General features: G+C 37.9%; 1 long non-coding RNA gene across 1 annotated transcript; it reads left to right on the forward strand.

The window, feature by feature from the left end:
• Window positions 1–34,519: 34,519 nt before the first annotated feature.
• Window positions 34,520–37,099, forward strand: LOC145128593 (uncharacterized). The gene is made up of 3 exons (XR_013717007.1): window positions 34,520–34,603; window positions 34,688–35,458; window positions 37,020–37,099. It is a non-coding gene; the product is annotated as an uncharacterized LOC145128593 (long non-coding RNA).
• Window positions 37,100–288,358: the final 251,259 nt, after the last annotated feature.

Consider the following 288,358-nt stretch of genomic DNA (forward strand, 5'->3'; position numbering starts at 1 on the left):
GAAATCACAGATCACATAGAGGCTACGGAAGGTATTCACCCATACCTATCTACCCCGCCTCTACCCAGTCAGAATATTTTATCCTCAACAGAACCCCATGGTCTAGTGAGTACCGCAGTCCCTACTACTGCTACACTCTCAAATCAACCACTTGCCAGAAGGCAAAAGAAACTGGTGTCATCCAAGAAAGCCCCCCGCAGCAAATCCAAGAAAGGTGAAACTTCCAAGAAACGAAAAATTGTTGTGTCCTCGGATGAAGCTCCTGCTCATTCTCAAAGCCCTCCAGTCAATATTGACGATGAGTCTGATGATGACTTCGGTCCAGCTCTTGCACACAAAAGACGAAAGACCAACCCAAGTCCTAGCCATATGCGTGACCGGACAGATACATCAGTCTCTCAAAAGGCTCCGGTAGTCCTTGTGTGTCTGTTTCATCTGATAATGGAGACTCGACCCCAGTTGAATTGCAAGAGGATCTAATTGGCTCAAAACACCCTAAGGTCTCCAGGGCTTCCCTTCTTCACTTTTTTGAACCACGGTAATTGCACTCCATACTTCTTTCCATCACACAAACACTTGATACACCTTCCCAACCGCAGGGCACTTCTTTAGCCGTAGCCAGAACTGAGCCGAGGCCACACTTGACTACTGTCAAGGAGACCAAGGAAGCTTAGGAAATCCTACTCTACTTACATTACAATCAGGTGGTTTAGGCGTGGTGAGTACAAATGTGCAAGGATCCATGAACCCGGGGGACACCCCGGTGCCACATCAAGGATCTGACGGATGTGACTCTGATGACTCTTGGGTTCGGTATCAACCAAATACTAGCTCTGAAGTCAAAAAGTATGAAGCTTTCTGCAGGGTTTTCCAGGCCCGTAAGGATCAACAAACCAAACAACAACAGCAGAAGGAGAAGTAAATACAAACAGTTGCTAAATACTGGGCGGATGCGATCAATAACGCCAACACTGTAGCCACCATCCTCAAAGTTCAAGACTGGATGACCACCATAGCCGAAACAATCCAGAAAGCTCAGAATCTTCAAGGTGGTGTAGGACCTTCCAAGCCCCCTCCAACTACCAAAATTCACAAATCCAATGAAGACGATACAATGATTGAAGTTAGATCCGGACCAACCTTTGGTCTGGATGATCTGGATATGACTGAAGTAAATCAACCAACTCAATCAGCTGATTTTATGATGGTATTTGATGAAGAAGACTCCAGTGGTTCTCAGCACTCCACTTCCAGGCCAAAGGAGAAGAAGAAAAAGAAGAAACTGGCTGTTACTCGCAAAGAATTCTTAAGTCTTTAGGAGAAAGTTGACAAGATCTTAGCCGCAGTCACAACCCCGCAACAAACAGAATCTGCTAGTTCGCAGTCCATTGCTGAACGCCTTGAACGATTAGAGACAAGGGAACGAATGGTTGCTGAAAGGATATCGCTCAAAGTTGAAATGGGTATTCGAGCCCTGGATAACGATAGAACCGCAGACCACAAAGAGTTCCTAGCAACTACTGAACGTGTTATTCAGGAAGTCACCGCAATCATAACCGAACTTCAATCATCCATTGTTGATCAGGCTGTTCAATCCAAGAAGCTTGTTGAGGAAACTTACAATGCTTACGAATCAACCATTGCAGTGCTTCAATCCACGATCAATAACCTTCGACGCTCCCTGACCGCAAGCTTTCAAGGTCAAGAACTTCTGAAGCTCACAAAAGACATCCATCAACTATTGTTCAACACAATGATCCCCAACAATTAGCAACTATCTGATCTTCTCAAGTCTCAATTCAATAATTTCTTCACTAAGATTGATGGCCTCCGTCAATGGTTTGAGGAGCAACAAGTTACTTCCTCAAAAGGTGGAAGTGAACGATCAGAACCGCAGCTCCATCAATCTCAATCTAGAATCCCTACACCACACTTCGGTCCATCTCAATTTGCATCTGCTCAGCCAAGGATCGAGACTCATCAAGAAAAAACTCCCACTCCAATGCCATCTCCTCCCAAATCCCCTCCACAATAATAACAAATTCAAGTTGAACAACATGACTCTCCTCATCAAGAAACTCCACCTCAATTTCGATACCGCGTGCCAACAATGTCATCTGATCATACCAATGACTCTCCTGCAACTAAACAGTGCAAAGCTGACTGGAGAGCAGCAAAGCTTGCTCAACAAATATGGAGAGATCATGGCTTTGACACGACAATGCATGAAACCCTCATCAACTCTTGGATTAATCCAACCCACAGGCTTCTTGATGAAGACTACAGGCCGGTGTTAACATATGTTGAACCTCCTTTTGACGGCTACTGGGATATTCCCATCTCTCCAAATGCCATGTTCTTCACAGTTTTTGAACCTTTCGACCAAACCCTTCCTGATGATCAAAGGCTACCTCTGGAATTCGAACGTCTTAACAAGTATCATGGAAAGCATGGATCTAAATTCGAGGATATATGGTCAAGTGATAAGCCTTCCGGAGTCAAGAACTACAAGATCAGAAAGTTCATGAAATCCGACTTCATCCAATACACTCTGCCAAGAAGAAACTGTGATTATGTCAGAACTCAGGCTGACTTTCCATGTATGAATCTGGAAAGAGGTGTTCTTAATTGCAAGGGTGTTTTAGCTCAAGTCGGAGAAACATCCGAAAATGAAGATTGCTTATGAAAAAGCTTGTGAGTACCTGAGATGCGCAGTGTGCAATTTTGACAAGATAGATGCTGATATTCATCTGACCCTTTTTCAAAAATTCAACCTTCCTCCATTTGATCCCGCACCTGTTTATACTGAAGGATATCAAGAGCAATCCTTGGGTGCAACCAACATTCCAGAATAGGGAGTTGTGTTCAAAAGAGTTAACAGCGATGTGAAGTACTTCGTCCCCATCACAGCCATGCACCGCTCTACCCGCAAACAACTGGAAGTCACCCTGACTTCGGTGCAGAGGTCGAAGCACACTACTGATGAAGTAAAATTCTATATCACAAGAAGGATCACCTGGCTGGGTGAAGTGAGAAAATTTTGGTGGATGCTGATCAAGTCTGAAACTCAACAAGTGAGAAGGTTAAACAGGTCAGTTAGGGGGAAATTGTTGAATCAAGAAAGTGACCCTCTTGAACCTTAATCCGAAGTCCTCCTCACTACCGCAATGTTGCTTCTGCTACCGCAACGAGAAGCCATCCGCAACTACCTTGTCTGGAACAAAGACTTCGTCTTTTTTTTAACTTATGCTTTTACAATGTATTGTCCAGTGTACCTTGCATGGACACTTCCTTTGAATTATAGTATTCGTTTATTCTCTTGTAATGTTCTCAGAACTCTATAAATAGAGTGTTCCGCCTCTAATGAAAATTACATCTCTTATCACATACATCTCTCTTATCTCTACATCTCATCTTACTTCTCTCATTACTCTCTTATTCTCAAAGATCTTACAAAACTTAAATTCTTACCTTAAGATCGTAATCTCTCCTTTGGAGTAAGTCATTCTTGACTTAATCACTTTAAGCCGATCACACTTACTAACTTGGTTTGAATGCAATCCTTGTTAAGAATCAGCTTAGTGTTTACTTGATATAATACTTGTTGTCATTTATATTTCCTTACATTTTCGTCATTATATTTCCGCATCTAATTATCTAACTTTCGAACTCTAACTTCTTATTATCTAACTTTCTAACTTTCTAACTCGAAGCATGAACTTTGATTTTCTCTTTTTCGACCTTACTTTCAGAAAATTCCAAATTTTCCTTTTTTAACCTCCCTCCATTTTGATGTCTTCGCTAATGACTCTTGTGATGAAGTACTTCCACTCATTGATTCACATAAGTAATTCTCATCAGCCTGTTTGACTTGTTCTTGAGAAAACTCTTTCGATTGCTACTTCCTTCCTTTATGCTCAAACCAATGGTTGAAAATTTTCATTTCATTTTGCCCTTTAACAAAATAAACTTTCAATTTCTGCATTTAATTTGGGTTTGGAAAACATGGACCATCAGGTTTAAATGACACATTTTTCTTTGTCACACACGTTGGTTTTGATTGACTCGTTTGTGAAAAAGATTTAGTTGGTTGTTGTTGAAAATGAGTTTGACATCGATTTTGATATCCAAAACGTGACTCTTTTGAAAACTTTTGTGACTTTGTGAAAAATTCCTTTAAACAAGTTTTTGAACATGATTTTGAAACTTCTATTTTTTTGTCCAAGTTTTGATTTGTGTCTAAAATTACTTTGACTTTTGTTTTGAAATTTATTGGTCACATCATTATGAGAAATTTTTGATGATTTCTTTGAAAAGTGATCTTATGATTTATTTGAAAAATTCTTTTGTTGATTTTGTGGTGACTTATGTTGTGATTTCTTTTTCTTCTGAAAATCTCTTCGTTTCTTCCAATAAGCTTTATTCCGAGCTTTTCGTTTTGAAAGAGACTCTGTCAAGCCTGATTTGTCAACTTCCTTTTTGACATTTATATCCTTTGCTTCTTGACCTTTCAAGTCATCTATTAAAGACTTGTTGATTGATTTTGACCTATCTTCGACATAAAATTAAGTTCCTTTCACAACCTAAATACCAAATTTGTCATTTTATTTTATTTTGAAAAAGATTTTTGACTCTTTTGACATTGAAAAGTTTCAATCTTTGAGTTAAACCATTTTCTACAACATTTTGATTCGATTAAAAACCCTCATCAGTCACTTTTAAATTGTCTTTTTTAACAATTCATTCAACTTTGGATCAACTTTATCACCATTTCCTTTTGTGAAAAAAAAGTTGATTAAGAAAATCTTTGAATTGTGGATAGAGGACAAAATTTAGTTCAATAAAATGTTTTATGTTTTCTTTCAGAATTTTTGTATATTCTTGTGTCCTCAAAAATGTGCTTCAACAACTTGTGGAATTTCCTTTTCACTAGAATCATTATCACTGTTACTTTCATTGTTTGTTATATCTTCGACAACAATAGACTCTTGAGTTTCATCAGTTTTGGTTATCGAAGATGAATCATTGTTTAACTTTGCTTCTGAATCATTATTTTCTTTGCTAACGAAGTGATTTTAATGACAGACAAATTTGAATAATCTACGCATTCCTCTTCTACAATTTCTCTGATGTTGTCAGAATCATATTCGATATCAGCAAAAATTTGTTGAGTCCTTTGTGTTGAAGATTCAGTTTTGTTCAAAGTTTTCATTTGTTCGTTTTTAGACAAAGTATCATTCACAATATCCACCAAATTATCATCATCTAAACATACATTAATGTTAACTATACCATAAGCATATAAATCATTTGGTAACTGATCAAAGTTAGCAACCTTACTCTCACAATCATATGTAATATCATCAACTAATTCTATTTTAAAGTTAATGAAAGGAAGAAGTTTATGCTGCTGTCATTTACAAATATCATAGGAATGGTAAAGAATAGTAAGCTTTGCATATAAACATTTTGTAGTATTACAATAAATATTTCATTGTTTTACTAGCAAAATATTGTCTATTATAACTGAATCCTTATCAATCATGATATTTGTTATTTTCAACTCTAAACCCTCAATCCTAGAGTTTTTCTCTTCCACCTTATTTTTCGCATCATAAAGCAACACTTTAGTTTTCTCCAATTCACTGCTCATGGAAATTAGCATATCATTCAAACAAGAATAAGTATCATCAATATCAGGTAAAACAGTATTGTAAGAATTAGAAGGAATTTCAAGAGAGATTAAAAGATCACATACCTTCTCAATCATAGGTGACTTCGAAATGGTTGACACCATGCATCGGACGATGCATCTCTTTGTCATTTGATCCAGATGATCAGATTTGGTAGGTTCCTTCTTGCTCATTTGAAGTTATTGCCACCAAAGAAAGATTCTTCAATTTTACTCGAAACTCTTCGATTTTCATCACGTAATAAGATTCTTCTGTCATCTTCTCTTTCTTCTCCTCTTGCTTCTTAAGCATGCAATATATAACCAAATGAATTTTTCCATTGTAGTAGTTACAGTCGCAACCCAAGTCTCCTATCAACTTCTTCTCAACCTTATTCTCTTCCTTTTTCTTTTCCACCTTTTAATCACTCTTTTATGGAACACTTGAACTCAAAGATGACTTCTTAAAAGATATGTCGTAAATCTATCACTTAAAGGCTTCTTGTAAAACTTTTTGACACTATTATTTGAATAATAGGCCACAACTTCATCATCTGAACTAATTAGAAAGCCTTCTTCGCCATCATCTACTTCATCATTGTTGAGAGAAAAACTTTTGAGAAACACTTCAACAAACGTTAGTACAAGATAATGGTTGCAAAATAAGTTAATCTCAAGGGATCAAGTTAGCTCAATAATAATAAGTTAGAAATGTTAGATAGTTAGTTGAGGAAAAGTAAAGGAAATGTAAATGACAACAACTTATATCATGTAAACATCAAACTAATTTGAAACAAGGTTTGCATTCAAACACGAGTTAGTAAATTTGAACAGTTTACGATGAAGAGGATCCCGGATATTAGATTAGATAGAGATATAAGAGAGTAATCTTTGTATTTCAGTGAAAGTTCAAAAGATCGTGAAAGAGATGTGTATTACAAGAAGAAGGGAGACTCTATTTATAGAGTTCCATAAAGTTACATTTGAAATAAACAAATAATATTCTACTAACTTAAGTGACAATGCAATGTTCATTGGATAAAGTAATGCTAATACGCTAAGTCAGATAACAAAAGGTCTTCATCAATATTTGTTGCGGTAGTAGTTGCGGATCACTACGGCTCTCAGAATAACTTCTTCAATTTTAACTGCGGTAGACATACATTAATTGCGGTAGCCATTCCAACTGCGGTAGATACAAGACAAGACTGCGGATCCTTGAAGTTAAAGAGGGTCACTTTATGTATCAAAAAATTTCCCAAAGTGACCTCTTCAACTTTCTTCTTCACTTGTTTAGCTTTAGGATAATGATAATGATCCACCAAAACTTCATTACTTCACCTAGCCACTGGATCCTCTGGGTGATTTCAAACTTCACCTCTTCAGTTGTATTCTTGAATCTTTGAACCGAAGCCAGGGTTGTGTCCAGTTGCTTCTTGGTTAATCTATGTATTGCGGTCATAGGAATGAAGTATTTGAGATCACTATTGACTTTCTTATAAATCACTCCTCAATCTGGAAAGTTTGTTGCTCCGAGTGACATTTCTTGATAACCTTCAGTAAAGCTTGATGCAGGCTCAAACTCTGGAAAGTTGAACTTCTTGGCCAGGACAGGGTGAATTTCGGCATCAATTTTCCTAAAATCACAGACCAATGCCTTAAGGAATTCACTGGCTTTCTCACACGCAATCTTCATTTTTGGATGTTTTTCAGCTTTGATCTGGAAAACCCTTGCAATCAGGAAAACCTCTTCGGGGTTCATGCAGGGGAAATCAGCATGCGTCCTGATATAATCATATCCTCTCCTGCTGAGGGTATACTAAGCAAATTCAGTTTTATAAATTTCCTCACTTTATAATTCTTCACCCCTAATGGCCTGTCATTGGACCAAATCTTTTCAAAGTCAGTACCATGCTTAGCATGAAACTGATTCAAACGTTCAAATTCAAGGGGAAGTCTTTGATGATCTGGGAGGCTAAGATCAAAAGACTCGAACACGGGGAAAAACTTGGAATTTGGAGAGAGTGGTATGTCCCAATATCCATCGGATGGAGGTTCAACATAAGTCAAGATAGGCCTATAATCATCATCGAGAAGCCTTTGGCTAGGATTTACCCAATAGTTGATTAAGGACTCATCCATGGTTGTATCAAAACCATGCTCTTTCCATATTTGTTCGTCAAACTTCACGGCCCTCCAGTCGCATTTTCTTTGACGAGTGGCCGGTGAGTCACTTGAATGATCCGAGGACATAATGGATTCAAGATTTATGAATTGTGGGGGAGTCTGATGTGGTGATTGACAAGGATCTTGTTGCAGTGGAGTTTGTTGTGGAGATAGCACCGGAGTTTGTTGTTTTGGAGATGGTTGCGGAGTTGGAATTCTTGGAGGGGTTTGATGATTTGAAGGAGTCTTGGAATGAGAATGACCATGCTCATGATGAGAATGTGGAGGGGTCTCACTTCCCCCTTTTGAGGAAGTAACAATTTATTGCTCCTCAAACCATTGTTTATGTCCATCAAATTTTGAAAAAGCTTCATTAAATTGACACTTCATTACGTCACAGAGCTGCTGGTTGTTGGGAATTTCTTGATTGAAAAGGAGTTGATAGATTTCCTTGGTGAACCACAAAATCTCATCGACAATGGAATTTGCAGTTAGGGATCTTCGTAAGCCTTTGATTGTTGTTTGTAGAACTGTAAGCCTAGATTCATATGCATTGTGCGTTTCATCTACCAGTTGCTTGGAATGAGCAAATTGTTTGTCAAGTAAAGCACTGAATTCATCCTTCAGTGTTGTTATTTCCTTGATGAGCGTTTCAGCAGTTGATAGGAACTCTTTATGATCTGCGGTTCGGTGATTATCCAAGTCTTTGATTCCCATTTCGATTGTGAGACTCACTTATTGAGCAAGCAACCTTTTCCTTGTCTCAAGAGTTTCTACCCTTTCCACTAAAGACTGCGGTATAGGAATTTCGGTATTTACTGGTTCCTTAGTTGTGACTGCGACCAGAATTTGATCAACCTTGGCCTGGAGACTTTGAAACTCCTTTCGTGATACTGCAATCTTTTTCTTTTTCTTTGCTTTTGGCTTTGAGGTGGAGTGTTGGGATCCACTCGACTCTTCATCGTCAAACACCATCATGCATTCTTCTGAATGAGGGGGTTGTTAAACATCTTCCAAGTCAATATCATCAAGGACAAACATTGGGCCTGATGTTATCTCAATCGCTGGTCCATCGTCATTTGAATCATGTATTTCTTCAGTTGGAGGGGGCTTTGAAGGTCGAACACCACCTTCCATGACTTGGGCTTGTTGAACTATTGCTTCCATATGAGACACCCATAGCTGAATCTTCAAGATGTCGTGAACGGTTTTCACGTTGCTAAAGGATTCTACCAAATATTTTACAACAATTTGAATATCCTTCTCTTTTAGTTGTTGTTGTTGTTGAACTTGCTGAGCTTTAATTGCTTGAATTGCCCTTTTGAACGCTTCGAACTTCCTGATTCCGGACTCAGTACTTAAACGGTATTGAGTCCAAGAATCATCATATTGGTAACCGTCAAATCCTTGATGTCGCACCGAGGTGTCCCTCGAGTTCGTGGTTCCTTGCACGATTGTGCTCCCCACGCCTAGACCACTTGTAAGTAATGGTGGTGGAAAAGGATTTCCTGAGCTTCCTCGATCTCCTTGAGCTGAAGTCAAGTTTGGCCTCGACTCAGTTTTGGATAAGGATGAAGAAGTGCCATGCGGTGAAACATATGTTTGCAGTGTTTGTGCGACACGAAGAAAAATGGAGTTCAACTCCTCAGGCTCAAAATGGTGCAAGTGTAATGCCCTAGAGACCTTAGGGTGACTCAAACCAATAGGATCCACTTGGGATCCGACTGGGGGTGTGTCTCCATGATATGATGAAACAGATACACTTGTTGTATCTGAGTGGTGAGGCTGGGTATGAACGGGTGAGCCTGTGGTAGCTCCAATGACTACCGGAGTCTTTCGAGAGACTACGATATGAGTCGTGGTATGCATTTGGCTTTGACTGGGGGTCAGTTTGAGTTTCTTACTTCTAAAAATGTCTCCTGAAGCTGAAGACGCATGATGAGTATCATCTTCAACATTGACTGGAGAATCTAAAGTCTTGGAGGGAGAGAGATGAACCGCAGCAGAGGATTCTGCGGTCTTGGACTTGCGTTTCTTAGATGGATCGCCTCCTTTTTGACAGTGTTATGTGGTGCTTTCTTTGAAGTCACAGGTTGATTGACTCGTTTGAGTTTAGGTTGAACTACCTGGTATGCGGTCGAATGGGGGGCCTGTGTTGCAGTAGGGATTGCGGTAATAGGAGGAACTTGTGTTGTGGTAAGGGTTGTGGTAGACTAACTTGGTCTAGGCGAGGAAGAATGGTATGGATCAATACCACTCGTAGCCATAATGTGGTCAGCTACCTCAGTGTTTGTGAGTCCAATGGATTCCAAGATATACATGGGAAAATGGACTTTGATCTTTAGAGGTTGTGTACCTTTTCAGATTGCGAGTAGGAAATAAGTTTGTGTCATTGACCATATCCATTTTGGCATCCTTGTGCAAATCCAAGATGCATAGCGACCAGAAACGAGCAAAAGTAAGCTCGGTTGCATCTTCTCTTGGAGCTTCCGTGGGAATGTACTGCAAGAAGTCGTCCCATAATATTTGACCATAGTTTACAGTGTTTCTAGTGTAGATGCTCCAGACTAGTTCCAGGAGTTTGATCCCCATATTGTCCGTTCCACCTGTTCTTTCGGAGAGACTTCTGATGACGAAGTGACACACAAACTGCCACACAACAGGAAGTTGATTCTTCTTGAACTCGCCGATCCCTTTGAGTTTCTTCTGGTAGCCCATTTGGTATAGAGTTGATACCACGTCATTAGGGCTTGGAGAGTAAAATCTTGTTGAAGGAAGAACCCTAAGATTGATTGCTTCCATGAATCATACACAAGATTGAGATGCACTTCTTGAAGGTTGTGGCTTGGACGGAAAGAAGAGAATGCACACTTAAATAGAACTACCATAGGAACTGCTTCCGTGAAAGTATTGAACGCCCCATACAGTGGATGTTTTGGGAGAAACTTGATCACCAATCTGATCGCTTCGTTGCGTGAAGGATGATCTTCAAAGATGGCTCTGAAGTTACTCGATGCGATGGAAGGAGTTTGATCCTTGATGGTGGATTCAGAACCAGTTGGGCAAGCAGAGCCGAAAGCTTTTGATTGCTTCCTTGAAATACCAGATTTCACCATTGTTGTTAAAAGGTTTTGAGAACTTGCAAAAAACTGTTTAAGCAAGAAGATGGAGAAGAGAAAGAGTTCGTCGAAGGATTCAGATAGCGTAAAAGCTATCTTGGGGGAATTGGGGGGTTTTTTATACCTCCGGATTTCAAAAATTGTTGTAATTGATTCATTTATAGCTGTTAAAGTTAAAAACCTTTAGGTTTTTACCATTATCAGCCATAAGTAAAATAAATCAAAAATAGAAGATTTCTGGGAAAAAAAGAGCATTTATTGCGTAACAGTGTCATAATCACACGCCGCCTGAACGTGGGGTTGAAAATCATTTTAACCGTTGTAAAAAGTGGGGAAGTGGAAACGAATTTAACAACCAACGGCCGAGTGATATGACTGGTTGAGGAAAAGATTTCTTAAAAGATTTCGTTTATGGGAAAAACGACTCATCAGTTTTTTTCCGAAAAAGGAACATGTCGAAGGGAAGTTATTTGAAAGTAGACCGAAATTATCATGTGCGACAAAATGAATGTTTGAAAGAATGATTTTTTATTAATTACAGTCCATTAAATAGCACACAACGTTGTTCACAGTATTTATGAAGTTATGACTGCGGAATCATTTATTGCAATTACGGTTGGATTCATGTAACTGCGGTAGTATGCAGTATGACTTTGGTAGCATGCAGTATGACTGCGGAAGCATTAATTGAAAGAACACTTGATCATGAAAGTTAGAAATAAAAGAAATAAAAGGACCCAAAGAATATATTGATCATATATGATTGTCGTATACTAGGTATACTGAAAAAGAATATGAGGAATATATTATTCTAGAACCGCAGTGAAGAAAATGCTTCAAGAGTTTAAATTTGAAAAGAAAAGAAGCAATTCCTTCACTCTTGGAGACCAGATGTGGTCTGCGGTACCTATTAATTCAAAAAAGAATTGTGGGTCTAGGTTCATCATTCCTAGCATTTCCAAAAACGCATTTAACTTTGTAGCATCAAGTGCCTTAGTAAAAACATCAGCTATTTCTTCGTGAGTAGGAACAAAAATGAGTTCGATGTTACCTTTGAGAATATGATCCTTGATGAAGTGGTACCGTAATTCAATGTGCTTCGTCTTAGAGTGGTGAATAGGATTATGGGAAATCGCTATAGCACTCTCTGAATCACAGTAACTTGGCACCCACAGCATCCTCTATCCGTAGTCCATGAGTTGAGTCATCATCCATAGAACTTGGGAACAGCAGTTGGCTGTAGCCACATACTCCACTTCTACGGTAGACAAAGAAACACAATTCAGCTTCCTTGAAGACATGATGACTAGTCTTCCTCCTAAGAATTGACATCCACCTGAAGTACTTTTTCGATCTAATCTACATCCTGCATGATCCGCATCTATGAACGCTTGAAGGCTGAAGTCAATTCTCGCAGGGTACCAGAGGCCTAATGCTTTACTTCCCTTTAGATATCTGAGAATTTGCTTGACTACGGTCAAGTGAGATACTTTAGGGTCAGCTTGGTACCAAGCACATAAGTCTGTTTCAAAGACAATATTCGGTCTACTTCCGGTGAGGTACATCAATGACCTAATCATTCCTCGATAAGTTTTGTGGTCAACTGACTCTCCGATAGGCTCAGCTGAAATCTTATATCCGAAGGCCATCGGGACCTTGGCTAGGGAGCAATTGTCCATTGAGAATTTCTTCAGCAGCTCAGTGGTATATTTTTCTTTATGAATGAATATCCCTTGAGGAACTTGTTTCACTTGAAGTCCTAAAAAGAATTTGATCTCTCTATTCATGCTCATTTGGAATTTACTTGTCATGAGATTTGCAAAATCATTCACCATATCCTGATCTGTTGAACCAAAAATGATATCATCCACATATATTTGGACAAGAATCAAGTGATTGACCATTTCCCCTTCTAAATAACATGGGATCAATCACACCTATTTTGTATCCAGACATGACAAGAAACTCAGAGAGAGTCTCATACCATGCCCTCAGTGCTTGTTTAAGACCGTATACTGCTTTCTTTAGCTTGTAGCAATTGTTTGGAAATTCTAGACTCTCAAAGCCTAGTGGTTGTTGCAAGTAAACTTCTTCCTTCAGTTCTCCATTCAGAAAGGCACTTTTTACATCCATTTGATGTACTTTGATGTTCTTATGTGCCGCATACGTTAAGAAAATGTGTATTGCTTCCATTCTGGCTACGGGGGCATATGTTTCATCGTAGTCAACGCCTTCAAGTTGACTGTACCTCGTAGCAATTAGCCTTGCTTTGTTTCTTACTACCACACCGGACTCATCAAGCTTGTCGTTGTATACCCATCTAGTACCGACGATTGTGTGGCCTTTTGGCTTCGGTACCAATTTCCACACTTTGTTTCTTTCAAACTTAGCTAACTCCTCTTGTATTGCGGTTATCCAGCTGGGCTCTAAGAGTGCTTCTTTTATGGTTCGAGGCTCGACAGAGGACATGAAAGCTACATAGTGGCAGTGGTCTGTTAAGTCACTAGAGGATCGAGTTTGTATACATGCAGATGAGTTTCCAATGATTTGACCTGGTGGGTGATCCTTCGTCCAAATGTGAAGACGAGGTTGTTGGTGATCAGTAGTTGCGGTAGAGGGAATATCTTCAGCGTTAGAGGATTCTTTGGTTGAAGAAGGTAGTTCCCCCTCGACTTGGGAGAAGCCTGCAGAAGTATCTTGGACTGTAGGATTTTGAATAGCATTAGTTGAAGGAGGTTCCCCCTGAATTGAGGATGAGAGTTCCCCCAAAACCGAAGATGGTTCCCCCTAGATTGATGAATGAGTGATAACCCTTGGATCTGATCTTGTGTCTATGTTCTCAACCTCTTCATCCTCAGAGTCTAAAGAAATGTTTTATTAGATAGTAACTCTGTGGGTAGACACCGGAGCTCCATCTTCTAGCATTGGAACCTCGATGGTTGTCACTTGATCCGGAGTTGAACTTTCCCCCTCAACCGGTGAGGTGGAAGTGTTGAGTGACAAATCCTCAGATAAGGTTGGACCAGATACTTCAGCATATTGTTGTTGAGCTATCGGAGACACCAGGATTTCGGAGAGATGAGATGTCTCTGCAGGATCGAAAAGATCATCATAGTTGATTTCAACTATGTTTAAGGAACCCAAAGAGACTGGGACATCACTTTCCAGGATAGCTTTTGTTTCAGTTGACGAAGCAGTGTTGCGGACATAATAGTCATCGAATTTGACATCGAAGCTTTCGACTATCATTCTTGTACGTCTGACGAGAACCATGTAGGACACCTTATTAGTTGAGTAGCCAAGAAAAATGCCTTCATCTAATTTTGGTGCAAATTTGTTAAGGTGATCCTTGTTGTTGATCACAAAACATCTGCATCCAAAAATATGGAAGAATCGGACATTAGGTTTGCGGTTGTTGGGACCCTCATACGGAGTCTTGTTAAGACATTTGCAAATGATGCTTTAGTTTTGAACCAAGCATGCAGTTGCCACTGCTTCGTCCCAGAAGTAAAGAGGAAGGTTGGCAAAGCTTAACATCGATCTAGCTGCTTCGGCCAATGTGCAATTTCTTCGCTCTACTACTCCATTTTGTTGTGGTGTGTAGGGAGCTGAAAAGTTGTGAATGATGCCCTTTGAAACCAAGAAACTATTCAAGAGTTGATTAGTGAATTCGGTTCCGTTATCACTTCTTATCCTTCTAGCTAGTAGCTTGATTTGGAGCTCTATTTCTTTTATGAAGTTGATCATGATCTGCAGTGTGTCGGATTTGAGTCTCAAGAAGAAGACCTAAGTGAAACGAGTAAAGTCATCAACTATGACCAAAATGTACCTTTTGTGATGAAGACTGGCTACGGTAGATGGACCGTAGATATCAATGTGAAGTGGCTCTAAAGGTTCAGCAATTGAAGAATCGATAATCAGAGGATGGATTCCCTTTGTTTGTTTTCCACAGTCACAAGCTGAGCATAGTGTATCATTGTTGTATTTCAAAATAGGGAGACCATGGACCAGTTCTTTGGTGACCAGGTTGTTGATGTATCTGAAGTTGCGATGAGCTAGCTTGCGGTGCCATAACCAGCTTACTACGGATACTGCTTTGATAGAAAACGCAACTGCGGTTTGCCAGTGATCAGTGAGACATCCAAAGGATACATTGTCCATTTGGATTTGGATATGATCAAGCAGGTGGTTCTATCATTTGTCATTATGTAGCAATATTCACTATCAAATTCAACCCGGTGACCAGCTTTGCATAGTTGGCCCACACTGATTAAGTTGTGTTTGAGGCCTTCTACGTAAGCAACCTTTTGAATTGAGAAACTTCCTGTGGTCAACACACCGTAACCCCTGATGATTCCATTTTCATTATTTCCAAACATGACATGTCCACCGTTACAGATAGACATGAAGTCGTGAAGGTATTCTAACATTTCGTTCATGTGCAAGGAGCAGGCACTATCAATTAACCACTCCTCTTCTTGTTCCCCCTTGCACATTGCCTGTTCGACGATGCTGAGAGTGCCATCTTTGGCCATGTATCAGTAGTTCCTCTCCAAGTTCATCGATCCGTCCTCTTCACCAGCTGCAACCATGCAAATCTTCCCTTTTCTCGTGTTTTTGTTAAGATCTTCATCTTCATATCCGGATGACCACACTTGATGATCCCTCTTTACTTGAGCAACATATTCTCTTGCCTTTTCTTTTTCCTCCATCTCTTGGGCCATTCTAAGGTAGAATGCCTTGTCCTTAACCACATTGGCTTTGCAATCCTTTGCAAAATGATTCTCTTTTTGACACTTGTGGCAGATAACGACTTTACTTTTCTCTTTAGTTGAGGTATCGGAGTTTTATGGTTTGTTGGACTGCGGTGCCTCTTTTGAATGATGTGCATTTTGTGGTTGCGGTGGATGGTGAGGGTTTTTGGGATATCGTGAGTGGTTGTTCTGCAGATTGAAGTTGCGGTTGAAAGGTGGTTTTATAAACTGCTGATTTTTACGAAAAGATGGTGGTGGTAGCCTATTGAATTGTTGGCTCACCAAAGCGATGGCATTTTGAAATTCTTCTTCGTCATCCAATTCAACATCAGCTTCATATGACTGCGGTGGGTTTTCATATGAAAGTGGATAAGATGACTCTTTGGGATATGAGTAGTGTGGAGTTTTGACTTGTTGGGTTTGAGCTATCAGGGCAAGTGGACTACCGAGATCAGCACAGTCCTTCAGTACAGTTGATTCTTGTGCCTGAAGTTCTCCATACATCTTGAACAAGGACAAAGTATGAATCTTTCTATCTCCTTGCACAATCATCTTTGCAGTAGACCAATTTTTCCCAAACCATTGAGAAACTGTAGATTTGTTTCATGGTTGCTTCGAACTATACCCATATTTGATAACTTCGTGATAATGAGATTGAATCGTTTGAACGAGTCATCAAGACTTTCACCAGGAAGAGATTTAAAGTTGTTAAACTCATTGAGAGTTGTGGTGAGTTTCTTATCTTGGGCTTGTTCTAACCCTTGATAAAGATTCTTGAGTACATCCCAGATCTCCTTAGCAGATTTGCAGTTGATGATGATGTCAAAGTTATCTAGAGCAACACCACAAGAGATTTCATAGAAGTTTATGGCATCATTCTCCATTTTGTCGAGATCATCTTTGATTGGTCGATTCATTGCGGCCTGACCTCCACCTAGTCGTGCTTGAGCACCATCTGCTTGAATAGGATTAAGAACAGGGACATGGGATCCTTCTTCCACAGATCTGCACACGTCTCTTCCGAGCCTCTTAAGATACCTTTCCATTATTTATGACCAATGGTGATATTCATTTGCAACAAGTATTGGTACTCTGTTCGAGCCTCCAACCATGTTGGAAACGTTCAGTGATAAAGCTTGTGCCATATTTCGTTTGTTTGTTTTTTTAAATTTTTGAAGAATAAGCTTTAGTGGTGTAGAAGGCTTTTCAAAATAAGAGTTTTGTTTAAAAAGCAACCTCTTTGACTCTGATACCAATTGTTGAGAGAAAAACGTTTGAGAAACACTTTAACAAAGGTTAGTAGAACATAATATTTGTGGAATAAGTTAATCTCAAGCGATCAAGTTAGCTCAACAATAATAAGTTAGAAATGTTTGATAGTTAGTTGCGGAAAAGTAAAGGAAATGTAAATGAGAACAAGTTATATCAAGTAAACATCAAACTTATTCGTAACAAGGCTTGCATTCAAACACGAGTTAGTAAATGTGAACACTTTAAGATGAAGAGGATTTCAGATATTAGATAAGATAGAGATATGAGAGACTGATCTTTGTATTTCAGTGAAAGTTCAAAAGATCGTGAAAGAGATGTGTATTACAAGAAGAAGGGAGACCCTATTTATGGAGTTCCATAAAGTTACATTTGAAATAAACAACTAATATTCTACAGACTTAAGTGACCATGCAAGGTTCACTGGATAAAGTAATGCTAATACGCTAAGTCAGATAACAAAAGGTCTTTATCAATCTTCGTTGCGGTAGTCGTTGCAGATCACTATGGTTCTCAGAATAACTTCTTCAATTTTAACTGAGGTATACATACATCAATTGCGGTAGCCATTCCAACTGCGGTAGATACAAGACAAGACTGCAGATCCTTGAAGTTAAATAGGGTCACTTTATGTATCAACAATCATCAGAACACACCTCTTTACTAGTAGTTTTCGAGACCAAAGCCAAAGAACCACCAAAATTCATTTTGTTTGTCTAATCTGCAATCACTTTCAGTTCAGACTCATGAGCTTTAAGTATTTGGTAAAGATTCGATAATGAGTAGGTATCAAAGTTCTCTTGCGTTTTTATCATCAAGTTGATGCTCTTCCGCTCCTTCCTCAAGCCAAGAATGAAAGTAATGTTGAAATCCAATTATTTTCGAACAACATTATATTTTGAGAACTTATAAATCAAATCGTTTTATCGATCATAATAGACTTCGATACTCTCATTTGCCTTTTTCTTGAAATCTGCGAACTCTGACAAACACTGAGTCGTTGAAGTCTTCTTTGTTTGCTTATTTCCTTGAAATTTTTCCTTGAGTTTGTTCCAAATATCTCATGCAGTCTTGCATCCACGAATGTAATTGTACACAACCGGTGGTAAGGCTCCATCCAAATCATGAATACATCTCTTATCATTAGCTTCTTGTTTCACATGAATTGCAGTCATATCTTCATTTTATGCAACCGTTCCTACTACTTGAACTCGATCAGCACGATATGGACCTTTATCAATTGAACGCTTGAGATCTTCATCAATTAAGTAGAGATAATCATCCATTTGATCAATCCACTGATCATAGTATTCCAGAAGCAACATCGGAATCCTCGTGGATGAACCAAGCATATGAGCGTAGTTTATCATTATATTAACGCTTAACTTTTCCATTAGTTTGATTTGAAAAGAAGAAAATATTGAAAATAATAAAATCAGATACAAAAGATTGATTAACGACTGTAGAATCACTAAGTCACAAGGATCAATTAAAGAATTATGTTTTCACTTACGGAAAATGTTGAATCGGAACAATTGAGTCAATAAAACGAAAACGAGAATGAAATTCTTCAATTAATTTTCCGATTCTTGCTCTGATACCATTTGAAGTGTTACCTAATCAACCAAATGAGTAATTAGAGTTAATATCAACACAACAATGTAAATATAATCTGGTTTCAACTCAAATTATCTGGAGATGGTACAAGTACATTTGTGAAAATAGAAATCACAATGTTGCAAGAGTTGCAAAAAAAGTTACAAATGACTTATGTACCTACACTATTTATAGTGTACTCGGCAAATATAAAAAATATATCAAGACTTCGACTATGAAAGAGAAATATCATAAATGCCTGATAAATTACATATAGAATCAAAGTCATGCGGAACTTTGATATTAACACTCTATTCAACACTTCGACTACTACCTAAGACTTCGATATATCACAACACCTTCGACTCTACACATATACTCCATAGTCCATACCTATTTATGATTTACTGATCGTTATAGTAGGTATTGACTCTTTACTTTCTAAGCTAATAAACCCTACGTAGAAAGTAAAAGAAAGTAAGAAACTAAAAGTCAGGTTGTCGTCTTCTAGATTTATAATTTCTCCCTTGCTTCACCTATGTCATTCTCATGAAGAAACAAGAAATCGCAGATCATCTTTGAATTTTGATGTTTTGAACTGAAGAAAAATAGGTATGTTAAAAAATTTATTTCATATTCTTCTCTATTCTTGAACGAAAAACTAGCCTCATTTTTTGAAGAAATGCTTGATCATTCAGAAACGAATTAGGCAAACTACAGCTCATGTTCTATCATCTTTGGCCCTGTTATTGTTTTAAATTTGTCAACAGATAGCAACTCATATTTTATAGTTGTTTAATAAGACCCTAAGAATCGATATGCAATAAAATTTTGACCCCTCAAACTTTTATACTTTTTGTGGACTTTTGGTGATAAAAACATGAGTAATATGTTTCTATTGTGTGTTATTATTACCTCTAATTATTATTAACTAGTTATTCAATTATTATGTTTTTGTATCATAAATGCATCAATACATATTTGCAATTTCCCACAAAATCATATATAACCTTACATTGTAGTTCAACAATTACTTATAAAGTTAACTAACATAATCATAATTTATTACAATGAATTTAATATTGACGTTAATCAATGGGCTTTTCAAGTCAAAAAACTTCCACTAGGTTTTAAATTCTTAATGTCATTAGTAGATATTAGGTTGTTTAATATTTTTGTCTTTGTCCCTTTACCAACATTCCTACTGTATGTGACTATATGTAATTCTAATTTCTATTATTTTCTAATTTACACAGCTATAACAGAAAATAATTATGGATGGATGCCTGCAACTACCTCTGCACCACCAACAACAAGTAGATTAAGAAAAAAAATGGTTCTAGGGCTAGATCTGATCATGGTTGGCAGCATGGTAAAGATTTGGGTGATCAACAAGTGCAATGTATATATTGTGATTCTATATGCACCGGTGGGATATTTAGATTCAAGCATAACTTAGCTCCCATGCACAATAATGTCTCAGCTTGTGAAAAGGTTCCTGAAAATGTTATGGTACAATTCACTTGTTTGTTGGAAGATAATGATATGACAACAAAGAAAAGAGACATGTATTTCCAGTCGATGACGATGATAAGGCCTATGAGAGGAATGTTAAAGGAAATAACTTGCAAAATTTTGTTTCAAGAAAAGGAAAAGTTCAAAAATCTTTGAATATAATTTATAAGAAGTATGAACGGGAAAGATTTTGCCAACAATTTGCAAGGTTTTTTGACACAAGTGCAATCCCCTTTAACTGTGTAAAAATCCCAAGTTTCACAAAATGATTAAGATGGTTGGTGAATTTGGAAGAGGCCTTAATCCTCCCTCTTACCATGAAATATGTGTTACATTATTGAAAAAGGAAGATGATTACACCAAGTCATTAGTGGAAGATTACAAAAAGGGAGTGGAAAAAGACTGGTTGCACATTAATGAGTGATGGATGGAGTGACCGGAAAAACCGATCAATATGTATTTTTTTGTAAACAGTCCTAAAGGGACCATCTTTTCAGCACCAATCGACACATCTAATATTATCAAGACAAAATAACAAGTATTTGCAATGTTAGATGACTTTGTTGAAAAAAAAGGATAGGAAAATGTTGTTAAATTAATGACAGATAATGCTGCAAATCATAAGGATGCTAGAGAAATATTAATGAAAAAGAGGAAGAAACTTTTTTGGACACCATGTGCATCTCATTGCATTGATCTAATGTTGGAGGATTTTGAAAAAAGATTGAAGAACATAAGGAAACAAGCACAAAAAGAAGAAACATAACAAGCTTTATCTATAATAGGTGATGATTGATTATTTATTTATTTTATATAGTGTTTCTTATATTTCTTATAACATCTTTCATTTATAATAGGTCAAGATTAATTTCTATGCTGAAAGCATTTACAAAAGGGAAAGAAATCCTTAGACATGGAGCAACTATATTTGCCACTTCTTATCTTAGACTTGTTCGTTTGTTTGAACTAAAAGGTGCTTTGATTTCGATGTTTGCCTCCGAAAAATGGTCGTCTACTAAATATGCAAGAACTGATGCTGGAAAGAATGTTGTGGATATAATTATGGATCATCTAGGATTTTAGTTATCAGGTGCGATGTGTCTAAAGGCCACGAGTCCTCTAATGAAGGTTCTTCATTTGGTTGAATCATATTTTAAACCAGCCATGAGTTTCATTTCCCAAGCCACAGTAAATACAAAAAATGAAATTAAATCAAATTTTAAAAATGTCCAGACAAGGTATTTGATTTTGTTTCTTTGTTTGTATTTTTAGTCTTTAATTTAAAACCATCTCATATTTCTTGTTTGTATATATTTTTAGGTATGAACCCATCCTTGAGATCATTAACGAAAGATGGTATAATCAACTTAATAGGGCTCTCCATGTCGCGGGTTATTTATTGAATCTAATGATGCAATATAGCCCTGACTTTGAGAATACAAGATGGATTAAAGGTGGATTATACATGTGTCTGGAAAGAATGTGTGGCGATGATGAAAACCTAGCAAAGATGATTGATTGTCATTTTGATCAATTCACTAATGCAAGAGGGCTAGTTGATTTTAATATAGCCAAATTAACAAGAAAATAAATACCTCCAGTTGATGGGTAGGATTCATACGGAGCTGACACACCCGAGTTGAGGAATTTTTCCAAGAGAATTTTGAGTTTGACATATTCCTCATCAGGTTATGAGAGAAATTAGAGTGCTTTCGAGATGTTAATTTATAAGTAACAAGATTATGTTTTTTAATTCTATTTTTATTATATTGTCATGTAAATTTCTAGTTACATTTCTATTTTGTTTTTTAGGTACATTCCAAGAGAAGAAATCGACTACATCAACAGAAGATGAACGATCATGTGTATGTGATGTACAACTTGAAGCTAAATGGAAAAGAAGAAAATAGAGGAAAAGAACATGATTAAACGGAAATTGAAACATTAAATCTTGATGATGTTAATCCTAATGATGAGTGAATTACTGAAGATCAGTCTTTTAATCATTATGTAGATGTAGAGTGGATTAATCCTCTTGATGGTTCAAGTTCAAGTAGGCTGCAAGCGCCTGATGGTGGTAAATATGATGAGTTTCTTGAAAGATCTATAGGAGATCAATTACATTAATTATTAATATATTACATGAATTTATAAATTGACAATGATAGCTTTTAAGTCAATATATCATTTTTTCCGTTGCAGGTACGAGTGGTGGAAGAGAATTAGGAGAAGATGTTTTGGATTTAGGAGACAATGATATAGATGCACCATTAGTTATACTAGACTACAATTGATGGTATTTTGATAGTATTTTTGGGTAATTACTACTGATTTAAACGTTTTGTAACTTTTGAATGGTAAGCTAGTTGACGGGGGATGTAATACTTATGTTTTAAACTTATTATTATGTCATTTTTGCTAGGATATTAATATCCCGATCTTGTAAAGCCAAAAATGATCCTACGTAGGATCCCGATCTTAACAACCTTGAATATAAGTATACTAAAATCCCTAAAATCATGGTTGATCACCTTAAATCATGTGTGTCTGTATCTTCATAACCCTATATCATCATCTTCATTAAACACCACCACAATTATCTTCTTCACCCACCAACCCCTCGTAGCCATCGTCACCATCATCATCTTCTTCTCCACTACATCCCATTAGGGACCACCATTAATCTCCTCTAATTATATCAAGACCACCACAACCACCTTATACCAACAACAAATCTGATCACCAACCCTTCACCTACCATCGTCATCTTTATTCATCACCATCGTGATATTTTTTCACCCACCATTGCTATCTTTGTTCATCATCAACGATTTTGTTTAGCCACCTTAAAGTAAGTTCCCCGATCTTAGGAAACTTTATATCTCAGTATTGGATTATCCACAAAGAAAGCCAAATCCCCTTTGTAAGTTTATGAGTTTTTTCATAAAAAATTTAATTTACATTTTGATTTTCATCGTTTGGAACGGAATTGATTAATAATCATGCACGTATTATATTTATATGAGTACTAATAAAGAGGAAATTTCATACGTTCCTGTTAGATAACTCCATTTCTGAGACGTTCATACTAATATTTATCTTAAAATTCCTTTTCTTTGTTGCATAATATGTTCTTGTTATTTTATTTTCTCATTGTTGGTTTTTTAATTGAATTTCCATTGTAACTATCTAGCTTTTATCCCCTTGATTGAAATTTTAACAAGTGAGTAAGCTTAGTGATTTTGGTTTGAAACGTTAATAAATACTTATTCTACATGCATTCAAAACCATTATGGCAAAATATTTACATAATAAAATAGTCAACATCAATATATACGACTTATGTTTTGAGTATGTGATTTTTGAATTTTGATCCAATTCATCATTACTTTTTGTAACATTCTTAAGTGATATATTGATGTTTTTTTTAGATTCCAACAAGATTTATTTTAAGTTCATTCTCATAAAAGTGTAAACATAAGTTTTATCAAGATTCAAGCATCTTAAGAAGAACGAATAAAAATGACTTTAAAGACAAAATTAAAAATTGATCGTACTCACAGTTTAAGAATGTTATTCTTTAAGAATTGTATTTGTTATTCTTTTAGAATGTTGTTATTCTTTTACATGTAGTTGTTCTTTAATAATGTTATTTATTTATTTATTTTTGTATTACATTCATACAATGTAATTATTTGTAATTTTTGTGTGTATTAAATTTTTCCAAGAATTGTTTTTTATGACAAATAAAAGTTGATATGATCTTAGTTTAAATAATGTTTATCTATATTACATTATGTCAATAAATTTTTTGAAAAAGAAAAAATTGATTTCACATTATAAATATATTATTTGAGAATGCACATCATATTCATTAAAATATTCTTTTAGAATGTCCGAATTAAATGAAATATTATCTTTTAAAATTAGATTTTTAAAACTAAGATAATCAGTTATCTATTAACAGCTAGATTTTTCTTTTTATATATCTAACTTAATTGACTAAAAATACCTTACAAAAATGTTAATTTTATTATATTGTACATATTTTCTCATTATAATATTATACACCTTAAATATTTTTTATGTTTACTTTTCTATAATCTTTTTTATGATTTTACGATCATATAATATATGTTGTCATATATATATATATATATATATATATATATATATATATATATATATATATATATATATATATATATATATAGGGTTAGGTTTATTTAAGACGGCCTAATTTTTTGAAACCGTGATACGCAATCCTAGTCACTCATTTTGTAGATAAAAAAAATATTTTTAAAATGCAAAATAATTGAAATTTTTCGAAAACTTTTTTTCAAATATTATTTTCGTCATTTATATTTTCCAAAAGAAAATAAAAAAAATAAAAAATACCGTTTTTTTACATATTCTAGTAGAATATTAGAATATTCTATATATCTGACAAATCTAATAGAATATTCTAACATTCTAAAAATCATATTAGAATATTTACAGTGCAATATTCTATTATAATATTTCACATATTTTAAAAAAAACGGTAATTTTTTATTTATTAATTATTATTTATTATTTATTATTTTTTAATTTTTTAGGTAAAAAAAGTGACGAAAATAATAATTAAAAAAAGATTTTCGGATTTTTCCTTTTATTTTGCATTTTAAAATTATTTTTAGATTGCATCTCACTGTATCACAAAATTAGTATGGTCTCAAATAAACCTGAACATATATATATATATATATATATATATATATATATATATATATATATATATATATATATATATATATATATATATATATATATATATATAGAGGAATGATCATTTGAGAACTCAAAGTTTCCCGAAAACCCGAGAACTAAAGGTGGAGCGTTAGATCAAAATCTTGAATGGCTTAGATTGATCATGACGTAATTGTAATTATCACTTGTTTCGATGGCATCTTAGACATTTTATAAATATTTACAAGGACAAATTAGGAATTAAAAATATCAATCATAATAATCAATTTAACAAAGTAAAAAAAAAACCACACACACAAACACGTGTTTCTCACTTTCTCTATCACCTCTCAGGTTCTTCACGACTCCATCATCCGCCTCCTTCCGATGAATATCTCTCCATGCGATCTTTCCACCACCGATTTCCATCATCCGCCATCGTCGTCGGACCAAATCCGTCGAATCGCATCAAATCCTCAGATTATCAACAGGATGAAGTCAAAGGAATAGACGATTGATTGGGATTGGCATCAAAGAATCAACACATTTGCAATCTAACACAACAAACCAGATCTGCGACGCTTTGTTCTTGGTTGCGATTATCAACGACGCACCGATTTGCCTCACCGTGTCGGAGCAATTACTCTGCATCACGAGCAACACCTTTGTCAATCCATTGTTCCTCATTGCAGATTCCTGAGCCATTCGATCTCTTGACATGTAACACGAGCTCCAGATCACTCTGATTCCGTGATCTGTCACCGCCGGTGATACTTTCATCAGCCAGTGTACGACCACCGTTACACAGTTCTCGTCTTCATAAATCGTCGTCCGTCCTTCGGTACATGTCGACACCATCTCTAGTATCTTCATCACTTTTTCAATCACTGAAATTGTATTTTTGGACCGAAGAGGATTTTACCAGTGGTTCTCACGATCCCCTGACAGACGAGTTCTTTTTTCGATTGGTGAGATGTGTTAATCTAGACTCGAATTAGTCTTCTAAGGTACATCTTAATGCCTCCTCTGTATATATTCAATCAAATTTTGTTCATCATTAAGCCCAATGCCAAAGTGATAGGTTTTAGTTAGTCCGTTTGATTTGAACTATTGTGTTTCTATGCCTCTGCAAATTGCTGATTAAGATACTTATTCATTCGATTTCAAGAACAGAAAGTGGTGATTATTTCAAGTGATTTTCATACTTAAAAAAAACTTAATCACCTCAAGTGCTTCATCCAGCTTCATCAAGTACTCCTCTGTTGTGGTTCGACTCTGTTGACAGCATAATAAAAATGTGTAAATCCCATTGATGATATATGGTCCATTGGCATGGCCTAGACTGCTCTAGCGCGCCAGCCTGGCCTGGCGCGCTCCTGCCAGCCCTGCCTGGCGTTCCCTTGCTAGCCCTTGCTGGGGACTCCCTTGCCAGCCCTGTTGGGGACTCTCCTGCCGTCCCGGCCAGGCACTCCCTTGCTAGCCCTTGCTGGGGACTCCCTTGTCACCCCTTCCTGGTGCGCGCCCGCCAGCGCTGCCTGGGGCGCGCCCACCACCCTCGCCCGGCGCCTCCGGACGGCCTTGCCCAGCTCCTTGCTAGTTGGGCCTGAATTGGGCTGGCCCAAGGCCTGACCCAATTCCCCTTGACCTAATTGTCCACTATAAATAGAATAGTGCCTCCTCCTTGGAGGAGGACCCTTTTCCCAGGTGGTTCAGCCACCACTAGACTGCCCCCATGGCTCAGCCGCCACTATACTCCGGCAGGGTGGCTCAGCCGCCACCCGCCGCCGTCACACCACCACTAGCACCAAGATGGTTCTCTCCAGCTATGGAGGACCATCTCAGATCTTCTAGCTGGTCTAACTTGACCGTCGGAGTCCGCTCCCAGGGCACGGTCCCTGGGGCGGCTCTAACGACTTTGCACTGTGATGTCCAGATCTCTGCCGCAGCAGAAGACCAGAAGCCTTGCCGGAGGTCGATGTCGCATCATTTGGCGCCATCCTGGACTCGAACGAGCATAAATCATCTCGTTCTTGCCTAGATCTGCTCAGATCTGTCGTTTCAGCTAAGGTTTTCCTCAGATATGTTCATTTCTAGCACCATTTAGTTCAGATCCGTTTTGGCTTTGACCAAGATCTGTCCAAATCTGATTATCCACTTCTCAGATCTCTTGATCTGATGTGTTCTATCGTTCAGACCTCCTGATCTGCTTAGTATTTTTGTTCAGATCTATGGATCTGTTTCGTTTTAAGACTAGATCTTTGGATCTACCTTAGTTTTTGTTCATTCAAGCATTTTTCAAGTTTACAAGGACATTTCAGATCAGTTTCATCTTTCTTTTTAGTGACCCATTTAGCAGGTTGGGGAGAAAAGAAATTTGTATAAGTTTATCCTTTTATCAAGTTCATATTACTAGAAAATTGTTTTTTAGTTAGGATTTTAAGACTTTATGTGAATAACTTTATTTCCTGCAACATCTACTTGTAAACAAATCTGGGATGTTTGTTCATTTCAAAAAAAAAAAAGGGGGAGGGGGTTTATGAGAAGAAACCTCATCAGATCCGTTTTTGTTTACATCTGGGGGCTTTTTCAGAAAGTTAGAGAAGAAAAGAAGTTTTCCATGAGTTTTAACCCATCTTTTATTCATACATCATCTGGAAATTCTTCTCTAGCTGTGCATTTTTGTATACACCCTTACCCACTGTAACAACCATTTGTACATTCGGCCATATGACTTGTACATTTTACAAAACCTTCAGAGAAAAAAAGAGAAGGGAGGAGAAGTTTTGATAGGTTTTAACCCACTTACACTTTACATATTTCTAGAAAACATTTTTTAGTTTATGATTTATATTACAAGTTTAGGTTATGTTGCTGTGATTTTTATATGTTTCAAAACCAGTTAAACCATATTTTTTATCTCAAAGTTTTACCCTATTATTTTCAAAGTTTACTGGTTAGTCAGAACAAAAAAGAAATCGAAAAAAAAGAGAGGTGTAGAGATAGATGATACGAGAAAATAACCATCAAAAGAAGGAAAAAGGAGCGTACACAGAGTTCAAGAATGGTAACTCTTTTTTACCTCAACACAAAAAAAAAACCCAAGCTCAATAGTTGTGCATATTGCTGTTTGCGTATCTTGGCCAACGAAAAAGAAAAAAAAAAGGGGGGGGGGGGGGGGTAGGGGTAGTAACCAGCTATACCTCCTACACCTATTACATACACCTTCACTCCTTTTTTCCTGTGCTATTACATTTTCTATGGGTCCCACGGTACAAATACAAAGCTATCAAAAGTCAACTGAAAAGACAAAGATCAAGATTGGGACCCACCAGGTCCATCACTGCGTCCTAGCTGTCCTGACATCTCGACTTCCTCCCGTCGTCGACTTCAACATCGAAACAGTCTCATCGCAGGACGACAACCACCGTAGCTGGTCGTCGATTACAGTTGACAGCAATCGCATCCTCTGATGCTCGATCGTCGACAGGAGCCAAAGCCAGCGCATCACCGGGCGACTATCACCTCATCATGTCGCCGACACTAATAGATCAGTACCAGAACCACGAAATTACAAGAAAACTCGGACGCCCAACCACCATATCAATGTCTTCCAACTGGCGGTGATTTCCCTTCAAATCTCACCAACCTGCAACTATCGTTGGCCGCTAGTCTCCGACACAGCCTCAATGGCTTCGGAACCAAAGCCCCCGACCACTGAGCGCGTTTCAAACATCACCGGTCAATTTCAGAACCATCAATCATCGTCATCATCAGGGAGGAGAAGGGTCGTCGGTACCATCTCCAATTGCAACACAGTAGAGCCATCGGACCACCACAGGGATCGGGGCCTCTTGCTTCCTCGATTCGTTGCCGCCCGTCGACCACCTCTGCTCCGATCTCCCTTACACTCGGTGTCGCCAACTAAATCGAGCTTCGTATCTCCTCCTCAGGTCACGAACTCCGACATCGAGACCATTCGTTACCCACCTTCTTCCAGATACGACCTTTCACCTTCGAGTTCATCAAGAAGCGCATAGTGGCGTCTTTTTCTCAATTCGTTTCACGTACACAACAGAAACAAAATCAGGGCACTGGCCCATATTCCACAAATGGCTCCAGCAGATTTATATTGGGCTGGTCATTTTTTAAGTGGGCCCGCAAATGAATGAATGGATCGAGATTTTATTTTGGGCTCAGCAATTCTATTGGGTTTCTCACTCAAATCAGTTTCTAGAGCTAGCTCAACAATCAAAATGGATATTTCTCACAAGACAAATCTTAATGGTCAACCGCAGTACCTGTTTGTTGAGATCTCGTCCAACAAAATCTGACTTTATAAGATACATCACAGCCCGGATCGACTCAATTACCCCAAAAAAAAAAAAAAAAAAAACGAACGAAACGTCGACTTTCTTATTATTTCAGCTGGACTATCATTCCTCTTACAATGGACTCCTTAGATCATGAGAATAGGGCCCAACAACTCAACGAGTTTCTTTCAGGCTTGTCATTACATTGGGCCACTTTAAGAATTAACGTGGATCACTTTTATAAGATTTTTTTTTCAAACTCTCAACGAACCAAGGCGACAATGCCGATAAAAGAGAATTATGTTTTTAAAGAGACAAGTTGCGCCTCATACCACACAGCGTTTCAAAAAAAAGGAGGGAGAAGAGTAGTGCATCACTACTACTCGTGGTGTATTTCAGAATAACCCTCAGCAACTATGTTGTTCGGCTATCAGCAGTCATACTGCTTGGATCTCAGTAGTCGTGCAGCCCGCCCCTCAGCAGCGATGCAACCCAACTCAGCAGCCGCAAAGCCTAGTCATCAGCAGTCACGGTGTCGGACCAGCAGTCACGCCACTTAGCTTTCGGCAGCCGCGCTAACCAATTTTTGTTAGTACTTGGGTCGCCTAGCTCTTTCCAGCAGCCATGTATCTCAGCTTTCAGCGGCTATAGATCCATCTTTCCCTTTCTTCGACTCCTCCAAGAAAGGGGGGGGGGGAGGGGAAGAGTTGATACAACACTACGCAAAAGTGATTTTTATTCTGAAGGGGAAGAGTTAAAGTACATGTAGAACTGACACTATACATGATGGTGCATCCCCGAGGTGGCATTGGTATTCTGGATTGAAAGAGTAGCCTCGTGGTCCAACTCTCGGTAGTCTTGTTGCCCAACTCTCAATAGTCGTGTTACCCACCTATCGCTAGCAGCTCGCTGCTCAGGCCTCAACGGCCCTGTCGACCAGCCCTCAACGGCAGTCTCGCTACACACCTCCTGACATCAGCTCAACTGTCCAGCTCCCAGTAGCCTCGCTGCATGGCTTTCGACAAAGTCGTTAGAAGATGAGGCATCAATCGTTACTACAACTAATGATGCAGCAAAGCATCAGGTGCCATTCCGCTTTAACCCAGACTGATCACACGAGCTAGACACATAGATTGTAGGGCGCTACGCCCAATCATGCGAGGTTCAGTACCTTCGCCTCGAGTCGCCTGGCTTCTCAGCCCGACTCCATTATAGCGGCACGCTCCGCATGCAAGGTTCAACACCCTTGCCTTGAGTCGCCTGGCTTCTCAGCCCCAAACCATTATAGTGGCACGCTCCGCATGCAAGGTTCAACACCCTTGCCTTGAGTCGCCTGGCTTCTCAGCCCGACTCCATTATAGTGGCACGCTCCGCATGCAAGGTTCAACACCCTTGCCTTGAGTCGCCTGGCTTCTCAGCCCGACTCCATTATAGCGGCAAGCTCCGCATGCGAGGTTCAGCACCCTCGCCTTGAGTTGTCTGGCTTCTCAGCCGGACTCCACTATAGCGGCAAGCGCCGCATGCGAGGTTCAGCACACTTGCCTTGAGTCGCCTGGCTTCTCAGCTCGGCTCCAGCAGCATGCTCCGCATACGAGGCTCAAAGGCTTGCAACCTTTGCCTATATGATCCTACGCGACGCTCTCTCGCGTGATTTACCTACGATCGTTGGCAGCTAAGCCCGATCCATTCCACGCGATGTTGTCCCGCGTGCTGTATCTATGATCGTTAGCAGCTAAGCCCAATCCATCCCACGTGATGCTCTCCCGCGTGAGGTATCTATGATCGTTGGTAGCTAAGCCCGATCCATTCCACGCGATGCTCTCATGCGTGATGTATCTACGGTCGTTGGCAGCTAAGTCCGATCTATTCCACGCGACGCTCTTCCGCGTGACTTATCTACGATCGCTGGAAGCCAAGCCCAATCCATTTCGCGCGTTGCTCTCCCGCGTAACATCTCCATGATCATTGGCTGCTAAGCCCAAGCTACTCTCCTAAGTCGCGCACCATAAGTCGCGCATCACAAGCTTATTCCACACCGTGATCTTGGTGCTTCCTCTCTCACAGTCATCATGGTTCTCTTATGCTCGGACGATCGATGAAGTGTTATCTACGTTACACCATGCTATAGTGAGGATACTCTCCAGCAAGAAGGTCCTCCCGACAGTGGCCCTGCTACCTATGACCCCACAGCATCTCTGTTTCCTGGCTCTCGGAAATGGTCTCGCTGTGCAACCCTACCTGTAGCCTCGCCGCGTACCCCAAAGCACCTCTGTTTCTTGGCTCTCGGAAATGGTCTCGTTGTGCAACCCTACCTGTAGCCTCGCCGCGTACCCCACAGCACCTCTGTTTCCTGGCTCTCAGAAACGGTCTTGCTATGCAACCCCAACCTATAGCCTCATTGTCTATCCCTCAACAATTCTGTTGTCTGGCTATCGACAATAGTCTCGCTATGTGACCCTCGCTAGCAACCTAGTCTCACAGCTCTTGGAATCTCTTCCACTTATATCATGGTCAACAACCTTACGGTTTATTGGTTTGACAACATAGTCTGACACGGCTACCTACGCTACCCACATCAGACTTGGGGGAATCCAGCTAGGGGTAGCCCGAGCAAGAAAGACCCTCAAGACGGTTATTAATGCAGACTATGTAGATGGTTACTAGTGACATCCCATCTGCGCATGGATACCACAACAATTACGTCGGATAACAGTCTCAGGGACTGTATGGCAAGGTTACGGTTCTTAGCTACCCCGGCCCAACATTCCATCGACATCAGTGTCGTGTAACACTCTTTAGCAGCCTCGGTCTGCATGATCGCAACAACAGTTACGTTGCATCGCACCGATCGACTCGCGCTCCTCTCAATGAAGGAGTATCAAGTCATCTCAAGCTACGTATGCAATGCTTGGCTCATCGCACAACCCCACGACTCTCGTGGGCGAGGTTCGGTCGTTCTCTCTATTATTTAATGCTTTGGTGCTTTATCTAGTCCGATCCGATTGTCAGCAACCCAATCGCATCAGACTAGGGGGACTTGACGACACACAGTTTATATGACTAGTTCCAGTCCGATGTCATTGGCCGCGTACCAATAACACCAGACTGGGGGGACTTGATGATATATGGTCCATTGGCATGGCCTAGACTACTCTAGCGCGCTAGCCTGGCCTGGCGCGCTCCTGCCAGCCCTGCCTGACGTTCCCTTGCTAGCCCTTGCTGGGGACTCCCTTGCCAGCCCTGCTGGGGACTCTCCTGCCGTCCCGGCCAGGCACTCCCTCGCCTGGCACTCCCTTGTCACCCCTTCCTGGTGCGTGCCCGCCAGCCCCGCCCGGCGCCTCCGGGCGGCCTTGCCCAGCTCCTTGCTAGTTGGGCCTGAATTGGGCTGGCCCAAGGCCTGACCCAATTCCCCTTGACCTAATTGTCCACTATAAATAGAATAGTGCCTCCTCCTTGGAGGAGGACCCTTTTCCCAGGTGGTTCAGTCACCACTAGACTTCCCCCATGGCTCAGCCGTCACTATACTCCGGCAGGGTGGCTCAGCCGCCACCCGCCGCTGTCACACCACCACGAGCACCAAGATGGTTCTCTCCAGCTATGGAGGACCATCTCAGATCTTCTAGCTGGTCTAACTTCACCGTCGGAGTCCGCTCCCGGGGCACAGTCCCTGGGGCGGCTCTAACGACTTTGCACTGTGATGTCCAGATCTCCGCCGCAGCAGGAGACCAGAAGCCTTGCCGGAGGTCGATGTCGCATCACCCATAATAAGCACAAACAACAAAATTTATAGAACAAATAATCAACTTACAGGATCTTCAACTGGCTGATCAATGTATCCCTGGCCTCATAATCCTAATAAAGAAATGAAATGGAAATATAATTAATTTAAGTTCAAACTTGAAGTTTAAGTTATATGATTTAGAAGAAGGCAGCTCACAAGTGGATGGATACTGTATGATAGTATTATACCTAATATTTTGATGCATTAGTTCTCTTTTTACCAACTGCAGACTTCACTGAGGAAAAGCTTGAGCTGCTCCTCTTTGCTGTGAAAGATCTGAGAAAGTCATTGAAGGATCAGGGATCTGATCTGATGATCAGGTTCGGGAGGAAAAAATTTGTAATCCAAGATCTTGTAAAAGAGGTTGTTACCTTAAGGTTTGCTTGATATGAATTTTTTGGTTTGAACTCTAAGGGGCGGCTTTCATTACCCAACCACTCATAATCAATTCATCACCTAGGGTTAAAACAGGTCAGAGTTGCAAACATTTACACACAAGAAGAGGTTGAATATGACTTACAGTTGGTAATTGAGAAGGTTAAAGAGAACTTGGGCGACATAAAGAGCCCTAAAGTATCTCTATGGAATAGTCCCTTTTATGATATCAAGGTATATCTTTCACTTCATCAGTGCTTTGAAGGATCATTCACTTCATCAGTGCTAGTTTGCAAACATTGCATTTTGGATTATGCTGATGTAATCTAATCTTTCCAGAACATTATGGACATCCCATTGTCATATGACGAGTTTCAACAATTAAAATTGTCCATACATTCACCTCTTTCATCCCCAAAGTTACCTGTCATGGCAACAAATTTAGCATGGGGTAAGTAATATGGTTCCTATATGAGAAACTAAAAAGTTCTGGTATTTAATTTGTTGTTTTGATATAGAAATTTTATTTGCTTCATGATCCAGGTGCTCTACCAACACTGAATGATTTGAAGGGATTCATAGAAGAGAATCCATACAAATCAAAAGATAGTTGGACTTCCATCAAGAACAATTCAGCCGAATACATAATGCAGAATGCTAGGATTCTTGCATCAAATGGTTTGACTAGTCAAACCAATTTGATGCCCCTTACTAAAACTAACAAGAAACGATTGAAAAAGTCAGCATTCATAACAAAACAAGGAAATGTTATTGGAGGTGGGACAAATGATGTGCTTAATGCATTGTCTGCGTATCTAAAATATTTAGAGGGTACTACACGCGATGATTGGCAGGAGTATGTATCATTCTTTTCTTAGATCTTTATGCAGTTTTTTATTTAAATAAATGTTTTTTTTAATAAATGCCTTTATATATTATTGCAGGGTGCATGAAAAATTACGTGAGGCTGACACCCGTGAAGGAGCCTCATTTGGTGTTCTTTTTGGACCTTCCCTTCAGCTTGGAATAGTTTCTAGAAGGAGAGTGTATTATGAGACTCTAAAATATGAAAAAGACAGAAACGGTGGATTTCTGTCACCCTTTGGGTACTCAACTGCCACCATTGCTGCAGCAGCTGGCCATGTTCTCTCAACAGATGTATGCATTTCCACTATTGCCCTCTATCTTGATGAATCTTTATTCCAAATTTGTGACTTTTTTTTGGCAGTGGTATAGTCTATTGGCAATTAAGAAGTCAACTTGATTCAACTGAAAGATATTCTATTCGGTACTGGAAGTGGAATGGTTATCTAATACAGGCTAGTTTAAAAAACTAATCTTTGAACTTTCTATACAGAATTTGATTTTAAAAAACTCTAATGGAATTTTCTTGTTTTTTTTAGTATACTGTTGTGGGAAGTGAAGGTCCTGCAATTCTTCTTGTGCATGGTTTTGGTTTAAGTTATATGATTTAGAAGAAGGCAGCTCACAAGTGGATAGATATATGGATTGTACATATCCAGAATGTAGAATCTTCCTACAAATAACAAGTAGATACAAATGAGTTGACTCAGTTGGTGATATGGAAAAAGAAGAATAGGAAACAATAGCATACTGTCATCTGAAAAATCCTTTTCGTGGCCATTTCCTTGATGAGCATCCAGATCAATTATCATAACCCTGCATACCCTTTTCAATAATGCTACACTCACACCCAATAGCAACCCCAGTAATGTAATCATCAAAACTATTAATATACTTTCACTTATAATGTTGTTCTTTAATTCAAACCCACATTTGGAACTTAGATTTGTTTTGTTAAAAACCCATCTCACACCCTTTGCTGTCTCCACCCCAACTATGAATGAATATGCAACAAGAAACAAACCTGCAAAGAAAAGTACCAATTAAGCAATTAAGAAAAGCATGAATGAAAGAAGCAAAGCTTGAATTTACGTAATATGCAGTGGAATTAGCTAGAAGAAATCCAAGAAAAGAGAAAACCCATTGACCATTGACACTAAGCTCGAGCATTTTCTGATTCCAACCATTGAATGTGGTCAAACTCCCTAAGTAACCCATCAGCAAAATTCTTAATGGGTGAATGTGCACATCAGCAATTTGAACCCATCAAATGATGACTGGATTGGAGTTTTCTCCCCTGCCAATTTCAGGTTCTTATCATTTGTATTTTCTAGTTTTGTCAATTTGTTTATTATATTTATAGCATCCTACTTCCATTTCTTAATTAATTAATAAAAAATGCATTGCTATAATTACATATATTTCTTAAAGTATAATAATTTTAAGAACATATTTTTTGTCCCACCTTTTTAGGTGGGACAAAAAGCTGTAATTTTTATCCATCTTGGGATAAAAAATAGACCTGATAGTCTATTGTTTTCAACATTCAACTTCCTTCCCTGAAAACTCAAGAGTCAGCCCTCCGTATTTATGCACTACGCCTATTAAGGTTTGTTCTTTTATTTATGACATGGGTCCTAGATAGTTTTTGGATGTGAATTTTAAAAATGAGTAATCATTTGCTAAAAGATCAGGATAGTTAGGAAATTTTACATATATCTCAATAATTAGTTATCTTGCAACAACTCGTTACATTATTATCCAAATTCAATTATTTTGTCGTATATAATATCCATTGTATTAATTTAGATGTGATTCATATATTTACATGTGAATTATATGTGATTCACATGTAGATCATATGTGATTCACATGTAAATCTCATGTGATTCACATATTAATCACATGTAAATTGCAAGTGAATCACATAGGAATTACATGTAACTTACATGTAATTCACATATGAATCACATGTAAATCACAAGTGAAACACATGAATTACATGCGATTCACATGTAAATAACATGTAATTCACATATGAATTACATGCGATTCACATGTAAATAACATGTAATTCACATATGAATTACACGTGATTCACATGTAAATCACATGTAATTCTCATATGAATCACTTGTGATTCACATGTAAATCACGAGTGAAACACATATGAATTACATGTGATTCACATGTAATTCACATATGAATTACATGTGATTCACATGTAAATCACATGTAATTTACATATGAATCAGATGTGATTCACATGTAAATCATGAGTGAAACACATATGAATTAAATGTGATTAACATGTAATTCACATATAAATTACATATGATTCACATGTAAATCACGAGTAAAAAACATATGAATTACATGTGATTCATATGTAAATAACATGTAATTCATAATTCACATGTGAATTACATGTGATTCACATGTAAATCACATGTGAATATCACATTATATAATCACATGATATAATCTCATGATATAATCTCATGTGAATCTTAAAAGATACAATCACATGATAGTTAAAAGATACACATTATATAATCACATGATATAATCTCATGTGAATCTTACATGATATAATCTCATGATATAATCTCATGTGAATCTTAAAAGATACAATCACATGATAGTTAAAAGATACACATTATATAATCACATGATATAATCTCATGTGAATCTTACATGATATAATCACATGATATAATTTCACATTTTAATCTTAAAAGATACAATCATATGTGAATTTCACATTATACAATCACATGATATAATCTCATGTGAATTTTACATGATATATACATGTACATTTTTGTGAGTGTTCTTGCATTAATCATTTTTTTTTTAATTTTCTTGTAGAATTTGAAGAATTTGTGGAAAATATTGAAGAGGTAAAAAGTGATAAATTGAAGAAAATATGGAAATCTTGATATGGAGAAATGATAGTATTATGAATCGTTGTAGTTTTTTTTTTTTATTTTACTTTGTATTGAATAAAATACTTGTATTATTATGTTTATAGATTGATTAATAAAATTGAGATTTTTTATGATTTAATTCATTTGAAAAAATATTTATATATGCACTTAAAACGTTGATTTCTTTTTTCTAAAAAATTAGAGTTTTTTTTAAATATTATAGTTTTTTTTAAATATACTGATTTTTAAAAATTTACTTTTTAAAAAAATGCAGTTTTTTTTGGAAAAAATTGCAGTTTTTTCTTTTAAATTGCAGTTTTTTTTAAAAAAATTGCAGTTTTTTCTTAAAATAATTGCGGTTTTTGTGTTTGAAAAAATGCAGTTTTTTAAAAAAAAATTGCAGATTTTTTTTTTTGAAAAAAAATGCAGTTTTTTTTGGAAAAATTGCTGTTTTTTTTAAATTGCAGTTTTTTTGAAAAAAAAAATACAGTTTTTTTAAAAAAAATTGCAGTTTTTTTCAAAAAATTGCAGTTTAAAAAAAATCATTTTTTTTTGAAAATTCATTTTTTCTGAAAAAATTAAAAAAATCTCCTTTAAAAAAAACGAAAATTATTTTTAAAAAAAAAATATGAAATTTGATTTATTATGTTAATTTTTAGAACTTTTATTAATCTTTCCAATAACAAAAAAAATTAAACATTAAATAAGATTTGTAAGATGACGATCATGTCCTTAATGAATTAATTTCGATCTAACGCTCCACTTTTAGTTTTCGGGTTCTCGGGAAACTTTGAGTTCTCAACCGATCTCAACTATATATATATATATATATATATATATATATATATATATATATATATATATATATATATATATATATATATTACTCGATTAATGATTGATTCATATTTTATGTTTGTGCAAATATATTACCATTAAATAAGTACGTATTGTTTTTTAAAGTTTATTTCATTTATAAAACAATCACAATAATAACAAAGCCATCATGCAAGAAAAAGGCTTCTAAAAATAGGTGGTAACATTTATGTGGTTCCACCAAATCCTCTCTCATTGTCTTATTAGTATCTTTCATGATTGGTTGCTCCCATGTGACCATGCTTCCTCAAAACATATATGATGCTGAAATTAAATATCATAAAAATATTTACCATTTTAATTTTATTGGGAGCTAGTTGCTTATCTAAAATTACTATTAAGAGTGAATCTATAACTTATCCTACATTTTGTGAACGATAATAAACTAAATCACATACAAAATAAATTAAATTAATAAAAAAAAAATTGATTTTCGTAAAACACATTAACTGATTGTTGTTAAAAGCTTTTAAGAAAAAATCGCTATTTAAAAAGTGGCTATATTTTAATGTTGTATTTAAAAAAAAAAAAAACAAACATAATTGTAAATTTATCTGATTTTAAATATTTTCTTTTACTTGACCCATTATTAATAAATTTATAATTCAATTATCAATTTGTTATTATTAAACATATGTATAATTAGTCTATTTAGTTGACTAGTGATCAATTATTATGAATATCAATATCAATTCAATAATAGGTTGATTGATTTACGACAATCATATTTATAAATATAGAAACTCCACAATAACTATATCAATTAATTAATAAGATGAATAGTTGATTAATTTACGACAATCATCTTTATAAATATAGAAATTCCACAATAACTAAAAAGAGATTCTAAATCATTGATTTCGATAAATAGGACTGGCGTACTTACTTCGTTGTTTAACCCCTTTAAAATTGATCATGATTGAGCATCTACAATGTATCAGAGGTGTAATGTTTATTTGGAGTTTTATCAATTAAACTCATTGAACTCAACCATACAAAGATGTTATATGCCCTTACTTGAATATTGAGTTTAATAGGAAAAAGAAAATATTTTAATGTTTAAAATAAATCTTTCATTGAACTTTTGTATATTTCAGTTTATTATAGGAGGAAAAATTATATACATACATGAAAAATAAATTTATAATGTTACAATCCGTTAAACTCTATAAAACTCAATGCATTTTAATATCCAAACACTGACACAGTAACATTTATTTATATTTACCAGTTGAAGCCCCCGCGGTGAGAACCTTATGGTTGAGATATAAAATTCCATACAAGAAGTCCATGCTTCAAAGTCGGTATGAGATTTACCATTTTTGTCATACTTCCACACATTAACACATGCTAAAATCCCCATATATACAATATTACATAAATAAATCAATAAATAAATAAAAGATTTGCGAATTCAATGACAAAATTAATTACCATATAAAACAATCAGTTAAAGTTGCATTAATAAAAAAGTGGACCCCCATGCTATGATTAATAACAAACATGTGACATGCTCTGAAAAAAGTAAATGTTTGAGACCCAAAACAATCATTCCTAAACATACCTTTCAAGTTTTGGGCCATCATTTTCTTGCATTGTTGTCATTGTTAAAAATTAGTAATAAGTACATATATATGCATCTTAAGTGACAACATCATGTGCCCTCTTCATACCACAACCCATTGTTCACATGTCTTATTTGGGTATGGTTTCATATACATAAATACTTTTAAGAAAAAAAACATAGTTTTGATCACACAAAACGTTATACGTCCATCTCATAAAGAATGTCATTTTCTGTAAGAGAATGTCATTGGTGTTAGGACCACCCACTTTATTAAAGCAGAAGTAGTAAACTATTCTGAGGTAGAGGTGGTAACTATTTTCTACCACGGGAAAATTTACAATTCATAACTAAAAGCATTGTGGTATGTGATTGAAGTTGATGATGCGTTGAGATGATATAGTCTTGTTTTGTTAGAAAAATAAAATCCAACTATAATTTGAAGTCTTAAACTCGTGTAAAGATGTTAAGAGGCAGAAAAGACAAACTATGGTTGCTAAAAGTATAACAGCTAAAATTATATTAAGGTTGTGTATAATCGCACATTGTGAATAGTCATTAGGAATGACAGGGAGACATATATTTTAAATACTTTGAATCATCTCATTTTTTGTAGAAATGAAGAAGGACCAAACAAAATGAAATGTCCCAAAACTCATATAGAATTTTTTTTTTCATTCTTAAAACAAAACCATTCATTTTATTTCATCGAAAGATCATTAAAGTATCAAAAGTAGTTCCAAATAAACATCAGAGTATCATAAACCAAAAGTGCAGAATATTCAATGGAGGCGATGCAATCTTGTAAGACCTTCTCTTTGCTACAATATACCTGAAACAATTGAACTAAAAACCGTAAGCACAAAGCTTAATGAGTTCTCCAAAATATCACATACCATACAAATAACGACCTATTTTAGACAACGGGCCCGATCGTTGGTCTATTTCAACCAACGGTCTATTTTATTCATGTGAATGCTATGATCCAACCATAGTTTTGCCGTGACTCTCTTTGCCACAGCCCCGCTGCAATCTTTCCTGTCATGATCCAACCATGGTTTTTCATGCAAGTCAAAAAGACAAACTAACATACAATGACACTTAGTATCCTACATAATATAGTAAGAAGACTCACCTCTCTATCGAAATATACTATAACACAGCTCGTAGAGTCGTAAGGATGGTGCTACACACCACCTAAGGAAACACAAAAGGTCAAACCTTAGTCTACCATCTAAAACTAAGAAATGGACAAAAAGTAAACCTGATCAAAAGTCAACGACCAATGGTCAATGGTCAGCTACTGCACCGTGGCCTACCACTAACCGCACCGTATCATCCACACGACAAAAAAACGCTAGTGAAACCCGCCACTCCGCCGTGGTGAGATACCCACAACGTCGTGGAGACTGGCCAAAACAACTTAATGGATTGAGCTCCTAATCGGTTAAGCCTAACAATCATACTTTCTAGAAAGCTTCTAAGCACTCAAATGATCCATAAAAATTCTTGCTTATAGAGATGCATGCCCAATGGATGTCACACCCCAAGTTAGGTCAAAATGGTGAGAAATGGGGCCAAAACCCCATTCATGGCACCTAATCAACATAAAAACGCAGATCTGAAATATATAAGACTAAAGGGACCTCAAAGATCCGTAAAGTTGCTAACTTTATTGAAACATTTCACTCAGATATTCCAAACAAGAACTAGCCACAAATCTTATATCTAAAATGAAACAGCCATAAAGATTGAGTCATAGAGACTTACAAGGGTCCAGGAGATGCTCAAAGGGGTTGGGATGATCCTTGCTTGCTGATCTTTTACTCCACAATTCCTCTTTCTTCCTTTAAATGGCCAAAAACACCAAAAAGGAGTTCAAGAATGGATGAAAATTAGTTAGGGTTTGCAAAGGATGCTTCTGGGGTGATAGCGGCTGAGGATGGTCAAAACCCTAACCGTCATGTTCGTTATATAGGGTCCAAGGCCAAAAACTTAGGGGTTTGTGCACATTGCGGTGTCATGTCGCGACTTCATTTAAGTATCGTTTCGTGGTGAGGTGTCACCACCATGCCGTGGCAAACAAACACAACGCCGCGGGATGACTAATTTCCAGAAAGTCCAAGTTTTAACACAAGATAGTTACAAAGAATAATACCTAGAAATATGGATGCTATACAAAATCTCATATTGGTAAAAGTGAAAGGATTAAAAATCGATATATCTATTAGGCTGGTACGTATGAGTTGGTGTTATAACACCAACAAATTCCCACATCACATTGCCACATCATGTTTAACACCATACCATTTGGGTGGGAAATAGTGTTTCGTGTTATAACTAGGTTATGGAGGTGTTATATATATATATATATATATATATATATATATATATATATATATATATAGAGAGAGAGAGAGAGAGATAGAGAGAGAAGAAGAAGAAGAAGAAGATCAGACAATTCTCCCATTTCAAGATGTTGTAACACCAATGCATCATAACATAACAAGCAAGGGGCAGTGTTTTCCTTGTTATAACTAGGTTATGGAGCTGCCACATAGGCCCTTCACGTCGTTAATGTATCCATAACCGACATTCTTATAATAAAGGTTATTCAAGTAGAAGTGACGTTATGTTGGTGAAGATAAGTGTAACGCCTGTGTTTCTGGCTAAGCATTAGTTTAGTGATGTAATAGTTAGAGTCAACAATTGTAACCTATTTTGAAGTAATGACGAAGAATTATTTGAGTACTATGTAATTTATCTGACTTATGTGCAATATACATGTTTATAACAATATCATAAATAATAATAATAATATGCGTCAAAAATAGAATAAAGATTTGACCCAATATCTTTATATAAAGTTGAAGTAGTCATGACAAGGATTCCGGAGATATAAAGAAAGCTGAAATCGGACTTATAACGAAGAAGTTATGACCCGTCGAAGTTTTGCGACTAAACCGGCACAGCGTCGCGTATCGTAAAAAGTGAATTTTTGATAAACTACTTTTTAGCCGTAGAGATGTAAACGAAAGTCGTAGTATACATTAAAACGAGAGTGTACATAAAAAGAACGTCCAAATCTGACTTTGTTAGAGAAAATTATGATTTTTCTAAAATTTTGCATAGCAGTACAGAGCCCGAAATTCGAATTCTAGACCGATCGATTTTTAGCCGACTCAACCTAAATGAGAATTGAATATCTCGTTGATAGGAGCTCAACGATATAAAGAACGTCGAAAACGGACGTCGGACTTTAACTGTCTAAGCATGTTAAAATATAACCTTAAAAATAAATTCAAAATTAACCGACGGAGTCTAAACGAAAGTTGTAGATCACGTCGCTACCTACGCGTGGATATAAAGAACGTTAAAAACAAAGCTCGTATGTGAAAGTTACGAAATTTAGAAGGTAATTAATTTTGGGGTTAAGTTCCGAAGGTGACACGTGGCACCATCTCAGTTGTACCTTCCTTCCCACGGTTTCTCATGTGATTTTGACACGTGGTAACGTACGCCCCGCGTAGCACCTGGTACGCCCAGCGTACTGTAGTACGCCTCGCGTAACTCGAACTTCCAACCTATAAATAGAGGCGCAAATCACCTCATTTCTTTACACCTTTCTAACTTTTCTCTCCCAAATACCCCCAAACACTCTTCTCCCTTCCCTAACACCCCCTAGGTATTAGACGCGAGTCCCGAAGCTCCATAAGGCTTCGAGAAGAAGAGCTTTCGGCTCGGAACTTCTGCCCGCACAGAGCCCGATTTCGCGCTAAACCCCCTTGTAAGTGAGTTATGCTTACCCTACTTTAAGTATAACATATGTTTAAGTTCATTGTCCTTATTATAAACCTACAAATAAGATTTTTCAGTTATTCAAAGTCGTTATACTGATTGATCTACTTACGGGGATGATGTCTAGGGCTGTGATTTAGTGAGTTGTTTAAAATGGGCTTTCTAAACAGTATACTTCGTATACCAAACGGACCCTACCTCCGATATGATCCTACCTGGTTGTTCCTTTCTTGATAGATCATGAAAGTAGACTTTAAGTTAATGATAACTCTAGACTAATAATTAGTAGCAATAAATATTAGACTAAACTTAGTGATAATAATACTAGGTTTCGTCGAAGGAAAAGAAAATTGTTAGAAGCGAAGCGCTGCCCGAATTTCGAGTCATCACTTTAACAAGTGAGTGCATAGTTACTTTCATCTTACACATAGATATGAAGTATTTAATATAAATTACATACTATACGTGCATATTATCTGTGTTTTTGATATCCATGTTGGATGAACGATGTATACATGTTTTACTTAATTTAAACTGGATATGTATTTTATACCTATCAATATGTTGGGAAAAGATGGGTAGATGAAATAGATGATGAAAGATGAAATAAAATGATGAGAGGCGTCGATGTTGAAAGCTGACCCAGTCATCTAGCGGAGTATAGATGACGACCATAGACTATTCTAGACAGTCTAGTAGAACACTAGCAGGCTCGCAACATGTAGGTGTTTGTGAAAGATGTGCTCAACAGGTGTACTCCATCCCCCTCATGGTTGTCTTACAGACATATATTGCTAAGGAATACCCTAAGCAATATTGTCTATCCCAATGATGATCATTAGGATAGGTCCCTTAAATTAGATACTTTAGGGATAGGAAGTGAGGATAACAGGAACGGGTAATCAGGTTGAATGATTTGATGAAATTAAAGGACTTAATTATTATGGGTTGAAAGCCCTATGTGCTCACCAAGCTCCCAAGTCTGACCCACTCAGTTTCTTGTATTACATGTAGTGGAAAAAGAGCATAGGAGTGATGATCTAATGAGAAATCTATGGATTATAGGCCATTAGAATAATAGATGTTTGTAAGGCATGTACCATTTCTGTTTATGCTTATGTACTGTATTGACAATGACATTCCAACGTTTTTAATATAATTAAACACATTTCTTTGGAAATTCTTTGATAAAGTCTTTATTATATTTTTGGGAACAAATTCTGCAAAATTATTCTTCAAAAGGATACTCTGAATTTTAAATAAAGCATAAAGAAATCGGTCTTTTCTGGCCGTGAAATTGGGGATGTCACAGTTGGTATTAGAGCATTAGTTTAAGCGAACTAGGAATTTGTAGGATTTCTAGACTTAAACTTAGAATGCTAAGCGATGATTGTGAGATGAGTGTCTGCTATGTTTAGAAACTATATAGACACGAGCACTAGCTTATTTAAGGAAAGATTCCTAAATTGCTTTTATGTGCTAAACGATTTATGTTATAGCTATAAAGATGCCTTATATGCTAATATTTGATCGGATCTATGGTCTGTTGCCGACCAGATTTGGAAACTTTATGTGTTCAGATTTCTAAACGTTCAACTACGGTATTAGAACTGGCATGTAACTTTTTGGAGAGACAAAGAGGATTTAAACGTCTATCGTAAACAAAGATCTAAATTCGACTGATTTGGTGTATAGATCGACATGGCGAGAACCCGAAGCGGATTCGGAAACGCTAATGGCAATTAGCAACCTGTGATTGAACGTGCACCAGAGGTAGTAGTTGCACCTAAGCCAATCATGATGGCAGGAGTACAAGCCATGATGCAAATGATGTTGGATCGTTAGATGGAAGAAACAAGGCGTCTACTTCAACAGAATAGGGACGAACCTACTATGCCTGTTGAACAGCCTGTTGAACAACCTGAACTGAACATTGAACAGTCAGAGGAAGGAAACTATAGTTAGACTGTCAGTCAAGCTTAGCCACGAGTGGGTAGAAGAAACCAACTCAATGGAGGAAATGATGGACGTGGGTGCAAGTACAAGGATTTCATGGCATCCAAACCACCAAGTCTTTCTGGAAGCCCAACACTGGTAGAAGTCATGGATTTGATCTCCGAAATGGAGATGATGTTTGAAAGTTGCGACTGCAGAAATTAACAGAAGACCGCTCCCGCGGTTACACTATTGAAGACTGGGGTATTAAGCTGGTGGAAGCTACTAGCTGATAACGTGCCCAAGGGAGAAGCTAGCAAGATGTCTTGGGAAAATTTTTTGGTGCAAGTGAAAATGCAGTACGACACTGAGCAGGATCTTCTGGAGATCAACAACGAGTTTCAGAATTTGAAGAAGGGAAGGATGAGTGTCACTGAGTATGCTGCAAGTTTTACGGAGAAAATGAAGCTTGTTCCTTATTTGGTTCCGACTGAACTCTCCAAGGTCAACAAGTTTTCCAATGGATTAGCACCAGACTTTGGTCCAATGGTCAAACAAGCAACCACCTTGAAAGCCGCCATCTAGGCAACTAAGAATGTTGAGACCCAAATAAAGGAAAAGGGTCTGGAGAGCTTAGGTTTGCGAGAAAAGGAAGTTTGATGGATCTTCAAGGTCCAACAAGAAAAGCAAATTCTCAAAGTATGGTTCTAAGAAGTTCGGAGGAGGAGGAGGTGAAGCAAGATGGTGTCATAAGTGCAAAAAGAAACACTTTGGAAAATGTGGCGAGGAGGTGACTTGTTTTAAGTGCGGGAAAACTGGGCATTACGCCAATGAGTGCACATTCAACAAGAAGGTGTTTTACGGGTGTAATGAAGAAGGGCATATTTCTAGGGACTTCTCGAAGAAGAAAGAGGCGGCAAGGCCTAACATTCCACCGAGGCCAAAGGCAAGAGCATTCCAGATAACCCTGGAAGCAACAAGGGATGAAAAAGATGTCACTTCAGGTACCTTTCTTGTAAATGGATTGCTTGCCAATATATTGTTTGACTCTGGAGCAAATTATTCCTTTATATCGCATAAATTTGGTGGAAGACTAGCATTGCCTGTGGATAAACTTGATAATGCTCTAGTTGTAGAAGTTGTCAGTTGCAAATTCATACCTGTTAGCAATTGCATTAAAAACATCATCATCGAATTGAACGAGAATAAGTTCCACGAAGAGTTGTTACCCATTGAGTTGAACGGTTTTGAAATCGTACTAGGAATGGATTGGTTTAGTGCGAACGATGCTGAGATACTATGCATGAAGAAGATGGTAAGAGTAAACCCACCTGGAAAGGAGTCATTTATTGTGCACGGGAACAAACATAGAGTAAATTATGGAATCATTTCCTTGATGAAAGCCAGAAAATGTTTGTCCAAAGGATGCACATCATACTTGGCATTTGTGATCGATGCAAAGAAGGAGAAGAAATAAATACAAAGAATACCAGTGGTGTGTGACTATCCGGAAGTCTTTCCCGAAGATCTTCCTAGATTGCCCTCTGATAGACAAGTACAATTTCAAATAGACTTGTTGCCAGTATCGACACCAATAGCGAAAGCACCATACCGGTTAGCACCGACAGAGATGAAGGATCTTATGATGCAACTTCAGGAGTTGTTGGAAAACGGTTTCATTAGACCTAGTTCATCACCTTGGGGAGCTCCGGTGTTATTCATGAAAAAGAAAGATGGGAGCATGAGGATGTGCATAGACTATGGAGAGCTAAACAAGGAAACGGTAAAGAACAAGTATCCATTGCAAAATACTGATGACCTGTTCGATCAGCTACAAGGTTCGAGCTATTTCTCAAAGATCCATCTCAGGTCAGGATATCATCAGCTGAAGGCGAGAGAACAAGATATTGAGATTACGGCATTCAGAACGAGATACGAACACTATGAGCTCTTGGTTATGTGATTTGGATTAACCAATGCTCCAACAATATTTATGGATTTGATGAACAGGGTTTGTAAACCATTCCTCGATAAATTCGTGATAATGTTCAAAGACGACATTCTGATTTACTCAAAAAGACAGCAGTAGCATGGCAAGCACCTGTGAGAAGTATAGAAGTTTTGAAGAAGGAGAAGTTGTACGCAAAGTTTTCCAAATGTGATTTTTGGATTCGAGAAGTCCAATTCTTGGGTCATGTGGTTAACCAAGAGGGAATAATGGTTGACCCAGCAAAGATTGAATTTGTGATGAAATGGGAACGACCAAAAAGTCCCACTAAGATTGGAAGCTTTCTGGGATTAGCTGGATATTACCGAAGGTTTATCCAAGGCTTTTCTTCGATAGTTGCTCCATTTACTGCTTTGACCCATAACGGAGCTACATATACATGGAGCGAGAAACATGAAGCAGCATTCGAGAAATTAAAGAAGAAGTTGTGTGAAGCACCGATTCTTTCTTTACCAGACAGAGTTAAAGACTTCAAAGTCTATAGTGATGCATCTGGAGTTGGGTTAGGTTGTGTTCTGACCCAGAGAGATAAAGTGATAGCATATGCATCTCGACAATTGAAAGAGCACGAGAAGAACTATCCAACTCATGATCTGGAGTTGGCAGCGGTAGTGTTCTCATTAAAGATATGGAGGCATTATCTTTATAGCACAATGTGCAAACTCTTCACTAATCATTAAAGTCTCCAATATCTCTTTGATCAAAAGGAGTTGAATATGAGACAACGACGTTGGCTAGAGTTACTCAAGGATTATGACTGTGAGATACTTTACCACCCTGGTAAAGAAAATGGCGTAGCTGATGCGCTAAGTCGAAAAGTAAACTTGGAAAGGAAGAGGTCAAGAGCGTTAAGAATAGAAGTTGTCTCGACGATTTTGGAAAGCATTAAGAAAGCTCAGGAAGAAGCTTTAGAGAAAAATGACCGAAAGGAAGAACGTTTAGGAAAACGTTGTTATTCGGTACAAATAGTCAAGGATGGAAGGTATTCCAAGATAGGATTTGGGTGCCTAAGATGGGAGGAATAAGGGATCTTCTGAAGGAAGAAGCTCACAAGACCATGTACTCGATTCATCCTGGCAGCACTAAGATGTATAGGGATCTGAAACCTTACTACTGGTGGCCGACGATGAAGCTCGATGTTGCAAAGTATGTGGTAGAATGTGTAACATGTGCGAGGGTTAAAGCACAACATCAGAAACCGTATGGGAATTTAGAACCTTTAACTGTACCCATGGGTAAATGGGAAGACATCACCATGAATTTTGTGACTAAACTTCCCAGGATGAAGAACGGTCACGACATGATGTGGGTAGTCGTGGACCGGTTTACTAAGAGTGCACACTTCATAGAAGCCAATGAGAGATGGTCTATGGATAAGCTTGCAAATGCTTACGTGAATGAGATAGTAAGACTTCAAAGTGTACCTTTAACGATTGTATCGGATCGTGACATCTGTTTCACATCAAGACTTTGGAAAAGTGTACAAGAGGAAATGGGTACAAAGTTGTGTTTAACTACAGCCTACCCTCCGCAGACTAATGGTCAGAGCGAAAGAGCAATTCAAACATTGGAATATATGTTAAGAGCATGTACCCTAGAATTTCAAGGTAACTGGGATGAGCATTTACCCCTGGTATAGTTTTCCTACTACAATAGTTAACATTCGAGCATTAAGATGACACCTTATCAAGCCTTGGACGGACAAAAGTGTCGCACGCCATCTTGTTGGCTTGAGGCCGGAGAAAAGAAGTTTATGGGTCCCGAAATAGTCCATCAGACAGTTGAAAAGCTGAAAGTGATTAGAGAAAAAATGTTAGCAGCTCAAGATCGCCAAAAGAGTTATGCTGACAAGAAGCGACGACCAATGACATTCGAAGTTGGAGATTCGGTGTTGCTCAAAGTCTCATCATGGAAGGGACTTATTAGATTTGGAAAGAGAGGAAAGTTGAGTCCATGATTTATTGGACCATTCAAGGTTCATCAGAGGATTGTGAACCAAACTTACAAGCTGGAATTGCCGAAAGAACTAAATGGTATGCATAAAACTTTCCATGTGTGTTCTTTGAGGAAGTTCATGGGAGAAGTTCCCGATATGATTACACTTTCAGAGTTAAGAATTGATGAAGAAAAGAGGTTAATCGAAGAACCTGAAGCGATTTTTGACCGTACGACAAATAAGTTGCGACGCAAGATGGTCGAATTAGTGCTTGTGCGATGGAAGCATTCGAATGGGCCGAACCTAACCTGGGAGACAGAGAGTGACATGATGAGTTACTATCCACATCTGTTTGTTGATGCATGATTCCGGGACGGAATCATGCAAAGGAGGTTGTAACGCTCGCGTTTCTGGCTAAGCACTAGTTTAATGATGTAATAGTTACGGTCCACAATTGTAACCTATTTTGAAGTAATGACGAAGAATTATTTGAGCATTACGTGATTTATGTGACGTATGTGCAATATACATGCTTATAAAAATATAATAAATAATAATAAAAATATGCGTAAAAAATAGAATGAAGATTTGACCCAATATCTTTAAAGAAAGTTGAAGTAGTCGTGACAAGGATTCCGGAGATATAAAGAACGCTAAAATCTGACTTATAACAAAGAAGTTCTAACCCGTCAAAGTTTTGCGACTAAACCGACACAGTGCTGCGTATCGTAAAAAGTGAATTTTTGATAAACTAATTTTTAGCCTTAGATATCTAAACGAAAGTCGTAGTATGCATTAAACCGAGAACGTACATAAAAAAACGTCCAAATCTGACTTCGTTAGAGAAAGTTATGATTTTTCTAAGATTTAGCATAGTAGTAGACCGGTCGATTTTTAGCCGACACAACCTGAACGAGAATTGAAGATCTCGTTAATAGGAGCTCAACGATATATAGACAGTCGAAAACGGACGTCAGATGACAAAGTTATGAATTTTTAACGAACTTTAACTGTCTAAGCTTGTTAAAATATAATTTTAAAAAGAAAGTCAAAATTAGCCGATGGGTCGAAATGAAAGTTGTATATCACGTCGCTACCTACGCGTGGATATAAGGAACGTCAAAACGGAACTCGTATGCGAAAGTTGCGGAATTTAGAAGATAATTGATTTTAGGGTTAAGTTCCGGAGGTGACACGTGGCACCATCTCAGCCGCACCTTCATCCCCACGGCTTCGCATGGGATTTTGACATGTGGCAGCCTACGCCCCGCATAGCGCCTGGTACGCCCAGCGTACTTCAATATGCCCCGCGTACATGAAAGTTACGCCTCGCGTAACTCGAACTTCCAGCCTATAAAGAGTGGCGCAAATCACCTCATTTCTTCACACCTTTCTAACTTTTCTCTCCCAAATACCCACAAACCCTCTTCTCCCTTCCCTAGAACCCCTAGGTGTTAGAAGCGAGTCCCGGAGTGGCAGAAGGCTCCGAGAAGAATAGCTTTGGCTCAGAAGTTCTGCCCGCGCAGAGCCCGGTTTCTCGCTAAACCCCCTTGTAAGTGAGTTATGCTTACCCTACTTTAAGTACAACTTATGTTTAAGTTCATTGTCGTTATTATGAACCTATAAACAAGATTTATCAGTAATTCAAAGTCGTTATACTGATTGATCTACTTATGAGGATGATGTCTAGGCTGTGATTTAGTAAGATGTTTAAAGTGGTTTTTCCAAACAGTATACTTCGTATACCAAACAGACCCTACCTCCGATATGATCCTACCTGGTTGTTCCTTACTTGATAGATCATGAAAGTAGATTTTGAGTTAAAGATAAATTTAGACTAATAATTAGTCGCAATAAATATTAGACTAAACTTAATGATAATAATAGTAGGTTTCGTCGAAGGAAAAGAAAATTGTTAGAAGCGAAGCGCTGTCCGAATTTCGATTCATCAGTTTAACAAGTGAGTGCATAGTTACTTTCATCTTACACATATATATGAAGTATTTAATATAAATTACATGTTATACGTGCATATTATCCGTGTTCTTAATATCTATGCTAGATGAACGATGTATAAATGTTTTACTTAATTTAAACTTTATATGTATTTTATATCTATCAATATGTTGGGAAAAGATGGGTGTATGAAATAGATGATGAAAGATGAAATAAAATGACTTGAGGCATTGATGTTGAAAGCTGACCCAGTCATCTAGCAGAGTATAGATGACGACCACGGACTATTCTAGACAGTCTTGTGGAACGCTAGCAGACTCGCAACCTGTAGCTGTTTGTGAACGATGTGTTCACCAGGTGTACTCCATCCCCCTCATGGTTGCCTTATGGACATATATTGCTGAGGAATCCCCTAAGCAGTATTGTCTATCCCAATGATGATCATTAGGATAGGTCCCTTAAATTAGATACTTTATGGACAGGAAGTGAGGATAACGGGAACGGGTAATCGGGTTGAATGATTTGATGAAATTAAAGAACTTAATTACCGTGGGTTGAAAACCCTATGTGCTCATCAGACACCCAAGCCTGACCCACTTAGTTTCTTGTATTGTAGATAGTGGCAAAAGAGCACGGGAGTGATGATCTGATGAGAAATCTATGGATTACAGGCCATTAGAATAATAGATGTTTGTAAGGTCTGTACCATTTCTGTTTATGCTTATGTTAGTATTGACAATGACATCCCAACGTTGTTAATATAATTAAACACATTTCTTCGTAAATGCTTTGATAAAATATTTATCATATTTTTGGGAACAAATTCCACAACATTATTCTTCAAATGGATACTCTGATTTTTTAAATAACGTGAGGCGTGGCTTGGCGGCAATGTCAAAGTTAAGCGAAGACAAACTTTGGCGAGCCATGACGTTTTTCAACGCGTGACTATTTTATATATATTAAAAGAGATAAATCATATAATTATTAAATTTTATCAAGTATATCAAGTTTTTAGAAGTGTTATATTAGTATTTAATATAAAAAGTTAACAAAAACTCAAATATTTTAGGTCTAATAAAAAAACCAAAAAAAAAAACACAAACAAACCTGCGCCTTGAAAAAAACTCGCGCTATAACGCGATAAGGAGCGTCTTGACACATTATTTGGGCGTCACACTTAACAAACCCGCATTGGACGTTTTCGTAACGGCTATACCACGCTTGACGCCATGACACGCCTTGAGGCGCGCTATGACGCACTTTTTAGAACCATGCTAAATATACACAGGAGTAGAGGTGCAAAAAACCAAACTGTTTTTTTTAAGAAAAAAAAAAGAGTGAATTAGTTATTTATAAAACAATATAGGTTTTATCCGATCCAATGGTTTGGTAACCGAATTTTAACGAATTGGGTTATCACTTTTCTCTACCGGATTTTTAACTGGTTAGGAAAAAATAAAATACTTACACGATCAAAAAACCTATTGAAAAACTGATTTTTATAGGTGTATATGATTTTTTATTGAGGTAAACTTGAATTAAAAAAAAATCAAATTTTTATAGGTTATCTAAAACCGTTTTCTAAAAAACCGAATAAAATGAAATTGAAACCCATTATATCGGTTTTTCAAATCACATGAAAAACGCAGATAAAAACTGATTAGGTTATAACCTAAAACACATCTGATCCAGACCGGTTTTAAAAAAAAATCGGATTCAATTAAAAACGATTGTTGTGCACTTCTATACGGGAGCATGATAACACATGCATATTTATCGAAAACGTGACTAGAAGATGTATCATTTGTCACCTAATGAAGGTACACCTACTAGATGGAACCAACTAGTTTTCTGGAAAAAAAAAACACATTTTTGTGTGGAAATTGTTAGGGTTCGGAGGACAAGAATGTTTCTAAAATCTATAAGTAGTTTGGATCTGCTTGAATGATCATATGATCATTTTTCGAAATATGATATTTCGATCATATGCTCGGTTCCAAAAAATCCAAATTATGAGGATAATCCTACAGGTAATAGTCTTGTATCAAGGCACTGATAATAAACTACGAACTAGGGTTTTTATAGAATTTGAATTCTTATTATTACCAAAGATAAGAGCAAATCAGTATTAAATGTTGATTTTATCCCACAAATAAGATATGACAGTTTCAATGATAATTATGGAAAATATATTCCGAAAATAATATTTTCCATAACAATTTCCTTAACGAAATAAATTTTTGGGCACTTCCCCTTGGACCCCATTACAGCGGAGTATGTAACATACATGTTTTGAAATCGTGTTATGTAATCCAAAAAGTTAAAAATATTATGAAATATTATGTGAAATTGAGTGTTGAGTTCTAACAGATAGTTTTTACTAGAAATAAGGTAAAACTATGTTTAGAATCACTCATAAATTATTGGAAGTCTTATGAGATTCCAACTAAAAGCCAAATAGTGAAATTTAGCGAAAATATAAAATTTGAAATATGTAAAATTTTATTATTGAAAGTTGTAGATAATCTCGTTAGAAACATGTAGGCGAAAACCTCGTCGAAATCTGAGTTATAACGAAGAAGTTATGACCAATCGAAGATCCGGGATAAAACCGGCACGGTGCCGAATGACGTAAAAAGTGAGTTTTTGATAAACTACTTTTTAGCCTTAATGATCTAAATGAAAGTCGTAGTACTCGTTAAACCGAGAATTTTGATAAAAAGAACGCCAAAATCTGACTTCGTATGAGGAAGTTATGATTTTTACAAGTTTCAGGTTAGCATTAGACAGCTAAAAACTCGAATTTTTAGATCGAGTGATTTTTAGCCGACACAACCTAAACGAGAATCGAAGGTCTCGTCATTAGTAGTACAACGGTAAAAAGTCTGACGAAAACGGAGGTCAGATGAAGAAGTTATGAATTTTTAACGGATTTACTAGTCCCGGTCTGTTAAAAATAATAATATAAAAATAAAGTCAAAATTTTCCGACGAAGTCTAAACGAACGTTGTAGAGCATAATTTTCTCTACGCGTGCATATAAAGAACGTCAAAAACGGAGCCCGTATGAGAAAGTTATGGATTTTACAAGATTGAGCACATTTTTCGAGAAATTTCGCATGAATAGTGATTGCCACGTCACCCTCGCTCGGAGCTGGCCACATGTCCGAAGTAGCTGCGTGGCATGTCCGAGAAGCGACGCGTGTCGCACAGGTGTCCAAAGAAGCCACGTGATCTCGCATGTGCCCCACGTGATCCAACCCGCGTGTTGGCTCTTGATTCGACCGAGGAGGAGGCCCAATCCGAAGCGCACATCTGTCCGAACCGAGCCTCGCCCTGCTGACAGCTGGTCCGAGCCTCGCATACGAGCCTCTCGCTTCCCAGCCGCGGATCCGAGCCTTCGGTCCTCCTCCCCTATAAATAGCAGCCATGCGAACCCTCCCGGGTATTTTTAGAATTTTGGCACTTTTTCACCCTTTTTCAATATTTTTACTATTTTGACATCCCCCGAAGCCCCGAGATTAATTCCAATGCCCGAAACACGCCCTAAGATTCCCAAGAAGCCCGAAAAATTTATCTTTTCGGTTTCGAAGCTCTACCTTCGCAGAGCCCGGTTTTCAAGAAAACTCCCGGTTTTCAACGAAGAAAGTCATATTTAGAGCCGAAGTGCTGCCCAAATTATTATTTTGACCCCCGGTTATTTCAAGGTGAGTTTAATATATAGGAACAATTGTATGTTATGTGTTATATGTGCTATGTGCTTTTCCATGTTATCATCTCGAGTTGTTGTATCTGCTATTTTATAGCAAGGCTGTACCTCTGACTTGAAGTGTATGACATAAGCATCACTTGGGTATTGGTATGAACCGTTGACCATGAAGTGTATGACATAGGCATCACTTTGGCTTCGGTAGTATGCTAAGATAAGGTTGAAAGCCTAAATATTCTAGCAAAATGATAAACCTGAATATTTACTGTGCCATTTGTGCTGAAACTTTATTGATTTTATATCAAGTATGGAAATTGTTATGTCTCAATGATTGTATATCTTTGAATCAAATCAATGATTGATATGGAAAGTTTATCACATTATGCCTTTGTTGTTCCTTGCTCCTATTTGCTTCTGCCATATTGGTATATATATGGCATAACGTTATATTGTATCTATTATTGAACTCACTAAGCGTTATCGCTTACCCCTCCCAATGTTTTAACATAATGCAGACAATAAGCACCCAGTATAGTTGGAAGACTTAGAATAGTTTGTAATAGTACTTTTGTACTTCAGTTTATGTTTGTATAAAATTACAATATCCTGGGTAGTTATGTAAAATCTTAAAACATAGTCGGTTTGTATCCAATCTTTTGTAATCACTTTATCAATGTAAGATAATGTTTTATAAATATGCATGTAGCATGTTTTGGAGTAACTATATTGTCAAGTATGAAAGTTTGGGTCTTTCAGAAATATGAAAGTCAAGAAAGGGGTTCTTTCAATCATGGTATCAGAGGAGTGGTTTAAGTGAACTAAATTCCATGGATTGGTATTTAGACTTAAACTATTGGAAGTTCAATATATGAACCGAATCATTGTAAATATATGGATACAAACCATAGGAAATACTTAAGTGGGGTATTGGGTAGTGATAAACCCTAGTATTCTAAGATATTAAGTCACTTCAAAAATTTTAGAAAATTAGTTTATATGAACTAGGAATTTTGAGAATTTCTAGATTTAAACATAAATTGTTAAGTGATGATACAACTTGTATCTGGTATACTTTAGGTTGGATACCTAATGGACACAAGCACTAGAATATTAAGAGGGGATATGCCTTATATTCTAAGATGTGCTAAAGGATAAATAAATATAGCATGCCTTAAGTTGCTTAGCTATATTGCTATTATTTGAGAAAGTTTAAGGTCTGTTGCCGACCTTGGTTTAGAAAATTTTATGTTCAGAATTCTAAGAATTTTCGTAATAGAATTTACATAAAACTTTTCAAAGTAATAAAGATACTTATGATAGTTGACATTGATAAGTTTATTGATAAACGATCGAAGGATATCGTAAATAATAAATATGAAGTGTTATCGTAAATAGTGTATTAATACCAATAGAGTGGTATTATACATTTAAAGTATGTTTGATATATAATAACATCTTTGGAAGAAAGATGTGCGTTTGAAACACGTTTGGGTGAGATAAATGTGTTGGTACAAATCCATGAAGTTGTTCCACCGCTGTCCAGATTGAAGCAGTGATTGTTTATAGAGTCGGAAGAACCGAAGCTGGTGATAAATACTTCGACAGTATCGAAATTTATGTGGTACACGATTTAGAAGAATTAAATGAAGATCAAAGGAAAGGCTAATGAAGTTTTCAGACTCAATAGACCAAGACTTTGTGATGTAGCATGTTGTTCGAGTAGTAACTTTATACATGATGCTCAGACTTAGTATTTCATAATACTGAGTGATGATTGACTTCTATCACATCCTTATGGAAGTTCCATTGTGTGTTAAGCCGATTTTAACATACATGATTAGGATGGTGAAATAGGTTATTTGGTTGTGAAAAGGCTGAGTGGCGTACTTGTTAGAGTAAGGTAGAGTACTTAGTTGAAGAAGATATACACTCATATTATTATATGAGAAGAAATGTTGTAGTTAGGAATGACAGAGAACCAAGTTGAAGCTAGTAGAGCTTGCTGAGATGCAGCTATAATGCAAACTTCTTAGGATAGACCCCTATGAAGTAGACTTAGACTTACTCAGATACAAGAATAACGATGTCATGAAAGGATAATGAAACCAACTAATGTGCATGATGGTTTGCATGAGTTAGAAGTAGATGCAAGAAGTTGAAGACCATTTGTCTCCATACTGCTAGAGTAAATTTTTGGTGTAGTATGTCTTGCAGAGTAGACACTACCCGAGAAAGAATTTATATGAAGAAATGGAAGTAAAATTTCTATCGACCTATGGAAAATTATTAGGATATATTAAATCAAGCATATGCATGAGAAGAATTTTAGAAGGCGAGTATAAGTAATCCAAGATATGTTTGATAGAAACGCGAAAACCCTAGTTGAGTCTAGGAGAAATTGTTGTATGTACTTGTTTGAACACACTTAGGTGTGAAAATTTTCTTTGTGAAAACTTTTGAATGGTGACTTGGGAACTGCGAGACAATAATTGGGACGAGTATGAGTAGGTGTGAATAGTAGTAGATGCCTATACTACTAGAAGCACATGACTCACGCTTGGATCAGGGAAAGTCACAAGGTTACCAAGAAGCTAATAAATGATTCCGTTTTATTCATGTGTGTCTTTACCTTCGTTTCAGTAATGACTAAGAAGATAATTATCGTTCAAATCTTAAGGTCATAAAGAGTGGAGTCCGATTAATATAAATCTACAAAGATAAAGTTTATTGGTTTAGAAAGCCATGTATTGAGTAATGACGAAACTTCAGTCAAGAAGGAGATGGTTGAGATGGTCGATAGAAATATAACGATCTTCATTAAAGAATTGAGCAACCCTTAACTAGAGATGTTACCTGTTATGAAGGCGATAAAGAATTTAGTTATTCATGGAAGGATTACAGTATGAAATCCGTGATTTAGTAATCAGTCGAAATATTCTGTCATTTGACAAAATTGATGTTTATGTCCGCAAGCACGAATTAGAGATACGTGGTGCTATTCTTTTTTTGGTTCCGAAGCATCCACGTGTTGATCAAACTCTTTTTGTTTTCTTTATTCCATCAGCTCGATTTATTCGATCTTATTCTAATTCAAGAGTTTGGTTCGTTATGTGTCTTGTGCGTTATAAAATCAAAGGTCATTAGAATAAGACCATACGAGTTGTTGTTATAGCAAAAGTAAAGGCCTTATCTTGGGTTTAGTCTATAAACCAAGAAGGAGCAGGAGTTTGCAATGAGAATTGAGTTTTAACTCAAAGATTAGGATCGAAGGCCCAATAGAGAATGATGAGCGGGTGCAGGTTTGAGCGCCGCTAGTAATTAAGAAGTTTGAAGAATTTGACAATCTTTTAGCAAACCAAAAGTTAAATATCGTACATTTTAGATTACCACAGAGGAAGTAAGTTAGGACTCGAATGTTGTGACTAGTAATTTCTCGTAAACTTTAGATCTGCTCACATCTTATTTGATTGTAATGCCTCAGATTCTTTCGTGCCTTATAAATTCGCACATTCTTTTCAAATTGCTTGTTACGCAATTGTCCAATCATTTCATATAGATAACATAGGAAATATATCATTACTTGCTGACAAAGTCTATAGAAATAGTGTCATAGGAATTGAAAGTTATAATCTTCCTGGTAACCTAATTCCTATCTTCTTTCCCAACTTTGATATTATTCTCGACATGAATCGATTGTCAAAGAACTACGCAGATCTCTTGTGCTACGAAGAGATGATATGCATCCCTATCGAAAGGAAGGATTCTTTTATGTCTACGGTGAAAATAATAATTTTCTTTCTTAAAAACTCGTAAATTTATATCGAAGGGATATTCTACTTATCTGGCTTATACGGTTAATACCTTGAAAGAGGAGAAGAAAACTGTGAATGATAGCCTTTGGATAATTATCGATCGACTGATTAAGAGTGCATATTTTCTCGCCATACATACAACGGTTCTAATGGAGAAATACACACAAGTTTACTTAGACGAAATTGTGGCGAGTCATGGTGTGCCACTAAAGATTATTTCCGATCGTGATACTCGTTTCACTTCTCACTTTTGGGCGAGTATGAAAAGTGAATTGGGATCTCGAATTGCTCCCAACACAGCTTATCATCCCCAGACAGATGGTTAGATGGAGAGAACAATCCAGACAGTAGAAGATATGCTTCGTGCATATGTCTTAGAGTTCGGTAGTAACTGTGAACACGATTATGTTGGCATAATGTAGGACAGAAAATCCTTGGTGATCCTGAAATGATTCAAGACACCACTGATAAGATTCAAATTATACTTAGGGAAAATAAGAATGAGATAAGAGCGAAATATCCTCATTTGTCTAAATCGTTGTGATTTCGGGGACGAAATCCTCAAAAGGAGGAGGTATTTGTAACATACACGTTTTGAAATCGTGTTATGTAATCCAAAAAGTTAAAAATATTATGAAATATTATATGAAATTGAGTGTTGAGTTCTAACAGATAGTTTTTTCTAGAAATAAGGTAAAACTATGTTTATAATCACTCATAAATTATTGGAAGTCTTATGAGATTCCAATTAAAAGCCAAATAGTGAAATTTAGCGAAAATATAAAATTTGAAATATGTAAAATTTTATTATTGAAAGTTGTAGATAATCACGTTAGAAACATGTAGGCGAAAACCTCGTCGAAATCCGAGTTATAACGAAGAAGTTATGACCAATCGAAGATCCGGGATAAAACCGGCATGGTGCCGAATGACGTAAAAAGTGAGTTTTTGATAAACTACTTTTTAGCCTTAGTGATCTAAATGAAAGTCGTAGTATTCGTTAAACCGAGAATTTTGATAAAAAGAACGCCAAAATCTGACTTTGTATGAGGATGTTATGATTTTTACAAGTTTCAGCTTAGCAGTAGACAACTAAAAACTCGAATTTTAGATCGAGTGATTTTTAGCCGACACAACCTAAACGAGAATCGAAGGTCTCGTCATTAGTAGTACAACGGTAAAAAGTCTGACGAAAACGGACGTCAGAGGAAGAAGTTATGAATTTTTAACGGATTTACTAGTCCCGGTCTGTTAAAAATAATAATATAAAAATAAAGTCAAAATTTTCCGACGAAGTCTAAATGAAAGTTGTAGAGCATAATTTTCTCTACGCGTGCATATAAAAAACGTCAAAAATGGAGCCCGTATGAGAAAGTTGTAGAGCATAATTTTCTCTACGCGTGCATAATTCGTTAAACCGAGAACATTTGACAAAACTAAAAATCTAACAACCTAATAACATAAAGATTGAGTCTTGGACACTTACAAAGGTCCATAAGTGTGCTAGAAGGAGGTGTGGAAACTTGGTTGCAAGATCTTGGATCACTTCTTCTTCCTTCTTCCTTCAAAAACTTCCAAGAACATAAAAAATGAGCTCAACAATGGAGGAAGGGATTAGGATTTTCTTCAGAGCTTTAGGAGGTGATAGAGGCTCGCGGTGGAGGAAAACCCTAGCCATCACTTCCTTTAAATAGGGTGAAACCCAGAAAATTAAGGTTTAAGTCATCAGGTGGCTACCACTCCGTGGAGGTTTAAATGAAACCCACGACCAAAAGGACCTCACCACGTCGTGGTGGTGCCTCCACCCCGTTGTGGCAACCCCAACAATGCCAAAAAAATCTAATAAATTAAAGTACCTTAAGATCTGGATGTTATAAATCTTCCCTACTTGATTCAGACTTCGTCCTCGAAGTTCGCCGCCGTAAATAACTCGGAATAGTGCTCCTTCATCTGAACCTCGGGTTACCATGTCCATTTGGAACACTTCCGGTGCTACCATTGCACCTTTACCAATCCAACTACCTTGTTACACAAAGTTTTTGTCTTCCTGTCGAGAATGACATTTGATCTCTCCAGATAGTTCAAGCGCTCATCCACCTGGATATCATCCTACAGAACTACTGCGAAATCATTGGCTAAACACTTCTACAACTTAGAGACATGGAAGATATTGTGAATCTGACAAAGCTCAGCTAGTAGATCCAACCGGTATGCTACCTTGCCTACCCGAGTGATGATCCTAAAAGGACCAATAAACCTGGGGCCCAACTTTCCCCGCTTACTGAACCAGATGACACCATTCCAAGGTGACACCTTTAGGACTACGAAATCTCCGACCTGAAACTCAAGATCTGAACGACGTAGCTTTTTTGACGGCTTTCTGAGGTCTGAAGCCTACCGCCAACCTGTTCAATCAACTCAATAGTCTTGAGTACCACCTCAGTAATCCCTATGACTCGCTACCCGACCTTGCCCCAACAAATCGGGGTCCAAAATTTCCTCCTATAAAGCATCTCAAAGGGAGGTCGATCGATGCTGAGTGGTATCTATTGTTGTAGGAGAACTTGGCCAAAGGAATATACGAATCCTAACTCCCGCCAAAATCCAAAAAACATGCCCGAATTATATCTTCAAGCGTCTGAATTGTCCTCTCGCTTTGTCTGTAAATTTGGGGATAGTAAGCTGTAATAAATCCAACTAAGTACCCAAGTCCTCATGGAATTTCGTCCAAAACCCAAATGTGAAACGAACATCTGGATCTGAAATCACTGAAACTGGTACCCCGTGTTGTGTTACCACCTCACAAATGTATATATCGGCCAACTTCTACGCAGAGATACTCTCCTGAATAGGAATGAAATGTGCACTCTTGGTCTGTCGATCCACGATGACCCAAATCGAATCCACACCACAAGCCATCCTTGGAAACTTCGTGATGAAGTCCATAGCAATTTGCTTCCATTTACACATGTGTACATCCAACGACTACAACTTGCCGTAAGTTCTCAGGTGTTTGGCCTTGAATTTCCGACAAGTCAATACCTATCTGCATACCAAGCCACGTCCCGCTTTATGAAGGGCTACCAATAGTCAATTCTAAGATCCCGATACATCTTCTTCGCACCAAGATGAATCGAAAAATTCAATTTTTGAGCCTCTTCCACCAAAACCTGACGTGTACCTTCCAAATAAGGAACCCAAATCCTCATATGCAAAGTCAACAAATCACGACTGTCCTAATCAAGAGACGAGACCTAACACACGATTCACTCACTCTTTTGGTGCTCTTCCTTTATAGCCTTGACTTGAGCCTCATGAATATGTTCTAATAGTGGGGTAACAATCGTCATCCTTAGACATAGATCTTGAATAAGTGCACTCGTCGCCTTGCGACTCATCGCATAGGCCACCATATTGGCCTTCCCGGGTGATACAGAATCTCGAAATCCTAATCCTTTACTACATCAAGCCACCTACGTTGCCTTATATTCAAATTCGGCTGATCCATCACATACCCAAACTCTTGTGATCAGTGTGGATAGTATAACGAACCCTACAAAGGTAATGTCGCCAAATCTTGAGGGCAAAAACCATATCCCAAGCTCCAGATCATGCATAAGGTAATTTGCCTCATGAGGTTACAACTACCTCAAAACATAAGCAATCACATGACCCCTCTACATAAGCACTGCACCCAAACCCATGATCAAAGCATCATAATAAACCACAAAATCATCCACAACATTGGGTTGAGTCAAAATCGGAGCCTCACATAACTTCTGACTCAAGGTCTCAAATGACGCCTGCTACTCAGCCCCCCAACAGAAAGTAACAGTCTTCTTCGTCAATCTGGTTAATGGGTTAAGGAGGAGGATCTGAAGTCATAGGCAGACTTAGATACAGAAGCCTTTGATTGAAAACGGAATGAAGTCATGATATTGGTGTCCGGAACGGTTTTTGCTTCATCATCCAGCATGACTTCTTCGAAACCTTTTCATCCAGATCGGTATGGAAGATGCTTTGGTGAGTTGTAATGGGCGGTAGTTCCGAGGTGAGCTCATTTACATCATCGGCGTCAGTAGGAGGAACATAAGGCAAGTTGCTTTGGATGGCCCTGTTTCTCATGGAGATAAACGTCGACTCCACTTGAGCTCTGGTGAGATCCGGACGCTTGGATGCGGTCCTGTTGACAAAGTCTTCCCATTGGGGATCATTAATACCTGTTGACAAAGTCTTCCCATTGGGGATCATTAATACCTGGTGAGATCCGGACGCTTGGACGCTTGGATGCGGTCCTGTTGACAAAGTCTTCCGGGTATCATACCAGTTGGGGCATCCGGAGGTGGAGGGACTGCTCCAGCTCCGGAAAGATTAGGGTCCAGAAGAGGGGTTCTGGAGTGTGTGCGTGTAGAAGAAATAATGGGATCATCAAAAGAGACTCCTGGGTGTGTTCGAGGGGGCTGTAAGGAACTATGATCAACACCAACTACACCTTTTTGGGAAGGTGAGGGTGGCTTATGTAGAGACTCCCCGTGAGTGTGTGCAGGTGATTTTGAAACATCGAGGGGTAGCTCGGATGAGTGGGTAGGTGGGGTATGCGGACGGCCAGAATCAGCCGGAATGTCATGGGTGCCTTCCTATTGAGAGGAGGCACTGACTTTGATTTTCTTTTTGGTCTTTGGCTTTGTGGAGAAGCCTTTCGCTTGGCTGGTTTCTTAACCTTAGGTCCAGACGTAGTAGGTTTGGCCTCTTCCGAAATGGGCTCAACAGAGACAGGGGCAGGTTGTGTTGGGTCGAACATAACCGAAGTCTCTAAGTGTTGTTTTAAATAAGGGGAATCGGAAGGAATGAGGGCCAACATGTGGTCCGGAAGACGTCTGACCGGACCAAAAGAGGATTGGTCCGGAATCCTATAAGCCTTTACTAGTTTGAACGAGACACATACCTCCGGAGGAATGGTGTTAACCGGAAGTGGTTCGGAAAGCTCCTTGAAGATTTGTTGAAGTGTCAGTGCCCAGAACCTAGGGCTCAAAATTTCATTGTTCTTCCTCTTGGTGGCAAACTTGCAGAAGTCTTGCCATAAGACTTTCGGAAGATCCACGTCATTATCGCGTCTAGAGTAGATGCTAAAGACGACGTTGAGCCAGTCCTTGCTTAAGGTATCAGTTCCTCCATGCTTTCTGGACAGCCCTTTGATGATGAGATGCATCAGTACGGTCCATAGTCCGGAAACAACAGATTTCTTGAAATCTTTCGCCTTGTAGTCGTGGGTGTACCCGATGTAGTTCAGGAACGTCTGAAACTCTTCAGTCGTTGATTCTACGACTTTGAAACCCCTTGGGTTTTCTTTTACACCAATCTCCTTGAGGAAGGTCGATTTGTAGATAAAACGGTTCTGTCACCGATGATTGTGGTCTCTAAAGTACCATCTTCGAGTCTGATACTGGTGAAAGCGCGATGAAGGTGATGAAGTGGTAGTGGAGGTTCAGGGATTTTGGTGAGGGGAATGGAGATAGGGTGATTTGCAATGAGCTCGATCATTACCCTTATTGATTCATCATAATCCAGTGGATTTAGGGAAAACAGTTGGGTAGTGTCTCTTAGAAAGGGTTCTTGATCGACAGATGAGGATGAACCCTTCGAACCTTTGGATGATTTCTTCCTTCCGGTCGATTTCTTTGGGGATGAGGCAGTTTAAGTGGGTTTCTGTGGAGACGCCATTGTTGCAGGAAGATGAATGCTCGAAGAACACCAAGAACACAGAGAGAAATAAGGGTTTGAAGGTAATGATCGCGTAATGTGGTAAAAGGGGGGTTTGAAAGGTATTTATAGGTAAGGTAGTGGGTCGGGTCGGAGGATGTAATGATGAGGATCCAAATGAGAAACGGGTCGCATTTAATGATAGGGAGGTTGATTTGACTTAGGAGGTGAAGGTAAAGTTATTTGTGGCTAAAAATAGAGAACTCAACCGACGATTCGATGGCTATTTTTATGGGGGTGTGCAATCGTGTCACGAGAATCGAGGAGAATAGGATAGGATCTTCAGAAAAAGTAACCGTTGAGATAGAAAACGTTTCACCTTATTATCCTTTGGTATTCCGGATGAGCTATTCCGGACAGAGTATGATCCGGAGGGTAAAGAGTTGTGTTCCGGAACATACTCGTTTTGAAAAGAGGTCCGGAATGAGAAATGATCCAGAGAAGGTTTCGGTTCCGGAGTCAGAAATTCAGTGTCATTTAGGAAAAGATGTGTGATTCCGGAACAGAAAATTGTTCATTTTTGAAAAGGTTGAGATTCCGGAGCAATGGTTCCGGAATACAAATTCGAGAATTTCCGGAAAGAATTTTGAAGAGTTTCCGGAACAAGATTGTGAAAGCATTCCGGAGTGAGATTTTAAAGAGTTCCGGGGTAAGTTTTGAAAAGCATTCCGGGATGAAATTTGAGAGACCTTCCGGAGTGAATTTTGAAATTCCGGAGCACATTTTGAAATTCCGGAGCGCATTTTGAAATCCCAGAGCGCATAATGAAATACCTTTTCCGGAGTGGAATTTCGGGATGCTATCGTGAAGTATATTCCGAGATGAGAATTTTAGCACTATGACAATGTGGATTTTAAGTAGCAAACAATCAGGCTGAACTATACAACTTAAAAAAAACTCAAGTGAAGGTCAGAAATAAAGACAAGTAAAATGATCCTATGTATTCAGAGAGAAAGTAGTTCCGAGATGAAAAATTTGGTTCGGAACTAATTTTCTTTCGAATACGTCTATCAAAGAGAACAAGTCTCTTGAAAGAACTGAGGATCTGGTATCATCATACCCATCTTGTTCAGAAACCCGTTGAATTTGGTTTCGTCTAATGCCTTGGTAAAGACATCAGCAATCTCATCATCAGATGGAACAAAAATGAGTTCAATGTTACCATTTAGTACATGATTTTTATGAAATGGTACCTTATATCAATGTGCTTAGTTATTGAGTGCTGAATTGGATTGTGGGAAATCGCAATGGCATTTTGAGAGTCACAGTAGATAGGAATGCGTTGAAAACGGTAACCATAATCCAAGAGTTGAGATTTCATCCACAGAACCTGAGATGTACAGCTGGCAGCATCAATGTATTCAACTTCAGCTGTAGAGAGCCTTCTAGAGTTTATAACAGTAGTTTGGAAAGGAGAGATTAATAAATCTGGGGGGCTGTTGAAGGTATACTTCAGTGTCAAGTTCACCATTAAGAAAGGCACTCTTAACATCCATTTGGTAAACTTTGAAGCCTTTATGAGCAGCATAAGCAAGAAAGATTATGATGGCTTCAAGACGTGCAACAGGAGCAAAGGTCTCATCGTAGTCGAGCCCTTCGATATGAGTGAATCCTTTTGCCACCAGCCTTGCTTTATTTCGAATACTAACTCCTGCGTCATCTATCTTGTTGCGAAATACCCATCTCGTACCGACAATGGGATGATTCTGAGGAGGAGGCACGAGAGTCCAAACTTCATTTCGGTCAAATTTTGCCAGTTCTTCTTGCATGGCTGTAATCCAGTCAGCATGCTCCAATGCTTCCTTGATAGATTTGGGTTCAACCATGGATATGAATGTTGATAAATGACATTCATTTTGGATATTAGTAGCAGAGCGAGTCTGTATACCAACATTGGGGTTTCCGATTACTTGGTTCGGAGGATGATCCTTTGTCCAAACATGTAATCGTGGGAGTTCTTGTGCAGCCGCCGATCCAATATCAACAATGGAATTGATTTGCTCCCCCTGAATGATTTGAATGTTGGGATGATTCTCCCCCTGAACTTCTGAACCAGAGAGGTTGACATCATCATCAGAAGGGAACTCAAAGAAGTTTTCATTTTCATCATTGTTGAGAGGATTGGAATCATCGAAATCAGTAGCTGCATCTTGGAAGCCATCCACATTTGATTCAAGAGAGGGATTAGCATTCTCCCCCTCAACCTGAGAAGGTTTAAATGGATCAGAATCAAATGGAGGGAGGCTTGGGATCGGACCGGAGACATTTTGAGAGATTGGAGCTTCCGAAGAGGGAATTGGAATGAAAGATGGTCTTGATCGAGATTCCGAATCAGGAGCGGTTTCGGAAGGACCAAAGAGAGATTCAAAGTCAACTTCAAGAATTGTTTGAGGGTTCGGACATCCTGGCGGAGGAGAATCGGACTCCATAATGTGAGTGGGGCCAGAATTCCGAGCGAAGTTGTCATCGAAGGTAATGTCAAAGCTTTCTTCCAGAACACGAGTTCTCCGGTTAAGAACTCTGTAAGCTTTCGATTTTGAAGAGTACCCAAGGAAAATGGCTTCATCAGCTTTAGGTTGTAACTTGGTAAGCTGATCACGGTTGTTCTTGATGAAGCACATGCATCCGAAAATATGAAAAAACGAGATTGATGGCTTCCTACCATTCATTGCTTCATACGGTGTCATGTTGAGGCGTCGATTGATGATACTACGATTTTAAGTGAAGCAAGCAGTAGACACGACTTCAGCCCAAAGGTAGAGTGGTAGATTTGCAAAATTCAGCATAGATCGAGCAACTTCAACGAAAGTTCTATTGCGTCTTTCGACTACACCGTTTTGTTGTGGAGTATAGGGAGCTGAGAAGTTGTGATCGATTCCTTTTTCTGTAAGAAATTTATCAATGGTGGAATTAGTGAATTCCGATTCATTATCACTTCGGGTTCTCCTAACTGGGAGTCTTATAAGAACTTTTATTCCTTTGATGAAATTTATGAGCTCTGAGGCTGTTTCAGATTTCAGCCTTAGGAAGAAGACCCAAGTGAACCTTGTAAAATCATCAACAATCACAAGAATGTATTTCTTATGATGAAGACTTTCTACAGTGGATGGTCCACAAAGATCAATGTGTAGAAGCTCCAATGGTTCCGAAATGGACTTTTCGATGATAATAGGATGACCCTTCTTCGATTGCTTACCACACTCACAAGCAGCACACAAATGATCATTTTCGAATTTGAGAAGAGGTAAACCTCTCACCATTTCGCCGGATACAAGATCATTCATGTACCGAAAGTTTAGATGAGCTAGCCTTCGGTGCTATAACCAACTGACGTCAGGAACAACTTTTGAGAGAAGGCAGAGTTGCGGTTTGCCAATAATCATGTTGATGTCGAGCGGGTACATGTTCTTGTTGTGAAGTGACTTGATTAGACACTCTTTCCGGTCTTAGGTCATTACATAGCTTGTACTTTTTGCAAAATTCCACACGTCGATTTGAATCAGTGAGCTGAGCAACACTTATCAAATTATGTTTTAGATCAGCCACATAAGCTACATGTGAAATAGAGAAGTTTCCATTGGTGAGAGTTCCATAGCCACAAATTTGAGAGTTGGAATTGTTGCTATACATCACGTAACCAACATTTGGAGAAAGCTTTAAATCTCGCAGAAAATCTTTCTGCCCCGTCATGTGCATGGAGCAAGCACTATCAATATACCATATTGTTTCTTGCTCCGAAGCACAAAGTGCCTGCAAAATTAGTGTGTAATGGAGTTTTTAGGTTCCGAATTAGACTTTGGGATGTAGGCACGGGCTTTGGACTTTGATTGTGACTTAGGAACAACTTTATGTTTCTGGGTGATATTCTTGGAATTCTTTGGAAACAGACAGAATGCTAATGTCTTTTCATCTATCCAGTAGTCATATTCAATGACTTGAAGGTTCTGAACTGGCTTCTTCGGACCTTTGACGTCCGGAGTGGTGGTAACATTTGTTCCCTCCGGAATTGTTGTTTCAGCAGTGGGAGTTTTGACTTTCCACACAACATTTTTCTTAGAATATTTTGAAGATGTTTTCTTTGCATTTGTGGATTTTCTTGATGACACATTGGTTTTTGAAAGATTTGGTTTAAAAATTGTGCCATCAGATTTTGCAATAAAGACTGATGAAACAGTCTGAAATTCCGTTGAAGTATTTCAGACGGTCTTGGCAGTTACATGAGCTTGAGACTGAGTAGAGTTGATGACTTTCTTAGGTTCTACACGACCAAGAGGTTCGGAAGGTCTTTTGAGGATCTTAGTGGGAACAAAGGAGTTTTGACTATGAGTTGATGCATGAGAATTCCGAATTGAACTTGGTTTGGAGTTTGCAAGGAACCTGGAATTTTGTCTAGTCTTAACTTCCTTTTTAAGTGCATTTCGAGCTTCTACTTTGGGATCTACAATATGCTTCCTATTCAGCATTGGTTTTCTCTTAGGATGAGATGAGGATTTTGAGGTTTTTCCTACGGATGGATTTTTAAACTCGGGAGTAATGGGAACCAATTTAGTTTTTGAGATGACTAAGGAATCCGATTCGCAGGAATCAGAGGACACACAGCTTGAGACGTCAACTTTGTCATCTAAGGATGCCCATACAAACTTAGAGGCAATAGATTCAGTTGTCTTCGGAATGATTTCTTCAATCACATAATTGTTCACATGATTACTTCTAGGAACATAATCTACACAATTTGTAAGACTGTGATGAGAATACATCGTCCGATTCAGGTCCAGGTTTATCAGAGGCGGAAGAGGCGTGGAATCAGGACACTTGACAACTATTGGTTTGAACTCAGGAATTAGGGACTCAAAATAGACTGTAGTCTCAGGAAGTGGAGACAAGGGAGAAACAGGGGTGTCCGAATGTTTGATATTTGGAACCTCTCCCATGAATGTCAAATTTTGCAATTCCTTCAAGGGACTAACAATTGGTTTCGGAAACTCGCTTCTGAGACCAGGTGCTTTAGACCATGGATGACGAAAATTATGAGTCATCCAAATGTCCGTTTCAAGCGTATCTACAGAATTATGCAAAGCATCTATTTTTGCATTGAGACGTTTGTTATCAGTAATTAAAATATTTCGTTCAGAATAGGTGATTTCACATTTATCTTTCAAAATGATACATTCATCGTTTGACATTACAAGCTCATGCTCTAAAGACTCGATTTTTAATTTTTTATCCTCAAAACGTAACCTAAGACGATTAAGTTCACAGTTCTTCTTCTCACTGGCTTCTATGGCAGACTCATAGGCTTTATAAATGGTGCTCATATCTGTTTGGATTTGGGTCAGATAAGGTTCACAAAGAGATAAATCAAAATTATTATCAGAGATCATAGATTTTACCTGCTGAACGATGCTTTGACCGGGTGGATCATCGGTGGCCATGTAGCAGTGGTGAGGTTCAGCAGCATCATCTTCATCTTCGGACCCAGAAGACCAATATCCTTCATCACATTCAACCGTTTGTCTTGCCATCAGACACATGTTTCTTCTAGTTACCATGTCATCATCATCTCCGGATGACTAATATCCTTCAACATCTCTTGAAACTGTTGTTACAAAGGCTTTTTCGCTTTCAGCCATCTCTTGTGCTTTTCAGACGTAGTAAGCAGAATCCTTGATTTTTGGTTTCTGCGGAGCATCAGCCAGGCAATTTTTAGCAAAATGATTTGCATGTCCACACTTATGACACACAATTTTTGGTTTGTCCGATTTGGAATTCTGAGAGGGTTCCGGAGTAGTGTTTGGTTTAGTGATGTTTGGTTTGTATGCTGGAGGATTTTCGGAAGTTGGTTTACGTTCCGGAGCTGAGTAAGGTTGAGGATTGTTATGGTGAGGAGCATTGAATCGGTTTTGGTATGGTTTATAAGAAGGATTGAACGGACGTTTGTACTTCATTGAGAGTAGTGCGAACTCCTGTTGGAAACGGAGTTCAGAGTTCATGGCTTCGGGATCATCAACAGGATAGATTTGTGTGGGTAAGGTAGGTGTGGATGTTTGAACCAATGGAACAATTGGTTTGAAGGGATCCGAAGTAGATGAGTTCGGAATGATTGATTCAAAGGAACTGACAAGGGTAAGAGGACCTCTGGAGAGTTCCCTTATGGTTTGAGCAACATTGGACTCATGTCCTTGAAGTTCATCAAAAATTTGATAGAGCTTCAACTTTTTCAAGGAACCATTGCTTTGGAGACAAGATTTCACATTTCCCCATCCTTTGCCGAGACTGTTTATAAATTTGAGATTGTACTCCAAAGGAGTTCGGACAATCCCATGAGCAGTCATGTTGTTGACAACGATTCGGTAACGGCTGGAAGCTGAGGCCACATATTCACCTGGAGTAGTAGTGAAGGTGTCGAAGTCATTGACAACTGAGGTGAGGCGCTTGTCCTTCATATTTTCGGAACCTTCAATTAGGTCATGAAGAGTGTCCCAAATCTCTTTGGAAGATTTGCACAACTTGATGTGCTCGAAGAGTGAAGGGGGAACACCAAACACCATTTTAGAGAAGGCAACTTGATCAGCATGAAGCTTTTTGATATCATCTGCAGTCAGAGGAGTAGGGTGAGTTTCATCTTCTCTCATGAGCTGAACAGCTGCATCTCTTACAATTGTTCTTATAGGAACATGTGGACCTTCTGTGACGGATCTCCATATTTATTCACCTTTATCTTTGGCAATTAGAAATCTTTCCATTCTAACTTTCCAGTGATCATATTCTTCCACAACTAGTAATGGGGCACGAGTAGAGCCACCCAAACTATTTGCGATTTGCATTGAAATCATTTGCTGAGAATGAGAAGCAGCCATTGAAGTTAAGATATCTTCAAGCTAAAGTGGTATATAGAAGAAATTTTATCCTTGACACATAAATGGTTGAAACACTAAGGTAATTTCAAACGAACTATAATCTGATCTTTATGGATTCAAAGGACAACCACTGAATCTCTGATACCAATTGTGAGAACAAGATCTTTCTTATGCGCAGGGACAAGGTTTGAGAACTCAAACCTTGAGTGAATGCTTAAGATCAATGTCTTCTTGCTAATAAATGTTCAAGTCAAGCCCGGAAAGACCCGTCAAGTCTTAGATAATGTTTTCAGCAAATGATCAAGTCATTTAATGAGCAACAAGAATAACTGATCAACGTAAAGCTAATAAATGAAGAATGTTTGAAGTAAACTTAAAGAGAATTACAAAAGTGAGTGAAAGATCCGTAGTTGACTTGTATTGAATACTCCTATAAATAGGAGTGAATATTACAGCGATTTAAATGAAGTGTTTACATAGGACCGGAAAAAAGACATGATTCTGACATTCTGATTGTCCAAATACAACTATAGACTAAGTCCTATGAAACGTTACATCAATACAAAGACAAATACAATAAATGCACAAAAGACAAAACAACTTCATTCCGGATAAGCATCATTCCGGACATGAGAGTCAGCTACGGAATGTCTTCAGTCTTCACGTCTTCTTACCTAGTCCGGACAGATTCCGGACCACTCTCCTGTTCGAAACATACACTTCGGAATTAGTACTTAGGATTTCTAGCGGTTCACTTTTAGGTTCCAACACCAGGATAAACATTCGTGCTTTACAAACAATGGGATTATTATTCACTTAACAAATATTCATTATTAATTCTATGATTCCTTAGTTTATGCAACCGGGTTAAGTATGAAGAATATCCGATAGGCTATGGAATGTGTGGTTTCCGCCTCATTCCCCGTTCCTTGTTTGGTTGTGGGTTTAGGGCAGATCTACACAATTAACTGTTTGTTCGATATTGGTTTATACATAACTAGCATGAACTAAGTAATTATAGAAGGAATGGGTTTAATCATGCTTTTCATAAGAAAATATTGGATTTTCTTGAGGAACATTATCAACAGATATCAAAGGACCAATACAGTTAACTTTGTAAGTATCTAGTGAATACTTCAGGGTTGTGTACATGAAGATCCGACAACCAGCGGAATGTGTGGTTTCCGCCTCATTTCCTGTTCCTTGTTTGGTTGTGGGCTTGGGGCAGAACCACACAATCAATTGTTTGTTCGATCTGGATTGTATATGATTAGTATACACTATGTACTCGTAGGAGGAACTAGTAAAAATCATTTTTACTTAACATTCATTACATCAGAAAATATAAGGTTTTCTGGAGAAATATAACGCACTTTTTAAAAGAACAAAGAACCTGTTTTCCAAAACAAAATGCTTATGAACTCACCAGCTTTATGCTGATACTCTTTCAAAACCTACTTGTATTCTCAGGACAATAGTAGACAGGTACACGCGTCGGATTCAAGAAGATGGAGCATAGTAGTTTCGAGTCTTTACTTGTATTTACCTTTGAAGTCAGTATTATATGAATCAAGTGTAATGTAAACATTATACTATTAATACAATGGTTGTTGTTGCTTTGATTACTATTATTCAATTGTTGTGATACTATACATGACGTCCTCCGCCCCCAAATGTTTCCGCCGTTCCGGTTTGGGGGTGTGGCATCAATCTTGACCACATTGACCAATATACCCCTCTGGTTGACAAGGTGTCCAAAAAACTGCACCTCACGCAACCAGAACTCGCACCTCGTGCAATCTGAACTTGCACTTGGAGAACTTGGCACAAAGCCTCTACCTCCTTAGAGTCTCTAGAACCTCTCTCTAGTGCTCATCATGTTGCTCCTTGGGATCACTTTGTTGTGTACTTTCCAAATACACTGACCATTAATAAAAGTGATATAACACTTCGGTTAATTATTTTTTACCCTATTATTATCTAACTAGTCATATTTTTCATTCAATATGAAAAGTTCTATTATCATAAGTGGTTGATGAAAATCTCTAGTGACGATTGGTGATAGGAAATACCCAATTGTCACAGTCGCCTTGCCCTCGCAGCCATCTGTGATCCTCAGTGTAGCTGAAGCGGGTGACGTCACCGCTCCTCTCGTCAACCTCGGATAATTGGCCTTCTTTTGGCTGATCTGATAGTAATGAAAGCAAATCAGACTCGATCCCTGGGGACAATCCCTGATAAGATGACCAGTCTTGTTTCACTTGAAGCAGCCATCACTATTCTATCGGTAAGTCCCCCCATGAACTCTCCCATAGCTACCACATCGGCCATAATCTGACCGACCTCTAGATCGTGAATCATAAGTCTTGGGTCTCTTCGTGGGACCCCTGACTGTCTGCACCTGCTCTGTCTTCCTCTTCCCAAGGTGCTCCAAGTCTGACAAGGTGAAAAGCTAACAAACTCCATGATATCATCCTTCAGTAGTGATACCGGGTCTTCTTAATCTCCTCGTCAACGTCATACTACAGAACTAATCAAGCTCTCTCCCAAAACTTGGCGGTGATCTCCGCCAGAGTCTCAGTCGTCTGGCGCACGTCCTAGAACTCCCTCGCCAGCTGCTGCAAACTTTGATCGAAATCTGGTCACAAAATCAGGCCAAGTCATAGCCTCAATAGTCGGTGCTCCCAGAGCATGGCCAACCTCCTCCCACCAGTTATGAGCTCGATCCCTAAAACATCCCGCTACGAACCTCACCTTCGACCGCTCAAGGTAGAAGCTCGTCATCTGAGCGCACTCCATGGTCAACTATCCATCGCCTGATGATAATGAGGTTCTTCACCCCGAATAACTCTGGTGCACCACACGCTCCGAAATCCTTATACGTGAGCTTCCGACCTCCGTACTAAATAGCGGACATCTCCGCTCGAAAGGTCCAAAAGCGCTCCTCCATCATTTCAACAATCCCTTCCTTGATCATCCCAAACATCACAGGGGTCCCATCAAGGATATCACGCAAAATCTCCAACACGATGAACATGCATAGTCCCTCATCAATTGGTTCGGCACCAGAGACCGAATTGAAACCAAATCCTGAACCTTCTAATCCACCACGTGTCACCACCATACTGAAATACGTCACACAAACATTCAAAATACACACGAGGAAGTTCTCACTCTATAAGTTCATTAAAATCATCATGAGTTTCCTTAAAATCATCATGAGCCTACCTTTCACACATATCAGTACTTTCCTCAAGAATCATCCCGTATCCTCTAAGTCACTTCTTTAACAACTCCCAAAAATCCAGCTAAACAGCACACTCAACAAGCTACTATATTTTTCGTAGGCTCTCCCAGGATTCCCTCCCTCATCTCCTCTATTAGTTGCAAATAAAATTTCCAACGACGCCTCTGGCTACCTCACGAATACATTCACATATGACAAATATTAAACAATACTTCGACTGTGAGGTCTCACACTACAACAGTTTGACTCAAACAAGAGCTGTGCAATAGAGCTTAACCTAACATCTTAAGATTGTTTAATCCTTGTTGTTTGCAACCTATCGTATTCGATTAATGGCTAATAGACATCAGTAAAGGTCTCCCATACCACAAAGCAAGCAACATTCAAGGGTTGACAACACACAATCAGGAACCACATAATCAAGCAGTCCAATCTCATAAACTCCTAAAGATTTATAATCACTAGCATGCATTACTACCGGCTCACATAACAGGTATAAAAGCATATCTCCTAAACAGGCATTCTATCATATAATCTTCAGCAGATCCTTAGTCCTAATCTAGCGTGCGATCTACGTATAACACACTAAACATAACAACATATATAGTATTTTGGGGAATTACTTACTTAAGCTCGGCTGTTTGCATGCATCAAACCCCTTTTATTCTATAAAACCGTTTTAGAGAAATAATTTTTCTTTAAACAATATTACCAATTGCTCAGTTAAAGTCCAAACACCCCTGATAGTGTGTCCGAATCCGTCAAACCAAGGCTCTGATACCAACTTCTAACGTCCCAAAAATTCAAGGTAAAAATTTCATTTTAAAGAATAACCAAAAACCAACATCCATTCGTTTCAAATAAAAGATAGCCAGATTATGATAATGTATCCTCAAACATCAATGATAAATCAAAAGATAGTGCGGAATAAAAGTGCAGGGTGTGAAATGCAATCATGCCAAGGTCTTCCCTTTTGAACCGGAAGTACCTGAAACATTTAAACACAAAAATTAATGAGCCCCCCCCCCCCCCCCCCCCCCAAATACCATATACCAATAAAGAACGCACCCAAACCAACATATATGCTTCAGGCCCAACTTATGGATCTCAGCCCAACCCATATCATCAGGCCTAACCTATATAATCTGGCCCAACCGATATAATCGAGCCCTGCCCATATAATTAGGTCCAATCCATATAATCAATCCAACCCATATAATATGGCCCAACCCATATAATTGGGACCAACCCATACAAAACATACATACACATGCAAGAGTTACACACATTGTCTAGCATCCTACAGTACAGTCAGATGACTCACCTTGCAATGCAACTCAACAGTCAACAAGCTCTTAAACCCTCGACACAGGTGCGAAAAGCCACCTATATAACCACACAAGGAAAACCCTTAGTTTTCCCTTCTAAAACTATTCACTTGACTAAAAGTCCATAAGTCAAAAGATAAATATATCACTCCAAAAATCATAAAAATTTAAAATTTTCAAAAACAACCATTATCCACAATTGAGTACAAAAAGAACCATTGTTTCAAAAGTAAATTCATATCAAAGTGTTCTAAAAATCAATGTCATGAAAATAGGAAGATGTGAACGATCAGACCTTCGCTTTCCCACGATCCTCTGAAGTACCTAAAACAATAAACTAAAACTGTAATCCAAAGCTTAGTGAAGTTCCCCAAAGTACCATCACACAACATAACAATCAAAGCATGCAAAAATGAGCCTTCATCCTGACTGGACCGCCTTGCAGGGCCTATAGCCTATCTGGACCGCTCTACGCACCTTCGGCCTGACTGGAACGCCTCGCAAGGCCTACAACCTATCCCGATCACCCCAGGTGTCTTAGCCTTCCGCACAAAGCAAGACCGCCTCAATTCAACCGCAATATATCGATATATGTAACAAACAAACATAAAAACAAAACCAACAAATACATATAATCATACAGATCTACTAATCAATAATATACTAGCATAACAATATCCTATAACCAGGATACATAATCTAGTGGGCCGACATTGGTGTCTTCGACCCAAGAGTACAATGAGGAAACTCACCCATCGGTCCGAACAAAATTTGAATAAATCCCTGCTCCGAATACCGGCTCTACCCGACACCTATTATTCAAATAATGCCCCAACTTAAATTTAATATCAAAATACCCAAAATATCCCTTGGTTAAAATTGGTCAAACTCTACTCAAAGTCAAAAGTTAAAAAGTTGACCGGGTTGACTCAGCCAAGTACGCTGCGCGTACTCAGCCAGTACGCAGGGCTTACTCGGATGTTGACCAGGAGCAAGGGCTTGACCGCATACGCGCATCATACCACTTGGTACGCCCAGCGTACGCAGCTGGATTCCTTCCCAACTTATTAAGTGCTTAATACTTAAGACCTTACATCCAATTTATAGATCCATGCCCCAAATGTTGTCCTTGACCATAAAGTTTCCAACTTTCTGGTCTTGCATGGCCATTAAGTGCTAATTACTAACAACCCCAACTTCTTAACCCATTAAGACAATCGAAGTCATGCATGGGGAAGAGCTAAGAGCCAAGATCATATTTTTATGCTTCTAGACCTCTCAAAATGTTTGAAAGGACAACTTAAGTGGGCTAGAGTATGCCATACTCATAAAGGTCAAGACTTGGGACCAATAGGCTTCATGAATCAAGAACTAACAAGATCTAAGGAAATTCAAGCCAAGTTCAGAACTTTATAATTCCAAATGATGCCAAAAGATGATGCTAATCTGGATATAAAGAGTTCCACTCCTACAAGATGATCTTCTCTTCTTCCTCTATCCCTGAAGATTACCAAAATACACACACAATTCTCAAGAAGGCTCTAAAAGTATTAGGGTTTGCTTGGGAGACGAACGTGGGTTGGAAGATGATGAGGGAATGAGCCTTGGGGAAATAATGATGCTTATAAAGGATCCAAACCCTAAAAATTAGGGTTTGTGTTTTAGGCACGTACGCACAACGTACGCCATGTTCACCCAAGGTACGTGAGCTCGGCCCTAAAATTACAAAAATGCCACTATGGGCCATTTTGCATCATTTTTCGTACACAAGGGCTAAAATGCAATTTATCTTCACACTTAGGCTTAAAACTGAAAATACCTCATCATCGGAATATTACAATTCTCCCCCACTTGAACTAGACTTCGTCCTTGAAGTCTACTACTATGAACAACTCCTGGTAATGCTGCCGCATCTCAGACTCGGGTTCTCATGTCTATTCAGAACCGTTCCGATGCTGCCACTAAACGTTGACTAAAGACACCACCTTATTGGACAAGGACTTCGTCTTCCGATCCAAAATCGCCAATGGTCTCTCCATATAATTCAGGAGATCGTCAACATGGATATCCTCTAAGGGAACAACCATTGTATCATCGGCCACACACTTATGAAGCTGAGAGACGTGGAAGGTGTTGTGGATCTGGCTGAGCTCCTCAACCAAATACAATCTGTATGCTAACATGCCAACCCTGGTAATCACCCGAAATGGCCTAATATATTGCGGCCCGAACTTGCCCGTCTTCCTAAAGTGTATTACACCCTTCTATGGTGATACATTCAATAAGACCGTGTACCCGACCTGGAACTCCAACTCAGATCGACGCTTGTCGACATAGCTCTTTTGCCGACTCTGAGTTGTCTGAAGTCTGTGCCTAATCTACTGAATAAGTACCTCAGTCTTTCCCATGACTCTATGACGAACCTCTCCCTAACACACTGGGGTGCGACACTTCCTCCCGTAGAGGAGCTCGAAAGGCGACGTACCGATACTGGAGTGGTAGTTATTGTTGTATGAAAACTCAGATAAGGGAAGGTAGGAGTCCCAACTCTTACCAAAATTTATGACACAAGCTCTCAACATGTCCTCAAGTGTCTGAGAGGTCCGATCACTCTGACCATCCATTTGCGGATGATAAGCAGTGCTGAGATGCTACCTCGTACCCAGTTCCTCGTGGAACTTCTTCCAGAAATGCGATGTGAACCTAACATATCAGTCCTATACAATGGAGACCAGAATACCATGCCGAGAAATGATCTCACGCACATAAAAATCGGCCAATTTCTCGGCCGACGAGCTCTCACGGATAGCTAAGAAATAGGCACTCTTGGTCAACCGATCTACTATCATCTAAATCACATCATGCTCCTTAGCCGTCCGAGGTAACTTGGTAATAAAATCTAAAGCAATATGTTCCCATTTCCATATGGGAACCTCCAATGGATGCAACGTGCTATGCAGTATCTTGTGTTCAGCCTTGACCATCTGATAGGTCAAGCACTTTTCAACATACCATGCTATGTCCCTCTTCATGCACTACCACCAGTAACTAAGCCTCAAATCCCGGTACATCTTGGTGGCTCCAGGTTGTATCGAAAAACTAGACATATGCGCCTCCTCCAGCACAACCTGTTTGACCCACCAAAATCTGGCACCCAAACCTGTGCATACTAGGTCAATAATCCACCACTCTCAGTACCAAACCTATCAATCTCACCCCCGTCTCTCTCCTGCTTCAAATTTTCCTTCTTGACTCCATCGGCCCGAGCCTCCCTAATCAAATCCAACAATGGCGAATCAATCAAAATCCTCATATATATGCCTCCAATAGCAGAACTATTCGTCTTGCGGCTCGAAGCATTAGCCACCACATTGGCTTTCCCGGGATGATACAAAATCTTGCAGTCATAATCCTTGACTACGTCAAGCAACCTATGTTGCCTCATATTCAAATTTGGCTGGTCTATGAGATACCTCAGACTTTTGTGATCCGTGTAGATGGTACAACAGACCCCATATAGATAATGCCGCCAAATCTTGAGAGCAAACATCACTACTCCCATCTCCAAGTCATAAGTCAGATAACAAACCTCGTGCAGCTTCAGTTGTCGAGAAGCATAAGCAATAACTCTCCCACAATGCATAAGTACTATACCCAAACCAGTGATGGATGCATCAAACAATACCACAAAATCCTCAACACCCTCGAGGAGGGCCAACACTAGGGCCTCACACAACTTCCGCCTCAGTGTCTCAAATGCAGTCTGCTCATCCGGCCCCCAACGGAAATCCATGCCCTTCCTCGTTAGACGAGTGAGGGGTACCACAATCTTGGAGAAGTCCTAAATGAATCTCCCATAATACGCTGCCAAACCCAAGAAACTCCTGATCATCGAGGGAGACTTCAGAACCTCCCACTGCATCACAGACTCAATTTTTGCCAGATCAACAAAAATCTCATTTTTGTTAACGAGATGTCCCAAGAACTGGACCTCTCGTAACCAAAACTCACACTTCGAGAACTTGGCATACGACCATTCTCGCCTTAAAACTGCCAGAACCTCTCAAACGTGCTCCTCATGATGCTCTATGGTCTTGGAATACACCAAGATGTCATCAATGAAAACAATAAATGATTGATTGAGCATCGACGTGCATACCCGATTCATCAAATCCATAAATGTCGCAGGCGCATTGGTGAGCCCAAATGGCATCACCATGAACTCCTACTAACCATAAGGAGTCCGAAACGCGGTCTTCTCCACATCCTCCTCTCTAATCCTCATCTGATGATACCCCGACCTCAGATCAATCTTGGAGAACTAAGATGCACCCTGCAAGTGATCAAAGAGGTCATCAATCCACAGAAGGAGATAATGGTTCTTACCATGAACTTGTTCAATTCCCAGTAATCAATGCACATCCGTTGTGAAACATTCTTCTTCTTGACAAAGAAAATCGATGCTCCCCACGGAGAACTGCCCGGACTAATAAACTGTTTGCACAACAGCTCCTGAAGTTGAGAGGACAACTCCTGCATCTCCGGTGGTCCAATCCATACGAATCCTTAGCAATTGGAGCCGCACCCGGAACCAAATCAATCCTGAACTCAACTTGCCTCTCGGGAGGCACGTTGGGCAACTCCTCCAGGAACACATCAGCAAACTCTCTGAAAACAGGTACATCTGAAACGAAAACGTGTTTCCCATCCCGAGTATCACCCACATAAGCAAGATAACCCATACAACCATGATGAATATATTGTCAAGCTCTGGCAACAGAACAAAAGGCTGACCCAATCCTGGTACCCTCTCCATAAATAACCTGTTCTCCTCCACTTTGGGTTCAAAATATTGCCCGCCGACCCTCGCTGTCAATCATAGCCCCAAACCTACTCAGACAATCCATCCCTACTATCACACATACATCCCCCATAGGAATAGAAATCAGATCAATCGGATAGGGCACCCCAAAATCTCCAATACACCCCTGATAGATGCTCGATGTAGAAACCCCGTGTTCGTTGGCGATAGAAACCTGCAACGGACGCTCCAACTCTCCAAGAGTCATATCGAAACTCCTGCTAAAAGACTGAGATACAAAGGACCGAGTCGTGCCCGAGTCTAATAACACAAGAGAAAAGCAAGGAATTCACTAAGAAGGTACCTAGCAAAAGCATAAACATAAGAATACCATAAAAGAAATGACAAAATAATAAATGAAATCATACCAGTAACAACGTTCGGTGCCGCCCTGGCCTCCTCTGCAATGAGCTGAAAAGCGCGAAATCGAGCCCTCGGGGGCTTCGCCCTACTCTGGCGCCCATCTGGGATCCTCAAACTAGCCAATGCTGGAGCCTGGGCCGGACCCGTAGTGAACAAGGGACAGTTGGCGTTAATATAGCCAACCTGCTCACAGTGATAACAGATCATGGTGCTCGGTACTCGGACCTGCTGATAATAATCCTTGGCATAATGCCCCTCCTAGCCACATTTGTGGAATCCAGATGAAGATCGACAAGCACCCTCATGATTCTTGCCACACTTACCGCACATGCGGCCCCTCTCTCTCCGAGATCTTGAATCAGCGGCCTTGAACCGCTTCGCTGCAGGATGCGTCTGCACCGGAGCCTGCATCCGCTCCTTTTCCTGGAGCTCCATCATACTATCTCGCCTCCTCGCGGCCTCCTGAAGCTCCACAAGAGTACCATAACGCTGGGTGGATATGTACTGACAGATATCTGTCTTGAGCACGCTCAAGTACCAGGTCATCTAAGCTTTGTCAGAAGCAGCAAACTCAGGACATAAAAGAACCCTCTCTATAAACATCTTGGTGATCTCAGCCACCGTCTCAGTCCCTTGTCTCAAATCCAGATACTTCTGATCCAACCTCTCCCTCTCCACTAGGGGCACATACTGTTGGATTAGGTGTATAAGCCCATGACTATAATTGGTATGTAGTTGATTTGATGGTAGCATGGTCCTTTTGGGTTGCATTCATATTGGCAACTAGACAGGATGACTGTTGGAGAGAGAGGCTGAGTTTATTATTTGGAATAATGAATTGGTGCATAAAAATGATTTATTAATATATTATAAGAATAATATATTAATTAGAAATCATATTATTGATTAGTATTTAATCAGAAATTAATTTGGAATTAATTTCGGGAATAAAGGAATTGATTAAAAGTGTAGGGGCTGTTTTGCAATTATTTGATAGATGTCGTTTTAGGCCATTGGATCACCCTTATTAGGAAGGGCCGAAAATCCCTAGAAGGTTCTACAGATTTTCGTCCAAGCCCTAAGGTAAGGGATTCCATGGACTTGCTTAGGCCCTAAGCTAAGGGATTAGGGTTTCTACCTCAAAACCCTAGCTAGCCTCAAGTATAAATAGACCTCCTTTTCCTCTTGAATTCGTGCACCTCATTGAAATCCTAGAAGAGCCGAATTTTTGAGCAAGTGACTCTCTCTCCTCTTTCTCATGTTCATCCTCTTGCCAGAATATGTTTGTGAGCCATTAGAGGTACTACGCTTGTGGGACTTGTTCTCAAAAGCAAGGATCTTCAAGAATTGGTTGTTAATACTATATAGCAACAAAGGTATGTGTTCCAATCTTTCTTATATAGATTTTGAAATATTAGATGCATATTAGGGTTTTCTGTTTTTTGTTCAATGCATGTATGTGTAATACAGAAAACATAGATCCAATACAGGGTTGCATGTACACATAGGATTGTTTGTATAAAACCCATCAGTGGTATCCGAGCATTTGGTTTTGTTTTCAATTAGATTTGATACAATAGACTGAACTTGACAAATTAGGGGTTATGGCATTTAAACCCTAGGGATTGGATTTTTCGAAATTAGGGTTTCTAAACCCTAGTTTCGAAACTTAGTAAGGGTTTTTTGAACCCTTTCCTTTGACCCTCATGATTTCGATTTTTAGGGTTTGCTAAACCTAGAATTTTCGAAAATGCCTTCCCTAAGATTAGATTTCAAAAATCTAGGGGATAAAGAGATTAGGTTAAATTATTTATTTAATTTAATGGATAATCCTTATGAGATTTAATAATCTAAATTAATTGTTTAATTTTGGATAATTATTAAGTGAAAGTTTTTCATATTTAAAGTTTTAAATTAAGAAGTATAATTTCGAAAATTTGAAATAAGATTAAAACCCCTAGTATTTTAAATGTATAAAATACACCCTTATACTATATAAAATTAAAAGTCTAATATTATATATGTATAAGAAAATTCAGTCTTACCGTTAGTAGGCCTCATTAACGAAGCTAGTCTATAAGGGGTGTTTAAGAAAGCGGCCTATAAAATGACCGCCATTGGGTATCCATTCTTACCCACCGTACTCTTGACTAGTCGAGGGTCGTTAGCCACACGGGTAGGATAGGACATTAAATCCTCATTAATAAGTATAATGAAAAATATAAAGTAACTAAATGTAACATTCGGATTCCCAGGTATCTTATTTTAAGTATTTATCTTGAGTTTTAAGGAGGGACTCGGCGAGTAGGCGCTCAGACTCGCCGAGTAGGATCGCGAATTCTTGTCTGGATTAATGAGGGACTCGACGAGTCGATGCGTGGACTCGGAGAGTCCGCGCTGTAAAGTGAAACCCTAAATCTCAGGGCCTGAGCCCTATTTAAAGGCCTTTATGGCCTCCATTTGCGGCTACCAGTCCAGAGAGAGATACCCTAGCGATTGTGAGCGAGTTGTGAGAGAGTTTGAGCCTTTTGATCATTTTTGGTGTGATTTTGCAAAGGAGAAAGTGTTTCCAGCAAGGGGAGGTCAAGAGGATTGCATTTCAGTGGGTTTTCGGCTTGGATCTTCAAGTTTGAGGTAGCTATTTGATCCTATCCTTCTGTTTTGCTTAAGGGCATTGAATTTAGGGTTTTCTATACCCTTTTATGGTTTGTTTAGTTGTGTATAGTGTCCCATTGAGTGCTAAACTCTAGATCTGGACCTTTTGAGGTCCAGAGAGCCTGAACCATGCTGCTTTTTGTGGTTCTATGGAGGAAATGGACATAGGTTGCCATGTTAGAAGGGATTTCACCGAAATAAGCCTTGGGAGCATTCTATATGTAGCAAGATTCGACATTTACGTGTTTATTGGTCATGGGGAAGTCAGATCTATAGATTAGAGAAGCAGATCTGACCTCAAGAGGTCAGATGAGTGTTGTCATGGGAGGAACTCGCCGAACCCATAAGGGACTCGACGTGTCGAGTCGGGTTGCTCCGCGATTCCCGACCGGTGATGGCCCGTTGAGTATAGGGTTGACTCAGCGAGTCGAGTGAGGACCAGGGGCGAAGAGGACATGCATGGACTCGCCGAGTCACACGAGTGCACTCGGCGAGTCTGGTCAAAGTTTGACCGTTGACTTTTGTTCACTTTTAGGGTTTGGTCAACAATTGAACTTGTGGACCGTTGAAGGGTAAAATGGTCTTTTACCCTTCTTAGAGGATATGGAAGAGACTAGTCTAGCCTGCAAAGCCGTTATTGATTCAAGATAATTGTTTATGTGTTTAGGCGGAGGCTAGATTAGTATACGTGTGCGAGATTATCCGAGATAGTCGAGGTGAGTCTTCTCACTATACTGTACCTAGAGTGGTACCTATGTATGACCGGAAGGTCTTGTATGCTATGAGATGTATGTGCTATATGCTGTTATGTGATATGTATGTGTTATGTATGTTATGTATGACATGGACCGGAAGGTCAGGAGGTTACGGACCAGAAGGTCGATACGGGTAGGACCGGAAGGTCTACCGGGATTCGGGACGGAAGTCCCCTGAGACACTTGGATCGGAAGATCCTACAGAGTTATGACCTGGAAAAGCGTATGTGTTGTATATGGTATTTTGGGGAACTCACTAAGCATTTATGCTTACAGTTGCTGTGTTATGTGTTTCAGGTACTAGCGAGGATCGCGGGAAGGCGCTGGCATGATCCGTACACACTCATAGAGATTATGTTTTGAGATTCTGGGATTTGAAAATTTCATTAAATATTTAAAAAAAAAAATTCCCAATCTTAGTTACTTTAGGAAAATGTGAATTTGATGCTAATCCATGAAATTGAACATTACACCTTGTCAAGTCGTTAGTGGAGCATGTGTGGTTACCTGGCACACTAACTTGGACTAACAAGGCTGGAAATGGGTAACTCGTAAATTATGATATATCAATGGAGCGTGTGTGGTTAACCGGAACATTGATTAGGTGGTAAATGACATCGAGAGTACCAAGCTAATTTGCATGGTTATTCACACCTTGTTTGTGATCCTCGGTATCCCAGTCACAAATTTGAAGGGCATAATCGAGATTAAACATGCCATTGAATAGTTCAATGAATCTGAAAAGATCTAGGAATTTCATTTAATAAAACCTAATTTATTTAAATTTCATTTTTCGTGGTGAAATTGGTAAATCGTCATTTACATACCTTCAAATAATTTACAATTGGATTACGGCATCCCTTTTTGTGAATTGTGAATTATTGTCTAGGGTCCTAGCCTTAATATTTCATTTTGGGTGTTATATTCAGGATTTCCTATCTAATCAAGAAACTTGTCTTTCTTCTTTTTCAGATGTCTAGCCCAAACAACGCTTCTGGCTCAAACTCCAAAGAAAAAACAACTCCTCGAACCCACTCTCACTCCTGAACATTTATGGGAGGGTCACATTTGATGGATCCAATTTCAATGATTGGATCAGAAACATCAGAATGGCCTTACGTTACGAGGATAAGGAACATATTCTCGACAAGGAACTGGTCGAGATAGATGAAACCACTGCTACTCCCGAAGAAATGGCTGAGTATAGGGCCAAATGCAAGGAAGCGACCAAACTATCGTGCATTATGTTGGCCACTATAACTCCTGATCTGCAGTGGTTCTATGAGGACTATTGGCCTTACGAGATGTGCCAGGACTTGATGGAGAAGTACTATCAAAGAGCACGTCAAGAGAGGTATGAGATAGTCACCTCATTCATAACAAACAAGACGAAGGATGGAGAGTCCATCACGACCCACCTGCAAAGGATGCAGAGGTATGTTGATCGTTTGCTCAAGTTCAATGTCAACTTTGATGAAGAGCTGGCTATAGACATAGTCTTGCACTCTTTGCCTCCATGCTAATATCAGTTCAAAAGGACTTATCATCTGAGCAAACTTCAATGTTTGTTAATAACTGCTGAAAGTGGATTGAAAGGAAAAAGTGTTGAATCCACTCCTGCTGCTGCCCCAGTCCTGGCTATTGGACAAGGAAAGGGGAAAAGAGGAAATCTCCCTCAAATATCTAGAAGGGAAAGTCTCATGATGGATCTTCTTCAAGTGGATCCAAAGGAAAATCCAGTTCTGCCCCTCCTGCCTCTGATCCAAAAGAAGCAACGTGCTTCTACTACCATGAAAAGGGGCATTGGAAACGAAGCTACCCCAAGTACCTGTAGGACATAAAGGATGGCAAGATCAAGCCTACCTCAACAGGTATTTATACAATTTTGTTTAAAAATTCATCGCATTCTAATTCTTGGGTCCTTGATACATGATGTGGTTTTCACATTTGCTCTGACTTGCAGGGACTAAAAGAAAGTAGGAATGTGGAGCTTGGGAAGATGAACCTGATAATGGGAAATAGGAGATCGTCACCTGTTACCAAGATCGGTGTTTATTCTTTAGAGCTTAGTAGTGGATTGTGTTTAGATTTGAATAATTGTTGCTACTCGTCAGAAATGACGAGGAATATTATTTCTTTTCATGGTTTGTACAGACAAGGTTTTAGATATTCATTTAATAATGAAAGTGGTTCTATAAATTCTTATTATGATGGTATTTTTTATTTTGAAGCATTGCCTTGTGATGGTATATATGAAATTGTGATGGTTGTAGACAACTTAGGAAATAATGTGTTATATATTGACTCGTCTAATGATTTAGACAAGGCATGCTTGTGGCATTGTCGTCTTGGACATGTCAACAAGAAGCGCATTGCCCAACTCCGAAAGGATGGAGTGTTGGAGTCATTTGATATAAGGTCAGATGACACATGCGGATCTTGTTTGCTTGGAAAGATGACTAAATCACCTTTCACTGCTACTTGTGAAAGAGGTGAGGGATTGTTGGATCTCATACACATAAATTTGTGTGGGCCCTTCAGATCCACTATAAGGGATGCAAATCGCTTCTATGTGACTTTTACTGTTGATTATAGTAGATATGGATATTTATACTTAATCAAACATAAATCAGAGACCTTTGAAAAGTTCAAAGAGTTTAAGCAAAAAGTGGAGAAGCAATTGGGCAGGAAGATCAAGATGCTCAGATATGATAGAGGTGGTGAGTATCTTAGTATCGAGTTCGACGCCTATCTTAAGGAATGTGGAATTGCTTCACAATTAATACCTCCTAGGACAACATAACTTAATGGTGTGGCTAAGAGGCGTAATCAAGCCTTGTTGGACATGGTTTGTTCCATGATGAGTCGAGCTTCGCTACCATTCTCATTCTGGGGGTATGCCTTAGAGACTGCCGCCCATATCCTTAATCTAGTCCCAACAAAGAAGGTTGCCGAAACACCTCACAAGATGTGGACAAGGAAGGTTCCCTCGTTGGCACATATCAAGGTTTGGGTTTGTGAAGCTTTCGTTACACGAGAGACTCACGACAAGCTTGAACCTCGAAGTGAGCAGTGTATTTTCATCGGCTACCCACAGAAATCCTTTGGATACTTGTTCTACAAATCTAATGAGAATGTGGTCTTTGTAGCATGAAGGGGAGTCTTTCGCGAGAGAGAACTCATATGCCAAGGGGACAGTGGGAGGACAATTAATCTTGAAGAGATTCATGAATCAAGCGATGAAGGAACCTCTAACACTAGCACTCAACATGAGGAAGAAATTCCTGTTGAACCAATTGACCATTCATTACCTCTTAGACGTTCCAATAGAGTTAGTGTTCCACCTGTGTTGTATGGTTTCCATATAACTGCAGAAGGTGATACGTTTATCAGTGATAGTACACTGATAAATTTGGATAAACCTGCTAACTACAAGGAAGCCATGGCGTGCCCTGAGTCTGCTAAGTGGAAAGAGGCAATGAATAGCGAGATCCAATCCATGTATGACAGTCAAGTTTGGAACTTGGTTGACAATGTACTAGGTCGTAAAATAGTTGGGTGTAAGTGGATCTTCAAGAAGAAGACCGATATGGATGGTAAGGTGCACACGTTCAAGGCACGACTGGTTGCGAAGGGCTTTACTCAAACCCCAGGGGTTGTCTATGATGAGACCTTCTCACTAGTAGCCAAGATTAAGTCTATTAGGGTTATGTTAGCCATAGTTGCGCTTCATGATTATGAAATCTGGCAGATGGATGTCAAAACCGCTTTCCTTAATGGGAAGTTGGCTGAAGATGTTTACATGTGTCAGCCAGAGGGTTTTGTGGATGCTAAATACCCCAATAAAGTGTGCAAGCTTGAGAAATCCATTTATGGATTAAAGCAAGCATCTCGCAAATGGAATCTTTGCTTCGATGAGAATGTCAGAGAGTTTGGTTTCTCTAGGAGTGAGGATGAGTCCCGTGTATATGTCAAAGCTAGTGGGAGTATACTTATCTTTCTAGTATTGTATGTTGATGACATACTACTCATTGGAAACAACATTCCGACATTGTAGGAAGATAAATCCTGGCTTGGAAAGTGTTTTGCTAAGAGGATCTAGGAGAGGCTGCCTATATTCTGGGAATAAGGATGTTGAGGAATAGGAGTAGAAGAATAATTGGACTTAGTCAAAGTACTTACTTGGATAAAGTGATAAAACGTTTTAGCATGGAGAATTCCAAGAAAGGGGAGTTACCTATCCAGAGTAATACCAAACTGAGTAAGACTCAGAGTCTGAGTACCGATGCAGAGATAGAGGATATGAGTCGACTGCCATATGCTTCCGCCGTTGGCTCGATCATGTACGCTATGACATGTACTCGCGTTGATGTGACTTTTTCTTTAAGAATGGTAAGTCAATATCAAGGGAATCCAGGTAGAGCACACTATATAGCAGTTAAGAACATTCTTAAGTATCTGTGAAGGACTAAGGACTAAGTCCTTGTGCTTGGTGGCAGTAATGACTTAAGAGTCACAGGGTATAGTGACGCCAGCTTTTAGACCGACAGAGATGACTTCCACTCTCAGTCGGGCTGGGTGTTCACCCTGAATGGAGGAGCCGTGACTTGGAAAAGTTCCAAGCAGGACACCATGGATGATTTAACATGAAAATGAGAGTACATAGTTGCAAGCGAAGCGGCGACGGAGGCTATATGGTTGAAGAACTTTAGTGGAGACCTTGGAGTTGTACCAGCGATAAAGGAGCCCATGGAAATTTTATACGATAATGAAGGAGCGGTTGCCTTAACCAAGGAACCAAGAGATCATGGTAGATCAAGACATATCGACAGAAAATACCACTTCATCTAAAGGGTAGAAGAAGGACTCCTCGTCGTAAAGAGGGTATCATCTGAAGAGAATCTTGCAGATCCCCTCACAAAGGGTCTGAGTAGGATTAAGCATGTTCAGCATGTAAGGAGCATTGGCCTGACGGATGATATTAGTTTTAGTGATTAGATAGACCTTTAGAAACTTGTAACAATGTAAATGTAATTGACATTTGATAATTAAATAATGGAGATTTATTTATAAGTATTGTTTACTGTCTCTTGTCAATTGTTTATTTTGTGTTTCACTTTTACATGTTTTACTTCCCATATAATTGGATTATTCAAAACATCCACAGTTGATCATACTTTGGAAGTAAGTAATGAAGTAAGACTGTCATGAATTGGCTTGTAGATTTTCTAAGTGTTTAGACATTGAAAATGTTTGCTGCAACGTTCATGAGTACTCCTGAAATAGGATTTGACTATTGGATTAATCCAACGCTCATTGAATTACTTCATGGAATTTATCACGAGTAATTATTAGACTATAATACCGTACAATCTTTAAATCGAGATATATGAGTTGTTGTTTACGAGTTGGTTGTGCATTGATAATGCGTAAACGCATCAGTAACTTGATCTTAAAAAACGTATTATTGTGTACGATTTAATGAGTAAATAGTACAAGCATATAAGTCAAAGTTCATCTATTCCTTTTATCCCAAGGGGTAAAGCGTTATCTTGGGCCCCTCGATGAGTTTGTGTTGATTTATGTGCCAGGCCCGGTCAGGACTGAATTGATATGTTCAATTAAGTTCGTTGTCAAACAAATCAGAAATCGGGAAGCAAATTGTTGGACAATGAGAATGATTCTATTCCATGTCTTTGTCCACATGATCTTACAGAACGGAGGATTATATGATCCCTTATCTTAAGGACTTGTAACTGACTGGGTCAGAGTTCGACAGCGGCTTTTGAGAGCTACGATTGCTATTCAAAATTTTGGAGTCATACTTGCAATTATAATTATTAGACTTATCCAAGTGGGAGACTGTCGGATTAGGTGTCTAAGCCCATAACTATAATTGATATGTACTTGATTTGATAGTAACATGGTCCTTTTGGGCTCCCTTCACGCTGGCAACTAGACAGGATGATTGTTGGAGAGAGAGGCTGAGTTTATTATTTGGAATAATAAACTGGTGCATAAAAATTATTTATTAATATATTATAAGAATAATATATTAATTAGAAATCATATTATTGATTAGTATCTAATCAGAAATTAATTTGGAATTAATTTCGGGATTAAAGGAACTGATTAAAAGTGCAGGGGCTGTTTTGAAATTATTTGATAGTTATGGTTTTGGACCATTGGATCACAATTATTAGGGAGGGCCGAAAATCCCTAGATGGTTCTATATATTTTTGTCCAAGCCCTAAGTTAAGGGAGTCCATGGACTTACTTAGGCCCTAAGCTAAGGGATTAGGATTTCTACCTCAAAACCCTAGCTAGCCTTTAGTATAAATAAAGCCCCTTGGCCTCTTGAATTCGTGTACATCATTGAAATCCTAGAAGAGCCGAATTTCTGAGCAAGTGACTCCTCTCTCATCTCTCTCATATTCATCCTCTTTCCCTAGTGTGTTTGTGAGCCATTAGAGGTACTACGCTTGTGGTACTTGTTCTCAAAAGCAAGGATCTTCAAGAATTGGTTGTTATTACTATATAGCAACAAAGGTATGTGTTCTAATCTTTCTTAGGTAGATTTCGAAATATTAGATGCATATTAGGGTATTCTATTTTGTGTTCAATGCTTGTCTGTCTAATAGAGAAAACATAGATCCAATCTAGGGTTGCATGCACACATAGAATTGTTTTTATAAAACCCATCACAGACCTTGTGCAAAACATCTCAGAGAACTGCTCCTAGGTCACTGCAGCCCTCTAATCAGGAGTGTATGATCCAGACACCAATTTCTAGTAATCTTTCACCCCTGACCAGAGAAGGTTCAGGGCGCACTTGATCTTCTGGTCAGCATGGCAAGAGAAAATGAAGAAACACCCCTCCACGTTAGAAAACCACCTCATCTCCACAATCGGGTCCTGAACTCCATTGAACACCTTGGGATTTGTATTGTCAAAGTCCTGGTATTCTAAAACTCTCTCCCCTCGAATCCTCGTGCCAGCAACAGACGTGGTAGCTGCAGCAACAACAACCGCAGAAAGTGAAGCATAATGATCGTCGAAAAGCTCAATCATGGAGGTCTTGATAGAGCTAAAAAAACTCTAAAATCGATCCCCGAACAGCAGTAGCCACCTCAGCATCAATCATCTCTCTAATCTTATCATTAGTCAATCCTGGCCTATCCTGGCCACCCGCTCCAGACCCGGAACCAGATCCTCTCGTAAGCACCATACTGAAAATAAAGAAGAATATATTAGAAATTCTACAATGGACATATCTATAAACACTATATGAGACTCAACCCTTGGGGTTTGTGACTTCCTTGTAACGCGTACGGGTCCTGTGCTTTTAGTAGTACAGGCCCATACTACCTTCCACGCCTACCCATATTTGTCTCAAGGATCGTCACAACCCTCATAAACAGATAAAACAACTAGGATACGCATACATCCTATCATCACTCTCGAGAGAGAGGCTAAACACTCCTCATCTGGTTGGCTGCTCACACGCCTACTCATCCATGAAACTTCCACCAACCCTGCAGCACTCGCGTACGGTAATCATACATAACATTGGATCCTATAGACAGTCGAATACTTGATTCTACCCTAAGCCCTTCATCAGACAAGAACATGAAATAAGTCTAATCCAAACATTCTCAAGCTATAAAATCTTAGTTATGTACAACTATGATGCGTAAACTAAGCAACTACAGTAATGGTGTTAGATCCATATAAGAAGTAACCCTAGGATATCAGACATCATACATCATGAAATCCTATCATGCAATTCCTGAAGATCCCTAGCCTATCACTAGCATGTTGTTCTATCATAAATAACATATCAAATAATAGTGTGGGTAACTTGGGGTATAGTTTCTCGCTCCGGCTGATCATACACATCACATCCTTCCTTGGTTACTTTTGAAAACAATTTGAAAACCATTTTAAAACTTTTTTAGTTCCCTAGTTTCAGTCTGGATTCACACGCATGTTCATCCAATTCACTCAAACCAAGGCTGTGATACCAACTTGAAACAATCCAAAATCATAAAAATTTAAAATTTTCAAAAACAACCATTATCCATAATTGTTTACAAAAAGAACCATTGTTTCAAAAGTAAAGTCATATCAGAGTGTCCTAAAAATCAATGTCATGAAAATAGGAAGATTTTCACTATCAGACCTTCGCTTTCCCATGAGCCTCTGAAGTACCTGAAACAATAAACTAAAATTGTAAGCCAAAGCGTAGTGAGTTCCCTCAAAGTACCATCACACAACATAATAATCAAATCATGCAAAAATGAGCCTTCACCCTGACGGGACCGCCTCACAGGGCCTACAGTCTATTTGGACCACTCTACGGGACTTCGGCTTGACTGGACTGCCTCATAGGGCCTACAGCCTATCCGGACCGCCCCGTGTGACTTGACCTTCAGCACAAGCAGGACCGCCTCAACCCAACTACAATATGTCAACATATGTAACAAACAAACATAAACACGGAACCAACAAATACAGATAACCATAAAGATCTACTAATCAATCATAAACTAGCATAACACTATCCAATTACTAGGATACATAATCTAGTGGGCCGATATTGGTGCCTTTGACCCAAACTCACCTCTCGGTCTGAACAAAAGCTGAATAAATCCCTGCTCCGAATATCGGCTCTACCCGACAACTATTATTCAAATCATGGCCCAACTTAAATTTAATATCAAAATATCCAAAATAACATTCTAGAAGACAATGGAGCAATATGATGCTCATCATACTTTCAATCTTGATCAAGAAGGCTCCAGAGATATGAAGACACGAACTTGGATGGAACCCTAAGGGAATACTAACAGAATTGGAATATTCCATCCATTCTCCGTTAAGTAGGGAAAATGTGTCAACTGATGACTAAGTCATGATGACGTATCAACACCTGATTGGTCAAGCCATGTCATGGGCTTTTCCAAAACCTATAAATAGGACCCTTAGGCTCCATTATAAAGTGGCTATTCGTTGTTCATTTTCTGCTCATTCTCTGTTTATACTAATTTTCAGAGCGTCATTTGAGTGTTTTAGTGTGATTACCATTCAAACACTTGTAACTGAATCTTTATGAATATGAGAAAATTTTGAATCATTGATCTTGAACATACAAAAACGTTTTTATCATAATTTTGGTTGATTCACAACTCTTTATTTTCTGCAGTGCTTTCCCCTTGACGATTCTGAAACTCTGTTTCAGTTTTTTCAACACTTGGACTCTTCAAGTCTAAGGTTCACTGAATTTTCTCATTTCTTCAGCTGGTATCAGAGCGAATGAATTTATCACACCTTCAGTTGGTATCAGAACTTGTGTTATCGACTTTGAGACTTAGAAAAATTTTCACAAAAATATTTTTTTTCAAGTTTTAAACTAGTATCACTTGTTCTCAATGGCAAGTGTTAATCAAAACCAATATGTTCTCTATTCAGTTTCTGTTTCAGTTGCAAAAAGTATTGGTGTAGGAAATCGTGCACTTATCCTTGTACCAAGTGAATACTCTTCATGGGCGGATCGCATCAAGTACTACTTGGAAGGTCATGACTCTGACATCTGGACCTTCATTTCCACTGGGAAGCATACTCCATAATTTATGAAGGATATCAGAGTTCCTGAAGTTGATATCTCTCCTAAAACCTCTAAAGTTATTGTTGGATCTGTTTCTACTACTGCTAAACTTCGTGAGAGGAAAATCAAGAAGTTTGAGGCTAAGGCAATTCAAGAGATCTTATCTGGAATTCCTCATGACATCTATGAGCAACTTCCTGATGAAGATAAGGGAACACTCTTCTATGTCTGGAATGCACTTAGGAAACAGCTTGAGGGAACTGACAAGATTCTTGTAAATAGGAAGAAAGCCGCCTTGTTCGATATGGACAACTTCAAAATGTTACCTAATGAAACTCTCTTTGATGTATATTGTAGATACAAAATTATTGTCAACAGAGTGAAGAAGCTCAAAGGTGAAAGATTGCAAGAGGATTTCAATCTGAAATTCTTGAACAATCCATCTCCTAAATAAAATATAGTGCACATGATCATGCTACAAACTGCAATCAACCTGGATAGTATGTCTTTGTTTGATCTATACGTTGAACTTCAACAACATGAGCCTAATGTCAACAAGCGAGCTCAAGGAACTTCCTTTGATAATCAAGGACATGTCATGGGAAATTTAGCAACCATTGCAAATCATTCTCAATACTTTATTGCACATCATAATCCTATCCCAAACCACTTTGTTGATAAGTTTGCCAACCAAGGATATGGAGCGTATCCTTATCAATGTTCAAGTATGGCTCAACAATACAATAATAATTCTTACATGCTAAATCAACAACCTCTTCAAATAGCAAATGGGTACATGGAAAATCACCAATCTTTCATTGGAACCACAATGGAATTTCCTTAAAAAGGAGTATGAAGAATGATTGGCACTCCTGAACAAGTTCAATCCAAACTTCAAGAAGTTTGTGAAAAAGCCAACTGGGAACTTAAGAGCACAAAGTTATCAGCAACCGCAACACTATCATCATAACTCTAGAAACCTCCAAAGAGGTAACAACAATCAACAAAGCTTCAACTCTCAGAATTCCTCCAGCCAACAGAAGTACAATTCTCAGAATTCAAATTCTGATTCCTAGAGATCAAACATAAGAGTTCACGACAACAAGTCGAAGTCTTAAGATGATGATGAAGTGGTTAGGTGCCAAAACTGTCAAGGTGAAAATCATTTTGCTGTGGATTGCAAAATGAAGAGCAAGAAGGTCAAAGATGAAGCAAACTACCTTCAAAAGGCGGAGTAGATCAAGAAGCAATAAAAAGACAAAGCTTTCATGGTCTTGGAAACACCAAATGGAATTATGGGAAATAGATGATGAAGTGGACCAAGTAGAAGAAATAGAAGCTTACAAAATCTATTTTTTCTTCATGAATGATGATCTAAAAGAGCCTTCTCCTCTCCATCAACAAGTTATTGAGAAGGTACATTTCATGCTTCGTGATAAACATTTAACTATTGAGCCTTTTCTAGATGATATTGACCACAAGTCTGAAATGATCAAAGAATATGTCGCCAATGCCAAATATCATGTCAATTACAACAAATACGAACTGATCGCCACTTAGTTCAGATTTGAAGAATTGAAATGTAAAATGGCTAGGATAGAAAATGACATTCAAATCAAAACCGAGGCACATATTATGTTAGTTGAACAATATAAAATTGTATTGAATCAACATGACATCATTGCAAAAGACAATCGTGAGATGTATGCCCAGATAAATTCAAAAATCAATAGTTATAAGGCATCCAAAACCCTTCTAAAAGAAAACTCACATGCCATTCTCTCTGGGCCAAAACCATCATGGATAAAATATGGTCTTGGTTATGATGAAATGAACAAACAAATCATGAGTCCTAGTACTCAAGCAGAGTTGTTTCCATGTGATCCAACTCTCTTGATTGGAGACAATGAGGATCAATAAGAGGTGGTAACTTGCATTCCTGATGTAATTATCACTTCATTCTCAAGCATCCTATTGGAAGTTACATCATCCCGTGATGTTCCAGACCTGAACACTAAGTCTAACTCTCTAATTGAAAAATCTATTGAAAGTCCAACTATGGAAAGTTTCAATTCAGAAGATGCACTTCTTAAAAATCGAATATCTATAGCTCAAAATCTAATGGTAAGCAACCCAAATCATACGAGTCGGTAGGATATTCCAAGACCGAACCCATTGGCTTCTTTAGTCAAGAAACATTTCCATCTCTTAATGCTTCAGTCTCGGGAACAAAGGACTTAGGACGTAAATATTCTAAGAAACAACAAACTAGGAAATCTCGAATTCAAGTCAGTAAGGATGAAACCTTGAAGTTTATGAGTGATGAGCAAAAATGTTGTTCAAATACTTAAAAGACCTTTTGTTCCAATAAAAATCACTTCACCCAATCCTAAACAACAAGAGACAACTGTAAAGCCAACTAATGTCTGTAAAGAGAAAGAAAATGGGAAATGTAATTTCTCTAAAGAACAAGGTCCAACTGTAGTCCATTCCTCAATACCCAAAGTGGTTAATACTACAAATGATGAGAAGGAAAGAAAGAACAAGAAAGTACCAGAGGCTAAGAAAAGCCAAGGGAAGAACAGACACACCAGTCCTCCGAAAACTTAAAAGACTCAAAGAACCTCTCCTTCAAATCATGGTTTCTCACATTCTGGATTTCCAAACCAAACTGGAATCCACTATCAAAATAGTTTCAGACCTAACAATCTTACAAATTTGTCTGTGATGATGAGACCAAGAGCTATTTCAACCAACCCATTCATGTATACGAAATAGTAATTACCCTATGAATTCTATTCTTGGTCCATATTGCGGTTTTAATCCATCCATGGGTAGGAACCAAATGTTTGGGGGAAACTCTAGTTTTCCATGATCAATCAGCTTAGAGGAAATACCCAGTTTCCCATGTTGGATCAATTTGGAATGCCTGTGAACTATGGATTTCCTTCTCTAGGAATTCCTACTCAGTTCACCAACTATCCACCTTTCCCACAGACCAAACTTTAAAAGAAGACCTCTGAGAAATCCAAAAACAAGGTCTAAGAAAACCAAGAAAAACCCAAAGAGGTTAAAGCCAAACAAGAAAATATTGTCCCAACACCTACAAGTCCGAAGAAAGCTAACACCCAAAGACCCAAAAAAAATTGAGTACCTAAACCTTCTCTCTAAATGCAGGCTTTTTGTGTCGGGGTACCACACAATGATACATGGTACATTGACAGTGGATACTCCAGGCACATGACCGGGCATAAAGGATACCTCAGAGTTAGCTAATGGACGTGTAGTGTACATTATTAAATGGAGAAATCAATAGAGATGTCTATGTTGAACAACCTCCTAGATTCGAAGATTCAAAGTTCCCCAACCATTGCTATATGCTTCAAAAGGTTGTCTATGGATTGAAGCAAGCTCCAAGACCATGGTATGGAACATTGTCCAAATTCTTGGAAGATTCCAAATTTCAAAGAGTTTCCATCGTTCCCACTCTCTTCAGGAAAATCCACAACAACCATCTGATCGTTGTGCAAATCTACATCGATGCATCATATTTGGCTTATGCAGCAAGGACCTTAGTGATGAGTTTGTTGAGTTGATGAAAAGCAAGTTTAGAATGAGTATGATGGGTGAGCTCAACTTCTTCCTAGGTCTAAAAGTTTGTTAATCTCGTAAAGGAATCTTCATTGGTCAACAGAAGTATATCAAAAACATTTTGAAGAGATACTCCATGGAGAATGCATCAAGTGCAAAGACACCAATGTACACATCCTACAAGCTTGATTCAGTCCTTGATGGGAAATCTGTAGCTCCGAAGCACTACATAGAAATGATTGGCTCACTACTGTACCTTACAACTAGTCGACCAGACATCATGATTTTAACATGTCTGTGTGCACACTTTCAAGCCAATTCCAAGGAATCGCACCTCATGGAAGTCAAAAGAATTTTCAAATATCTGAAAGGAACTGCTTCTCTGGGTCTATTTTATCCTTCTAAAGGAAACTTCTATCTCCAAGCCTTTACTGACTCAGATTATGGAGGATGCAAGCTCGACAGGTAGATCACTTCTGGTAGCTGTCATTTCTTAGGAGGCAGATTGGTTAGTTGGACTTCAAAGAAGCAAATATATGTTTCAACCTCTACTACTGAAGCTGAGTACGTTGTTTCCGACAGTTGTTGTTCTCAAGTGCTGTAGATGCAAACACAAATGAGAGACTATGGATTCAAAATGCTACAGATCCCCGTCAATTGTGACTCTAAGAGTGAAATTGCAATCTCTCACAATCCAGTGAACCACTCAATGACCAAGCACATTCATATCAGGTATCACTTTCTAAAAGTTAATATTCAGAAAGGTCATATTGAGCTTCATTTTTTTCCTACAGATGAAGAGACTGCAGATGTGTTCACAAAAGTTATGGATGAATCCAAGTTCTTACACTTTCTTGGACGACTTGGCATGCTTAATCCAGATTCTTTAGGCATTTGAAGTTTTTTTACAAAAGTTTTGTTTAAGAAAACTCCAAAAGAATTTATTTTTGCTTTATTTTACACAAAAGAAAACTACAAAAAAAATTTCTTTTTTGTTTTTATCTTTACTTTAAACAAAAAAAAGTATAGTTTTAGTTTTGTTAGGAAAATGCAAGTTGTTATCACAACTATGCAAATGAAGAAGGATAGTTGCTCCACACTTTAATGAATTTTCAAAATACCAAATTTTGTGGTTCTTCAGTTTGCTTCAGTACACAACTAATATTAGTACTTTAGTGACCATTAAAAAGCTTCATTGTTATACTCTACTTAGAGTTATAACATACATCAGGTACTAATGTTATGTCGGATAATGTGAAGCGAACTCTAAGGTTTAGTTAAGCCAATGTATTATAGTATATTTGTGGCTTCCCAGTCCTAGTGAACTCATGAGACAAAACCGCAAAAGTTTGTAGTTGGAGAACATAAAAGGTTTTTCTTTGTGAATATCTATACCTAATAAAAAACTTCTTTGTTAAAAAAAAGCGAGTCAAGTTCCAAATTTATCTATTTAATTTTTGCACTTTGAGTCTAGTTATATATTAAATAAGTTATAGTTCAGGAGTGGAGTCAATCTGTAAGTTATAGTTCAGGAATGGAGTCAATCTGTGACCTTTGAGAACTCGGACAATAAACCCCTCGGGATATTGAAAATATGTCCACCTGCAGTACATTAACACGGATTAGACTGCGAAGAAGTTCGCTACATGGGTTTTCATAGAAAGTCATGGACACCATTAGTAGCCTTTGAGATCCCGAGTACTCCAATGAATTTGTTAGAAAGCTGCGAACTAAAGTATTAATAGAAACAAACGTATAAATTATTTGCTTGTTTATTATGTCAAAGTTAGAGTTATGAGAAAAACTTTCATAAAAAAAAATCAATAAAAAAAGTGTTGTTATATTCTTAGGTCAATTATTATATATAGTATTTTATATTTTAAAGTCGTGTCACTTGGAATTTGGAGATAACTTTCGAAACAAAAGGGGTAAATAAAAGGATATAGGTTGTAGGATTGTCAAAAATGAAGGTTGCTCAAAATAAGTGTCAAACATTTATGAGGATTGTCAGTATTTACGGTTTGGGAAGTAACTAGGCTTAGACACAAATATGTGCCTTGTGGTGAGACATAATTGGTGAGTTCAAAATGGATTATTATGTGTGAAGTTAATGATTTCAAGATTAATCAACAATGGAAATTCTTTACAATGCGTAGTGAAGGATCATACACAAAATTTAGTTGATTGATAAATCAGTAAGTAATAGACAAATGATCCACAATGCTTCTAAATTCATCATCCTTCTATGTCTTAACTTTCCTTATGATTATTTTTACCACATGCACACACTTCACCGCATTTTACTATTTCCCTCATTTATTCTCTATCCACATGTACACACATCACCATAAAAGTTACATTTTTTAGTTTTTTCATTTTCATACTTTCTGTTTAACTCATACCTTAGAATCTAGGTAAAGTAGCTAGGTTAGATAGAGAATATCACTTACTTGATCATAGAACATCCTTAGCCAAGTGGAGCATCTTATAACAACTGGACCATCCTCTTCAAGAAAACCATATATGATTTTCTTGGTTCCTGGAGCATAATCATATATAATGAAGAAGGAAGAGATCAAAAGATTTACAAGACATTTGTGGACCATCTTCATACAACATGGACCAACTTGGAGCAATTGCATGCACTTGGATTATCTTGGACTATCTCCACTTCCTTGGACCAACTGAACGTATGGTTAAAGCATCTTCAGTCTTCTTAGATCATCTTGGACCACCTTCACCAACTTGAACCATGTTCACCAACTTGATCTCTTGGACCATCACATACCATCTCCATTACCTTGGATCAAATGGAAGTCAATTGGACTATCTTGGAGCATCTTCACTAACTTGGAGCATGTTCAAGAACTTGGAACATGGTCAAGAACTTGGAGTATCTTCAACCACTTGATACATCACGTCCGTATGGATCAACATGTCCACATAGAGCATCACAAATGCACCATGCACGTTTCAAGAAGGTCATGCACATTTCAAGTAGGCCATGCACGTTTCAAATAGGCCATGCACGTTTCAAGTAGGTCATGCACGTCTCCATTTGTCCATGAACATTCATTAGGTGCCACACACATCTCTAAGATAACATCCATGCATGTTGCACCTTTTCTTTCTTGGTTCTCAAGTCATCATTCTCTCGATCGCGACTCAAGTTGATATTCTCCTGTTAATACTTGAGTTTCATGCAAGGCTTCTAGGCCCACAAGATGGCCCATGCAAGCCCTACTTTGGCCCGTTGAGAAACTGTCGAAACCTCCACCTATAAATACTTCACTTCTATTTCTTATTCTTGCTTTCTCACCCTCTCTCAAATTCTTACTCTCACACCCATTTGGAGCAACTTCAGATCCTACATTGATCTTTGGAACATCTTCGGTTCAATTTAGCATTGGAGCAACATCACTTCGTGAGCCACTCTTCTTGGCGCAACATCTTCCCCCTCACAAGAAGATCTTGGATCAACTACGGCCTTGTAAAACCTCTTGGTGAATCTTCTTGCTTCATGGCAAAAATCCTCCCATTTGCAAGCATCTTGGCGCAACTCCTCTCACTCGCAAGGAGCCTTGGCGCATGATCAACCTCCTCTTATGTCATCTTCCTCTTGCGCATCATCGTCACCTTTATAGGCCTCTTGGTCTAACTCCCCCCTCAAGCGTTAGCGTATCACCCTCTCCATCACAATCCATTGGCGCAACTTCCCCCTCACACACTTCTCTTTCTCCACAATAACACTTGTGTCATACGACACTTTGGAATCAAGGGATATCATCCCTTTGGCGCAACACCCTGTAAGGGTCGATGTCTTGTAAAGAGTCGAATTGTGTTTAGTCTATTTCATATGTAATGTATTTACTAAGTCTCTTTTGTACGAAGCGTAATGGTTCCAGACTTAGTATTTTTTGTACTCTCATGTTTCCTATAAATAGGGACTGAGCTTTGGTTTAGATAACGAGTTTTCTAGATTTCGTAGTCTACTTTTGTAATTAAGCTTATTGAGAGTAATTGAAACTTCAAAGTCTTATTTACTTTCTGAGTTCATTACATTGATTGATCTTGTTCTTAATCGATTTCTCATATACAATTCAACTACAATTGGTATCAGAGCAGGAATCAAACTGCATTGATCTGATTTTCTTTCTGAATCATCTGATTTTGAGTCATTTTTTTTGTCTCAAAAGTTTCCGCACTTTTGGTTCAGAAAATAACATCTGATCTACATATTTGATTAGATCATGCATTCAAATTGTATAATCGAGTGATCGATTATAAGTTTCTGATCAATTCGTTTGATCAAATATCAAATTCATCAAGTTTTCTGTGATTTCTGATTTTTTTTTCTCGTGTGTTCATCAATGGCAAACTTCAACAAGAACACAATGACTTCTTATTCTCATCTGCTCGGATAATCAACCAAAATTCCAATGCTGATTCCAAAATACTATGATCAGTGGGCTGATCGTATGGAAGATTACTTGAATGGTCTGGATGAAGAGTTGTGGAATTGCATCAATGGAACAGTTCAACCTTGTCACACCCCCAAACCAAGGATGGCGGAAACGTCCGGGGGTGGAGGACTTCATGTATAGTATCATAACAACAATTTCAATAGTGATCAAAGTAAACATAACCAACATAAATATAATTGAAAAAGTTACATCATTGTATGAATTACATGTTTATGAATCAATTAAATTATGTTGATAAAATATGAAATGTTTAACGCCTTAACGTCCCATCCTCAAAAGCACTTGTTTACCTGTTTAGTGATTTTCTGAGAATACAAGTAGTTTTGAAAGAGTGTCAACAATTAAGTTGGTGAGTGCATAAGCTTTTGTATGTAGTTATGAAACCTTTTCTTGTAAAAGTAGTGTTCGTTCCAGAAAATCCAATATTTTCCTTAATGTGTAAATGTAGTCTTAAAACCCAAAGACCGAAATGTATAAGTAACTTTTCTTACTTATAATAAATAATGTAAGTTTAAATCGACATAAACTCGTTTAATTTTAATGAAGTTCCCGTAAATTCCAATATTTATTAATACTTTGTGTGAGTATATTATAACCATGCTATGACCAAGGTTGCCTAAAACGACGTTCTTCGGGCGTCGGAAATGTTATGACATTTGTCACCCCAGACCTATCGGTCTAACTGTTGCATGCAGTTTAGGTGTGGGTTTGTCAAACCCAATATAGATCTATACACAACTATCACGCTCTCCCTCAAGGAGACTCTGGTTACAATACAGGACTTAATGGTAATTTGAAGTAAATGTCTCACAAAGTCATTAACGAATTTACGTGTTATGAAAACTTGGTACCGTATGGCCGTACCTTGCTTAATGAAAATATCCTTTGTATAAATGTACCCTTTTTAAATGTATGTGTTATGTAATGTATCATAAACTATACCTATTATAGTTTATCAACCAAGGGTAGTACGTACTAATGTATGCAAACTATATTCAAAATAGTTTATTAAATGTTTGAATGTATCGGTTGTACTTTGATTATAATCACTTGTTATTCTTTATATTTTATATGTCCAAATCCATTTGTAAACTAATGTGTGTCTAAATATTAATATAAAATGTCATATATTGCAATAACATATAATCACATAAAGATATACACCTTGCTCAACATGTTACAAGGTGAAATGAAATTGACAGCAACTTTTCGTTGAATACAGTTTCTGTTACTGTTCTTAGAAAATTTATAGAAAAATCATCAAAGCTCCAAATCCAAATCCACAAATTATGAGAGTTTGGAATATGAGTCTAGTTTGTTCATAAATTTTATCATGATTTTTAGTGATCTCTAACAGAGGTCAAAATGTCCATAATCACAGGCTGGTCCGGGTTTGCCTCTGAAATGATAGGCAGTTTTGTAAAAATCACCATAAATTGTAGAAACATCATATGGAGATGTGCAAGTAGCCATTTTAAATCTAAGAGTTTGAACTACTTGCACCTGGAACAGTTTTGAAAACTAAAATATTTAAGTTGACCAAAACAGTCTGTGATTAAAGTCCATCTTTTCTGATGTAATCTGTTAGAAAAAGTTTAATTGTGTTCTTGATGATTTTACTTGTATTCCCCCCTTAAAACTTAAGAAAACATGTAAATGTAGGAGTATGAACTCACCCTATGTGGTTTCAGTAGATGAAAGTAAGAGAGAGGAAGTGTACAACCCAAGAACACTAAGAAGATGTCTTGATGATTCGAGAATCTAACACCGAATAAGATGGAATTTGTGTAAGATATCAATGACTTGAGTAGAATGGAGTGTAATAATTATATGAATGATGAAGATACTTACTAATTGAAGAAAGAAATCCCTGGATAAAGCCTTGAAGTTCTTGAAGTTGAGAGAAAAGATGAGAGAATTTTGGAGAGTGTTCTTTGGTTGCTAAGTGTAGAATGAAAGAAGTTAATGAGAATGAGGAGAGATGACCAATTCTCTAGCTCTTAGAACGTGGGAAGAGCTGGAGATTGGGTGTAAAGGTCCACCAAGGTGACAAGGGGTAGTGGGAAAGAGTGGCTGATCATAGAGTGAGGTGGTGGTGGTTTGCTTTTGTCATAAAATAAGGAAAATCAAATATTCCCTCAATAATTAGTTCAACCACTAATTCTTTTAATATATTTTTATAAAAACCCTGGGAATTTATATATTTTGGGGCCTTAGTTTATAAAATAAAGTTTTGGGTGAAAATCCCACGTTAAAATAATGAAAAACGGAGTTAAAACGAAGTCGTAGTCGAAAACTGGGAAAAACAAGCTATCTGCGAGACCTCTCGCATGGGGCCGAAGGTGCGAGGCTTCGTACCAGCAGGCTCGCATGCGGGGCTTCTGTCTCGGTAGCTTCGGCTTCGGTCTGTCATGCTGGCTTCGGCTTCGGTCTCGCATGCTGAGAGGCTTCGGTCTCGCATGCTGAGAAGCTTCTAATAGGAGGGTTTTGGGTTCCTTAGGGCTATTTCACCCGTTTTTACCCCGTTTCAAGCGGTTTTTGACCCGGTTAAGGGTCGAGATGACCCAAATGATTACAAAAAGTTAAAGTAACTTTTGAGAGAGATTCGGGAGAGATTTGGGAGAGATTTTAATAGAGAGAGATTGAGTGAAAGAGATTGAGAGAGGTTTCGTTTGTGATCTTTTTGAGTGTCCGGCTTCGCAACGCAAGGTCCATAAACCCCCTTTAAGCCATGATTTAGTGTCCTACACAATCCCGATGATTGTGCAATAGTGTTTTATCGCTTTGGTTTGTTGTTTAGCACTGTTAAGGCTAAGGAAAATCAAACACATGAACTTTCCAAATGATGATTTCTCATTAAAATAGCGAATTGTATAGTGATTACATAACGTAAACCCTAACATACAAGGGTTATTGGAGTTGACCGGTTTGACTTGTTGACTTTGTTTGACTTTGACTTGACCGAAATTTGACGGTTCTCACATCATCCCCCCGTTAGAAGGAATTTCGTCCCGAAATTTTCATTTTGACTGGGATTTCAAGAGTTTGGGAAGAGATGTGGATACTTTTGTTTCATCTGATCCTCGCGTTCCCAGGTGAATTCGGGTCCTCGTTTAGCGTTCCAGCCAACCTTCACAGTGGGAATACGACTTTGCTTTGTTCTTTTAATCTCTCGATCCATGATTTCTACCGGTTCTTCCACGAAGTGGAGACTCTCGTTGATTTCAATTTCTTCAAGAGGTATCACGAGGGTCTCGTCGGATAGATTTTGTCAATCATATTTTCGGGGTTAAAAAAATAAAGTTTTATTAGTTACCTATAGCGACGACTTGTCGTCACCACAGGTTTAATCTATTACGATGACTTGTTGTCGCTATAGGTTTTTAACAAGAGCCAACGACATACCTATAGCGACACACAAGTCATAATTTGCATGTGTGAAGACTTGGAGTACTTTCTAACTGGTTCATGTGTGAAGACTTGGAGTACTTTCTAACTGGTTCATGTGTGAAGACTTGGAGTACTTTCTAACTGGTTCATGTGTGAAGACTTGGAGTACTTTCTAACTGGTTCATGTGTGAAGACTTGGAGTACTTTCTAATGAAAACTGTGCTACTGGGGAAATTGGAAACTGGTACGTAGCTTCAAAGTCAAGAATATGCAGTAGGCATGTGATGCATTAAATGCATGAGGCACACAAGTCATAATTTGCAGCAACATATACGTATATGTGTGTGAATTGAAGAAGAAGGTTACGGCTCAAAGAATATATATATATATATATATATATATATATATATATATATATATATATATTCATTTTCTCTTCATTTGTTAGATACACAATAACCATAACATCATAGACTATATATATTCAATTTCATTTGTAATTTTCACTAGTTTATATTCCGCGAGTGTTACCGAAATCATTTATCAATTTTTCAGAAGTGCTTAACTTGTTTTGTTGCATTCCCAACAATTTGCTATTAATTACTTCTCCCACTTTACATATATAAATCATCACATTCTTACCGCGACTTTTAACTTCTCCCTCACATATGGATCCACCTGCAGATCATCAAAACCCCATAGATGACCTCGATTGGTTTCAGTACTTTGATCATCAAGATCTTTTCAGGTATATATAAACGTCACTCATTACACCATCTTACGCACAGAAAAGTGATTTTGTCGACATTGATCAAAACATGGTTTGGATTTGTAGTGATCAAAAAGAGTCTTTCATCGTGTTGGATTTGATTATCTTGAGTTTTTGGATTTTTGCAGTGGTGACATGCTCAACCATCATGATTACGAGTTGTCGGAAAAATTGCATGAAGTGCTCGATCAGAACGTTTCCACAGTACTTAACAAAGATCAAAACATCATTTCTAGAAACGAGTTTCACGATTTTGATCCCCTTGAAGATATAAGCTTATGGGAATGTTGGGAGGATGGTAATTTACCATTGGTTAGTTTCAGTGAAGACTGTAAATCCGGTGGTGAGGCTACATGTAGTTCTAGTGCTGCCACCACTGATCACGGTGGCCGGAAGGTGGCAAAGAGATTGAGACCATTGGAGTTTGAAGAGATAGAGAAGTACTTTGAGATGCCGATAATCATGGCAGCAAAGGAACTAGGGATAAGTTTAACAGTGTTGAAGAAAAGATGCAGAGAGCTAAACATAAACAGATGGCCTCATAGAAAACTTAAGAGCCTTCAATCCCTCATTGAAAATGCCAAGGTAAATTATGATAATAACCTTCTATACATTACTCATGCACTTGGTAACCAAAGTAGTTTTGGTATTTTCTAAAATTTTAATTGTTAGTTTCTTTATAACTAAACATAGGTCCTAGGCATATGCCACATCAAATTAATTGATTTACTACGATCTCCTGATTTATATTTATATAAACTTAACTCATTGTAAATTTTGTGAACTCACATGAAAAATATATTGCATCTACCTTTAAAAAAAAAATTAGGAGTTGGGATTAAAGGAGGAGATAGAGACGTTAGAAGGGCACAAGAAGATGATGGAGAAATTGCCAGGTATGGAATTGATAGAAAGAACAAAGAAGCTTAGGCAAGCTTGCTACAAAGCTATTTATAAGAAGAGAGGACTTAACAATCATTAGCCATTTTGTTATAATTAGTGGATTTTAATCTACATTGTATGTGTTTTTCTCTTGATAGTTTGATACCCTTTTTAGTTTCATTTTATGTATTTGTCTATTGATTTTTAATGCAGAAAATTTTGTATAATTTGGGTATTATAGTTTGTATTATGTATTTAGCCATATTCTAGATTGCCGACACGACTACGCCGACGACTCTATACTAGAGGTCTATATAAATAGACTTATGAATTTAGTAGGAATAACTTGATTATAATCTTGTGATTTGTTCCATGTCTGATCCACTCCTAAGATTCACTTGACATGCCCCCAGTTATGTGTAATTAAAATTTTATTAGACTGTTGATCCTAATGAGTCTACCCTAAGTCCACAACCAAACAAGGAACAGGTCCTAAGGCGGACTCACCATTTCTAGGTCAATCATTTCTTAATTACACATAACTTCGAGGTACACCTAAAGAATCTTAGAGTTACCAGTTGTAAATTGTTTGTAATACCAAGTAGTGAGATTCAATGAAATAAAATACATGCCTATTTCATTGATAAACCTTTTAGTAAATATCCTTACCATTTATATACACATGTATAATTTCGCACTTTAGTGAACTATTCTTGGTGTTTCTGTTAACGTCTTGGAGACGGAGTTATGGTAGTGGGTAGAAGTAGGTTTTGTACGGGCGTTAAAATTTACACATCATGTTGCTCGTGCGAGAATAGGGGTAAAAGAGATAATTAATAGACGCCTAATCCTATAATTACTTATAGGGGTGATCCTTATTAATTACGTCTATAATCACGTAGTGCATATCAGTTATACATAATTTGAGATAGAATAGACTTTCGAATAAATGAATCTACTCTAAGTCCACAACCAAACAAGGAACAGGAAGTAGAGCAATAGTCATAGATTCTGAGTCTATAATATCTTTAATTATGTATAACCTTGGCGTATGCACTCAGTTATCATAGGCCTACTAATAGAGGTCTTTAGTTTTCACATAAGTTGGTTATAGTATCACCAAATACTCCTATAGTATTTTTAGGTGTTTAGATTCGATTCTTAAAGTATTCCCTCTAGGGTGTAGTTAGGTTGTTAGATTTGTTGCCCATTATGACTATCCCCCAGTATATTCAAGTCACTCCTCGGACAGATATAGTTGATCAGGCTATATCCTTCCCAGACTTGATTTACATATACCAAGGCATACCCATAATGTACAACTCCTCTTCTTTTACTTTATGTTCTTCTAGTTATGACACTATGTGAGCATGTATGCATGTATTTATACTTTTAATAAGAAACCATTCATTTTCTAAAAGTATATTTATTTGAAAAATGCATAAATCAGAGACTATTAGTCCCAATTGTGTTTATAGTTTGTATATCTTATGTGGTTTGATATACTTAATTCACTATAAACTGTGCTCTGATACCAATCTGTCACACCCCCAAACCAAGGATGGCGGAAACGTCCGGGGGTGGAGGACTTCATGTATAGTATCATAACAACAATTTCAATAGTGATCAAAGTAAACATAACCAACATAAATATAATTGAAAAAGTTACATCATTGTATGAATTACATGTTTATGAATCAATTAAATTATGTTGATAAAATATGAAATGTTTAACGCCTTAACGTCCCATCCTCAAAAGCACTTGTTTACCCGTTTAGTGATTTCCTGAGAATACAAGTAGTTTTGAAAGAGTGTCAACAATTAAGTTGGTGAGTGCATAAGCTTTTGTATGTAGTTATGAAACCTTTTCTTGTAAAAGTAGTGTTCGTTCCAGAAAATCCAATATTTTCCTTAATGTGTAAATGTAGTCTTAAAACCCAAAGACCGAAATGTATAAGTAACTTTTCTTACTTATAATAAATAATGTAAGTTTAAATCGACATAAACTCGTTTAATTTTAATGAAGTTCCCATAAATTCCAATATTTATTAATACTTTGTGTGAGTTTATTATAACCATGCTATGACCAACGTTGCCTAAAACGACGTTCTTCGGGCGTCGGAAATGTTATGACATTTGTCACCCCAGACCTATCGGTCTAACTGTTGCATGCAGTTTAGGTGTGGGTTTGTCAAACCCAATATAGATCTATACACAACTATCATGCTCTCCCTCAAGGAGACTCTGGTTACAATACAGGACTTAATGGTAATTTGAAGTAAATGTCTCACAAAGTCATTAACGGAATTACGTGTTATGAAAACTTGGTACCGTATGGCCGTACCTTGCTTAATGAAAATATCCTTTGTATAAATGTACCCTTTTTAAATGTATGTGTTATGTAATGTATCATAAACTATACCTATTATAGTTTATCAACCAAGGGTAGTACGTAGTAATGTATGCAAACTATATTCAAAATAGTTTATTAAATGTTTGAATGTATCGGTTGTACTTTGATTATAATCACTTGTTATTCTTTATATTTTATATGTCCAAATCCATTTGTAAACTGATGTGTGTCTAAATATTAAGATAAAATGTCATATATTGCAATAACATATAATCACATAAAGATATACACCTTCTTCAACATGTTACAAGGTGAAATGAAATTGACAGCAACTTTTCGTTGAATACAGTTTCTGTTACTGTTCATAAAAAATTTATAGAAAAATCATCAAAGCTCCAAATCCAAATCCACAAATTATGAGAGTTTGGAATATGAGTCTAGTTTGTTCATAAATTTTATCATGATTTTCAGTGATCTCTAACAGAGGTCAAAATGTCCATAATCACAGGCTGGTCCGGGTTTGCCTCTGAAATGATAGGCAGTTTTGTAAAAATCACCATAAATTGTAGAAACATCATATGGAGATGTGCAAGTAGCCATTTTAAAGCTAAGAGTTTGAACTACTTGCACCTGGAACATTTTTGAAAACTAAAATATTTAAGTTGACCAAAACAGTCTGTGATTAAAGTCCATCTTTTCTGATGTAATCTGTTAGAAAAAGTTTAATTGTGTTCTTGATGATTTTACTTGTATTCCCCCCTTAAAACTTAAGAAAACATGTAAATGTAGGGGTATGAACTCACCCTATGTGGTTTCAGTAGATGAAAGTAAGAGAGAGGAAGTGTACAACCCAAGAACACTAAGAAGATGTCTTGATGATTCGAGAATCTAACACCGAATAAGATGGAATTTGTGTAAGATATCAATGATTTGAGTAGAATGGAGTGTAATAATTATATGAATGATGAAGATACTTACTAATTGAAGAAAGAAATCCCTGGAGAAAGCCTTGAAGTTCTTGAAGTTGAGAGAAAAGATGAGAGAATTTTGGAGAGTGTTCTTTGGTTGCTAAGTGTAGAATGAAAGAAGTTAATGAGAATGAGGAGAGATGACCAATTCTCTAGCTCTTAGAACGTGGGAAGAGCTGGAGATTGGGTGTAAAGGTCCACCAAGGTGACAAGGGGTAGTGGGAAAGAGTGGCTGATCATAGAGTGAGGTGGTGGTGGTTTGCTTTTGTCATAAAATAAGGAAAATCAAATATTCCCTCAATAATTAGTTCAACCACTAATTCTTTTAATATATTTTTATAAAAACCCTGGGAATTTATATATTTTGGGGCCTTAGTTTATAAAATAAAGTTTTGGGTGAAAATCTCACGTTAAAATAATGAAAAACGGAGTTAAAACGAAGTCGTAGTCGAAAACCGGGAAAAACAAGCTATCTGCGAGACCTCTCGCATGGGGCCGAAGGTGCGAGGCTTCGTACCAGCAGGCTCGCATGCGGGGCTTCTGTCTCGGTAGCTTCGGCTTCGGTCTGTCATGCTGGCTTCGGCTTCGGTCTCGCATGCTGAGAGGCTTCGGTCTCGCATGCTGAGAAGCTTCTAATAGGAGGGTTTTGGGTTCCTTAGGGCTATTTCACCCGTTTTTACCCCGTTTCAAGCGGTTTTTGACCCGGTTAAGGGTCGAGATGACCCAAATGATTACAAAAAGTTAAAGTAACTTTTGAGAGAGATTCGGGAGAGATTTGGGATAGATTTTAATAGAGAGAGATTGAGTGAAAGAGATTGAGAGAGGTTTCGTTTGTGATCTTTTTGAGTGTCCGGCTTCGCAACGCAAGGTCCATAAACCCCCTTTAAGCCATGATTTAGTGTCCTACACAATCCTGATGATTGTGCAATAGTGTTTTATCGCTTTGGTTCGTTGTTTAGCACTGTTAAGGCTAAGGAAAATCAAACACATGAACTTTCCAAATGATGATTTCTCATTAAAATAGCGAATTGTATAGTGATTACATAACGTAAACCCTAACATAAAAGGGTTATTGGAGTTGACCGGTTTGACTTGTTGACTTTGTTTGACTTTGACTTGACCGAAATTTGACGGTTCTCACATCATCCCCCCGTTAGAAGGTATTTCGTCCCGAAATTTTCATTTTGACTGGGATTTCAAGAGTTTGGGAAGAGATGTGGATACTTTTGTTTCATCTGATCCTCGCGTTCCCAGGTGAATTCGGGTCCTCGTTTAGCGTTCCAGCCGACCTTCACAGTGGGAATACGACTTTGCTTTGTTCTTTTAATCTCTCGATCCATGATTTCTACCGGTTCTTCCACAAAGTGGAGACTCTCGTTGATTTCAATTTCGTCAAGAGGTATCACGAGGGTCTCGTCGGATAGATTTTGTCAATCATATTTTCGGGGTTAAAAAAATAAAGTTTTATTAGTTACCTATAGTGACGACTTGTCGTCACCACAGGTTTAATCTATTACGATGACTTGTTGTCGCTATAGGTTTTTAACAAGAGCCAACGACATACCTATAGCGACACACAAGTCATAATTTGCATGTGTGAAGACTTGGAGTACTTTCTAACTGGTTCATGTGTGAAGACTTGGAGTACTTTCTAACTGGTTCATGTGTGAAGACTTGGAGTACTTTCTAATGAAAACTGTGCTACTGGGGAAATTGGAAACAGGTACGTAGCTTCAAAGTCAAGAATATGCAGTAGGCATGTGATGCATTAAATGCATGAGGCACACAAGTCATAATTTGCAGCAACATATACGTATATGTGTGTGAATTGAAGAAGAAGGTTACAACTCAAAGAATATATATATATATATATATATATATATATATATATATATATATATATATATATATATATATATATTCATTTTCTCTTCATTTGTTAGATACACAATAACCATAACATCATAGACTATATATATTCAATTTCATTTGTAATTTTCACTAGTTTATATTCCGCGAGTGTTACCGAAATCATTTATCAATTTTTCAGAAGTGCTTAACTTGTTTTGTTGCATTCCCAACAATTTGCTATTAATTACTTCTCCCACTTTACTTATATAAATCATCACATTCTTACCGCGACTTTTAACTTCTCCCTCACAAATGGATCCACCTGCAGATCATCAAAACCCCATAGATGACCTCGATTGGTTTCAGTACTTTGATCATCAAGATCTTTTCAGGTATATATAAACGTCACTCATTACACCATCTTACGCACAGAAAAGTGATTTTGTCGACATTGATCAAAACATGGTTTGGATTTGTAGTGATCAAAAAGAGTCTTTTATCGTGTTGGATTTGATTATCTTGAGTTTTTGGATTTTTGCAGTGGTGACATGCTCAACCATCATGATTACGAGTTGTCGGAAAAATTGCATGAAGTGCTCGATCAGAACGTTTCCACAGTACTTAACAAAGATCAAAACATCATTTCTAGAAATGATTTTCACGATTTTGATCCCCTTGAAGATATAAGCTTATGGGATTGTTGGGAGGATGGTAATTTACCATTGGTTAGTTTCAGTGAAGACTGTAAATCCGGTGGTGAGGCTACATGTAGTTCTAGTGCTGCCACCACTGATCACGGTGGCCGGAAGGTGGCAAAGAGATTGAGACCATTGGAGTTTGAAGAGATAGAGAAGTACTTTGAGATGCCGATAATCATGGTAGTAAAGGAACTAGGGATAAGTTTAACAGTGTTGAAGAAAAGATGCAGAGAGCTAAACATAAACAGATGACCTCATAGAAAACTTAAGAGCCTTCAATCCCTCATTGAAAATGCCAAGGTAAATTATGATAATAACCTTCTATACATTACTCATGCACTTGGTAACCAAAGTAGTTTTGATATTTTCTAAAATTTTAATTGTTAGTTTCTTTATAACTAAACATAGGTCCTAGGCATATGCCACTTCAAATTAATTGATTTACTACGATCTCCTGATTTATATTTATAAAAACTTAACTCATTGTAAATTTTGTGAACTCACATGAAAAATATATTGCATCTACCTTTAAAAAAAATTAGGAGTTGGGATTAAAGGAGGAGATAGAGACGTTAGAAGGGCACAAGAAGATGATGGAGAAATTGCCAGGTATGGAATTGACAGAAAGAACAAAGAAGCTTAGGCAAGCTTGCTTCAAAGCTATTTATAAGAAGAGAGGACTTAACAATCATTAGCCATTTTGTTATAATTAGTGGATTTTAATCTACATTGTATGTGTTTTTCTCTTGATAGTTTGATACCCTTTTTAGTTTCATTTTATGTATTTGTCTATTGATTTTTAATGCAGAAAATTTTGTATAATTTGGGTATTATAGTTTGTATTATGTATTTAGCCATATTCTAGATTGCCGACACGACTACGCCGACGACTCTATACTAGAGGTCTATATAAATAGACTTATGAATTTAGTAGGAATAACTTGATTATAATCTTGTGATTTGTTCCATGTCTGATCCACTCCTAAGATTCACTTGACATGCCCCCAGTTATGTGTAATTAAAATTTTATTAGACTGTTGATCCTAATGAGTCTACCCTAAGTCCACAACCAAACAAGGAACAGGTCCTAAGGCGGACTCACCATTTCTAGGTCAATCATTTCTTAATTACACATAACTTCGAGGTACACCTAAAGAATCTTAGAGTTACCAGTTGTAAATTGTTTGTAATACCAAGTAGTGAGATTCAATGAAATAAAATACATGCCTATTTCATTGATAAACCTTTTAGTAAATATCCTTACCATTTATATACACATGTATAATTTCGCACTTTAGTGAACTATTCTTGGTGTTTCTGTTAACGTCTTGGAGACGGAGTTATGGTAGTGGGTAGAAGTAGGTTTTGTACGGGCGTTAAAATTTACACATCATGTTGCTCGTGCGAGAATAGGGGTAGAAGAGATAATTAATAGACGCCTAATCCTATAATTACTTATAGGGGTGATCCTTATTAATTACGTCTATAATCACGTAGTGCATATCAGTTATACATAATTTGAGATAAAATAGACTTTCGAATAAATGACTCTACTCTAAGTCCACAACCAAACAAGGAACAGGAAGTAGAGCAATAGTCATAGATTCTGAGTCTATAATATCTTTAATTATGTATAACCTTGGCGTATGCACTCAGTTATCATAGGCCTACTAATAGAGGTCTTTAGTTTTCACATAAGTTGGTTATAGTATCACCAAATACTCCTATAGTATTTTTAGGTGTTTAGATTCGATTCTTAAAGTATTCCCTGTAGGGCGTAGTTAGGTTGTTAGATTTGTTGCCCATTATGACTATCCCCCAGTATATTCAAGTCACTCCTCGGACAGATATAGTTGATCAGGCTATATCCTTCCCAGACTTGATTTACATATACCAAGGCATACCCATAATGTACAACTCCTCTTCTTTTACTTTATGTTCTTCTAGTTATGACACTATGTGAGCATGTATGCATGTATTTATACTTTTAATAAGAAACCATTCATTTTCTAAAAGTATATTTATTTGAAAAATGCATAAATCAGAGACTATTAGTCCCAATTGTGTTTATAGTTTGTATATCTTATGTGGTTTGATATACTTAATTCACTATAAACTGTGCTCTGATACCAATCTGTCACACCCCCAAACCAAGGATGGCGGAAACGTCCGGGGGTGGAGGACTTCATGTATAGTATCATAACAACAATTTCAATAGTGATCAAAGTAAACATAACCAACATAAATATAATTGAAAAAGTTACATCATTGTATGAATTACATGTTTATGAATCAATCACATTATGTTGATAAAATATGAAATGTTTAACGCCTTAACGTCCCATCCTCAAAAGCACTTGTTTACCTGTTTAGTGATTTCCTGAGAATACAAGTAGTTTTGAAAGAGTGTCAAAAATTAAGTTGGTGAGTGCATAAGCTTTTGTATGTAGTTATGAAACCTTTTCTTGTAAAAGTAGTGTTCGTTCCAGAAAATCCAATATTTTCCTTAATGTGTAAATGTAGTCTTAAAACCCAAAGACCGAAATGTATAAGTAACTTTTCTTACTTATAATAAATAATGTAAGTTTAAATCGACATAAACTCATTTAATTTTAATGAAGTTCCCATAAATTCCAATATTTATTAATACTTTGTGTGAGTTTATTATAACCATGCTATGACCAAGGTTGCCTAAAACGACGTTCTTCGGGCGTCGGAAATGTTATGACATTTGTCACCCCAGACCTATCGGTCTAACTGTTGCATGCAGTTTAGGTGTGGGTTTGTCAAACCCAATATAGATCTATACACAACTATCACGCTCTCCCTCAAGGAGACTCTGGTTACAATACAGGACTTAATGGTAATTTGAAGTAAATGTCTCACAAAGTCATTAACGGAATTACGTGTTATGAAAACTTGGTACCGTATGGCCGTACCTTGCTTAATGAAAATATCCTTTGTATAAATGTACCCTTTTTAAATGTATGTGTTATGTAATGTATTATAAACTATACCTATTATAGTTTATCAACCAAGGGTAGTACGTAGTAATGTATGCAAACTATATTCAAAATAGTTTATTAAATGTTTGAATGTATCGGTTGTACTTTGATTATAATCACTTGTTATTCTTTATATTTTATATGTCCAAATCCATTTGTAAACTGATGTGTGTCTAAATATTAAGATAAAATGTCATATATTGCAATAACATATAATCACATAAAGATATACACCTTGCTCAACATGTTACAAGGTGAAATGAAATTGACAGCAACTTTTCGTTGAATACAGTTTCTGTTACTGTTCTTAGAAAATTTATAGAAAAATCATCAAAGCTCCAAATCCAAATCCACAAATTATGAGAGTTTGGAATATGAGTCTATTTTGTTCATAAATTTTATCATGATTTTTAGTGATCTCTAACAGAGGTCAAAATGTCCATAATCACAGGCTGGTCCGGGTTTGCCTCTGAAATGATAGGCAGTTTTGTAAAAATCACCATAAATTGTAGAAACATCATATGGAGATGTGCAAGTAGCCATTTTAAAGCTAAGAGTTTGAACTACTTGCACCTGGAACAGTTTTGAAGACTAAAATATTTAAGTTGACCAAAACAGTCCGTGATTAAAGTCCAACTTTTCTGATGTAATCTGTTAGAAAAAGTTTAATTGTGTTCTTGATGATTTTACTTGTATTCCCCCCTTAAAACTTAAGAAAATATGTAAATGTAGGGGTATGAACTCACCCTATGTGGTTTCTGTAGATGAAAGTAAGAGAGAGGAAGTGTACAACCCAAGAACACTAAGAAGATGTCTTGATGATTCGAGAATCTAACACTGAATAAGATGGAATTTGTGTAAGATATCAATGATTTGAGTAGAATGGAGTATAATAATTATATGAATGATGAAGATACTTACTAATTGAAGAAAGAAATCCCTGGAGAAAGCCTTGAAGTTCTTGAAGTTGAGAGAAAAGATGAGAGAATTTTGGAGAGTGTTCTTTGGTTGTAAAGGTCCACCAAGGTGACAAGGGGTAGTGGGAAAGAGTGGCTGATCATAGAGTGAGGTGGTGGTGGTTTGCTTTTGTCATAAAATAAGGAAAAGCAAATATTCCCTCAATAATTAGTTCAACCACTAATTCTTTTAATATATTTTTATAAAAACCCTGGGAATTTATATATTTTGGGGCCTTAGTTTATAAAATAAAGTTTTGGGTGAAAATCCCACGTTAAAATAATGAAAAACGGAGTTAAAACGAAGTCGTAGTCGAAAACCGGGAAAAACAAGCTATCTGCGAGACCTCTCGCATGGGGCCGAAGGTGCGAGGCTTCGTACCAGCAGGCTCGCATGCGAGGCTTTTGTCTCGGTAGCTTCGGCTTCGGTCTGTCATGCTGGCTTCGGCTTCGGTCTCGCATGCTGAGAGGCTTCGGTCTCGCATGCTGAGAAGCTTCTAATAGGAGGGTTTTGGGTTCCTTAGGGCTATTTCACCCGTTTTTACCCCGTTTCAAGCGGTTTTTGACCCGTTTAAGGGTCGAGATGACCCAAATGATTACAAAAAGTTAAAGTAACTTTTGAGAGAGATTCGGGAGAGATTTGGGAGAGATTTTAATAGAGAGAGATTGAGTGAAAGAGATTGAGAGAGGTTTCGTTTGTGATCTTTTTGAGTGTCCGGCTTCGCAACGCAAGGTCCATAAACCCCCTTTAAGCCATGATTTAGTGTCCTACACAATCCCGATGATTGTGCAATAGTGTTTTATTGCTTTGGTTCGTTGTTTAGCACTGTTAAGGCTAAGGAAAATCAAACACATGAACTTTCCAAATGATGATTTCTCATTAAAATAGCGAATTGTATAGTGATTACATAACGTAAACCCTAACATACAAGGGTTATTAGAGTTGACCGGTTTGACTTGTTGACTTTGTTTGACTTTGACTTGACCGAAATTTGACGGTTGTCACAAACCTCCACCGAATGTTCAAACTATTGGTTCATCTGGAACTACTTCTGCTGTTGGAGAACAACAAACAAGACTGGAGAAACACGAAAAGCGTTGTATAAGAGAATTAAGAGGTGCTTTGCCTCCTGTTGTTTATAACTACATTCGTGGTTGTAAAACTACTAAGGATATCTGGAATACTCTCAAGGAAAAGTATCAAGGAAGCGAGAAGACTAAGATCAATTCTGTTAAGCAATGTTTGGTTGAGCTGAAAGAGTTCAAACAGAAGGAAACTGAAACAATTGAAGTTTACTATGATCGTCTAAATGAGTTGATCTACAGATGCAATCGTTATGGAATCACAAGGTCTCTAATGGAGTATAATCTTACTTTTGTTATGGGACTTAGGAAGGAGTGGAGGAGTGTTAGTATGATGATCAAAAATCAACAGAGTTTTGATACTTCTTCTTTGAATGATGTTTACAATCAGCTGAAGACACACGAAAGTGAAGTGTCTGAGATAATGGAAGAAGCGAAACAGAGTTTAGGAGGACCACTAGCTCTGGTTTCGAAAGTATCTGAGGTGGAATCTGCTGAAAAAGAGAGTTCAGATGAAGAAGGTTTCCTCTTGAATTCGGATGATGAAGCTATAGCTTTTTATTCGAATAATCGAGTTAAGAAGTTTTTCAAAAGGCCTTTTAATTCTAAGGGAAAGCAGAGTGAGTTGAAAGGAAATCTTACGAAGTCTGGTGTAGAAGAGAAAAAGAAATTTGAAAAGTCTGAGAAGGATGATGACAAGGTGAAAGAGTTTAAGGCAGAAAAGAAATTGAAAGGAGATTCTGGTGTAGATTGTCATTACTGTAAAGGTGCGAATCATTTTGCAATTGATTGTATGCTTCGTAAGAAAGAGGAAAAGAAGAATAGAGTGAAGGACGAAGCATACTATGCTGAAAAACTGGAGGAAGTTCGTGAGAAGGTCAAGGGATTGTCTCTTGTGGCAAGAGGAGAGAATGAAGATGAAGAAAGCGGTACATATCAGATTTGGTCATCCGGGTCTGATGATGAGGAAATGAGACATCCTACTCATGGTGCCATGTATGCAGAATTCGAGGATGGAGAAGAAGAAGAGATATCTGGACATTGCTTTGTTTCGAAGTCAAGTGACAAATCTCCAATGACAACAAAGGTATGCTCTATACTCGAATCTTTCAATATTCCTTTACATGCATATGATTCTGAAATAATTGCTTTTGATGATACTGTTGCTTACTTTGATGCTATTGTTGGGTCTGCTAGTAATGAGGCAAAGAAACTTAATAATCAATTGCTTGAGACTCAAAAGATGCTAGACACGAAACGTTGCAGTGTAGAATATCTAGAGTTGCAATTAGAAAATGTCAATTGTGATCGAGAGAATCTAGATAAACATGTAAGAATGTTGTTGGCTCAACGTAACATCTATTGTAATTCTGCAAAACGGTTATATGCAAAATTAACAGCATTACATCATTCTTCTGATATAAGCAAAGAACAACATCGAAAACTATTGCCTTTTCTTGCATTCGAAAGAGAAAAAGTTGATGTCATGTCATATGATTGTGAAAACACAATAGCTGATTTTAACAAAGTACCAGATGATAGGTTTGCATATGGCATTGTTAAGATAGATGAGTTTTTAAATGCTGATGAATTGGTTAATATTGTTAATGAAAGTTTGACAAAAGATGAACAAGTGAAGATTTTGAAAAGAACTGAACATTCGAAACTTGATTCACAACTCAATTTTGCTGATGTCGATGAGAATTCGGATAATCTTAGCGAAATCAGTGAAATTGAAGAATAAGAAAGTATTGATTGTTCTCAGTTGTCTATCATTAACATCACATCTAAGGCCAAAGGTAAAGAAATTGTTAATGATTCGATGGTTGAGGATGACATTGGAAAGCCCTCTACTTCGAAATTATTTGACTTTGATGAAGTAGAAGTTCGAGACAGTCAGACAGATAGTAGTGATGATGAGGAGGATGAAATCAAAGCTTCGAATGTTTGTAAAACAGAAAAGAAAGTTTCAACTGAAACTTCAATTCCAAGAGTTGTTGTTGAACAAGTTTATGGAGAAACTGAAAAATTTGACAAGGTGATGAATAACAAAGGTGTTCACTATTTGGAAACTCATACTGTCGTGTATCTGAATTTTACATGCATAGATGATGTAGTTTTTCCAAATCAAGTATTTGTCACAACTGGGAATGCTGAGAACGTCATTCTTCTGATATAAGCAAAGAACAACATCAAAAACTATTGCCTTTTCTTGCATTCGAAAGAGAAAAAGTTGATGTCATGTCATATGATTGTGAAAACACAATAGCAGATTTTAACAAAGTACCAGACGATAGGTTTGCATATGGCATTGTTAAGATAGATGAGTTTTTAAATGCTGATGAATTGGTTAATATTGTTAATGAAAGTTTGACAAAAGATGAACAAGTGAAGATTTTGAAAAGAACTGAACATTCGAAACTTGATTCACAACTCAATTTTGCTGATGTCGATGAGAATTCGGATAATCTTAGCGAAATCAGTGAAATTGAAGAAGAAGAAAGTATTGATTGTTCTCAGTTGTCTATCATTAACATCACATCTAAGGCCAAAGGTAAAGAAATTGTTAATGATTCGATGGTTGAGGATGACATTGGAAAGCCCTCTACTTCAAAATTATTTGACTTTGATGAAGTGGAAGTTCGAGACAGTCAGACAGATAGTAGTGATGATGAGGAGGATGAAATCAAAGCTTCGAATGTTTGTAAAACAGAAATTAAATTTCAACTGAAACTTCAATTCCAAGAGTTGTTGTTGAACAAGTTTATGGAGAAACTGAAAAATTTGACAAGGTGATGAATGACAAAGGTGCTCACTATTTGGAAACTCATATTGTCGTGTATCAGAATTTTACATGCACAGATGATGTAGTTTTTCCAAATCAAGTATTTGTCACAACTGGGAATGCTGAGAACGTCAAACCCGAATTCAACAAATTGGTTAAAGAAGACAATAAGCGTTCCACTGATGAAGGATTCTTTGCAAATCAAAACATTGTTGAAAACAATCTCACTAAGAATTCTTATGTTTTTCAAAAACAAAATTCAAAACAAAAATGGGTTGTTAAATCAGAAAAAGAAAACGATGTTGTTACAAAAGAAGTTGTTTATTCAACTCCAATTGTGACACTCAATTCAAACGAATTCAAAGTGCTTGTTAACAATTTTTCAAAAGAACACAAAGTTTCAAAAAGAAAGGCACGAAAAGTAATTTTTTGGCAAGTAGTGTCTAACGAAAAACCCGCTCTAACTAAATCCAAAGTTTCGAATGAGACAGTTAGTGTTTCAAAATCTAAATTCTCAAATTCTTCAAAAACCAATTGTCACAGAAAAACAAAAAGACACGTCTTTTCATCATCCAATGAGTGTAAAAGACAAATTTCCAATAAATCAAAAGGTTGCACATATTCGAAAATTTGATAACATTCGAAAGTATGAGAAATTACACCAAGTGGTGAATGATCAAAAACTTAACAATGTTCGAAAATCAACGAATAGTCAACAAGTTCCAAAAGAAAACTTTCAAATCAAAAGTTACATTTACTCCACAAAAGCCAAATTTTCCAAATCCTTTGATCACAAAACCAACAAGAGTTTCGTGTTCAAATGAAAAATCAGAAATTCATTCTATCAACAATTGGCTTGAAGGACAAGGCAAAAGATATCAGTCTGGGAGGTTTTCTCAAGTTCAGATCAAAACAACTTATGATAAGTATTTGAATGAGTCAACAACCAGAAGTTCATCTTCTCAAGATTCAGAAATTCCGAAACAGAGATGGAAACCAATCAACAAATTAACAAGAATTGAGAAGCCTGAGGAGCAATCTAATGAAAGTCGAAAACTATCGAAAAATTATATTTCAATATCTTTAGATAATGATGTTGATTTAATTGATAGTATAACTGCACAAATTCGAACTTGGGTTTTTAATTCTAAAATTCCCTTCTTGTTTCAAACTAATAACCAAGGACCCAAAAAGCCTTGGGTACCTAAATTCTTTAATTAAATGCAGGTACTTTGTGACGAGCAATATGATACGAAGTGGTATATTGATAGTGGTTGCTCACGTCACATGACTGGAAGGAAGGAGAACTTAAGAGATTTTCGAAGTCTTGATAATGCTGGGGTTGTGAAACTTGGTAATAATAAAAAATGTCAAGTGAAAGGATATGGCAAAGTAACGAATGGACAATTCACAGTAAATCGCGTTGCATATGTGGAAGGTCTTCAACATAACTTGATTAGTGTTTCACAATTAGTTGTGGGCACTGGAAATCAAGTGGTGTTTAACGAAGAAGGGAGTATAATCTCAGAAGTCAAGACGAATGAAGTATTGCTAAAATTGAAACGACATGGCGATATGTTCACACTCGATATTAAACCAATAATGGGCAAACCATCTGTTTGTCTACTTTCGAAAGCTTCAAGTGATGTCAGTTGGTTATGGCATAGGCGTTTATAACATTTAAACTTTCGAAATCTAAACAAGCTGGTTACAGAAGATTTCGTTCGTGGTCTTCCTGTGTTAAAATTTGATAATAATACTCTTTGTGCAGCTTGCGAACAAGGAAAACAACATCACAAAGGACATCCTATCGTGATAGACTCAAAAATTGTTGAACCATTGGAACTTCTTCATATTGACCTTTGTGGACCTTCGACTGTTGAAACAATTAACAAGAAACGATACATTTTGGTTATAGTTGATTATTTTTCACGGTTCACATGGGTATTTTTTCTCAGGTTAAAATCTGAAGTAGCTCAAACAATGATTGATTTTATCAAAAAGATAGAGATGAGTCTGAAAAAGAATGTTCGACGAATAAAGAGTGATAATGGCACTGAGTTTAAGAATAAGATGTTGGATTCGTTCTTAACTGACAAAGGAATTTTGCATAATTTCTCATCACCATACACACCACAACAAAATGGTGTTGTTGAACGAAGAAACAGATCATTGTGTGAGGCAAAAAGAACAATGTTGACATATGTGAATCTTCCTCAATATCTATGGGCTGAAGCCGTTTCAACAACATGTTTTACTCAGAATCGTTCTTTTATTCATAAAAGATTTAATATCACTCCTTATGAAATAATAAATAATCGGAAACCCAATGTCAAATTTTTTCATGTTTTTGGTTGCAGATGTTTCATCATGAATCTTAAAGATAATCTTTCAAAGTTTCAAGCTAAAGCTGATGAGGGCATATTTTTGGGATATTCGCATACTTATGTTGCATATCGAGTGTTGAACAAACGAACTCGCAAAGTTGAAGAAACTTTTAATCTCACCTTTGATGATTACTTTGTTAAACAAGTCGAAAGAAAGTTTGACCAAAAACCAATGCTTGCTGAATCAAACAATCAAACACCCGAATCATCAATTGATGCTGAAGTTCATGCTGATGATAATCAAACACCCGAATCATCAAAACATACTGATGATTCAACACTCACTTCGGATACTACTGAAAATGGCGAAAGTATGCTAAATGTTCGTATGGATGGGGAGCATACGTCTATTCCTCTAAATGTTGAGGGGGAGCATCCTTTCGAGGGGGAGAAGAGTAGTATGAATCATGAATTTGAGGGGGAGCATCAAAACGATAATCATGTTGAGGGGGAGCATGATGATACAGATGCAATTAATATTGATCAAAATGATGAATTTCATGAATTTGATGATAATATTTCTGTGGCAGGTACTGAAAATGAAGAAATGTACGAAGATGCACCATTGGAATTTGATCCAGCATATCCACCACTTGAGAAATGGACAAAGAATCATCCAAAAGAGCAAGTTATAGGAAATCCACAAGATGGAGTTTTAACAAGAGCTCAAATTCGTGCGAAAAATGAGGTACTGAATATGAATCAAGAATTTTGCATGTTTAATGTTTTTATTTCGAAAATAGAGCCAAAAACAGTTAAGAATGCTATGGAACACTCAGATTGGTTGTTGCTATGAAATCTGAACTTGCTGAATTCGAACGAAACAAGGTTTGGAGATTTGTTCCAAAACTTGATGATGTTTCGATTGTCGGGCTAAAATGGATTTTCAAAAATAAAACCGACAAAGATGGCAATATTATTCGAATGGACGTGAAGTTTGCATTTTTAAATGGAGAGCTTGAAGAAACAGTTTATGTGGAACAACCCCCAGGTTTTATTAAAGAAGAATATCCTGATCATGTTTATATTTTAGATAAGGCAGTTTATGGGTTAAAACAAGCACCACGAGCATGGTATGCAACTCTTACTTCATTTTTGAAACAATCTAAATTTAAACAAGGATCAGTTGATCCCACATTATTTCGAAAGAAAGTTGGGGATCATCTAGTGCTTGTTCAAATTTATGTTGATGATATTATTTGTGGATCAACTGACCCTTCCTTATCTAAAGAATTCGAATATTTGATGAAGAGTAAATTCAAAATGAGCATGATGGGTAAAATCCACAATTTCCTTGGGTTAAATATACGTCAAAGCAGAGAAGGAATTTTCATTAACCAAGAAAAATACAAGAAGAATTTGCTTGAAAAGTTTGGAATGACTAATAGCACTAAGCTAAGAGTACCAATGGCAGTAGGAACGAAGTTAACACCTTCGTTAGATTCACCTGCTGTTGATCTTACTTTGTTTCGAAGCATGATAGGTTCTTTACTTTATTTAACTGCAAGTAGACCTGATATCATGTTTTCTGTGTGCAATTGTGCAAGATATCAAGCAAATCCAAGAGAACCACATTTAACAGCTGTAAAGAATATTTTCGTTATCTTAAAGGACAGTTTCGTTGGGATTATGGTATCCTTCAAAATCTGGATTTTTCATTCAAGCCTTTTCGGATTCAGACCTTGGTGGATATACTCTCGACAGAAAAAGTACAAGTGCCGGATGTCAATTTCTTGATGGCAAGTTGGTGAGCTGGCAGTCGAAAAAGCAAACATGTGTATCAATTTCAACAGCTGAAGCAGAATTTGTACCTGCTGCTGCTTGCACATCACAAATTATATGGATTCAAAGTCAATTGCGTGATTATGCAATTAATATGAAAAAGATTCCTTTGTACTGCGATTCACAAAGTGCTATTTGCATTTGTGATAATCCAGTACAACATTCGAAAACGAAACACATTGCTCTTCGTTATCATTTTATAAAAGATCATGTGGAAGATGGTAACATTGAAATTCATTTTGTCAAAACTACTAATCAACTTGCTGATATTTTCACTAAACCACTTGATGAAAAATCTTTTGTGAGAATTTTAGCAGGTTTGGGAATGTTAGATGCGAATTCGGTACCAGGATCAAATACTCAAAATTAACGAAATGTTGTTGGTGAAAAAGGTGTCGATCCAGAGGCTTGTTGTCCTAACCATTCAGAGGTTACTGTGCGTTAAGAGGCTTCGACACGCTTCGTTTTCGTATATTGAAACTAAAACTTTTCGCGTGTTTGATACTATCAATTCTTTTCATTTGTTTAAAATTTTGTTCAACTGAAAAACCAAAAATATTTTTATTTCTTTGCATTAATTTTCGAAAAATGAAAATTATCAAAAATATTTTCTTTTATTGCTTGTTTTATTTTTCGAAAAAAATTCAAAATCACAAAAATATTTTTTTTAAATAGAAAATTCAAAAAGATTTTTGTTTACTCTGTTATTTTTTTCAGGTCTTCAAGAACAATTTTCACGACAATTCTTCAAAGGGTCATGCTTGTGTTTCTATAGGAAGGTAATTCTCTTAAATCTTTGTACTAGTTAAGACGTCCCTAGAAGCATACTGCTGCATGTCGACCCAAGCCTCAACTGACTCTATGTGTGTTACGAAAGCCTTAATGAAATTTTTCATACGAAAGTTTCTTCCAAATTAGGCTTACATTCGCATTAGTCCAATAAGCTATCTTACTCTTCTCAAATGAGTTAAGAGTTATCTGTTTGGTCCATAGATAACAGAGGTACATTCGAATCTTAACCAATCTTTTTCATCACAAAATTTCTTAACAATTTTCACACACAAAGACACATGTTCAAGAGGTCATTGATCAAACCAATTGTGACTTAAACATGTCAAAAATCTGTGTTAATGATCTTAAATCATGAGACCGTGATGTAAGTGAAACCCAAATATCCGAACTTTATAAGGAATTGAAGGGGAACTTTGTTCCAGATTCTTACGAAACACTTGTTTCTGTATCCAAGTTTCGTATACTCCATATCACATTCTTTCGTATGAGTGGTTTTGATCAAATGTTCGAAACCCACGACATTTGTTTCCCAACGAAATCCAGCTTAACTATTTTTCTTTGAATGTGATTTCAGTGTGAGTATCAATTCTTTTCTCTAGTCACTTTCACAAATTTTACAAAGCCACTTTTCACTGACTACACTGGTCAAACAAGTAATTTCGTTTACAATTTCTCACCTTATGTTTAGGTTGATATGTAACGAAATTCATAAGCCACCCATTGAAGCCTTGAAAAAGAAGCCCTTTGATACTTCTTTAAAAGTATTCGATTGTAATTCACGGGAAAATGCACAAGCTGTTAGTTATCTCTCTTGATAATTAACGAAGCAACCTTTGCCTGGGGTTTAACTTCTTTTGTGTCAACATATTTGACATCACAGATCCATTTTTTTTTTAATTTGCTTCTTATCCTCTTTCATTGAATCACTACACTCACGAAATCCTTGAGGTTCTAAGTAATACCAACTTTGGCTGATGATTTCACAAGACTGGAAAATGACTTCGTTTCGAATCCCAAAAACGAATGAGCCCAACCTCAAATCCGAAACGTTTGATCTTATCCACAAGTACTCATGAACAGTCTTAAAGTAACCGTTTGGTACCTTGGCCCTAGTTTCAAGGAACTTTATCCGACATAGCTACAATAACGGCTACTGGTGCGCGTTTCAAGGGATGATGTGATCTACTTCTTAATGACAAACGGTTCAAATTTACTTTGGGCTTACTTATAAAAGGAAAATCTTCTTTCTTTTTGAAATCACGCGTTCAAGAATTCACAGAAGATCAAAAAGCCCTAATATCTTTTTGAAAGCTTCCAATCAACATTCAAATGGTTGATGTTCAGAATTCCACTAACGATAAAATTGCATCCCAACCTCTGATGACGATACAAAGCACAAACTATTAGGTTGAATCAAATGTCTCGTTGTATCCAGAAGAGCTCAAGATGCTGATAGTTGCAGTGAAAAGATCAGTTCTTGCCACCGCTATGTTCAAATCTTTCGCAGTTCCACTAACTTGGTTGTCTATGGCTGCATCTACTGCTTCATGCAATAAAGGAACTGATGCAATCACTTTTAACTTAGTAAATGAGAAACGCATTCGTCTCAACAACAAGATGTTCTCACAGTTCTTGGAGCTTCCTAATTCACCACCCTTTTTCAAACCTTCTAACCCTCAGATTGTGCATATGTTCAACGAGATGGGTCACCAGCCACCACTCGAAAAGATAAGTGATTTCAAAAAGTCTGGGCTTCCTTGTATCTGGAATTTCTTGTTTGGGATTTTTCTACGATGTTTAACAGGAAGAAAAGTGGGTCTTGACAAGGGAAGACAAGAAGTTTATGCTATGGTCATGGGTTTATATTACGACTTAAGTGTGGATTATGCCACTCAGTTGTGGATCGAATTCACGAAAAGCTTAGAACGTACAATTGTGGCTAAGGGAATTTCTTGTGCTAGATACTGGAGTTTAATTTTGGAGAAGGTGTATGAGAAAGAGGGAATTCAAGTTCCTCAGGGTGAAGAAATTGCTGAGTTTACAAAGTTTCAATTTCCAAAGAATGTTCAAGATGATGAGAAATTTTTTACAAGTGTTGCAAGAATTCCAGATGCAATGCTCAAGAAGGTGAATCCTATGAACAAGATTCTTGTAAAGTATTTGCAGACAGTGAACCCTGATGTTGAAACTGGGGTGTTACTTGAAATTGAAGTTGGTTCTTCTAAGCCATCAAAGAAAACGAAGTCTAATACATCTTCGCCCAAGAAAGTTGAAGGTGCTGAGCAGAAGAAAGTAGAAGAGAATGAAGCTCATCCTTCGAAAGAAGTTGTTCCTTCAAAAACAGGAATTCTTAAATGGATTCGTATGAAATCATCTAAACGAACTTCGTCTGATGACTCTCCGATGGTTCGTAAGACACAGGTTAGCAGTAAAGGAGTGGTAGTTCGTGAAATACCTGCTCCTCTTTCACCATTATCCAAAAAGAGACGTGCTCATGATGTTGCGAAGCACATCACACAAAAACGGTACAAGCAAAAGCTTGTAATAAGAGTTGATTCCTCAGACAACGAAGTTGTTCCTGATACTCCTATTGCTTCGACTTCTATAGTAACCTCAACACCTATAATCTCTTCAATTTCGAATGTTTCTATCATTTCTCCTACTCCCACCATTCCACTCGAAAAATTGGTAACCAAGTCTTCACAACCTATTATTCTTTCTTCTTCATTACCACCTTTTACTTCAACTTTGTTTGTTTCATTACCACCACCCATCTCAACTTCTACTTCATCTCCACTGTTTGAAACTATCCTTCAACAACCAATTACTACTCTTTTTTCATCACAATCCACAGACACACCCAAACATCATTCTGATGATGAAACCGAAGGAGGAGGTTTTGGAGGAACGTTCGACGAATTGCATTTTGATTCGGAAGAGGAGGAGATTCCTGATCATATGTTAATGTCAGGAAAACAGTTCAAAATCTTGAACAGGAAGTTAAACTCACTTCTTCAGTCTCAAGTTGATTCAGGAGTAAAACATTCGGTTTCGGGTCTTGAAGTTGAATTAATGATAAAGGCAGCTGAACGAAGACTTCATGAGAAGATAGATCTTTCTGATCAAAATAATGAGCTTCGTATCAAGACTCAGACAGGAAATTTTGAAGGGGCCTTAAAGGATTTGAAGGCTGTTGCGAAGGAACGTCATATTCTCTTCGTACAAGATGTCAAAAAGGTTCGTGAAGATGTCAATTTGAAGCTCGAAGAATTGAAGAAGGAAGTCTCTCAGGAACTCATTAATATGAATTCTCAGTACAATTCACTTCAAGAGAAGGTTGATATAATTGATGGGGCAGTTACAAATTTTGTCAAAACGTTTCAAGACGCAATGCCGAAGTTTGAATCTAAAGCAACTGAAGACAACAATCAGCTTGCGAAATTGCAGTCTCTTCTTGAAGAGTTAAAAGAACTTGTTTTGAAGCCTACTCCAACTTCATTTTTAACTCCTGAGTTCCTTACTCAGAAGTCGAATTTACTTGATCAGGTTATTCAGAAGGCAGTTGCTCCCTTTTCCAAGTTTGCTCAAATGTTACCATAGAATGCCCCACCTGTTATCACAGGGGTGCAAGGGGGAGAAACGAAAGTGAGCAAAGGAGTAAATGTGAATAGAAAGGGATAAGGAGAGAAGATAAAAAATGGAGATTCGAAAGTTGTTGGAAATGTGTTCTCTACACAAATTCCTGTTTCAATTCTAGTGAAGTCTGATACTATTTCAACAACAATTGTTACCACAAAACCTTTTTCAAAACCAAAAGGAATTCTGATTAGTTCAGCTACAGAAGGGGGTAGTTCAAGTTCCTTAAAACCAAATTTAGATTCGAAAGACAAAGGGAAAGGTGTGCTAGTCGAAAAGTCTAAAGAAGAAAAGAAAGCAGAGGTGGAGGCTGAAATCAAACTTCAAAGGCATATTCAAAGTATTCTGAGGTTGAGAGAAAATGATCCACCTGGAATGGACAAAGGTGATCCCAAAAAGTTGCATTCGTATGAATCAATCGAATCGAGAGTTGCATTCAATCATATGTATGCTTTTGAAAAGAAACCAAGGAAAAGCTATTCGATTGCTAACACTGATTTTTGTCAGTTGGACTTTCCGATAAACGAAATGATGTTTATCAATGCTTAATTCAAGATTAATGAGAAATTCAAAAACCCAGATGATTATACACACATGAAAATTCGTTTTCATGCTATACTTGGAAAAGAGCAAGATGAAGTATGGTCTCTGATCAAGATCAAGAAAGTTGTTGCTATTAAGAAAGATGTCTTGTTCGAAGACATGATACAAAATTTCAGGTATCATGTGATTCGTCCAAACAATCAAGAAATCGATTTCAGTATTGCAGACTTCCCTCTAATGAACTTGAATGATCTTATTCAAGTTGCATTACTTTTAAAAGAAATGGAGGCATCACAACTCAAGGGTACAGACGAAGAAGTGTTCAGACTAGGTCTTGCTTACATTAAAATCTTCATTGACAATTATTATGATTGTCTTGCCTTGACTGACGAAGAGTTGGCTTCGAGTATGGATAAGAAAGTCTCTGTTGCAATGGAACCTTCAAAGTCACAGGCTGACTTGAAAAAGTATGCTGATGGAGAGATATGTTTAAAACCGTTTGGTTTAGTGTTTTCTGGGAAGGACACTAAAGGAAAGGCTAAGAGATTTCTATTTCAAGTTGCTGAGATCGAAAGATATACAACGTCACAATATACAAACTTTATTGTTCCTATGAACAACTGCTCGAAAAACAATGATGGTGACAAGAAGGAGTTAAAGAAGGTATTAACATGGTACTCTGAGATACGAAGGATGATGCACTTAGCTGCTCAGATTCTCACGAATTGAGTAGTTCGACTCGTTTACAAAGGGGGAAATTGTAAGGGTCGATGTCTTGTAAAGAGTCGAATTGTGTTTAGTCTATTTCGTATGTAATGTATTTACTAAGTCTCTTTTGTACGAAGCATAATGGTTCCAGACTTAGTATTTTTTGTACTCTCATGTTTCCTATAAATAGGGACTGAGCTTTGGTTTAGATAATGAGTTTTCCAGATTTCTTAGTCTACTTTTGTAATCAAGCTTATTGAGAGTAATTGAAACTTCAAAGTCTCATTTACTTTTTGAGTTCATTACATTGATTGATCTTGTTCTTAATTGATTTCTCATATACAATTCAACTACGCACCCTAATCAAAAACCCTCCCTTGCTCCACACTTAACCCCTTCCCTTGCTCGACGCCCCATAGACATCTATACAAACATCCCCTTACGTCATCTCAAACCCATATCAAGCTACACCATTTTTTTGGAGCATCTATATTTTGGTGCAACATCTTGTACACCAACATGTGCCAACCACTCTTGCGCCATTCCCATATTGCGCCACACAACCTCCTCTTACGCCATTCCCTTCTTAAGACAACTTCGACATTGTTGTTTGGCGCAACTCAATAACACTTGGTGCAACTTGTCCTTTCTCGTGAGAAACTTCTACTTGCGCCATAATCTTCTTGATCCAACCCTGATCAGTGATAGCCTATCGTGTGCAACACTCCATCCTCAAAACCCTAGCTGATAATACATTATAAATCTTCTCCTTAGCGTATCAATACATCGTGAGCAACATTATTTTTTTTGGAGCAACTTAGTACGTTCAGGAACCCTTCTTGCGCCATCTACCTCTTGCGCCATACTCCAAGATTGACATCGAGATCATCTTGGCACAATATCGACATCACATCGGTACAACTGATCATCACAATCGATCACATAGTGTTAACCTACTTCACCCTTGGTGCACCTTCTTCATCGATCATCCAGCCTTGGAGCAACATCAATTTTTTTTGGTTTGATCCAACCGAGAACATACTTGCTCCATATCCTAATCGTGATCATCACTTGGTGCATCAACAACCTTCGTGAGCAACAAGTCTCATGACCATTACCATCTTACGCCATACCCTAATCATGATCATTACTTGGCACATCAACAACCTTCGTGAGCATCAACTTTTGGCCACAAAACCCTAATTGTGTCATTCAACAAAAAGTCTAGGAGTATCATCAATACAACTTAGCTTATTTCGTTCAAACCCTAGTTTTTTTTTTAGCATCATCAACTCTTGGTTGGAGCATCATCAATCTAACTTAGCTTCTTTCGTGGATCATCTCCAAAGTCTAGGTAAGCATCAAAATCCTTTTGTGAAACCCTAGTTGTCAAAAGTTAGTTTAATGAGCATCATCATGTGTTGCATTTACATTCCATTTTTTACATCATAGTCAAGCTAACATTGATTGTTGGATCATCCTGTGTTCAGTGATTTTCATCACATGGTCCATCATCATTTTGTGTTGATTATCACATTCCTTGATCACTCTAGGTAAGTATTCTCTTTCTTTACACTCAATGATGATCATGGTGTACACTTTCTATCTTTTTTTTGCTTCTATTGACATAACATAGATTTAAATATCTCAAGTGTCATTTTTAAAGTGTTGCTTTATCTTTGTGTTGCTTATTGGTTCAACAAGACATCAACTGGTAAGTCATATCTCTCTTGCTGGTTCATATATCCTCATGTGATAATGTTGTCTTTCCTTCGTTGATGATTCTTGTATTCATTAGTCTATACATATGTTCCTATGGCCAGGTTCCCCTAGTATTGGCCTATCACTTTTTATTTGTGAACACCTCTTCTTGTTGCAATCATATTGGGTGAGCATCAATTTTGTTTATTATAATTTTTTCTCTCTTTATTGATCATTGATTCACTTTTACATACCATGCCTAGGTTACTTATTGTTGATCCTTTGATCAAATCTCTACTGTGAGCATTATACTTATTGGTAAATATCTTGGTTTTCCATTCTCACAAGTCTATTACCTCCACTCTTCTTCTTTAAGGTAATGTATCTTTTCTTATCCTTTTGTGATCTTAATCTTCAAGCCTTTCACATGATCTTTTAAGATCAAATTTTTTTTCTCCAACTCTGTCTAAATCCATTCACTTTTCTATGTGTTATTGGATTTAAATATATAGTTGTCACTTATTGTCAGTATGAAACCGGATTTTCTGTTGGTATCTAAAGACATCATTATTTGACATGCCATAGTCATCATAGGCCATGACTTAGCCGTTTTACTTGATCCTTGCACTTTTCCTATGATTTACTAACACCAAAAAAATATGTTGTTTTATGTGACATCAAGTCCTTTCTCTTTTATTCTTACTTGTTATGGCATTCACTTTCAAGCCTATCTCTAGTGAATTTGAATTTGCAGATTCTTCCTACTATACTTGAATCAACAATACTTCTCAAGTCATAACTTTGTTTAGTTAATGCAAATTTGTACATTTTTTCTCCCCCCCCCCCATTTGTTTTTTTTCCTGGAAATTAGTTAAGGTTATAAGCTACTATTCTCTAGCTATCTCTCTTTAACTAAGAATCAATTCCAATTTTTTCTCTTCTTTTGTCTGCTCAAGAAATGGATCCCAAAGAAGATGGAGAAACATCTAAAGAAAAATCTTCTCATAAGGCATCCAAATCTCAAGCAATAGGTCCTTCCACGATGGCAGTCACATCTTCATCAAAAATCAACATGGCCTCATCCAACTATATCACACTTCTTGACACTCAGGCTCAACCCAAAGAAATAAGTGTTATAGTTGAATATCTACAAAAATGTCCACTGGCATATTCACTCACGGCTACCTCTCAGACTCAAGAGTCTCTTATCTTCGAAGTCTTTCAATCTACTATTATAACTCCAAGAGTGCATTCAAAAGAGACTGATGTTGAATTTGATATTGGACAAACTACCTTAGTATTAAATAAAGAAGAGTTCGCAACTTGTTTAGGTCTAAACAATGATTCTCGTGAACCTTGAACATTTGTCACACCTTCTTCTGCTTGTTGACACTTTCTCATTTCCGTCCTCACTCGATGTCTTTTCGGGTCAGTTGGTGGACGCAGTCGTGGTTCAACAAATCTTTGGATTGTCATGTATGGACTTTATTATGATATCAACATTGACTACATGTCTATTCTTTGGAAACACTTCCTTACCTTTCTTCTGGCCTCAAAGAATAAGTTCCAGATTCATCATCCTCGCTGGTGGTCCATCATTATTCATGATGTCATAATTAATAACAATTTTCCACCAAAGGAGATTCCAAAAGGCCCAAAGCCTAAATTCTTGCATATTTCACCATATCAGATCTATGTTACATCTGAATATGATTTTTCACATCCAGTTCTCATTCCAGGTGTTATCCTAGCAAAGCTAGGTGAAAACAGTGCTTCTCTACGCTCATATCAAACATACATCAAGGTAATTACTTCGACTCCTAAAAGAAAAATAAAGCACTCATATCATGCATCAAATAAGTTGGCAAAGAAAAAGAAGCAATCAAAGTCAGCTCAACCGCCTTCTATTCAATCTCCAGACGCATCTGCAGATAATCTTGGAGCATATTTAGATGAGTCCACATCTCTTCCTAAATTTGGTACTGTTGGATTAGTGTCTAAGTCCATAACTATAATTGGTATGTATTCGACTCGACTTGGCATGGTCCATTTGGGTTGCAGTTCACTGGAACAATTTATATGGATAGTCTTTTGAGAATAGAAGGTTTATGATTTATATTAATATATTATAGGCTCTAATATATTAATATGGAATCATATTATTCAACTAGTATTGATATACAATTAATCTAGAATTATTTTGATCAAAAGATGACTAATTAAATATGGACTCTAGTATTTATATAGTGTGGGCTAATGCTTATTTAGAATGGGCTAGGCTTGCATGGAAAGTCCATGGATAATCCATGGAGCTTTAACCCATGTATCTCATGGAAATGAAAGGTCATGGGTATTAGGGTTTACATGGATGTAACCCTAATCCACCACACTATATAAAGGAGTCCTTGGCACATGAAATGGCACTAGTGTGTGGGGATAATCAAGGTGGCCGATTTCTAGAGTGTGCTCTATTCTCTAAAGTTTTCCAAGAAGGTTTTTGGTGATTTGTGATTCCACTTGAGTTTTCCACACTATTGGGGTTAAGCTCTTAAAGTTCAAGACTTCAAGCTCAATCAAAGGTATGTTATCCTAACTAGTATATTATGTGGTTTATATCAAATGCATGCTAGTTGTAGGTTTAATACCTTGGAAACCATTTGTATGTATAATTAATGAAAAAATAGATCGAAGGTATTTAGGGTTGCATGAACACCTTAGGAGTGTTAGAATGCTCAAAACCCAACAGTGGTATCAAAGCCTAGGCTTGTTTTCTTGTTATACTTGCAAAATTGGCTGAAAAATCAAAGTTTGTTGCTGTCTGAACAGCAGACTCGCAGATTCCATGAATGGACTCGACGAGTCCAAGGCTAAACTCATCCAACTAGCCGAGTTGGTTCATGCACTCGACGAGTTGGATCCCCAGACAGCATATCTTCGACTGTTTTGGCTGGAATTGGACTAGGAACATTACCCTAAGCTATTTTTGAACTTATAAACCTGTTTTTGATGTGGTAATGTTCATGATAATCCAATTTCAAAGATAATTGTCAATAGAATCATGTTTTGTATTAGTTTAATGGTTAGGCTAATTACATGAAACAGTTTGATTGAATTATCTTGTTCTTGTGAGTTGCTTAGATTAATAGAAAAGTTATGTGAAATTGTTGTTTTCAATCCAAATTAATCTAAGAGTTGGCTCTAAAATGTGTTTTTGTAACTTGTCCTCAAGTTATATGAAAAGTCACATTTAAGATTCATAAAACTCATAAATATTTCCTTAGGTTATGAATAAAGAAAAGTCAGATTCTTTTAATGGTTTAAAGTCTTCCATAACTTGTCCTCAAGTTATGGAACTTGAAGAGTTTTTTTAATTAAAACTACTTTAAACTTATAATTTATGAAATTGAATAGTTATTAAATTGTTTCAAAACTTGTCCTCAAGATTTGGAATTTGTAAAGTTTTCCCCATGGATACTTTAATTCCAAGTTAAGCCCTTAGAGTTTTAAAAGTTAAAATTCAACCCTTATACTATTATTATAATTTTAATTATATAGATATGTATAAGATAAAGTCAATCTTACCGTTAGTAGCCCTCATTCACGAAGCCAGCCTATCAGGAGGGTATAAGGTTACTGCCTATAAAATGGCAGTTTAATGGGTGTCCACTCTCACCCACCGCTTCCTTGACTGGTGGAGGGTCGTTAGCCGAATGGGTAGGATAAGGACTATAATTCTCCCTTCATTAAAAGTATAATGATAAATACTAAGTAACTAAACACTTATAAATTCCCAATCTTAGTTACTTAGGAAAATATGAAATGGTGATAACCCATGAAATTACACTTTGCACCTTTGTTAAGTCGTTAGTGGAGCGTGTGTGGTTAATCGACACACTAACATGGGACTGACAATGTGTGGTGAAGGGTAACTTAAGTTTATCATAGATTGGTGGAGCGTGTGTGGTTAACCGACACATCAATTAGGTGATAAAGTTGAGGGTACCAAGTCAATTTGAATGGTTATTCACACCTTGTTTGTGATCCTCGGCATCCCAGTCACAAACTTGAGAGGGCACAATCGAGATTCAAACATGCCATTGAAAGTTCAATGTATCTCAAAAGTGTTGGATTAATGTCTAATTCCATAACTATAATTGGTAAGACTTGACCCGACCCGGCATGGTCTATTTGGGTTGCATGGCATCATGCATTTGGATAGACTATAATGAGAGAAATAACACTTAAGGTTGGTTAATATATTATAAGTTCTAATATATTAATAAGGTTATTTAATTAGTATTGATCAAGAATTAATTTGGAATTAATTAAGTGATCAAAAGGAGACTACTTAAATATATGGGTTGATTGTGTAAATCATTCATTCTTATATATGTGGGCTTGTGATCCAAGATTCTTTATGTTGGACTAAGTCCATGGGGTGACCCATGGATACTCCATGGAGGTTAAAATCCATGGAGCATAAGGAATGGGTAAAGTTATGAGTTACATGGTGTAACCCTAATAGCCACCATATAAAAAAATCCCATGGCTCAAGAAATCGTGCACAATGTGTGAGTGTGAGGGCTAGACGATTTCAAGGAGTGTTCAAGTTTCTCTCAAGTTATTCCAAGTGTATTTGGTGTTGTGTGAACCATTTGAGGTGTCACACTTGGGGCACTAGGCACTCAATCTTCATGACGACATTCTACATCAAAGAGGTATGTATTCTATCTTGTTATATTTATTATTTTGTATGCTAGATTAGGATAATACCTTGGATGTTCATAATTGTATGTATAATAGAGAAAACATAGATCCAAGGTATTTAGGGTTGCATGTACACTTAGGAGTGTTAGAATGCTCAAAACCCAACAGTGGTGTCAGAGCCTAGGCTTGTTTTCTTGTTATACTTGCAAAAGTAGCTGAAAAATCGAGTTGGATGCATATATTCGATTGTTTTGGCTGGAATTGGACTAGGAACATTACCCTAAGATGTTTTTGGACTTATAAACTTGTTTTTGATGTGGTAATGTTCATGCTAATCCAATTTCTAAGATAATTGTCATAATTTCAAGATTTGTATTAGTTTGTATGTTCATGCTAATTTCTTGAAGATTGATGATTTGAATTATCTTGTTCTTATGAGGTTCTTAGATTAATAGAAAAGTTGTGTGAAATAGTTGTTTTCAATCCATTTTAATCTAAGAGTTGATTCCAAAGTGTGTTTTTGTAACTTGTCCTCAAGTTATATGAAAAGTCACATTTAAGAATCATAAAACTCATAAAAGTTGGCAAAGGTTACAAAATGAAGAGTCTAGTTCTAATTAAATGGTTTTATGACTCCATAACTTGTCCTCAAGTTATGCAGGTTCAAGAGTCTCTTCATTAAATTAAAAAAAAAAGGTGTAACCTTAATTAGTTCCATAAGTTACAATAAAAAAAGTTATTTTTTTTATTAATTAGTTTAAAGTCTTCCATAACTTGTCCTCAAGTTATGGAACTTGAAGAGTTTTTTTTTTTTTTTAATTAAAACTACTTTAAACTCATAAGTTATGGAATTAATTAGTTTTGAATAGTTTCAAAACTTGCCCTCAGGTTTTGGAATTTGAAAAGTTTTCACTTATGAATACTTTAATTCCAAGTTAGCCCTTAGAATTTTAAAAGTTAAAATTCAACCCTTATACTTTATAATATTATAAGTTAATAATATTTATATATATGTATAAGAGTAAAGTCAGTCTTACCATTAGTAGGCCTCATTCACGAAGCCGGTCTATAAGGGGGGTATAAGGTTACTGCCTATAAAATGGCAGTTTAATGGGTGTCCACTCTCACCCACCGCTTCCTTGACTGGTGGAGGGTCGTTAGCCGAACGGGTAGGACAAGGACTATAATTCTCCTTTCATTAAAAGTATTAATGATAAATACTAAGTAACTAAACTCTTATTAATACCCAATCTTAGTTACTTAGGAAAATGTGAATTTGGTGCTAACCCATGAAATTACACTTTGCACTTTGCTTAAGTCGTTAGTGGAGCGTGTGTGGTTAACCGGCACACTAGCCTGGATTTAACAAAGTAGGCAAAGGGTAACTTAATATTTATCATAGTATCGGTGGAGCTCGTGTGGTTAACCGGCACATCGATTGAGGGGTAAATATTAAGGGTACCAAGTATATTTGCATGGTTACTTCACACCTTGTTTTGTGATCCTCGGCATCGCAGTCACAAAACCTGAAGGGCACACTCGAGATTGAAACATGTCATTGAAAAGTTCAATGAATCTCAAAAGATCTAGGAGTTTCAAATCCAATTAAAAACCTAATTACATTATTTCGTTTTTCATGGTGGAAATTGGTAAATCGTCATTTACCTACCTTCAACTATTTTATAACTCGGATTACGACATCCCTCTTCCAGTTATAAATAGGTTGTTGGATCCAAGCCTTAATATTTCATATTGGGTGTTATATTAAGGACTTTAGATCAACTATCTTGAATAACTCCCAAAAGATGTCTAGTTTAGACATCTATGATCTTCCCAAATCTCTTGGAACTTTACTTCCTCCACCTCCTCCAATTATTCTCCCTAACCCACAAGTTCAAGGTCACTCAAGCCCTAATGGAAAGCAAGGTCTATGTGTGATCACATCTTAGAGATGAAGTCACATATTGACAAGCTGGGAGAGTTGGGTGTCAAAGTCTTGAGAAAGTTGGTGGCTCAACTACTTTCTAAGTCACATAGTGAGTTCTTTTGGGAATCCTATGAAACAGACTAAGACAAGACCCTTAATGATCTTATCTATTTGCTAAGATCAACTTCCTAAAACGCTATGGACATTAACAATGATGACATTGGATATCCAGTAAAGCTCTCTCTTCCCAATGGAAAGGGATCGGCCATAGTCAACTCGGTTGACCCAATGGTAAAGAGAGAGGCGAAGTCTGAGATAGTCCCATTATCAAGGGTCCATAGGTAACTATTGCCAAAGGAAGGGGCATTGGTTACGAAGCTGCCAAATTTACCTAAGGATGTTAAAGTCAAGAAGTTTGGCTCTACTTCAGGTAAAGTCCATTGTCTAACTCTATTAAGTACATGCTGATTCTGATCGCGAAGATGGATTTCAATCGCATGGTTCGGTGATCAGAATTTTAGCTATTACTTAAGAGTTATGATATTTATATTGCTTAGGAATAGATAACAACAAGGTTTTCATATGGATTGTAAGGATAAGTTTTTCCGCAAAGTTTTAAAATAAAAGAAAAAGGTTTTGATTTTATTTATTTTAAGTATCCTTACAATGGAATTTGTGAAAAGTTGTTGCTTATAAGATTCCATTGATAGCAATATTGGAAAAATGGATTTGATTCTTTCGGTTGTGGTAGTGTCTAATATTACCAAATAAGGAAAGATTCTCATCACCCAAGGTTCAATTGGACCGAAACTTGGAATCATGCAAGTTGTATAGTATGATGAATGAGAACTTTCAGCTTGGAAAATTAAGACTAATTCCTTATGTGAATAAGGAAAGGACTAAGGGATCGAGTACACATTCTTGTGCACTGGTCAAGTCCACCACAAAAGATCAAGAAGACTATTCGTCATGATTTACTTAAGTTCAGTAAATATGATTATACTTATAAGTTTAAGTATAAGTCTGTAGCATTGGAGAAGTTTCAATGTGAGACAGAACAAATAAGAAGAATCAAAGTATGGCAGAAAGATAAAAGTTTCTCAAATCTGAAAAGATGGGAGAGTACTTTAGTATCATGTTTATGATCATCTTAATGATTAAGATACCATATCACAATTGGTCCTCTAAAGTCATCTTAGTGCATTCTTATGACTAAGAAGAGGAGTCATGAATTGTTGAAATGGTTAAATCAAAAAGATGAGTCATACTTTGTTCCAAAACAATTCTTAGAGTCATACTCCAAGATTGTAACTTGAGTGACATATCTTAAAGAGGGTTTGTTAACACTAGTCAAGTGTAAGAGTAAAAGGTTATCTACCCTTGTACATTTGAAATTGGTAAGTTGTGATGTTTTGGATAAAACAGAGACCAACTTAGGCCAATTGTGTAAAGTGTTAGTCTTGATAAAGAATCTGCACTATCTCTTGAATATTTGACAAGGGAGTCTTATATGTCAAGAGGACAGTGGGAGTCTTAAAGCTCTTGAAAGTTTCAAGACTTAATCAAGAATAAAACCTAAAGTCCTTCACTAGCACACGACTTGAGGTTTATAACCTATCGTGTTGAAATTTTTGTGCCTATTCAAGTTGGCTTTGCATAGGAGTTCTGAAAGTTCTCAATTGGTTGCATAACAACTTGGAAGCAATGGCAGGCCCTGTACTGCCAGGTGGCAAGAAGTTAAGATTGCATAAGTTCAGTCCATATGAGTTTGGATTTGTCATTATCCTTGTCTTGTGACTATGGTTTTGACGATTCACATGGATAAGAACACATACACCATAAAATCTAAGGGTCATAAGGTTTCTCTCCGATTCATGAAAATGATGGTGAGGAAACACTTCCACCAAGTAGATTTGAAGCAGATGGCAAAAGGTCTAAACAATTGAGACTATGATTACGGCATCCCTTTTCATAGTTCTGAAATTGTTTAGACACACATGCATGCTATCTAAGGAAAGGTGTATGATTTTGATAAAGTTTTATCAAAGCATCTCGTATCAGAAATCTGAACTTTGGTAAGGAAGTCAATAAAGTATTGATTTCTAGAAGTCCAGCTGATTTCTTAGTACATGTCAAAGCTAGTGGGAGCATAAGTGTTATGCTAATAATCATCATGTTAGTGGGAGCATGATAATTATTGTTAGTGTTGCAAGTTAGCAATATTAATTATAGAAAACAAAAGTTTCAATTCGTGAGGCTGCAGGGATTGAAAAAGTTGTTTTGCTATAATTAAGGGAGATGATATACTTCATTTCAGTTCTAAAGGCTTAGATTGAGACCTTAATCATCTTTAGTCAAGAATATATATATGAATTTCATGTTGGATTGGTTCAACTTAAGGAAATTCTATATATTGCGTTCTCAAAATTCGATTATGATTACGGCATCCCTCTTCATAGTCAAATTTTGAAAACATGGCAAATAAAAATATTGTAGCAAAAGACTGGTCTAGAATCATGTCTTTATGTGAGACATCATGAATCGTGTACCATTTGCTTTGGGTACAGGATCGATTGCATGTGCAATAATATTTGTCATTTCTAAATTTTTCCAAATGCCCAGAGGCATTAAGAAGGGAAAAGGTCTAGAATTGGATATGACTAAAATGATTAAGCAATTGTCGAGGACAATCTGAGGTTTACCAAAGATTGTTTGCTCAGGGACAGTTGGAAGTATAGTGCTAATTTTGGAAGGACCATATTGACATATTCTGAAAAGAGGCATCTCTTATTCAGAAGTGATAGTCAAAATGAGAATATGGAGTTGTCTCCATAGGTGGAAGTTATCTGTGTAAGATTAGAAAACATAATGCAAGAAGCATGTCCAAAGCAATGTACTTTGAATATGAGACTTAGTTTCCATGGAGTTGATCTCCATTGGAATACCTTATAATGACTGTTGACAAGTCTTTACGACTTTGTACATATTCATTACAGGAGGGTCAGTGCATATAAGTTTAAAATCTAAACAGATTTCGATAAATGATAGGAATTTGAAATTCTCACATTTTTCGATAAGGATTTGGGAGTGTGAAATTAGAATCATTGAAATTATGTTCAATTGGTTTATTTCACAAAGTAAGGATCATAGACAAACATAGAGTGCATACTTGGTGTATGGCAAAGCTATTGTTTAAGAAAAACATAGTGTACATGCTTGGAGCATGGGACAACTAGTGTTTTTAATTCAAGTATACAGTTGATAAAACCGAAACAATGAATAATGAGTAATCAGTATGGTGATAAATAAAAGTGTTTATTTATATTCATAGGGTTTGATACCATATTTGATTCATTTATTCTTGTGTTTCACTTTGCATGTTTTGACTTCCAGAATAACTAAGTCGCTCTTCCTGAATGATTAAGTTATTCAAACCATCCACAGTCGGTCATATGTTGGAAGTAGATATGAATCAAGACTGTCATGGGTTGGTTTGTAGAGGTCCAAATTGGTGGACAAAGTGGTGCTACAACACTCATGAGTGCTCATAAGTTCTGAGTATTGGATTCAACCCGCGCTCATTTGAATCACTTCATGGATTTTATCACGAGTGATCATGAGACGATAATATCTTATATTCTTCAAACCTAGAGATATGAGTTGTTACTATGAGTTGGTTGTACATTGATTGCACGAAAACGCATTCGGTAACTCGATGTTATAAAACGTGCCTTTGTGTATGATTCAACAAGTAGTAGAACAATCCATATGAGTCGAAGTTTATCCATTCCTTTTACTTTCGGGATAAAAGCGATATATGTGGGCCCCTCGATGATTTAAAGATGATACATGTGAGTGCTTGGCCAAGCCAGGACTGATTTGATTTGTTCAATCAGTCAGTCATCATGAATCGGAAATCGGGAAACAACAAATGGACAGAGTGAATGATTGATAATCCATGTCTTAGTCCATATGATATCTAGAATGGAGGAATATATGATCCCTTATCTAATTGACAAGTCATTGACAAAGGTCAGAGTTCATCGACAAGGTCAAAGTTCGACAGAAGCTTTTGAGAGCTACGATTGCTGATCGGTTCCTAAAGTCATACGCAATAATAGTTTTAGACTTATCCAAGTGGGAGACTGTTGGATTAATGTCTAATTCCATAACTATAATTGGTAAGACTTGACCCGACCCGGCATGGTCCATTTGGGTTGCATGACATCATGCATTTGGATAGACTATAATGAGAGAAATAACACTTAAGGTTGGTTAATATATTATAAGTTCTAATATATTAATAAGGTTATTTAATTAGTATTGATCAAGAATTAATTTGGAATTAATTAAGTGATCAAAAGGAGACTAATTAAATATATGGGTTGATTGTGTAAATCATTCATTCTTATATATGTGGGCTTGTGACCCAAGATTCCTTATGTTGGACTAAGTCCATGGGGTGACCCATGGATACTCCATGGAGGTTAAAATCCATGGAGCATAAGGAATGGGTAAAGTTATGAGTTACATGGTGTAACCCTAATAGCCACCATATAAAAGAATCCCATGGCTCAAGAAATCGTGCACAATGTGTGAGTGTGAGGGCTAGACGATTTCAAGGAGTGTTCAAGTTTCTCTCAAGTTATTCCAAGTGTATTTGGTGTTGTGTGAACCATTTGAGGTGTCACACTTGGGGCACTAGGCACTCAAGCTTCATGAAGACATTCTACATCAAAGAGGTATGTATTCTATCTTGTTAATTTATTATTTTGTATGCTAGATTAGGATAATACCTTGGATGTTCATAATTGTATGTATAATAGAGAAAACATAGATCCAAGGTATTTAGGGTTGCATGTACACTTAGGAGTGTTAGAATGCTCATAACCCAACAAAAAGATCTAGGAGTTTCAAATCCAATTAAAACTTAATTATATTTCGTTTTCATGGTGGAAATTGGTAAATCGTCATTTACCTACCTTCAACTATTTTATAGCTTGGATTACGGCATCCCTCTTCCGGTTATAAATAGGTTGTTGGATCCTAGCCTTAATATTACATATTGGGTGTTGTATTAAGGACTTTAAATAAACTAAACTTGAATTTCTCCCATTATAGATGTCTAGTTAAGACAACTATGGTCTTCCCAAATCTTTTGGAACAAGCTTTCCTATTGAAGATGATATCCCACATGAAAATCAAGGTGAAAGATTAATCCCTTTGTTGTGCATTAATGGGACTGGAAATCATGCTTCACTTCCTCCACCTCCTCCAATAATTCTCCCTATCCCACAAGTTTCAAGACTTGAAAAGTTCTAAGTCACTCAATCCCTATTGGCAAGGAAAGACTATTTGTGCTTACATCTTAGAGTTTAAGTCATATATTGGCAAGCTGTGAGAGTCGGGTGTCGAAGTCTCGAGGTAGCTGGTTGTTGACTTGGTTCTTCAGTCACTTCCTGATGACAGATCACGACATGACCCTTAGTGCTCTTACCTATTTGCTTGATACTACTAAATCAACAATGATTTGGAGCATTTCTAAAGCAAATTTGATTGGAAGATCAACTTCCCAAACCTATTTGGACATTGACAATGGTGACATTGGAAGTTCAGAAAAGCTTTCTCTTCCCAATAGAAAGGGATTGGCCATAGTCAAGTCATTTGACCAATGGTAAAGAGAAAGGCTAAGTCTGAGACACTCAAGTGTACCATTTCCAAAAGGTCCATATGTTTCTTTTGCCAAAGGAAGGGACATTGGTTGTGAAGCTGCCGAATTTACCTGAAAAGTTCATAAGGATGGTAAAAGTCAAAAAGTTTTGACTATGCTTCAGGTTAAAGTCCATTATCTAACTCTATGAAGTCTCTTTTGGAGATTCTTAATACATGATGTAATGTAATTACATTTTGATGTTTTGGAATAATCAAAGGAAGCTTAAAGAAAGAGTGTGCTGATTCTGTTCGTGAATATGGATTACTATCGCATGGTTCGATGATCAGAATTTTGAGCTGCTGCTTAAGAGTTATGATATGTTGCTTAGGAATAGATAACAACATGTTTTTCATATGTATTTGCATTGTAAGGATAAATTTTTTCCGCAAAGTGTAAAAATAAAAGGAAATTTTATTATATTTATTTTAAGTATCCTTACAATGGCATTTGTGAAAATATTGTTCTTTATATGTTTCCTTTGATAGCAATATTGGAAAAATGGATTTGATTCTTTCATTTATGGTAGTGGCATAATTTACCAAATAAGGAAAGATTCTCATCACCCAAGTTTCAGTTGGATAGAAACTTGGAATCATGCAAGTTGTATTGTGTGATGAATAAGAATTTTCGTCTTTGGGAAATTAAGACTAAGTCCTTGTTCACATGTATGTGTGAGTCAAGTGAAGGACTAAAGGATTGGGTACACTTGGTTGTGTGCTGGTCAAGTCCACCACAAGGAATGATAAGATTATTCGTCATGATTTACTAAAGTTTAGTAAATATAGTTATGCTTACAAGTTTAAGTATAATTTTGAACATTGGAAAAGTTTCAATGATTGGCAGAACGAATAAGAAGAATCAAATTAGGCAGAAAGATAAAAGTTTCTCCAAACTGAAAAAATGGGAGAGTACTTGAGTATCTTGTTTTATGATTATCTTAGTGATTATGAAACCATATCACAATTGGTTCTCTAAGGACACCTTAGTGCATTTGTTTGGCTAAGGAGAGGAATCATGAATTGTTGAAATGGTTAAATCAAAAGATAAATCATACTTCGTTCCAAAAAAAATCAAGTCTTAGAGTCATACTCTAAGATTGTAACTTGAGTGACATAATCTTTAGAAAGTTTATAACAATTATCAAATGTAGAGTAACATGGTTCTTACTCTTGTACATTTGAAATTGGTAAGTTATGATGTTTTGGATAAAACAAAGACCAACTAAGACCAATTGTGTGAAGTGTTTAACTTGATAAGAATCTGTACTAACGCTTGAATATTTGTTTTGTTAAGAAATGATTCTTGACAAAGGGAATCTTATATGTCAAGAGGGCAGTGGGAGTCTTAAAAGATATTGAGAAAGTTTTAAGAACTAATCAAGAGATTGTTAATCACTAGCACACAATTTGAGGTTTGTAACCCATTGTGTTGACATATTTATGTTTCTGTGCCCATTCCAGTTTATGTTGACTACGCTTGTGAGTTCTGTAAGTTCTCAATTGTTTGCATAACAACCTGGAAGCAATGGTAGGCCCTTGTGCTGCCGGGTGGCGAGAAAAATGAGATTAAGCAAGTTCAGTCCATATGAGTTTGGATTTGTCACTAACCTTGTCGTGTGATTATGGTTTGGACAAATTCACATGTATAGGAACACATGCACCATAAAGAATCTAAGTGTCATAAGGTTTCTCTCTGATTCATGAAAATGATGGTGATGAAACGCTTTCACTAAGTAGATTTTAAGTAGGTAGCAATTGTAATATTTGCATTCTCAAAGTCAATAGTGGAGCGCGTGTGGTTAACCGACACACTAACATGGACTTGTGAGAATGGAAAAAGGTCTAAACATTATAATTACGGCATCCCTCTTCATAGTGGTTTAGACACACATGTGAGCTATCTAAGGAAAGGTGTATGTTTTTGATAAAGTCTTATCAAAGCAATCTTGTATCAGAAATATGAACTTTGGAAAGAAAGTCAATAAAGTATTGATTTCTAGAAGTCCAGTTGATTTCTGAGTACATGTCAAAGCTAGTGGGAGCATAAGTGTTGTGCTAGTAAGATAACAATCATTGTGCTAGTGGGAGCATGATTATTATGGTTAGTGTTGCAAGTTAGCAATGTTAATTATAGAAAACAAAAAGTTCAATTCGCTTTGAAAAGTCGTTTTGCTATAATTAAGGGATAGGATTTATACTTCATTCCAATTCTAAAAGCTTAGATTGAGTTTTTAATCAACTTTTGTCATGGATATATATGAATGTTATGCTGGAATGGTTCAACATAAGGAAATTCTATATATGTTGCATTCTCAAAATTCGATTATGATTACAACATCCCTCTTCATAGTTCGAATTGTGAGAACATGGCAAATAAAAAAAATTTATGGCATGAATCGTGTCCCATATGCTTCGGGTATAGGATCGATTGCATGTGCTATAATATTTATCCTTTCTAAATTTTCCAAATGCCTGGGGGCATTAAGAGGAGAAAAGGCCTAGTATTGGATATGACTAAAATGATTAAGCAATTGTCGAGGATAATCTGAGGTTTACCAAAGATTGGTTGCTCAGGGACATTTGGAAGTATAGTGTTAAACTTTGTAAAGGACCATATTGACATACTCTGAAAAGAGGCAACTCTTGTTCACAAGTGATAGTCAAAATGGGCATATAGGAAATGTTTCCATAGGTGGAAGTTATTCTTTAAATCTGTGTAAGATTAGCAAAACTTAATGCAAAGAAGGATGTTCAAAGGAATGTACTTTGAATATGAGACTTCGTTTCCATGGAATTGATCTCCATTGGAATACTTTGTAATGTCTGTTGCCAAAACTTTGTGACTTTTGTGCATAGTCATTACAAGAGAATCAATGCATATAAGTTTAGAATCTAACAGATTACAGTAAATAGCAAGAGTTTGGTATTCTTACATTTACAAAATGGATTAGGATTGTGAAATGAGCATCATTGGAGTCATATTCAATTGATCTATTTCACAAGAGAAAGGACCGTAGGTAAACATAGTGTGCATGCTTGGAGCATGGCATGACTATTGTTTTAATTCAAGTATTAAGTTCATAAATCGAAACATTATACAATGAATAATGAGTAATCAATATGGTGCTTAGATAAAAGGGTTTTTATTTACACTCAAAGTGTTGGGGCCATATATGATTAGTATTATTCTTGTGTTTCACTTTGCATGTTTTGACTTCCCGAATAACTAGGTTATTCAAACATCGACAGTCAGTCATACGTTGGAAGTAGGTATGAAGCAAGACTGTGATGAATGGGTATGTAGTCTGTCTAGGTGGCTAGACTTAGCTGCAACATTCATGAGTGCTCATAAGTTCTGTGTATTGGATTCAACCCACGCTCATTTGAATCACTTCATGGATTTTATCACTAGTGATCATGAGACAATAATATTCTATATTCTTCAAACCTAGAGATATGAGTTCTTACTATGAGTTGGTTATACATTGATTGCACAAAAACGCATTAGTAACTCGATGTTATAAAACGTGCCTTTGTGTATGATTCAACAAGTAGTAGAACAAGCCATATGAGTCAAAGTTTATCCATTCCTTTTACCCTTAAAGGGATAAAAGCGATATCTGTGGGCCCCTCGATGATTTAGTGATGACACCCTAAGTGCTTGGCCAAGCCTGGACTGATTTGATTTGTTCAATTAGTCGGTCATCATAAATCGGAAATCGGGAAACAACAAATGGACAGAGAGAATGATTATAATCCATGTCTCAGTCCATATGATATCTAGAATGGAGGAATATATAATCCCTTATCTAATGGACACGTCACATGACTAGGTTAGAGTCGACAGCGGCTTTAAGAGCTACCATTGCTAGTCTGGTTTTGGAGTCATACACAATATTAGTTTTAGACTTATCCAAGTGGGAGACTGTTGGATTAGTGTCTAAGTCCATAACTATAATTGGTATGTATTCGACCCGACTTGGCATGGTCCATTTGGGTTGCACTTCACCGGAACAATTTATATGGATAGTCTTTTGAGAATATATGGTTTATGAGTTATATTAATATATTATAAGCTCTAATATATTAATATGGAATAATATTATTTAATTAGTAATAATCTAGAATTAATCTAGAATTAATTTGATCAAAAGATGACTAATTAAATATGGACTCTAGTATTTATATAGTGTGGGCTAATGCTTATTTAGAATGGGCTAGGCTTGCATGGAAAGTCCATGGATAATCCATGGAGCTTTAACCCATGGATGTCATGGAAATGAAAGGTCATGGGTATTCGGGTTTACATGGATGTAACCCTAATCCACCACACTATATAAAGGAGTCCTTGGCACATGAAATGGCACTAGTGTATGGGCATAATCAAGGTGGTCGATTATTCTCTCAAGTTTTCCAAGAAGGTTTTGGTGATTTGTGATTCCACGTGAGGCTTCCACACTATTGGGGCTAAGCTCTTACAGTTCAAGACTTCAAGCTCAATCAAAGGTATGTTATCCTAAGTAGTATATTATGTGGTTTATATCAAATGCATGCTAGTTGTAGGTTTAATACCTTGGAAACCATTTGTATGTATAATTAATGAAAATATAGATCCAAGGTATTTAGGGTTGCATGAACAACTTAGGAGTGTTAGAATGCTCAAAACCCAACAGGTACAACCTCTAAGCCACTCCCTTTCTTAGATCCCTTATTTTGAGCTCCATCTGATTATGTCCGATCATCTTCCCCATCTCCAGATTCACCAGCATGTTTTCATTCCGATCAAGTGGGTCCAAGCAATTGTTTCTCCTTGGTTAATTAGAATTCAGTCGAGGACAATGAACAAGAAGGTGAAAATCAATATGAACTTGAAGATCTCACTAAAAGCTCTCCAGTACAAGATAATCAAGATGAAGATACTCCTATGTAGACGGTAGACATACCTTCTAGTGAAGGACTGATAGTTGATCATGAACCAAATGACATGTCAATCGTTCCATACTCCAAAGCATCTACCATAACATTCAACATTGATCTTGATGATTACTCTCCCTCACCACAAAAAGAGGCTCAATAAAATGATGATACTCAAGAAGCAAAGTCCTCTTATTTTCCACCTTATCCTCCTTAGGAAGATGGTACTCCAGCAGATATAAATGAAGCAAATACATCCGAACCTGAGCCTGAACATATTAGACTAATTGCCTAGATGGTAGTTGACGGTATTGAGGAAATCTGCTTCCACGCATCCTCTCATTCTGAATATCTAGACAAATTTCAATGGTATCTTGAACGTACGGTATACAATGTGTGTATCCTTAATGAGACAACAGAAGCACTCGTAAAAAAGTTGTTGGTCACCATTGAAGACTTTCATGGCACGACTTCGTATATCAAGGGAAATATTGTTCGTAATATACGGCGGATCGAAACTCTAGATCATTAATGAGACAACAGAAGCACTCGTAAAAAAAACTGTTGGTCACCGTTGAAGACTTTCATGGCACGACTTCGTATATCAAGGGAAACATTGTTCGTAACATGCGGCGGATCGAAACTCTAGATCCGAAAATTCAAAAGACCATCGAGGATCATCTCTCTCTGGTGTATCAGAATATTAATGATTTTCTTCAGTCTTTATCAAATATAGATTCCGTCTACGAAGCTAAAATAGATCATTTGCAGAGTAATATCACTGCTCAAGATCGATATATTACCACTCTAGAAAAGTCAATTGCAGAACTTTCAAAAGCTTCAAAATCATCTTCAGCTACTCCCTTTCAAGCATTTAGTGAGCAAGTTCAACGTCAATTGGATTCATTGTTCTCTGACATTGAAAATCTCTCTAAATCCACTTCTCAGAAGGTCCATGACTACTCGGGTGATATCTATTCTCTTTAGAAAACTGTTCAACTACTAGTCAATGAAGTCAAGGATATCAAGACACAATCTCCTTCTTCTGATATACGTGAGCTTCAACAAAAAGTTGCCTCGTCTGATTCCAAGCTAGACTTGATCCTGGAAAAGTTATCTGGTTCAAATGACAGGCCACCTTAACCATAGGAGGGAAAGGGTAGACAAGTCCAAATCAAGTCATTCTCCTATCATTCATGAAGTTCCAGATTCACCAAATAAGTTTGAGATAAGAAGAAAAGAAAAATTGGATGCAATCGACAAAATAGTTGCCAAATCAAGACTAAAAGCTCAACAAAACAGAGCACGTATGGCAGAAATAGAAAAGGAACTCACTAGAAAGCAAGTGATCAGGGATCCAGCTCTTAAGGTGCCAAGAAGGAAAGATGTTTATATCACCAAACCTGTCACTATATCACAACAAGTCGTCCAACCAAAGCTTCCCCAAATTGATCCTAATGATAGAGGAAAACAAAAGGTTGTCTTCAAATCAAAGAAGGAGTTAGCCAAAGAAGATCAAAAGAAAATGGATGAAGAGTTAACAGAGAAATATGAAGCTAAGGAGTTAAAGTCTAAACAAGAGGTGCTTCTTGGAAAGAAATCTCCAGAGATCTCTTCTGAAGAAAGAAACACGTGGCATGATAATCAATTCAAAGCACCGTCTGCTAAAAGAACCATCTTCTTCTATCCTGATACAGAGTCATATCAGAAGATTAAGGTCATCAGGCCTACAAATTCCTTTGCACCTCCTTCAGATTCATTTAAAGAAAACTGGGATATCCCTGCACCCCCGAATGGTCCAAAGTCCAGTCTGTGGCCAAGTGCAATATTTCCAGTTAAGTCTGGTATAGACATTGAAGAGGTGAAGAAAAGATTTTTTTTGAAGAAACCAATTCAAGTTGTCTCTGTATGGTTAAAGTTCAAAACTGCCTCAATTAGTAAAATTGACATCCGGGAATTTCGAAAGATGCCATATGCTTTCTTTCAAGGAAAAGGACATAAAACTCTGTATTCATGTTTTCTGAAGCTGATTTCCCTTGGATAAATCAAGTTGATGTCAGATCATTGATTATTTGGTTGAAGTAGAGGGTAAGTACTAATAAAGCTTATATAGATGCCCTACAACGCTTGAGGTAATATGTTTTGGATATGATTGTTGATTGGGAAATAGGAAAACTTGGAGAAAAGGAATCTAATGAGCTAAATTTAGATCTGAATGTGGAAAATGAGTTACCTGGAAACGTACTGAAAAAACCACATAGAGGAGTTGTATTTTCATTTAAGGGTCGATTGAAATTTATGGGAATCTCTCAGAAACATCTACAGTAAAACCTCTATTTATTAATAATGTTGGGACTTGGATATTTTATTAATTTAACAAAATATTATTATATCGATAAATTAATAAATTATTAATTTAAAGAGTTGGCTTATACAATAGTATTCAAATATATTTGAAATTCACAAAAAAAGTGACTATAGATTAATTTTTTACTAGACAATTCTAGAATTTTGAAATATTTTAGTAATTATTAATTTATAGTTTCGCTGGGACCAATATATTTACATTGGGATTTCAAAAAAATTATTATTTTAGTATTTTATCGATTGTGATCCAATTTTGTACTGGTCCCAAGTTGGAATCGGACAAATTATTAATTTTATCGAGGTAATTAATTTATCGAGTATTAAATTATAGAGGTTCTACTGTATTCTCTTCAGAATTTATTCAAGGCATCATTGGTTTGTTGAAGAGAACAAGAGACCATGATAATACGTTGAGGGTGAAGATAATTCAAGAACTCACTTGGTTTCTAAGTTTTCGACAGTGGTTACTAAACTTAAGGAACAAAGTGTAGGCTGCGTGTTTTTGTTATTTTTTTTAAAACGTGTGGATGAAGTTTTCTTTTTTCTACTAGTAATTCCTTTTAGTAGTTTCATTGTGCATGTTATTGCTTTTATTTTTACTCCTTATGTCAGTAACCATCACATAGGGTGAAACTGTTGGAAAATATGTGTATGTGAGTCTCACTTGAAATAAGTGGATTATTTGTCTATATATCTCTAACAAACATTATCAGAATGTTTCAGGTTGGAAAGATCTTGAAGATTCAACGAGTGTTTGAGGTTGGAAAGATCTTGAAGATTCAACGAGTGTTGGAGCACTTGAAGTTGACATGGAGCATTTTCAGTTGACATGGAGCACTTGTAGTTTACTTGGAGCACTTGCAGCTTACATGGAGCACTTGCTGAAAGCAAGTTGGCCAATCATGATCTTAGATGGCACATCTAGATCATATGTGGAGCATCAATATATTGGTGGATCATCTGGAATATTGAAGGATCATCAGAAACATTGTTGGATCATCCACAACTTTATGGCTCAACAAGACGTTGATGGATCAACATGAATACTTGGTGGCTCATCTTAAGTCAATGGATCAACATGATCACATTGATGGCTCAACAAGATTGCACATGGCACATCATGTACAATGATGACATGTCCAAGTTCTTAATCACACATGCTTTTCGTTCATGGTCCATCATGAACACGTAGTTGTACATCTTCAAGTTTAAGACACAATCCGACATTCAAGTAACAACTCAACTTGATCAAATGACACTTATGGAAGTCGATAATATTCTAGAAGACAATGGAGCAACATGATGCTCATCATTCTTTCAATGTTGATGAAGAAGGCTAAAGAGATATGAAGACTCAAAACATGGATGGAACCCTAATGGAATACTAACAGAATTGGAATATTCCATCCATTCTCCGTTTAGTAGGGTAAAGGTGTCAACTGATGACTAAGTCATGAGGATGTTTCAGCACCTGAGTGGTCAAGCCATGTCATGGGCTTTTCCAGACCCTATAAATAGGCCCCTTAGGCTCCATTATAAAGTGGATCTTCATTGTTCATATTCTGCTCATTCTGCTCATTTGCTGTTAAGACTAGTTTTCAGAGAGCCATTTTAGTGTTTTAGTGTGTTTACCATTCAAACACTTGTAAATAAATCTTTATGAATATGAGACACTTTTGAATCATTGATCTTGAATATACAAAAACGTTTGTATCATAAGTTTGGTTGATTCACAACTATTTTTCCGCATTACTTGACACTTGACGATTCTGAAACGTTGTTTCACTTTTTTCAACACTTGGACTCTTCAAGTCTAAGGTTCACTGAATTTTCTCATTTCTTCAGTTGGTATCAGAGCAACTTAATTTATCATATCCTCACACAATGCTCAAGAAGGCTCTAAATGGATTAGGGTTTGCTTGGGAGACGATAGTGGGTTGGAGGCTGATGAGGGACTGAGCCTTGGGGAGATAATGATGATTATAAAGGGCCCAAACCCTAAAAATTAGGGTTTGTGGTTCAGGCACGTACGTCTAGCGTACGCCATGTATGTCATCATACGTAAGCTCAGCCCCCAATTTACAAAAATGCCACTATGGGCCATTTTGCAACATTTTTCATACACAAGGGCCAAAATGCAATTTATCTTCATACTTAGGGTTAAAATTGAAAATACCTCATCATCGGATTGTTACATTAACCCTCGAAGTAAACAGTGAAAGTCAAAGTCAATATCAGTCGACCTTTACATCGTGGCCATCTTTTGGCCATGTTGTGCCCTACGGTTCCAAACCCGATTGGAATCCAAATTAGACAAATCAACATGGCCATTGTTGATCTCTATGTCGTGGCCTCCCATTGGCCAAACTATGGCATAATAAGGACAAAATAGTCGATCCACCCCTAGTCGCCACACCTTGGGAACTGAATATCACGTCGTGGGAACTAGGTTTAAACATATTAATGGATTAAGCAGTTTCCTTCGACCCCTAGAGCTTCAAAGCTCATATCTGGTCCATACTATGGTATAGATGGATAAAGTTTCCAACTTTATCCATTAAGACAACTCAAGAGATCAAGATCTCAAACCCTAGGTTCCAAAAAGGTAAAACATGACATGGAATCAACTACTAAGCACTAATTCTGTAAAATACTTAGTCCATCTTCTCTAGAAGAGTTTTCTAACACCAAAACTAACATAACAGTTGGTGCTTTATAGACATGCATGTCCAATGCTTGTCTTGACTTCTTATTAGGTCAAAATAAGGGTTTTTGACCAAAACCTCATGCATAGCTTCAAAACCCACTCTGAATTCAAATCCAAAGCATCAAACACCCCAAATGACCCAGAGATTCATAAAGTTGCAACCTTTATGAAATCTTACCACCTCGACCTTCCTAAACAAGAAGAACATGGGACAAAAATATAGCTCTAGAAACCTAACAACATCAAGATTGAGTCTTGTACACTTACAAAGGTCTAGAAGTGTGCTAGAAGGAGGTGTAGAAACTTGCTTGGTGGATTTTGGCTCACTTCTTCTTCCTTCTTTCTTCAAGAACTTCGAAGAACACTAAAAATGAGCTCAACAATAGAGGAAGGGACTAGGGTTTTCTTTAGAGAATTAGGAGGTGATGAAGGCTGAGGGTAGATCAAAACCCTAGCCATCACTTCTTTAAAATACGGTGAAGCCCGAAATATGAGGGTTTAAGTCATCAGGTGGATGCCACCTAGATAACAATTAGAGGTCAAACCTCTTTCTGCAACTGAAGAATTACAGACATACCCGCGTACTCGTAAGAATAAGTCTAAAGAACCACCTAGATAACAATTAGAGGTCAAACCTATTTCTGTAACTTAATCCCTCAAAGTTTAACTGGAAGTCAAACTGGTCAAAAAGTCAATGGTCAACTTATCAAAGTCAACTGGCAACAACCAACAACAGGATCGCCATGACCAAGACCAGACACTTCATGCATACTATACGACAAAATAGTCATGAAAGTCCAGAAGCACCATGACCATCAAATGGAAGGTCATTGCTTATAGTTTAACAACATCTTTTAGTTAAGCACTTAATCCCTTATGTCAGAAGCTTCATACTTCAGATTTGTATCTTCCAAGTGACTTAATGGATAAAGTTTCCAACTTTATCCATTTCCATGGGTTAATCTTCTCTAAACTCTAACCTACTTAAAATGTAACCAAAAGGACAAAAATCGCATGCATGGATCAAAGAGATTGCACGTACACTCATTTTTCCACCTTCAACAAATCCATAAGTCATTCTAAATCATTCATATGGTTCTAGAGTTCTCAGAACTCCAAGAACACCATAGAAAGGGACCAAGTGACACCAACATGCCATAAAATCTAGATCGAAAGAAATAAACATCAATGTAGGAACTTTATACTCAAAATTGTCTAGATATGTGAAGAAATAATTAGATCTAAACTGTAACAAGGCTTCCTTGAACCAAAAGGGACTTCCTTCACCTTGAAGCTTCACAAAATAAGGCACAAAACTCATGAACTCAAGTATCAAGGCTAGGGTTTTACAAGAAGAACGTTCTTTGTTAATGGGGGCTACAAATAGAGGTAATCCTAGAGATAACTTCCTTTAAATAAGGCTCAAGACTCGAAAATTAGGGTTTCTCTTTCCAGTTGGGGCGTGTCACGTACCCATATAAGGGCTCTGTGCCTTGCCACATGTCTATCACACATCAACATACCGATTTCACGTCGCTCTCCAGTCCAAAACTTAAAAACTTAATCCAATAAAATACATACTGAGAATCGGGTGTCACATGAACTCATAACAAACTCGTTTTATACAAATGTGCACTCCGCACCTCTTAACCCGTTTAAAATTAATATTTGAACTCTATTAGTAATCTATAAATTCAATTACACTAGAATGAACAGGTGACAATAAAATCACCAATAAATATTACTTTTGAATCGTCTTCCTACACCTAATAATCTTCTTAGTGTAGGGATTGATGTGTCTTCTACGTTATGTGTAGTTGTTCAATTTATTCAGAAAAACTTGAAACACTTGTTTTTAAAGTATGATGTTACAATTAGAACTAAAAATGCTCTAAGACGGTGGATTCGTCATGCATTACTGGTGATACGAGTCGTTGATGATGTTTTCACATGGGCTGGTGCTTTGGAGATTACACAATCAAAAACGAAGTTTCTTGATGGCATTATTATAACCGCTTGTCATTAATTATGGTTTTATAGTAATGCTATAGTATTTGAGACAAAAGGGAGAGGAAAGGGGTGCAATTTTAGATTTTGTTATTAGTCATTCATTTGATGTTTTAGTAGGAATCATAAATTTGTGATTAACTGGACCGATTCGCCAAAAGACCAACTGGATTGTATTATAATGTAACACTTTTTTACTAGTTACATGGTAGTTTTTTTTTAGGGAGAATTTCGTATATGTCCTTATTAAACGTTAAAATATCATATTTGCCCGGTTTAAAATCTAAATATCGTATTTGCCCTTCTTAGTGTTTTAAAATATCATATTTACCCAAAATCTATTTTTTAATGATTTTTATTAATTTATAATTCTTTTTTATAATATTAAATCATTATAAATAAAGAATTATATCAAAAGGACAATAATGCTCTTACTTCTAAATTAAAGGATATATCACAATTTACAATCGCAGGTTCCCTCTGCCTCACTATCGCATCACAGCTATTAAAATTGAAGTCATCTTCTTTCTTCCTCTGTTGTCGTGCTTTCCTTTTACATTATATGCATCAGGTAAGCTTGTATATTTTGATGTGCGCGGTCTGATTATTTCATATTCCTTAGGATATTGGTTAATTTTTTTCAATATATGAATCCTGTTACAAAAGAGTGGGAAAAGTTACAGAAAACTGGTGTCTTGGTGTTGGCGTTTTCATAGCCTTTGCAGATTGTATTGACAACTTTTTCTGTGGTGTTCAATCGGTGATGATGTTGAGCAAAGCCTTGTTGTTTATTCCCTTTCAAAGTTTCATAGTTGACTTGTGTAATTACTGCTGGTTAGTTGTCTTTCATGAAGCTTTCTGGTGTTGTACAGTCTTGTTGTTGTGAGGTTTCCTCCTTTCCATTCAACTTTTGACTATTTTGACCCTAATGTTGCCTTAGTGAAATTTAACATTTCTGGTATTGCTACATTCATGCTGTTAGATGGCTTTCCCTCTTTTAATTCAGATTTAGACCATTTTGCCCCTTGAATTGTTGTGGCAAACTTCATCTGTTTTTCTGAAGGTTATCGGAAGCTTTTTTTTTGCAACAGCTTCTGATGATGATATTAAAAAGTCAATAATGACATTTTGAGCTTTTTTTTGCGAATTTCACCGCACCATAAAGTGCTACAAAGTAGAAACAAAATTTAATTAATCTTTTTAGTTAATATTTTAAATTTTAGTAATAATAATATTAAAAAGTCAATAATGACATTTTGCATACCAATGGCTGAACCATAATATTGAGCCGAGTGATAGCAGATTCTGAAAATGTTACAGTTGAAAGAGCAATCAATATTCAATCTTTCAGGATACCTGCTACATGAATCGTAACTGCTCCTGTTCTTGCAATTACAAATAAATTTGACAAGTTTAATGTTAAAGCACAAAGAGCATTCGAGAAGAAAATCCAGAAGTTGAATTGAATTTGTAAAACTTCCATGTTACTCTTCTCCAACAAATACACCGGGATAAATAAGAATGCAAAACCGCAAAGGCAAAAAGGGAAACATGAATAACGGTTTCCATCACCATCACATTCATCTGTAGTAATGTAGAAAGTAAATTAATAAGCTTGTAATAGGGTTTAGAGTTAAACCCTTTTTGTAGAAGGACGTGAGTTAAAACTAGCCTCAAAGCTTCTACAAAGATTGCAAAGATTTCTGTTACTTTGTAAAGTGTCAATTACTTGCGATGTGATCTTGAGGAAGAGGGAAGCCTGCAATGGTAAATCCTCACGTGTGAATTATGATATATCCTAGCATTTAGAGGTAAGGGCATTATTGTCCATTTAGTGTGTTTTGTCAATTATAATGATCTTAGATTATAAAAAGAATTATAAATTAATAAAAATCATTAAAAAATAGATTTGGGTAAATATGATATTTTAAAACATTAAGAAGAACAAATACGATATTTAGATTTTAGACTGGACAAATATGATATTTTAACGTTTAATAAGGGCATATACGAAATCTTGTTTTTAATATATGAAACATTAAGTTGTTCAAAATAAAAGATAAATATTTATCGTTTACTGTATCAATTTTATTTTCTTTTGATAATAAGAGTTAACACTATAAAAAATCTTCTAAAATTTACAAAACCTATCCTAAAACTTGAATTGAAAGTTCCTAATATGAGCGGGTTTTCTTACTAATCTAGGAACCATCGACAATCATTATTTTAATAGCAACGTAAAAGATAACATAGTATTTATTAATGTCACTTTTCACGTCAACATTGTTTATCAATTTTGTTGAAACATTTTATCAAAGGATTTTGATTATTGTAAGAACACACTTATTTAAGCTACTTATATAAATAAAAGAAACAACGATGGATGGAATTGTGCATATCGATTGTTGTAAGAACATACTTACTTAAGCTACTTATATAAATAAAAAAACCAATGATGGATGGAATGTGGGTAAGGCCGTAAAGGAAGAGATCTTTATCTTTGATTCTTTTTTTATGAGTTTTTAGCACTATAACACAACAAAGTTTGATCATTTTACATATTTAGTCACTCAATTTTTTTGTGTGTCTAATAGACCATTAAAGTTGAATTTTACCTATCAATTGCACAATTATATGACCCGATACACAACACAGGAACAGCCGGTTACTTGAGTGACTAAATATGTAAATTGACCAAACTTTGTTATGCAACAATGCCAAAAAACCTCATATGGGTTTTGCTCAAAACATTCAGCCACGTCAGCATCTCACCTATACCGGATGCAATTTCATCCAAACATTTAATTAGCCGGTAGTTCCGAATGTGAAGGACCAATTGAGCACAAAAAATTACTTGAATGACTAAATATGTAAATTCATCAAACTTTGTTGTGCTACAGTGCCAAAAACTTTTTTATTTATCTCTATGTACCTTTTGAATTCTAAATCTTTATGCCCCCACTTATTTATTAAGATGTGCCAATTTTTTTTTTAATAAAAAAGCAGAAGATATTATATATTATATATTATATATGTTCGTAACGGAACAGTACTTTTTATCTATTGGACCAATTTTCTATATTTTTTTAAATTTGCACCGACTCCACCTCCCACCCGTCCAATCACGTTTTTTAGTCTGTTCCACCGCTTTACCTGGGTAAATCCACCACCGCCTTTTCTCCCCTCAGCTACATCTACACCGTCTCTCTCTAAACTCATCCAAAACACACCGCTTGTCCAAAACCCACCGTCACTCTCTAAACTCAGTCCTCCGCCGTCTTCTGGGCATTCTCGCTAACAAAGGACAAACTTAACTAATGGAGGGGTTAGCTACAGTAACCACCGACCACCCACCGCACCGCCCCTATCATCTAATTTCGTTCCTCCACCACCTTATCTATCACTCTTTTATTCCATTTTGAGGCAGTTGGAGTCGATTCCTTGATAGAACTCCCAAGAAAAATGGATGTAGCGACGATTACTTCGTCGATTTTGCTCTGCTCCTTTTTTATTCGATTACGCCTTAGATTTCCAACAAACCACCGCTCTAAGGCCAGAAGATCCGTCTGATTATCCGCAAGATGAAATCGATTTTTGGTCGGCAATTAGGGTCTGATTATCCGCAAGATGAACTCGATTTCTGGTCGGCAATTAAGGTATCAAATTCAGTTTGGTTTGAAGTTGTTTGGAGTTTTGGATAGAGGAAGTGTGAACCACATCTACTTTGACAAAAAGTTGACATAAGAACATAACCGCATCTCCGTTGCCGTGATGAAACATCCCAAAAATATAGACCAAAAACTTCTTTTTCAAATCATTTATGAAAACCATAATCCATTCATATCATAATAAAACCACAAGTCATGCAGTCATCCCGAGCTCTTTCCCTTGCTAGCATAAGTACCTGAAACCAAAACTGAAATTTGTAAGCACGAAGCTTAGTGAGTCTCCCCAACTACCACATACCATACACATATCACATAACATATCTTGGGCCCCGCCCCTGGTACATCGAGTCAGGCTCGCATCGGCTTTCCCGACATCGGGCCCCTCCCGGCATCGAACCCTATTCGGCATCGGGCCCTGCCCTGCATCGAGCCTCGCCCGACATCAAGCAAATCTCGAAATACATAAGTGCATAATCAGCACTACACATAAACTAAAGCACCTAACGTTAACACTTAAACATTCCTCGGGCCCCGCCCCGGCTTTGGATCGTAATCTGGTTTCATACTAACATTCCTCGGGACCACCCTGACATCGAACCGAAGCCCAGAAACATAAAATACAAACACATGCAAGAATCACAAAGACATCAAGCATACAAGCATTCCTCGGGATCTCCCCCGCATCAGATCGAAATCCGGAAAAGCATATAAACCTACATCGGGCCCCGCCCAGCATCAGACCATAGTCTGGAACTACTACTAACTAAACGGGTCGGCCTTAGACCCGTTCCTACTGGAGGAAACTCACCTTGAATGCCAGCTGTGAAATCTCATGTGAGGAATCTCTGACGGCTGGTCCAACGACTCCCCGGCTATCAATTTCACAATAACACTTAGTCAAAATCTGATAATCCTTCTTAGGGTAAAATTACCATTTTACCCCTGGTCGAAGTCAACATCCTGGTCAAAGTGAAAGTCAAGATCAACTCCCAGTCAACCAAACTTGTCGAGTTATCTCCCAACTCGACGAGTTCCTGTATTACTCAGACTCGTGGTCAACTGAGTCAACTCATCGATTCCCTTCACAAACTCATCGAGTTCTACCTGGCATACAATCGGGACAACCCGGCTTCAACTCGTCGAGTCCCTTACTGGACTCGCCGAGTTCTCCTATCTCTTTGGGCTATCTTAATGGATTAAGCCCCTACACTTCAAATCCAAGCTTCATACTTCACAATAACCCTGAAAATGTCCTTTTGAGGGTAAAGTTTATGACTTTACCCCTTAATACGACTTCTTAAAGGATTTAGCTCAAACCCTAACTCCTTGGGACCTAGAACTTGGTCCTTAACCCATCCATACACCAAACTAAGGTTGATAACCTCATATCTAATCCCCTAGCACTAATTGGAAACATAAATTTCCAACCTTTCTCCACATGCATTGCCTTTTGGGGCTAAAAAAATCCAATATAACACTCTATGGCTTGCATGGGGGCTCCAATGGCATAAAGTTTGCAACTTTATGTAATAACAGCCCCTCTAGGTTCTAGATATGGAAGATTATCCACTTTGGTCGTCCATTCTCCAAAGGTTATCATTCTTGGGCCAAAACCTTCATAAAAGGGGAAGGAAGAGATCTAATAAACTAGAGGTCAAGATATAAACTTGATTACCAGAAAATGTAGCCAAAGAAGTGTAGTTTCTAGATCTACTCTCCTCCTCTTGAGCCTTCTAACTCCTTCTTCTTCTCCAAGCTTCAAGAACACAAAAGATTCCTTACAAATTCCTCACACACTCACAAGATGCTCTAGGGTTTTGTGGATTAGGGTTTGGGACAAGGAGGCTGTAAATGAGGCTAAGGGGTGGGGGCTAAGGAGGTTAAGTAGGGTGCAAAACCCCAAAATAAGGGTTTCATTCTGGCCGATCTACTCGTCGAGTCAAGGGCTCTTGAGTCGTCGAGTAGATAGCTTAAACCCCGCACATATTCTGCCTTCTACTCGATGAGTTAGGGCCACCAACTCGTTGGGTCCTTCTTTTAAAATGACTAAATAAATGAGTTAAATGCTTACCAGGAACCAGACTTTACAATTCTCCTCCACTTGTCTTATTCTTCGTCCTCGAAGTCTGCTACATCTGAAAACAACTCTGGGTAGTGCTCCCTCATCTCCTCCTCCGGCTCCCAGGTCCATTCCGAACCCTTGTGGTGCCACCACTGTACCTTCTCTAACCGAACAACCTTATTCCTCAAAGTTTTCGTCTTGCGATCCAGAATCACCACCGGTCTCTCGATGTAGTTCAGGCTGTCGTCAACCTGAATATCCTCCAAGGGTACAATCGCTGAATCATCCACTAAGCACTTCCGCAACTTGGAAACATGGAAAGTGTTGTGGATCTGGCTGAGCTCTGCCAGTAGATCCAACTGATAACCTTGAAAGGACCAATGTACCTAGGGACTAGCTTGCCCCGTTTTCGGAACCGGATGACACCTTTCCAAGGTGAAACCTTCAGGAGGACCATATCACCCACATGAAACTCTAAATCTGAACGCTGCTTGTCGGCAGAGCTCTTCTGCCGACTCTGAGCAGTCTGGAGCCTGCTCCGGACCTGTTGGATCCGCTCTGTAGTCTTGAGTACTACCTCAATACTCCCCATGACTCTCTGACCGACCTCACCCCAACAGATTGGGGTCCTACACTTCCTCCCGTAAAGCATCTCGCAGGGAGGTCGGTCTATGCTGGCGTGGTAACTGTTGTTATACGAAAATTCCCCTAACGGAAGATACGTATCCCAACTGCCACCAAAATCCAAAACACATACGCGTAGCATGTCCTCGAGAGTCTGTATCGTCCTCTCACTCTGTCCTTCTGTTTGAGGGTGGAAAACAATGCTAAAGTGGAGATGAGTACCCATCTCCTCATGAAACCGCTTCCAAAATCTGATAATGAAACAGACATCTCGGTCTGACACCACCGAGACAGGCACTCCATGACGTGCCACTATCTCACGTACATATATCTCGTCCAGCTTCTCGGTCCATATGCTCTCCTGGATCAGGATAAAATGGGCGCTCTTGGTCAACCGATCCACTATGACCCATATCGAATCTACTCCACGTGCGGTCCTAAGAAGCTTGGTAATGAAATACACGGTGATATCCTCCCTTTTCCACATGGGAATATCTAGCGGCTGCATCTTGCCGTGTGGTCTCTGGTGCTCATCCTTGACATTTCCTACAGGTCAACCAACGCTCCACGTACCAAGCGACGTACCGCTTCATGCAGGGCCACCAGTAATGAGGGCAAAGATCCCGGTACATCTTCGTCGCCCCAGGATGGATGGAGAACCTCGAATTATGGGCCTCATCCATTAGAATCTGTCGTACTCCGCCCCAGTACAGAACCTAGACCCTCCCACGTAGGGTCAGCAACCCTCAACTGCTATAATCAAACGAGGCCACCCGGCCTACAATCCTCTCGCACTTCTGGCGCTCTTCCTTCATGCCCTCAACTCGCGCCTCCCTAATCTGCTAAAGCAGTGGAGTAATCATTGTCATCCTCAAACATATATCTCTAATCGGAGCCGCCACCACCTTGCGGCTCAGGGCGTCGGCCACCACATTGGCCTTGCCCGGGAGGCAAAGGATTTCACAGTCATAATCCTTGACTACATCCAACCACCGACGCTGCCACATGTTCAGATTTGGCTGATCCATGAGGTACCTCAAACTCTTGTGGTCCGTGTAAATGGTACAACAGACTCCATAGAGGTAATGCCACCAAATACTGAGGGCGAAAACCACAACCCCCAAATCTAAATCATGCGTCAGATACTTAGCCTCCTGAGGCTTCAGCTGCCTCGACGCGTAAGCTATCACATGACCCAGTTGCATCAAAACTGCACCCATGCCCGTAATTGACGCGTCACAATAAACCACGAAGTCATCGACTCCCTCGAGCAGAGTCAAAATTGGTGCCTCGCATAACCGTTGTGTAACATCCCGATTTCCCGATACCAGTTTAAGGCTCTAAGAGTAATGTTTCAAAGGCGACTCGACGAGTTCATAGGCCAACTCGTCGAGTAGTGACTAAATCAGCCACGTGGGTTTAGACCCTACTCGACGACTTGGATGACCCGACTCGACGAGTAGGTGATGGAAAGTGAAAACCGTAATTTTTAGGGTTTGCACCCTATTTAAAGGTCCTTAAATTTCCTCCTCAGCCTCCCTTGTCACCTTCACGTTCAGAGAAACCCTAATAGCTAGGTAGCCTCTATTCTTGAGGGTGTGAGACCAAAAGAGAGTGTATTGGATCTTTTTTTGAGGAGTTAAGAGCTTGGAACAAGGAAGAGCTTGTAGATCCAGCCTTTCCAGTGCTGTGACAACAAGATTGAGGTATAAAGCTACCACCTTTACATTTCATTGCTTAGATCTCCCTTTTTGGTAAAAGAAATGGTCATTTCTAGGGCATGATGACCTAGGCCTCCTTTATGTCCAAAACCTTTACATTCAGGTTTGAGCTTGTCACAAGGGCATAGTTTCAGATCTTAACATCCCAAGGCCTTATGGACATAAAGCCTCAAGCTTTATGAAGCCCTAGGCCTCCTTTATGTCCAAAACCTTCTCCTATTTCTAGTTATGAATGTTTTAGCTTCATAGAGCCTTGCATGCACGTAAAGTTAGCAACTTTTACGTGATAACAACACCCTAGGAGCATAGATCTATTGTTTGGAGCTTTGGAGCAGCTTAAAATCGTCTGAATGAGTGATGGACTGAATGGGACTTGACGAGTTGCATGGTCGACTCGACGAGTCGGTTGAATATTGACGTATTGGTTTCTACATGGACTCGGCGAGTCAGTAGGGTGACTCGGCGAGTCAGTTAGGGTTCTTCCCGACATTTGAACACGTATGGACTCGACGAGTTTGTTGGAAACTCGGCGAGTCAATTAGGGCTTTTATGGTCTTCTGAGTTTAGGAGGAACTCGACGAGTCAGTAGTTGGACTCGACGAGTTGGGTCAGCATGGACTGTTGACCTTGACTGTTGACTTGGACTTTGATCAGGGTTGACCATGTTTGACTTTTAAGGGTATTTGGTAAATGGGTATTTATGGAAATAGATCATTGGTGGTTATAGGTGTTGGAGTTTGGGGCAATATTTCGGGAGCATGGTTTCATGGTTCAGTTCGGCATTGCAAGGTGAGTTCTTCTCACTATATCAACAGGGTCTACGACACCAAGGTCGACCCTTTATGATTTACATCCTGGTTTAGTATGGTTTCTATGTTAGATTTCATCCTAGTTTAGGATGGTTGCTATGTTAGATTTCATCATGGTTTAGGATGGTTTCTATGCTAGAGATCGGTTAGATCGGTATCCTGGTTATAGGATGGTTGCTATATTATTGATCGGTTAGATCGGTATCCAGGTTATAGGATGGTTTCCATGTTAGTGATCCGTTAGATCTGTTGGATACAGTGTCTAAGTCCATAACTTTATTTGGTATTTACTTGACCCGACCCGGCATGGTCCATTTGGGTTGCATGGCATTGCAATACTTGGATAGACTAGATGAGAGAATAAGGCACTTATGATTATTAATATATTATAAGTTCTAATATATTAATAATAGTATTATTTAATTAGTATTGATCAAGTATTAATCTAGTATTAATTTGGTGATCAAAGTGAGACTAATTAAATATATAGGGTTGATTATGATAATCATCAATTCTTTTATGGTGGATTAATGATCCATGGTTTATGGGTTTGGTTATAACCATATGGAGCTCCATGGATAGTCCATGGGAGTTACAAACCCATGGGTCATGAGAAATCAAGAGTCATGACAATTAAGGGCATTCATGTGTAAACCCTAATTGTGACAACACTATAAAAGGAACCCTATGGCTAGCAAAATCGTGACCTAGTGTTACTAGAGAGGGCATAACCGATTTTGAGTGCTAGAAGTATTCTCTCAAGTTATTCCAAGTCTTGTGGTGTTGTGTGAAGCATTTGAGGCACAACATTTGGGGTGCTAGGCTCACAAAGTCTTGAAGGAATCCAAGCAACAACAAGGTATGTATTTCTACTAGTTTTTATGTTTTATGTAATCCCCATGCCATGCTAGTTAGGAAATAACCTTGAAAAAGAAATTTGCATGTATATAGAGAAAACATAGATTCAAGGTTATTAGGGTTGCATGTACACTTAGGAAGTGTTAGAATGCTCAAAACCCATCAGTGGTATCAGAGCCTAGGATTGTTTTCTGTATACTTGATGCAAAACTGCTTAAAAACCGAAAATTTTGCACTCTGACGACTGGACTCGCCGAGTCCATGGGGAGGACTCGCCGAGTCCATGAACAAATTCATCCTACTCGACGCGTAGAATAATACACTCGGCGAGTAGGAGCGTGCTGGGCAGTTTTTTCGAGTTTTGTTGCTGGAAATGGATTAAGATCATTTTCCCAATCTGTTTTGGACTTGTAAAATCTATTTTTCAAAATGATAATGATTATGTTAACCCATTTTACATGACTTTTATCAATTTTCAAGTATTGTATATGTTTATATGATTTTCTTGAAATTGCTTGACATGAATTTGTGTTCATATGAGTTTAGAAGATCATAGGAATTATGTGTAACCTCCATGTGTGTTTAATTCATGATCTTAATGGCTATGATGGTGTCCATAACTTATCCTCAAGTTATGGATAACCAAAAGTCACTTCTTTTAATTATGATTAAAGAACTAAAGAGGTTTCATAAAATGAAGAGTCTTTATTTTTATGAACCATTAAAACTCATAAGTTACAAATTGAAGAGACTTGGAATAGTTTCAAATCTTGCCCTCAAGTTTTGGAATTTGAAAAGTCTTACACTTTAATACTTTAATTCCAAATTAAACCTTAGATTTTTAAAAAGTTTAAAAATCAACACTTATACTATTATTATAATTTTATTATATAGATATGTATAAGAATATGTCATTCTTACCGTTAGTAGGCCTCATTCACGAAGCCGGTCTATAAGGGGGGTATAAGGTTGTTGCCTATAAAATGGTGACTTAATGGGTGTCCACTCTCACCCACCACTTCCTTGATCGGTGGAGGGTCGTTAGCCAAACGGGTAGGATACGACTTTAGATACTCGTTAAAAGTATAATGAATTATAAAGTAACTATACATTATAAATTCCCAATCTTAGTTACTTTAGGAAAATGTGAAATTGGTGCTAGCCCATAAAATTACACTTTGTACCTTACCAAGTCGTTAGTGGAGCGTATGTGGTTAACCGGCACACTAACATGGACTAATAAGAGTCGCAAAGGGTAACTTGACTTTATTATAGATCGGTGGAGCGTGTGTGGTTAACCGGCACATCGATTAGGTAATATTGTTGAGGGTACCAAGTCAATTTGTATGGTTATTCACACCTTGTTTGTGATCCTCGGCATCCCAGTCACAAACTTGAGAGGGCACAATCGAGATTCAAACATGCCATTGAAAAGTTCAATGTATCTCAAAAGATCTAGGAGTTTCAAAACCAATAAAACCTAATAATAAAATATTTCGTTCTTATGGTGGAAATTGGTAAATCGTCATTTACCTACCTTCAAATATTTTATAGTATGGATTACGGCATCCCTTTTCCAACTATAAATAGTTTGTTGGATCCTAGTCTTAATATTTCATTTGGGTGAATTATTAAGGATTCCTAATCTAATGAAACTTGTCTTTCTTTCCTTTCAGATGTCTTCCAACAATGCTTCTGGCTCAAACCCAACAGGCTCCTTTTCCCTTATGAACTTGTGTGGTAAGGTCATCTTTGATGGATCCAATTTCAATGAGTGGATCAGAAACATCAGAATGATTACCCGCTATGAGGACAAAGAATATGTCCTCGATAGGGAGCTTAAGGTTGTGAGTGAAGCCACTGCTACTCCTGAAGAGTTTGCGGAGTTTGTTGCACATGAAAAGGATGCTACTAAAGTAGCATGCATCATGATGGCCACCATGACTCCTGAACTTCAAAAATCCTATGAAGATTTCTACCCCTATGAGATGTACCTGGATCTGATGGAAAGGTACCATCAGAGCGTGCGTCAGGAGAGGTATGAAATCATCTCCTCCATGATAACCGCAAGGATGAAGGATGGTGAACCCATCACCGGTCACTTGCAGAAGATGCAAAGGTTCGTTGACCGGTTGCTGAAGCTAAATGTTGACTTTCCTGAGGAAATGGCGATTGACATCATTCTCCATTCCTTACCTCCAAGTTATGATCAGTTTCGTATGACTTATCATATGAACAAGGAGGAAGTCACACTTAGCAAACTTCAAGGACTCTTAAGGACAACTGAAAATGGCCTTAAGGGTAAAGCGGTTGCTACTTCTACTTCTTCAACAGCCCCTGTTCTGGCTATTGGGCAGGGAAAGGGTAAGAAGAGGAAAAACCCTTCGAAGGGTACCAAGGGTAAGACTCTTGATGGTTCCTCTTCAAGTGGGACAAAGAAAGGTCCAATTACTCCTTCTTCAAACCCAAAGGAAGCATAGTGCTTCTATTGCCAGGATAAGGGACACTTCAAGCGAAGCTGCCCTAAATATCTGCAAGATGTAAAGGATGGGAAGGTTAAACCCACCCATGCAGGTATTTACACAATATTGTCTAATAACTCATCTAATGCTAATTCTTGGGTGCTTGATACAGGTTGTGGTATTCACATCTGTACTGATTTGCAGGCACTAAGAAGAAGTGAGCAAGTGGAGCACGGGAAGATAAACTTAGTCATGGGCAACAGGAAAGCATCACCTGTTACCAAGATAGGAGTTTATTCTTTATTGCTTAATAATGGGTTAATGTTAGATTTGAATAAGTGTTGTTACTCGCCCGAAATGGCGAGAAATATTATTTCTTTTCATGGCTTGTACAAACAAGGTTTTTCATTTTCATTTGATAATGAAAATGGTGCTATTAATGTTTATTACAATGATGTATTTTACTTTAAAGCACTACCTTGTGATGGTGTATATGAAGCTGTGAATGTTGTAGACAATCTAGGAAATAATGTGTTGTATATTGATTCTTCAGATAGCTTGGATAAAGCATCCTTGTGGCATTGTCGTCTTGGACATGTTAACAAGAAGCGCATAGGCCAACTCCAAAAGGCTGGAGTCTTGGAATCATTTGACCTCAAGTCAGATGATAGTTGCGAGTCTTGTTTACTTGGAAAAATGACAAAGTCACCCTTCACAGGTACTTGTGATAGGGGTGAAGGTTTGTTGGACCTTGTACACACGGATGTGTGTGGGCCCTTCAGAGTTGCTACAAGGGATGCTAATCGCTATTATGTGACTTTCACTGATGATTACAGTAGATATGGATATATTTACTTAATCAAGCATAAGTCAGAAACCTTTGAAAAGTTCAAAGAGTTTAAGCAGGAAGTGGAGAATCAATTGGGCAGGAACATCAAGATGCTCCGATCCGATCGGGGAGGAGAGTATCTTAGCATTGAGTTCCTTGACTATCTTAAGGAATGTGGGATTGTCTCACAATTGACACCTCCCAGAACACCACAGTTGAATGGTGTAGCTGAGAGGCGCAATCGAACCTTGTTGGATATGGTTCGTTCCATGATGAGTTGAGCTTCGTTACCAATCTTTTTCTGGGGGTATGCCTTAGAGACTGCCGCCCATATCCTTAATCTAGTCCCTACTAAAAAGGTTGCCAAAACACCTCACGAGATGTGGACTGGGAAAGTTCCCAATTTAGACCACATCAAAATTTGGGGTTGTGAAGCTTTCGTGAGGCGTGAGACTCATGATAAGCTTGAACCTCGAAGTGAGAGGTGTATTTTCATCGGCTACCCACAAAGATCCTTTGGTTACCTCTTCTACAGACCCAGTGATAATGTGGTCTTTGTAGCAAGAAGAGGAGTCTTTCGTGAGAGAGAATTCATAAGCCAAGGGGACAGTGGGAGGCAAATTGACCTTGAAGAGCTTCAAGAGTCAAGTGGTGAAGGAACCTCAAATGCTATCGACCAACCTGAGGAGGAAACTCCTGTTGATCCGATAGATGAGTCTGTACCTCCAAGACGTTCCACTAGGGTGAGGAACACACCTGATTTTTATTATGGTTATCACATCACCACTGAAGGTGATACATTTATTAGTGATAGTACACTAATAGATTTGGATGAACCTAATAATTACAGGGAAGCCATGGCAGGCCCTGAGTCTGCTAAATGGAAGGAGGCTATGGACAGCGAGATTCAGTCCATGTATGACAGCGAGATTCGTGTGTCTGGCTACTGAAACCCTAAGCGAGAATTGTCTGGCTGCTGCTCCGGCGACTCTCCGGCTATAATTCCCACAATGACACATAGTCAGAACTGATAACTAAACTCAGGGTGAAATGACCATTTCACCCTTGGTCAACAATAATATTCTGGTCAAGGCACATTTCCAGTTGACCGGACTCGCCGAGTTGGCTCGACAACTCGTCGAGTCCCAACACTCTCATATACCCCAACCCGACCCTACTCGTCGAGTTTAGCAAGAACTCGACGAGCTCTCCTTCAATCATAACAGCAAGACAATCTTCATCTGACTCGCCGAGTTCTTCCTGAACTCGTCAAGTTTATCTTTATCTTAAGAACATGTCAAGTCTGTGAATCGTCGAGTTGTATGAACAACTCGTCGAGTTCATCTTCATAAGTTGGGAGATGACCTTGGACTCGCCGAGTACGTTCCTGCACTCGTCGAGTCCCATGGTTTCTAGATCCATGGCTTTGTCCATTTCATTCAGTCCCTTCCCTGGACCCATCCAAATCTCCTCTGAACTAAAATGGGTTCCTCTCAGTCATAACAGTTATGGGAACCAACTCACGATTCGCCGAGTCCCAAGAACGACTCGCCGAGTCCATGCATGTCCAAGTCTAATAATTCGATTTCTGATGTGCAAAACTCATCCAGAAGGTAGATCTAGGCTCCTAAGATCGGTATAACACGTAAAGTCATGAACTTTACGTTCATGCATGGGACTTTTATGCTTAAAGGACCAAAAATGGGGTTTATTTCATTCTTGGGGTTCTCATGGCCATAAATATGACACCTTTATGCCATAAGGACCCTCCAAGGTTCCAGATCTGAGTGCAAATCGACTTGGGACGTCCAAGTCCCAAGGATCAAGCTTCTTGGACCCAAAACATCATAAAAATGACCACAAGGAGATCTAAGAAACTACAAGTCAAGTATGAGGCTTGATTACCAGAAAGTGAAGAGAAGCTGATGTTGTTCCTGGATCTACAATCTTCTCTTGAAGTCTTCTTTCTTCCTCTTCTTCTCACAAGCTTCAAATACACCAAATAACTCTCAAAATCACAAAGAAATCTCAAGTTCACTTATGGAGGATTAAGGTTTTGGAATTACTGCTCTGGAGGTGATGGAGGCTGGACAAGAGGCCTATTATGTTGCTTAAATAGGGTGCAAACCCTAAATATTAGGGTTTCCCCCAGACTGGCCTACTCGTCCAGTCAAGGCGTGGACTCGTTGAGTAGGTCACTTAAACCCGCGTCCAAACCTGACTACTACTCGATGAGTTGGGGCTATAACTCGTCGAGTAGATCTTATAAAATGACATTTAATGAACTAATTACGTACCAGAAACGGGGCGTTACAATCTCCTATAATAACCTGCTAGACCAAGAAAACTCCGAATCAAAGTTGGAGACCTCGAAACCTCCCACTGCATCACGGCCTCTATCTTGGCCGGATCGACCAGAATACCTTTCTGGTTGACAAGGTGCCCCAGAAAATGCACCTCGCGCAACCAGAACTCACTCTTGGAGAACTTTGCAGAAAGTCTCTCCCTCCTCAGTGTCTCCAGCACCTGCCTCAGGTGCTCCTCATGCTGCTCCTAATTTTTGGAATAGACCAAGATATCATCAATGAAAACAATCACAGACCGATCCAACATCGGACTGCACACTCGGTTCATGAGGTCCAAGAACGCGGTTGGGCAATTGGTGAGCCCAAACGGCATCTCTACGAACTCATAATGCCCATATCGAGTCCTAAAAGCTGTCTTCTAGACATCCTCGTCCCTGACTCGCATCTGGTGATAACCCGATCACAGATCAATCTTGGAGAACCAATATGCACCCTGTAGCTGGTCAAACAAATCATCAATCCTCGGGAAGGGGTAACGGTTCTTCACCGTTACCTTATTCAGCTCCCGGTAGTCTATACACATCCGATGCGAACCATCCTGCTTCTTCACAAAAAGGATCGGTACTCCCCATGGTGAAATTCTCGGTCTGATAAATCCCTTGTCTAGCAGCTCCTGCAGCTGTGTAGACAACTCCTGCATCTCGAGTGGATCCAACCGATATGGTGCCTTGGCTATCGGAGCCGCACCAGGGACTAAGTCGATCCTGAACTCAAACTGTCTCTCCGGAGGTATCCCAGGCAAATCCTCCGGGAATACATCCGAGTACTCTCGCACGACCGGTACATCATCCACTGTCACCTTACCCTTATCCCAAGTATCCATCACGTAAGCGACATATCCTACGCAACCCTGCTGAATGTAACGCCTCGCCCTCGCTGCTGAACATAAAACCGGTTCGCGATGTGGCCTCTCGCCCTGAATCACTAACCCTACCCCACTAGGAGTCCTAACCCTCACTAGTTGTTGCTCGCTGTCGATCACTGCCCCACTGGGGCTCAACCAATCCATACCCACTATCACCTTATTCCCTCGCAGGGGAATAGGAACCAGATCCACTGAAAACTGATCATCGAATAACTGTAGTGTATAACCTCTATGAACCTTCGCAACCCTAATGGTCCTGTCATATGCTATATCCACATCAAGTGGGCAATCCAACTCCCCCGGAGCTCCTGCGAATCGCTTAGTGAGAGCGAGCGACACAAAAGATCGGATTGCACCCGAATCAAACAGTACCAAGGCTGATATACCATTCACTAAGAACGATCCTATAACAAACACATAAACATAAGCAATAATCATAACATAATAAGAGGTAAGGAGACAATACATACATGTCACAACATCGGGAGCCGCACGTGCCTCCTCAACGGTAAGCTGAAAAGCCCTGCTCCTCGTCGTAGGCGCCTCTGCCCTGCCCTGACGGCCATCTAATCCTCAACGTGGCAGGAGCGGGTGCCGCCACCTGTCCTGTTGCTGCCAGACTCGGACACTAGGCCTTCTTGTGGCCTCTCTGATTGCATTGGAAGCAAATCAGATCTGAAACTGATGTGGTGGTGGTGGTAGCTGTACAATCCCTACTCATATGACCAGTTCGGCCGCACTTGAAGCAGCCCGAACTCCCCGCCATGCACGCCCCCTCGTGCATCTTTCCGCACTTGCCACACCGGTTGTGGCCCTGCTGGGTCCTCGATCTGTGATCTGATACCTTGGGCTTCTTGCCCGAACTGCTTGTCTGAACCCCATGTGGTTTCCTCTTCCTCTCCATCTCCAAATCCAACTCCCTCTCTTGAGCCCTGGAAATCATGTCCTCCAGCGTCTTGCAGCTGGAGCGGCTTACAAACTGGCGAATCTCACTCCGCAACATCTCATGGTATCGGGCCTTCTTCATCTCCTCGTCCGCTACGTACTGCGGAACAAGATGGGCCCTCTCCCTAAACTTGGCGGTGATCTCCGTCACAGTCTCTGTCGTGTGCTCAAGATCCTGGAACTCCCTCGCTAGCTGTTGCACCTCAATCATAGGTGCAAACTCGGCCCTAAACCTGACCGAGAAATCACTACAGGTCATAGCATCTAGAACTGTATCATCCCAAATGGCTCTTCTGACCTCCTCCCACCAATCACGTGGCCTGTCCTTCAGAAGACAGGATGCAAGTCAGACCTTGTCCCCCTCAGGACATCTGCCCGTACGGAATGCGTTGGCGACATTAGCCAACCATCGGCTGCTAGCAATGGGGGTCCCGAGCCCCATGATAGTCGGGTGCTCCACAAGCCCTGAACTCCCGGAAAGTCAGTGTGCGCGACCCCATCATGGCCGCTACCTCAGTGCGGAAAGGGCTCATCTTCTCATCCATATGCTCGAAAATACCCTCCTTGACTGAACCAAAGATCACCGGAGTCTTCTCTAAAATGATGTGCGTGATCTTAGACGAAATAAACTCCCTCATCTACTCATCCATATGCTCGGTTCCAGAGCCCGAGCATAATCCCTCACCAGTGCCTGAAGTGTCAATCGGCCTAGTGCGTAGTGTCACCATACTGAAAATACACCATAATAAACATCAGTATACTCATCATATCTCGAGGGATCTAACATACTACAAGTTTTCTGGATTCATCTCAGCCTCTCTTGATTCGAGTACGGATCCTCTATTTTCAGTAGTACGGGCACATACTAACTTCCACATCTATCCGTACTTTCCTCAAGAACTGCCTCGACTCCATCAAGTCCCTTCTACTACTACTTCCGATCTCATGCTAAACTCATCCTAGGCTTGCCCTAGGTTAATCACCAACCCACTCTCCGCTATCAGCTGCACAAGAAGTCCATGCTATCTCCCCTAACTAGCTCGTGAATACTATTACATATCACTAAGACTAGATAATTCTTCGAATGAGAGATCCTACGCTACAACGGTTGGACTCAAACAAAAGCTGTGCAATAGAGCTAGACCTAACCTTCTGAAATTATTTAATCCTCTCAATATGTAACTTAACATATTCATTTACTGATTAGTAAAAGATAACTAGAACTCCTAAAAGCGCAAAGCAAGCAGCATTCGAGCATCGAGTAAACATAATCACGCATATCTTATTCAGGCCATCACTGACTAATCTGTACTAACATGTGGTTCATAAAGCTGAGATACATATAACAGGCACATAAGGTATCCTTCCTAGATCCTTAGTCCTAAACTAGCATGCAATTCTCATAAGCCGATACACATTTATTAGGCACATAAGGCATCCTTCCTAGATCCTTAGTCCTAAACTAGCATGCAGTTCTCATAAACATATCATAACATAAACTTGTATGGATAATTTGGGAGTACTTACTTGAGCTCGACTGATTGCATGCACCACACCCTTTTTCTCTTTTCAAAGTTCTTTTCTGTTTTCAAAATTCTTTTTGTAAAAATGATTTTCTTTTGTAAATTTTCATACCATGTCCTTAGTTTGAGTTCAGACACACCCGAGAGTGTGCCCAAATCCCTCAAACCAAGGCTCTGATACCAACTTGAAACATCCCAAAAATATAGACCAAAAATTTCTTTTTAAAATCATTTATGAAAACCATAATCCGTTCATATCATAATAAAACCACAAGTCATGTATCTCAAAAGCAACATCAAGTCTGTCAATGTATCAAAACATATATCATAAATCAGAGTGAATCCTCCCAGGCTAAAAAAAAGTGGTGTGTGCCATGCAGTCATCCCGAGCTCTTTCCCTTGCTAGCGGACGTACCTAAAACCAAAACTGAAAACTGTAAGCATAAAGCTTAGGCCCCGCCCCTGCTACATTGAGTCAGGCTCGACATCGGCTTTCCCGGCATCGGGCCCCGCTCGGCATTGAACCCTATTCGGCATCGGGCCCCGCCCGGTATCGAGCCTCGACCGGCATCGAGCAAATCTCGGAATACATAAGAGCATACTCAGCAATACACATAAACCTAAGCACCTAACGTTAACACTTAAACATTCCTCGGGCCCCGCCCCGGCTTCGGACCGTAATCCGGTATCATACTAACATTCCTCGGGACTACCTCGACATCGAAACGATGTCCGGAAACATACAATCCAAACACATGTAAGAATCACAAAGACATCAAGCATACAAGCATTACTCGGGACCGCCCCGACATCGGATCGCAATCCGGAAAAGCATATAAACCTACGTCGGGCCCCGCCCGACATTAGACCATAGTCTGGAACTACTACTAACTAAATGGGCTGGCCTTGGTGCCTTAGACCCGTTCCTACTGGAGGAAACTCACCTCGAATGCTAGGTGTGAAATATCGTGTGAGGAATCTCTGACGGCTGCTCCAACAACTCCCCGACTATCAATTTCACAATAACACTTAATCAAAATCTGATAATCCTTCTTAGGGTAAAATGACCATTTTACCCCTGGTCAAAGTCAACATCCTGGTCAAAGTAAAAGTCAAGGTCAACTCCCAGTCAACCAAACTCGTCGAGTTATCTCCCATCTCGGCGAGTTCCTATACTACTCAGACTCGTGGTCAACCGAGGCAACTCGTCGAGTCTCTTCACAGACTCGTCGAGTTCTACCTGGCATACAATCAGGACAACCCGACATCAACTCATCGAATTCCTTACTGTACTCGCCGAGTTCTCCTGTCTGTTTGGGCTATCTTAATATATTAAGCCCCCACACTTCAAATCCAAGCTTCATACTTCACAATAACCCTGAAAATGTCCTTTTAAGGGTAATGTTTCTGACTTTACCCATTAATACCACTTATTAAAGGATTTAGCTCAAACCCTAACTCCTTGGGACCTAGAACTTGGTCCTTAACCCATCCATACACCAAAATAAGGCTTATAACGTTAGATCGAATCCCCTAGCACTACTTGGACACGTAAAGTTCCAACCTTTCTCCACATGCATGGCCTTTTGGGGCTAAAAAAGCCAATATAACACTCTATGGCTTGCATGGGGGCTCCAATGGCATAAAGTTTGCACCTTTATGTCATAACAACCCCTCTAGGTTCTAGATCTAGAAGATTCTCCACTTTGATCGTCCATTCTCCAAAGGTTATCATTCTTGGGCCAAAACCTTCATAAAAAGGGAAGGAAGAGATCTAATAAACTAGAGGTCAAGATATAAACTTGATTACCAGAAAATGTAGCCAAAGAAGTGTAGTTTCTGGATCTACTCTCCTCCTCTTGAGCCTTCTAACTCCTTCTTCTTCTCCAAGCTTCAAGAACACAAAAGATTGCTTACAAATGGCTCACACACTCACAAGATGCCCTAGGGTTTCGTGGATTAGGTTTTGGGACAAGGAGGCTGTAAATGAGGCTAAGGGGTGGGGGTTAAGGAGCTTAAATAGGGTGCAAAACCCCGAAATTAAGGTTTCATTCTGGCCGATCTACTCTCCGAGTCGAGGGCTCTTGACTCGTCGAGTTGATAGCTTAAACCACGCGCATATTCTGCCTTCTACTCGACGAGTTAGGGCCACCAACTCGTCGAGTCCCTTTTTTAAAATGAATAAATAAATGAGTTAAATGCATACCAGGAACCAGGCGTTACTCGTGACCACTGCCTCCACCCAATTATGATGCTATTGAAGATGAGTACAATTTGTTTGAAGCATCCAGTTTTATTTTAGGGTTTTTTCACTTCTTTCACTATTGGGTACAGGTAATAATTTGTCTGCGATTTTCCTCTATTTTTATTAGTTCTAGATGCTTCGATTAAAAAACTTCACATATTCATATGAGTTTTGGTATCTTGATACTCATTGTGGTTTTCTTGTGCTTATCATAGATGTATCTGTCAATGGGAGCCTGGGGAGCCTGACTGGTATTCGGCGGACAAGCTTAGAGGTAACTCATACATCGATGGACATTCTTCATCTCAAACAACTAAGTTAATTAAAGTATTTCAGTAAAGATTTATATTATAAATCTTATATTTTTTTCTGTCATAATCATTAATTAACTTTCCTGAAATGGTATTTGCAAGAAATGACGAATTTTCAGGTGATGTTGAGAAAAAAATATATATTATAAATCTAATATTTTTTTCTGTCATAATCATTAATTAACCCTATGATGAATTTTCAGGTGATGTTGAGAAGATTACAGAATCTTAAGGAAATTTCATTCACGAGTTTTTTGTCAAGGCGAATTAGTCCTTACCATAGATTATCCTCCATATGGGGTTTTGCTGTTGAGAAAATAGTAAAAATACCAGCTCTCATGATTACACTATTTAACAGGTATCGTAACCCACCACTTTCAATATCAAATCGTCTAATCTACCTTTGCATACTCTGAACACAATATTTTTAACAAGTACTGAAGTACAAATCTACAACACTATAAATTTTCTCTTGGATAGTTACTTTTTATAGTTTTTAGTTTTTTAGATGCAACACACACATAACAATGACTTTGATAATGTGAATGATATTTGCAAGAAATAGCAATGCACTTTTAGCCCAATTTTTTTTTTACTTTCTTGGACCATTTGAATTGCAATGCAGATGACAACATTGTACTATCAATCTTTTTCTTACAAAAACAATGAATTTAGAAAAAAAAAACTAGATAGTTCATTAGCGTTCTTGATCCAATTGCTTGCGTGATTTGTCATCTAGGAAAAAAAAACCAAGATGGGCATGAGTAGAGTTGTGGAAGAACCAAAGCTTGTTGCTATGGATGCTTGATTGACAAGTTCACTGGACCTATACCATCTACCTCATGGTTATGATGGTCAACACCCTGATCCTTCAAGCGCAAGACTCACTCGGTTTCTTCAGGTATTACTTTTTCTACTTATGTTATATTTCTTACAAAGTAATGAAATATAGAGCGGATTTGAATCAATGGAAGTGTTTGGTACGATGGAATAGGCGAATTAGTTTTAGCAGTGTAAAAGAGATCCTAAATTTATATTGTGAATTAAAAATATGGTTCCTGATTTGTTTTTAGTGATGTAAAAGACATCCAGATAAGAGTTATTGAGTTAATTTTATTCATGATACTATGTGGGATGAAATGTTTTTAAAATATAAATTTTCATACATTAAATATCGGCATTGAATTGAAAAAAAAAATAAAAAATAAATAAAATAAATAAAAAAAATAAAAAACGTAGCAAAGCTTATAAAAAAAGAGGGAAATTTCTAACACCATTTTAGCTTTTACGTTGAACAAAAAGATGGGCTAGATTAAAGCGTAGTATTGAAAATTTAAAACTTCAAAATACAAGTAACAAATACCCTATAGGTACCGCCTAAAAACTAACACATATTATATACGGTTAACAATCGAATTTTATACATCAAGCAAATAAACTCGATTTAAATCTTAGTTCTTTAAAAAATTGTCTTTTCAAAATTATTTTGAGTAACCTAAATGGCAGGGACGGTTCAACCAATTTAAGGGCTCTAAACGAACCAAAAGTTCGGGGCCCTTTAGTAGAACTATACTTAATGTTATAAACTACGTGTGAGACCCGTGTATTACACGGATTTATTAAAAATAAAAATTTAATATGGATATATAAACATTAAATATTTTATAAAATAATGATTTTCCATAACAAAATGTAATCTTTTGGAGCATTTATAAAAGAAATCAAATCGTTTGGAGCATTTATGGGAATTTATTATCAAATTAATAGAATGATAACCTTACATATATATAACCCATTAGATTTTTTTTGGAAATTTATTTTAATAAAATTGAAATCCCCAAAAAATTGCCAGTGGAAAATAACAATTTTAAAAATCCTATAAAAATGACATTTGTCAAAATGAAGGAGAAGAGAACAAGTGGCATGTCACACCCCCGGATTAGAACGGCGAAAACGTCTGAGGGCGGTTGACTTCGTGTACAATATCATAATAATTGGATATAAATGAAACATAACATCACAACCATTACATTGAATGTTTAATAAGTTTACATTGTGTTCAAATATTGTTTACATGACATCTGATGCATGTGACAAAAATGAAGTGATGTGACGACGTTCCATCCTCCAAATTTCTCGTGATTACCTGAATTCCTGAGAATACAAGTGATTTTGAAAAGTGTCAACAATTAAGTTGGTGACTTCATAAGCATTTTGTATGAAAAAGAGTTTGTAACTGTTTCGTGTAAAAATGGTTTTGTACACTTCTAGAAAATCTGATATTTTCTTTAAAAACGAGTTGTAAGTCTTATACCCAAGATTAAATGTATGTATTTCCTTTGTATCTTTTCCTTGTAAAGTGACAATGTATGTTACCCAAAAATCCAATATTCTCGTAAATATAACATGTAGTCTTAAACCCTAAGACCAAGAATGTAAGTAATGTTGTACTGAGAAAGTAGTATGTTGTTTTATCTTTTAATAAAACTAATGAAGTGTAATTTACCCCATAAACCAAGTAGTTTTGTTAATCCCTATGTGAGTTATTATAACCATGCTTAATATGACTGATATGCCTGAACGACGTTCTTCAGGCGTCGGAATTGGTAGACATTTGTCACCCTAGACTTGTCGGTCTAATTGTAGCGAACAACTTAGGTGCGGGGTTGTCAATCCTATATAGATCTATACACAACTATCTCGCTCTCTCTCTAGGAGACTCTGGTTATAATGTAGGACTTAAAGTTGACGCTAGGTAGGTACGGTGAAGAGAATGTCTCACCAGAGCATCAACAGATTTACGTGAACTATGACTCCTTTTTCTTGTAATATAAAATAATTATACCATTGAATAATTACATGGTTCTTCTGAAATGAAAGTGTGGTTTTGTGACTCCCAAACTATACCATTTATAGTTTGTCTTGTATGTTTTGTTTATACTATTTATATAATCTTTTATATAAATATAAAGTTGAAATCTTGTCTAGTGTCAATATATGTTACCAAAACATATTGTCTTTGGGTTGTAACCCACCAAAATAGTAAATAGCTATAATATAATCATTTTTGCTAGGAAAGCAATCTTTTAGTAAAAATTACCAAATCCTTGTAGTTTTACAACTCATATTTCCATAATGATATTTTTATCATATAACGAGTTATGTTTTTGTTAACTTTGCATACCAAAACTAATATGTCACAATTATTGTAAAAATTATAGTGATAACTACATCTTATGCACGCAATATCCCATATTTTAACATAAAGAATGGAACATGAAAATATCCATAAGACAAACAATTTTTGACTTGTTTTCCCCCTCCACCCTAAAAGCATGAAAAACTCGAAAAATGGGGGTATGAACTCACATTGGGTGGATTTCTTAGTGGATAAATAGATGAAGATGAAGATCCTCAAGCTTAGAACACTTGAAGATGGTATTACCCTATGGATAATAACACATATAAATGTGTGTAAATGTAACAAAACTAGTATGAATGTGTATAAAACACTAGATTTATGAGAAAAAGCTTACCGAAATCAAAGAACCAACTTATGAAGAAGTATCCTTGAAAGCAAATGAAGTGTTCTTGAAGGAGGGATGAAGAATGTGAAGAAGATGAAGAAATGAAGAAAATGATGATGGGAGGAGGGGGATTTGGCCAAGATTTAAAGAGGGAAGGGAGGGGATGTTTGCATTGTTATTTGTTGAGTAATAGCATGAATAACATGGATACTTGTGGGGTAATGGCTTGGGTTGCATGGGTGTTTGGGGGATAATTCCATGTTTTGCATGGAGTCTTGGTGGATAAAAGAGTGTAAAGTTGGGAGGTCAAGTCACTAGGTCAAAGTTTCGGTTTTCCCACCCAACCGGAATCTCCAATACCGAGGAGGAGGTTTTCGGTTCTTAGTGCCACCGAGATTTCGATCCAATGAGGTCGAGAACTAGTTCTCGGTTCCAACCGAGAACCCTAGATGCGAGATTCTTGATCCGAGGGAGGGGAGTTCTCGGTTGCGAGGCTTCTCTCCTTTAGGGTATCTTTGTCCAACTTAAACACTTCCAAAGCAACTCAAGACATTTTTCATGCAAATTAAATTTCAACATAGACTTTTCAAATGTTTATTACAACAATGTTGTGATGTGGTTTCTACATTACACGTAGTTATACATTGCTTGTTCCGAATTTCTCCAGTTTTCACATCATCCCCCTGTTAAAGGGAATTTCGTCCCGAAATTAGTTTTAGAGTAAGCAATCATGAACTAGGGAAGAAATGTGGATACTTCTATTCATTTGATCTTCGTGCTCCCAAGTGAATTCGGGTCCTCACTTGGTGTTCCTAGCGGACCTTCACTATTGGTATACGCCTTTGCTTTGTCCTCTTGACTTCCCTGTCCATTACCTCTATAGGCTCCTCGATGAAGTAAAGATTCTCGTTTACTTCAATCTTGTCGACTGGGACTACAAGGGTCTCATCAGACATACATTTCTTTAGGTTGGACACATGGAAGAGAGGACGTACATTGCTGAGCTCTTGTGGTAGTCGAATCTTGTATGCCACTGGGCCGATCCTAGCAAGGAGCTCGAATGGCCCGATACACCGTGGGTTTAGCTTTCCACGTTTGCCAAAGCGTATCATTTCCTTCCAAGGCGAGACCTTTAACAGTACATGGTCACCGACTTGGAACTCTGAAGGTTTGTGTCGCTTATCTGCATAGCTCTTTTGTCGATCCCGGGATGCTTTTAAGCGCTCACGGATCGACAAAAGAGTTATCCAGTAATAGCTTTATCTACTATATATAAAAAGTAATCCGTTTTAAATAATAGCTTTATCTACTATATATAAAAAGTAATCCGTTTTAAATACCTCAAGAGGAGTTTTAATAGTTTCATTAGCAACATTTTCATCATATCGTCTATTTCTTTGAATGATACGTTTTTCACGAAATTCAGGTTTTACTTTCATTTCTAAATCCAATTCTTTTGCATAATCTAATGCCTTTTCAAATCCATTTTCTCTATATTGTTCAAAGAAACAGAAAAGTCCATTTAGTTGATATATAGCATCATGAATATACATATCATTTGATTGCAAGCTTTTACGAACAATGTTAATAGCAAACAAAACATCATACCAAATAATCATTCATAATAAAAATTCATAGTTTTCAAGTTCATATGTAGCTAAGCATTTAACCTCACTTTTAATTATTGGACCTCCATAATTTTTGGATAATTCTAAAAGTGCAATTCTTAATTGTGGTGCTTGAAATCTAATTGCTTTTACACTTTCTACCGTACTTTCCCAACGAGTTTGCGATAATGATGTAAGTGTTAGGTTTGGTATATTATCTTGTAATATTTTTCAACTTTTAGTTGATGAAGCAAATATCAAATATATACGTTGCATTACTCCAAAAAATTTACTAGATTTCTCACACGAATTATCCATATCACAAATTACTGAATTTAAACTATGACAACCACAAGGAGTGTAGAATGCTCTATGGTTAATATCTAATAATGGTTTTGTATGCCTTGATATTTTCCTTTTATATTTGATCCATTGTCATAACCTTGACCCCTAACATCATTTATATCTAGTCCTATATTTTTAATTTCATCATATATAGCATCACATAAGCCCTTACCGGTTGTATTATCTACAATTAGAAATTCTAAAAAGTACTATTTAACTTCTATAGGAGTTGGTGAAAGATCTAAACATCGTAAGATAATTGACATTTGTTCCATATGACTTATATTAGGAGTGCAATCAAGTATTATTGAAAAGTATTTAGTTTTTTTTACATTTTTAATAATTTTCCTTTAAATTCGTCTATTACGTTCTTGCATAATAAGTTCAAATTCCGTAATCATTTCAATTATAGTTAAAAAATTACCATTATTTTCTTCATAAATGTTTTCATTTGTTCCATGAAATGCTTAATTATTTTTTCCTAAAGTTTTTATATAACGATGATTCTTTGTAACACATTTTCCAATGTTCTTTTTTCTTTATTTATTTATTCTTGGATTTGCTTGTCAATTGTTTTATTATTTGCTAATCTAGATTTTAAATCAATCCACGACCTCATATTACGAATGTGTCCATTACTTTCTTATGTCTTTTTAGTATAGTACAAATATTGTTCCAATCATTGATATATTATGTGCTAATGAACATGTAGGTATATTCACATTAAATAATTTGCAACAAAAAAAAACTCTATCTACATCTATGGAATAAACCAAACATGTTCGTTCGTATTTTTCTCCATTTAATATTTTTTTTGCATATAAAGAGATGTACCAAAGCTTCTTAAATGTTGATCTTTTGGAAATTTAAAATCATAAATCTTAATAGGAGACATTTTTCTACGATTAAATCTCTTAAAATAGTATTAATATTATTCCATCTACTTGGATCATATATGTTTAAAGGCATGTTATCCTTTTTAATATTAGTTTGTTCGTTATCAATTTCAATATTAGTTTGTTCGTTACCATTTTCTCTATTATTTTGTTCGTTATCAATTTCAATATTAGTTTGTTCGTTATCATTTTCGATATTAGTTTGTTCATGATAATTATTATCAACATTAGCTTGTTCTTGTTCATTACCAACATTAGTTTGTTCTTGTTCCTAATCAACATTTTTGTTTATAGTTAAATATTCAAAAAATGACATTTTTGGTTATCTATAAAAGCTTCTTGTTGCATTTTTTGGTTATTTTTTGAAGCACCTGATTTGTATTTTCTCTTTGTCATGATTATTAATTATTTGATTAATAATAACTATAAGTATAGAAGATATGGTTTAGGATTATACAACCACTGAGATAATGGAAGGCTCAAATCTAGAAAAACTAAAAAACTCAAATTTGTTCCAATGGAATCAGTGAACAATGGAATTTACCAATCTGGAATCAAAAATCAGAAAATTGAAAAGATTGACAACTTTGATCATTCATGCTATTTGGATAAAGCCAAAAACAATTAAAATACATATTACAGAACTTAATAATAAAACATTGTGTTTTAAACGGAAAACATTATATAACAAGTTGTCAAACAAAAATCAAGCTCAAAACAAAACTAAATTATATGGCCAAACCACATAATTCAAATCAAATCTCTCCTATTTGATCAAAAAAAGTAGTGACTAAGATTACAGTTGGTTACAAAAGTCATGTCCCCTTTCTAATAAAATCGCAATTCAACAGAAGGAGAAGTTCTACGGGTACATTCCATTAGAATTAACATAATTCAAAATATCAAAAGATTAACCCTAATCGGATATTCACCCCAATTAGATAATCAGATAATAGAAAAATTAAAAGTGAAAACTTAAAACAAAAGCACATTACCATTTTAGTGACAACAGAATAGCAGATCATCAAATAAATGATTTTTGAACAATGAAGAAACGGAGAATGAAGAAGGAAGAAGAACAATTGAAGAGCAACATCGATTTAGCCTTTCAGTGTGGAAGACTCGAAATTGGAGAAGGCCTAGAATCGAGAATCAGAGTCTAAGAAAGGAGAAGAAGAAGAACATAAGTGTAATCGTCATCGCTTGTAGTTGAAAGAATCGATATTGCTTTTCATATTTTGGGGAGTCAGCCGCGTGAACCGTGAATTAAATGGAGACTAGGAAGCTGGAAATTGGAATTAAGTGGGGCCCTTTACAAGTAGGGGCCCTAATTATATATATATATATATATATATATATATATATATATATATATATATATATATATTCTTATCTACCTTTCATAAGGAAAATGTTTTCAATAAAATATAAAGTTTATTAAACATTTTGTTGCTTAAAAGATTAATATTGTTTTAAAATAAGTGTAGTCAATATATATATATATATATATATATATATATATATATATATATATATATATATATATATATATATATATATATGAGAAAATATCATAAAATGGTCCCTATGCTTTTTCAAGATCCAAAGTTTAGTCCCTAAGTTTAAAAAATTTCACAAACGGTCATTGCGCTTTCAAAACTTTTGAGGTTTTGTCCTTATTGTTGACCATGTCATCTTTTGTCCGTTATATGAAGGGTATTTCCATCATTTCACTATCCTAATGACCATTTATGAGGTTTCATCTTATTTAAAAAAATGGCGTTTAATATGCAAGGGGTCCCACCCGCTCTCTCTCTCTCTCTCTCTCTCTCTCTCTCTCTCGTAAAAACATTAAAACCCAGAAAGAAATAAGGCATCAAAAGTCTGAAATCAGTTACCCTTTGATCGTGCTCTTCTAAACATCGAAAGCATGACACTATATCAAACCCTAAACACCTAAATCCTAAATCAAAGGCAAAGATGAAGAATTTTTTGTTGTCACGCTAAATCAAGTGATGATGATGAATTTTCGTATCTTAGAGGGGTAATTTCTGGAGGCTTGTAACGGAAAAAATACGATTTCCTGCAATAACAAAGAAACCTATTAATCATTCTTCATAAAAAACACTACACTTAAATACATCGAAAAAATAACGTTACTCACCTTTAGAACTGAACATAGGAAAAAAGATGAGATTCGTCGGTCTTCAAGAACAGATAACTATTCAAGTTCTTTAGCCAGAACCGGTGTTTGGTGTGTGATTCATAGCACCTAAGACCTAAACAGGCTAACCATTTAACAACAAACCTAGGCTATTCTCCGACCGGTACATCCAAAATCGAGGTCAAATTAGAACCGGAAAACGCCTTTTTGACTTCATTAACTAACGCAGGTGACTGATTACATGTGAGTAGCCATATGATAATCATCCCAAAGAATAAACATCATATTTCGATGTTAAATTTCTAGTTTTAAGAACAACCAGATTAGAAAATGAGAAAGTTCCGCTCCCTTCCTAATATAGGCGAAAACTACCACATCAGAAAGTTTCCTCCTTAACCAATGGGGAAAATCTAAAATTGTAGAGCCTATAGGAGAGTTCAGAATCAAGAAGGATATTTTTGGGTGTTGAATTGTCGTGTAGGATATCTTCGGGTTAAGAAGTGTGCAAGAACAAAAGAGTATTTGCTAATTCGGAAATTATTCGAGTTCATATTTTGCAGGAAAACGAGTTCCTTTGGTTGGAAATATGACTCTCGAGGCTTCCAAGCATGTATTTGTAAACTAGGCATATGCTTCGTGAAATGTACTGATTAATCTCAATATATGTTTATGATTTAGTTTCCCAACAACTTGAAGAATGGGTTTGATTTTTTTGGTTTTAATTTTTTTTTCTAGGCTTTAAGAAGGGTTCTTGAGAACCATGAAGAACAAATAAAGAAGTAAAGAGAAATAATAGGGAAGAAGAAAATGAGAGAGAGAGAGAGAGAGAGATGGGGTTGGACCCCTTGCATATTAAATTTCAATTTGTCTTTGTATTTTTAATTAAGAGAAAACTGTTGGATTAGTGTCTAAGCCCGTAACTATATTTGGTAAGTACTTGACCCGGTTGTGCATGGTCCTTTTGGGTTGCCTTCACTAAAGCAACACGATAGGATGATTTATGAATAAAGAGGTTGTTATGATTTATTAATATGTTATATGAATAATATATTAAAAGAGAAATCATATAATTTAATTAATATTAGACAAGAATTAATTAAGAATTAATTATGTGGCTAAGAGATTAATTAAACAAAGGGGACTGGAACTGTCAACTGTGTGATAGTTGATTTGGGCTGAGAATCCTTTGGGATTAAGGGGGTGGACGGAAATAGAGTGGGAGCCCATCTAATTTTCGTCCATCGCCTTATTCTGGAAGATTCTTTGGACTGCTTAAGGCCTAAGCTATCAAATTAGGGTTTTGACTGAAACCCTAGCAGCACAAGTATAAATAGACCCCTTAGGCTTCAGAAATTGGCTAACCCTATTCCTAAGAGAACAAGAGCCGAATTCTAGAGCCTCCAACCTCTCTCCAAGATCATCCTCTTGCTTGTAGTGTTTATAAGCCATTAGAGGAGTGACATTTGTGTCTCTAAGCTCCAAGGACAAGAAGACTCAAGCTTTGAAGAAGAGGTAATCATCTAGATCTGTTTTGTAATGTTAATTTCGAATTATACCTGCTAGATCTAGGGTTTTCAAGACTTGGATGAATGCATGTACAATAGAGAAACCTAGATCCAAGCATTAGGGTTTGCATGAGCACATAGGATGTTCTTTTGGATTAAACCCATCAGTGGTATCAGAGCCTTGATTGGTTTCTATTGTATTGATGCTTTGTGTCTTCATTCAATCTTTAAAATCGAATTCTTTTGCTCCCTGACTGACAGACTCGGCGAGTCCCATAGTGGGCTCGACGAATAGGATGAACTCGACGAGTCCATAAGGGGACTCTGCGAGTCGGAGCGTCTGTCAGAGGGATTTCGGGATTTCTTGCTGTTTTGCTTAAGGATGATTACCTAAATCGTTCTTGAGTAATAAAATCCGAATTTTATTACTGTTTTATGATTATCCTTACCAAATCAAAAGATAATTACCAATTGTTTAAATAATAAATTCCTTATTTGATAATATTTGATTATTTGAATTAATTGTTGAATTATCTTGCAAGTAAAATTGACTGAGTCAAATTTAGATAATCATTAAATTAATTGTTTAATTTAAATTATTTGCTATTTGATCCTTTGTGTTTTGAAAAGTTCAAAACTTGTCCTCAAGTTTTGAAATTTAAATTTTATGATTAAAAGGGTAATTTGAACTATTTAAATTTCAAACCTTAGAATTTTACAAGTTTAAAATTCAACCCTATCCTTTATAATATTATAAGATTAATATATATATATATATATATTATATATATATATATATATATATATATATATATATATATATATATAACTTAAATGCTAGTCTTACCGTTTGTAGGCCTCATTCACGAAGCCGATCTATAAGGGGGTTGTAAGGTTATGACCTATAAAATGGCCGTTTAATGGGTGTCCACTCTCACCCACCGCTTCCTTGATTGGTGGAGGGTCGTTAGCCTAACGGGTAGGATAGGGCAACCATTTCCTCATTAATAAGCATAATGAATTATAAAAGTAACTAAATGTTTTTACAAAATTTCCAATCTTAGTTACTTTAGGCAAAAAGTGAATTTGATGCAATTCCATGAAATTACACTTTGTACCCTTGCTAAGATGTTAATGGAGCGTGTGTGGTTAACCGACACATTAATTTGGTTCTAAGCAAAGGTGGAAAAGGCTGACTCATTGTTTGTCATAGTTTGATGGAGCGTGTGTGGTTAACCGGCACATCGAATAGGTGACTGTAACAATGAGGGCACCATGTATATTTACATGGTTATTCACACCCGCTTTGTGATCCTCGGCATCCCAGTCACAAACTAGAGGGGCATATCGAGATTTAAACATGCCATTGAAAGGTTCAATGAATCTCAAAAGATCTAGGAGTTTTTCAATACATTTAAAACTTAATCTCTTTTTCGTTTTTTCATGGTGGAGAATTAGTGAATCGTCATTCACTTACCTTCAAATTATTTGCTTGATAGATTACGGCATCCCTTTTCTAATTTGTGAATAATGTTGTTGGTTCCTAGACCTAATTTCTCATTTGGGTGTTTAATTGGGGAATTCGTTTCTAATAAAACTTTGTTCTTTTTCCTTTTCAGATGTCGAACGTCAACAACAACGCTTCTGGTTGAATTTCCTCTGGCTCGTTCTCACTCATGAACTTGTGTGCGAGAGTGATCTTTAACGGGCGAAATTTCAATGATTGGATCCGCAACATTCACATGGTCACTCGTTACGAGGACAAAGAGTATGTCCTTGATGAGAAGCTGAAGGAAATCAACCTCAACACTGCTCCTGCTGAAGAGATCGCAACCTTTGAGGCCCATGAGCATGATGCCACGAAAGTCCATTGCATCATGTTAGCGACTATGACTGCAAAACTCCAGAAGTCCTATGAGGACATGTAACCCTATGAAATGCATCAGGATCTGTTGGACCGGTACCACCAAAGCGCTAGGAAAGAAAGGTACGAGATCATCACTTCGATGATCACTACCAAAATGGGTAATGGAGAGTCCTTTACTGCTCATCTGCAAAAGATGCAGAGATATGTCGGTCGCCTGCTAAAGTTGAATGTGAACTTTGATGAAGAGCTGACAATTGACATCATCCTTCATTCCTTGGCTCCCTGCTATAACTAGTTTCGCATGACCTACCATATGAATAAGGATGAGGTCACCTTGAGCAAGCTTCAAGGACTGTTGAGGACTGCTGAGAGCAACCTCAAAGATAAAACTGTTGCATCAACTCCAACTCCTACTGCTGCCCCTGTCTTGCAATAGGGCAAGGGAAAGGTAAGAAGAGGAAGGCTCCCTCAAAGAGCCACCACAAGGGAAAGTCCCAAGATGGTACCTCTTCTAGTGGAACCAAAGTTGGTTCTGCTAAACCCAACTCTAACCCTAAGGAGGCAGAGTGCCACCACTGCCACAAGATAGGGCATTGGAAAAGAAGATGCCCTGAATATCTGCAAGCTATCAAGGATGCGAAGATCAAGCCGTCCTTCGCAGGTATTTATACTATTAAATCTAAAGATTCATCGCATGCTATTTATTGGGTTCTTTGATACAGGATGTGGTTTTCACATATGTTCTGATTTGCAGGGACTAAGAAGAAATAGTGATGTGGAGCGTGGAAGGATAAACCTAATCATGGGAAACAGAAGATCGTCGCCTGTCACCAAGATTGGAGTGTATTCCTTAGTGCTTAGTAATGGATTAGGTTTAGATTTAAATAATTGTTTCTATTCGCCCGATATGGCAAGAAACATCATTTCATTTCATGCTTTATATAGACAAGGATTTAGATATTCATTTGATAATGAAAAGGTTTCTATTGATGCTTATCTTAATAGTGTTTTATATTTTGAAGCATTGCCTTGTAATGGAATATATGAAACTATGATGGTTGTAGACAAACTAGGAAATGATGTGTTGTGTATTGATTCTTCCAATGATTTGGATAAAGCATGCTTGTGGCATTGTCGTCTTGAACATGTCAACAAGAAGCGCATAGCCCAACTCCAAAAGGATGGAGTGTTGGAGTCATTCGACCTTAGGGACGATGACGTGTGCGAATCTTGTTTACTTGGAAAGATGACCAAGTCACCCTTCACTGGCACTTGTGTGAAGGTGAGGGTTTATTGTACCTCATACATATAGATGTATATGGACCATTTAGATCCACCACAAGGGATGCCTGCCGCTTCTACGTGACTTTTACCGATGATTATAGCAGATATGTTTTTATCTACTTAATCAGGCATAAGTCAGAAACCTTTGAAAAGTTCAAAGAGTTCAAGCAAGAAGTGGAGAATCAGTTGGGTAGGAAAATCAAGATGCTTCGATCTGATTGAGGTGGAGAGTACCTAAGTCTTGAATTCCACGACTACCTCAAGGAATGCGGAATTATTTCACAATTGACGCTACCTAGGACACCGCAGTTGAATGGTGTGGCTGAGAGGCGTAATCGAACCTTGCTAGACATGATTCGTTCTATGATGAGTCGTGCTTCACTACCTATCTCATTCTGGGGGTATGAATTAGAGACTGGCACCCATATCCTTACTTAATCCCTACGAAGAAGGTTGCCAAAACACCTCACGAGATGTGGACATTGAAAGCTCCCTCGTTAACACATATCAAGGTTTGGGGTTGCGAGGCTTTCGTAAGACGAGAGACTCACGACAATCTCGAACCTCGTAGTGAGCGATGTATTTTCATCGGCTACCCACAGAAGTCCTTTGGATATCTCTTCTATAGACCGAGTGACAATGTTATCTTCGTCGCGAGGAGAGAGGTTTGCCGAGAGCGTGAACTTATAAGCCAAGGGGACAGTGGGAGGCAAATCGATCATGAAGAGCTTCAAGAGTCGAGCGATGAAGGAACCTCTAACACTGGCGCTCAACCCGAGGAGGAAACTCCGGTTGAACCGATTGACGAGTCATTACCTCTTAGACGTTCCGACAGAGTTAGGGTTCAACCCCACTTTTATGGTTTTCATATTACTACTGAAGGGGATACGTTCATTAGTGATATTACACTAGTGAATCTGGACGAACCTAACAACTATAAGGAAGCCATGGCAGGCGCGGAATCTGCAAAGTGGAAAGAGGCGATAGACAGCGAGATTCAGTCCATGTATGACAACCATGTTTGGAATTTGGTTGACCATGTACCAGGTCGTAAGACGGTCGGGTGCAAGTGGATCTTTAAGAAGAAGACCAACATGGATGGAATGTACACACCTTCTCACCAGTTGCGAAGATAAAGTCTATCAGGGTGATGCTAGCCATTGCTGCATTTCATGATTATGAAATATGGCAAATGGATGTCAAAACCTCTTTCCTTAATGGGAAGTTGGTTGAGGATGTTTACATGGCTCAGCCAGAGGGTTTTGTCAATGCGAAGTATCCCAATAGAGTGTGTAAGCTTGAGAAGTCCATTTATGGACTTAAGTAAGCATCTCGCAAATGAAATCTTTGTTTTGATGAGAAAGTTAAAGAGTTTGGCTTTCTGTGAAGCGAAGATGAATCATGTGTATATGTTAAAGCCAGTGGGAGTATAGTAAGCTTCCTCGTATTGTATGTCGATGACATACTACTCATAGGAAACGACATCCCGACACTACAGGAAGTTAGGTCCTGGCTCGGACAAGGTACCTCGGAGAGGATGCCTATATTTTGGGAATAAGGATAGTGAGAAACAGAAGTAAGAGACTAATAGGACTTAGTTAGAATACTTACTTGGACAAGGTACTAAAACGTTTTAGTATGGAGAATTCAAAGAAGGGGGAGTTACCAATCCAAAGTAATTCCAAGTTGAGTAAGACTCAAAGCCCGAGTACCGAAGTCGAGATAGCAGAAATGAGCCGAGTACCATACGCTTCCGTTGTTCGCTCGATTATGTATGCTATGACTTGTACTCGCCCTGATGTAGCCTTCGCTTTGAGCATGGTCAGCAGATATCAAGGAAATCCTGGCAAAGGACATTGGACCGCAGTCAAGAACATTCTTAAGTAGCTTCGGAGGACCAAGGAATGGTTTCTAGTCCTCGGTGGGAGTGATGACTTACAAGTGAGAGGGTACAGTGACGCCAGCTTTCAGACCGACAGGGACAACTACCATTCGCAGTCGGGCTGGGTCTTTACCCTAAATGGAGGAGCAGTGACTTGGAAGAGTTCCAAGCAGGAGACCGTAGCTGATTCAACGTGCGAATCAGAATATATAGCGGCGAGCGAAGCGTCAAAGGAGGCAATGTGGTTGAAGAACTTCAGCGGTGACCTTGGAGTTGTGCCAGCCATAAAGGAGCCCATGGAAATATTCTGTGATAATGAAGGAGCGGTTGCCTTGACCAAGGAACCCAGGGATCATGGCAGATCTCGACATATCGACAGAAAATATCACTTTATTCGACATCGGGTGGAAGAAGGACTCCTCGTAGTGAAGAGGGTATCGTTAGAGGATAACCCAGCAGATCCGCTTACGAAGGAACTGAGCATGGTTAAGCACTTGCAGCATGCTAGGAGCATCGGGCTGAAGGAAAATATTAGTTTAGATTAGATAGTTTAGAAACGTGTAATAGATAAATTGTAATTAACATTTGATGATTAAATAAAAGAGTATTATTTATTAGTAATGTTACTGTCTTATGTTAATTATTTACCTATTGTTTCATTTTGCATGTTTTGACTTCCTGAATAACAAGATTGTTCGAACGGTCCACAGTCGTTCATATGTTGGAAGTAGGTATGAATGAAGACTGTCATGAATTGGAGTGTATATTGTATAAAGAGTATTAGACATAGAAAAAGTTTGCTACAACGTTCATGAGTGCTTATGAACTTGATTTGAGCATTGGAATAAACCTATGCTTGCTGGAATCACTTCATGGAATTTATCACGAGTGATCGCAAGACGATAATATCATATGGTCTTAAAACCTAGATATATGGTTTATTGTTTGCTAATTGGTTGTGCATTGATAATGCGTAAACGCGTCAGTAACTTGATGTTATAAAATGCATAGTTGTGTATGATTTGATTAGTGGATAGTAAATGCATATAATTCGAAGTTTATCTGTTCCTTTTATCCTAAGAGGGTAAAAGCGATATCAGGGCCCCTCGATGATTTGATTTGACTTATGTGCCGGGCCCGGTCAGGACTAAATTGATGTGTTCAATTAAGTTCTATGTCAAATAAATCAGAGATCGAGAAACAACTGCTGGACATTAAGTATGACTATGTTCCCTGTGTTTGTCCGTACGATATCTAGAATAGAGGATTATACGATCCCTTATCTAAAGGACAGGTTACTGATAAGATCAGAGTTTGACAGTGTCTTTGAGAGATACGATTGCCAATCGAATTGTATTTGCATTTGTAGTTACTAGAATTATCCAAGTGGGAGACTGTTGGATTAGTGTCTAAGCCCGTAACTATATTTGGTAAGTACTTGACCCGGTTGTGCATGGTCTTTTTGGGTTGCCTTCACCAAAGCAACACGATAGGATGATTTATGAATAAAGAGGTTGTTATGATTTATTAGTATGTTATATGAATAATATATTAAAAGAGAAATCATATAATTTAATTAATATTAAACAAGAATTAATTCTGTGGCTAAAAGAGATTAATTAAATAAAGGGGACTGGAACTGTCAATTGTGTGATAGTTGATTTCGTCTGAGAATCCTTTGGGATTAAGGGGGTGGACGAAAATAGAGTGGGAGCCCATCTAATTTTCGTCCATGGCCTTATTCTGGAAGATTCTTTGGACTGTGTAACACCGTAAATTTCAACCCAAAATTTTCATTTTAAAACACAATAAACCACATCTCACATTTTCTCAAAATCACAAGTATCAAATTATCAACACATTTCAAAATTGTTTATCACAACTCCAGGATCCTCCAAAGACATATCTCCAACTCAGATGTGTGTACAATCAAGCTTACGCCTTCCCACGATCCTGATAAGAACCTGAAACACATAACACATAACACGGTAAGCACGAAGCTTAGTGACTTCCCCAAAATACCACACATATCCCATTAGCCTCTCATGGATATAACTCAGATAAGACCCTCCGGTCAATGTGTCTCAGTGGGACCCTCCTGTCCCACAACTCGGGTGGACCTTCCGGTCCTAACTCAATAAAGCTCAGCATAACACACATCATAAATCACAAACACATAATGCAGGATATCACAATACTCAATATAAGCACATAAGACCCTCCGGTCACACAAATCACCACTCAAGGTATGTATAGTGAGAAGACTCACCTCGCAAGTAGGTCAGCAGGTAACCTCGCGCTCGGATCTCGAACTAGCCTCCGCCTAACACAAAGGATGAATATCTCTAATTAATACTCTTTTCACGACTCAAGTAACCGAAGGCTACTCTTTCTCTCTCTAACTATTTGAAGTGGATAAAAGACCATTTTACCCCTCCATGGTCTCTATTACTCATGTTGACCAAAACCCCAAAGTCAACAGAAGTCAACTCGATTCAATAGTCCATGTTTGACCCGACTCGTCGAGTGCACTCCTACGACTCGTCGAGTCCCCTCGTATCCTCAAAAGTCTCAAAAGTGCAGCTCAACTCGTCGAGTTGACCCCCAACTCGCCGATTTATCGCATAATCAAACCATCAGGACAAACCCTCGCCGACTCGTCGAGTAAGTTCATAGACTCGGCGAGTCCCTTTGATCTGGTTTCTCATTCAGACGATTTAAGACAGATCTATCACTCCAACCACTAAATCTACTATTCTACGACTCGAATAGCACGTAAAGCTGCAAGCTTTACGTTCATGCATGACATATAAGGCTCATAATGCCAAAACATGCTCCAATAAGGGCTAGATGTACAAGAGCTTGCTTCCAACTCAATAAAACTCGGGTTTCTGGACTCACAAGGCCACTCATAGTCCAAATCTGAGGTCCCAACCTCAAAACATACACAAATCACTCCATGACACAAGATAAATGGAAGAAAGCCCTAAAAGTTCCCTTAAACAAGATCTCATAAGGAAATGATCAAGATAACATCTTTTTACCTCCAACTGAAGCAAAACTCTGAAGAATCTCTAGATCCAAAGCCTTCTCTTGATGCAAGCCAAGATGCTCTCCAAATCTGCTCTCAAAATTTCACAAGAACACCCAATTTAGCCACTCTCTCTCACAATGGATGGAACTGATCTAGGGTTTCCCACAGGGCTCTCTGGAGATAAGGGAAGTGGAAATAAGGGCTTAAGGCCATTTAAATAGGGCACAAGTCCGGAAAATTAGGGTTTCTCTACCCAACGCCTACTCGGCGAGTCCCTCCTCTGACTCGTCGAGTCCAATCATTAAATCCACGCGGGCAATCTCGACTTGGACAAGGTACCTCGGAGAGTCCCTCCTCTGACTCGGCGAGTTGGACCCTTAAATCGTTGAGTCTCTTCTTCAAACTCATGGTTAACATATACAATAATATACCTGAAAATCCGGATGTTACAATTATCCCCCACTTGAATTAGATTTCGCCCTCGAAATCGTTTCTCAACACCACATAGGTTAAACCCAACAACCTGAAAAGTACCATCGAAGTATCTCATGCCACACAACTAAATTCCTCCATAGACACCTGAAACCAACAGGAACTCCCAAACCCGGAAGAGGACATACCCATCCGCCGCTACGCTACCCCTTCTGACTCTCTAGTATCTGGGAACTCTAGTAGCCTGCCACACAGTCAGAATGTCCTCTCAAGATATTGCCACGTTATTCGCTCCTCGAATAACAAACCCCGATAACTCACTGCCCCTCTGATTCTCTGGTTGGGGCCGATAAAAACAAGTTCATGCCCAAAAATGGCTACCGATCACTCATCCCAGACATGATAAACAATCCAGATCATATACTAAGGGATGAAACGATCACATCACACCAGGGACCCATCCACTATACTGCAATCAAAACCCATATGAACAACGAACCCTCAATACTCTGACCTCAGGCACGGAAAATGATCATGCTTTTTGAAAAGCGTCCTCCGACGTCTAACAAACATAAATCTCGGCTCCTTTCTCAACATCCTTTTCAAGACTGAGCACCAGGTCGTCTCCCGACCCAGCGGTTGAACCTCCAAAGGTTACCCATTGCGTGTCCCAAAACGTCTCACTAACTTTCTTCTCACAACAACTATCTCAGCCCAGTGTGACATACAAGTCACGAATTTCTCTTTACCTCAAGCGAATATGGAAGTTGTTTCATCCTCGACCTCTGTCATCTACTACTCATTAGATCCATGCACCTCGCGGTACCTCCCGCACCAACGAACTGACCCCACTCAGATCGAAAACTTTGGATGACAAACAATACTCCTCAAAATGGGACCCCTCTTAGAATCTGGAGTCTCATTTCGCCAACTCGATGTACCACTAACGCCAAACTCAAACTCAAGAGTCTGGTTTGACCCAGAATTGGGACCACTCATCCCAATGAATCACTCAACTCCTGACTCATAACCTACAACCCGCGCGTATACTACTTCTCCAATTTACTTTGGTTGCACTAACCACAACTCAATTCAGAATATAACGATTCCCGACAAATATGGAGACCCCAGTCTCGCCCCTGGTTCAACCTCCAGATTTCCTAAAACTCAAAGAATAACGCTACCCAAGCCTAAAACTTTTCTGCGTCATGCACTGACTAGCGAATAATACGGCTCCCCGCAGTATCATAACATTCCCTCTCACTATCCCGTGAAGACTGCGGCTCCCCGCAGGCCTATGACACTTTCTCACTGACTCGTGAATACTACGGCTCCCCACAGTATCACAACACTCTCCCTTTAACCAGTGAATACTACAGCCCCTCGTAATATCACGACACTCTCTCGCTGACTAGTGAATACCACAGCTCCCCGCAGTATCACGATACTCTCTCGCTGGCTAGTGAATACCACGGCTCCCCGCAGTATTACGATACCCCTTTCTCTGACTCATGTATGCTGCGGCTCTCCGCAGTCACACGATACTCTTTATGCACACACCCACTCAGTTTATGCACCACCACTTCTGATGTAAGTTCTCGTAGGCAAGGCATTCTTCTCAGCACAGATACACCCTTAGACAGTCCCACTTCGACGACAACTAACTGTTGGGTTCCCACTGGAACAATAAATAACTCGGATACCTCGGTACACCATCACAGCATCTCACGATGTCTTGCCTCAACCACTGATCCGCCACCCATGGCATCATACTCGGATACCGCAATGTATCCATCCACAATCTCACAATATCTCGATTCCACCACCGAACTTCCTCTCGCACAACTCGTAACTTCGGATTATTCCGACTCTTAATTGAAACACGAAGGAATCATCAATGTCTCAGAACATGTTGACGACAATCCGAAACTCCCTCCTTTATTGCTCAAAACCCATGCAAAAATACACATGCTGACCCTGAATTTGGTTGCCCAATCACAACCCATACATTGAACTAGAAATTCTCAACTGCCGAAAATATCCTTACGAGCCAACCACCTCGAATTTACCATTACAACCTTGAAGAATCCCTAACCTCCACAAGGTTTCTGACCAACGGCCACCTTCCATGGAGACACTCATCCCTTCCTGAACACGTACAACATGCATTATCTCACTCTGCACCTCGCCTCGACCACCAATAACCCTGGTCTCGTGTATCCATACCGCAGGTCACTATATCTAGTCCTCTAACTTCTCTTGAACAAATATTTGATACTCTCAATAAAGTATTCAGTTCTCCCCCACTCAGGATTTGAACCATCACCAATTGGCATACCAAAAGTCTATTCCACAGACTGTCTCACCGGGTACATCATACTTAACTCTTGGAACGTACCGCGTAGTCACATCAATGATCTTCCCGATGGAAACCAAGCAACTCTAAATATCCCGTAACTCAGACAAAAATCTCAGAATCCTCTCGACGTGACTGTCTCTATTCATCTCGAAGCCTCAGACCGACACACTGCCGGATACCCAAACTGTTCCGAAATAATCCTGACTCTCGGTCCGGAAATAATGCACTATTACCCACCTGATCTCTGACTCCTCGACCAGCCTCCTAATACGAGAATCATCATCAAAGCACAAGACCTCACTCTCACGGCCGATACACAGCATAACGACGAGGGCTACTACCCCAATGTACTCCTCTTAATCACTTGGAACCGCTGCTAAAACATACTTGACTCGACTAAGGCATCTCTTTGTCCTTATCTCAGTCTCCACTAATAGTTCTCTCGTGGCCTAAGGACTACCTCGCAGCAAACATACTGCCCAAATACTCTGGTGAAAGGTTGCAAACCTATGCTACCCCACGGGGTTTACTTCCAACCTGAAACCGGAAACTTTTATCTCCTTTGCTTCTCCCAGAAATGGGGACGACACAACTCTTGTCTCAGAAGGTGACGTCTCATCTATCGGTCGATTGCTCAACTCAGACCGCGATCCTCCAATAAGCATCACCCCTACTCATCCCTGAGTTTTGCGACTCAAACTGGCATCTCACCAATTAAATCTCCCAGAAATTAACTCGATTTCCCTCTCAAGGTATGTTCTATTGAAACTCGTTCGACATGGCCCTCTTGCCCCACACTCTATCATATCTGCTCTCAGTCTGATCAATCACAACGGGATAACTGATAAAACCAGAAGCACTAACCGCCACACATCATGGTAGTCGAACCATTTGGTCAACTCTCAATCTGCTACGAATCATGGTAATCGAACCATGTTATCTCTCTTCTCAATCTGCTACGAATCATGGTACTCGAACCATGTTATCTCTCTTCTCAATCTGCTATGAATCATGGTACTCGAACTATGTTATCTCTCTTCTCAATCTGCTATGAATCATGGTACTCGAACCATGTTATCTATCTTCTCAATCTGCTACTTAGAACCTCTGGAATTCTCCCTGTTTCGAGTATGGGTCCTCTGCTTTCAGTAGTACGGGCCCATACTACCTGCTACATCTACCCATACTTTCCACACGGATCGTCCCAGATTTCCTAATTAGCTGCTCAACCTTCCCGATCACCAACCCCGTTATACCTGGTCGCTCTCCAACGAATACTCTCCTTTATCAGTGTACTCATCTGACTAAGGGCTCTCCCTAGGCTCTTCCTAGGTTCTCACACTTCTCTGCCATCAGCTGCTGAGGAACCCCTTATGATGCCAGCCATCTACCTCCTGAATATCGTCATATTCACTTAGTAGCTGACTCCCATCATCAAGAGTCCCACTAAGCACGAAGCAAGCAACATTCGGGCATCAACTAATCTCTACCAACACGTAAAACCACTCTAGGTTACAACTCCACTTGCTCTACTCGCACTCAAAAGGTGTCTCCGAACTCAAGCAACTCTACCCCTTGTGCGCATCTAACTACTCTCTCAGTAGGCTCCTCCAATGCTCATCTAGGTACCTCTCCTAGATTACTCCTCGACTCAAAGCTCTATCTCTGAAATATTCTTGCTGGATACTCTTACTCCACACATACTCAAGCACATCACAAATAGCAAAATCCCTAGGCTAAGGCATCACAAATCAGGCAACTCTAGTCCTAAAATATGAAATACCTAGCCTATCTCTAGCATGCATAATATCTCATAAAATATCTCATAAATATCTCATAGCACAAAAGTAAGGGTATTTTGGGAAATCACCGTTTGGGCTCTGGCTGATTGTACACACTGCTCCAAATCGTTTTCTCTTATCTCTTTCTCATTTTAGAAAAGTTTATCTCTTTTGAAAATCTTTCTCAAATCCTCATTTTGAGTCCAGACATACCCGAAGGTGTATCCGGATTCCTTAAACCAAGCCTCGGATAACACCGTAAATTTTAACCCAAAATTTTCATTTTAAAACACAATAAACCACATGTCACATTTTCTGAAAATCACAAGTATCAAATTATCAACACATTTCAAAATTGTTTATCACAACTCCATGATCCTCCAAAGACATATCACCAACTCAGATGTGTGTACAATCAAGACGACGCCTTCCCGCGATCGTGATAAGAACCTGAAACACATAACACATAACACGGTAAGCACGAAGCTTAGTGAGTTCCCCAAAATACCACACATATCCCATTAGCCTCTCATGGCTATAACTCAGATAAGACCCTCCGGTCAATGTATCTCAGTGGGGCCCTCCGGTCCCATAACTCGGGTGGACCCTCCGGTCCTAACTCAACAAAGCTCAGCATAACACACATCATAAATCACAAAGACATAATGCAGGATATCACAATACTCAATATAAGCACATAAGACCCTCCGGTCACACAAATCAACACTCAAGGTATGTATAGTGAGAAGACTCACCTTGCAAGTAGGTGAGCAGGTAACCTCGCGCTCGGATGTCGAACTAGCCTCCGCCTAACACAAAGGATGAATATCTCTAATTAATACTCTTTTCACGACTCAAGTAACCGAAGGCTACTCTTTCTCTCTCTAACTATTTGAAGTGGATAAAAGACCATTTTACCCCTCCATGGTCTCTATTACTCATGTTGACCAAAACCCCAAAGTCAATAGAAGTCAACTAGATTCAACAGTCCATGTTTGACCTGACTCGTCGACTGCACTCCTACGACTCGTCGAGTCCCCTCATATCCTCAGAAGTCTCAAAAGTCCAGGTCAACTCGTCGAGTTGACCCCCAACTCGCCGAGTTATCTTACAATCAAACCATCGGGACAAACCCTCACCGACTCGTCGAGTCAGTTCATGGACTCGGCGAGTCCCTTTGATTTGATTTCTCATTTAGACGATTTAAGGCAGATCTATCACTCCAACCACTAGATCTACTATTCTAAGGCTCGAATAGCTTGTAAAGCTGCAAGCTTTACGTTCATGCATGGCATATCAGGCTCATAATGCCAAAACATGCTCCAATAAGGGCTAGATGTACAAGAGCTTGCTTCCAACTCAATAAAGCTCGGGTTTCTGGACTCACAAGGCCACTCATAGTCCAGATCTGAGGTCCCAACTTCAAACCATACACAAATCACTCCATGACACAAGATAAATGGAAGAAAACCCTAAAAGTTCCCTTAAACAAGATCTCATAAGGAAATGATCAAGATAGAATCTTTTTACCTCCAACTGAAGCAGAACTCTGAAGAATCTCTGGATCCAAAGCCTTCTCTTGATCCAATCCAAGATGCTCTCCAAATACCCTCTCAAAATTGCACAAGAACACCCAATTTAGCCACTCTCTCTCTCACAATGGATGGAACTGATCTAGGGTTTCCCACAGGGCTCTTTGGAGATAAGGGAGGCGGAAATAAGGGCTTAAGGCCATTTAAATAGGGCACAAGTCCAGAAAATTAGGGTTTCTCTGCCCAGCGCCTACACGGCGAGTCCCTCCTCTGACTCGTCGAGTCCACTCATTAAATCCACGCGGGAAATCTCGACTCGACTCGACGAGTTGGACCCTTAACTCGTCGAGTCTCTTCTTCAACCTCAAGGTTAACATATACAATAATATCCCTGAAAATCCGGATGTTACAACTGCTTAAGGCCTAAGCTATCCAGTTACGGTTTTGACTGAAACCCTAGCAGCACAAGTATAAATAGACCCCTTAGACTTTAGAAATCGGCTAACCCTATTCCTAAGAGTACAAGAGCCGAATTCTAGAGCCTCCAACCTCTCTCCAAGATCATCCTCTCGCTTGTGGTGTTTGTAAGCCTTTAGAGGAGTGACATTTGTGACTCTAAGCTCTAAGGACAAGAAGATTCATGCTTTTAAGAAGAGGTATTCATCTAGATATGTTTTGTAATGTTAATTTCGAATTATACCTGCTAGATCTAGGGTTTGCAAGACTTGGATGAATGCATGTACAATAGAGAAACTTAGATCCAAGCATTAGGGTTTGCATGAGCACATAGGATGTTCTTTTTTCTTAAACCCATCAAAAACCTCATAAATGGTTCCTAGGGTAGTGAAATGATGGAAATATCCTTCACTTAACGGATAAAAGATGACGGAATGAGCAATAAAGACCAAAAATCAAATGTTTTGAAAGCATAGGGGCCATCTTTGAAACTTTTTAAACTTAGGGACTACACTTCAGATCTGGGAAAAAGACATGTACCATTTACAATATATATATATATATATATATATATATATATATATATATATATATATATATATATAGAGAGAGAGAGAGATAGAGAGAGAGAAGACCAATGGATAACTAAATTGTAGGAGTGAACCAACAATTTTTTTTATCTACAATGAATATTTAGGTACCAAATTTCACATGTTCATGTGAATATGCGTATTTAAAATAATTGCAAAAAAATGAAAAAATTATATATATATATATATATATATATATATATATATATATATATATATATATATATATATATATATATATATATATATATGCATATTTTTAGAAAAATACTGATGCACAAAATAACATGTAATGGTTTGTATTGATCGGATACATTCAAGTATGAATAAAGAAGAACAAACAAACAGAATAAAGAGTAAACAGAAACAAAAGAAAAGTGATGATCACAAACATACCTTCACTAGGAAAAGGTTCTCACAAAGAGAATAGTCGCACAAAGCTCTATTAGTGTTTAACCCTAATATATACTATATACAATTATAAAACGGAGATCCCTTTATTTTGTGGATACATTCTAATCTACGTGAAGGTCTGATCCTAGTCAGTAAGATTACATATCAGATATCTATTCTATAATTACAGAGTATATATACCTAATATACAAACGATCACTTAGATCATCAGGATCACGATGTCCCTGATAAAATTGTTGCTGGTGCTAGTGCTGGTACTGGTGGACAGCGTGTTATGTGGTTTGACTCATCAGACCACAAAGTGTGACCTTAAAATCTCCCCTATCTGATGATGTCAAAACTAATCTTCAACAAATTCTTCAACTTTTGCTCCCCCTGATTGTAAGATTGAAAGTTGAAGTTTTTCTTCTTTTGCCCTCCTGAGATCAAGAACTTTCTTGTGTTTTGAAACAAACTCCCCATGAGAAAATGAATGCTTCTGAGTATATGATGATCTTTCCCCCTCTTTGACATCAGCAACAATGAATTATTAACATAAATGGTCAGCGTATCAGAGTTGCATAATTAGTGGATCAATGTAGCAGTTGTCATACGAGTGATATTGTGATGTCTCCTGATAGCACGTGTTTGTACTCTCATTCGCTGACATAGTTGTGCGAAGTCTCATCAGCGTATGGTTTGATATGATGAATCATGAACTTCTTTTATTAGAAGAAAAGGAACAAGAATGGTATGATGTGTGTAATACATTTTGGTTTTTAAATGTACCCATCGGCAAAGAATGTTGAAGTTTTATCAGTGTATGGTAGATACAATGAATCATCAACTTATTAAATAGAAGATTTGTTATAAGAGAATGGGTAGGTTCATGTAATACATCATGATACGTGATATACCCATTGGCACAAAGTTTTTGAATTATCATCAACGTCTGCTTTCATACGCTGAATCATAAAATTCTAAAGAAGAATATATAGCAATAACAGATTGGTGTGTGTGATAAACTATGGTACATAGCCTAACCATCACCACATATTTTTCAAGCTCTCATCAGCATATGACATATTACGTTGAATCATAAGGCTTTTAAGAAGAAACGTAGGGTGAGAATGGGTTGGTGCGTGTGATTGTCTATGATACATAGACTAACCATCGACACAGAGTTTCAAACTTTCATTAGTGTCTACATATCACAATGAATTGTTTAGTTCTTTTAAGAAGAAGTTAAAGGAGAGAATGAGATGTTTCAATCGTGCTGAGGTAAAATCAGCCTGAATCATAAACAATATAAAGTTATCAACGAGAAGTGGTTTATCTTCTGTATCATGAAGTTAAGTTGTAGTTTAGAATTTAAAATTCACCATTAATTCATTTAAAATGGTACAAGACAAAAATGGTAAAGAGATAATAACGTGAAAAATGATCAACAGATGAATACTTAAAAAAGGGTATATACAATTTTTTAGAAGAATCATAAAGACTTGGGTCCGTCCTTTTTAATGAGAATCATAAAAACTAATACTAAAGATCTTTCCATGATATCTGCCATTTGAATTTTTACTTTAAAAGAAGAAGGATTAGCAACTTAATTCATTTAAAAATATTCGACAAAAATGATGATGGAGGAAAACAAATTCTTATCCTTTGATGAAAGAAGAGTAGAGGGTACACAGTCTTTGTAACCAACGAGTTAATAGGCTCTAATATGTATAACCATGGAGTTGAAAAGATCAACACGAGGGTACTCGAGGTTTTACCGGATTATGCGCCAGTAGATGGAAGTAAGACTCATTGTATTGATAATGACTGTTTGCATCCATGACAATAGGTGAAGGAGAAAGAGGGCATTGTCATCAAGAAGAAGACTTGATGCCAACTTTTTCCTTTATAATCAGAGCAATAAGAAGATTCTTGATAGCCCCAACTCTTTCTTATTTCATAAAGAAGAGATGTGGATCAACTAATGGAAAGAAATGGATAGACTTGAGAGAGAGAGAGAGAGAGAGAATTTCGAGAAAATAAAACACTTGTAATTGTTAGATACAAAGAGTTAAGCAAGCTATATAAACTCCTTTAAACAATTAAAATAAAGAAAGTGCTTGTGTTTTTGTGTTTGTGAAAGCAAATAAAAACAAAATTTTCAAAACAAACAAAAAAAATTAAGTCATTGAAAGCATCCCAAGATCAACAATCAATTTGTTCATGGTCTTTTCATCCAATACCTTAGTAAAGATATATGCCAATTGATCAGTGGATAGAATGTAGAATAGTTCCACCTTGCCCCCTTGAACTATGTCCCTAACAAAGTGATGACGGATATCGATTTGTTTGGTCTTAGAATGCTACACCAGATTTTGAATCATCTGGATGGCACTGGTGTTGTCAAAATAGATGGGAGTCTTTGAAAAGTTGAAGCCATAATATAAGAGTTGATTATGAATCCAAAGACTTTGAGCGCAACATCTTCCAGTGTCTACATATTTAGTTTTAGCGGTAGAACAAGCTACTGATGTCTGCTTCTTGGTGGACCAGCTTACTAGTATATTTTCAAGTAGTTGAGCTACTCCTGAAGTACTTTTTGATCAATACCATATCTACCATGATCAGAGTCAGTGAATCCCATAAGTTTGAGCTCAGAGTAACGAGGATACCATAAACCAAGATTATGTGTATGTTTCAAGTAACAAAATATCCTTTTTACAGCTAGAATATGAGATTCTTTTGGATAAGATTGATATCGAGCACACATGATAGTGGAGAACATGATGTAAGGGCCACTGGTAGTAAGATAAAGAAGTCATCATATCATTCCTTGATACAAAGTTACATTCACATTAGCGCCAGTTGTATCAGTAGAAATAGACGTTGAAGGAGACATTGGAGTCTTCGTTGGTTTGCTATCAAAAAAATCAAATCTCTTCAGTATCTCTACAATATATTTTGCTCGAGAAAAGAAGATTCCATCAGTGAGTTGATTAAGCTGCAAACCTAAAAAGAAATTTAGTTCATCCATCATGATCATTTCAAATTTCTTGGCTATTACTTCAGCGGACTCATAACTTAGCTTCTCATCAGTGGCTCAAAAAATGATGTCATCGACATACACTTGATGAACAAGGTGTTTTCAATTGTTCCTCGATTTTATCCACTCTCTAAAAGATAACTAGCCAAGTATCATGCCATGCCCTCAGCGCTTGTTTCAAACCATAGACAGCTTTATCCAGACGATACACATGATTAGGAAAATTTTAACTTTCAAATCCTAGAAGTTGTTTAAAAAATAATTCTACTTGAAGATCCCCATGTAAGAAAGCAGTGTTTACTTCCATCTGATAGACTTTGAAGTTCTTGAATGAAGCATAGTCAAAGAATAGTTGTATTGCCTCAAGTCGAGCAACATGGGTAGAGGTTTCATCATAATCCAAACCTTCCAGCTGACAAAATCCTTGAGCCACAAGTCTTGCCTTGTTCCTATTAACAATTCCATCTTCATCCATCTTGTTTCTGAACACTCATCAAGTACCAATAACGATTCTTCCTTGAGGGCTAGGAACTAGAGTCCACATTGATGACGTTCAAATTCATTCAACTCGTCTTGCATAGCCTTGATCCATTCTTCTTCTTTGATAGCATCAACAACATTCTTTGGTTTGATCATTGAGACAAAGTTCATAAACATGCAGAAGTTGCTACTGACTCTACTACGAGTGAGAATCCCAGAGTTGACATCTCCAATGATTTGAGATTTAGGATGATCATGAAGAAGTCTATGATTTGCATTTTCATTCACATTATTTGGCACATAATCTTCTAGATTTGAAGAGTTGATTGACCCAGGTTCTTCAAAGATGAAAGCCTGATTCTCTAAGAGTGATTGATCTTCGGTGTTGGAATGAGAATTGAGAATTGAATCAATATTGGAAACAACAGGCTCAATGAAATTTGATAAGGACTCAGAGATAGATTCTGATGGACTGAAAGTGAGCTCACTTAGATTGGATGAAGGATGATCAATCCGATCATGAATAAATGAGTCTTCATAGAACATGACATGCTTGGAATCCTCAATAGTTTGTCTTGAAATATTAAACACTCTCAAAGCCTTAGATACACTAGAGTATCTCAAGAACACTCCTTCATCAACTTTAGCTTCGATCTTTCAACGATGATCCCTCTGATTTAGGATATAGCAAACACATCCAAATACATGAAAGTAGGAGATGTAAGATTTTCTTCGTTTAAGCAACTTGTAAGCACTATTCCCATGAGGCTACACAATGGTGGAGCGGTTTTAAGTGTAACATGATGTGTTGACATCTTCAACCCAAAAAGACAGAGGGAGACCAACATCAACAACCATAGTTCACCTAGATTCAATGAATGTATGATTTCGTATTTTAGCAATGCAATTTCGTTGGGGAGTTCTAATAGTAGAGAAGTTCTAGGAGATTCTTGTGGTTGAGAAAAAGTATTCTAAGGAGGAATTTCAGAATTTAATGCCATGATCAATATGTAGTTACCTGACTTTATGATCATAAACAACGTTCCATTGGTTAATGAGAGAGGTGATCTCGTCGATAACATGAGTTTTCTTTCTAAAAAAAATCACCCTTGTAAATCTTGAGAATTCATCCACAATGACAAGAGTGAACTTCTTCTTGGATATTGACTTTGTTGGGATAGGTCCAAACAGGTCCATATGAAGGTGATGAAAGGGTTTGGTGATGGAGGGACAGGACTTTGGCTTGAAGTATGACTTGGTCTTCTTTTCCTTTTCAGACGTTAAACATAATTTATCCTTAAAAAACTTCATCTTAGGAATTCCTCTCACATGCTGATTTCTAGAAATCTTTCAAATGTTGTTGAAGTTCAAGTAGGATAGTCTCTTGTGCCACATCCAATTTAGATGATATTGAGAATGAGAGAAGAAGCAGTGCCTAAGAGTATTGCCAGTAGAAAACATGTCTAGGACATAAATGTCACTCGGTTGGTTTGCAGTCAACACAATGACATTCGTTTTATCGATCACTTTTCCTTCATTCTTTTTAAAATGGATTTCATTGTAACACTCGTGTTGCAAATTGGTTAAGCTTGCGTTTATAAAGAGCCAAAGATTAAATCTTCTTAAATGATATAACTACTTTGGATGGTTTTAGAATAAATCATTGTATTGTTTGTAGTTTTAAAAATGAAAATTTTACTATGAGTTTTTGGGACATTACAAGTTGGTATTAGAGCCTTGGTTTGAGGGATTCGAGCACACTCCCTGGTGTGTCTGAACTCAAACTGAGGAATTGGTAAATTTTGGAAAGAAAGTGAATTTCCTAAAAAACGATTTTTAAAAGAAGAAAGGGGTCTGATGCGTGCAATCAGTCGAGCTCAAGTAAGTGATTCCCATAATACCCATACATAATGTTATGTTATATGTTATGAGAATTGCATGCTAGATTAGGGTTAATGATCTGTTTAGGATTACATGATAGAATGCAAGGAGAGATGCATTTATATGCCTATTGTTTGAGCTTTTAGTGTTGCAAGCTAGTATGTATATCTGATTTTAGATAGAATTGCATGTTTGGGTGATGTAGTGGTTATATTTTCTGATGCCCGAATGTTGCTTGTTTTGTGCGTTGTGGGGATTGTACTGATGTGAGTTAATTACTTCATAAACATGTTAAGTCACATGCAGTAAAGGTTAAATAATATTAGAGTAATTGAGTTGGCCTTATTGCACAACTCTTGTCTGAGTCCAACCGTTGTAGGGGTGACTCTTTTAGTCGAAGGGTTATCTAAGCTTGTTGCATGTGATTGTATTCATCAAGTACTTAGCTGACATGTGTAGAGGTTCTTCAACAGCTAAGGGCAAGGTAGGGTGAGGAACTTAAGAGAGCCTAGGGAGGGTTTGGTGGGTTTGGATGAGCTGTTTAGCGGGTATTTGGAGTACCAGTTTGAGAAGGCGACTTAGAGGATTCGGGATGATTCTTGAGGAAAGTATGGATAGGTGTGGAAGATAGTATTGACACGTACTACTAAAAGCACAAGATTCGTACTCGACTCAATGAAAGTCACAGAGAATCTTGGAAGCCTGTAGGATGAGGATTCTTTGGGTATGTTCTGATCATGTCTATGATTACTTTCAGAATGACGATGAGAACACGTGGGGAAGGTTCAGGTTTTCGTTCAGGCTTAGGTGCTGATATTGAGCCTATTGATGAGCAGATATGGGAGTTCATCTCGTCGGAGATTTTGGATGGTATTTTGGAGCAGACTCTTGTGATCTTCGGTTCAGTTAAGGAGAGGATTATGGAGATTTTGGATGAGTGTCTGGGCATGTTCTCCACTGAGATTATGGCTATTGTGGGAGCTCGCACTCTTTCCTTCCACGAGTTCCGTGCTTGTGGAGCTCCCGAGTTCTCTGGGGAGAAGGGTCCGATTGCTAGTAGGAGGTAGTTAGCAGACATGGTGAACGCTTTTAGGATGAGCTTCTGCCCCGAGGGGTCGAAGGTCAGATTTACATCTAGTCGTCTGAAAGACAGTGCTCGAGATTGGTGGGACGAGGTAGATTTCACTTTGGGAGGCGAGGCCATTGAGACGATTACTTAGGATGAGTTTGTGACTCGATTTAGGGCGGATTTTGCACCAGCTATCGAGGTGTAGCAGTTAGCGAGAGAGTTTTAGGACCTTCGCCAGACGAATAAGACAGTGGTGGAGATCACCACCATGTTTCGAGAGAGGGATTTGTTGGTCCCGTAGTATGCTGCAGAAGATGATATGAAGAAGGCAAGGTATCATGATATGTTGAGGGATGTAATGAGAGAGTTTGTGAGCTTGTTAGGGTGCGAGACCCTGAATGACATGATTGCTAGAGTCGAAGAGTCTAAGATTGATTTGGATCACCTTAGGAAGAGGAAGTCAGAGTAAATTTAGACCACAATGGTTCAGATGAAGAGGCCCAAGACTCAAGATTCGTGATTAAGAGGCCATCAAGTTTGAGGTCGTTGTTCCAAGTGTGGAAGAACTCACGAGGGAAGATGTCGTGAGAAAGTAATGGGTTGTTTCAGTTGTGGTCAGAATGGTCACTTTAGCAGGAAGTGTCCTCGACGCTCGGTTCTGATGTGTTTTCACTACAATCAGGTGGGCCACTAGAAGGCCGACTATCCGAGGTTGATAAATGGACCAGTCAGAGAACCTGCTCTAGTTGCATTAAAGATTACTAACAACTATGAGGGCAGGGCGAAGGATCAGTAGTGAGGAGCCAAGCATTGCAGTTGCAGGCAGGGGAGACCCAAGTTTCATCAGATGTTATCACATGTATGTGTCATTTTCGCTCTCGTTGTGCTTTGTTGTATATTGTGGCTTTTGATCATATGTCTGTATTTATGAGAGGTTATGTTTGGTTTAGTTAAGTCCCCATCAAAAGATCATAGTTCTTTATAATTACCTGGTTATGATTATCAAAGGATCATTGTATGCTATTTTGCATACCACGAGTCACGATTAGAGCAAACCTTGTTGAGCTGGACTTAGGTCGTCATCCATTATTAGTATGGACCCTTGGCAGGAGCAAACTCGGGGTCCTGCTCGGAGGACTAGTAGTCGGATTGATGTGTTAGTTCAACACAAGGGTTTAAAGGAAGTGCAGAGTAAGTTTGTTTGATTATTAAAATTTGAGTTGGTTGAGGAATGTAAGGATTGGTCAGAACGCGAGTACATGAGAGTTGCTGCCAGGTTCAACTTTTCAGGATTGTGAGTGGAGTCCTCGCATCAGAAGTTTTTAGGAAAAGGTCTTATGGAAGCTGCTTGTCCCCTTCTGGGACAGCGAAATTAGAGTTTAGAGGTGCTTGTGTCACTCCAGATGGGTGTCAGCTGATTGTTGACAGCCTTTTGATCTGATCGCTACCACTTGTAGGGTAAGAGAGGTAGTGACCCATCACTCCAGAGTGTGAGTGATGAATTAGTCGCAAGGGTTCGTCCAGATATTGGGATTGTCAAGAAAATTTAATTGCACCTGTTGGTTATTTTCAGAATGCATTGATGTTTGGGCAAGTGGGTTGTTGGGTTGGAAATCCGTACATTCCGGTCGAAGATTTATTGTCCTTTGTCATCAGCTGAGGTGGATCAAAGATTTGAAATTGTATTTTGGAAAAATGCTTTAGATGCAGCAATATCTTCCTAAATGGGTAGCAAATTGTTTATTCTGGTTTGGGGGTGTGAGTACCCAAGTTAGTATAGTCTTGGAACTTTAATTTTGGTAAGCCTAGGAGAATAGTGGAGGGGGTAGTAAGGTTGCGAGATGGTTCGGTAGTCCATCAATTATGGGGTTGTTAGAGCGCAGTTGAATCCAAGTGGGGGAGAACCGTTTGGATTATGGGAATAATTCCAGGTGTGATACAAGGAGGATTTCCATACCCTGGTCAAGTGGAGAGCCAATTTTAGGGCTTTGGGGTTTTGGGTTTGAAGCATAACCCGAAAATTTTATTGGGGTCATAGTCGGATGAAGTTTTTGTTGGGTTTTGAGCACTATAACATCCCTACGGTGCACATACAACCCTAATGCTTTGGATCTAAGTTTTCTCTAGTTATACATGCAATTTTCTTTTTCCAAAGCATGAAGCCTAACTAGCATACAACATTGATATTTGAAACAAAAATAATAAGTTATATGATTACATCTTTGTTGTAGTTTGTAGAACTTGGCCTTTCAAGAGCTTAGCACCTCAAGTGTGATGCCTCTAATAAGTCACAAACACCATAAGCAAATGGAGGATAATGAGAGAGAGGCTACGAGGCACACAAAAACGGCTAGGGTTCTTCTTGGAACTCTTAGGGGCCTTTTTGGTGATGCTAGGGGTTACATTTATAGTGTGGAATTCCTAGGGTTTCACTTGTAAACCAAATTCATTTCCTTGGGCCTTTAGTGCAATAATACATATGATAAGCCCTTTGGACTAATTCTTCATGGACTCCCACATAAATTTAATCCATCCTAATCAACATGGATCATTAGGCCAAACTATATGTATTACTGATTTACATAATCAGTCCACGTTAATTTAATCAGTCTCTTTTGATCACTAAATTAATTCCAAATTAATTCTTGACAAATACCAATTAAATAATATGATTTATCAATTAATATATTATTCTTATAATATATTAATAAATCACAAAAAACCTCTTTCTCAAATATCCATCCTATCCAATTGCACTGGTGAAGGCAACCCAAAAGGACAATGCTACTATCAGGTCAAGTACATACCAATTATAGTTATGGGCTTAGACACCTAATCCAACAGTTTTGACTCATGATTGATTATGGTTAGGTATGAGAGATGGAGAGTAAGACCATGGGTTGGGCTCATGTATGTTATGGGAGTGTTGTATGACTATGACGTAGCCATAGCATACACAAGGTTGATAGGCAATTGGGGAAGTGTTGTAAGTTTATGATGGAGTCGTAGTATTCACCAGGAGGAGATAGACCAATGCAAGAATTGTTGTTGAACTATAGGAGGATCATAACACATGTCTGGGTCAAGTCGGATCATTGCTTTTGAGTGACCACACCTTGTTGGGAACGAGGAATGTAGCATCAATGTCGGTAGTTTTAGCTTGTATAACCCTCTGGTGGGTGAGACCTGTGGGCGAGGCCTGTTTAGTTTTGTTAGGATGGGTGAGACCTGTGGGCGAGGCAAGAACGATCATGTAGATTAGGTAAGACCCGTAGGTGAGGCCCATTTGGTTGTAACAGATTAAGTGAGATCCGTGGGCGAGGCCCGGTTGGCTATGTTAGTATGGGTGATACCATGGTCAAGGCCAAATGGGTTAGGTTAACTTGGTTAAGTAGAATGCTCAGGCATTCGGTTATTTTCATAGGGCAGTAAGTGCGTGACTCATGAGGGTAGAACCTGATAGTAGTTGACTTAGTTAAGGTGGTAGATCACGACTATAGTAGGGAGACTCTGTGATCAATAGACCCGATACATATGGTATTTAGGTTAGGGTAGCCTTTATCAGTTGGACTCATGGGCGGAGTCTCATGGTGTGACCAATGCAAGAATTGTTGTTGGACTATAGGAGGATCATAACACATGTCTGGGTCAAGTCGGATCCTTGCTTTTGAGTGACCACACCTTGTTGGGAACGAGGAATGTAGCATCAATGTCGGTAGTTTTGGCTTGTATAACCCTCTGGTGGGTGAGACCTGTGGGCGAGGCCTGTTTAGTTTTGTTAGGATGGGTAAGACCTATGGCGAGGCAAGAACGATCATGTAGATTAGGTAAGACCCGTAGGTGAGGCCCATTTGGTTGTAATAGATTAAGTGAGATCCGTGGGCGAGGCCCGGTTGGCTATGTTAGTATGGCTGATACCATGGTCAAGGCCAAATGGGTTAGGTTAACTTGGTTAAGTAGAATGCTCAGGCATTTGAGTATTTTCATAGGGCAGTAAGTGCGTGACCCATGAGGGTAGAACCTGATAGTAGTTGACTTAGTTAAGGTGTTAGATCACGACTATAGTAGGGAGACTCTGTGACCAATGGACCCGATACGTGTGGTATTTAGGTTAGGGTAGCCTTTATCAGTTGGACTCATGGGCGGAGTCTCATGGTGTGACCAAGCGGGAGATGGTAAGTCTCAGTGGATGGTTGGGGATTCAGCATCCTAGTTTAGTAGAAGGTCACCATGGAGTCAGAAGATCGCGGATAGAATGAATATGTGAATCTTCAGTTTTTAGGATGTGAGTAATAGATTGGATTGGAACTTAGGGGTGAGACTCGCATTGGGAGTCACTATTGTTTTCAAATGAAAGGTTTCAACAATGATGAATGGACAAGGATTCTGTCTTCCAGTTACCAGCAAGATAAATCAGGGTTGCTAGGGTTTCGTTCGGTTTAGGTTCCGATGTGGAGTCATATTGGTTGTGTTTCAGAATGATTTTGTTCTGTCGGGAAGTCAGACAAGGTATTTGATTTCTGGATTTCGGTAGATGAGTGATGGTTATTCTTCATCGGTTAAAGTTAGTGGGTCAAGGATTCATTATTAGTCAGGGTATCTGAGTTTCACTAAGATTGGGGTTTTGATTGAAGTAAGGGAAGGCAGTCTCCTGTATCGGTCGAATTCTTAGATTGGATCGGGATTCTGGAAGGATTGTCTGAATAGCATGGGGTGTAGTAGGTGTTGGGTTATGAGCAAAACAACGTTCCTATAGTGTTCATGCAAACCCTAATGCTTGTATCTAGTTTTTCTATTTGTACATGCAACAATTGTCCAAGACTTGCAGACCCAATTCTAGCATACAACAAAACAAAATTAACATGTAATAAACAAGTTAGAAAGTTACCTTTGCTTGTTGCTTGAAGATCTTGAGCTTTTGAGAAACCTAGCACCTCAAATGCGATGCCTCTAATGAATCACAAACACCAAGAGCAATTGGATGACTTTGGAGAGAGAGGGGAAGGCTAAAATCGACTCTATGATGTCTAGGGTTCAAGTGGTAACCGAATTGGGGAGCCAGGGGGTTCCTTATATAGCTGAGGAATTAGGGTTTCAGTCAAAGACCTCATCCGGTTGCTTAGGATCTAAGCAGCCCACAACAATCTTCCATAATTAAGCCCTTGGACGAAATCCTTATGGGCTCCCATAAGATTTCGTCCAACCCCTTCTAAAGGGTTCCTCAGCCCATTAGGCAATTATCTTATAATTACAAGTTCAGTCCCCTTAATTTAATTAACCTCTTTTGACCACAAAATTAATTCTAAATTAATTCTTGACCAATGTTAATTAAATAATATGATTTCTCTTTTAATATATTATTCATATAATATATTAATAAAGCATAATAATCTATTTCTCCATTATTCATCCAGTCAAGTTGCTCTAGTGAAGGCAACCCAAAAGGACCATGCTACAACCGGGTCAAGTACATACCAAATATAGTTATGGCTTAGACACCTAATCCAATAGTCTCCCACTTGGATAAGTCCAATAACTATAGATGCAAGTACGACTTCAAAATCCGATTAGCAATCGTAGCTCTCAAAAGCCGCTGTCGAACTTTGACACGTCCTTTAGATAAGGGATCGTATAGTCCTCCGTTCTCAAGATATCATGTGGACAATCACATGGAACAGTCATACTTATTTTCCAACAGTTTTTTTTCGATCTCTGATTTGTATGACATAGAACTTAATTGAACACATCAACTTAGTCCTGACCGGGCCCGACACATAAGTCAAAACAAAATCATGGAGAGGCCTAAGATATCGCTTTTAACCTCATAGGATATCAGGAATAGATAAACTTTGACTTATATTCTTGTACTATTTACTCATCAAATCGTACACAACAATGCATTTTATAACATCAAGTTACTAATGCGTTAAGCATTATCAATGCACAACCGACTCGTAAACAACAACTCATATATCTAGGTTTAAAGACTATATGATATTATCATCTCACAATCACTCGTGATTAAATTCCATGAAGTGATTCATGTGAGTGCGGGTTTAATCCAATACTCAAATCATATTTCATAAGCATTCATGAACGTTGCAGCACACCTTTTCTTATGTCTAAACGCTTAGACAATTTACAATCCAATTCATTAGAGTCTTCTTTCATACTTACGTCCAACGTATGATCGACTGTGGATAGTTTAAATAATCTTATTATTTAGGAAGTCAAAACATGCAAAGTGAAACAATAGTAAATAATTAACATAAGACAGTAGCATTACTTATAAATAATACTCTTTTATTTAATCATCAAATGTTAATTACAATTTATCTATTACAAGTTTCTAAAATCTATCTAATCACTAAAACTAATATCGTACTTCAGCTCAATGCTCCTAGCGTGATGCAAGTGCTTAACCCTACTCAGTCTCTTCGTAAAGGGATCTGTTGGGTTATCCTCTGACGATACCCTCTTTACTACGAGGAGTCCCTCTTCTACCCGATGTCTAGTAAAATGATATTTCCTGTCGATATGTCTGGATCTGCCATGATCCCTCGGTTCCTTAGTCAAGGAAACCGCACCTTCGTTATCACAGAAAATATCCATATGATCCTTTATGGTCGGTACAACTCCAAGGTCTCCGATGAAGTTCTTTAGCCATATTGCCCTCTTCGACGTTGCGCTCGCTGCTATGTACTCTGATTCTCACATTGAATCAGCTACGGTCTCCTTCTTGGAACTTTTCCATGTCACTGCTCCTCCATTTAGGGTAAAGACGCAGCCTGACTGAGATTGGAAATTATCTCGGTCTGTCTGAAAACTAGCGTCACTATACCCTCACTGTCTCAAGTCACCACTCCCACCGAGGATAAGAAACCATTCCTTAGTCCTCCGAAGGTACTTAAGAATATTCTTTACTATGGTCCAATGTGCTCTACCAGGGTTCCCTTGATATCTGTTGACCATGCTCAAAGTGAAGGCCACATCAGGGAGAGTACATGTCATAGCATACATGATTGAGCCAACTGCGGAAGCATAAGGTACTCTGCTTATCTATGCTATCTCGACATCGGTACTTGGGCTTTGAGTCTTACTCAACTTGGTATTGCTTTGGATTGGTAACTCCCCTTTCTTGGAATTCTCCATGCTGAAACGTTTCAACACTTTATCCAAGTAAGTACTTTGACTAAGTCCTATTAGTCTCTTACTCCTATTTCTCAATATCCTTATCCTTAGAATTTAAGCAGCTTCTCTGAGGTCCTTCATAGCGAAGCACTTCCCAAGCCAGGACTTAACCTCCTACAAGGTTGGTACGTCGTTTCCTATAAGTAATATGTCATCCACATACAAATTGAGAAAGCTAACTATACTCCTACTGGCTTTGACATATACACAGGTCTCATCCTCACTTCTCGAGAAACCAAACTCTTTCGTTTTCTCATCAAAACAAAGACTCCATCTGCGAGACGCTTGTTTCAATCCATAGATATATTTCTCAAGCTTACACACTCTATTAGGGTGCTTCGCATCGACAAAACCCTCTGGCTGACTCATGTAAACATCTTCAGCCAACTTCCCATTAAGGAAAGCAGTTTTGACATCCATTTGCCATATTTCATAATCATGAAATGCAGCTATGGCTAGCATAACCCTTATAGGCTTAATCTTCGCTACTGGTGAGAAGGTCTCATCATAGTCAACTCCAGGAGTTTGAGTAAAGCCCTTCGCAACCAATCGCACCTTATATGTGTGGACTTTCCCATCCATATCGGTCTTCTTCTTGAAGATCCATTTACACCCGACCGTCTTACGACCTGGAACATTGTCAACCAAGTTCCAAACTTGATTGTCGTACATGGAATGAATCTCGCTATCCATAGCCTTTTTCCAGTTCGCACACTCCGGTCCTACCATGTCTTCCTTGTAGTTGTTAGGTTCATCCAAATTTATCTGTGTGCTTTCACTAATAAACGTATCACCCTCTACATTTATATGAAAACCATATAATATGGGTGGAACACTAACTATACTGGAACGTCTAAGAGGTAGGGACTCGTCAATCGGTTCAACAGGAGTTTCCTCCTCGGGTTGAGCGCCAGTGTTAGAGGTTCCTTCATCGCTTGATTCTTGAAGCTATTCAAGATCAATTTGCCTCCCACTTTCCTCTTGGCATATGAGTTCCCTTTCTCGGAAAACCCCTCTCCTCGCAACGAAGACAACATTGTCACTCGGTCTATAGAAGAGATATCCAAAGGACTTCCGCGGATAGCCGATGAAAATACACCGCTCACTACGGGCTTCGAGCTTGTCCTGAGTCTCTCGTCTTACGAAAGCCTCGCAACCCCAATCCTTGCTATGTGCCAACGAGGGAACTTTCCCTATCCACATCTCGTGAGGTGTTTTGGCAACCTTCTTAGTCGGGACTAGATTAAGGATATGGGTGACAGACTCCAAGGCATACCCCCAGAATGAGATAGGTAACGAAGCTCGACTCATCATGGAACGAACCATGTCCAACAAGGTTTGATTGTGCCTCTCAACCACACCATTTAACTGCGGTGTCCTAGGTGGCGTCAATTGTGAAACGATTCTGCATTCCTTAAGGTAGTCGGGGAATTCAATACTAAGGTACTCACCTCCTCGATCGAATCAAAGCATATTTATTTTCCTGCCCAGCTGATTCTCCAGTTCTTGCTTAAACTCTTTGAACTTTTCAAAGGTTTCTAACTTGTGCTTGAATAAGTAGATATACCCATATCTGCTATAGTCATCAGTAAAAGTCACATGGAAGTGGTTTGCATCCCTTGTGGTGGATCTAAAGGGTCCACACACATCCGTATGTATGAGATCCAATAAACCCTCACCCCTTTCACAAGTACTAGTGAAGGGTGACTTGGTCATCTTTCCAAGTAAACAAGATTCACACGTGTCATCCGATTTGAGATCGAATGACTCCAACACTCCATCCTTTTGGAGTAGGGCTATGCGCTTCTTATTGACATGTCCAAGACGAAATGCCACAAGCATGCTTTGTCCAAACCATTGGACGAATCAATGTGCAATACATTATTTCCTAAGTTATCTACAACGTTCAAAGTTTCATATACTCCATTACAAGGCAATGCTTCAAAATAGAAAGTACCATTCAAGAAAACATTAATAGAACCAATTTCATTATTAAACGAAAATCTAAAACCTTATCTGTACAAACCATGAAAAGAAATAATGTTTCTCGCCATTTTTGACGTGTAGCAACAATCATTCAAATCTAAACCTAACCCACTACTAAGCACTAAAGAGTAAACTTCAATCTTGGTGGCAGGCGACGCTTTCTTATTCCCCATGATCAGGTTCATCTTCCCATGCTCCACATCCCTACTTATTCTTAGACCCTGCAAATAAGAACAATTATGAAAACCACATCCTGTATCAAGGACGCAAGAAATACCATGTGATGAGTTGTTAGATTGAATAGTATAAATACCTGCGAAGGATGGTTTTATCTTTCCATCCTTGATGTCCTGCAGATACTTCGGGAAGCTTCGTTTCCAATGACCTTTGTCGTGACAGTAGAAGCACTCTGCTTTTTTAGGTTGGAAGAAGGGGCAGCAAAATTAGATTTGGCCCACTAGAAGAGGATCCATCATGGGGTTTACCCTTGTGGCTCTTAGAAGAAGCCTTCCTCTTCTTTCCTTTCCCTTGCCCAATAGCCAAGACAGGGGCAACAGCAGTAGGAGTAGATGCAGTAGATTTTCCTTTCAGACTACTCTCAGCAGTCCTTAGCAGGCCTTGAAGCTTGCTCAGAGTGACCTCCTCCTTGTTCATATGATAGGTCATACGAAACTGGTCATAACAAGGAGGCAACACGTGAAGAATGATATATGGCCAACTTCTCATTGAAGTTGACATTCAGCTTCAGCAAGCGGTGCACGAATCTTTGCATTTTCTGCAAGTGGGCCGTGATGGACTCTCCATCCTTCATTTTGGTAGTGATTATCGAGGCGATGATCTGATAACTCTCCTACCTAGCACTTTAATGGTACCTTTCCATCAAATCTTAGTGCATCTCGTAGGGATAGTAGTCCTCGTAGGAATTTTGGAGTTCAACAGTCATTGTTGCGAGCATGATGCAATGAAACTTCGTATCATCTCGCTCATGAGTTTCGTAAGAAACAATTTCTTCAGGAGTAGCAGTGTTCACGTTGACCTCCTTCAGCTCCTTGTCAAGAACATACTCTTTGTCCTCGTAGCGGGTGACCATGCAAATGTTGCGGATCCAATCATTTAAATTAGTCCCATCGAATATCACCCTCCCACACAATTTCATGAGTGAGAATGAGCCAGAAGCATTGTCGTTGTTTTGAGTAGACATCTGAAATAGAAAAGGAACAAAGGTTAGATTAGATAATAGTCCCCAATTAATCACCCAAATGAGAAAATAGGGCTAGGACCCAACATGATTATTTACAATTCAGAAGAGGGATGCCGTAATCTAATTGCAAATAATATGAGGGTAGGTAAATGATGATTTGCCAATTTCCACCATGAAAACGAAAAAGGACTTTAAGTTTTAAATGAATTGAAATTCCTAGATTCTCTTGAGATTCATTGAACCTTTCAATGGCATGTTTAAATCTCGAATATGCCCTTCAAGTTTGTGACGGGGATACCGAGGCTCACAAACAAGGTGTGAATAACCATGCAAATATACTTGGTACTCTCGATGTCATTTACCACCTAATCAATGTGCCGGTTAGCCACACACGCTCCATTGATCTATGACAAACATCAAGTTATACTTTGCCACCTTTGCTAGTCCCAAATTAGTGTGCCGGTTAACCACACACGCTACACTAACGACTTGGCAAGGTGCAAAGTGTAATTTTATGGAATAGCATATATTTTCACATTTTGCCTATAGTAACTAAGATTAGGAATTTATAAAAACATTTAGTTACTTTATATAATCATTATACTTATTAATGAGGAATTGGTTGCCCTATCCTACCCGTTCGGCTAACGACCCTCCACCAATCAATGAAGTAGTGGGTGAGACTGGACACCCATTACACTACCATTTTATAGGCGGCAACCTTATACCCCCTTATAGATCGGCTTCGTGAATGAGGCCTACTAACGGTAAGACTAGCTTTATCTTATACATATATATATATATATATATATATATATATATATATATATATATATATATATATATATATATATATATATATATATATATATTCTTTTAATATTATAATAGTATAAGGGTTAAATTTTAACTTCTAAAACTCTAGGGTTTAGAATTTAAATATTTCAAAATTATAACTATTACTCAAAAATTTAAATTCCAAAAATTGAGGGCAAGTTTTGAAACTTTTCAAAACATCTTTTAGATCAAACTTTAAAAATAATTAATTAATCATATTATTAATATTTATCATATAATTTGACCTAATGTATTTCCTTTACAAGATAACTCAAATAAAAAATACAAATAATCAATTTTATCTTATAAAACAAGTAATTATCTTATTTATGACAATTATCTTTCAATTGAATTAGGATAATCAATACCATATTGAAAAAATCGATTTTTATCAGTCAAAAACGTTTGTGCTAATTATCCCAATTCAATTTTAGTCAATATCCTGAAAAATCATCCACCAGACGAGCCAACTCGCCGTGTCACAGAACTGGACTCGTCGAGTAGCCCTGACTCGTCGAGTTCATCTGGTGACTCGACGAGTCTATCAGTCAGAGGCATGATTTTTCGACTTTTCAGCTTCAACAAATTAGTTATGCATCAAATACAAAAGAGAAACGATCTGGCTCTGATACCATTGTTGGGTTATGAGCAAAACAACATTCCTATGGTGTTCATGCAAACCCTAATGCTTGGATCTAGTTTTTCTATTTGTACATGCAACAATTGTCCAAGACTTGCAAACCCTAATCTAGCATACAACAAAACAAAATTAACATCTAATAAACAAGTTACAAAGTTACCTTTGATTGTTGCTTGAAGATCTTGAGCTTTTCAGAAACCTAGCACCTCAAATGCGATGCCTCTAATGAATCACGAACACCAAAAGCAATTAGATGACTTTGGAGAGAGAGTGGAAGGCTAAAATCGGCTCTATGATCTCTAGGGTTCAAGTCGTAGCCGAACTGGGGAGCCAGGGGGTTCCTTATATAGCTGATGAATTAGGGTTTTAGTCAAAGACCTCATCCGGTTGCTTAGGCTCTAAGCAGCCTACAAGAATCTTCCAAAATCAAGCCCTTGGACGAAATCCTTATGGGCTCCCATAAGATTTCGTCCAACCCCTTCTAAAGGGTTCCTCAGCCCATTAGGCAATTATCTTATAATTACAAGTTCAGTCCCCTTAATTTAATTAACCTCTTTTGACCACAAAATTAATTCTAAATTAATTCTTGACCAATGTTAATTAAATAATATGATTTCTCTTTTAATATATTATTCATATAATATATTAATAAACCATAATAACCTCTTTCTCCATTATTCATCTAGTCAAGTTGCACTGGTGAAGGCAACCCAAAAGGACCAAGCTACAACCGGGTCAAGTACATACCAAATATAGTTATGGCTTGGACACCTAATCCAACAGTAGGAGGCGATTTAGAGGGTGAAATCCAATTTAAGTGGGGGAGAATTGTAACACCCTTGTTCCAGATTGGTTAATCTTGAGTTTATCAAGGGCTGAAGATGAACTTTTTGAAGAGAACCTGTGACAAGACGTAGCGTTAGGATGCCACGACGTGACAATGATTAAACGGATTCACGTATTTTTGGGCCGCCACGATGTGGCCATGGAAGGCCACTATGTGACAGCTATTTAGGCCCAAGCCCGTGACTATTTTAGGGTTTGCTTCGTATTTAAACCCCTCTAATTCATTCCTAGGGTTCATTACCAGCCTTCATCACCCTTTCAAGTTCATAAACCCTAACCGTAGCCTCCATTTCTAGTTTTTGAGCTCTTGTGTGTGTATTGGTGGTATTTGAGGAAAAGGAAGACATCTTTGAGCTTGGTTTCAGTGAGCAAATCTCCTCATCTACTTTGAGCACATTTTTGGGCTCTTGTAAGTCCTCAAGTTCTAATCTTAATGCTTTATATGTCATGATCTAGCTATGTTGTCCTAAATTTTCATGTTCTTGGTTATTGGATGCTGAGATCTCATAAAGTTTGCAACTTTATGAATCGCCACGCCACTTACGGCTTGTGCTGCAGTGGATCTGAAGTATTAGTGAGTTTTGATTCCATGCATCAATCTTTAGGTCAAAAACCCTCACTTTGACCAAATAGAGTCCAAGATATGCATTAGACATGCATGTCTGGAAAGTAAGGATTTTTATGTTTTCATAAGATGTTAGAAATGTTTCTGGAAGTGGGCATATAGTATTCTTTAATAGAAAGTGCTTAATGTTTTAAACCAAGTTAGACTTTTTACCTATTTAGACCTAGATGTAACATCTCTATATCTTGGAGGGTCTACAGGGAAAAAGATAGAAACTTTATCTACTTGGACCTTAGAAAGGACCATATCTGAGCTTCAGAGCTCTTAAAGTTGGAAAAAAATTGGCTTAATGGTTTAATTTGTCCAGAGCAGTCCCCACGGTGTCGATCAGGTTGCCACGACATGGTGACTGGGTCGAGACCCGTTTGTTTTGACGATTAGCATCCACGGCGTGGCCAAGGATGGCCACCGTGTGGCGACTAGTTGGAGTGGACTTTGAATTTGACTTTTGATGGTTGACTTTTGGCATGGGTGACCTTTTGGTCAATCTTTATTTTTAGAAGGTAGACTTAGGGTTTTCCTTGTGTGGATTGTTAGGAGGTGATTAGTTTCCATCTTTTGGAGGTGAGAGCTGTTGGCTATGATTGGTGCAGCGTTGCACGAGGTTTTAGTCAACATCGTGATTCAGGTGAGTCTCTTCACTGTACTTATGGGTCGAAGGTGCCAATGATGCCCGAGTACATTATGTATGTAGGATGATAACTGTCTTTGTGACTCTTGTATGTGTTTGTATGTGATACCAGGCGGGGCCTGAGGAATGCCAGACAGGACTTGATCGATACGGAGCGAGTTCCGTTGTCGATGGGTCCCGATGGATGTCGGGCGGGTATGCGTTTACGTATGGTATGAGGTATTTTGTGGAACTCACTATACTTTGTGCTTACGGTTATGCGTTTATGGTTTCATGTACTTCCGGTTGCAAAGGGAAGGGCCCGAAGTGATTGGACAACATCTAATGACGTTTTTTCCATTAGCCTTTTATGTCTATTACTTTTATATATAGATGATATAACTACTTTGGATGGTGTTGGAACAAATCTTTATATTGTTTATGGTTTTAAAAATGACATTTTACTACGAAATTTTGGGATGTTACATTCGTAGTCAGCGTCACATAGTTCGCTGATTGAGGTGAGATTGTGTTGAAGACCTTCAACATAAGATACATTTTTTAACACAACAAAATTGCGTTTGATAGTGCCATATCCTTTTGTAGTTCCTTTCCCATTGTCTCCACATATAACAGTACGACCATCTTTTCTCACAAAGTCATCCACAAGTGACTTGAACCCCGTCATATGTCTTGACCAGCCACTGTCTAAATACCAAATATGTTATTTACCTTGAAATACTAAGATATAAAATTAATACACACTGACCAATCTTGCAATGGGTCATTTAAGAGAAAACATCATTGCAAGCATCAGGGAGACAACTCAATGAGTTTCCATTTTTAAACTATTTGCTATTTCAAGAAATGATGTTGTCATCATGATTAGAGTTCTCATCAAAAGTATACTCCCTGACTCTGTGACAAGTGTCACGATTATGCTAACACACTATGGTTCCAGAATTCTTTCTTTTTGAACTAGAACTTTGATATCTTCTGAAAACTGAACTTGAGGAATCTTGATCATTTGTTTTGAAAACTCTTGTGTTAGTGTTGTACTCGGATGACGAATTGTCATGGGACACAAAGGAGATGGAAGAATCACCTGAAGGAGAGATTTTCGATTGATCTCCATATATTTTCAGTCTGAGTGGATGGTTGGGGATTCTGCATCCTAGTTTAGTAGAAGGTCACCACGGAATCCGAAGATCTCGGTTATAATAAATATGTAAATATTTAATTATCGGGATCTGAGTTATAGATTGGCTTGGCACTTACGGGTGAGACTCACATTGGGAGTCACTATTGTTTTCAAATGAAGGGTTTCAATAGCAAGGAATGGACAAGGATTCTATCTTCCAGTTATTAGGAAGATAATTCAGGTTTGGTAGGGATTCGTTCGGTTTAGGTTCCAAGGTGGAGTCATATTGGTTGTGTTTTAGAATGATTTTGTGTGCCGGGAAGTCAGACAAGGTATTAGATTTCTAGATTTCGGGCAGAATAGTGATGGTTATTCTTCATTTGTTAATGTTAGTGGGTCTAGGATTCATTATTAGTCAGGGTATGTGAGTTCCACTAAGATTGGGTTTTTGATTGAAGTATGGAAATGCAGTCGCCTGTATGAGTCAACTTCTTAGTTTAGATCGGGATTCTGGAAGGATTGCCTGCATAGCCTGGGGTGTAGTAGGAAGCGATTTCGAGGACGAAATCTAATTTAAGTTGCAGAGAATGGTAACACCCGTGTTCCAAATTGGTTAAGCTTGCGTTTATCAAGGGCCAAAGATGAAAGTTTTGGAAGAGACACTGTGCCACAGCCTGGCGCTAGGATGCCATGGCGTAACAATGATTAAATGGATTCACGTATTTTTGGGCCGCCACGATGTGGCCAAGGAAGGCTAAGTCCTGACAGTTGTTTATGCCCAAGCCCATGACTATTTTAGGGTTTACTTCATATTTAAACCCCTCTAAATTATTCCTAGGGTTCATTACCAGCCTCCATCACCCTTTCACGTCCAGAAAATCTAACCCTAGCCTCCATTGCTAGTTTTTGTGTTCTTGTGTGTGTTTTGGTGGTATTTGAGGAAGAGGAGGACATCTTTGAGCTTGATTTCAGTGAGCCAATATCCTCATCTACTTTGAGCACATTTTCAGACTCGTGTAAGTCCTCAAGATCTAATCTTTATGCTTTATATGTCAAGATGTAGCTATTTTCTCCTAAATTTTCATGTTCTTGATTATTAGATGCTGAGATCTCATAAAGTTTGCAACTTTATGAATCTTCATGCCACTTAGGGCTTGTGGTGAAGTGGATTTGAAGTATTAGTAAGTTTAGATTCCATGCATGGATATTTAGGTCAAAAACCCTCATTTTGACCTAATAGGGTCCAAGACATGCATTGGACATGCATGTCTGGAAAGTAAGGATTTTTATGTTGTTATAAGATGTTTGAAATGTTTCTGGAAGTGGGGATCTAGTAGTCTTCGATAGAAAGTGCTTAATGGGTTAAAACAAGTTAGGTTTTTATCCTATTTAGACCTAGAAATGAGATATCTATATCATGGAGGGTCTAAATGGATAAAGTTGGAAACTTCATCCACTTGCACCTTAGAAAGGACCAGATCTGAGCTTCGGAAATCTTGAAGTTGAAAAAAAATTTACTTATGGTTTTTGTTTTCCATAGCAGTCCCCACGGTGGCTTAGGTTGCCACGGCATCGCGACTGGGTCGAGACCCGTTTGTTTTGACGATTAGGATCCACGGCATGGCCAAGTATGGCCACCGCCTGGCAACTAGCTGGAGTGGACTTTGACTTTTACTTTTGATTGTTGACTTTTGGCATGGGTGGAATTTTGGTGAATCTCTATTTTTAGAAGGTATACTTAGGGTTTTCTTTGTGTGGATTATTAGAAGGTGATTAGTATCCATCTTTTGGAGGTGTGAGTTGTTGGGTGTGATCGGTGCAGCATTGCATGAGGTTTCAGTCAGCATCGCGATTTAGGTGAGTCTCTTCACTGTACTTATGGGTGAAGAAGTGATGAATCGAGAATGTATAAGAGAACTGATTAAGTGAAAAAAGAGAGTAAATATAATCTGGTTTCAGCTCGTATTATGCTTTCAGTTTTTACAAAAGAGAAAGTAGACAAGTTGTTCTCAAAACCTTATCTAACTCTAAGTAAAGTCCCTATTTATAGGAGACGTGAAAGCATACAAAAAGATACAAGGACTAAAACACTAAGCTTCGATAGAAAATGCCTTGTAAAATAATATAACAGACTTCGACATATTACAACAAAACTTCAACCCTTACAATCTCCCCCTTTGTAATAATGTCGAACTTCTCAACTCGCGATAGTCTGTGCAGCAAAAAGCATCACCCTTCGAATCCTTGTATACCATGACAAAATTTTCTTCAACTCCTTTTTATCTCATTGATTATTCTTTGAACAATTATTCATACGAACAATAAAGTTCGTATACTGGGAGGTAGTGTATCTCTCCACTTCGCATGCCTGGAACAAAAATCTTTTAGCCTTTCCATTCTTATCCTTTCCTTCGAAGACCAATCCCAACGGCTTCAAGCATATTTCCCCATCTGCATACTTCTTTAATTCAGCTTGAGCCTTCGGTAGTTCCATAGCAACCTTAACTTCCTTCCCCACAGTCGTTGCCATCTCCACATCTGTCGCACCCCCAACCCAGAACGGCGGAAACGTTCGGGGGTGGAGGACTTTTAGGTAAGTATCACAACACATGCAATATAGTAATCAAATTAAAAACAACCATTGCATTAATAAGTATAAGTTTTACATAAGTGTTTAAACATTACATATTCAAACACTAAAGTAGGTACAATAGAAGACAAGAGTCGCGGTACGGTACTAGGTAGTCTTCTCAAAAGCTTCTGGAGTGTACCTGTCTACTGGATTCCTGAGAATACAAGTTATTTGAAAAGAGTAGATCAACATTTAAGCTGGTGAGTTCATAAGTATTTTAGTTTTGTTAAGTATACCCTAAGTTCTTTGAATGAGTTCACTGGTTTCTCCAAGAAATCCTATATCTCCTGAGGTGATTAACTGATAACCTCAATAGTTTCCCTCTGTAATTACTTAGTTTATACTGATTATACATAACATAATATTGAATTGATAGTTAAATGGGTGTATCTGCCCTAAGCCCACAACCAAACAAGGAACAGGAAGTAAGGCGGAAGTCACAGATTTCACTGTCAATCGGACATTACTTATGTACGACTCTGATGTAATAACTAAGGAATTATAGAGGGAAACTATTGAGGTTATCAGTTAATCACCTCAGGAGATATAGGATTTCCTGGAGAAACCAGTGAACTTATTCAAAGAACTTAGGGTATACTTAACAGAACTAAAATACTTATGAACTCACCAGCTTAAATGCTGATCTACTCTTTTCAAATAACTTGTATTCTCAGGAATCCAGTAGACAGGTACACTCCAGAAGCTTTTGAGAAGACTACCTAGTACCGTACCGCGACTCGTGTCTTCTATTGTACCTACTTTAGTGTTTGAATATGTAATGTTTAAACACTTATGTAAAACTTATACTTATTAATGCAATGGTTGTTTGTAATTTGATTACTATATTGCATGTGTTGTGATACTTACCTAATAGTCCTCCACCCCCGAACGTTTCCGCCGTTCTGGTTTGGGGGTGCGACATATTGGTATCAGAGCAATGTTTATAGTGAACTCAGTATATCAGTCATAAAAGATATACAACTATAAACCCATTGGGATAAAAACACTCTGACCAAGAGTTATACTTTAAAAATATATCAATATTTAATAAAAGTATAAGTACATACAGAGTATATATACGAGAATGAGTATCACAAGAAGAACAAAACTAAAAGTATTTAGATGTTGGACATTACAGTTAAACCTAGACAGTGATGTAATCATATCTGGGATCAATATAGCCTGATCAACTATATTCATCCAAGATATGACCACCATGTGTTTAGGGGAGTGATTGTAGTGTTGCAACTGGTCTAAAACTTACCTAAGTACCAGAAGAATTCTAGAACCAAACATAAAGACTAAAATACTATGGGAGTATTTTAGGATGCTATAACAAGAAAACTGAGAACTTGTTAAGTTCTTGTATCTAGAAGTCCAAGAATCAAACTCATAACTAAAATAACATGGAGGTATGTTTCATACCTTTGGGAAAATGTTAAAAAGATCTGTTCTGATAGATCTATAATTACTAAGTGGATACGTTAAGGTTATATAGCCAAGATTTTATAGACTTAGAATATGTGATTTTCACTCTACTTCCTTTTCCTTGTTTGGATGTGGTTTTAGAGTAGGATTACTTATTCAAAGGTCTATTTGATCTGGATTATATATAATCGATACACACCATGTGATTATAGAAGGACCAGAAAGAATCACTTTCGTAAACATTTTCTCATAGATTCATTAGACATTCCCATTCTCGTATAAACCCGTTAGATAAACATAGTTACTCCAGCAATCAATAGAAGAGTCAAGGAGGATCCAACAGAATTTCATTAGGGGAATCCCAAGAAAGAAACATATGCGAAGTACATAAACTATAAAAATCATTTAGTGCCTTTACCCTATTAAGGACACCAATGAGATATTCGCATGAGCTTCCAAGATTCAAAATCTTCATTACGAAGTAATGGGGGTCAGTTTCAGAATCAGAAGTAAGATAGCTCGGGAATTCAATATACCTACAGAGGAGAAGGACACCCTATAGATACCAGGAGAGAACAAATCATTACCATCCAGAATAGAACAAAGAACAAAGGAAAACCACGCATGATTCATGTGAAGTGTTCGAGCACCTTTTCATCTAAGTAATAACTAGTAAATCGGTTCAACCTAGTGAGTTAGTGATTTCATTACTCACATTAGGTTTGAAGCTTATCCTCTTTTCCTGTCACGGCTAATAACAATAAATCAGATGACGGAATCTTAATTGATAGTGATTACCTCTCAAATTCGTAAGTCTATTTTATGTAGACACTGTTATGAATTGTTTTCGAATATTTTCGAAAATTGGGAAACGATATCCACCAAACAAAGGTAACTTAGTTTGGATAATACTCGGTTCATAACAATTCTAGAAACTTATTCATGTTCCTTACCAGGGCTGCATCATAGGGATGCAAGTCGAATCATTGAGAACAAAATAACAAAACAAAAGATTAATACATAGATACAAATGGTTAGAATACATCTAAAGACACGATAGTCGCTCACGAACTCATTTTCTTATCATGTAACAGAATCATGCCTCCAAAGAAGTGTAACCAACCCACCAGCGAAACACCAATCCTTCATATAGATGCGGCTACGTTGCAAGATGCAGTCACAGCAGCTGTAGCAGCTGTCATGGCACACCTTAATGCTAACAATGCAAATGTTAGTAGTAATGCTATCGGTAACCCCGATCATGGTAATGGCCAAGTACAGCCACGAGCACCTACTTGTAAGAACACCTCGAACCTTAAGCCTAATATCCTTAAACGAAAGTTCGAGAACAAGGAAGGGAGTTGTTAAACTCAAGAACCTAGCAGAGGGCAACGAACTGGGGCAGTCGATACCCCCATCAGCCCTGTTATTCTAGCACCAACCAAGCCGTACTTAGGAAACCTCCCATACTGCAGCAAGTGCAACTACCATCATCATGGAGTTTGCCGAGAGCTGCATTGCAATAGATGCGACATGAAGGGGCATACAGCCCGCATCTGTAGAACTCCGGTCGAGTTCATCACTTCAGCTACCGATGTTGGAACCATTCCCATATGTCACCTTTGTGGTGAAATAGGACATTACAAGAGGGACTGTCCAACAGGGAAGAACGACGGGGGAGCAGGAGGATTTTGATCCCAATACATGGGAAAGCATCAAAGAACCCTGCTATATTTTGGTACGCTTCCAAACCCCGATAATTATCTATAATTATGATTACTCTTCCGTTCAAATTAAATCACAACCATTATATAAAATTTGAAACCCTAACAGGTAAGCTATGATGACTTAGTGTATATATAAGGGTCATTTATAATTAAGATTTGTAGACTTAGAGTGAGTAATCCCGCCTCAATTCCTGTTCCTTGTTTGGTTGTGGATTTAGGGCAGGGTTGCTCAGTCAAAGGTCTTACCAATCTTAATTATACATGACTTGTATACACCAAGCGATTATAGAGAGACCTAGTAAGGATCGTTTCTTGAAAGTTCATAATTTCAAATTATCAGGACCCTCGTATTGGTAGTACCCGCCAAGTTCGAATCAAAAGGGGTTCGTAGTGATAATAACAAAATAAAACCAGAAGCACGGAAAACTTAGGTATATAGGATATCACCCTAGTAATCATTCCTCCCATAACAACATAATATCTATTTCATCAAGAAAATTCCGACATCCTCGTTCGACATGGTTTGGCCTGACCCTTACCATGTGAAAATTCTTATGCTGTATAAGAGAACTTTTCCTTAATCAGCCGTAAGATGAAATTCTTTCAATCCATAACACAAAACCCTTAGGTTGTCTCTTGTTTCAAAACTTCAGAAGTACCCATGCGAAGAGTACCCCGTCATTCTAGCCTACTCAGTAGACAGGAAACTTCAAACGAAAAGCAACGAAGAAGTCATAGAAGTCAGTAACTACCGAAGTACCTCAATAGATCTCATAGGAAAATCATTGTACCGCACGTCAAGTTCAAGAATAGAGACTAAGAACTCATTAAGTTAATCTATCGCTGCTAAGTGTATACACGAGAGTGGTATATATGTTAGACTTAACAAGATTAAGGATGTGTGATTCCGCCCTATCTCCTGTTCCTTGTTTGGTTGTGAACCTGGGGCAGAGTCACACATCCGAACGTTTTGTGAAATCTAAATTATATACGACTTGTATACACGAGGTTATGGTGGATGAGCCAAGTATGAGTCTGATCATGAAGTTCAGAGCAAAATCCAGTATCATGTATTCTACCAGGTAGAATTCAACATGAGACCACGACAGTGGGTCGAGCTACTAAATGACTACGAATTTGAAATTTGTTATCATCTCGACAAAGCCAATATAGTAGCTGACACCCTAAGTCGGAAAGAGTACCCAGGTCACAGTTCCAATCATAGACTATGATAACCCATTCAAATCTCTCCACATAGAGTAAGGAGGCTCAACAAGAAGCCTTGAAACCTGAAAATGTGGCAAGTAGATAAGATAACTAGAACGTGTGAGTGCACGGTATGCCAATATCTGTTATCTCCATTTAGATAATAGAATGATCTCCTAGTTCAGGCCATCACTCAAAAACCTCTAGGAACCAGAGTAGTCATGATTCTATGGGATCAGCTATGGTAAAGAATGGGATATCCATTCACCAATTAGTTGAGTCCTTTAACACACTAGCATTTAAGTTGCTCCATTCGAAACCTTCTGTGGTCACAAGTACAGATTCTATCTGCACTGGACTAAAGTAGGTAATACGCAACTAGCTAGAGATCCAATTTCCACACAGCACCCTCGCTGATCTGGAATTCATCCGAGAAACTACCAAAAACAAAATACGAATCAGGAAGCGCGACAAAGCTTCCAGAGTTAACCAGAGAAGCTACGACTTCGATAAAAGAAAACCCTTGGAATTCCACGATTGATGACCTTGTCATATGAAGGTCTCACTCAGGAAGGACAAGATGCGCTTGAGAAAGCGTGAAATACAAAACTCAAAGTACATAAGACCATTTAAGGTTATTACCAGAATCGGTCTTGTACTTTTAAACTTAGACTACCACAAAAACTTAATAACATTCATCCCATGTTTCACATATCAAATCTAAAGAGGTGTCTATCCGATAAAACACTTGTTATTTCACTCGATGAAATCAAGTTAAATAAAAGTCTACACTCTATAGAAGAAACAATAAAAACCATGGATAGGGAAATCTGAAGAACCACGCTAAGTCTCATCCCGTTAGTGAAGGTTCGCTGGATTACAAACCAGGAACATGAATTCACTTGGGATAGGAAGGATTAGACCTAGTCCATGAGTATCACTTTAGACTTAATTTCGGGATGAAATTCCCTCTAACGGGGGGATAATGTGACACCAGTCAAATTTTGGTCAAAAATTAATTGATCAATAATCGTAATTGGGATGAACCAAGTGGTAGAGTCTGTAAAAAGGTTTCCAAAAACATAAAGAACACTGAAATCCGAGTTATAACGAAGAAGTTATGACCAATCGAAAATCCGCGGTAAAACTGGCAAAACACTGTTCAGTGTAAAAAGCGAATTTTCGATAAAAGGATTTTTAGCCTTAACAATCTAAATGAAACTTGTAGAATATGTTAAACCGAGAACGTTCATAAAAAGAACGTGAAAATCCGACTTCGTATGAGGAAGTTATGATTTTTCGAAGTTTCGGTTTAGCAGTAGACAGCTAAAAATTCGAAATATAAATCGATCGATATTTAGCCGACGCAACTTAAACGAGAATAGAAGGTCTCGTCAAAAGTAGCACAACGGTAAAAAGACAGACGAAAATGGACGTCGGATGAAGAAGTTATGAATTTTTAACGGATTCCCGTCCTGGTCTGTTTAAAATAATAATATTAAAAATAAATTCAAAACCAGCCGACGAAGTCTAAACGAAAGTCGTAGAGTATGATTTTACCTACGCGTGCATATAAAGAACGTCAAAAACGGAGCTCGTATGCGAAAGTTATGATTTTCGCAAGTTTTTGGCACAAAAATCAAGAAAATCTTGAAAACCGGGAAATTTCGCATGTCACCCTTCGGACACGTCATCATCACGTGCGAACCTCCACGTGTCATCTTCTGGTTGGACCGCGGTACACGTGTTACCTCCTGAGTGGACCGCAGCCGAGGTCCAATGAGCTTCGGACAGCCTCACATCGGACACCCCGGAGACACCCCCTTCGCATACGTGTCAGGCTTCTATTGGACCGAAGTCCGGTCCAATCCGAGCCTCCCATCTGCGAGCGTACGGTCCGAAGTAAGCCAGAAACCTCGCCACCTGCCCGACGCGTATCACCTTCGCACAGCTTCGGGTCCGAACCTTCGGACTATATATAGCATGCGAGGGCTTCCGAAGAAACCCCATTTTTCACCCCAAAATTTCGTCTTTTTCACATTTTAGCCCCAGAAACTTTCTCACGACCCCCGAAGGCCCCGGTATCGCGTCTAAAGCCCGAAGCAAGCCCCGGAGCCCCGGAATTCTCTAGAATTCATCCGCTCTCCTGTCGAAACTCTGCCCGGTTTGAGCCGGTTTCTCGTTAAATAAACTCTTTACGGGAAACGAAACGCTGCCTAAATCACCGCTTATCAAAGTGAGTTCATACCCCTATAATTTACCTTTTCAATGGTTTTTAAATACTTTTTAGGGGGGGAATACAAGTTTAACTGAATATTAAATTGTGTTAATAACTGTATGTGATACTAATCAGACAAAATGATTCCGTATGCTTTTAAGAATTATCAAATACTTCCAAAATAACGTGAAGCCATGTTAAATCTTTAAAGTCATGTAAAAACTCCGTTAAATTCTTTGAAAAATGTTTTATAAGCTATTTCAAAGTATAAATGCCAAAATCATGTTTATATATGTATAAATATATAAATAAGATTTGAAGGGCTTAGGACTAATGAATTATCCTATATCCATTTCCTTGTTTGGATGTGGAATTAGGGTTGTATTGTTTATCCGAAGGTCGTTTCTTCTTAATTATATATATATTATACATATATGAGTACCAAAGGTTACTCCTTTTGGTATCTTCACCTTTGTATCAGGCTGAGCAAAGGTGTTCATCCATGAGAAACCATGCTAATCAGATAGAACATATAAATTATAATAGGTATAATTTATCATTCAAAACTAAAGATACAAGTATGAATTACAACTGTATACTTTCCAAGGAAATTACCAAAATTCATTCAACTATACCAAGATATGGATAATACCTTTAATATACGAATAACATATTAAAGAAGTAAAGATACATCATACCTAGTTTGCATTAACAAAGGTACGATGCAGAGTACCAGGGTTAGCAAACACGTGGTAATGTCGGGTTTGCATTAACAAATGTACGATATACAGAGTACCAAAGTTAGCAATCACGAGTAATAATACATCATACCGGGTTTGCATTAACAAAGGTACGATATACAGAGTACCAGAGTTAGCAATCACGGGTAATAATACATTCTGCCGGGTTGGCATTAGCAAAGGTACTATACAGAGTACCCGAGTTAGCAAAATCGAGGTAATAATACATCTTACCGGGTTTGCATTAACCAAGGGTACGATACAAAGTACCAGAGTTAGCATTCATCGGGTAATAACAATAATACATCGGAAATCTCGTTGAAACAATAAATTTGTGAGACCCTTCACGGTGTGCTTATCTAAGTACGACCTTTTTAAGTCCTGAACTATTAGCCAAAATCTCTTGTAGGGAGAGCGTGAATTTGTGTATAGATCTATATGGGAGTGACAATCCCACACCTTTACTGTTCGCTACAGTTTGGCCGGCAGGCCTAGGGTGTCAAATATCATACCGTTCCGACGCCTGAAGAACGTCGCTACAGGCATTTCCGTCATATTAGTATGGTTAATAGGACTCAGATGGATAAAACAACGAGTGAATTACAAAGTAATATACTTCTCTTATAACAGTAAGAAAAGTTAATTACATCCCGACCAGATATACCTTCTGTAGATTTTACTTACAGTAAGAGCTATATATCATGAAATCGAGTATTGTACTTCTGGTTTTGAACATTTAAAACCACAAGGCAGTATTATGGATAATAGAATACTCTCCATGATTAATACTAAGGTTGTTAATGTAGAACAGATATAACTAAGAACACTTTTACCAATGAAAGGGTTTATGGGATTAAACCACTTTTACAAATGAAACGGTTTATGAGATTAAACCACTTATACAAAGGAAACGGTTTATGGAATTAAACCATTTATCAAATGAAACTTAGTCACTCAATCTTTCTAAACTAGTATAACATAAAAGATCTTTATTGGTTAATTCTATAATTCCTTAGTTATTACATCAGAGTCATACATAAGTAATGTCCGATTGACAGTGAAATGTGTGACTTCCGCCTTACTTCCTGTTCCTTGTTTGGTTGTGGGCTTAGGGCAGATACACCCATTTAACTATCAATTCAATATTATGTTATGTATAATCAGTATAAACTAAGTAATTACAGAGGGAAACTATTGAGGTTATCAGTTAATCACCTCAGGAGATATAGGATTTCCTGGAGAAACCAGTGAACTTATTCAAAGAACTTAGGGTATTCTTAACAGAACTAAAATACTTATGAACTCACCAGCTTAAATGCTGATCTACTCTTTTCAAATAACTTGTATTCTCAGGAATCCAGTAGACAGGTACACTCCAGAAGCTTTTGAGAAGACTACCTAGTACCGTACCACGACTCTTGTCTTCTATTGTACCTACTTTAGTGTTTGAATATGTAATGTTTAAACACTTATGTAAAACTTATACTTATTAATGCAATGGTTGTTTGTACTTTGATTACTATATTGCATGTGTTGTGATACTTACCTAAAAGTCCTCCACCCCCGAACGTTTCCGCCGTTCTGGTTTGGGGGTGCGACAACATCTGTCAAAGCCAAACAATCATAGTAATTGTCTATGGATATTTTGATGTGTGCAAGACCTAGCCTAAAAACTTCTTGATCAGTCCCTTGAAGATGTGATGCATTCTTGTCTTTAAAAAGCAATGCAACTTGAATGAGATCATACAAGTTCATCAGTGGAATATCAGCAATAGAAAATCACAAACTTGATTGTTCGCCCTTACTACATGATAACGAAGATTGTGTAACGTATTTTCGAACAGTACATCCTTCGTTATGCTGAGCACCTTCTTGATATTCACCAAAGACCATATCTCCTCTGGCACTTTTCAAAGAACAACATGAAACCTAAGTTTCATGTAGGTGTAATCTTCATCATTATCAAACTTCTCTGCAATCTTGTACCGAGCCATCATGAACATCATTTCGTTCACAGGGAAATCAAGTTGGCTCAAATCAGTGTTAGTGACAGCATAGCTTTGCTTGGGCTTTTTCTCGAAAGCATACATATGATTGTAAGCAACTTTTGCTTCAATAGTTTCGTAATTGTAATTCTTTATTGGATCTCCCTTATTCATTTCAGGTGGATCATTTGCACGAAGTCTAAGAATGCTTTGAATCAACCTTTGTTTTTTCCATTTCTGCTTCCACTTCAGCTTTCCTCTCTTCTTTCGACTTTTCCACCATAATCGTTTTACCTTTGTCTTTATTATCAGAATTATTAACAACTTCCTTTGGTTTAGAACTACTTCCTTCTTCAACAGAAGAATCAATCGCTATGCCTTTTGTAATTAGTTTTGAGATTGGCTTTGAAGTCACCACCGTTGAACTTTGTGACGACCCGAAATTTCCATTCTGTACAACCATTCAATTCAATAGAAGTCAGAACAGTTTCTACTAACTTTCAAGCTTTTTGGAATAAGTTTGAGTGTTTTAAAGTTAGTGCTTCAGGAGATAACAGGAGAGAGGATGCCCTAGGGTTTATTGTGCAACAATAATGTCCCAAAACTCCAAGAGTTTGGATTTTACGGCCTAAACAAAGGTGTTTACGGCCGTAAACCCTAAAGGGGGTATAAATATGACACTTAGTCATTATTTACCACTTTTTCACATTTTCAAGATCCAAACTCAAATCCTCTCAAGTATCATCCGACGTTTCTTCTTGATCTTCAACTTTGTAAGTGTTTCTAGCCCTAAAAGGTTGATATCTTACTTAGTCTAGTGATCTTACATGATTCCATCCGTGAAATCATTCCAAAAGTGTAGATCTTCAAGTTTCACCAAGAACACCAAGAACACACACTAGTGTTCTTGGACTTTTAGCACCTTTTCAAGCTTCTACCTAGTAAGTACTCTTACCCTAGAGTATTATAAGACTTGTTACACTTCTAATCATCAAGAAAACACCCAAGAAACACAAGATCAAAGGTGTTTACAGTCCAAGATGTTCTTGGACCGTAAACCCTAAAAAGGGTGCCAAAGTGTGCCCTAGTCCCTTACCAAGCCTTGGAAACTAGCCTAGACCCTTCCTTGATGTGCTTAGTGTTGGATTAATATCTAAGTCCATAACTATATTTGGTATGTACTTGACCCGACCCGGCATGGTCCATTTGGGTTGCACTTCACCGACACAATTTATATGGATAGTCTTTTGAGAATAGTATATTTGTGATTTATATTAATATATTATAAGTTCTAATATATTAATATATAATCATATTATTTAATTAGTATTGATCAAGAATTAATTTATAATTAATTAAGTGATCAAAAGGAACTAATTAAATATGGACTCTTAGATATATATATATATATATATATATATATATATATATATATATATATATATATATATATATATATATGTAGTGGGCCAAGTTCATTTAGGTTGGGCTAAGTCTTCATGGATAGTCCATGGAGCTTTAACCCATGGATCCTAGGAAATGAAAGGTCATGGGTATTCGGGTTTAACCCTAATCCTCCACACTATATAAAGGGTGTTATGGTTCATGAACTAGGCTAGTGGCTAGTGTGGATACACTAAAGAGGGCAATAACCGATTTCATAGTGTGAGCCAAGTATCCATATTCTCTAAAGGCTTTCCAAGGTGTTTTGGTGATTTGTGATTCCACTTGAGGCTTCCACACTATTGAGGCTAAGCTCTTAAAGCTTGAAGACATCAAGCTACATCAAAAGGTATGTCATCTAACTAGAACTTTGTAGTATAGGTGCTTCATAATATGCTAGTTAGGATGAAACCTTGGAATATTTAATATTTGCATGTATAATACAGAAAACATAGATCCAATGTTTATAGGGTTGCATGTACACCATAGGAGTGTTAGAATGCTCAAAACCCAACAGTGGTATCAGAGCCATGGGTTGTTTTCTGTTATATTGAGGCAAATGTTTTATTTTCAAGTTGAAAAAAAGGAAAAAAAAACATGACGTTTGTCAAATTTTAAGATAATTACTTGTTGTGTGAAAAATTAATTATTTGTAAAATTTGAATCATTTGCTATATGAGTTGAATTAGGTCAAATTTAGTAAAAGATAAAATGATATGATTATTTTATTAGTTTTAAAAGTTTGATCTAAATGTTTTAAGGAGTTACAAATTCATAAAATTTTGGAGCTCAAAAGTTTTTTTTAAAGTTGTGATCTTAAGTGTTTTGAAACCTCCATAAGTTATGGATATGAAAGTTTTTTTTTTAAAAAAAAATTGATTTAAAGTTTTTATGGAGTTACAAAATTTGGAGTTAATGTTTTAAAGAATTCCATAACTTGTTCTTAAGTTATGGAACATGAAAAGTTTCATCATAAAACAAGTATTTAACTCCATAAGTTATGGAATCCAAAGGTTTTCAAGAGTTACAAAACTTGCCCTCAAGTTTTGGAATTTGGAAAAAGCTTTTTATGAAAAAAAAAAGAATTGAATTCTAAAACTCTTGGGTTCATAACTTAAACAATTAATTAAATGGTTTTAATTTTGAATTTAAGAATTGGAATTATGATGTTTTATTGAATAATTCAAATTAACTCTTATGAACTTTATTAATAGTTAATTAAAGCGTTTAATTAAAAGAGTATTATTAAATCCATAAATAAAGATATGGTTTGAGTTTAATTAAATTAAAAGTTTAGTTTAATTAATAGATTAAACCACCAAGTATTTTAAATGTCTAAAATACACCCTTATACTATTATAATATTAAAAGTTTAATATATTATATGTATAAGAGCAAGTCGTCTTACCAATAGTAGTCCTCATTCACGAAGCCGGTCTATAAGGGGGTATAAGGTTACTGCCTATAAAATGGCAGTTTAATGGGTGTCTACTCTCACCCACCGCTTCCTTGACCGGTGGAGGGTCGTTAGCCGAACAGGTAGGACAAGGACTATAATTCTCCCTTCATTATAAGTATAATGATAAATACTAAGTAACTAAACACTTATAAATTCCCAATCTTAGTTACTTAGGAAAATGTGAATAAGGTGCTAATCCATGAAATTACACTTTGCACTTTGTTTAAGCTGTTAGTGGAGCGTGTGTGGTTAACCGACACACTAACCTGGACTTAACAAGGTAGGCAAAGGGTAACTTAATGTTTATCATAGTATCGTTGGAGCGTGTGTGGTTAACCGGCACATCGATTGAGGGGTAAATATTAAGGGTACCAAGTATATTTGCATGGTTACTTCACACCTTGTTTTGTGATCCTCGGCATCCCAGTCACAAAACCTGAAGGGCACACTCGAGATTGAAACATGCCATTGAAAAGTTCAATGAATCTCAAAAGAATCTAGGAGTTTCAAAACCAATTAAAACCTAATAATACATTTCGTTTATCTTGGTGGAAATTGGTGAATCGTCATTCACCTACCTTCAAATATTTTATAGCTTGGATTACGACATCCCTCTTCCAAGTTATAAAATAGTTTGTTGGGTCCTAGCCTTAATATATCATATTGGGTGTTATATTAAGGACTTAAATCAACTTTACGTGAATTTCTCCCATTGTTGATGTCTGGTTTAGACAACAATGATCTTCCCAAACCAAGCTTTCCTAATGAATATGACTTCCCGAGTTTGGCTCATCGAAGTCATACTTCTCTTCCTCCACCTCCTCCAATTATTCTCCCTAACCCACAAGTTGAAGGTCACTCAAGCCCTAATGGCAAGCAAGGTCTATGTGTGATCACATCTTAGAGATGAAGTCACATATTGACAAGCCGGGAGAGTTGGGTGTCAAAGTCTTGAGAAAGTTGGATGTTCAATCACTTTCTAAGTCACATAGTGAGTTCCTTTGGGACTACTATGAAACAGACTATGACATGAACCTTAATGATCATATCTATTTGCTTGGTGCTGCTGAATCAGCAATGATTTGGAACGATAGTAAAACAAATTTGATTAAAAGATCAACTTCCCAAAAACTTTATGGACAGTGACAATGGTGACACTGGAAATCCAGAAAAAGCATTCTTTTCCCAATGGAAAGGGATTGGCCATAGTCAACCCGGTTGACCAAATGGTAAAGAGAAAGGCTAAGTCTGAGATAGTCCCATTACCAAAGGGTCCATATGTTTATTTTGCCAAAGGAAGGGGCGTTGATTGCAAAGCTGCCAAATTTACCTAAGGATGTTAAAGTCAATAAGTTTGACTCTACATCAGGTAGAGCCCATTATCTAACTCTGTTAAGTTCTATTCTGAGATTCTCATTACATGATGTGACTGGGTCACATGTTGATGTTTTAAGAATCAAAGAATAGAGAGAAATCTTAAAGGAAGTATATGCTGATTCTGATCACGAATGTGGATTTCGATCGCATCAGAATTTTGAGCAGTTGCTTAAGAAGTTATGATATATTGCTAAGGAATAGATAACAACAATTTTCCATGTGGATTGTAAGGATAAGTTTTTCCGCAAAGTTTTAAAATAAAAGAAAATTGTTTAAGTTTATTTATTTGAAGTATCCTTACAATGGCATTTGTGGAAAATTGTTGCTTATATGATTCCACTTACAGCAATATTGGAAAATGGATTTGATTCTTTCATTTGTGGTAGTGTCTAAATTTACCAAATCAGGAAAGTTCCTCATCACCCAAGTTTCAATTGGACCGAAACTTGGAATCATGCAAGTTGATGAATGAGAACTTTCAAGCATTGGAAAATCAAGACTAATTACTTGTTCACATGGATGTGTGAGTCAAGTGAAGGACTAAAAGGATCGAGTACACATTCTTGTGCATTGGTCATGTCCACCACAAAGCTCGTTAAGACTATTTGATTTACTAAAGTTTAGTAAATATGGTTATACTTACAAGTTTAAGTATAATTCTGAAAGATTGGAAAAGTCTCAATGTATGGCAGAACGAATGGGAAGAATCAAATTAGGCAGAAAGATAAAAGTTTCTCAAATCTGAAAAGATGGGAGAGTACTTTAGTATCATGTTTGTGATCATCTTAATGATTTAGAAATCATATCACAATTAGTCCTCTCAAGGTCATCTTAGTGCATTCTTATGACTAAGAAGAGGAGTCATGAATTGTTGAAATGGTTAGTGATGGGTTTTGAGCATTCTAACACTCCTATGGTGCACATGCAACCCTAGAAACCTTGGATCTATGTTTGACTATGATACATGCAAATAATTATTTTTCCAAGGTTCTTATGCTATCTAGCATGGCATGGGGAACTTGAATCAAATAAAGCTAGTAGAATTACTTACCTTGTAATTGTAGTTGATTGCTTGGAGTTTTAGAGCCTAGCACCAATAGTGTGGATGCCTCAAATGGAAATCACAAATCACCACAAACTTGGAACTTTGAGAGAATAGTAATCACCTTCTTGAAATCGGCCCTCTTACTTTACTCACCACAACTCATGTGATTTCAAGAACCAAAGCCTCCTTTATATAGTGTGGTGGATTAGGGTTACATTCATATAAACCCTAATACCCATGTCTTTTCATTTCCATGAGATCCATGGGTTAAAGCTCCATGGAGTATCCATGGACTTTCCATGCAAGCCTAGCCCATTCCAAATAAGCATTAGCCCACACTATATAAATACAAGAGCCCATATTTAATTAGTCATACTTTTGATCTCTAAATTAATTCTAAATTAATTATAGATCAATACTAATTAAATAATATGATTTTATATTAATATATTAGAACTTATAATATATTAATAAATCATAACTTATACTATTCTCAAAAGATTATCCGTAAATTGTTCGGGTGAAGTGCAACCCAAATGGACCACGCCGGGTCGGGTCGAGTACATACCAAATATAGTTATGGACTTAGACACTATCTCCAACAGTCTCCCACTTGGATAAGTCTAATAACTATAGTTGCAAGTATGACTTCAGGAACCGATCAGCAATCGTAGCTCTTAAAACTCTGTTGAACTATGAAGCGCCATTTTAGATAAGTGATCATATAACCCTCTGTTCTAGATATCAGCCGAACAAATACATGGAACATGGTCTTGCTTATTGTCCAGCATTTGTTTCCCGATTTCCGATTTGTTTGACATAGAACTTAACTGAACACATCAATTTAGTTCTGACCGGGCCCGGTACATAGGTCAAAACAAAATCATCGAGGGGCCTAGATATCGCTTCTAATCCTAGAGGGAACAGATAAACTTCGACTCATATGTTTGCTCTACTACTTGTTGAATTACACCCAAAAGCACGGTTTATAACATCGAGTTACCAATGCGTTTTCGTGCAATCAATGCATAACCAACTCATAGGCAACAAATCATATCTCTAGGTTTGAAGACTTATATGATAAAACCGTCTCACGATCACTCGAGATAAATTCCATGAAGTGATACAAGTGAGCGTGGGTTGAATCCAATACTCAGAAATTATGAGCACTCATGAGTGTTGTAGCCCCGCTTTGTCTAACATCTTAGACCTCTACAAGCCAACCCATGACAGTCTTGATTCATATCTACTTCCAACATATGACCGACTGTGGAGAGCTTGAATAATATGATATAAACCATAACATAATTATTCTGGAAGTCAAAACATGCAAAAAGAAATAATAGTAAACGATTGACAAGAGATAGCAACACTTTACTCATAAATAACAACTTTTATTTATCATCAAATGTCAATTACATTTTACAAATTTCAAGATTATCTAACTACTAAAACTAATATCATCCTTCAGCCCTATGCTCCGAGCATGCTGGAGATGCTTAGCCCGAGTCAGTCCCTTCGTGAGGGGATCTGTTGGGTTCTCATCCGATGATACCCTCTTTGCCACGATGATTCCTTCTTCTATTCGATGTCTAATGAAGTGATATTTTTTGTCAATGTGTCTGGATCTCCCATGATCTCTTGGTTCCTTGGTTAAGGCAACCGCACTATTGCTGTCACAGAAAATCTCCATTGGCTCCTTTATAGCTGGTACAACTCCAAGGACTCCGATGAAGTTCTTTAGCCATATAGCCTCCTTTGCTGCCTCGCTTGCTGCTATATACTCTGATTCACAAGTGGAATCAGCCACTGTCTCCTGCGTGGAACTTTTCCAAGTAATTGCCCCTCCGTTTAGAGTAAAGACCCAACCCGACTGAGAGCGGAAATTATCCCTGTCAGTCTGAAAGCTAGCATCACTGTACCCTACAACTCTCAAGTCCTCACTGCCACCGAGGGTAAGGACCCAGTCCTTAGTCCTCTGTAGGTACTTGAGGATATTCTTTACCGCAGTCCAGTGTGCCTTGCCAGGGTTCCCCTGATACCTGCTAACCATGCTCAAATCAAAGGCTACATCAGGTCGAGTACACGTCATAGCATACATGATCGATCCTACAACTGAAGCATAAGGTATTCGACTCATTTCTGCTATCTCAGCCTCAGTACTAGGGCTTTGTGTCTTACTCAATCTGGCGTTACTCTGGATGGGTAACTCTTCTTTCTTGGAGTTATGCATGTTGAACCTTTTCAACACTTTGTCCACATAGGTGCTTTGACTAAGTCCAATTAGTCTTTTACTCCTGTTTCTCAAAATCTTTATCCCTAGGATATCGGCAGCTTCTCCAAGGTCCTTCATAGCGAAACACTTCCCAAGCCAGGACTTTACTTCCTGCAGGGTTGGGATGTCATTTCCTATGAGTAGTATGTCATCCACATACAGTACCAAAAATCTGACTATACTCCCACTAGCCTTGATATAGACACAAGATTCATCTTCACTCCTTGAAAAGCCAAATTCTTTGACTTTCTCATCAAAGCAAAGATTCCATCTGCGAGGTGCCTGTTTTAATCCTTAAATGGATTTCTCAAGCTTACACACTCTACTGGGGTACTCTGTACTGACAAAACCCCCTGGCTGAACCATGTAAACATCTTCAGCCAAGTTTCCATTAAGGAAAGCGGTTTTGACATCCATTTGCCATATTTCATAATCATGAAGTGCAGCAATGGCTAACAGAATCGTAATAGACTTAATCTTGGCCACTGGTGAAAAGGTCTCATCATAATCAACTCCCGGAGTTTGAGAATAACCCTTTGCAACCAGTCGTGCCTTATAAGTGTGTACATTACCATCCATGTCGGTCTTCTTCTTGAAGATCCATTTGCACCCAACTATCTTACGATCAGGTACATTGTCAACCAAGTTCCAAACTTGATTGTCATACATGGACTGTATCTCGCTATCCATAACCTCTTTCCATTTAGCAGCCTCAGGACCTGCCATGGCTTCCGTGTAGCTGTTAGGCTCATCCAGATTTACCAGTGTGTTATCATTGATAAGTGTCTCACCTTCTGCAGTAATATGAAAACCATAATAATGCTCAGGTGCATTCCTAACTCTGGTGGAACGCCTCAGAGGTATAGATTCTTCATTCGGCTCAACAAGAGTTTCCTCCTCAGGTTGAGGGCTAGGGTTTGAGGTTCCTTCACCACTTGACTCTTGAATTTCCTCAAGGTCAATTTGCCTCCCACTGTCTCCTTGGCTCATGAATTCTCTCTCTCGAAAGAATCCTCTTCTTGCTACAAAGACCACATTATCACTAGGTCTGTAGAAGATGTAACCAAAGGATTTCTGTGGGTAGCCGATGAAAATACACCTTTCGCTTCGGGGTTCGAGCTTATCGTGAGTCTCGCGTCTCACGAAAGCCTCGCAACCCCAAATCTTGATGTGGTCTAGATTGGGAACTTTTCCAGTCCACAACTCGTGAGGTGTTTTGGCAACCTTCTTTGTAGGGACTAGATTAAGGATATGGGCGGCAGTCTCTAAGGCATACCCCCAAAATGAGATTGGTAGCGAAGCTCGACTCATCATGGAACGAACCATGTCCAACAAGGTCCGATTGCGCCTCTCAGCTACACCATTCAACTGTGGTGTCCTAGGAGGTGTCAATTGTGAGACAATCCCACATTCCTTAAGATGGTCAAGGAACTCAGTACTAAGATACTCACCACCATGATCGGATCGAAGCATCTTAATGTTCCTGCCCAACTGATTCTCCACTTCTTGCTTAAACTCTTTGAATTTCTCAAAGGTTTCTGACTTATGCTTGATTAGGTAGACATACCCATATCTACTAAAATCATCAGTAAAAGTCACATAGAACCGATTAGCATCTCTTGTGGCGGTTCTGAAGGGTCCACACATATACGTGTGTATGAGGTCCAACAAACCTTCACCCCTAGCATACGTGCCAGTAAAAGGTGACTTTGTCATTTTACCAAGCAAACAAGATTCACAACTATCATCTGAGTTTAGGTCAAATGACTCCAAGACTCCATCCTTTTGGAGTTGGCCTATGCGTTTCTTGCTTACATGTCCAAGACGACAATGCCATAAGGATGTTTTATCTAAGCTAGTGGAAGAGTTAATACACAATACATTATTTCCTAGATTATCTACAACAGATAAAGTTTCATACACGCCATCACAAGGTAATGCTTTAAAATAAAGAACATTATTAAAGAAAGCATCAATACTACCATTATTATTATCAAAATAAAAGGTAAAACCTTGTTTATACAATGCATGAAAGGAAACAACATTTCTTCCCATTTCTGGCGAATAATAACATTTATTCAAATCTAATGTAAACCCACTATTTAGCACTAAGGAATAAACTCCTATCTTGGTGACAGGTGAAGCTTTCATGTTTCCCATGATCAAGTTTATCTTTCCCTGCTCCACATTCTCACTTCTTTTTAGTCCCTGCAAATCACAACATATGTGAATACCACAACCTGTATCAAGGACCCAAGACATAGAATGAGGTGAGTTATTAGACAATATAGTGTATATACCTGCATGGTTGGGTTTTACTTTCCCATCCTTCAAATCTTGCTGGTACTTTGGGCAGTTTCGCTTCCAGTGCGACTTTTCATGGGAATAAAAGCATTCAGCCTCATTAGGGTTAGCAGAAGGAGTGACAAAACCTTTCTTGGTTTTTCTTGAAGAGGAGCCTTCAAGGGTCTTACCCTTGGTACCCTTAGAAGGGTTCTTTCTCTTCTTCCCTTTGCCATGCCCGATTGCCAAGACATTGGCCGCAGTTGGAGTAGGAGTAGGAGTAGTAACAACCGACTTACCCTTTAGACCACTTTCGGCGGTCTTCATGAGTCCTTGAAGTTTTCTGAGGGTGACCTCTTCCTTGTTCATGTGATATGTCATGCGGAATTGATCATAACACGATGGCAAGGAGTGCAAAATGATGTCTATTGCTAACTCCTCAGGGAAGTTCACATTCAGCTTCAGTAAACGGTCCACATACCTTTGCATTTTCTGCATGTGGCCCGTGATGGGTTCACCATGATTCATTCGGGTTGTTATCATGGAGGAGATTATTTCATATCGCTCTTGACGAGCACTTTGATGGTAGCGGTCCATCAAGTCCTGGTGCATCTCAAAAGGATAATAGTCCTCATAGGACTTTTGGAGCTCGGCTGTCATGGTGGCCATCATGATGCATGCCACTTTTGTAGCATCTCTTTCATGTACCTCTTATTCAGCAAGCTCTTCAGGAGTAGCAGTTGGCTCGGGTACCTTCAGCTCCTTGTCGAGAACATATTCTTTCTTCTCATACCGAGTGACCATCCTGATGTTTCTGATCCAATCTGTAAAGTTGGACCCATCAAAGATGACTCTCCCACAAAGATTCATGAGAGAGAAGGAGCTAGTAGGGTTTGAGCCAGAAGCATTGTTATTGGAAGACATCTGAAAAGAAGAGGGAATAGATTAGATTAGATATAGAGATAGTCCTTAACAAAACACCTAAATGTAATATTAAGGCTAGGACCCAACACAATATTTTATAACTTAGAAGAGGGATGCCGTAATCTAAGCTATAAGATATTTGAAGGTAGGTGAATGACGATTCACCAATTTCCACCATGAAAAACGAAATATTTAAATAGGTTTTAATTGGTTTAGAAACACCTAGATTCTTTGAGATTCATTGAACTTTCTTCAATGGCATGTTTCAATCTCGAGTGTGCCCTTCAAGTTTTGTGACTGGGATGTCGAGGATCACAAAACAAGGTGTGAAGTAACCATCCAAATTACTTGGTACCCTTAATGTATTACCCCTCAATCGATGTGCCGGTTAACCATACACGCTCCATCGATACTATGATAAACATTAAGTCACCCTTTACCTACCTTGCTAAGTTCAAGTTAGTGTGCCGATTAACCACACACGCTCCACTAACGACTTAAACAAAGTGTAAAGTGTAATTTCATGGATTAGCACCTTATTCACATTTTCCTAAAATAACTAAAATTGGGAATTCAATAACGTTTAGTTACTTTAGTATTATCATTATACTTTTAATGAGAATTTATAAGTCCTTGTCCTACCCGTTCGGCTAACGACCCTCCATCGATCAAGGAAGCGGTGGGTGAGAGTGGACACCCATTAAGTTGCCATTTTATAGGCAACAACCTTATACCCCCCTTATAGACCGGCTTCGTGAATGAGGCCTACTAGCGGTAAGACGACTTGATCTTATACATATATAAATATTATTAAACTTATAATATTATAAAGTATAAGGGTTGAATTTTAACTTTTAAAATTCTAGGGGTTAGAACTAAAGTTTTTAATATGACTTTACATGCTCCAAAACTTGAGGGCAAGTTTTGTAAACTTTCAAAACTTTTCATTTCTCATAACTTATGAGTTAATGGTTATTAAAAATTAAGACTCTTCATTTTTTGTAACCTAAGTGTTCTTTTAATGGTTATTTATAAATGCGACTTTTGGTTATCCATAACTTAAGAACTAGTTATGGACTCCATTAAAACACATAAAGATCAAGAATTAATCTAATCAATTATTAGCACATAATTTCTATGATATTCTAAACTCATATATTTATGAATGTTCATATCAAAAAATTCAAGAATCGTAAGAACATATACAAAACTTGAAATTTTGATACGAGCTTTTGAACAAAACTTCAATTTTCAAGTTTTTTTTTTGCATCAAGTATCAAATAAAACAAACCAGGCTCTGATACCACTGGTGGGTTTTGAGCATTCTAACAGTCCTATGGTGTACATGCAACCCTAGAAACCTTGGATCTATGTTTGACTATGATACATGCAAATAATTATTTTTCCAAGGTTCTTATCCTATCTAGCATGGCATGGGGAACTTGAATCAAATAAAGCTAGTAGAATTACTTACCTTGTAGTTGTAGTTGATTGCTTGGAGTTTTAGATCCTAGCACCAATAGTGTGGATGCCTCAAATGGAAATCACAAATCACCACAAACTTGGAACTTTGAGAAAATAGTAATCACCTTCTTGAAATCGGCCCTCTTACTTTACTCACCACAACTCATGTGATTTCAAGAACCAAAGCCTCCTTTATATAGTGTGGTGGATTAGGGTTACATTCATGTAAACCCTAATACCCATGTCTTTTCATTTCCATGAGATCCATGGGTTAAAGCTCCATGGAGTATCCATGGACTTTCCATGCAAGCCTAGCCCATTCCAAATAAGCATTAGCCCACACTATATAAATACAAGAGCCCATATTTAATTAGTCATACTTTTGATCTCTAAATTAATTCTAAATTAATTATAGATCAATACTAATTAAATAATATGATTTTATATTAATATATTAGAACTTATAATATATTAATAAATCATAATTTATACTATTCTCAAAAGATTATCCGTAAATTGTTCGGGTGAAGTGCAACCCAAATGGACCATGCCGGGTCGGGTCAAGTACATACCAAATATAGTTATGGACTTAGACACTATCTCCAACAGTTAGATCAGGAAGATGAGTCATACTTTGTTCCAAAACAATTCTTAGAGTCATACTCCAAGATTGTAACTTGAGTGACATATCTTAAAGAAAGGTTTAAAACACTTGTCAAATGTAAGAGTAAAAGTGTCCTACTCTTGTACATTTGAAATTGGTAAGTTGTGATGTTTTGGATAAAACAAAGACCAACTAAGGCCAATTGTGTGAAGTGTTTGTCTTGATAAAGAATCTGCACTATCTCTTGAATATTTGGCAAGATAGTCTTATATGTCAAGAGGATAGTGGGAGTCTTAAAGATCCTAAAAAGAATTTCAAGAACTAATCAAGAATAAAACCTGAGGTTCTTCACTAGCACACGACTTGAGGTTTATAACCTATCGTGTTGACATATTCTGTGCCCATTCCAGTTAAAGTTGGCTTTGCATAGGAGTTCTGAAAGTTCTCAATTGGTTGCATAACAACTTGGAAACAATGGCAGGCCCTGTACTGCCAGGTGGCAAGAAGTTAAGATTGCATAAGTTTAGTCCATATGAGTTTGGATTTGTCATTATCCTTTTCTTGTGACTATGGTTTTGATGATTCACATGGATAAGAACACATACACCATAAAATCTAAGGGTCATAAGGTTTCTCTCCGATTCATGAAAATGATGGTGAGGAAACACTTCCACCAAGTAGATTTGAAGTAGATGGCAAAAGGTCTAAACAATTGAGACTATGATTACGGCATCCCTTTTCATAGTTCTGAAATTGTTTAGACACACATGCATGCTATCTAAGGAAAGGTGTATGATTTTAATAAAGTTTTATCAAAGCATCTCGTATCAGAAATTTGCACTTTGGTAAGAAAGTCAATAAAGTATTGATTTCTAGAAGTCCAGCTGATTTCTGAGTACATGTCAAAGCTAGTAGGAGCATAAGTGTTATGCTAATAATCATCATGTTAGTGGGAGCATGATAATTATTGTTAATGTTGCAAGTTAGCAATGTTAATTATAGAAAACAAAAGTTTCATTTCGTGAGGCTGCAGGGATTGAAAAAGTTGTTTTGCTATAATTAAGGGAGAGGATATACTTCATTTCAGTTATAAAGGCTTAGATTGAGACCTTAATCATCTTTAGTCAAGAATATATATATGAATTTCATGTTGGATTGGTTCAACTTAAGGAAATTCTATATATTGCGTTCTCAAAATTCGATTATGATTACGGCATCCCTCTTCATAGTCAAATTTTGAAAACATGGCAAATAAAAATATTGTAGCAAAAGACTAGTCTAGAATCATGTCTTTATGTGAGACATCATGAATCGTGTACCATTTGCTTTGGGTACAGGATCGATTGCATGTGCTATAATATTTGTCATTTCTAAATTTTTCCAAATGCCCATAGGCATTAAGAAGGGAAAAGGTCTAGAATTGGATATGACTAAAATGATCAAGCAATTGTCGAGGAAAATCTGAGGTTTACCAAAGATTGGTTGCTCAGGGACAGTTGGAAGTATAGTGCTAATTTTGGAAGGACCATATTGACATATTCTGAAAAGAGGCATCTCTTATTCAGAAGTGATAGTCAAAATGAGAATATGGAGTTGTCTCCATAGGTGGAAGTTATCTGTGTAAGATTAGAAAACTTAATGCAAGAAGCATGTCCAAAGCAATGTACTTTGAATATGAGACTTAGTTTCCATGGAGTTGATCTCCATTGGAATACCTTATAATGACTGTTGACAAGTCTTTGTGACTTTGTACATATTCATTACAGGAGGGTCAGTGCATATAAGTTTAAAATCTAAACAGATTTCGATAAATGATAGGAATTTGAAATTCTCACATTTTTCGATAAGGATTTGGGAGTGTGAAATTAGAATCATTGAAATTATGTTCAATTGGTTTATTTCACAAAGTAAGGATCATAGACAAACATAGAGTGCATACTTGGTGTATGGCAAAGCTATTGTTTAAGAAAAACATAGTGTACATGCTTGGAGCATGGGACAACTAGTGTTTTTAATTGAAGTATAAAGTTGATAAAACCGAAACAATGAATAATGAGTAATCAGTATGGTGATAAATAAAAGTGTTTATTTATATTCATAGGGTTTGATACCATATTTGATTCATTTATTCTTGTGTTTCACTTTGCATGTTTTGACTTCCAGAATAACTAAGTCGCTCTTCCTGAATGATTAAGTTATTCAAACCATCCACAGTCGGTCATATGTTGGAAGTAGATATGAATCAAGACTGTCATGGGTTGGTTTGTAGAGGTCCAAGTTGGTGGACAAAGTGGTGCTACAACACTCATGAGTGCTCATAAGTTCTGAGTATTGGATTCAACCCGTGCTCATTTGAATCACTTCATGGATTTTATCACGAGTGATCATGAGACGATAATATCTTATATTCTTCAAACCTAGAGATACGAGTTGTTACTATGAGTTGGTTATACATTGATTGCACGAAAACGCATTTGGTAACTCGATGTTATAAAACGTGCCTTTGTGTATGATTCAACAAGTAGTAGAACAAGCCATATGAGTCGAAGTTTATCCATTCCTTTTACCTTTGGGATAAAAGCGATATCTGTGGGCCCCTCGATGATTTAGCGATGACACATGTGAGTGCTTGGCTAAGCCAGGACTGATTTGATTTGTTCAATCAGTCAGTCATCATAAATCGAAAATCGGGAAACAAAAAATGGACAGAGAGAATGATTATAATCCATGTCTCAGTCCATATGATATCTAGAATGGAGGAATATATGATCCCTTATCTAATGGACAAGTCATTGACAGAGGTCAGAGTTCATTGACAAGATCAGAGTTCGACAGCGGGTTTAAGAGCTTCGATTGCCAGTTGGTTTTTGAATTCATACTCAATAATAGTTTTAGACTTATCCAAGTGGGAGACTGTTGGATTAATGTCTAAGTCCATAACTATATTTGGTATGTACTTGACCCGACCCGGCATGGTCCATTTGGGTTGCACTTCACCGACACAATTTATATGGATAGTCTTTTGAGAATTGTATATTTATGATTTATATTAATATATTATAAGATCTAATATATTAATATATAATCATATTATTTAATTAGTATTGATCAAGAATTAATTTATAATTAATTAAGTGATCAAAAGAAACTAATTAAATATGGACTCTTAGATATATATATGTGTAGTGGGCCAAGTTCATTTAGGTTGGGCTAAGTCTTCATGGATAGTCCATGGAGCTTTAACCCATGGATCCTAGGAAATGAAAGGTCATGGGTATTAAGGTTTAACCCTAATCCTCCACACTATATAAAGGGTCTTATGGTTCATTAAATTAGGCTAGTGGCTAGTGTGGATACACTAAAGAGGGCAATAACCAATTTCATAGTGTGAGCCAAGTATCCATATTCTCTAAAGGCTTTCCAAGGTGTTTTGGTGATTTGTGATTCCACTTGAGGCTTCCACACTATTGGGGCTAAGCTCTTAAATCTTGAAGACATCAAGCTACATCAAAAGGTATGTCATCTAACTAGAACTTTGTAGTATAGGTGCTTCAAAATATGCTACTTAGGATGAAACCTTGGAATATTTAATATTTGCATGTATAATAGAGAAAACATAGATCCAAGGTTTATAGGGTTGCATGTACACCATAGGAGTGTTAGAATGCTCAAAACCCAACACTTAGTACTTGGAAACATCAAAAGACCATAAACCATTTGGGTTTACGGTCGTAAACCCAAAGACAAATGGTCCAAGGACCGTAAACTCCACAAAGGAGTGAAATGGTGCCCTAAACACTTCCTAAGGTTTAATCATGAAGTAGAAATGCTTCTTATGATCTTTAAAGCTTCAAAACTCAAAATGGTCAAAGTACCATGAGTTTACGGCCGTAAACTCATGGGTTTACGACCGTAAACTCATTGAGTGATGGTCACAAAACCGTAAACTCCAAGGGAGTTTACCCTTCAACCCTAAACCCAATAGCAATGTCCTACAACACTTAGATGCAATCTTTAGTACTTATAACACTTAAATAAGGTGTTTTGCATGTCCTAGGATGTCTTAACTTTGTTAATTAGTTGTTTAAAGACTAATTGGATACATATATGTGTTATTATATGTTAACTAGGATCATTGTGTGTGTACAAGTCTTCACTTGACACCTAGCAATCCTATATCATCAGTTCTTCCAAACCACTCACTACAGGTGAGTTCATACCCCTTAATTAACCTTTTAATTGTTTTTAAATGCTTTTATGGGGGGGGGGGGAATACAAGTTAAACTATTATACTTATTATATCAATCATATGTGATTAATAACTACCAAACAAGTGGATTTCTTACTTTTCAAACTGTGTTATCAAACTGTTTTACTTCAAACTGTTTTACAAACTCTTTTTCATATCAAATACTTTTATTAAACTCTTTTAACTTATATTCTGTGTATCTATGTAGATATAGTTATATAAGTAGGATTGAAAGGACTTAGGACTGATAGCTCACCTTACTTCCTGTTCCTTGTTTGGCTGTGGACTTAGGGTATTCAGGTTATTTGTCCGAAGGTCGTTCGAATCCTAGTTATATATCATGTATATGTGTATAGATATAAAAGGTTACTTCATTCAGTTCAATACCTTTGGGTAGCAAAGGTACACAAACATGTTCATACATTCAAACAACATTACTAAGTAAACTATAATAGGTATAGTTTAGGGAGATACTAATACTATTACTAGAATAGGGAAACATACAATGAGTCAGTTCATACATGAGTCAATAACAAACAAACAATAGATACGATAATGAGAAACAAACAATAGATACGATAATGAGAAACAAACAATAGATACTATGATGAGAAACAAACAATAGAATACTATGATGAGAAACAAACAATACATGCTAGACAGGGAGAGAACACACAATACAGCTAGCACATACATATACTAGAACATTATTACATTTATGTGAGCCACGTAACGGGGCATGATACTACCTGTCATGACCGTTTTGCATCCAGAATCTCCTTAAGTGGGGAGCGTATGAGTTTGTGTATAGATCTATACTGGATTGACTATCCTACACCTTTTTGCTCGCTATAGTGGGACTTGCAAGTCTAAGGGTGCCAAACGTCATTTCTTACGACGTCTTACATCATCGTTTTTCTATAGAGTCGGTAGCAGGATACAGGCCGATCACATGGTACTTTAAATAACAATTGGTTTAAGGTAGTTAGTACAGCAGTAGTTAGTTAATACAACACTACAGTACTATTTCATTTATCCCATTACATTTACTTTGTGATCTTCACACAATAAACAATAATGTAAAAACTATATTTTTGGTTAATGATAGTAGGTTTTGGGAAAATACACACTCTTACAAGAGACACACACACGGATACTAGATGCCTTGGTAGAAGGCTACTTTTAGTAGGAAATATAGGGTTTTCTAGGAGAATTCAAACAATTACAAACTTTTGCAAACTTATACAATTACAGACTTACAAACACTTTCATACAAACACAGACATTAATATACTTATGATCTCACCAGCTTTAAAGCTGATAAACTCTTTCAAAATAACTTGTATTCTCAGGTCACCAGTAGACAGGTACCAGTGCCAGGTTTTGAGAAGATGGAGCTCATTCAAGACTCATCTTTTATTTTGATGTATATTTTTGGTGTCTATATAACTTGACAGAACACACTTGTATGAAATTATATTATTAATGCAATGGATGATGTTGTTGCTTGTTTACTACTTTGCATTGTTGTGATACAGAACATGACGTCCTCCACCCCCGAACGTTTCCGCCGTTACGGTTTTGGGGTGTGACAGATTGGTATCAGAGCATTGTTTATAGTGAATCGAGTGTATCAACCCATAAAAGATATATGAACTATAAACACAGCGGGATTAAAATACTCTGATAAAGAGTTTATACTTTTAAATAATAAAATATTTAACCAAGTATACATACCTGCATTCATACTAAAATCAGTGTCACTATGACAGAACAAAAGTATTACGATTGTTGGGCAGCACAAGTAGACTTAGAGACATATGGTCAACCCTGGGAAGATGTAGCCTGATCAACTACATTATCCGAGGAGTGATTAGCATGTGCCTAAGTGTGGTTGTGAGGTTGCAACATGTCTAAAAACTTACCAACACTACTACAATGAGAACAGTAGAACAGAACATAAACTTAAAATACTATAGGAGTATTTTGTGTTACTTTAATTACTTATCTGAGAACTAAAGGTCTTTATTAGTATATTAATAGTTGCTGAGTGGATACGCTAAGGTTATATGTATCCAGGATATCATAGACTTAGAATCTATGATCTTTGCTTTACTTCCTGTTCCATGTTTGGTTGTGGGCTTAGAGTTAGGGTCACTTATTCGAAGGTCTATCCTGTCTTGGTTACATATGACTGGTATGCACTATGCAAATGTTGAAGTAACTGATAAAGATCATCTTATAATTATCTAATTAGTGTGTCTATTTAGTTATTTCTTTACCTCATTTCTCGCATAGATATCATGGCTGGATTCCATCTTCCCGGAGACCCATACTACCCCAACCACGGCAATGCAGGATGGCTGGGAGAAGAGCCAGAAGATGATCACCCAATCCCATTGGATGATCACGAAGCTGAAGGCTTTTTTGAGGATTCTGACTCAGAGCTAGAAGTCAACAACCTACCCCCAGCTGCTCAGGACCCAAACCTGAATCCTCGTCCAGCATTTCAAGGACCCACACCTCTGTGGGCCACAAACTTGAAAAGATGGAGTCAAGAACAGGGTCAACCCATTCCCTACAATGGAGATAGAAGCTTCTACAACCTCACCGAGGGAGGTTCAGCTAATAGGGTCCTACCCATCATGGTTCGTAGGATTGCTCGGAACACCGAGCAAGGTCGAGCGACTATCGACCGAGTCGTGGAGATTGATGCCTACTCTGGCGTTAACACAGTCCGCATTCGCCAACTAGAGTCTGCTCATGAAAGGACTCAGGTCCGCAATGTGACAACCCGAAATTTATTCCGTCACTATAACCCTTTCTGTTAATAAAATTTATTTTATTATTAAAATTGTCCGTTAACTTTTAAGTTAAATAATTCATCTAGGGTTATTGTCATAATTTCCTACGTGTAGGAAATCAATAAAATCACATATAATACCCTCGATAATCCTTTGGAAAAAATTTCTAGTTTACGACTAAGTCGGGTTACGGTCATTTAATCGGGTAAAATCTTAAACTACGTTTAATGTCGGGATTGGGTGTGTCCCCACCTGGCCACTAACTCAAGGCCTATATAAAGGTTGAGTGGCCACCATTTGAGTCTTTTCCCACCTTGGAACTTTCTCTCTCTACTCTCTCTCTAAAAATCTGGTTTTGATCAAGAATCGCCTCATTCAAGCTCCAAAATCGTAAGTTATCCTTCCTAGCTTGTTGTTTAACTTAACATGCATGCAAATCTGTGGGTTAAACTCTCCAAAGGACCCAAAAACTAGTGTCTACGGTTTGGGAACACCTCCCAAAACCGTAAACTCCCAAAAGGGGGTTTTGAAGCCCCAAAACCCACTTCTAGTGTTTAGCTATGGCTTAGAAACTTGCATGCATGAACTTAGAACCCCAAGATCATGACTCTTTGGGGGTAAACATGAGTTTACGGTCCATGAACATTCATGAACTGTAAACACCCCAAAGAAGGGTTTTGAAGCCCTAAACTCCTTCCAATGCTTGAGTAATGCACTAAGGACTTACATGCATGAACTATGAACCCCAAAAACGTGTAAGGATGAGACAAACATGAGTTTACAGTTTGGGAAGGCCTCCCAAAACCGTAAACACCTTCTAAGGGTGTTTAAGTGCCTTAAAAACCTTCCTATGCTTGTATAAGTGACTAGAACCTTGCATGCATAGCCTAGAACCACCAAAGCACAAGAGAAATGAACCAACATGAGTTTACGACCGTAAACTCATGTGTTTACGGCCGTAAACTCCCAAGGGAGTGGTCCAAGGACCGTAAACTCCAAGAAGTGTCCATTTCTAGCCCCAATCACTTCCTAAGCCATGGATTCGAGTCTAGCATAATTCCTTGAGTAGTTTAAGACCTTTGAACACCCAATGACACCATAACCATGAGTTTACGGCCGTAAACTCATGGGGACAATGGTCCATAAACCATAAACACACTTAAGTGTAACCAATTGAAGTGTAAACTCCATAGTGAGGCCATACACTCCTTAGATGCAACCTTTAGCACTCCTTGCACTTGAAACAAAGTGTCTTCATGCATTAGAGTGTCTTTACTTACCTAATTAGTGATTAAATAACTAATTAGATACATTTATGTATCACTACATGTTACATAGGATCCGTGTGTGTGTTCAAGTCCTCACTTGACACCTAGCATCCTACCCGACACTTCCATCCACTTCACTCATTGCAGGTGAGTTCATACCCCTTAATTAACCTTTTAAATGTTTTTAAATGCTTTTATGGGGGGGAATACAAGTTGAATCAAATAAGTTATAGTATCAATCATATGTGATTTATAACTCGCAACCAAAAGGATTTTTATACTTTTAACTGCTTTACCAACAAAACTGCTTAAAGTGTTTATCAAACTCATTTTCATGTTAAATTGTTATAAAAATATTTCTAAACTCTTTTAAAATCCTTCTGTTCCCAAACCATATCTACACCAATATATTTATATAAGTAAGACTTGAAGGACTTAGGACTGATAGCTCACCTTACTTCCTGTTCTTGTTTGATTGTGGACTTAGGGTATATTGTTATCTGTCCGACTGTCGTTGAATTCTTAGTTATATATTATATATATTCGTGTTGAATATTAAAGTCTTCACTTCAGTTCAATACCTTTGTGTATCAAAGGCATGCAACCAACCTTACTATTTAACTATAATAGGTATAGTTAAGGATTACTACACGTGTATACTATTACAATGGTACCTACCAGAGTCCGAATAGTTATGAGTCAATACATGCTAAACACTATAAAAAGAGAATACTATATACTATACAAGAGAACACTCTATACACTATAACAGAAAGTACATTATACATTATACAAAGAGAACATACTACGACAGAATGTGACATACTACCTCTCGATACGACACTTCACTGTGCTATCACCGTGTAACCAGAGTCTCCTGGAGGGAGAGCGGGCATTATGTATATAGATCTATACGGGACAGACACTCCCACATCCCGACTGCTAGCTACAGTCCGAGCCGACTAGGCCCAGGGGTGACAAAATGTCACATTTCTACAGATGACTCGGAGGGTCATCAGGGATTCGATCATCAATCAGCATGGTTACATACAAGTTCACATTTCGACCTTTAATTAACACATTAAGAATTAAAGGCAAAACAGACTCCCCGAGGTGTATTGTACATTTAATACTTCCTGAAGTCTGCATTTTCATTTCATCAGCTGGCAGTGATACTGCTGGGGTAAAACACTATTTTCCCAAATTACTTTACATGAATGAAGTCTAAAACTATATTTCCCTACTAATAGTTTATCTGGGAAAACTTTTACATTTTCAAAGGATCAAACATACATACAACCGGGTCTTGGTAGAAGACCACTTTTACTGGAAAACATAGGGTTTTCTAGGGAACATACTATTTTCCAACATTGAGATCAATTATTATACTACATGGTTGTATTTATTTTTATACAAGCAATGACACTAAATACTCATGAACTCACCAGCTTTATGCTGATACTCGCTTTCAAAATAACTTGTATTCTCAGGTCATCAGTAGACAGGTACAGATGCAGCTTTTGAGAAGATGGAGCACATACAAGACTCCTCTTTATTTTGATTATACTTTTGGTGTCTAACAAACTGTACAGAACACGCTTGTATTACAATTATTATATTAATGCAATGGATGTTGTTGCTTGTCTTTACTATTATGCATTGTTATGATATTGTACATGACGTCCTCCACCCCAGAACGTATTCCGCCGTTCTCGGTTTTGGGGTGCGACACGCAATGCAGTTCTACAGAAGGAACTTGCTGAAACCCAAGCTGAAGTCAGGGAACTTCGAGCTCAGCAGGCAAGGTCTGAAAGGCGTATGAGGGACATAGAACGTCTACTGTCGGATTCAAGAACTCACTCTAGTAGTTCTCGTCGCCGTTAGAGTCTCATCGACTTCTCTTTTGGATGTAACCTAGTTAGTGTAAAAACTCTAGTCTAATTTCCAATCTTTGTAAATCTTAGACTTGTTAGGTCTTGATTAGGTAGTAGTCTGTCAAAATTTTCCCATCTTGGTTGATGTAAGACCTACTTCTAGGTCATTTTTCCCGAACTCATTACATCTGTAATTCCAGTATTATTGACAGATATCTAATCATATGGAAATTATATCCAAATGCTTTCGTTTACAATCAATCGTGTTATTCATTTGTGCTGTTGGACTATGGAGAGTTAGTCCATGAGGTCATTCTTATCTATTTCCTATTAAATTCTTATCAATATCTTCGTCTTTGTAAACTTATAGTTGAAAAATGCCTCCACGTCGATCGACAAGACGCGATCCTCCCGCACCAACACCACCTACTCCTCAATTCGACACGGCAGCCCTGAATGCTGCTGTAGCTACAGCTGTGGCTACAACCATGGCTCAATATCATTCATCTGGTTCCACTGGAGGAGGAACCCCTATTCACTCTACTCATGGTGAAATCCCTGTGCGCTTGAGAGAGTGCTCCTATAAGGACTTCACTAACTGCAAGCCATTGTCCTTTAAAGGGACTGGCGGAGTCATTGCCCTCTCGCAATGGTTCGGAAAGACAGAGTCGGTCTTCAAGATTTGCTCCTGTCCAGAAGGGAGCAAGGTCAAGTTTGCTGCTTGCACGTTTTAGGCAAAAGGCCTAACATGGTGGAATAGCCATGTCAAGTCACTATCCTTTATAGTGGCAAATGATATGGGCTGGGAAGCCCTGAGAGAGCTAATGGTTGAAGAGTACAGCCCGAGGGGCGAAATCCAAAAACTGGAGGATGAACTGTGGAGCCTAACCATGAAGGGCTCCAACATAGTCTCCTACACCGCCATGTTCTGTGAACTGGTGGCCCTCTGTCCCAACATGGTTCATACAGAGGGGAAGAAGATTGAAAGATACATATGGGGGCTGGTGCCTCCATTCCAGGGAAATGTTTTGGCTTCAAACCCCACTACATTCGATAGTGCCAAGCGATTGGTACAACGGCTTATAGACCATGGGATTCGTACCCCGGCCACAACAACAACCCTGGCCATCTCGGAACCCGCCAGAACCACTGATTCCAAGCGGAAGTTTTGGGATGACAAGAGAAAGTCGAAGGCTGCCAAAAAGCAGCAGGTCGTGGCAGTTCATGCTGCGATAGCACCTGCCGCCGCTACTCCGGTAAAGCAGTACGCCGGAAGTTTGCCTAAGTGCAACAAATGCAACTTCCACCACGTCGGTGCCTGCCGGGAAATGCAGTGTTTCAACTGCAACAGGAAGGGGCACACTGCCCGTTTCTGCAAAGCTCCGGCTAGGCCAATCAACCAAGTCCCCGGCACAGGAGTGGGCCAAGCTTGCTATGGTTGTGGTGAGGTAGGTCACTACAAAAGGAACTGCCCGAAGGCAGGGAATGCCGGTGGAGTGGCAAGAGTTCTGGCCATAGGCCACGAGGAAGCGATTGTCGACCCCACAGTGGTCACGGGTACGTTTCTCCTCGATAACTCTTATGCATGCATACTATTTAATAGTGGAGCGGAGAGGAGTTTTGTGAACCAAAAATTTGCTCATTTACTTAAGAAAAAATCACGAGCACTTAAAGAACCGTTGACTGTAGAAATGGCTAATGGAAAGACAGAGAGCACTAGCAGTATATACATAGGGTGTACCCTAACACTAGATAGCCATTTATTTTTGATCGACCTCATGCCGGTCTCAATTAAAAGTTTCGACGTCATTATCGGCATGGATTGGTTGAGTTTTCATCGTGCCGACATCATGTGTTACGAGAAGGCTGTACTCCTTAATCTGCCGTCTGGCGAAACCCTAGTAGTTTATGGCGACAAACCCGGCACGAACCTTCGTATCATCTCGAGCATTCAAGCTCATAAATTCTTGCGAAAGGAATGTCGCGCATTCCTTGCTCATGTTGTCGATGTGAGCCAAGAAACGAAAGACATTCAGAACATTCCAGTAGTACGCGACTTTCCCGACATCTTTCCGGAAGAACTCCTAGGATTACCTCCGCAACGTCAAGTCGAGTTCAGAATCGACTTAGTTCTAGGGGCTACCCCCGTAGCCAAATCGCCCTATCGTCTAGCACCTGCAGAGATGCAAGAACTATCCTGTCAACTTAACGAACTACTCAGCAAGGGCTTTATAAGACCAAGCTTCTCACCCTGGGGAGCTCCAGTCTTGTTCGTCAATAAGAAAGACGGATCGTTTCGTATGTACATCGACTACAGGGAGCTCAACAAGCTAACCGTCAAAAATCGTTATCCTTTGCCTCGTATTGACGATTTATTTGACCAACTTCAAGGGGCGAATTTCTTTTCAAAAATCGACTTAAGATCCGGATATCACCAACTACGAGTGCTAGGGGAGGATGTTTCGCAGACATCCTTCCAAACTCGTTATGGGCACTACGAATTCGTAGTGATGTCGTTCGGATTAACAAACGCGCCCGTTGTATTCATGGACTTAACGAATAGGGTGTGTCGTCCTTACTTGGATCAGTTCGTCATCGTCTTCATCGATGACATACTTATCTACTCTCGTAGTAAGGAAGAGCATAGTCAACATCTGCGACAGGTCTTAGAAACATTACGTTCAGAGAAGCTCTATGCGAAGTTCTCGAAATGCGAATTTTGGATCCTAAGAGTCGAATTCTTAGGGCACGTGGTTAGCGAAGAGGGAATACACGTGGACCCTTCCAAAATTAAAGCCATTGAGAACTCGTCAGCACCGAAGACGCCTACAAAAATTCGTCAATTTCTAGGTCTCGCTGGCTACTATCGCAGGTTCATTCAGAACTTCTCCCGCATTGCGAAACCTCTTACAACACTGACCCAGAAGGGCGTGGCCTTTGACTGGGAAGAGAAGTAGGAGTGTGCATTCCAAACGCTCAAGCGAGCCTTGTGCACCGCACCGATACTATCCCTCCCTGAAGGGATAGAAGACTTCGTTGTCTATTGCGATGCTTTCAATCAAGGGCTCGGCTGTGTTCTGATGTAGCAAGGTAAGGTCATCGCCTACGCCTCGAGACAGCTGAAGACACACGAGGTCAACTACACCACTCATGATCTTGAACTAGGGGCAGTTGTGTTTGCTCTGAAGATCTGGAGACACTACCTGTACGGTACAAAGAGCACAATCTTTACATACCACAAGAGCCTACAACATATATTCGTCCAGAAAGAGCTCAACATGAGACAACGACAGTGGGTCGAGCTACTCAGTGATTACGAATGCGAAATTCGTTATCATCCGGGTAAAGCCAACGTGGTAGTTGACGCCCTAAGTCGGAAAGAATATTCTGGTCGTAGAGTCAAATAATCGACTATGACTATCCATTCACACTTGTCCACACAAATTAAGGACGCTCAGCTCGACGCTTTGAAACCTGAAAATGTGGCGGGAGAATCCCTGAGAGGGATGGATAAGAACTTGGAGGTTAAGGGTGGCGGAGCTTTTTATCTCACGGATCGGATCTGGACCCCGAAACTCGGTGGTTTCAGAGACTTGGTCATGAACGAGGCGCACAACACTCGTTATTCCGTCCACCCGGGTTCAGATAAGATGTATCTGGATCTTAAAAAGCTATACTGGTGGCCTAACATGAAATCAGAGACTGCTACCTTCGTGAGTAAATGCCTTACTTACGCCAAGGTCAAGGTCGAATACCAGAAACCCTCCGGTCTTCTACCACAACCATAGATACCGGAATGGAAGTGGGAGCGGATCACTATGGACTTCATAACCAAGTTGCCCAAGACAACGGGTGGACTTGATACCATATGGGTCATCGTCGACAGATTGACCAAGTCCGCACACTTCCTGCCTATCAAGGAAACAGACAAGATGGAGAAGCTTACAAGAACTTACATTGGGGAGATTGTACGACTGCATGGTGTTCCCATATCCATTATCTCGGACAGAGATAGTAGATTCACTACGAGGTTCTGGCAGTCGCTACAAAGTTCCCTAGGAACTAGGCTGGACATGAGTACAGCCTACCATCCACAGACAGACGGGAAAAGTGAGAGGACTATCCAAACCTTGGAAGATATGTTGCGAGCCTGTGTGATCGACTTTGGGAAAGCATTGGATACTCATTTACCCCTTGTCGAATTTTCCTACAACAACAGTTATCACACAAGCATAAAGGTTGCTCCATTCGAGGCCCTCTATGGCCGAAAGTGCAGATCCCCTCTGTGTTGGGGTGAGGTGGGTGATACCCAGTTAGCTAAAGGACGAGTTCATGAAAGCACTCTCACGGGTCCGGAGATCATTCGGGAAACGACAGAGATCGTTCAAATTCGTGAACGATTGAAAGCCTCTAGAGACCGACAGAAAAGCCACGCTGATAAACGAAGGAACCGTTGGAATTCCAGGTGGGCGACCGTGTTCTATTGAAGGTCTCACCCTGGAAGGGCTTAATCTGCTTCGGAAAGCATGGAAAGCTAAATCCAAGGTACATAGGGCCTTTCGAGATTCTCGCAAGAATCGGCCCTGTAGCTTACAAACTTAACTTACCACGCCAACTCAGTTACGTACATTCTACTTTCCACGTCTCGAACTTGAAAAAGTGTATGTCCGACGAGACTCTTGTAATCCCACTCGACGACATCGAGATCAACGAGAGCCTCAACTTCGTGGAAGAACCAGTAGAGATCATGGACCGGGAGGTCAAGAAAACGAAACAAAGTCGTATCCCGATAGTGAAGGTTCGCTGGAACGCCAAGCGAGTACCTAAATTCACTTGGGAGCGAGAGGATCAGATGAAACTGAAATATCCTCTTCTTTTTACTTAGTTATTTGTAACTACTTATTTGCTTAAATTCTAATTTCGGGATGTCACACCCCGTCCGTCGGCGGAAACACCGGGTGGTGTAACGTCATTTCTCGTATCATAGTTATCAACTTCCTGAAAACACATGCAATTTAAAATACATCAACATAAAGTTGGTGAGTCCACAGGTTTTGACTCCATATAAAAATAATACATTTTCAAATTTCAAAAGTATAGTTTTGAAAATATCATTTTGACTCTCCAACGTTTAGTATATATATCCTAGGTATAAAATTTTACTTACCAAATTAGTAATGTACCTATAAGTCTCATATATTATGAATATAAGTGTTTGTAATTCCATACAAACGAAATTTGCTACGTATAAATCTTATTTCAATTCTATACGAGTAAAACCGCTACGTATAAATCTATTTCAATTCTATACGAGTATGTGTGTTAGGTATAATTATCTACTTAATATACAAGTATTATACCTACCAGTTTCTTGTACCTAGAGTATAAGTGTTTGGGAAACTTATACTTAACATTAATACTTGTATAACGACAAAGTATAATGCTTCAAACAATTTGCTACCATGAGTCCGTAACCGCGGCTATATGACTAGTTTCAAACCTCTGCTTGATGCTACAAGTTTCGCATCTTGAGATAAGTTCCACACGCTTCATCAACGTCGGAACAATAAACAAACAAAAGGACAGTTCGTCACTCGCACATGGTTTTGTTGTAGCTAGCAACCACGAGTGGGGTTGTCAACCCGTATCTTATTCATACACGACTTCCTCGCTCACACGGGATTAACGGTTACAGGTCAGAGGATTTTCCCTAAGATTTCCAATCTTAGTTGATGAATACAATAGCTCATGTAGACTTGTCGAGTTCCGTTAGTTCTAGTAGTAAAATCATATTCGTGTCTAAAACCCTAAGTTATTAGACTATGCTTTTAACATTACTCCTAATATTTATAATCCTTAGGTAGTACAACAGCTATAATTAGAATTAAAAAAAGGTTTTATCTTGACATAAAACAAATAATAACAACATATAACGTTCCTAGTTTTATCTTGACATAAAACTATCAATAACAATATATAACATACTAAGTTTTATCTTGACATAAAACTAACAATAACAACATATAACATACCAAGTTTTATCTTGACATAAAACCAATAATAGCAACATACTTTATAACTTAACATATAGAACTTCTGAATATAACTTCGGAACTATATCGCACACAAAATATATATAGAATCCTAAGTATAACTCAAGATCTACATTAATATACTACTATAACAATAACATGCTAACAACTTTACGATAGTTGTATACTTTCAAATATGAAATAACTATATCCCGGTTATTATAACTATCAACGTTGATACTAATATACTATCATATAGACATAATAATAACGTATATATAATATTTAGCATGCATTTTCCCCCGAAATATTAGAAAGTGGGGCCGTGAAACTCACCTTAATAGCGTGATTTTATGTAATATAAGCAGAAACGGTCAGCATACGAGGTCGTCGGGGCTCGGGATGCAAGAGGGCTTCAGCAAAGGAGAGAGGAGAAAGAAGTTCAGGTGTAAGAATGGCTGGGGTCGATCTTGCTATTTATAGTAAGATTTTTGGCCCTCACGACGTGAAAAACTCATTGTTCACATCGTGAGTTTGGATCTTATCTCTTCTAGACTTGCCATCCGTCTTCTAGCTTCCGAAGGTGGCAAAATGACTCCTCACGTCGTGAAATATCAATATTCACGTCGTGAGTTCGGATCTTATCCCCTCCCAGCCTCGTCACACCTTCTAGATCCGAAATATGGCGGTTTGACTCCTCACGTCGTGAGTTTTTGAGCTCACGTCGTGAGTTCAGTCAAATTAGGGTTTCTGACAGCGAAATCTTCGGAAGGCCATAACTTTTGCATACGAACTCCGTTTTTGACGTTCTTTATATCCACGCGTAGGTATTTACGAGTACTACAACTATCTTTAGACTCAAATAGCTAATTCTAAGTCTATTTTTAATTCCTCTTTTTATAGAGATTTATAGTGTTCGGTTTATCATAACTTCTTCACGCGAAGTCAGATTTGGACGTTCTCTATATTTTTGGAATCATATGGATGTATACTTTGAGTTGTATCATAAAGAAAGTTCATATTTGTATTAGAATTATCATGAAATACATAGTAAGTTTATCACATTACTAGTTTTAACAAGATCACATTACATGTTGGTATAATCACATGTGATTGTTATTGACCTACTTTTGACTAGTGTTACATTCTCCCCCCGTTGATAAAATTTCGTCTCGAAATTTATCTTGTACCAAATTCCACTCCAGGGTCCTGGATAGCTTCCCTCCTTCCTGTTACGAATGCCCTGCCACAGCCTAACTTCCTTGACTCCTTAACTTTATACATTCCTTCTTGATATGTCCAATTTCACCACACTCAAAACACGCTCTTCCTCCATCATAGCCTGTTCCAGTGTTCGTTCCTTGATTTTCTGTTGTAAGTGTTTTGCTCCTGCAGAAATTGGCGGTGTGTCCCTTTTTCTTGCAGTGAGTGCATATAAAGCAGTTACCTAGATGGTGACGGCTACACTGAGTGCATTTTGGGAGTTTTCCTTCATATCGTCGTGGTTGTGTGGGTATTGTTGTTGTGGCTGCATAATTAGTTGCCACCTCTTGTCTCTCCTCAGATGATTGTATGGGATTCTTCCCATTAAATTTGCGCTTGTTCGTTCCAGATTCGGGAGACTCAGCTATAAATCCCACTTGGATTTCTGTACTGGTTAGCTGATGAGCTATACGCTTTGCACTGTCGTATGTTGTAGGCTTCGATGCGATCACCATTCCTTTGATTTGTGATGCTAGACCCCAGATATATCGCTCAATCTTCTTATATTCGGGGGTTACAAGAGTTGGACACATCACCGCAAGATCATTAAATCTAGCAGTATAAGCATTTATCTCGGAACCCTTCATTGTTAGGTTCCACAGCTCCTGTTCCAGATTTTGTATTTCCTCTCTTGGATAATACTCCTCTACTAGAATTCTCTTCATCTCTTCCCATTTCATGGAATTGGCATCATCAATACCCATTGTATTCACATGGTTGTTCCACCATGTAAGTGCTGCATCAGCGAAGGTACACGCAGCAAATCGTACCTTACATTCGTCTGGACAGAAGCTTATTTGAAATACTGATTCTGCCTTTTCAATCCACCGAGTCAAGCTAACGTCCCCTTCCGTTCCATGGAAGCTCTTAGGTTTGCAATTCATAAAATTCTTGTAGGTACACATTCTTGCGGTCCCTACATTGCCTTCGTTTCTAACTCCTCCTCTTGTGACATTAGCAAGAGCTGCAGCGATTCTCTGAGCTATGATTTCTTCAAGTTCTGATGAACTTATTGGAGGGTTTTTTTTTGGTGGTGGTGGTTGCGGTTGTTGTTGTTGTTGTAGTTCTGGTCGTTGGTTAAGGTTTAGACGAACGCTATTTCTTCTAGGCATTTTGTTTAGTTCCTATACATTTTATATCACCAAGTGTTTAGTCTATCAAATATTACTCCCAATTTAAATAGTTCATATGATCTGATCATAATAAAATATAGTTGCACACCTACACCTAGTTGTGATAAGATCTATGCACATATGAACTTTAGTTGGAATATCTTATCTAAATCCTTGAGATAAAAAAACATTCCGGGTATTTAGATGTATTATCATCATGGGTCTGAGTCTTCATATATGACTCTATATTTATTCTTTGCTGTATTCATGCTCTATTAGTTATTGTTTTTTACTTCAGGTCTAGCTGATAAGGCACCGGCCAGTCAGGATAGTCAAAGGGCAGGATCATTTTAGCATATAGCCGTTCTGAAATCCAGCAACCCAAATCGACATGTCTATCCTGTCACCGCTCCCGCAAGTAGTCCTTCAGTAGAATATTTAATAATACTTTATATTGTAGGCTACGAGATATACTTAAACCTAACAGAGTAAGCCCTAAACTATAGTCGTGCTTTCCTAAGAAAGTACTAATTCACTATAGTTAATAGCTCTGATACCAATCTGTCACACCCCGGCTGTCGGCGGAAACACTGGGCGGTGTAACGTTATTTCTCGTATCATAGTTATCAACTTTCTGAAAACACATGCAATTTAAAATACGTCAACATAAAGTTGGTGAGTCCACAGGTTTTGACTCCATATAAAAATAATACATTTTCCAAGTTCAAAAGTATAGTTTTGAAAATATCATTTTGACTCTCCAACGTTTAGTATATATATCCTAGGTATAAAATTTTACTTACCAAATAAGTAATGTACCTATAAGTCTCATATACTATGAATATAAGTGTTTGTAATTCCATACAAACGAAAGTTGCTACGTATAAATCTTATTTCAATTCTATACGAATAAAACCGCTACGTATAAATCTATTTCAATTCTATACGAGTATGTGTGTTAGGTATAATTATCTACTTAATATACAAGTATTATACGTACCAGTTTCTTGTACCTAGAGTATAAGTGTTTGGGAAACTTATACTTAACATTAATACTTGTATAACGACAAAGTATAATGCTTCTAACAATTTGCTACCAAGAGTTCGTAACCGCGGCTATATGACTAGTTTCAAACCTCTGCTTGATGCTACAAGTTTCGCATCTTGAGATAAGTTCCACACGCTTCATCAACGTCGGAACAATAAACAAACAAAAGGACAGTTCGTCACTCGCACACAGTTTTGTTGTAGCTAGCAACCACGAGTGGGGTTGTCAACCCGTATCTTATTCATACACGACTTCCTCGCTCACACGGGATTAACGGTTACAAGTTAGAGGATTTTTCCCTAAGATTTCCAATCTTATTTGATGAATACAATAGCTCATGTAGACTTGTCGAGTTCCTTTAGTTCTAGTAGTAAAATCATATTCGTGTCTAAAACCCTAAGTTATTAGACTATGCTTTTAACATTACTCCTAATATTTATAATACTTAGGTAGTACAACAGCTATAATTAGAATTAAAACCAGGTTTTATCTTGACATAAAACCAATAGTAACAACATATAACGTTCCTAGTTTTATCTTGACATAAAACTATCAATAACAATATATAACATACTAAGTTTTATCTTGACATAAAACTAACAATAACAACATATAACATACCAAGTTTTATCTTGACATAAAACCAATAATAGCAACATACTTTTTAACTTAACATATAGAACTTCCGAATATAACTTCGGAACTATATCACACACAAAATATATATAGAATCCTAAGTATAACTCAAGATCTACATTAATATACTACTATAACAATAACATGCTAACAACTTTACGATAGTTGTATACTTTCAAATATGAAATAACTATATCCCGGTTATTATAACTATCTACGTTGATACTAATATACTACTATATAGACATAATAATAACGTATATATAATATTTAGCATGCATTTTCCCCCGAAATATTAGAAAGTGGGGCCGTAAAACTCACCTTAATAGCGTGATTTTATGTAATATAAGCAGAAACGGTCAGCGTACGAGGTCGTCGGGGATTGGGATACAAGAGGGCTTCAGCAAAGGAGAGAGGAGAAAGAAGTTCAGGTGTAAGAATGGCTGGGGTCGATCTTGGTATTTATAGTAAGATTTTTGGCCCTCACGACGTGAAAAACTCATTGTTCACGTCGTGAGTTTGGATCTTATCTCTTCGTAGACTTGCCATCCGTCTTCTAGCTTCCGAAGGTGGCAAAATGACTCCTCACGTCGTGAAATATCAATATTCACGTCGTGAGTTCGGATCTTATCCCCTCCCAGCCTCGTCACACCTTCTAGATCCGAAATATGGCGGTTTGACTCCTCACGTCGTGAGTTTTTGAGCTCACGTCGTGAGTTCGGTCAAATTAGGGTTTCTGACAGCGAAATCTTCGGAAGGCCATAACTTTTGCATACGAACTCCGTTTTTGACGTTCTTTATATCCACGCGTAGGTATTTACGAGTACTACAACTATCTTTAGACTCAAATAGCTAATTCTAAGTCTATTTTTAATTCCTCTTTTTATAGAGATTTATAGTGTTCGGTTTATCATAACTTCTTCACGCGAAGTCAGATTTAGACGTTCTCTATATTTTTGGAATCGTATGGATGTATACTTTGAGTTGTATCATAAAGAAAGTTCATATTTGTATTAGAATTATCATGAAATACATAGTAAGTTTATCACATTACTAGTTTTAATAAGATCACATTACATGATGGTATAATCACATGTGATTGTTATTGACCTACTTTTGACTAGTGTTACATTCTCCCCCCGTTGATAAAATTTCGTCTCGAAATTTATCTTGTACCAAATTCCACTCCAGGGTCCTGGATAGCTTCCCTCCTTCCTGTTACGAATGCCCTGCCACAGCCTAACTTCCTTGACTCCTTAACTTTGTACATTCCTTCTTGATATGTCCAATTTCACCACACTCAAAACACGCTCTTCCTCCATCATAGCCTGTTCCAGTGTTCGTTCCTTGATTTTCTGTTGTAAGTGTTTTGCTCCTGCAGAAATTGGCGGTGTGTCCCTTTTTCTTGCAGTGAGTGCATATAAAGCAGTTACCTAGATGGTGACGGCTACACTGAGTGCATTTTGGGAGTTTTCCTTCATATCGTCGTGGTTGTGTGGGTATTGTTGTTGTGGCTGCATAATTAGTTGCCACCTCTTGTCTCTCCTCAGATGATTGTATGGGATTCTTCCCATTAAATTTGCGCTTGTTCGTTCCAGATTCGGGAGACTCAGCTATAAATCCCACTTGGATTTCTGTACTGGTTAGCTGATGAGCTATACGCTTTGCACTGTCGTATGTTGTAGGCTTCGATGCGATCACCATTCCTTTGATTTGTGATGCTAGACCCCAGATATATCGCTCAATCTTCTTATATTCGGGGGTTACAAGAGTTGGGCACATCACCGCAAGATCATTAAATCTAGCAGTATAAGCATTTATCTCGGAACCCTTCATTGTTAGGTTCCACAGCTCCTGTTCCAGATTTTGTATTTCCTCTCTTGGATAATACTCCTCTACTAGCATTCTCTTCATCTCTTCCCATTTCATGGAATTGGCATCATCAATACCCATTGTATTCACATGGTTGTTCCACCATGTAAGTGCTGCATCAGCGAAGGTACACGCAGCAAATCGTACCTTACATTCGTCTGGACAGAAGCTTATTTGAAATACTGATTCTGCCTTTTCAATCCACCGGGTCAAGCTAACGACCCCTTCCGTTCCATGGAAGCTCTTAGGTTTGCAATTCATAAAATTCTTGTAGGTACACATTCTTGCGGTCCCTACATTGCCTTCGTTTCTAACTCCTCCTCTTGTGACATTAGCAAGAGCTGCAGCGATTCTCTGAGCTATGATTTCTTCAAGTTCTGATGAACTTATTGGAGGGTTTTTTTCTGGTGGTGGTGGTTGCGGTTGTTGTTGTTGTTGTAGTTCTGGTCGTTGGTTAAGGTTTAGACGAGCGCTATTTCTTCTAGGCATTTTGTTTAGTTCCTATACATTTTAGATCACCAAGTGTTTAGTCTATCAAATATTACTCCCAATTTAAATAGTTCATATGATCTGATCATAATAAAATATAGTTGCACACCTACACCTAGTTGTGATAAGATCTATGCACATATGAACTTTAGTTGGAATATCTGATCTAAATCCTTGAGATAAAAAAACATTCCGGGTATTTAGATGTATTATCATCATGGGTCTGAGTCTTCATATATGACTCTATATTTATTCTTTGCTGTATTCATGCTCTATTAGTTATTGTTTTTTACTTCAGGTCTAGCTGATAAGGCACCGGCCAGTCAGGACAGTCAAAGGGCAGGATCATTTTAGCATATAGCCGTTCTGAAATCCAGCAACCCAAATCGAAATGTCTATCCTGTCACCGCTCCCGCAAGTAGTCCTTCAGTAGAATATTTAATAATACTTTATATTGTAGGCTACGAGATATACTTAAACCTAACAGAGTAAGCCCTAAACTATAGTCGTGCTTTCCTAAGAAAGTACTAATTCACTATAGTTAATAGCTCTGATACCAATCTGTCACACCCCGGCTGTCGGCGGAAACACTGGGCGGTGTAACGTTATTTCTCGTATCATAGTTATCAACTTCCTGAAAACACATGCAATTTAAAATACGTCAACATAAAGTTGGTGAGTCCACAGGTTTTGACTCCATATAAAAATAATACATTTTCCAAGTTCAAAAGTATAGTTTTGAAAATATCATTTTGACTCTCCAACGTTTAGTATATATATCCTAGGTATAAAATTTTACTTACCAAATAAGTAATGTACCTATAAGTCTCATATACTATGAATATAAGTGTTTGTAATTCCATACAAATGAAAGTTGCTACGTATAAATCTTATTTCAATTCTATACGAATAAAACCGCTACGTATAAATCTATTTCAATTCTATACGAGTATGTGTGTTAGGTATAATTATCTACTTAATATACAAGTATTATACCTACCAGTTTCTTGTACCTAGAGTATAAGTGTTTGGGAAACTTATACTTAACATTAATACTTGTATAACGACAAAGTATAATGCTTCTAACAATTTGCTACCAAGAGTTCGTAACCGCAGCTATATGACTAGTTTCAAACCTCTGCTTGATGCTACAAGTTTCGCATCTTGAGATAAGTTCCACACGCTTCATCAACGTCGGAACAATAAACAAACAAAAGGACAGTTCGTCACTCGCACACGGTTTTGTTGTAGCTAGCAACCACGAGTGGGGTTGTCAACCCGTATCTTATTCATACACGACTTCCTCGCTCACACGGGATTAACGGTTACAAGTTAGAGGATTTTTCCCTAAGATTTCCAATCTTATTTGATGAATACAATAGCTCATGTAGACTTGTCGAGTTCCTTTAGTTCTAGTAGTAAAATCATATTCGTGTCTAAAACCCTAAGTTATTAGACTATGCTTTTAACATTACTCCTAATATTTATAATACTTAGGTAGTACAACAGCTATAATTAGAATTAAAACCAGGTTTTATCTTGACATAAAACCAATAGTAACAACATATAACGTTCCTAGTTTTATCTTGACATAAAACTATCAATAACAATATATAACATACTAAGTTTTATCTTGACATAAAACTAACAATAACAACATATAACATACCAAGTTTTATCTTGACATAAAACCAATAATAGCAACATACTTTTTAACTTAACATATAGAACTTCCGAATATAACTTCGGAACTATATCGCACACAAAATATATATAGAATCCTAAGTATAACTCAAGATCTACATTAATATACTACTATAACAATAACATGCTAACAACTTTACGATAGTTGTATACTTTCAAATATCAAATAACTATATCCCGGTTATTATAACTATCTACGTTGATACTAATATACTACTATATAGACATAATAATAACGTATATATAATATTTAGCATGCATTTTCCCCCGAAATATTAGAAAGTGGGGCCGTAAAACTCACCTTAATAGCGTGATTTTATGTAATATAAGCAGAAACGGTCAGCGTACGAGGTCGTCGGGGATCGGGATACAAGAGGGCTTCAGCAAAGGAGAGAGGAGAAAGAAGTTCAGGTGTAAGAATGGCTGGGGTCGATCTTGGTATTTATAGTAAGATTTTTGGCCCTCACGACGTGAAAAACTCATTGTTCACGTCGTGAGTTTGGATCTTATCTCTTCGTAGACTTGTCATCCGTCTTCTAGCTTCCGAAGGTGGCAAAATGACTCCTCACGTCGTGAAATATCAATATTCACGTCGTGAGTTCGGATCTTATCCCCTCCCAGCCTCGTCACACCTTCTAGATCCGAAATATGGCGGTTTGACTCCTCACGTCATGAGTTTTTGAGCTCACGTCGTGAGTTCGGTCAAATTAGGGTTTCTGACAGCGAAATCTTCGGAAGGCCATAACTTTTGCATACGAACTCCGTTTTTGACGTTCTTTATATCCACGCGTAGGTATTTACGAGTACTACAACTATCTTTAGACTCAAATAGCTAATTCTAAGTCTATTTTTAATTCCTCTTTTTATAGAGATTTATAGTGTTCGGTTTATCATAACTTCTTCACGCGAAGTCAGATTTAGACGTTCTCTATATTTTTGGAATCGTATGGATGTATACTTTGAGTTGTATCATAAAGAAAGTTCATATTTGTATTAGAATTATCATGAAATACATAGTAAGTTTATCACATTACTAGTTTTAACAAGATCACATTACATGATGGTATAATCACATGTGATTGTTATTGACCTACTTTTGACTAGTGTTACACGGGACGAAATTCCTTCTAACGGGGGGATGATGTGACAACCCGAAATTTCCATTCTGTACAACCATTCAATTCAATAGAAGTCAGAACAGTTTCTACTAACTTTCAAGCTTTTTGGAATAAGTTTGAGTGTTTTAAAGTTAGTACTTCAGGAGATAACAGGAGAGAGGATGCCCTAGGGTTTATTGTGCAACAATAATGACCCAAAACTCCAAGAGTTTGGAGTTTACAGCCTAAACAAAGCTGTTTACGGCCGTAAACCCTAAAGGGGGTATAAATATGACACTTAGTCATTAAACCCTAAAAAGGGTGCCAAAGTGTGCCCTAGTCCCTTACCAAGCCTTGGAAACTAGCCTAGACCCTTCCTTGATGTGCTTAGTACTTGAAAACATCAAAAGACCATAAACCATTTGGGTTTACGACCGTAAACCCAAAGACAAATGGTCCAAGGACCGTAAACTCCACAAAGGAGTGAAATGGTGCCCTAAATACTTCCTAAGGCTTAAACATGAAGTAGGAATGCTGCTTATGATCTTTAAAGCTTCAAAACTCAAAATGATCAAAGTACCATGAGTTTACGGCCGTAAACTCATGGGTTTACGACCGTAAACTCATTGAGTAATGGTCACAAAACCGTAAACTCCAAGGGAGTTTACCCTTAAACCCTAAACCCAATAGCAATGTCCTACAACACTTAGATGCAATCTTTAGCACTTATAACACTTAAATAAGGTGTTTTGCATGTCCTAGGATGTCTTAACTTTGTTAATTAGTTGTTTAAAGACTAATTGGATACATATATGTGTTATTATATGTTAACTAGGATCATTGTGTGTGTACAAGTCTTCACTTGACACCTAGCAATCCTATATCATCAGTTCTTCCAAACCACTCACTACAGGTGAGTTCATACCCCTTAATTAACCTTTTAATTGTTTTTAAATGCTTTTATGGGGGGGGAATACAAGTTAAACTATTATACTTATTATATCAATCATATGTGATTAATAACTACCAAACAAGTGGATTTCTTACTTTTCAAACTGTGTTATCAAACTGTTTTACTTCAAACTGTTTTACAAACTCTTTTTCATATCAAATACTTTTATTAAACTCTTTTAACTTATATTCTGTGTATCTATGTAGATATAGTTATATAAGTAGGATTGAAAGGACTTAGGACTGATAGCTCTCCTTACTTCCTGTTCCTTGTTTGGTTGTGGACTTAGGGTATTCAGGTTATTTGTCCGAAGGTCGTTTGAATCCTAGTTATATATCATGTATATGTGTATAGATATAAAAGGTTACTTCATTCAGTTCATTACCTTTGGGTAGCAAAGGTACACAAACAAGTTCATACATTCAAACAACATTACTAAGTAAACTATAATAGGTATAGTTTAGGGAGATACTAATACTATTACTAGAACAGGGAAACATACAATGAGTCAGTTCATACATGAGTCAATAACAAACAAACAATAGATACGATAATGAGAAACAAACAATAGATACGATAATGAGAAACAAACAATAGATACTATGATGAGAAACAAACAATAGATACTATGATGAGAAACAAACAATAGAATACTATGATGAGAAACAAACAATACATGCTAGACAGGGAGAGAACACACAATACAGCTAGCACATACATATACTAGAACATTATTACATTTATGTGAGCCACGTAACGGGGCATGACACTACCTGTCATGACCGTTTTGCATCCAGAATCTCCTTAAATGGGGAGCGTATGAGTTTGTGTATAGATCTATACTGGATTGACTATCCTACACCTTGCTGCTTGCTATAGTGGGACTTGCAAGTCTACGGGTGCCAAACGTCATTTCTTACGACGTCTTACATCGTCGTTTTTCTATAGAGTCGGTAGCAGGATACAGGCCGATCACATGGTACTTTAAATAACAATTGGTTTAAGGTAGTTAGTACAGCAGTAGTTACTTAATACAACACTACAGTACTATTTCATTTTTCCCATTACATTTACTTTGTGATCTTCACACAATAAACAATAATGTAAAAACTATATTTTTGGTTAATGATAGTAGGATTTGGGAAAATACACACTCTTACAAGAGACACACACACGGATACTAGATGCCTTGGTAGAAGGCTACTTTTAGTAGGAAACATAGGGTTTTCTAGCAGAGTTCAAACAATTACAAACTTTTACAAACTTATACAATTACAGACTTACAAACACTTTCATACAAACACAGACATTAATATACTTATGATCTCACCAGCTTTAAAGCTGATAAACTCTTTCAAAATAACTTGTATTCTCAGGTCACCAGTAGACAGGTACCGGTGCCAGGTTTTGAGAAGATGGAGCTCGTTCAAGACTCATCTTTTATTTTGATGTATAGTTTTGGTGTCTATATAACTTGACAGAACACACTTGTATGAAATTATATTATTAATGCAATGGATGATGTTGTTGCTTGTTTACTAATTTGCATTGTTGTGATACTGAACATGACGTCCTCCACCCCCGAACGTTTCTGCCGTTCCGGTTTTGGGGTGTGACAAACTTACTGGCCCAGTTGTTGAAACAATTGGCTTTGTTGTTGGAATTTTTGTTGAGTAAACTTTTCCAACAATCTTGACTTTTTCATGCGAAACTCCATCACCAACCTTTCCTTCTCCCCCTTGCACCCCTGTGACAACAGGCGGGGCATCTGTTGGTAAAAGACTTGAAATTCTTGACAATGGGGCCAATTGTTTATGAAGAACAGCTTCAAACTGAATAAACTTCTGGGACAAAAACTATGGAGTTATTAATGGAGAGGAACTTGACTTCGTGATTAAAGACTTCAAGTCATTCAACTGAGTAGTTATCTCAGTTAAACTATTCGGTTCTTGAATAGACAACTGAGTAAGTTTAGGACTCATTGCTTCGTATAATTTCACGAACTTGGTGACCACATCAACAATAACATCAACTTGCTGATTAAGAGAAGCATAATCACGTTGCACCACTTCAATTTATTTAGCCATATCTTCTCGAAGCTCTTGAAGTTTGAGATTAACATCTTCTCGTACCTTTTTCACATCTTGAACGAACAACACATGTCGTTCTTTGGCCACACGTTTCAAGACTTTCACTTCTCCCTCAAAGTTCGACGGTTAAGACTTAACTCGCAATTCATTATTTTTATCATTCTGATCTACCTTCTCCATTATGCGTGACTCAGATGCTTGAATCAATCCAGAACAATTGGTAACCATCCTGGCTTCAACAGCTTTGAGCATTCCATCAATTTCCATACTTGACACCGAATTACTTCCCCCCATATCAGCTTGAGATTGACTAATGGAATTCAACTTCTTGTTAACAATCTTGAACTGCTTCATAGACATTAACATGTGATCTGGAAAATTTTCTTCCTCATCATCAAATTCAAGTTCCTCAAAAGTTCCTCCAAAACCTCCTTCGTCAGTATCAGTTTCAAATTCATCAACAGTTTTGGGTGGATCAGTAGATTGGGATGAGAAAAGAGTAGTAAATGGATAGTTGATAACATGGTCAAAAGTAGGTGAGTTGGTTGTGACAGAAATAGGTATGATAAAGGGTGGTAAAGAAACAAATGAAGCAATATCCGAGTGTTCAGGAATACCTTGAGTGGATACTGGAATCTCTTTAGTCGAATCTCCTTCACCCATATTGACATTTACTTCCGTATCAGATACGTGTGTAGTGATGTCTGAAGTTCGAACCTCCTCAGGAACTGGCTTGGTTAACGAAACTTCTGGTGGTGTGACTTGAGTCTTCTCAGAAGTCGAAACCAGATTAGAAAGAGTAACTTCGGGAGTTTCAGGAACTTTGTCATCATCAGAAGATTTCGGTTGAATAACCAGTTTTCGCTTTTTAATTTTCTTTGAGATACGCTTCGCCATATCCTCAGCAATGCGTTTCTTTGACAACGGAGAGACTGGAGCTGGAACTTCACGAAAAGACACTCCTTGGCCTATCACATGAGTTTGGCAAACCATTTTTGGAGAAAAACTGGATGACCGTTGCATCCTTCTTTGAACGTCTTGACTCCATTTTTGGTGAAACAAGAGATTTTTTCTTGATTCGTTTGTAAACTCCAGTTTTCGATGGAATTACTTCTTTTTATGTCTCATCAACATGAAGCTCAACAGGCTTTGTCAAAACAATCGAAGTTGACTCTTCTCTCGTAGACTGTTTCTTTGAAGACTTCTTTGCTTGAAGATTTTGCACAGGTTTTTCAGGAGGGCCTTTGCATCCTTCTTTGAACGTCTTGACTTCTTAGAAGGACCAGCATCCTCTTTTGATAACAACTTTCGATTTTCGATACTTGGATTAATGGACTTTGAATGCTCTATTAATATTGAGTTGGTTGGATCAACACGTTTTAACATTGCATCAGGGATCCTAGCAATGTTTGGAGACTTCTCGGCATTATCTGTAACCTCTTTTGGAAAGTGATATTTTAAGAACTCAGCTTTTTCTTCACCAGCTGGCACATCAATCCCTTCTTTGTCATAAACGTAACGAAGAATTAAACTCCAATATCTTGCACACGAGATGCCTTGAACCACATTGGTGTTCTCCACACTTTTCTGAAACTCCTTCCATAGTTGAGTAGAATAATCCCCCGGAATATCATAATAAAGCCCAGCAACCATGGCATAGACCTTCATTCGACCTTTATCCAAGCCAACACTGCGACCAGTCAAGCAGTGAAGAAAAATACCAAACAGAAAATTCCAAACACTTGGAAGGCCAAATTTCTTGAAATCACTAATCTTGGTGAGTGGTGGTTGATGACCCATCTCATTGAACATGTAAACAATTTGAGCAAAAGAAAGATCATTGTAGGGTGAAGTATTGGGAATACCAAGAATTTGACAGAAAAGCTTCTTGGTAAGACGGATTTTCTTGTCATTCACCAAATTAAAGGTGATAACATCCATCGCTTTGCTATACGTTGCAGTAGATCTTGCTAATGAAAGACAGGATAGTGGAACAACAAAAGAATTGAACATAGCAGTAGACAAGACATAATTCTTCAAAGCCACAATCAACATCTTGAGTTCTTCAGGGTATAAAGAAACATCCCCCTCGACTTGATAGTTAGTGCTTTGAATCTTCATTAATGGTTGAGAAGAAGCGTCATCAGTAGTCAGGGATGTAGCAATTGAAGGGTTTTGAGCATTGTAACACTCCTATGGTGTACATGCAACCCTAGAAACCTTGGATCTATGTTTTATCTATGATACATGCAAAATTGTTATTCCAAGGTTCATAACCTATCTAGCATACATGGGGAACTTTTAAACATAAAACTTAGTAGGAAATACATACCTTGTAGTAGATAGGATTCCTTCAAAACCTTGTGAGCCTAGCACCTCAAGTATGATGCCTCAAATGTCTCACACAACACCAAATACACTTGGAATGACTTAGAGATAAATGATACACTTCTTGAAATCGGCTAGCCCTCACTTGTATGCTTAGTTGGCCGATTTTGGTGAAGAACATGAAGCTTATATATTGTGTTACAATTAGGGTTACACCATGTAAACCCTAATTGTCATGACTTTTCATTTCCATGACCCATGGGTTCTATAACCACCATGGAGCATCCTATGGGTTTTAGCCCAACTTGATAATCCATGAAGCATTAGCCCACTATATAAGTATGGATGATTTACACAATCAACCCATATATTTAATTAGTCTTCTTTTGATCACTTAATTAATTCCAAATTAATTCTTGATCAATAATACTATTAATATATTAGAACTTATAATATATTAATAAACCTTAAGTGTTATTTCTCTCATTTTAGTCTATCCAAATGCATGATGCCATGCAACCCAAATGGACCATGCTAATCGGGTCAAGTACATTCTAGAAATAGTTATGAACTTAGACACCTAATCCAACAGCAATAACATCAGCAGGAGTCGCCATGATTAGGTTTTAAACCATTGAAGAACAAGTAAAGATTTCTGAGACAATTTGGGATTTTTCTTTTGAAAGCGTAACATATAATGACCCTGTAAATCCCCTTTTTATATGTAATCCGGAAATTTGAATATGAAGCGGGATCAACATAGATGGATTTCTCAAGCTTACACACTCTATTAGGGTACTATGCACTGAAAAAACCCTCTGGCTAACTCATGTAAACATCCTCAGCCAACTTTCCATTAAGGAAAGTGGTTTTGACATTCATTTGACATATTCATAGTCATGAAATGCAGCAATGGCTAGCATAACCCCAATAGACTTAATCTTGGCTACTGGTGAAAAGGTCTCATCATAATCAACTCCCGGAGTTTGAGAAAAGCCCTTTGCGACCAGTCGCGCCTTATAAGTGTGTACATTACCATCCATGTAGGTCTTCTTCTTGACGATCCACTTGCACCCGACTGTTTTGTGACCTGGTACATTGTCAACCAAGTTCCAAACTTGATTGTCATACATGGACTGTATCTCGCTGTCCATAGCCTCTTTCCATTTAGCAGCCTCAGGGCCTGCCATGGCTTCTGTGTAGCTGTTAGGTTCATCCAGACTTACCAGTGTGCTATCACTGATAAGTGTATCACCTTCCGCAGTAATATGGAAACCATAGTAATGCTCAGGTGCATTCCTAACTCTTGTGGAACACCTTAGAGGTACAGACTCTTCTGTCGGATCAACAAGAGTTTCCTCCTCAGGTTGATTGCTAGGGTTTGAGTTTCCTTCACCACTTGACTCTTGAATTTCTTCAAGGTCAATTTTCCTCCCACTGTTTCCTTGGCTTGTAAACTCTCTCTCTCGAAAGACTCCTCTCCTTGCTACAAAGACCACATTATCACTGGGTCTGTAGAAGAGGTAACCAAAGGATCTCTGTGGGTAGCCGATGAAAATACACATCTCACTTCGAGGTTCGAGCTTATCGTGAGACTCACGCCTCACAAAATCCTCGCAACCCCAAATCTTGATGTGGTCCAGATTGGGAACTTTTCCGGTCCACATCTCGTGAGGTGTTTTGGCAATCTTTTTTAAAGGGACTAGATTAAGGATATGGGCGGCAGTCTCTAAGGCATAGCCCCAGAATGAGATTGGTAGCGAAGCTCGACTCATCATGGAACGAACCATATCCAAAAAGGTTCGATTACGCCTTTCAGCCACACCATTAAGCTGTGGTGTTCTGCGAGGCGTCAATTGTGAGACAATCCCACATTCCTTAAGATAGTCAATGAACTTTGTACTAAGATACTCACCACCTCGATCGGATCGAAGCATCTTAATGTTACTGCCCAACTGATTCTCCACTTCCTGTTTAAACTCCTTGAACTTTTCAAAGGTTTCTGACTTATGCTTGATTAAGTAGACATACCATATCTACTATAATCATCAGTAAAAGTCACATAGAAGCGGTTAGCATCTCTTGTGGCGGTTCTGAAGGGTCCACACATCAGTATGTATGAGGTCCAACAAACCCTCACCCCTAGCACAAGTACCCGTGAAGGGTGACTTTGTCATTTTCCCAAGCAAACAAGATTCACAACTATCATCTGACTTTAGGTCAAATCACTCCAAGACTCCATCCTTTTGGAGTTGGCCTATGCGTTTCTTGCTTACATGTCCAAAACGACAATGCCATAATGATGCTTTATCCATGCTAGTGGAAGAATTGATACACAATACACTATTTCCTAGGTTATCAACAACCGACACAGTTTCATACAAACCATCACAAGGTAATGCTTTAAAATAAAGAACATTATTAAAGAAAGCATTAATACTACCACATTCATTATCAAACGAAAAGGTAAAACCTTGTTTGTACAAACCATGAAAGGAATTAATATTTGTCGCCATTTCAGACGAGTAACAACATTTATTCAAATCTAATGTTAACCCACTACTTAGCAACAAAAAGTAAACTCCAATCTTGGTGACATGTGTAACTTTCCTATTCCCCATGATCAAGTTTATCTTCCCATGCTCCACATTCTCACTTATTTTTAGTCCCTGCAAATCAGAACATATGTGAATATCACAACCTGTATCAAGGACCCAAGAATTATAATAGGGTGAGTTATTAGACAATATAGTGTAAATACCTGTATGGTTGGGTTTGACTTTCCCATCCTTAATATCTTGCAGAACTTCGGGCAGTTTCGCTTCCAATGCGACTTTTCATGGCAATAGAAGCATTCAGCCTCTTTAGGGTTAACAGAAGGAGTGACGAAACCTTTCTTGGTTCCACTTGGAGAGTAGACATCAAGGGACTTTCCCTTGGTACCCTTCGAACGGCTCTTCCTCTTCTTTCCTTTGCCTTGACCGATTGCCAAGACAGGGGTCATGGTAGGAGTAGGAGTTGTAACAACCGACTTACCTTTAAGACCACTTTCTGCGGTCTTCAAAAGTCCTTGAAGCTTGCTGAGTGTAACTTCCTCCTTGTTCATGTGGTATGTCATTCGGAATTGATCATAACAAGAAGGTAAGGAGTGAAAAATGATATCAATTGCCAACTCCTCTGGGAAGTTCACATTCAGTTTCAACAAACGGTCCACATACCTTTGCATTTTCTGCATGTGGCCCGTGATGGGTTCACCATCCTTCATCCGGGTTGTTATCATGGAGGAGATGATTTCATACCGCTCTTGACGAGCACTCTGATGGTAGCGGTCCATCAAGTCCTGGTGCATCTCAAAAGGGTAAAATTCCTCATAGGAATTTTGGAGCTCAGCTGGCATTGTGGCCAACATGGTACCTGCCACTTTGGTGGCATCTCTCTCATGTGCCTGGTATTCAGCGATCTCCTCAAGAGTAGCAGACGACTCATCAAGTTTCTTAAGTTCCTTTTCGAGGACATATTCTTTGTCCTCATACCGAGTAACCATCCTGATGTTCCTGATCCAATCCATAAAGTTGGATCCATCGAAGATGACTCTCCCACAAAGGTTCATGAGAGAGAAGGAGCCTGTAGGGTTTGAGCCAGAAGCAACATTGTTGGAAGACATCTGAAAAAGAAGAAAGACAAGTTTAGATTACATATAAAGATAATCCTTAATAAGACACCCAAATGTAATATTAAGGGTAGGACCCAACACAGTATTTTATAACTTAGAAGAGGGATGCCGTAATCCAAGCTATAAAATATTTGAAGGTAGGTGAATGACGATTCACCAATTTCCACCATGAAAAACGAAATAAATTATTAGGTTTTAATTGGTTTTGAAACTCCTAGATTCTTTGAGATTCATTTAAAAAACATTTAGTTACTTTATATTCATCATACTTTTAATGAGGATTAAAGTCATTGTCCTACCCGTTCGGCTAACGACCCTCCACCAGTCAAGGAAGCGGTGGGTGACAGTGGACACCCATTAAGCTGCCATTTTATAGGCAACAACCTTATACCCCCCTTATAGACCGGCTTCATGAATGAGGCCTACTAACGGTAAAACGACTTGTTCTTATACATACATATATATATATATATATATATATATATATAATATATATATATATATATATATATATATATTATTAACTTATAATAGTATAAAGTATAAGGGTTGAATTTTAACTTTTAAAATTCTAGGGGTTGGAACTAAAGTTTACTAAAATGTGTGAGACTTTACATGTTCCAAAACTTGAGGGCAAGTTTTGTAACTTTCAAAACTTTTCATCTTTAATAACTTATGAGTTAATGGTTTATTAAAATGAGAGACTTTTCATTTTATGTAACCTATGTGTTTCTTTAATGGACTTTAAAAGAGAGACTTTTGGTAATCCATAACTTGAAGACAAATTATGGATTCCATTAAAACACATAATGATCAAGAATTAAACTACCAAGTAATTCCTATGATCTACCAAACTCATAAGTTCATGAACATGCATATCAACAATTCCAAAACAGTTTAGGGTAATGTTTCTAGTCCATTTCCAGCAGCAAAACTCGAAAATCTGGATCCAGGGGCTCCTACTCGTCGAGTGCAAGAACCTACTCGACGAGTAGGATGATTTATCACATGGACTCGTCGAGTCCCCCCATGGACTCGGCGAGTTCATGTCGCAGAATGCAGAAAAGTTGAGTTTTTCTACAATTTGCATCAAGTATCAAGAAAACAAGCCTAGGATCTGATACCACTTATGGGGTTTGAGCATTCTAATACTCATATGGTGTACATGCAACCCTAGAAACCTTGGATCGATGTTTTACTAAGATACATGCAAATTTGCTTTTCCAAGGTTCATAACCTCACTAGCATGGCATGGGGAACTTTGAAACATAATAAGCTAGTAGAGTTACATATCTTTTAGTAGTGGTTGATTGCTTGGAGTATGAGAGCCTAGCACCAATAATGTGGATGCCTCAAATGGAAGTCACAAATCACTAAAAACCTTGGAACTTGAGAGAATAGTAGAACACTTCTAGAAATCAGCCACCCTTAGTTCTCACACAAAAACTAGTGCAATTTCAAGTGCCAAGGACTCCTTTATATAGTGTGGTGGATTAGGGTTACATCAATGTAAACCCTAATACCTATGAATTTTCATTTCCATGAGATCCATGGGTTAATGCTCCATGGCCTATCCATGGACTTACCATGCAAGCCTATCCCATTCTAAATAAGCATTAGCCCACACTATATAAATACAAGAGTCCATATTTAATTAGTCACACTTTTGATCATCAAATTAATTCTAAATTAATTTTAGATCAATACTAATTAAATAATATGATTTCATATTAATATATTAGAACTTATAATATATTAATAAATCATAACTTATACTATTCTCAAAAGATTATACATATAAATTGTTCGGGTGAAGTGCAACCCAAATGGACCATGCCGGGTCGGGTCAAGTACATCTCGAATATAGTTATGGACTTAGATACCTTATCCACCAGAAACTTGGTGCAACAAGCTTTCCAGAGTTTGGGATTGTGTATAAAAAGTACCAGGATAGTCCACAATTCTTCATTCCAGTTATATCAATTCATCGATTTACTAAGAAGAAACTGGAGATCACCTTAACCTCAGTGCAAAGATCCAAGGACACATCTGAAGAAGTAAAGTTTGAAATTTCAAGGAGGATCAAATGGATTTATGAAGTCAAGAAGTTCTGGTAGATCATCATTAAGTTTCTCACGATGAATCAATGAAGAACTTAGCTGAGAGCTCACTTTGGGGGAAATTCTTGAAACAATAAAGTGAACCTCTTCAGCTAAGACGAACCCGAGGACCCCTTTACCTAAGTGAACACGAAGAGAGCCACCCGAAGGCTGCTTTTGTCATCATGTGAACCCGAAGACGTGAAGAAGACCCGCAGATGAACACAACATGAAGACTGTTATAAGTTACGTTTTTACTGACTTTACTTGTAATCGTAGTATTATCCGGTGTTCCATTCAAGGTCACCTAAGTCAGTTACTTTATGTTAGTTTATTATTTTCGTGTAACTTTTGGGATTCTACAAATTGAGCATCCCACTTCATGTTTACTTACCAATTTCAAAGCTTATCAATATAAGATCTTTCATCTCTATATCTGAAGTTAGCTTGCTGATACTCTAACCTAGTCCCTCTTCACTTATCGTGTTCCTCATACGCTAATCTGTTTTTGCGTGCAAACCATGTTACGATTCAACGAAGTGTCTATTTCTTTAATGCTTAATGATTTAAACTTGTTATTTACATTCCCTATATTTCCGCAACCTAACTATTATTATTGTTGAGCTAATAAGATCCCCTGAGATTAACTTATTATTCCGCAACTTATTATCTCGTTACTAATGTTTATCAATTTTTTCTCTCAACAGTTGTATTTTTTATGGTTTTAAAAATGAAATTTTACTACGAATTTGTGAGACGTTATATTTGTAGTCAGCGTCACATAGTTGGCTAATTGAGATGAGATTGTGTTGAAGACCTTCAACGTAAGATACATTTTTGAACACAACAGAATTATGTTTGATAGTGCCATATACTTTTGTAGCTCCTTTACCATTGTCTCCATATATAACTGTTCAACCATCTTTTCTCACAAAGGCATCCACAAGAGACTTGAACCCCGTCATATGTCTTGAGTAGTCATTGTCTAAATACCAAATATGTTGTTTACCCTGAAATACTAAGATATACAGTTAGTACACACTGAACCATCTTGCAATGTGTCATTTAAAAGAAAACATCATAACAAGCATCAGGGATACAATTCAATGAGTTTCCCTTTTTAATCCATTTTCTCTTTCGAGCAATGATGATGTCAGCATGATTAGAGTTCTCATCAAAAGTATACTCCCTGAACCTATGGGAAGTGTCACCATTATGCTAACACACTATGGTTCCAGAATTCTTTCTTTTAGAATTAGAACTTTGATTTCTTCTAATAACTGAACTTGAAGAATCTCGATCATTTGTTTTGAAAACTCTTGTGTTAGTGTTGGACCAAGTAGTGTTATCAATGGTGTACTTGGATGACGAATGTGTTCGATTTGGTGTCTAAGCCCATAACTATAACTGGGATGTACTTGACCCGATTGTAGCATGGTCCTTTTTGGGTTGCCTTCACCAATGCAATTTGATAGGATGGATTTTCAGAATAAGGATATATGTGATTTATTAATATATTACAAGTATAATATATTAATACTTAGTATTGATCAAGAATTAATTTGGAATTAATTTTGTGATCAAAAGAGACTAACTAAATATATGGGGATTGATTAAATCAATGATTCTTATAATGCGGACTAATAATCCATGA

Source organism: Lactuca virosa, chromosome 8 (genome assembly GCF_052849685.1).
Source record: "Lactuca virosa cultivar CGN04683 chromosome 8, Lactuca_virosa_CGN04683_v6, whole genome shotgun sequence".
NCBI classification, from domain to species: Eukaryota; Viridiplantae; Streptophyta; class Magnoliopsida; order Asterales; family Asteraceae; genus Lactuca; species Lactuca virosa.